The 288,358-nt window shown below is 35.8% G+C and overlaps 11 protein-coding genes and 1 long non-coding RNA gene across 21 annotated transcripts; 2 read left to right on the top strand and 10 right to left on the bottom strand.

The window, feature by feature from the left end:
• Window positions 1-19,954: 19,954 nt before the first annotated feature.
• On the top strand, window positions 19,955-30,605 carry spoplb (speckle type BTB/POZ protein like b). 2 transcript variants are annotated; one of them, XM_067387949.1, is made up of 13 exons: window positions 19,955-20,122; window positions 21,571-21,686; window positions 22,452-22,581; window positions 23,605-23,719; window positions 23,817-23,938; window positions 24,872-25,023; window positions 25,123-25,250; window positions 25,336-25,513; window positions 25,706-25,761; window positions 27,284-27,406; window positions 27,503-27,645; window positions 28,163-28,216; window positions 29,311-30,605. In XM_067387949.1, exons 4-13 carry the CDS (start codon window positions 23,642-23,644, stop codon window positions 29,453-29,455), a joined length of 1,179 nt encoding a protein of 392 aa, XP_067244050.1. In that variant the 5' UTR covers window positions 19,955-20,122; window positions 21,571-21,686; window positions 22,452-22,581; window positions 23,605-23,641; the 3' UTR covers window positions 29,456-30,605. The 2 variants fall into 2 exon arrangements, with proteins under 2 accessions (XP_067244050.1, XP_067244049.1); XM_067387948.1 differs by having other exon boundaries at window positions 23,602-23,719.
• Window positions 30,606-31,815: 1,210 nt separating this feature from the next.
• nxph2b (neurexophilin 2b) lies at window positions 31,816-39,615 on the bottom strand. Its single transcript, XM_067387946.1, has 3 exons — window positions 37,120-39,615; window positions 36,459-36,577; window positions 31,816-33,247 (listed from the first exon to the last, which is right to left on the bottom strand). Exons 2-3 carry the CDS (start codon window positions 36,501-36,503, stop codon window positions 32,501-32,503), a joined length of 792 nt encoding a protein of 263 aa, XP_067244047.1. The 5' UTR covers window positions 36,504-36,577; window positions 37,120-39,615; the 3' UTR covers window positions 31,816-32,500.
• Window positions 39,616-39,821: 206 nt separating this feature from the next.
• On the bottom strand, window positions 39,822-45,047 carry si:ch211-227n13.3 (uncharacterized). Its single transcript, XM_067387945.1, has 5 exons — window positions 44,914-45,047; window positions 43,509-44,301; window positions 43,330-43,408; window positions 41,940-42,053; window positions 39,822-40,976 (listed from the first exon to the last, which is right to left on the bottom strand). The coding sequence occupies exons 2-5, from the start codon at window positions 44,254-44,256 to the stop codon at window positions 40,289-40,291; spliced, it is 1,629 nt and encodes a 542-aa protein (XP_067244046.1). The 5' UTR covers window positions 44,257-44,301; window positions 44,914-45,047; the 3' UTR covers window positions 39,822-40,288.
• A 520-nt stretch (window positions 45,048-45,567) lies between these two features.
• phka2 (phosphorylase kinase, alpha 2 (liver)) lies at window positions 45,568-66,891 on the bottom strand. 3 transcript variants are annotated; one of them, XM_067387953.1, is made up of 31 exons: window positions 66,231-66,891; window positions 63,409-63,567; window positions 62,733-62,780; window positions 62,435-62,603; window positions 61,407-61,489; window positions 61,246-61,326; window positions 61,068-61,166; window positions 60,183-60,329; window positions 59,675-59,728; window positions 58,501-58,623; window positions 58,276-58,371; window positions 57,852-57,959; window positions 57,171-57,249; window positions 56,280-56,414; window positions 56,044-56,153; window positions 55,795-55,939; window positions 55,625-55,703; window positions 55,386-55,528; window positions 54,285-54,455; window positions 54,090-54,190; window positions 53,870-54,003; window positions 53,592-53,748; window positions 51,747-51,826; window positions 51,574-51,652; window positions 51,342-51,471; window positions 51,162-51,263; window positions 50,944-51,062; window positions 50,510-50,563; window positions 49,243-49,470; window positions 48,784-48,984; window positions 45,568-47,678 (listed from the first exon to the last, which is right to left on the bottom strand). In XM_067387953.1, the coding sequence occupies exons 1-31, from the start codon at window positions 66,306-66,308 to the stop codon at window positions 47,505-47,507; spliced, it is 3,666 nt and encodes a 1,221-aa protein (XP_067244054.1). In that variant the 5' UTR covers window positions 66,309-66,891; the 3' UTR covers window positions 45,568-47,504. The 3 variants fall into 3 exon arrangements, 1 of the variants encoding a protein (XP_067244054.1); XR_010895330.1 differs by lacking the exons at window positions 45,568-47,678; window positions 48,784-48,984 and having other exon boundaries at window positions 49,377-49,470; window positions 50,510-50,829; XR_010895331.1 differs by lacking the exons at window positions 45,568-47,678; window positions 48,784-48,984; window positions 49,243-49,470 and adding an exon at window positions 50,666-50,829.
• Window positions 66,892-67,650: 759 nt separating this feature from the next.
• col6a2 (collagen, type VI, alpha 2) lies at window positions 67,651-86,194 on the bottom strand. Of its 2 annotated transcripts, none has more exons than XM_067387943.1 (28): window positions 86,036-86,194; window positions 82,644-82,739; window positions 80,545-81,152; window positions 80,382-80,402; window positions 79,904-79,969; window positions 79,742-79,795; window positions 79,561-79,605; window positions 79,173-79,199; window positions 79,059-79,085; window positions 78,907-78,951; window positions 78,479-78,532; window positions 78,343-78,405; window positions 77,454-77,516; window positions 77,311-77,364; window positions 77,172-77,207; window positions 77,028-77,090; window positions 76,811-76,873; window positions 76,622-76,684; window positions 76,369-76,431; window positions 76,221-76,271; window positions 75,776-75,874; window positions 74,804-74,866; window positions 74,624-74,659; window positions 74,500-74,545; window positions 74,261-74,413; window positions 73,718-74,173; window positions 73,569-73,607; window positions 67,651-69,150 (listed from the first exon to the last, which is right to left on the bottom strand). In XM_067387943.1, exons 2-28 carry the CDS (start codon window positions 82,729-82,731, stop codon window positions 68,549-68,551), a joined length of 3,048 nt encoding a protein of 1,015 aa, XP_067244044.1. In that variant the 5' UTR covers window positions 82,732-82,739; window positions 86,036-86,194; the 3' UTR covers window positions 67,651-68,548. The 2 variants fall into 2 exon arrangements, with proteins under 2 accessions (XP_067244044.1, XP_067244045.1); XM_067387944.1 differs by having other exon boundaries at window positions 86,040-86,194.
• Window positions 86,195-105,207: 19,013 nt separating this feature from the next.
• Window positions 105,208-147,733, bottom strand: col6a1 (collagen, type VI, alpha 1). Its single transcript, XM_067387942.1, has 35 exons — window positions 147,502-147,733; window positions 145,941-146,070; window positions 142,811-143,011; window positions 142,556-142,715; window positions 141,577-141,690; window positions 141,072-141,092; window positions 140,954-140,974; window positions 140,823-140,867; window positions 140,654-140,707; window positions 136,083-136,127; window positions 135,949-135,975; window positions 135,796-135,822; window positions 135,670-135,714; window positions 133,688-133,741; window positions 132,762-132,824; window positions 131,946-132,008; window positions 131,722-131,775; window positions 131,567-131,602; window positions 131,346-131,408; window positions 129,755-129,817; window positions 124,231-124,293; window positions 124,077-124,139; window positions 123,946-123,996; window positions 123,814-123,849; window positions 121,442-121,504; window positions 114,976-115,041; window positions 113,083-113,118; window positions 111,554-111,590; window positions 109,686-109,694; window positions 109,464-109,588; window positions 109,057-109,166; window positions 108,698-108,884; window positions 107,626-107,797; window positions 106,864-106,893; window positions 105,208-106,783 (listed from the first exon to the last, which is right to left on the bottom strand). The coding sequence occupies exons 1-35, from the start codon at window positions 147,587-147,589 to the stop codon at window positions 106,152-106,154; spliced, it is 3,054 nt and encodes a 1,017-aa protein (XP_067244043.1). The 5' UTR covers window positions 147,590-147,733; the 3' UTR covers window positions 105,208-106,151.
• A 10,788-nt stretch (window positions 147,734-158,521) lies between these two features.
• On the bottom strand, window positions 158,522-162,592 carry LOC137021019 (uncharacterized). The gene is made up of 3 exons (XR_010895268.1): window positions 162,293-162,592; window positions 161,011-161,087; window positions 158,522-158,753 (listed from the first exon to the last, which is right to left on the bottom strand). It is a non-coding gene; the product is annotated as an uncharacterized lncRNA (long non-coding RNA).
• A 3,662-nt stretch (window positions 162,593-166,254) lies between these two features.
• tdo2b (tryptophan 2,3-dioxygenase b) lies at window positions 166,255-171,694 on the bottom strand. Its single transcript, XM_067387193.1, has 12 exons — window positions 171,584-171,694; window positions 171,314-171,416; window positions 171,061-171,151; window positions 170,888-170,958; window positions 170,623-170,750; window positions 170,174-170,360; window positions 169,961-170,068; window positions 169,755-169,866; window positions 168,148-168,205; window positions 167,977-168,056; window positions 167,811-167,901; window positions 166,255-167,492 (listed from the first exon to the last, which is right to left on the bottom strand). Exons 1-12 carry the CDS (start codon window positions 171,616-171,618, stop codon window positions 167,333-167,335), a joined length of 1,224 nt encoding a protein of 407 aa, XP_067243294.1. The 5' UTR covers window positions 171,619-171,694; the 3' UTR covers window positions 166,255-167,332.
• A 9,415-nt stretch (window positions 171,695-181,109) lies between these two features.
• atp13a3 (ATPase 13A3) lies at window positions 181,110-231,618 on the bottom strand. Of its 5 annotated transcripts, none has more exons than XM_067387936.1 (34): window positions 231,472-231,618; window positions 215,470-215,555; window positions 210,389-210,476; window positions 210,122-210,295; window positions 206,945-207,121; window positions 206,724-206,794; window positions 205,557-205,640; window positions 204,475-204,544; window positions 204,206-204,340; window positions 203,066-203,138; window positions 202,681-202,812; window positions 202,382-202,564; window positions 202,099-202,256; window positions 201,703-201,891; window positions 201,100-201,161; window positions 200,798-200,948; window positions 200,556-200,672; window positions 199,865-199,891; window positions 199,624-199,777; window positions 199,393-199,513; window positions 199,122-199,246; window positions 195,181-195,353; window positions 194,672-194,794; window positions 194,496-194,575; window positions 194,101-194,143; window positions 193,874-193,983; window positions 192,351-192,447; window positions 192,123-192,195; window positions 190,813-190,978; window positions 190,422-190,603; window positions 189,933-190,021; window positions 189,422-189,502; window positions 187,429-187,521; window positions 181,110-184,524 (listed from the first exon to the last, which is right to left on the bottom strand). In XM_067387936.1, the coding sequence occupies exons 3-34, from the start codon at window positions 210,437-210,439 to the stop codon at window positions 184,324-184,326; spliced, it is 3,765 nt and encodes a 1,254-aa protein (XP_067244037.1). In that variant the 5' UTR covers window positions 210,440-210,476; window positions 215,470-215,555; window positions 231,472-231,618; the 3' UTR covers window positions 181,110-184,323. The 5 variants fall into 5 exon arrangements, with proteins under 5 accessions (XP_067244037.1, XP_067244038.1, XP_067244040.1 ...); XM_067387937.1 differs by lacking the exon at window positions 231,472-231,618 and adding an exon at window positions 220,480-220,920; XM_067387939.1 differs by lacking the exon at window positions 187,429-187,521.
• Window positions 231,619-238,252: 6,634 nt separating this feature from the next.
• tmem44 (transmembrane protein 44) lies at window positions 238,253-244,733 on the bottom strand. 2 transcript variants are annotated; one of them, XM_067387190.1, is made up of 9 exons: window positions 244,558-244,733; window positions 244,354-244,483; window positions 242,693-242,783; window positions 242,453-242,613; window positions 242,241-242,327; window positions 241,859-242,029; window positions 240,915-241,136; window positions 240,674-240,817; window positions 238,253-238,469 (listed from the first exon to the last, which is right to left on the bottom strand). In XM_067387190.1, exons 1-9 carry the CDS (start codon window positions 244,701-244,703, stop codon window positions 238,281-238,283), a joined length of 1,341 nt encoding a protein of 446 aa, XP_067243291.1. In that variant the 5' UTR covers window positions 244,704-244,733; the 3' UTR covers window positions 238,253-238,280. The 2 variants fall into 2 exon arrangements, with proteins under 2 accessions (XP_067243291.1, XP_067243292.1); XM_067387191.1 differs by lacking the exons at window positions 244,354-244,483; window positions 244,558-244,733 and adding an exon at window positions 244,248-244,325.
• A 357-nt stretch (window positions 244,734-245,090) lies between these two features.
• On the bottom strand, window positions 245,091-252,247 carry lsg1 (large 60S subunit nuclear export GTPase 1). Its single transcript, XM_067387189.1, has 14 exons — window positions 252,013-252,247; window positions 251,510-251,636; window positions 250,444-250,564; window positions 250,245-250,331; window positions 250,069-250,155; window positions 249,935-249,995; window positions 249,673-249,849; window positions 248,518-248,847; window positions 248,324-248,425; window positions 247,596-247,739; window positions 246,985-247,108; window positions 246,801-246,880; window positions 246,522-246,695; window positions 245,091-245,884 (listed from the first exon to the last, which is right to left on the bottom strand). Exons 1-14 carry the CDS (start codon window positions 252,112-252,114, stop codon window positions 245,705-245,707), a joined length of 1,896 nt encoding a protein of 631 aa, XP_067243290.1. The 5' UTR covers window positions 252,115-252,247; the 3' UTR covers window positions 245,091-245,704.
• A 1,817-nt stretch (window positions 252,248-254,064) lies between these two features.
• Window positions 254,065-255,359, top strand: fam43a (family with sequence similarity 43 member A). The gene has a single exon (XM_067387188.1). The coding sequence runs from the start codon at window positions 254,277-254,279 to the stop codon at window positions 255,318-255,320; it is 1,044 nt and encodes a 347-aa protein (XP_067243289.1). The 5' UTR covers window positions 254,065-254,276; the 3' UTR covers window positions 255,321-255,359.
• Window positions 255,360-288,358: the final 32,999 nt, after the last annotated feature.

Below are 288,358 nucleotides of genomic sequence, written 5' to 3'. Positions count from 1 at the left end.
GTTATAAAGTCAGAAATGCGAGATATAAACTCACAATTATGAGTTATAAAGTCAGAATTGCAAGATATAAACTTTCAATTAATTATATTCAGAAATGTGAGATATAAACTCACAATAATGAGTTATAAAGTCAGAAATGCGAGATATAAACTCACAATTACGAGTTATGAAGTCAGAATTGCGAAATATAATCTCTCAATTAGTTATAGTCAGAATTGCGAGATAAACTCAATTACAAGTTATAAAGTCAGAAATGCGAGATAGAAACTCACAATTACGAGTTATAAAGTCAGAATTGCGAGATATAAACTCACAATTAGGAGTTATAAAGTCAGAATTGCGAGATATAAACTCACAATTAGGAGTTATAAAGTCAGAATTGCAAGATATAAACTTTCAATTAGTTTTATTCAGAAATGTGAGATATAAACTCACAATAATGAGTTATAAAGTCAGAAATGCGAGATATGAACTCACAATTGCGTATTATAAAGTCAGAATTGAGAGATATAAACTCTCAATTACGAGTTATAGTCAGAATTGCGAGATAAACTCAATTATGAGTTATAAAGTCAGAAATGCGAGATATAAACTCACAATTATGAGTTATAAAGTCAGAAATGCGAGATATAAACTCACAATTACGAGTTATAAAGTCAGAAATGCGAGATATAAACTCACAATTATGAGTTATAAAGTCAGAATTGCAAGATATAAACTTTCAATTAATTATATTCAGAAATGTGAGATATAAACTCACAATAATGAGTTATAAAGTCAGAAATGCGAGATATAAACTCACAATTACGAGTTATGAAGTCAGAATTGCGAAATATAATCTCTCAATTAGTTATAGTCAGAATTGCGAGATAAACTCAATTACAAGTTATAAAGTCAGAAATGCGAGATAGAAACTCACAATTACGAGTTACCAAGTCAGAAATGCGAGATATAAACTCACAATTACGAGTTATAAAGTCAGAATTGCGAGATATAAACTCACAATTAGGAGTTATAAAGTCAGAATTGCAAGATATAAACTTTCAATTAGTTTTATTCAGAAATGTGAGATATAAACTCACAATAATGAGTCATAAAGTCAGAAATGCGAGATATGAACTCACAATTGCGTATTATAAAGTCAGAATTGAGAGATATAAACTCTCAATTACAAGTTATCAAGTCAGAAATGCGAGATATAAACTCTCAATTAGTTATTGTCAGAAATGTGAGATATAAACTCACAATTACGAGTTATAAAGTCAGAATTGAGAGATATAAACTCTCAATTACAAGTTATCAAGTCAGAAATGCGAGATATAAACTCTCAATTAGTTATTGTCAGAAATGTGAGATATAAACTCACAATTACGAGTTATAAAGTCAGAATTGAGATATAAACTCTCAATTACAAGTTATCAAGTCAGAAATGTGAGATATAAACTCACAATTACGAGTTATAAAGTCAGAATTGAGATATAAACTATCGATTACGAGTTATAAAGTCAGAATTGAGAGATATAAATTCTCAATTACAAGTTATCAAGTCAGAAATGCGAGATATAAACTCACAATTATGAGTTATAAAGTCAGAAATGCGAGATATAAACTCACAATTACGAGTTATCAAGTCAGAAATGCGAGATATAAACTCACAATTACGAGTTATAAAGTCAGAATTGCGAGATATAAACTCTCAATTAGTTATTGTCAGAAATGTGAGACATAAACTCACAATTGCATGTTATAAAGTCAGAATTGAGATATAAACTATCAATGAGTTATAAAGTCAGAATTTCAAGATATAAACTCACAATTACGAGTTATAAAGTCAGAAATGCGAGATATAAATTCACAATTGCGTGTTATAAAGTCAGAATTGAGAGATATAAACTCTCAATTACTAGTCAGATATGCGAGATAAACTCAATTACAAGTTATGAAGTCAGAATCGCGAGATATGAACTCACAATTACGAGTTATAAATCAGAATTGCGAGATATAAACACACAATTACGAGTTAGAATGTCAGAATTGTGAGATATAAAGTCGCAATTGTTTGTTATAAAGTCAGAATTGCGAGATGTAATCTCACAATTCTGACTTTTATTCTTAGAATTACAAGTTTATGTCGCAATTCTGACTTTTTTCTCAGAATTGTTTATATCTCACAATTATGACTTTATAACATGCAATTGCGAGTTATAAATTCAGAATTGTGAGTTATAAAGTCAGAACTGTGAGATAAAACTCGCAATTCTGAGAAAAAAAGTCATTATTTTTTTCGACTTTAAGTCGCCATTGTGAGTTTTTTCTCGCAACTTGCAATTGAGAGGGAAAAAAGTCTGAATTGTGAGATAAAAAGTCACAATTACCTTTTTTAATTTGTTCATATCCAAGATGGCGGCACGTTTGTAGTCTGCACCTCATCTCGTCTCTGTCATCCTGCTCTCTTGTTTTGTCCTTAGGTTCCTTTTATACTAACAATGCTGAAGGCTGGGTGACTATAGCTACAATACCTGTTCATTTGTGGGGAAATCTGGAGACTCCGACTTTACTTTGTACCGGCTTTCTGTTGCAGCTGTGGGTCTCCTGGATCAAACGCCAGCCTCGACGTAGGACTTCATTACTTCATTCATGAGATAGCCTGGAAATTCCATCTCTACTTCTTGTCTTTTAAATGGCCGGCTTTGCATTTTAAATCTGCTCGCATGACTGGGGTGTTGCATTCTGGAGGCTTCCCTGTTCAAACAGCAGCCTCAAAGTAGGCTTTCGTTAATTTGACGAAAGTCAAAATCTCCTTTTCCCATTTCCCATTCCCTTGCCCAAACACAATTCCCTTATTGTCGCATAGGTTTCATGGACAAAATATCTAGCTGACTAGCGTCGATTGTTTTGGGCTCATCGTGGTTGGACTTCCAACAGTCTATTTTTGCCATGGGTAAATTGCAGGTAATATGGTTACTTTGTCTTTGTTTTTTTTTTAGATTTAAAGACCTGTTATACGAACGATGTACCAAATGCTGCAAATGCACCAAGGACGTTATTTGTCACTTTACACGCGCCGTCAAAATGTACATTGCACACCTACACTCCTACAGAGGAGTTTCACAAACTGTTTCAATATGGACTTAAAGTTGATTCCTCTTTGGTTTATTTGTTTTTGGTTAAAGGTGACCTAGATTGTTTTTTTACAAGATGTAATATAAGTCCTAGGTGTCCCCTGAATGTGTCTGTGAAGTTTCAGCTCAAAATACCCCATAGATTTTTTTAAATTAATTTTTTTAACTGCCTATTTTGGGGCATCATTAACTATGCACTGATTTTTTCAGCACGGCCCCTTTAAGAGATGCGCTTCCTCTGCCACACGAGCTCTCAACTATATATACATAGCATAAACACAGTTCACACAGCTAATATAACCCTCAAATGGATCTTTACAAGATGTTCATCATGCATTCTGCATGCATGCTTCGAATTATGTGAGTAAAGTATTTATTTAGATGGTTACGTTTGATTCTGTGTTAGTTTGAGGCTATGCTCTGTGGCTAACGGGTTAAAGCTAACATTACACACTGTTGGAAAGATTTATAAAGAATGAAGTTGTGTTTATGAATTATACAGACTGCATGTGTTTAAAAATGAAAATAGCAACGACTCTCGTCTCCGTGAATACAGTAAGAAACGATGGTAACTTTAACCTCATTTAACAGTATGTTAGCAACATGCTAATGAAACATTTAGAAAGACAAATTACAAATATGACTAAAAATATCATGATATCATGGATCATGTCAGTTATTATCGCTCCATCTGCCATTTTTCACTGTTGTTCTTGCTTGCTTACCTTGTCTGTGCCGTTAATACTGCCTTTCCTTGTCTAATGCGTCGAATGGGCTGGCATTATGCAAATATTGGGGTCATACATATTAATGATCCCGACTGTTACGTAACAGTCGTGTTATGTTGAGATCCGAGTGTTTTCCGGAAGTCTTTTAAACAAATTAGATTTACATAAGATGGAGGAAACAATGGGGTTTGAAACTAAATGTATGTCTTTTCCATGTACTGAACTCTTGTTATTCAGTTATGCCAAGGGAAATTCAAATTCTGATTCTAGGGCACCTTTAAAGAGAAATTTTGTTATTTTAATGTGAAGTCATTTGACTCATTGAAATGTTTGTCTGATGACGAAATATCAAAATATGTGTGGCAATGTCGTCTCATATTATTGATTGTTACTCATGGCAGGAAATGTTCAATCAAATCCAGGTCCTGAACCTGAATGTCTGTATGTTCCTTCCGCGTTTTCAAGTCGTCCTGGTTTGAAAGTTGTTCATTTGAATGTCCGTAGTTTGTCCAATGTCTACGAAGGCAGATATTATTGCTATATCAGAAACGTGGTTGAAGATGACCCTCTCAGATAATGATATTGCCATTGATGGTTACAATATATTTTGTGTAGACAGAAAGAGCAAAGTAGGGGGTGTTGTTATATATGTAAATTGTAAATTAAATGCCACTTTGAAAGAGTCTATGACTGTTCCTAAGTGTTTTGAAATGCTGGCTATTGATTTAACGTTAGGAAATAACAAATTAACTGTTGCCTGTTGTTATAGACCCCCTTCAGCTAATAAGGAAACTTTATCCATACTTTCAACTGCACTTGCAGATATTGTACAGCAGAAAGAAATTATTTTGCTTGGTGATTTGAACTGGAATTGGTTGACAGATGTATCGAAGGATTTTAAAGATTACTGTGATTCTGTGAATTTAACTCAAGTAATACATGTTCCCACCCATCCAAACGTAAAGGACTCAAAAAAGTCAACTTTAATAGATTTGATTTTAACTAATAATCCAGATAAATGCACACACAGGTATTTTCCCAAATGATATAAGTGACCATTGTGCTGTTGGTATGATTAGAAATTGCAAACTTAAAAAGGCAGTACCACAAAATGTGGTGAAAAGGTGTTTTAAATTATTCAATCAGCAAGCTTTTATCCATGATATTTATCATTTTGATTGGAAAAAGGTTTGTTTAATTCCTGATGTTGAATTGGCGTGGTCATATTTTAAAGAGTCATTCATGGGTATTTTAAATAAACATGCACCCTTGAGAAAGTTCAAAGTAAAGGGGAGGAACAATCCCTGTTTTTCTGATGTATTATCCACACTTTTGCATGAATGGGACTTGGCCTGGGCAAAGGAAAGGAAATCTGGGCAAGAAAATGATTGGGCTAATTTTAGATATTTAAGAAATAAATGTACTACACAAATACGCAAAGTTAAGTCACAATTCTATCTTGATGAGACAACAAGAAATTTAAAAAACCCAGCTAAATTTTGGAAAACAATAAATTCTATGAAAACAGTACAAAACTCTTAATTTTCAGTACTTCCTAAAATTGTAAATGTGAATAATGTACAAATTACAGATAAAAAAGATATAGTTGATTTCTTTAATAATCACTTTGCCTCCACCGGACTCCTTTTTACGTCAGAGCAAAAGCATCTTTCATCTCCAGGGTTTTTTCACCCCAATGTCTGGGGCCCGAACCTCTTTACTTTTGAGCCAATTTCAAGGGAGAAGGTTTTATTCGCGCTACGACATATAAATTGTAAAAAATCAGCTGGTCCTGATGGGCTTGACACTTTTCTCCTGAAACTTGTGGCTAATATTATTGTTGAACCAATAACTTATATTTTTAATTTATCCTTAAAACAAAACATTATTCCTTGATCGTGGAAAACAGCGCATGTAACACCACTTTTTCAAAATGGGGATCCAACTATTATGGACAATTATCGTCCTGTCTCAAAACTCTCAGTATTAAGCAAAAATTTTGAGTCAATGGTTAGTGATCAGTTAAAGGACTTTTTAACAGTAAATAATATTCTTATTCCTTCTCAATCAGGTTTCAGGAAAGGGTATAGCATCATCACAGCAGCCATAAAGGTAGTTGATGATATTGTTAGTGCTATTGATTATAAAGAATCTTGTGCAGCATTATTTATTGATCTCTCAAAAGCTTTTGATATAGTTGATCACACCATTTTGTTAAAATGTCTGTCTTAAGTTGGGATGTCTGAAAATGTTATTGAATGGTTTAAAAATTACCTGTCTAGTAGATATCAGCATGTCACTTGTGAAGGCATTATGTCAGGGGAGACAGAACTAATAGTGGGAGTCCCTCAAGGTTCCATATTAGAGCCTTTGTTTTTTACAATCTACATAAATGATATTTGTACAAACGTAGATGCAGCTCTATGCAGATGATACCATTATATACAGTTCTGCTAGATCTCCAAATGAGGCATTAAAGGAATTGCAGGATGCTTTCACAGTTCTACAACAATTTACTTAAATTGAAATTGGTACTTAATTCTAAAAAGACAAAATGTATGTTATTCACTCACTCCAGCAATTTACAGGATTTGCCTCAAATTATCACCATATGAGCAGAAAATTGAAAGAGTGTCATGTTATAATTATCTGGGTTTTTTATTAGATGAAAAGCTCACATTTAAACCCCATGTAGATAACCTGGTAAAAAAGCTGAGAGTTAAACTGGGTTGTATTATAGAAATAAGGCTTGTTTTAATTTAAAAGTAAGAAAGGAACTTGGGTAACACTTTATTTTACAGTGTCACTGTTACATTTGTTACATGCAGTTACTATAGTAATAACTATAAATTATGCATAATTACATGCAACTAACACTAAACCAAACCAAACCCTAATCCTAACCCTATAGTAAGTACATGTAGTGACTTAATAATACGCAATACTTAAATGTATAATTACAGTGTATCAAAGACACCTTAAAATAAAGCGTAACCAGAACTTTTTGCTGCTACATTTTTATCTGTTATAGACTATGGAGATATTGTACATGCATGAGGCAAAGTCTATTTTATGTTCACTAGATTCTATTTACCATTCTGCTTTACGCTTTGTTACTAAAGCTGAATATTCTACACATCATTGTACTTTGTACAGTTTATCAGGTTGGCCTCCACTCTCAGTAGACAGCATCACTGGCTTATTTTTATTTATAAGGCAGTGATAGGACTGTTGCCTTCTTATCAGTTTTCTCTTTGGTAGAAAACAATACATACAATCTCAGATCAAGCAATAGCATTCTTTTTACTATACCTGCTGTAAAATCTGAATTTGGTAAAACTGCCTTCCGTTACAATGCCCCTTCAACCTGGAATGCTTTGCAGAAACAGTTGAAGCACTATTATTAAAGTGCTGCCTTTCTTGGCCAGGGATCATTTGAAAAAGAGACTATATATGTCTCAATATGACTTCCCCTGGTTAAATAAAGGAATAATAATAATTTAGTGGCGTAAACAAGCTTCTATATTAGAGAACAGTCTTATTGGTCTTTTTTTAAGCAAAATATAATTTCTTATTTCTTTTCTTTTCATTTTGGGATGAAAATCACCCTGGACATGTTCTTGACAGGTTTCACCAGTAAACAATATTCAGTTATGTCTAAAACATGTATGTATTTTTCACTCTAGAGCATTCTAACCAACAGATTTAGCAGAGTTTCTCCATTCAAGTTGCCAAGGTAATCAACAGGCGAAGACTGCTCAGCTCCAGGACCCATACATCACTGTCACCCCACCACTACTTTTCATGACAGCCATTCTAAAGCACTACCACGACTCCTCAACCAGGATGCTAATCACATATACACCCTCCTTCTACACATCCTGAAAAAAATGGTGATGGTGAACACATCTGCGGTATCTCATATGGAACTCCAGTTGAGGGCTGGTGTCTAAACTTTTTTTGTTTAGCCCCTCTATCAGGCTTGTTTGCTACAATGATTTTATCTCACAAATAAAAAAAATATGTTTCTATAGGACACTGAACCAGCTGCAAAATGAGAGCCAGTTGTAATAAATGGTTGGAGTTTTTAACATCGTCTCAGATAATGTTGGCTGGGTCCATTTTGACTTTAATTTTTTACGCTGTTCCTATAATTTGTAAGTTGCTTGTATGAAATCATCTTCAAAATGAATAAATGTACATGTAAATGACAATACTTGCCCTTTTCTCTTCATCCACTGGGTCTCATGACAGCATAAATGTTGTTTAAACAGCACTGGCAGGAAAAACACCTTGCGGTTTCCTCTGCGTGGACACTGACAGCACCATTTATTCTCTTCTGATCGTGCTGATACGGCGGCTGATGTTACTGCTGTTTTTCAAAGGCATCATGCAAAATTCCTTTGCTAGGAAAAAGCACCTTGGAGTGCAAGTCCATCTGGAGAGATAAGGATGCCTGGGCTGTGGGAGAGATATTTTCAAAGTCAGTTACATATGTTGGTTTTAATTATATATATTTTTCAGAGACTTTACCACAAATTAACAAAGACGTACTAACCATTGTGGTCACTTTATTGAACCTTTTTTTCTTTACTGACATATTTCTCTTTACAGATATATTTAAATCTAGATAGAGATGAAAACAGATTACACACTGTATTGTCATGCTGGTAAGAAAAGAAATTGCTACAAGTACTCTGATTGTTAAGATAAGTGTTTTTACTTTTACAAATTAATAATCACAACTTAAGAGTACTTTTGAAAATGATTTAATTATTTCTATTTCACAGTGACAGGCTTGTATTGACTAGGAAAGAGTCTCATGCATCTGACTGGCAATGTTCAAGTTTATTTAAATAATTTATTAATTATTATTGAGCTTCTTGTGGAAATGTGTAATTCTAAATCAATCAGAGCATCAAGGAAATGCCACTTAATTAATCTTTCCGCTTCATTAGATTTTCCGATCATAATTAAATGATTAGTAGATATGAACTTTGTATTCAAGCATCACTCGTGCATTTCTCCTCACTGCCATGATCTCATGTGATTGAAGGGCGATTGAGAATAAGAGCTCGAGTGTTTCCTGAAATAATATTAGATGAAATTTGACTGTGTGTTTTGTGTGAATGCGAACTAATGGAGCAAGTGTCATATTCTCCTGAAATTGCAGGGAATATTGCAGGGAATCTCACCAGCCTTGTGCTTTTGTAGCCCCCTTTGAGCAGTTCTGCTCTCTCCGCAGAGACACCCTTAGCTTTTCCCGTTCCTCTTGCAGGGTTTCATGTGCACCGAAGTATGCCCTGCAGCCGCGGTGTCTTAATGTCACAGGAAAATTAAAAAACTTCTACCTTTGCCAAGGGCCTGAATCTTAATATAGACCCTTGCTAAATCCAATACACTGGAGATTATGACCGGGTGACAGGGTCAGTAAGTACTGATTAAAATTGAGGTCAGAAAAAGGTAGCCTTTGAAAAAGAGTGAAGAAGGAGAACAAAATACTCTTCTGAGGTGCTCCTTCAACAAACGCTTATGTGAAGCGCTGTGGTGTAGTTTGCCTTTCATTTCTATTTCATGCAATCCAGACCTGTAATAATTGCTCAGACATATTTTGATGTCCTCTCTGGTCATGTTGTTACAAAAACATTTTGATGTTGCTAAAATATTGTAGGGAATGAATCATTGAGTGATATAGCTCTTAGCTTTTCCTGCCTAGACAAATATCGGATAATGTTTGTATGTTAGGGCTCAATAAGGAAAACACACAATTTAAATATTTTCACAGCAGTCAAATTAGGCATTGCTTGTGACATTGTCAATAAATACTGGTGTTAGCATAGTTAAACTTCTTAGTGTAATGATTACCTGTGAAAGGTCACTGATGGCTAATGACCTTCCATAATTAGACAATAAACGAACACGCAAAGGTGCAACTTTCTCCCATATATACAATCCTACTGCTTTTGTTGAGGCAATAAGTCTAAATGAGGTTACACTGGCCTGAAAATAAAAGAATAAGGTGAAGAAAACAGATTACTTAACAAACAGCAATGTTTAATAGACACTGTATAAGGAGATAACCATGAATGTACCTGTGTTTACTCATACAATCACAGTTAAACTACTATTCGTACTTTTTGACAAATATTATTAATTGTGTTAGAGACTAACAAAATGGAGAAAATAGCACTGAAGAAAAAATATGTGACTGTTGTTTGATGACTAACTGTTTAGACCCTCAAATTAGCCTTGTGTGTTGCCGAAGTAGTTTTCACCTCAGATCACAGGGAGGCTTGTGCAGTAAAACAGCTTTTCATCCGCTCCCTCCCTCACGAGCCCATGAAAACATGCGTTTCCGCTCAGTGGTTTCTCATTCCAAAAACACAAATTTAGATATAAGTACAAAAGAGCTTTAAACCGCGCTGTCAACGGCGGAGATGAAAGGGAGTAAAGCGTCGGAAGCCTGTCAAACCGTTGACATTCCCGCGTTATCTGCACAGCGCGAGCTGCTGGAAGCGCGGGAAGCGCGTGTCTGCTGACCGATTCGCCGTCTCGCGCTCCCCTCCTTTTTGTCCTTTCTTCTGACAAGCAGTGGGAGAGAACGGAGAAACAGACAGTCGATGATGTGTTTTTCTTCTTCTTTTTCTATTTCTAAGGCGAAATAAGGATAATTTCTTGGAAACCCAAGACAAACAATGTAGTTTTGTGCGGCGCTGTGTGTCTGTACATTTTCTCTGAGGCCTTATCATTAAGGCTAATGTTGATTAACTTCTAACAGCTCTCTTTCTCTCTCTTAAGCTGTGTGTGCTTGGAGTTTGGCAATACATTCCTCCTAATTAAACCAATGTCTTCTCAAGCTTTTGTGCTTTTGTTGATAATTATGTGTTTTTGAAATAGCCAGCCTGACAGAAGTCTATGAAATATCTCTGTGCAGACAGGCTTCAGAATATATCTGCTCTCTCTGTTCACCTCTCTTTCTTTCTCTCTCTCAGAATGGGATATGTACACAGCTGGCATACGCTGAAGACTGGTGAAGCATTAAACCAACCTTTATAAAATGTTATATCACTGCACACATTCCTGGTACTTTTCACCTCAATAAATTTTCAATGGTCACATAAAGGTGCCGGCAGCACAGGTCATCTCCTGAGTGAGTGGTCCGACATAAAATGAAATGGCGTACATGCAGAGCTTCCTTTTAATAACCCTTGGGGAACTTTTTTGCGGACCTATGCACACATGCAAACATGCACATGCACTCCAATCAAATAGTGCTGTCAAATCGATTAATCGCATTAAATGCATCTAACATTAAAGTTGTGTGTATATACACATTTATATTTATACCCGATCACATGAGAATGTGTATCAATAGTATGTGTAATAATCTGGAATATATATGGCAAAATGAGTTTTGCCGTGCATATGATACGTAGTTTTTCGCATGCATACACTAAAAAAAAAAATGATTTTTTGATGCTGTTCAGTTTATTTAAACAATTTATTTTGATTCAACACCATTGTATCAGGTTTCTGGTTTAAATGTGATTGATTAATGTTAAATTGACTTGAAACGATTACTCTTTGACTTAACTTGATGTTTTCATATTGAAATAACATGTTTCAATCAAGTAAACCCAACCAGGACTCAATCAAACAGGATTTTTACTTCCCATCATGCTTTGCAAAGGGGCTGAACTAGGAGTGTAAATGTTGAAATAAAGTGTTATTTTAAGCAGTTTTTAGGAAGATGAGAAAATGGAAAGACTTTTTAATGTTTACTGTTCTATTGTGTTGGTATTTAAAAGTTTCTGTTAATTAATAGTTTTAGGGTTACCATTGTGGTGAATTATTGCCCTTGTGCTTGGGTTGAGGACCTGCTAACAAACTTTCAAGTTACTTTAATAAGAAAGTAATTACTATGGTAGTGCTCTGGGTTGCATTTCCCAAAAGCATTGTAAACCTATGTTGATTGTAAAACCGTTACCACCAGTGGACTTATGATCAATTTAGGCTTTACTATGTTTTTGGTTAAGGCAATTTAGGATGAATCCAGTATCACGACAAGATTTCTAACACAGAACATCACAAAAGTTAAATAAATCACAAAATTAAACAAGAAGAATTAATTGTAAAAAATATATGTATATGAAAACAATTGTTTATTTATTTATTGCTTTTTATTTATTTTCCAAAATTAGTTGGGCTGACAGACACTATTAAATTAAGCTGTGCCCAACCATAGTAAATAAGTTGAATGAACCTTAATAAATTAAGTTGACCCAACGTAAGTACATTAAATTGGAATAACAGAATTGCATAATGCTGAAATAAAGCAACTTAATCATGTGGAAATCCTTTCCATGATTTTTTTATGTTCGCACTTTATGGCATGCATATAATGCGCTTGGAAGTTTTGAATTAGTGGTGTGGGGTTCTTGCATATTATACGCAAAAAACTGTGTAACATATGCACTCCAAAATGAGTTATATATTCCACAAGATTACTATTGATATGCATTTTCATGTAAAGAGGTTCATATTTATACATATATTTATACCTATTTACAGTATACATGTATATATATGTTTGTGTGTGTATGTATATGTAAACAAACTTTTATGTTAGATGTGATTAATTGCAATGAATCAATTTGACAGCACTATTACTAACACATGCAAACTGTACAAATATACATACACTCATGCAAATATATAAACTAAAGTATCTCAAACATGCGCAGTCTTCCATCAGGCATATGAACATGTCTTCTATCGATCAAAAGTTTGGAATAATTACAAACCCGATTCCAAAAAAGTTGTGACACTGTACAAATTGTGAATAAAAAAGGAATGCAATAATTTACAAATCTCATAAATTTATATTTTATTCACAATAGAATATAGATAACATATCAAATGTTGAAAGTGAGACATTTTGAAATGTCATGCCAAATATTGGCTCATTTTGGATTTCAAGAGAGCTACACATTCCAAAAAAATTGGGACGGGTAGCAATAAGAGGCCAGAAAAGTTAAATGTACATATAAGGAACAGCTTGAGGACCAATTTGCAACTTATTAGGTCAATTGGCAACATAATTGGGTATAAAAAGAGCCTCTCAGAGTGGCAGTGTCTCTCAGAAGTCAAAATGGGCAGAGGATCACCAATTCCCCCAATGCTGTGGCGAAAAATAGTGGAGCAATATCAGAAAGGAGTTTCTCAGAGAAAAAATGCAAAGAGTTTGAAGTTATCATCATCTACAGTGCATAATATCATCCAAAGATTCAGGGTAAGGGTCAAGGCCGGAAAACCATACTGGATGCCCGTGATCTTCGGGCCCTTAGACGGCACTGCATCACATACAGGAATGCTACTGTAATGGAAATCACAACATGGGCTCAGGAATACTTCCAGAAAACATAGTCGGTGAACACAATCCACTGTGCCATTCGCCGTTGCTGGCTAAAACTCTATAGGTCAAAAAAGAAGCCATATCTAAACATGATCCAGAAGCGCAGGCGTTTTCTCTGGGCCAAGGCTCATTTAAAATGGACTGTGGCAAAGTGGAAAACTGTTCTGTGGTCAGACAAATCAAAATTTGAAGTTCTTTTTGGAAAACTGGGATGCCATGTCATCCGGACTAAAGAGGACAAGGACAACCCAAGTTGTTATCAGCGCTCCGTTCAGAAGCCTGCATCTCTGATGGTATGGGATTGCATGAGTGCGTGTGGCATGGGAAGCTTATACATCTGGAAAGGCACCATCAATGCTGAAAGGTATATCCAAGTTCTAGAACAACATATGCTCCCATCCAGACGTCGTCTCTTTCAGGGAAGACCTTGCATTTTCCAACATGACAATGCCAGACCACATATTGCATCAATTACAACATCATGGCTGCATAGAAGAAGGATCCGGGTACTGAAATGGCCAGCCTGCAGTCCAGATCTTTCACCCATAGAAAACATTTGGCGCATCATAAAGAGGAAGAAGACAAAGAAGACCTAAAACAGTTGAGCAACTAGAAGCCTGTAAGAATGGGACAACATTCCTATTCCTAAACTTGAGCAACTTGTCTCCTCAGTCCCCAAACGTTTGCAGACTGTTATAAAAAGAAGAGGGGATGCCACACAGTGGTAAAAATGGCCTTGTCCCAACTTTTTTGAGATGTGTTGATGCCATGAAATTTAAAAACAACTTATTTTTCCCTTAAAATGATACATTTTTTCAGATTAAACATTTGATTTTTCATCCATGTTGTTTTCTGAATAAAATATTGAAAATTGAAACTTCCACATCATTGCATTCTGTTTTTATTCACAATTGTACAGTGTCCCAACTTTTTTGGAATCGGGTTTATTATTTTTTTAAATGTTTTTGAAAGAAGTCTCTTATGCTCACCAATGCAGCATTAAGATGATCAAAAACACAGTAAAAACTAATATTGTGAAATATTATTACAATTTAAATTAACTTTTCTATTTTAAAAGATTTTAAAATGTAACTTATAGTACATAAAAGTAGTTGTAAATACCGTAGAATGTGTACTTTGAGCAGAAAAAAAGTGATTTTTTTTTTATGTTTGCACAAGTCAAATTACTTAACCATCATTCCACCATTACATCTCCAGCCAGGAATACTGTCTCGGTGAGCGATTTAAGTTTAGTGTGGATTTAAGATTTTTTGAAAGGGTCATTTAAGAGAGGATTCTGTTTTTGTCATATAATAATTTGCTTTTTCACTGATTTAGAGTTCTATTTCTGTGTATGGCCTCATCATGTTGTGGAAACTGGAAACTATAAAGTAGAGATGGCATGAATCTTTCATTACAAAAATGTGTGGTTTGACTTTGTGGAATCCCTCTTGTAGACCGGGTGTTAATCACTTTTCTCTCTCTATCCTTTCCCCCTATCTCTCTCCATCCTTCTCTCTGTTGCCAAAGGTTTTAAAACTCATTACTATTACCCGGATTAGAATTCAGAACTCAAACAATGAAGTTAATTACGACAGATGATTACTGCTGTAAGAGCTCTGGAGTTCTTAAGACATTAGTTGCCAGGGGGGGACTTTGTAGGAGCGTGCTGCAACTGAAACCAGCTAAGCTAAACCTATGCTGAACTATTTTGTTTTTTTGTCAAAACATAAAAAAAAAAAAAAAAAAAAAAAACATTTTGTAGTCGTGCATAATTAAAAGTGACATTTTTTTCACCATAAAAAAGGAAGTCTGGAAGAATAGGCTCAGCAGTACTCTTTATTTGATCCAGCAATTGCTAATATTTCTAAAAACCTAATTGATTTTAGGTCAGGCAAATGATTTTTTTTTTTTTTTTTTTTATTTATATATATTTTATATTCCACCAATTTGTTCAGATCAATATTTGGAATAGCAGTGGAAATGCTTGCTTCCGCATGCACCACTGATAATAACAAAAACAGGTCAGAAATCTGTGTCTGCATACTAAAGTCAGAATGTTCTGTTTGATGCAGCATTTCAGCTTTTCATTCTGATGAAACTGGCCAACGGCAGTTGTGTGAACATCAGTGCTTTTATCATCAAAGAAAAGTGTCAATTATGATAGAATCTTTTAAACTCTAATATTAACAAGACTGATGCTGAAAAGCGTGATCAAGCATCTTTTCTTTATGTGTCCCATACCTGACAGGGGATTTCTGTCTTATAATTGGGAAAGCTAGAGGGGTAAACTCAACACACACTGTGCAGAAACATCATCTTTTTTTCTTTTTTCTTTTTTTTTGGCTCTCTTTTTTCTGTCCCTTTAATGTTTCTTCCTTGATTTCTTTTCTTTCTCGTTTTTAATTTATGAGAAGAGAACTGGCAGATGTGTTTCACAACAAAATCAATCTGCTTTTTTGGAAAACATTTTGCTGCAGTTCATAACCATATATTATTAACTGATAGCGATAATAAAACCAACCTACTTGAACTATTCTGCTTTATAATAACATAAAACAGAATTTTAACAATAATTTACTTTTACGGTATACATTTTATTATTGTCTTTTTGTATTGTCTCTTAAATATATAGCCTAAAGTCGCAATGAAATGGAATTAGCAACAAATCTTTTCTTCCACATTGTGACATACATTCAAATGTAATGGATTATCATAAAAGAAAAAATATAGGGCGGGGACTCGGATTTATTCAGTGGTTGTTGATTGGATTTAGAGATGTGGGCACTCAAAAAGGGAGGCAGATGAATGTGAGCCTGCAGGTTTACACAACAACAATGTGCTAAAAACAGAAAAGTTTTTCCTTAGCGTTTTTGAAAAGTTTCGTGTACAGACAACAACGTTGACAAAACGCTCCCTGTTCACACGGATCTGTGAAAACACTAAAAACGCTGTATTATGCATGTCAGGCCACTAGTTGGCGATGTCACTTTGTAAAGAAACACTATACATGACTAAACACTGAACACAATACGCATGCATATTCACAAATTTGTGTTTTTGCAGTTTACTAGGATACGATAACGTTTTCAAAAACGTTGAAACTAGTTTTAAAAAGTTTGCGATTTCCCCCAAAACATCGTTGTTGTGTAAATGAACGGGCAAAACTTTTTTCATTTCAAACAGTGTCATTTAAAGGATTAGTTCACTTACAAATGAAAATTACCCCAAGCTTTACTCACCCTCAAGCCAGTATATGACTTTCTTCTTTCTGATGAACACAATCTGAGAAATATGAATAAATATCCTGATGTATCCGAGTTTTATTATGGCAGTGAGTAATACCAACGAGTATGAGCTGAAGAAAGTGTCTCCGTCCACATCCATCCATCATAAACATGTACTCCACATGGCTCTGGGGGTTTAATAAAGGCCTTCAACTTTCAACTTATGGAAAAAGCTTAACTGACGAAATGCCAGTTTACACTTTCTTCGTAACTTGAATACGGAAGGCGGTCTGGCAGAAGCTAGATATTTTACTTCATAACTTGTTAAATATGGATATTTTATTTACACAAACACATCGCTTCACTTCAGAAGGCCTTTATTAAACCCCAGAGCCGTGTGGAGCACGTTTACGATGGATGGATGTGGACGGAGGCACTTTCTTCAGCTCATACTCATTGGTGCACTTACTGCCATTATAAAGTTCGGATGCATCAGGATATTTATTCATATTTCTCAGATTGTGTTCAGCAAAAGAAGAAAGTCATATACACCTATGGCTTGAGGGTGAGTAAAGCTTGGGGTAATTTTCATTTGAAAGTGAACTAATCCTTTAAACACATCCTAAATTATTGGGAAAGTACCGCATATGTCTCCAGAGAGAAGTCTGTCATTTCAAGGGAAGATCAAGTTATATTTTGTTTAAAAATTACAAGTAAAAAAAAAAGTTGCAAAAATGATTAAATAATACGCATTTAGAAAATAGAAAGTATAGATATTTCACATTGACTTTAACTGTAATCTAAAATGATTTTTACATGCAAAAAATTATATTTTTACAGTTAACTACTGTGAAAAAAATATTGATGGTTTAACTTTTTTAAAAAAGTAAGTACCCTGGTTGCTTTTTTTGAGTTAATTAAAACAAAAAATTTAAGTTAGTACAAAGAAAGATTAGTTTAATCAATAGAAACCCAAAATATTGTTATCTGAGCAACATTATGATCTGAAAAAAAAAAGTTGTGATAACAAATTACAAAATATGTTTACAGTGTAATCAACAGATTTCTATCATTTGTAAACCAAGATCATCATGACTCAAAGTAAGACTTTGTAGTTGTTTATTAAAAGCCCCTTTGTATTTTTCAATATAATGATTTGTATGCATGGCTGTTAAATACAGATCTACATTTTACCACTGAATTATAAAAGCCTTTTATTAAACTTTCATCTGCGTTTGATAATAGAACAGTGTCATGTAAATGCCCCCTTAATTATTGGAGTAGTCCCGTATGTCTCCAAAGAGAAGTCTGTCATTTCAGCGTAAAATCAAGTTATGATATTTTGATAAAAAATTAGGTTAAAAAAAGTAATAAAAAACATGCTTGCATAAATGATTGACAATAATATCAATAATTTGCATTTAGAAAAGTGAAGTTTGATTTCTTATTGATTTTCATATTTTACATGCAAACAAATTATATATTTTATAGTTAACTACTGTAAAAAAAAAAAAAAAACTATTGTTTGTTTAACTTAAAAAAGGAAGTAAACTGGTTGCTTTAAAATTTTAAGTTAACTGAAACAAAAAAAAATGGGTTAATATACAAATAGATTAGTTTAATCAACAGAAACTCAAAATTTTGTGTTATACTATACTATCTAGAGGAAAAAAAATGTTGTAATAAGAAAATTATTTTTTTTTTACAGTGTGATTAACAGATTTTTTTTGCAAACATTTTTTTTTTTAAATTACTAACATTTTATAGTGTAAACCATAACTCAAAGTACCAAGACTTTGTAGTTGTTTATTAAAAGCCCCTTTGTATTTTTCAATATAATGATTTGCATGGCTGTTACAATCCAGATCTACATTTTTACCACTGACACTGAATTATAAAAGCATTTTATTAAACCTTTTAATTAGAAAATTGAAGTTTGATTTCACATTGACTTTAATTGTAATTTAAAATGATTTTTTACATGCAAAAATGTATATATTTTATAGTTAACTATACTGTAAAAAAAAAAAAAAAAAAAAAAAAAAATGTTTAACTTAAAAAATTTAGTAAACTGGTTGCTTTAAAATTTTAAGTTAACTGAAACAAAAAAAATGAGTTAATATACAAATAGATTATTTTTATGAACAGAAACTCAAAAGTTTGTGTTATACTATACTATCTAGAGGAAAAAAAAAATGTTGTAATAAGAAATTATGATTTTTTTTACAGTGTAATTAACAGATTTTTAATTTTTTTTTTTTTTTTTTGTTAAAATTACTAACATTTTATAGTGTAAACCATATCATTATAACTCAAAGTAGCAATACTTTGTAGTTGTTTATTAAAAGCCCCTTTGTATTTTTCAATATAATGATTTGTATGCAGGGCTGTTGTACAATCCAGATCTACATTTTACCACTGACACTGAATTATAAAAGCCTTTTATTAAACTTTCGTCTGCGTTTGATAATAGAATATTTTTCCACACAAATACCAGTTCATCCACTCTCATCTTTTTCATTTAGTTGATAATCCTCTTAGTTTCAAACACAGATAGTGCCATGCAGCAGGTCACAGGGCATTGAGACTCAGGTTTTGTCATGGTAATGAAGCAAGTGAGACAGCTTTTAATTCACAGACGATGAGCTCACATCAGAAATAAGAGATTTTTTTAAATCATTCAAATTGGCAAGTCACTTTTTCATCTGTTATTATTTCCATGTATATCTCCCCTGGCTTAAAGGAACTGCCTTTCATATTCCATTGAGTGATAGCCTGGATTTGTTGAGGATCATTACCATTACAACAGCCCCTGCAAAAATACTGTTATCTTCTCCCGTGATATCAAACGATGATATATTTTGTGAGGCATCTCATTCAGTCTCACAGACGTGATACTGATCAACGTGCCAAGAGTATATAATGATGAAGTGAGAAAATATAATTTGAGTCAGCCTCAGTGACACTTCAGTCCCGTTAGATTATGTGGTGAAGACGGAACTCATGCCTTTTCATATAGGCCTACACAACTTGATTTTGTCATATAAATCCCAATATTTTTTAGGTAGCCTAGCTAGTTTCTAGACTGTATGTCACAAAAATGTAGGCTTAGACCACATGGTGTATTAAATATCTCACATAATGTTTGTGATAAAGTACCTATATTATAGGTTAATTCTATTATATCTATATCTTCATGTCATACTTTTTCACCCCTCTTCATGGAAACTGCTAGAGCATATGGAGATAAGATTAACTTTGCAGTGCAACATAAAAAGTACTGTTTTATCTAAGTAATAGGCAGCCAAACTAATTAAAAACAACCACGATAATTACTCCATCAGTAGTGGCGAATCGCATTTCTAGCCATTAGTATTTAGTGTACGCTGCTAACTAACTGTGCTTGTTATTAGAACAGATGGTTTGAGAGGAAGTTCTGCGCGCATGCGCAGTGCGCCTGCACAGAGCTGAAGCGCAGGCAGCGCTATGAGAGACAGAGAGAGAAAAACACCCCTTATCTGTAGAGAAAGGCTCAAAAGTTCACTCGTTTCGCACAAAATTCTTTCTACGACTCACTCAGGTCACATATCGTACCGTGTTTCTATGTCTGTGATGCGGAGTGTCTAAGAGGTTTGTAAAATTATTTTTTCTTGTATTTTAACCACCGCTCTGCGCACTGACACAAAGACAGATGCTTACTCGATCTACACCATTATGTGCTGCTTTGGGAAAAACAAATCAGATACGTGCGGGGTTTAGTAGAATGATCTTTCTTTGTTTCGGCCTTAAAGCAACATTGTTGGCTGGGCTTTGTTATGGTTCTGTCTCTTGTTTGGGCCGTGCATGAAATTTAGGCCAAACGAGACGAGCCTTGGTCGGCTAACTTGGTTTCCTTGACTCTTTTTCTCTTCGTTTTCCGCGTCAGTTGCACAGCAAGCGGATATAACAGAAAGGCGACAAGCGTTCGGCGCTTATATGTATGTACAAACTTGTTCGAACGCGGTAACAAACACGGATATCGATTTATAACCAAAACTTGGGGCGGATGGGGCTGATATTGTAGCGCGTTACAGCGATGTCCGATTCGCGAACGAAAGAATCGTTATTTAGAGTCGAATCTTTTCAGTGAATTCATTGATTTGGTTCAAAAAGCCTATTTGAACGATTTGTTCGCGATTCACAATCGTTCCAAGCGGTTCTGAACTACTTATTCGTTAACAATCGAGAACCGACTCTTTCGGACTTGTCGATTTCCAGGGATTTTGATTCACAACTCTACGACTCATTAAATCTAGAACCATCTTTCAGATATTCATTATCAATATATATTATTTTATATGAAATGTTACATTTATTTTATAAAACAATAAATGTAAACAAAGCTAAAGCGAGACTTTTTCGCTAGAGTGTTGGCCGAAGGCTGGTACAACAAGATACTTTTAATTTGAGATGATTTGCTTTGGCCAATCCATTTGACCAGTAAACAAAAGTAGTTCCTATTTGTTTTGTTAAGTTTCAAAATGCATTAGCAGCCCTATTAGTGTAAAAACGAACCAATTTCTTTCAACCAGTTTTTTAAATATTCTGTAAAATAAATGTTAGTTAAATTTCAGCTATGGCATGTGCACCTCATTGTACTGCCACTATATCGGTTGTCATTATTTCAGCCATCAGTTGTTGACCATAAGTGCAGTGCAATATTTTTAAAAAGTACTTTTCAGAAAGTTCTTTCCTCAACATTTTTTTGTGTATGTCTTTGATTTCATAGTCTCAACTGTTTTACAATTGGCTTGTGTGTGTTCCTGTTCTTTAAATCAGTTATCAAACATCATAATGCCCTTTGCATTTATTGCTGCATTTTATGGGGGTTGTGCATTTCACTTGTCGACAGAACGTTCATAAACACAACTATTTTTTTTTTTAAATTTAGTTCTAGATTGTCTCGTTCACCCCACTCAAATCTGCCCATATCAGCGTTATGATATCAATAGTCTATAGTCAGAAATGTGGGCTACAAAGACTGAACTTGATGCAGTGCCAGTGTAGATGTGGTGTTAAAATCCAGTTATTCCTGCCAGGGTTCATTGAGTCTCTGCTGAGAGTGGCATCCCACCGAACCACCCTCATCTGCCAAGCTTTCCGCTCTGGAAGGCTCGCAAAACTCCCACAAGTGAGATTCAGCATTCTTACTGAGGTGAGTGTGTGTTTTCATAAGGTCAGTTATGAAGTGTAAATGAGTTAAATGAAGACTTGATTGTAGAGATTGGTGAATTCGGCTGGCGCATCGATGCGTTTCATCCAATACAAGTTAACTCAGTTGACATAACATATTGCTGATTACCACAGTAAATAATCAATAAATAACTTTATACAATGGAAGTAAACAGGGCCAGGAAATAATATTAAAATGCATAGCCTCAAGATATTAGTGATACAGTTGCTTACTGACCTTGTCTGTGTAGTAGTTCTTTCTAATTTTTTTGTTTTGTCATTATGATATAAGGCCGGTCATAATCTGTTCACCATGACTGGTGAAGAAAAACAGCCAGAAATCATTCATCTTTACTCACACCTGTTCATTTTCTGGCAGCATTCACAGATTTTACTTAGCTGACTAATAACTAGCAGTTCATTAATTTAGAAAAGCAGTCCCACCTCCATATATACAAAGAATGCATGGAAGAATTACATAAAATAACAGCTTCACATTTTGGTTGTTTAACCCTCGGGTTGCTGGCATTGCTTGCATTTCTTTCTCTATCTGCTGTTTTTGTGAACTAATGGACAAGTTGTGTTCTGTGCTAAATCTAATCTACATTATGCAACAAATGCTGTAGATTGATTTTGTTCTGAGTATTCTGGAAGTACTGTATGTTCTTTTGTTTTTCATTCCAAGTTAATAAGTTTTGCTGATTTTCATGACATGGATGCAAGGTTAATTCTGTGTCTGTGTGTTTAGGATGGCTTGTTTAGAAGCTGAGGTCAGTATGCACTGCTAGTCATTATTTCCAGTCACTCTGACGGCTGTGTCTCTGAGCTTGAGCCCAGGGATGACATGGAAACACAGCCTGCTGATCTCTGAACACAAGGTATTATTTGACTTTATACATTCTCAATGACCTCCTGTATTGCTCAGTGGTTGCCATTACTGTTATTTCTATGAATATTGGTTCTTTTTTGAAGCCCCTATAAGTAATTCACTTTGCCATCTACACTACTGTTAAAAAGATTGGGGTCAGTAAGATATTTTTTTAAAAGAAATGAATGCTTTTATTCTGCAATACGGTTGAGAACATTATTCTGCAATGATGCATTCAATTGATCAAAAGTGACTTGTTTGGCTTGACTAAAAATGATTTTACCACAAATATTAAGCAGCACAACTGTTTTCAACATTGATAATAATAAGAAATGTTTTTGAGCATCAAATCAAGATATTAGAATGATTTTTAAAGAACCATGTGACACTGATGGCAAATCTGAATTTTCAGCATCATTACTCCAGTCTTCAGAGGAATAAATTATATTTTAAAATGTATTAAAATATAAAGTAGTTATTTCAAATTGTAATTATATTACTGTTTTTACTGTATTTTTGATCAAATAACTGCAGCCTTGGTGAGCATAAGAGACTTTTTAAAAATATAAAATACATACTGCAAACTTTTGAACAGTAGTGACTTTTCTTGGCAAATGATAAAATGGTCAAAAAAATCCAATAGACTTACATTGTAGGAGGGACGTGAGCCACATATCCCAGAACCACCTAGAAACACTAGAAAAATCATTGTGGTCTGTTGTGTTCTTCATTTATAAGTCGCTTTGGAGAAAAGCGTCTGCTAAATGAATAAATGTAAATGTGGTGGTAAGTGTTGCTTTTTCAGAAAATGCAAAAATCTAGTTTCTTAGCAGAATACAAACTAAATTATGATTGAATGTTTATGTTAGCAACCACTATATATAAACTTTGACCTAATAGTGTTACCTCAGTTGTGATTATTTATAGACATTTGAGAGAGCTGCCTTGTGATTGTAACCAGTTCTCGTATTGGGAAATCATATTGACTCATTGACCTGTTTTGACTGCAGTTGTGTCTTGATTTTTGAAGCAGTGAGCTAAATCAGGGACGAGGAAGGTGAAAGCAGGCCATGTCACGGGTTCCCACACCCCCTCCCCCAGGGGAAATGACATCAGGACCTGTGGCGGAGAGCTGGTGTTATACACAGGTGAGAGAGACAGAGCGAAAGAGAACTGTTGTGAGTTGAGAATGCGAGTCATCAATGTCCCTCTTTTTTTTTTTTTTATATATATTTTTATCAACAGGTAAAAGTCGTGAAGTTTTCTTACATGTGGACGATTAACAACTTCAGCTTCTGTCGGGAGGAGATGGGAGAAGTTGTGAGGAGCTCGACCTTCTCCTCAGGCCCCAACGATAAGATGAAATGGTGGGTTTCACTGTGTTCTGAGTGTTGTCGACAGCTCTCAAGTGGCCTCTTTAATTCTTCTCTAATGCCCCGCCATCCTGCCCAACCAAACACACTCACAAACGTGCACAAATACAGCTTTGACCTTTCCAAAAATCATTGTCTGTGGAAGCACTGTGGCCCACTTTGATTTAGGTTGGGTTTACATTGAGCCATCTGGGACAGATTTCGGAGATCGCAAAAGATTTCTTTTGTCACTGACAGTTGATTAATTGCTTTTACGATGAATCCTAGTCTACGATGAAGTTCTGATAATACCAGACGTTTTTAATTACAGTCCTGCAGTGTGACTGCTTCTACGATGGCTTTCCGGACTAAAAATTAGCTAAAGAAACAATAAAATCACACATTTCAGTCATGTAACTTATTTTAGTTGCCAAATTACAGAATTGTGCGGTTATAGGTGGTTGTTCAGAAGCAGTGTTGTCTATGCTATTGTATTGGTTTAAAAAAAAATCTATAATTATTTGCATTTGACTGCATATGGATACATGCTTTATTTTCGTTTTTTTTTTTTTTAATTAAGAAATGTAATTATTTTGTTTTTTAATATTTTAAAGCGTATGTATGTGTGTGTGTGTGTATATGATGACAACAACTTTTGATCTCCTAACTGAACTCCTTTCCACAAATTGATCATAGGAATAAAAATGTGCGTTTGAATGCATGTTCGTGTTTCATTTTCAGGATCACGCATACTTTTTAAATAGGGACTGGCGGTGCTGAGCACGCATTCTACAAGTTAAGACATTACGCTCTGTTGTGCAATTAATTTTCCGCCATGCTCTTGTCAGTCATCTTGTCACTTACTCGAGAAATCTTGTCACATCCCCTATATATATAATATATTATTATTATTTTTTTTTTATAACACACTTTTTCTTTTTTCTGTAGGTGTTTGCGAGTGAACCCAAAGGGTCTGGATGATGAGAGTAAAGATTATCTCTCTCTGTACTTATTGCTTGTCAGTTGCCCAAAAAGTGAAGTGAGAGCAAAGTTCAAGTTTTCTTTACTGAACGCCAAAAGAGAAGAAACTAAAGCCATGGGTAAGAGTTTTCTGGCTGCTCAGAGGATTGAGTTGGGTTATGTGAAGTAACTAAATGTTTGATTTGTATTTGTGCTTCTGTTTTCTCCTAACAATTCAGAAAGCCAAAGAGCCTACCGCTTCGTCCAGGGAAAGGACTGGGGCTTCAAGAAGTTCATCAGGAGAGATTTCTTGCTGGATGAAGCTAACGGACTTCTTCCTGATGACAAGCTCACTCTGTTCTGTGAGGTACGGTATCATGTACTGTTTCATGTATACTAAATGTTTTGGTGTAATAATGTCCTTGCTTCAAACCAATGACTCATTTGTTTAGGTGAGTGTGGTCCAGGACTCCGTAAACATCTCTGGCCAGTCGAACACAAACATGCTGAAGGTTCCGGAGTGTCAGCTTTCCGACGACCTGGGTAACCTGTGGGAAGGCTCTAGGTTCACAGACTGCAGCTTGTTCGTAGGAGGGCAAGAGTTCAAAGCGCACAAATCCATACTGGCAGGTGAGATTAGTCATCCAAACACAGCATTGACAGATGCTTGGGGTAGACCCAGATTTTGCCTTGCTAAAAAGACAAGCTGCACAGACAACGGAGAATGTTCAGTGAAATGATAATGAGGCACGTGATGAATTTGGCAGTACTTAACGCACATATGATTCACTTGAAACTGATGATTCATGTTTCCTTTGACAGCGAGGTCGCCAGTATTCAATGCCATGTTTGAACACAAAATGGAGGAGAGTAAAAAAGTAAGTGGAAAAAAAATACACACTACCTTTCAGAAATTAGTACAGACTGTATTAATGAATGAAATGTTCAAGGTGTCTGAATTCAGTATTCACAGTAGTTTAAAATATGACAATCTCAGTTAAACTGTAATAAAAAAAAAAAAAAAAAAAAAATATATATATATATATATATATATATATATATATATATATATATATATATATATATATAATATATGTATATGTATATGTATATGTATATGTATATATATATATGTATGATAGAATTTATAAAATATCAAAATAAATACTTATTTTTATAAAAATTGTAAAAAAAAAAAAAAATCACACATATATATATATATATATATATATATATATATATATATATATATATATATATATATATATATATATATATATATATATATATATATATATATATATATACAGTCCAGTCCAGTCCAAAAGTTTGGAACCACTAAGATTTTTAATGTTTTTAAAAGAAGATTCGTCTGCTCACCAAAGCTACATTTATTTAATTAAAAATACAGTAAAAAAAGTAATATTGTGAAATATTATTACAATTTAAAATAACTGTTTTCTATTTGAATATATTTCACAAAGTAATTTATTCCTGTGATCAAAGCTGAATTTTCAGCATTGTTACTCCAGTCTTCAGTGTCACATGATCCTTCAGAAATCATTCTAATATGCCGATCTGCTGCTCAAGAAACATTTAATGTGTACAATTGTACAAAATATTTGTGTACAATATTTTTTTTTTTCAGGATTATTTGATGAATAGAAAGTTCAAAAGAACAGTGTTTATCGGAAATCTAATCTTTTGTAACATTATAAATGTCTTTACTGCCACTTTTGATTGATTTAATGCATCCTTGCTGAATAAAAGTATTAATTTCTTTAATTTCTTTTCAAAAAAATAAAAATAAAAATTCTTACTGACCTCAAACTTTTGAACGGTAGTGTATAATAAAAAAGAAGCTTTGTATTTCAGATAAATGCTGTTCTTTTGAACTTTCTATTCATCAAGGAATCCTGAAAAAAAAAAAAAAAAAGTACACAACTGTTTTCAACATTGAAAATAATCATAAATGTTTATTGAGCAGCAAATCAGCATATAAGAATGATTTCTGAAGGATCATGTGACACTGAAGACTGGAGTAACGATGCTGAAAATTCAGCTTTGCATCACAGGAATAAATTACTTTGTCAAATATATTTAAATGGTACACAGATATTTTAAATTGTAATAATAGTTCACAATATTACTGTTTTTTTTTTTTTTTTACTGTATTTTTAATTAAATAAATGTAGCCTTGGTGAGCAGACGAAACTTCTTTTAAAAACATTAAAAATCTTAGTGGTTATATATAATATAATATGCCGTTTTATAAAACTTGCCATGTTTACCATAAAGCTGCAGTTAATATTTTGCAATATTTCCTATTATTTTGTAATTTTAGAAAATTTTGTAATTCTAAACCAGATTAGGTTTTAAATTTTCTCAACCCTATTGCAGAACCGTGTGGACATCAGTGATGTGGAACCGGATGTTTTTAGGGAAATGATGGTATTTATTTACACCGGTAAAGCTCCTAACCTGGAGAAAATGGCCGACAACCTTTTAGCTGCTGCAGACAAGGTAAGAGACTCTTGATCTTCCCGCTTTGAAGGACAAACATTTTGGTTTTGGTTCTGTTATTATGCTATCTGCTACCTGCTGTCTGTTTCTTTTTAGTATGCTCTGGAAAGATTAAAGGTATTATGTGAGGAGGCTCTCTGTAACAGTTTGTCTGTAGAAAATGTGGCCGACATCCTCATTCTGGCTGACCTGCACAGCGCAGAGCAGCTGAAAGCACAAGCCATAGACTTCATTAATAGGCAAGTACAAACACTCAATTCATAATCATTTAATCCTTAAAATGCCTTTTGTACACTTAACAATTCATGTTTACTGAACACTTAACCATAATTTTATTTACTTTGCAAATATTTGCCAATTTAATGCCTAACGAGTTTAACTGGGCTGTCTTAAAAGGATGCATGATGGGAGAGTTTAGAGTGAAAATGCAATACATATATTATAAAAATAATCATCAATGATGAAGGGTTTACAAAACAGTGTGAAAGGAGGTGGACTAACTAAAATAGTCCAACATAGTTTAACATTTTAATATAAAAGATAAGTATAACAATAATAAAATTATCACCATCTTGTTTAAAGAATCCTTTTTGGCTTTAAATGACTGATTAAAAGCAGAGCTGACAACTATATTAATTGCAATTATTTGTATGACACTAAATCACCTGCTAAATTGTAATTTGTCCTAATGGTGACAGCCTTAGCTGCAGTGCATTCTGGGAGCTCTGTATGAATTCTTCTGTGTTTTTTCCTCAGATGCAGTGTTCTTAGACAGCTGGGCTGTAAAGATGGGAAGAACTGGAATAGCAAGTATGTGTGCCAACATGTTACAGTCTCTCAGTTTTTCGCAAATAAAAGCACCCAACATATCTGTATATAGCAGGAAGCTCCAGTTTGTGCAGTAATTATGTGACTAAGATACCTGTAAAATCAAATGATTAACAGCCTGTGAGGATTTTTTTTTTTGCGAGTTACCTTGCACAAAAACGCATAACTCTTATTGTATTGAATGTTTGAAAGGAATAATCTGGGTTCAGTGATATCTAAGCGCTATCAACAGCATCTGTGGCATACTTTTATTTATTATCATGCAAAATACCCACAGGAACAACTTTGTTACAGGCGATTGAACTTGTGGTTATGGGTTACCAGTCATCATCTCACCACTCAGACAACATTACAGCTTAAATAATAAAAACTAAAGCAGTAAGCCTTAGGGAGCTAGTGTATTACAGTGAATAATAAAAAAAATATATATGTATATTAATATAATATAAAAACATATAAAACAGAAAAAAAAGTAAAATAATTTATTCCTGTGATCCTGATCCTTCTGTGCATTCAAAAAACCTTCAAAAATGATCCACGATCCTTCAAAAAACAGTCTAATATGCTGATTTTCAAAACATTTCTAATCAATGTTGAAAACCGTTGTGCTGATTAATTTTGACCAAAAATTAGGGTTCTTTGGTGAATAGAAAGTTAAAAGAACAACATTAATTTGAAAGAGAAGTCTTTTGAAACACTATAAATCTCTTTGCTGTTACTTTTATTCAGCAAGCATGCATTAAACTAATCAAAAGTATTAATTTAAAAAATGACTTCATATTTATATATAATAAATAAGTCTAAATATATATTTCATTGTAAGTTTATTTATATTCTCCGGATCATTTTGCACCATTACTGTACTCTAGATGTGATATTTATTTTTCTAAACCACATGCCACGGATGCTGTGAATAGAGCTTAACTTGTTTTGAACCCAGAACATTCCTTTTAATTAGCATGATTTCACTGAATGAATAAAAATCCCAGATTATTTTTACTCATTTCATCAGTGTATAATGAATGTTATGTCATTTATAGATAAGAACCTTGAGGCTTGTTTTTGCTCTTTTGCAGTCATGCTGCAGACATTATGGAGACTGCGGGTTGGAAAGCGATGATTCAATCCCATCCTCACTTAGTAGCCGAGGCATTCCGCGCTCTCGCATCAGCCCAGTGCACCCCTTTTGGTCTGCCTAGGAAACGACTAAAACAGTCCTGACCTTTGCCCTCAGACTTCTTAGAACAAAACGCATGAGGAGGCAACTACCCCACCAAGCCCTACTTCCCCCTCCTTTTTGCCCCCTCTTCACTCACTCTTACCAGAGACACGATGGAGGAGTTAGTTCAAACCACAGTGCTAAAGAAGAAAATGGACTTCGCTGTGCTGTTTACTTTGGGCGTCATTTGAGAAATGGCCTTAAAGGATTTGCCCCTCCGCTCCTTTGTGTCTCTATGTGTAGCTACGTGCCTGCTGCGACTGATCCCAGACCTGTCTGAATTGCACTAGCTCCTACATAATGCAGTAGTTTTAACATGGTGGTGTTTAGGACCTTGTATGTTACTTGTTCTTAAAGGGGGGAGGGTTGCTTTAGCCCCTCTTATGAACTTGTGGTCTGACGTTTCAAAAAACCAAGTATACACTCACTAAACGCATACCCACGCACACGCATCGAGTGCAAAGATCGTCTCCACTGACACTTTTAAAGTGATGGTGTTGCCTATATTGCTGGCAGTATGTCGCATTGTATGTTTATCATCATTAAAATTGGCAAAGTATTAACTGAGGTCGTGCTGTAGAGTACTTGGTGAAATGTGATGCAATTCACATTGAGTATTACACGAAAACGGCTAAAGATGTCGATATTTTGCACCCTAAACTATTGGTAAATATGAAGATTTGTTTACCGTGCTGTTTACAGAAATTGTTTTCCCTTTTTCGCAGAGTTACATCTGAATTTAGTTGAAGTTATTTTCCATGGTTTAACGTACTCTATGGATCAGGAGATTTCTTTGTGTTGGAAAAAATGTATTGTGGTTCAGATTAACTTTGATTTATTGCTTTGGAAATAAAATCGAGAGAAAACAAATCAAATGTTTTTTTTTTTTTTTTTTTTACAAAGCAGTGTTTTTAAAGTCGACATGAACAGGGAAAAGAATATAATGAATTCAAAATGATGACTTGAGAAATTCGCTCAATTCAGAGTTAATGTTCTTTCATCAAACAGAAGAGACCTGTTTTCATTATCCATAAAAAAAAAAACTTTTTCCATTATTTTTTTATATAATGAATTTTGAATACATTGTTCAGCAAATTTGAAAAGTTTTTGTAATTTAATACGTCTCCCCTGCATGAAAACATTAAACCTCTGAAAATTTAGCCAATGTGAAAGACATTTCAAATTTATCTCAGATAACTTTAGCCATTTTTCCCTCTTTTATTTTTTAATTGGTACATTTTGCCATGGTTCTATTGAAATTAATTTAACTCTATTTAAAACCTCAGGCTCTGTTTGAGATCAGTGAAATGAGATGTATTACAGCTTTGTTCTCCATTAGCATTACGTCACCTGTCTAATGGATACTATATATAGCTTGTTGTAAACAGTCCATATTCTCTTTGGTCTGTGGATTCAAAAGTCAAAGTGAATGAACTTTTAAAAAATCTTCCCTTTAGTCTTTAAACATCTGGAGACGACTTAAGCTGAGATCAAAGCCAGCGTGCTGCAAATCCTCAAACACCCAGTTTACCAGGCCATGCCATTACAAAAATCACACTGATGTTATATGTATATTTTTCAGATCAGAGTCTGCATGTATGACCAGACAGCAAATGAAATGTTTTTCTGCTGATGTGAAACAATGTTGTCTTTTTTTTTTTACAAATGGCAGAATTTACAGACATCAACTGAGATTCTCCTCTGGTAGCATGGGAGGGACACTAAGGCTTTTAAGAAGATTTTGAAGAAAATGTAGTACAGATTTGACTTCCAACACTTTGGCAACCACAATTTTTGTTTGTTCACAGCATGCACACATGCAAGGATTTCTATCCAACTTGCAAAGTTGTACAACCGGAAATCTGCCGACAGTCGGGCCTCGCTTTTAAAATGTTGCTTAGAAACCGTCCTACATTTGATCGTACGATCAGTTCTCAAAAGCGCATACGCCGTTCTTCATTCTCCAATTATAAATCGCAAATGATCTTGAAATTGGGCATAGCTAAATGGTTTCAAATCTCTGCCTTGTAAACGTCACCTAATTAATGTCATTAACATAAAAGAGCACCAGTCAACATCCAAATCCTTTACTTGAGAATGGCGAGCGGCAAGAATTGCTTATATTTCCCTAAATACCTGCAGTTCTCCGACTCACTGCCACAAGGAAAAATGTGAATGTCTGTTTAGGCCCTGACGTCTAAGCACTTTTCCCACATCAAGGACTGTTTTAATAAATACGAATGTTGGCGTGGATTTTACGTACACTCTAAATTCAAATCTTTGCGTATGCATGTTTTATAAATGAGGCAGTTGGAGTCAATAAACAAAAAACAAGGGAGGGTTCTGGAAACGCAAATCTCGTCTTTTTCTTTAATAATGAAACAAAATACAAAAGATCTAAGGATACAGTGGAGCACATTACGGCTTCAACATTACTCTTAGTTACTGACTTTTTGTGAACACAAAAACGTTGGCATGAAAAGGAGGGCATCACAAATGGTTGCAACACAAGATGTTTTATATATTTTTTTGTGTGTTGTTCTTGAATCCCAGCTTATGTTGATTGGGAAATGTTTGTATCTTTTATAACTTCACACTGATGACATCACAACAGTCACTGATAAAGGGTTAGGGGTCACTGTGGAAACTGTAGATGTGTTGGTTTTGCCCAAGCATAAGTTAAAAACACAAATCAGGCTTCAGGAAATCAGCTCTTAAGCCTGGGTTAAGTTTGGGTTAGTTCACCCAAAAAAGAAAATTCTGTCATCATTTACCCTAATTTTGTTCCAAACTTTCTTCTCTGGAACAGAAACATAAATTGTAAAAATGATGGCAGAAAAACAATTTCTGTTTTGGGTGAACTTTTCCTTTCATTAACTGCCCTAGAAGGAGGAAAAGTCAGGTAGAATAGAAAGAGTGGTTCCTCCTCTGACCTTGCTTCCATTTATCCAGTTCTTTGTGGAACAGGACAAGGAAACTATAGGCCGGAGAGGCTGTAACACTGAGTTGTCACCTCAGATCCCTTAACACATCCAATCTAGGCTGTACTATCCTACAGAGGTATAGGGAGTGTCACTGTGGTAGTTGTAGTCTGGGCAGACCTTCTGTACTAGCTTGTAGTCTGCACTGAAGAAGTCAATGTAGATGCAGATGACCTTGAAGGGCTTGGAGCAAAGCCAGGAGACATGGCTTTGGGTCTGCTCCTGGAAGCATACCCTGTTCGGGAAGTCACTGCAAACAGACGTCCTCTTGCTGCGGTCCGTCTTCTCGTATTCCACTCGACAATTGAAGGCCTTATTGTCTTTGGGTACCTCTATGGTTTCCTGTTGAGTGATCTCAAAATCGACAGCCTTGGAAGGCGGAACCAGACTGACGGACACGTTGCCCAGGCCGGTGGAATTGTGGCGGAAATAGACGCTGAAGGTTCCGTTGCCGTGGTCAACAATCTTCCCGGTAATGAGAAGGTTAAGCTTGACTGTTTTGATGTTTGAATGGAAGTCGCCCCAACCAAACATCTTCTTAAACTTTCCTGTTTTCACATAGGGACGACGTTTGGCCCTCGAAAGGGTTCCTTCAGTATCAGTGTGGTTAGATAACCAAGCCCACAGATCCAGTGCCCCAGGGTCCAGGGCAGCTTCACGGCTCTGGCTGTTAGATTGGGACGTGTGGGAGAAAAGCCGCAGGGATTTGAGAATCCCTGAACGAGAGCCGTAAGGAGAGACACTTTCCTTCTTATCACTCTCTCCCCAACCCAGAGGAGACAGAGCTGCTCTGAGCTCCGCGCCACATGTGACCTTCAAAGACAAAACCAGGAAGAGGACTGTTAACCGCAAAGGTTGTAGAAGCTAATGTATATTGAGAAAAATAACAATTCTAATCCAAACCAGTGATTTATCTTAAGGTTTACATGAAATGTTATTCAAAACCCACTCTATTTCCATAAGGTTACCTATTTCTGTGGGTCTTTATCCATTGAGAATTAATTGTATACAGAAGACAAGACATTTCAGGCACCATATGGGGTTTCTTAGATTGCTACACTAGTGGAACCATTTGAAGAACTACTAGGAAACGTTTTGAAGGTGCTTCAAATATATTAGGCTCTGTATACATCTATCAAGGTATTAAGATACATTTTGGTCGATCGGATCCCAAGTAGATGAGGGTGACACATCTTGTTTACACCTGGAGTTTTAATCCATTTCTTTTGTCCACTTTCAACCACTTCTGTCTTGATTTCTTTGAGGGGAGGGTCTATAGGTGGGCTTTTTCAGATCTTTCGGTTTAATGGACGAAATTACATCACATAAATTTACATATGAAAGTGCTCGGAGATGACGGAAAAACATATGGAGAGCAGCAGCTTTCGTTTCTGCTCTGATAGCCGCAAGACCATGCTGAATGTGGTGAGCGTATGTTAGAAACTGGAAATAGTGAGAGAACATTGTGCTTGATACATTTTTAGTCTTCAAACTAAACTTAGGTCTTCAGCTAACAAGGTTTAAATCTCATCTGGTTAGCGTACTTCCCATAATGTTTATGGGTTAAGACAGTAGGCGGACAGCAAGCATTTTTTGCGGCTGTTTAAACACATTCAACCACATGAGCTACAATGCGTTTTCGAATACCTCTGGAAGTGGTCAAAAAATGGACAAGCTCAAAACGTTTTAGATCCTGTTCACACCTGTATTTAGCATTGTCCACTTGTGATCCGATCGACCAAAACGCATCTTAATACCAGGTGTAAACAGGACCCTGTTGTGTACTCAAGGAACGTTCCCTTATGATGGGCTTGCTGGAGGTACCAATGATAGTTTTTAGAGTTCTTGCAGAAACTGGTTTCCATTTTGAAGGTTCTCCAGAGGGTTCTACCACTGTATCAATCTGATGAACCCTAAATGACGCCTCAAGCATCTTTACACAAAAAGGTATCATTTCATACCAAACTTTAAAAATGTAAAGATACTCAAGAGACCATTATGATATACCAGAAAAATGCTCTAGGAAATCTAGTCAAAAATGCTTTTTAGGGTGCCTCAAAAATTCAGAAATGTGTATTAAGAGTGAAATTTTGATTTCAAGTTGCATGAGAGCATAACAACATATTTAGATTCAGTGAACATTCATATTACTCTATTAAGGTTCCTGAAATACCATAAACAGATGCGCACACCTCGGATGCAAAATTATACAGTACATGAATACAGTATCTAGTACAGAGCTAGTACGTAGAAGAAATCAAAGGAGATGCATCACTACATAAATAATCATAACATTAAGAATGAGAAAGTGAAAGCTGCATCAGCCTTGTTTAAATGATGCAAACTGGATGTAACATCTCCAGGGAATGAAACTGCTCACTGCAATGTGAGTTTACTATTTACACACAACAAACACCTAAACCTTAAAAAAGTGACATCCTCACACACCCCGCAAAACTGGTTCTTAAAAAACAACCATGACTCCAGCTAGAGCTTTTAGTCTAGAGTTTCATCTTAGTATTACAGACAATCAGTGTGTTTACTTTGTTTGCACTGTAGGCATGGTGAAATATGAATGCAGAAAACCGCACAGGAAAGACCAAAGGAGGAAGATCAGGGAACAGCTGCCCTACTCTTCTCTATCTCTCTATCTTTCAGCAAAGCTCAAAAGACTCTCACACATACTTTGAAAGGCATAATTTGATAGAATGAAAGAGTGTATATGTCCCAAAAGGCTGTTTATCTCCCCAAGTATATATTCAGCTTTCTCCAGCATTTCTCTTTCATTTTCAGAGATAAAGAACCAAAGCGGGTAGATATTTAGGAGACAGATAATCTGTTCTGTACAGGAAAAATGAGAATTTAAACCAGTCTTAAGGGGCAATTTTTTGAAATTGAGATTTATACATCATCTGAAAGCTGAATAAATATGCTTTGCATTGATGTATGGTTTGTTAGGATAGGACAATATTTGAAAATCTGGAATCTGAGGGTGCAAAAAAATCAAAATATTGAGAAAATTAAGTCCTTAGCATTGCATATCCACCAACTTAATGGTAGGAAATTTACAAAAAATCTTCATGGAACATGATCTTTACTTATTATCCTAATGATTTTTGTCATAAAAGAAAAAAAAAAATCATTAATTTTGACCCATACATGTATTGTTCGCTATTGCTACAAATATACCCGTGCTACTGATGACTGATTTTGTGATCCAGGGTCACAAATATATTTCAAAATTAAGACTTCAAATTAGAATTAGAGATTAGACAGACTTGTACTTAACATGAAGTAAGTACATTTTATTAAAGTTCAAAGATGAAAATAAGTTAAGGGAAATAAATAATACAAATCTGGCTTAGTGATGGCAATGAAAGAATGGTCTCTTGAGAGAAGACTTAAGGATGAGCCATCACACAGGTTGTCATTTCATCTTAAACTGGCTTAAACTGGTTTCTGGGCTAAAGCCTTAAATTAAACCCCATGCTGGCTTTGTAAAGTCAATTCATATGCATTCAAATTAATCTTTAGGGAGGAAAAAAAAATTAGACGCATTCTGTTCTCCTTTGAGAAATAAGTAAAACTGATGGATTAAAGGCCCAGCGGAAACTGGATTATTTGAAATTTTATAATAGAAATGATACAAAAAAGCCACAGCATATTCTAACGGCAAATTTGGATTATCCAAACAGTTTTGCCTCTATTCAATAAAAATAATTAAAAATAAACTATACAATAATCTATTATTAAAATAATTAAATAATTCACATTTGTTTATTTTTAAATCCATACCTACCTGTTTTCTCAAAACAAAATCATAATACTACCAAAAATAGCTCAACAACGACGACTGATAGTTATAGAGATAGAAGGGTGAGTTGCAGTGATAATAATACACAATGTCTTTTTCCATCTCTCACCAGTAATAGACCCTGAGAGAAGAAAAGGTTCATTAACTCCGGCAAACCAAATGCTGTAATGTCACATGCTTTAATTAAAATAATTTAAATAAAACTCATACCATGTATAAGCAGAGCATAAGCAGGGCAGGGTAACACTGGCACATCTTGTGTTTTATGAGTCCAGATCTGAGTTAGGAAAGATCAGGTCCACTTGTGGCAAGGTCTTGTGTCAGTATGCCTAAAAACACAAAAACCATCATGCGATGAGGAAATACATAACATTTGTGTTAAGAACAAACAAAAGACAACAAGAAATGGTCAAACTTTACAGTGTAATTATTTTAGCATGTCATTGTCCAATAACAGGTTAAAATGAATATGAATGCATAAAAGAAAGCATACATTTTAAGACCTATATAACCGGTCAAGTTTACTGGTTGACATATAATCATTTTAATCACCTTATAACTTTTTTGCAGAACCGGTGGTGTGAAAAATAAATTTTTAAATAAAAAAAAAAAAAAAAAAAAAAAAAAAAAAAAGGACAAACAAACCATGTAGTCTCTCAAATAAAATAAATATTTTTAATAGAATTACAATGTTGTTTAAATTAGTTTTTAATTACGATCGGCAGAAAATTACTGAACATTATTAATGAACAAGCAGTTATTTTTAAAAAGATGCTTTACATGAAATAGGTGCAATGTAATGTGAAGTGTTACCAAATAAATAAATAGCAAAGTATATGTAATATCATTCATCTGTATAAATATAACTCACCTTTCTACTGTAGAGCTGGATCCTTACATCTCTGTGCAGTGAGCATCCTTACAGAGTCGTTCACAGATTGCATAAAGAGAGGATGAAACCGGGTGAAGACAAACATCGCTCCTCGACAGTCCAAACTCAAAGTGATCAGCAATAAAAACTTTTTTTGCATTTGATTAAAACAATATAATCTTCTTCTTTACTCAGCGTGGCTTATGTCCAGCTGCATTAAATCCTCTTAGCTCTGCTCATCTGGCTGCATGCCTTTCCTCTGCAACACTCACATATCCTAACACGATTATGTGTGCATGTGATTGTCCATCCAAAAAAAACAAATAATAAAACTGCTCTCTAAGCAGTCCTCTGGGTAAAAGTCCGGTTTTGCAGCATTCTTGCCTTCTCGCTCTTCCTAAACTGATGTTGTGTGTGATGGATCAGTGCGCTTTTGGGTTGTGACAGTGGAGTCACTGAGCCCAACCCCTCAACATCAGCACCAATAACAGCACACATCACAGTTTCAAGATTTTTAATGTATGTAAACCCATTTAAAACCACTAAGTGTACACTCTGTGTTGAAAAGCACTTTGTTGGTTCATAAAACAGTAGAACACTTGCCTTGTGGGCAGGGTTTATATTTTTGTGATAAAATTCAGAGGCAATTTTGGCTGATCTTTCCTCATGAGACTGCAAACATTTTTATTATAAAGATTATAAAAATTCTTTTTTTTTTTTAATATTAGGGAGACTAAGGTAGTTCAAATTTCAGTGAATATTTCTCAGGGTGGCTTTATTTTTGGAAATCAGTTTCTGCATAGACAAATACCGGATATGTCTTGGTAATAAAAAGCTATTAAACATTTAACCCAGAATCAAAATGAACATGTTTACCTTACTCCACATAGTGTGCTAATGAAAGACTAAATGCTAAAAATGTAAAAGGCAACAAAAATTAAACCACTGTTTTTCCAAACAAATATTGTAATGACTTGCATACATTCAAACATTTAAATTGTATAAAAACTTGCCCCAACCTTTATGGAAATTAACAGTTAAATTAGTTTCTGTTTCATTCAACAGCTATTACAAAAATATTATACTGGAGTTTACATTTAAGGAGGTATAACTGCTAGTGAAAACACATTTGTATAATTTTACCTTTGACTCAAAGCCTACCTTCTATCTATATATTACATTCAATTACATTATGTATTATCAATTCAGCCACAACAAGAATTAAGTGTCATAGAAATGCCAGGGCAGGCCTTAAAATAGAGGCGATAGTTGTTTAATAATCATATACACCATATTGCCAAAGGTTTTGGGACGCTGCCTTTACGTGCACATGAACTTTAATGACATCCCATTCTTAATCCGTAGGGTTTAATATGGCGTTGACCCACCCTTTGCAGCTATAACAGCCTCAACTCTTCTGGGAAGACTTTTTACAAGGTTTAGGAGTGTGTTTATAGGAATTTTTGACCATTCTTCTAGAAGCGCATTTGTGAGGTCAGGCAGTGATGTTGGCGAGAAGGCCTGGCTCGCAGTCTCTGCTCTAATTCATCCCAAAGGTGCTCTATCGGGTTGAGGTCAGGAATCTGTGCAGGCCAGTCAAGTTCCTCCACACCAAACTCACTCATCCATGTCTTTATGGAGCTTGCTTTGTGCACTGGTGCGCAGTCATGTTTGAACCGGAAGGGGCCATCCTCAAACTATTCCCACAAAGTTGGGAGCATGAAATTGTCCAAAATGTCTTGGTATGGAAGCATTAAGAGTTTCTTTCACTGGAATTAAGGGGCCAAGCCCAACCCCTGAAAAACAACCCCACACCATAATCCCCCCCTCCACCAAACTTTACACTTCACAATGCAGTCAGGCAAGTCCCGTTCTCCTGGCAACTACCATACCCAGACTGGTCTATCAGATTCCCAGACAGAGAATCGTGATTCGTCACTCCAGAGAACATGTCTCCACTGCTCTAGAGTCCAGTGGCAGCGTGCTTTACACCAATGCATCCAACGCTTTGCTTTGCACTTGGTGATGTAAGGCTTGGGTGCAGCTGCTCGGCCATGGAAACCCATTCCATGAAGCTCTCTACGCACTGTTCTTGAGCTAATCTGAAGGACACATAAAGTCCAGAGGTCTGTAACTATCAACTCTGCAAAAAGTTGGCGACTTCTGCGCACTGTGCGCCTCAGCATGCGCTGACCCCGCTCTGTGATTTTACATGGCCTCCCACTTCGTGGCTGAGTTGCTGTTGTTCCCAATTGCTTCCAGTTGTCCGTGGAATATTTAGTAGTGAGGAAATTTCACGAATGGACTTATTGCACAGGTGGCAACCTATCACGGTATCACGCTTGAATTTACTGAGCTCCTGAGAGCGACCCATTCTTTCACAAATGTTTGTAGAAGCATGCCTAGGTGCTTGATTTTATACACCTGTGGCCATGGAAGTGATTGGAACACCTGAATTCAATGATTTGGAGGGGTGTCCCAATATTTTTGGCAATATAGTATATAGTGTGTGTGTGTGTATTATATATATATATATATATATATATATATATATATATATATATATATATATATATATATATATATATATATATATATAAAATTAGTCAAACCAAAATGTATTCAGGCACCTTGAACATTTCATTCATTAATAGTAATATTTACAATAGTTTAAAAAAAATGGTGATAAAATAGGTCAAGATCTCAGAGTTAAACTGTGTCAGAAAAAAATTATCTTAATTATGACAAATAACACTTAAGCAAAACATGATCAGGTCAAAGTGTCTGAATAATTTTCGGTCCCAAGTTTTATTGGTAGTCTACTGTATGAAGAATGTTTGGGAATTTTTTACTTTATTTTGTTATCCTCAGCCCAGCGAATGCACAAATGCACGTTTGTTTGGAAACAGCTCCGCTCTGTGGTTATTTCAGCAACTGCAGTTCAAGCCACCTTGGAGTTAACAGCACAGAGGAACAGATGTGTTAATGCAAGATTTATTAACTCATGCAAATGCCAATGTTAGAACACAAATAAAGGAGCAATACAATAAATACCAGATTTTTTTCAGATCTATTAATTAAAAGTAACAGAGGAAACAAATCTTAATAGCAGCAATGCATGTCTCTTCAATTAAAACAACAGAAATAATTGCAAAACTCCCATTGATGCTTATTTGCAGGGCTCTTTAATAATCTGGTTCTGTTTTTTCACCAGTGTGGCTAACATAGACATGAAGTTTGCCTTCTGTACGGCAGGTTTTGTATCACCAGAGGCAGAGACTTTCTTCTTGTTCCCTCGTTTAATCTTAGGCTTCACGCTGAAGAGATCTGTGGGTGTCCTGAACCCATCCAAATCCTCAGACAACTTTTCCTGCTGCTCATTCTGGAAACCTTTCTGGGCTTCACAAATCTCTCCATGTTCATGCTGCTGCCGAGTGCTTTTCCTTTGTTCCGCAGTTTCCACAGCAACAGTTTCAGTCGTGTCATCAAACTTCAGCACCCGCCGCGTTCCGTCTATGCCATCAGACACTTCCTGCTCGTTCAATTTGCCCCGGACATTAGTCCTCCTCTGTTTGCTGGAGGCATCCGAGTTCTGCTTGAGATCTGCATTTAATCCTGAAATCTTCTCATCTACAAGCAGTCTGTCCTCCTGTGTCACACTGACACTGAGGTTGAGTGGAGAAAGCTGCTGAGATAATGTGTCGTTTATGGAAGAAGACTTTCTTTTCACCGAAGAGTTCCACCCTCCAACGGGTGGCCAGACCACAGCTCGCGGCCTCTTACGATGCCGTGGCTTTGCTTTGGTAATAGACAGGTCAGTCTGAATGGAGTTTAGATACTTGCAGCGACGCAAACTCCTAAACATATGCACACAAAATGACTTTATTTACCACTATTATCATGGTACTTGGGTATTTACATCTTCTTTGAATAGTATCATTGTAAGTTACATTGTGCTCACATAAAAACAGAAAAAGTTTACTGTTTTTACTGTATGTTTGATCAAATAAATGCAGTCTTGGTAAGTATAAGAGACTTCATTCAAAGTTAAACGCCAATGGTATGTATATACTGTATTAATTTATTCAAAAAATAAATTACTTTTAATAAAAAAATTCTAAATAATACTACTAATAATAATAATAATAATAAATCAACAAAATCAACAACCATATATTATAAATATAATATTACAATAATATTCAAGCAGGCTGGGTTAGAAAAACACAAAATGAATGGAAAATAGACAGAGTGCACCATCACTGAAGTGGACCACAATAGCTGGGTTTCCATAAAGCGTAAAGCAAATCTTTTCAAAATTCAAAAAAAAAAAAAAAAACAACAACAAACATTTCCATCAAGTTGTTAGAGTGGATGAGGGTAACATTGGTAACCTAGTAACCAACAGTAATTAAAACACCATCAGCGGAAACAGCCTATTAGTCACATGGGTTTAATGTTCGCTACGTCAGGATTTATTTGGCAAATGCATTTCCATCTTCCATTATTTGCATCAACTTTTTTGCACAAGTCAAAAACCACCTCAAGTGAGCCTAAACTATTTTGCAAATTAAGGGATTTTTTTCCTTTCAAAATATGGAGTTTCCATCCCTCGTTTCTGATGCGATACTTCAAAATGCGCATAACAACAGGGTGATGGAAACAGCTAATGATATCTTAGCCCATTTTCAAGATCGGGGCAGTTTGTGTAATGAAAAGTTTGGGTCTGAGTTTGTTTCTTTACAGGTTACCGTTTGGAAGTGTGCTAATCTTGCAATACTTATCAGTTGATTCTGATAATAAATGACATATTGACTCACCTCTGCTGAAACACATGAGGTCTGGAGCAGTTTACTTGATTTCTGTTGATGGCTGCAGAATCTGAGCCTTGCACTGACAGCTTCCTGATGCGAGTCAGGCTTGTCCACAATAATCTGAAGGTCAACATTCACACAATTCACATTCAATGTAATCAACTTAAACTTAACTTATTAAAAGGGGTTCACTACTGGCAAGATGGGCTTTTCATAAAACCTGGCTGTCTATGCAGCAGAAAGACGATCGATATGACTAGAGAAAACAGAAAAGGTGCTGTGGTGTTCTGCTTAGCCAAAAAGGTTGGGACACATCAACAATTTTGTCTTGTATGACAATGAATGACTTAGGACATTTCTCATCTATTCTTTATAATGTAAAGTCTTTAAAGGATTAGTTCGCTTCAGAATTAAAGTTTCCTGATAATTTACTCACCCCCATGTCATCCAAAATGTTCATGTCTTTCTTTCTTCAGTCAAAAAGAAATGAAAGTTTTTGAGGAAAACATTCAAGGTTTTTTCTCCATATAGTGGACTTCAACAATTACCACCGGGTTGAAGGTTGAAATTTCAGTTTCAATGCATGATCCCAGCCGAGAAGTAAGGGTCTTATCTAGCAAAACGATCGGTCATTTTCTAAAAATATATACATATACTTTTATCCACAAATGCTCATTTTGCACTGATCTGTAATGCGCCACGCATTACGTAATCACGTTGGAAAGGTCACGCGGCAGAAGTGACGTAGGTGGAAGTACCGAGCAAGTGTTTTCAAAGCGAACATGCAAAGAATAAGTCAAACGACCTTTACAAAAAAAAAAAAAAAAAAGGTAAAACAACGATATCGGACAATTTTGAAGTTGGAGGAGAAAATGAGATGGAGTTTTTCGAATTAATGTGGTACTTCCGCCTACGTCACGCATGACATTTCCAATGTGATAACGTAATGTGTGGCACAGTGCAGAGCTAGTGTAAAATGAGCATTCGTGGTTAAACGTATATATATTTTTTTAGAAAATGACCAATTGTTCCGCTAGAAAATACCCTTATTCCTCGTCTGGGATCGTGTAGAGCTCTTTGAAGCTGTACTGAAACTGAAATTTGGACCTTCAGCCCATTGGTAACTGCTGAAGTCCACTCTAGAAAAAAAATCCTGTAATGTTTTCCTCAAAAACCTTCATTTCTTTTCGACGGAAAAAAGAAAGACAAACATCTTGGAAGACATGGGGGTAAATTATAAGGAAATTTAAATTCTGAAGTGAACTAATCCTTTAACTGTCTGCTTGTTGAGTCTTATAGATGTTAAAATCCCATAGTCATTGTTGTGGGAAAACCCAAAACCGGGCTTTTTTATAATAAACATTCCAATTTGATATTCATTTAAAACATAACATACCCCTTCTTCCGATGACGGCGTCTCTGAGGGTGCCACTTCTTAAGCAGAATCCACTCATCACAAGATAAAGATGCTGGATCTAATATACCAATAAAAAGCATTTTTTGGTAACACGATAACAGGCACTTTATATTACAAATTAATCTAATTTCTATAAACGGCACATCCGAAATGCTTACTCCGATCTCTGCTCTTCTTTATTAGGGTTGGCTGTCTTCTCATCTTGGCGAAAAGACTATCGCATTCTTTGCATCTTACGGTAACAACAGGACCACAGGGCGAGCTGGGACCCGATTCCACCATGAGATCAGTACTGGATTCATCCAATACAGACTCTCCTCGAGACTCAACAGGGCTTCTAGGCCTCGGCTCGGAGTCAGAGGTGTTAGCCATCAACCTGAGTTTACCAAGAGTGTCCTCAGCCATTGCACCTGGAGCCAGGGAGATCTTCTGAACCGTTCCATAGTGTGGTTCCACAATGGAAAGCGGCCTCTCATCTTCTTTACTCAATCGGCATGATGCACCAGTTCTACACTTCTTTATTGGACGCTTCATATCATGAATAACAGACACATGGTCTTTTATGTCTTCAACACTGTCTGATTGGCTAGAGTCAGTGTCACTCAACACCACAGAGATGTTTTCGGAGACCTTATGTTCTCCCTGTTGCTGTCGACCTCTCTGGACTGTTTTGCCCCGCAGTATCATAGAGTCATCTTTACTCAATCGGCATGATGCGCCAGCTCTACTCTTCTTTATTGGACGCTTCATATCATGAATAACAGATGCATGGCCTTTTATTTCTTCAACACTGTCTGACTGGCTAAAGTCAGTGTCACTCAACACCACAGAGATGCTCTTGGAGACCTTCACAGGTTCTCGCTGTTGCTGTCGAGCTCTCTGCACTGATTTGCGCCGCAGTTTCATAGAGACAGATTTGACAGTGACCTCACTGAGACCCAAGATATTCACCTGTGATGTTAAAAAGTAAAATCAAATAACAATTTAACAAACAACAACATATACTGGCATAATATACAAGTTACTAATATTAAACTTCTTCTAGATAATAGTTTCAGACTGGTTAGGGTGATTTCTACCTCACTGTAGCATCCTGACTCTTGTCTTTGAGGAAAGTTAGTGAGGTAGTAGTAGCATGCCCTGAAAACAGTAGTCATCAGTGACTAAAATACAGTTTGTTTTATGACTAGTAACCAAAGTTCTGGGTGACTACAAATCCAGACAACATAAAAGTAGCACGTTTGATTGACTTTTGGATGGCTCAGTAGATTGTTGGGAAGCATCTTACTACATTGTGTACTGTACATACAGTAAAATGTGCTTAAAATATCTTAATTTACGTAATAATTTTAAGTGTAATCTTTAAATAAATCACTAAATCACCTGAGTCACCTAACGACTAAAATATTTACGCGGATCCACCCACAAAACTCTCAATATATCATTTTATCTGTAACGTTAAGTTACTCTGTTCACGTTTTGGTTTAACTTACTTGATTGTCTCGTGAAGCTTTGGTGCTAGTTTAATAACGATTAGAATTACAATAAAAACATATTTCTTACTCTCTCTCGAAATGTTGATATTCCTTCTGTTCTAAGATGTCCATCGTTTTAAATCCGAGTTCTGAGAGGATCCATCCGAAGCGAAAACGCAGTTTTTGTGTTTACCTCAGAACTGCAGGGCTGTTCGCGCGCGATCAGTTTTGAGCCTCGCGCGACCTGTCATCATCAACCGGAAACTGCAGTTCAACTAGTTTGGTCAAAAGAGGGCGCTGCAGTCTATATTTAAATGATGATGGCTCGCAAAATAAGATATTCAATTCACATACAGCTTAGCTTTTTAACCCCTTCAGACCTGAATTATGTTCCACTGAGCAAAAAAATAAATAAATAAATATCCACTTGATATTTCCTTTTCTTTAATGTATTAATGAGTCTAAAAAAAGATTTGTGCAAACTCATTTTTTAATATTAGACGATGTTTTAATGTCCACTACAATGGACATCAGGGCTCAAGCAACAAAAAATTGTCATATTTCAACCATACAGTTCTTATGAGATAGTGTTCAAACACAATATGTGAACTATAGCATTGCATATTTTGAAAAGAAAACACACTGTAACAAAGAGCAATAGAATAAAAATTCGAGAAAATGTAAGATGATAAGATGAATTCTCAAAAAACTTGTTTTATTATTTTTGTTTGCAGTGGATGAATGGGAATGTGTGTATATGTCTGTGTGTGTACTTGCTGATTTTGATACATATATGATTGTGTGCATATAACATCAGGGCATCAGTGTGTATGTGCGTGTGTGTGTGTGTTGCAGTGTATGCACTCATTTCACATTTCACATTTGCCATTTCTGTTTTTCACTAAAACTAATGAAAAACTGAATGACAGCTTATGATCACAACATAGAAGACAAAATGTTTGCAAAATCAGAAAACAAAATAAAAAAATTAATTGATTAAGACCCAATGTCCATTGTGATGGACATCAAAATCCTGTGTTCTTCAGCTCTGAAAGATTTTCAAATTAACTTTGAATATTATCACTTGATATTATTAAGATTATAATAGGTGCAAGTTGATGATGCCATGAACATAGATCTTCATATAAAGGTAAAAAAGGAGCTCCTCCTCCTGTCTAGTTGGTTAGCCATGCCTGTCTTTTGTGATGCCTGAAGCACAATCAGATTAAGTTCTGGGTCATTCTTTCATTGTGATTGGTAGATCAGGGACTAATCAGTGACCAGGCAGTACTTAGATTATAAAAACATAAAATCTTATTGGTTTAAACCAAAATCCATGTGATGTCCATTCCAATGGACACAGTGTCTTAAGGGGTTCAGATAAGATTTTTAAAATAACTGTAAACATTTACTCTTAACTTTGTATATTCCTAATTACTTTAAAAAGTGTCCCACAATTCATTAGCATATACTTAAACATTATAACCAGAAAATCCACAACATACAGAAGCCATGGTTAATTAGATACAATTAGATTTTATTTGTCTGTGGTTAAACAAATTCTTAATGGGGTTAAAATACAGTACTTCCCTTCAAAAGTAGTAATTATATGTAAAGAGAAACAAGACAAAATGTAAAAATCACAACATATCTCAACTGTCAATATCCATGAAGAAGAAAACTTCAAATGCCCTTTTGCTTTTCAAATGTCAAAGATCGGAACATACTACAAAACCTAAAAATTTTTTCCATAATGTAATTGTTTAATCCATCATATTTATCTTCATTTTCTCCATTAAGTGCCCCCGATAAAATAAATGAAAATACATTTCTGATATCAACCTATGTATTAGCCTGTTTTCTGCTCACTAAATAATAATTCAAATACTTGGCCGGTTACCTGTACAAAAAAACAAAACAAAACAAAACAAAAAAATCACAACTTTGAATTGCACGTGCTAGGCTTTACCATGAGTTATAAAAATGTTGCATTTTTCATGCAAAGTACAGTCTATGATTTCATTTTTTCACAAGATTCTCAGAGGCATTACATTTTGTATTGCCTGTATGTTTACTGTATGTTTCTTTGAATAAGAAGCACCTGTTAAATAACACATTGCAGAGTAATTTTATAATGTAATAACAAGCTATAAGATATTGTTCGTAGGAAAACACAAGTCTCAAAGCTTACAGTACTACAACACAATGTTTTCTTTAACTAGAGTACAGATCACCGGACCTTTAAGTGGCCTATAAAGACATACAATTTAAGCTCCAATTTAAATAAAATAAAACACATTTCTATGAACATAAAATGATAAAATATTTAAAATGAGTTAGCCAACCGACCAACCAACCCAAAAAACAAAAACAAAAAAAAACTTAAAATCAAGTTTTAAACCGTCGGTTTAAATGAATTATATATTAATTATATTAGTTATTTGCATTTTACAGTTTTTAAATAGAATTGTATACTTCAAACACAGAACAGCACAGTGGTCCATTAGCCGCAGTCTGTAAGCTTCACAACATATCCTGTGTGGAATTTTAGTGGCTTCCCTGTTAATGCTTGTCCTTTGCTACTGAACTGAGGTCAACTGAATTTTCTCACTGTTAGATTTAATGAAACTGGTCACAGATCAGTCCTGAAGGTCACAAATTTTCTGGGAACCGCAGTCTTTACTGCATTAGACAGCTGCTGCTTGGCAGGAAGTCTTGAACATATGTGACCACAGCCTTGGAAAGATAAGTCATCGTACCATAGCTGCCGCTAGGAGCACTGTCATAAAAGAAGTTGCAGATTCCTGTGGCAGGATCCTTCTCCAAGAAATACTCATTGGCCCCATTGGATCTCTGCAATGAAAACACATATGCAACAGTGTCCAGATTGTGCACAGCTGGAATCTAGACAAAAGCAGGCCACTTTGACCAAGCTAAATATAAGAGTTTCGATTAGTTTTTCATCAGTAAATAATTGCCATAATTCCATTTGGATTATTTCACAGTTTTGATGACATTAAGTGACATTTTATTATTATTATTATTATTATTATTATTATTATGTGCCCTTTTTTGAAGTCTTGATTTTGTTTATGGGGTCTACTAGAATAGGTTTTTCATGTTCCAAGCATATGAGTGGATATTCGGATATGAGCGACCAACGATGAGAGGTTTAGATAAAGGTTTGAGTGGCTAATAATCAGTTTAACCTGATAAAAAATATTTATTGAATATTATCTGTGCTATATTTCATCTGCAGTAACAATGTGGACTTTTATAAAGATCAATTTGGCCAACTTTTAATGCATCACTATGCAATTAATATGAGGACAGTTCTCTGCATGAAAGACCTGCAACTGCAGATCAACGTGCAAATGCAATCTCTCTGATATGGTAGGAAATTAAATTAAATTGCGGAGGACTTATGATGATTGACAGGCCAGTTTACAGTGACAGGATGCGACAGGGAGCAAAGGCGCAATTGTATGACGTGATAGTATATCCCAAAATTTGTCTACTCTTTTGCTACACACTCAAAAGTATGTACTTTTTCTTCACAAAAATAGTACATACTTTTAGGGCGTAGTATAAATAGGTGAATTGGGACGCAGTGCAAGAGTTTTAACACACTACCAACTCAAACTGGCCTCGCCCCCTTTTTTTGCGTATGCTTTGGGCGGGAATTATTTAAATGAGGAATATTGTGACATGTACGTTCCGGGAAGAAAACTCAAGACTCATCTTGGAGTGATTTTTGTGCTTTGTAACTTTTCAGATCTTTTTCATGCTCAACATTACACATATACACTAAAAAGTTAAATGTACAAAGCATAATAAGACCCCTTTAACATTTGCTGTAATATAGAAAATAGTAATAATAAAGAACAGGCAGGTGTGTACATACATGTGAACACATAATGAGCAACACGGAACAGCATATAAAAAAGCACGATAATACCTGATCCTGCTGAAAGAGATCATTGGCCATGTGTACAATGCGGTCGATGTGAATAATTCCACCAATACTGGGAATCTCCATGTCGGCCACAAGCATCAGCACCATAATGGCCTCCACCAGCAGCTGTCTGTACTCCGGCTGTGGGACATGATTCAGTACAGACTCCACATGCACTGCAAATTTAATCTCTCCCTCTGTCATCTACAATAATGCACACAGACAATGTACACATGTTTATGGGTATTTAAATGAAAATTGCAGGTTCACCTTTCAATATAATATAGTACAGCAATATAAAACATACAGTACTTAAATATATATATACCTTTCAAAGGTTTGGGGTTGGTTAGATTTTTTAATGTTTATGAAAGAAGTCTCTTACACTTACCAAATCTGCATTTATTTGATCACGTAAAAACGGTACATTATAGTGTGTATGTGTACAGGAGGCGGATGTACCTCACTGGTGGTGGAGGAAGGCAAGACGTATCCGGCAATGGAGAGGCCGTGACATTTCTGGAGAATCTTCCAGACTTTCTGATAGAAGCCCATGGGCACCCTGTTTATGGCCCCGTCTAATCTGCGTCTCCTCAGCCACTGGCCCTGGCGCTCCTCCCACTGCAGGTGTGAGTCGCCTGTACCGGTCGGAGACAGGATCCCACTGGGAGTGGAGGGGCTGCTGCATCGCTACAGACATTCATACATTTGCATTGTCAGTTTATCAAAAGATACAAAGGCAGAGCTAACATTGTGGGACGTCGGCTTTAACGTGACAGCTCATAAGTCAGCACATAAAACAGTTAAAAACATGCTTCAGGTTTAGTAAGCAAGATCTAGGATAAACATAGCTAAAGATGTCATTATGTCAGCCCATGCTAAGTGAGTGAAATGACCACAAGACGAGACTGAATTGTGACACATATTACAAATGTTATGGCTGCAAGTTTGTCCCATTTCAACTCAGAAAACTAATCTGAAGCACTGAAAAAAACTAAACTAAACATTTATTGAGAACCAATGAGCAGAACACACCCCTCCAAGTTGGATTAATCTTTAGTCTTTTAAAATGACTGATGTAAAAAAAAAAAAATAGTATTTGACATAGTGGAGAGCAGGGGTTAACTATGGAAGCTTGTTTTCACCACTGAATAAAAAAGGTAATTGTGACTTTTTATCTCACAATTCTGACCTTTTCTCACTAATAGCGAGTTAACATCACGCAATTCTGACTTTTTGTCTCAAAACTGCGTGATATAAAGTAGCAAATGTGAGATATAAAGGCAGAAATGTGAGATATAAACTCACAATTACGAGTTATAAAGTCAAAATTGCGTGATATAAAGTCGCAATTGCGTTTTTCTCAGAATTGTGTTTATATCTCGGAATTCTGACTCGTGAACTCGTGATTGCGACTATATCACACAATTCTGACTTTATAATGCAATTGCAACTTTATATCATGCAATTGCAACTTTATAACTCGCAATTACCTGTTATAAAGTCAGATTTGTGAGATATAAATTCTGACTTTGTTTCTTGCAAATGCGAGTTTATATCTCGGAATTCTGACATTATAAATCGCAATTGCAAGTTTATATTTTGCAAGAAAAGAAGTAAGAACTGTGAGATAAAAAAAGTCGCAATTACCTTTTTAATTTTTTTATTTAGTGGCGGAAACAAGCTTTCATAGATAACAGAGGGTTTTGGTAGGTTTTTTGCGAGTTACCGTGGAACGAGGGGATGTGAAATTACTGCTGATGGAATGACTGCTGGTAAAGATCTATGAGGATAAAAGCAGAACATACAAACATTTAAAATGAACATAAGAATGGAAAGTATTTCAGACGAATGAACATTTGAGGCATCATACAGAGAGGCTTACAGTCAAAAAGATGCTTCAAGATGTGTATGATACGGCCAAACTGAATATTACTCAGAAGTTTCATGATTCGACAAATGTGTTGTGACATCAAGCTACTCTAAAGCATGCCTGAAAAAAACAATTTTACAAACTCAACCCACGCTTATGGGTCTGGAGTCATCGAGCTGAAAACAAAATAATATAAATGTTATATAATGTACACTAGTAAAGAAATCTGTTTATACCATCTTAAATGGCACAGTAAATATATAATAATATATGAAATATAAAAACTCCACCTGTTTGATTTCAGTCTTGAGTTTTCTGATGCCTGTGCGCTCGGTCTTGGTGGCCCCCGTGTGTCCGAGCTCATGGATGGAGATGGCAGGACTGGTAGCTGAAGACTGAATCGGACGCACTTTCACACAACACAGGGAAATTATTAAAGACCATAACAGACCAGCAGAAATATTTGCTGCAGTAAATAGCATGAAAACTACAGTGGATTATTACTCACTGCTCCTCTCTACACCAAACTCTTTCCCGCTCAGGATGTGATGTAAGAGATTCTTCATGTCAAATGGACTGAGGCTCATCAGGCTCTCTGACGCCTCCTCACCTGTAGAGATCACATGGACAGATTCTTTGCAGTGAATGTAAGCGGATGAAAAGATTTGCATTGCCTGATTGGCTGTACCTGAGCAGTGTAGACTGCGAGCAAGTTCTGTAGCCATCACTTGCATGATGAGCCCGATGCGCAGACGCAGCATATCTCCGAATAGAGATGGCTGAGAGCGCACATACATGGCCAGATACACCATGATCTCCTGAATTCAGACGTTTAATAAGTGAATTGAGTGTGATAAAGTTTACCAAATGTTGAGTGGAAAAAATAGGAAGATCACTTTAAGGCTTAAAATTAGGACTACCTGTGTGAGCACTGCAATGCTGATGTCTTGTCCGCTGGCCTCATAGATCAGGCTAATCAGTTCCTCGGGAGGAAGAGGACTACAAATAAGAGAATTGGTTATGTAATATGATAATATTAAAATTATTTAAAAAGGAACATCTAAAATGACTATAGGCAACTAAAGTCACTCACACTGTGATGACTTTCTCTCTGGGCTCAGGAGGAAGACCCACTGTTAGCTGTTTATGATGGGAGATCAGATCTGTGCAGGCCTGTGTGCATACAAACAAACAAAATTATTAGAGGCAAAATTATTGTCAAGGAAATAATGCAATTGATGGTCAAACTGATATAAATATTTTTGGTTTTATTTATGTTTTATAATTCTAAGAATTTATATTTTATGATGGATTTTCATAGTTTAGGATTCAAATTTGAGTCTGGAAAATGATGAATAAATGAAGGGAAAAGTTTCCAAGACAGTTCTCTGACATTCACATTCATTACTGTTCAAAAGTTTGGAATTAATATGATTTTTTTTAATGTTTTTTTACAAGATGTAATAATATAAGTCTAAGGTATGAATGTGTCTGAAGTTTCAGCTCAAAATACCCCATAGATTTTTTTTATTTTTTATTAATTTTTTTAACTGCCTATTTTGGGGCATAATTAGAAATGGGCTGATTCAGGTTGCGGCCCCTTTAAATGCTCACGCTCCCCGCCCACTATGTGAGTATAGTATTTATTTGGATGTTTACATTTGATTCTGAATGAGTTTGGGGCTGTGCTCCGTGGCTAACGGCTAATGCTACACTGTTGGAGAGATTTAAAAAGAATGAAGATGTGTTTATGCATTATACAGACTGCAAGTGTTTAAAAAATGAAAATAGCAATGACTCTCGTCTCCGTGAATACAGTAAGAAACGATGTTAACTTTAACCACATTTAACAGTACATTAGCAACATCTAAAGAAACATTTAAAAAGACTAAAATAAAACTAAAAATATCATGATATCATGGATCATGTCAGTTATTATTGCTCCATCTGCCATTTTTCGCTGTTGTTCTTGCTTGCTTACCTAGTCTGATGATTCAGCTGTGCACATCCAGAAGTTAATACTGGCTGCCCTTGTGTAATGCCTCGATCATGGGCTGGCATATGCAAATATTGGGGTGCGTACATATTAATTATCTCGACTGTTACGTCGGTGTCGGTGTTATGTTGAGATTTGCCTGTTCTTCAGAGGTCGTTTAAACAAATGAGATTTATATAAGAAGGTTGAAACAATGGAGTTTGAGACTCACTGTATGTCATTTCCATGTACTGAACTCTTGTTATTTGACTATGCAAAGATAAATTCAATTTTTCATTCTAGGGCATCTTTAAAGCAACAAAGAAATTAATACTTTTAACAAATTGTTCGAAAATGACAGTAAAGACATTTATAATGTAATAAAAGATTTCTATTTCAATAAATGTAGTTCTTTTGAACTTTCTATTTATCAAATAATCCTGAAAAAAATGCATCATGCTTTCCAAAAGTTTAAGCAGCACAACCATTTTCAACATTGATAATAATAAGAAATGTATCTTGAGCACCAAATCAGCATATTAGAATGATTTCTGAAGGATCATGTGATGCTGAAGATTGGAGTAATGATGCTGAAAATTCAGCTTTGCCATAACAGGAATAAATCATATAAAATATATTAAAATAGTTGTAATAATATTTCAAAGTATTACTGTTTTTACTGTATTTTTTATCAAATAAATGCAGCCCTGGTAAGCATAAGACACTTCTTTCAAAAACATGTAAAAATACCAAACTTTTCAATGGTAGTGTAACAAATATATTCATATATATAATATATTTATATTTATATATATATATATATATATATATATATATATATATATATATATATATATATATATATATATATATTATAATTTTATTTATTTATTTTTTTATCAACCCATGAAACATAATGTAATTGTAACTGATAAAAACGTATTAATTGACATGAGGTCTCACTTCAGCAAGGACTTCCACCCTCTTCTTCAGGATGCCTGAGATGTAGCGGATGAGGCCCCATTCCTTACAGGCTCCCGCCCGAACATAAAGCTCCTCAAGAAGAGAGCGAACCGTCGCCTCACCTTGTCCTGACAGATTTACCACCCAATCCGGACCTCTAAACACACAAAAAGACCAGGAAGAGAGCACTTTAATGAATGATTTCAATTAAAATGGCTGTGTTAAATAACAAAATATTAGAATGGATATGCGCAGATTATTTGTATGGACGGTCTCACTTCATAGCATAGAGGACATAGAGGATATCTGCCTGGTCCTGAAGGGTTGGACAATGCTTTAGCTGATCGACCAGATAAGCAAAGTCTGTGTTCCCATGAGAATCATGTGGCAAGTGCAGGTTAACACTATCAGCCTAGAGTTTTTGCAGACAAAACCGTTACCACACATGTCATACAAATGCATTCATTTAATTCAGTTTGCTGAAGTGTGTTTGCTTGCCTTGGTGTGATGAGTAACATTGTGCTGAGCAACATCCAGCAGGTTCAGAGACTTCCTGTGTTTGCTCATGATGGGGGCAATAGGCAAATACATGGAAGACTCTGAAAAGCACATCATATAATGAGATGGCTAGCCATCCTCTAAAAGAAAGCATAAAATCAACTTAACAATTAAAGATCAACCTTGAGGGCTTACTGGGCATGTTGCGGCCCTGAACCTGGGCCATGAAAGAAAGGATGTCCCTGGTGGTGTGTTCAGCACTGAACACGTGGTGCTGCCCCCTCTGGATGGGAGGTAGATGGCATTTTGTGGCAGTGCTGTGCAACAGATCTGTGAGATACTGGTCAAACATGTCTCCTGAACCTCCTGCAAGAAATAAATTATAAATAAATAAATTAAATACTAAAAAATAAAAAAGTGCATTTAGGCATCACAACATTATAATGTACAGTATGAAAAATGGATATTCACTTTGAAATTTGCTAAAGATTACATTTATCAGTGTTAAATTCTTAAATTATTGTTAAATTTATTCATTTTTTTAAAGATTAACTTTTGAGCTAACTTCTGATTATCTAAGTGAGCTTATGGGTAAAGTGTAAAAATAAATGTTTTAAAATGCTCTAAAGTCAGTAGATAACCGTTATACAGTGTATTATTTAAATACTATTATATGTATTTATTGATATTTTGAATTAGCTTTTATTTAATAGTTTTATTTTAATTTTAGGTTGTTTTTTTTTAGTCATTTTTGTTATGTGCTTTTGTCATTTTTATTAGTTTTTATTTTAATATTTTCTATTTAGCTTTTATTTATATTTATTAAAGTTGACATTTTATTCATTTAATTTGCCAAAGCAATAATTCCGATTTTTTTATAATTTTTTAAGTTTAGGTTTTTCATGTAATATTATATTTTATTTTAGGTTACAATTTATTTTTAAGGTGAAGTAGTTACATTGTACTTACTCAAATAAGCACTGGGCAATTTTAATTAACTACATGTACTTACTATAGACTAGAGTAACGGTTAGGTGTAGTGTTTGGTTTAGGTTAAGTTACTTGTAATTATGCATAATTTAATGTTATTACTATAGCATATACATGTAGTAATGTGTAACTATGTGACCTTATGAAAGACCCAGTGAAAGACCATCAGCTTGACCAGCACTAACCAGCAAAATCCAACCTTGATCCATCATCAATTAACTAATCTGGTCTTTTCAGCAAAGTATTGATATATTTTTGGGGGACAGACTATTTCCAAAGCAGCTGTGTGTGAGTCAGTAGGGATACCTGAGGGCCCAAAACTCTCTTCTTCCTCTTCCTCTTCCTCCTCATCCTCCTCTAGCAGATTCTCTTCAGAGTCTGCGTCCAAGAAGCTGAGTTGGGTGTGGAAGGAGGTGGTGAGGAACGAAGAGAGGTTTGCCATCTGCACCCTAAACAGTAAAGGGATTTGAAATTAACCACATTTGTGCCTTAAACATCATACAATACATATTTATTTTTATTATTATTGTCACAAATGGTCTGACCTTGCACCCGCAAAGTAGCCATCTTGAAGCTTCCGCAAGGTGGACAGAATACAGGGGTCAATACTGTCACCATCTTCAACTGGACCAATAACAAAAACGAAGAAACTGTTAATATTATTTTTTGCAGATTGCATCAATATGTTCTGAGGAGAAGCAAGAACAAGTTTAACCCAGCATGCTCTGTGTAATAGGGAATGTGAGGGTAGGTCTTCCAGTCATCCGCCAGCAGGAAGACAGGTAAGCAAGCTCTGTCCGCAACATCTCTACAATCATCTGGTTATCCAAGGCCAAATAGAAGTGGTGCTGATCAATGAACTATGAGAGAAAAAAAACATAGTTATAATGATTTTAATAGACTTTACAGTATATGCATATATTTGTAGACTAACTTCCTGCCATGTGAGATCATTTTTATTTACCTGTGGAGTGAATGTGTAAGTACCATTTCTAAGCTCATAAAACTTTGAAGTCCCCAGGACACCGATGTGCCTATATGGTCGCCCGCTCAGATTCAGTTTTTTATAGTTACCTGTGCAATGAAGAAAGGAATTTAATTTTGTATCCTAGAACCTTAGAGACCTTCTTCTTAATGCAATTTTACAGATGTAGCCATTTACTCCATCTAGCTTTGTCACATTTAGATCTGAACACTTACCTAATTTCACATAAATGTGGCTCAGGATGCGAGCTGGCATGACCCGGATGGGCAAAACATCAGAAACCGTCTGAACCTCAATCCCATGATCCCTCAGCAGCTGCTGGATCTGCACTGACTCAGCCACTACACTCACTAAACAAAACAAATAGAGCTGCTAGCAAAAGGTCAATTTTCTCTGTTCAGCAAATTATAGTGCCAAGATTCAAATTCAAAATTGAGTTTCAAGTAATGAACTGAATCTACTTCAGCCCAAAGCAACCAGCTGGGTCCTTCCTACTATGTGGCAGATTCTCATATCCCCTAATATAAAATATTAAGAAAATATTAAGCTCACATATTTTATTGATGGAAATCATATGATAAAGTTATCTATTATATCATAATCATATTAGTGTATATTATATAGTGTGTTATATATGTTTAACATGAAAATCAACAGGCTAAACATAAGTATTAGCAATGAGTTTGATGATAATTGTTTTGTCTCACTTTAACACAGTGATCATTGTTCACTTTGTTAGATATGATAGAAATCGGTATGATAATATCATCATTTAAATAGTTAATTAATTCTCATGTGAGCTGTCACTCCCTTACTGAGCAACTTTTGCCCTTTATCTCTTTATTTCCTTTAAATCCTGTATCACTTTATATCTTGTTAATTTTGTTCTAAAACTATTGTGTAATTAATCAAATTATACTGGAATTAAATAAGCAAAAGTGCCTGAGCTTAACCAAAATATATTTCTAAAAATCTTGCATATACTATTCCCCTGAATTACAGATAAGATTAAAAGGTAAAATTTAAGATATTGTACAAATACTGTAGGTCTGTGTCTTGCATTAATGTCTATATTCCTTATAAAATAGGAAATAATATTCACAAACCTTGCACAACAACATCAGGCTTGAATTCTTTAGAAAATCGCCGATTAAGAGGATCAATCTCTCCAGGGGCCAGAAATCCCTGATAAAAAGGAGTAGTTTGTCAAATAATAGTAAAAGGAGCAGAACAGATAAAACATAAAGGACTGCACAAGAAACACTGAGATAAATACCTAGATGGCACAGATTGATAGTTCCTTTACATGTAATCTGCAAGCTATCACACCACTACCACATGGCAAGCTGATTGACTTCTACTGATTCTGCAGGCAAATGAGATTGCTTGCTCAACTTTCAAATAGTCTGGTTCAGTGTTTGATGTAAGCTGGTCCTGCAGCACGCTATCAGAGTTCCTGCCTGGGAATTACATATGTCTATTCATGCAGCAGCATCATATATTACATGCTCACAGCAGTGTATCTAATGTCAGTAGCAAGTCCATTATTGCTCTGCAGCAGCAGCATGCATAGCAGGTCTAGTCCACAGAGACCAAATACATTAACATTGCCAAAACTGTCTCAAAGAGTTGTGATGACTGAACTCTATTTTGGCATTTCACATGTGCACTTAATCAACAAAGATACCAAAGTTAGCCCTTCAACATTTGACATGATATAACATTAATTTTCAGATTACATATAACGTGTTTAAGAAAGTAGATCCTGTCTTTCCAGGCTTCAGTACCTCAACCAGCAGACTGCCCAGGATATACAGTGACTGGCCCCACATATGCGGGAGCTGACCAGCGGCCACACGCTCCACAGAGCGAGGATTCCTATACTCCTCCTCAACCTGAACAAGAAACAAACACACAGATGAGCAACAGATTAAAATATTTCACCCACAATTGCTTGCTGTCACAGTAACTGAACAAAGCGCAAACACTCATTCAACCTGAATTACTTCTCAGAACTGGCATACTTTGGTATACATTTAATGTACAATTGCATCTTTGTACAGTAAAAAAAATGAGTATTTGACATAATAAATGTGTATGACAGCTCAGTATGATAAATGATAAATTGTTGCAGATGAAAATCGAACATTTATGAAATGTTCATGATCCTGATCTGAGTAACTAAACTAGTTCTAAACAGTTTAAACTCACTTTGTCAGCAGGTACAGCATAGAGTTCAGGCACCAGACGAATCCCATGTTTGCCCCTGATCAAAACTCCATCAAGAGCCTCTTTATATTCCTGCACCTATGAGGAATGACACAGCCGTCAATCGTTTCTACAAGCAGCCTCCATGTGGCCATAATTCTCATTTGTTAGATTTACTAAAGCTGCTTTCAGAATACAGGTGAGTATTACAGGATAGCCTGTTCATACCTGCTCATGGTCCTCATTGAAGATGCCATCAAGTATAAGGTATGTCCAAAACACTGGCCACTCACATTCAATGTTTTCAAAGAGCTTCAGCTCCGCTGGATCATAGTGAAGTCGAGTGGGGTCCTATAACAACCATAAAAATATAGAATGCATACAGTCACATTAAAGGTGCCCTAGAATTAAAAATTGAGTTTATCTTGGCATAATTAAATAACAAGAGTTCAGTACATGGAAATGACATACAGTGAGTCTCAAACTCCATTGTTTCCTCCTTCTTATATAAATCTCATTTGTTTAAAAGACCTCCGAAGAACAGGCGAATCTCAACATAACACCGACTTTTACGTAACAGTCGGTGTACGCCCCCAATATTTGCATATGCCAGCCCATGTTCCCAACATTATGAAAGGCATTAGACAAGGGCAGGACGCCTGGATGTGCACAACTGAATCATCAGACTAGGTAAGCAAGCAAGAACAACAGCGAAAAATGGCAGATGGAGCAATAATAACTGACATGATCCATGATATCATGATATTTTTAGTGATATTTGTAAATTGTCTTTCTAAATGTTTCGTTAGCATGTTGCTAATGTACTGTTAAATGTGGTTAAAGTTACCATCGTTTCTTACTGTATTCACGGAGACAAGAGCCGTCGCTATTTTCATTTTTAAACACTTGCAGTCTGTATAATTCATAAACAACTTCATTCTTTATAAATCTCTCCAACAGTGTAGCATTAGTCGTTAGCCACGGAGCATAGCCTCAAATTCATTCAGAATCAAATGTAAACATCCAAATAAATACAAAACTCACATGATCCGATGCATGCATGCAGTATGCATGACGAACACTTTGTAAAGATCCATTTTGAGGGTTATATTAGCTGTGTGAACTTTGTTTATGCTGTTTAAGGCAAGCGCGAGCTCTGTGGGCGGAGAGCGCAAGCATTTAAAGGGGCCGCAGCCTGAATCTGCGCATTTCTAATTATGCCCCAAAATAGGCAGTTACAAAAATTAATTAAAAAAAATCTATGGGGTATTTTGAGCTGAAACTTCACAGACACATTCAGGGGACACCTTAGACTTATATTACATCTTGTGAAAAAACGTTTGATGGCACCTTTAATAGAGAAATAGCCACAAAATACTTATTTTGTGTAAAATCTGCTTACCTCTTTTGGGGTCCTGTATCCATCTCGGATAAATCGACAACAGCCGTAACGTCCCTAAAATGATTAAAATATGCTTAAACTTGTAATAAATAAATAGTAACCACAGCTGACAAACTACAGAGCCAGAAACGTTTGCGTTCTCTCACAAAACGTCTGCGTTCTCTCACAAAAGCATTGCGTTTTTTTAATAATATGTGTGTGCGTCATGGGTAATTCCATCTCAAGTGGTCCCAAAAATTGAAAAGTTGGTTGCTTGACCATTTTTAAGTTTAAAGAATTGCACTCTCCCACACATTCTCGCCCCCAAATGTAAAGGTTTCAAATGTACAGGTAAAATGTTCTACATGTACATTATACTAACTAAGGTACCCCCCAGAAAAACCCTTAAATCCTTCCCATTATAAACTGAGCCTAAATGTGGAACCCTGAGCAATCTTCGATAAAAATGGTCCATTAGATCACTTAAGATGGATTAACCCGCATAGCCTTTTCCCTGACGCCACAGTACCTGCAGCTTGGTGATGATTTCACCCTTGGTGATGTTGGCCAGATCTGCATCCTCCACTGCAAATGCAGGAAAGGAGATCACAGAGAGCAGACCAGCATCTATTTCTTTAGAGGTGGAAGCTCGAGGCAGCATGGAGCACAAGATAGACTTGAAACACAATGAGAAACAAGATGTTTGACTTGGGAAATCTTATTGATTGGAGAAACAATTTTAAATGTGAATCATTCACTTAAATACTTAAGAATAAACCTGGGCTGCATCGTAAGCCTAAGTTGATAATAGGGTGTGTTCACACTTGTCATGTTTGGTGCGATTAAAAGGAACCCTGGTGCGATTGCTTTGTCAGTGCGGTTCATTTGAATATATGTGAACGCTGCAATTCGAACCCTGGTGCGCACCAAACAAGCGGGCCGAGACCGCTGAAAAGATGGGTCTTGGCCCGCTTCCAAACGAACTCTGGTGCGGTTCGAATGATATATGAACAACACGGACCAAAGACATGTAAACGAACCAAAAACAGGAAGATGAGACCCTAAAAAGGACAGAATCCTCACGCATATCAGTTTTTTTCATCATAGTTGCGAGTTTGCCTATCACAGGCATAAAATCTGACCAATCAGGTTGTGAAAGTATCCCTATGCCTTTTGGTTCGGTGATAAAATTGCCAATCTGAACGCTAATCGGACCAGGACTAAATGTTTTTTTGTCTTGTTTTTTGGTCCGGACCAAACGAACTGAACTACAAGTGTGAAAGCACCCATAGAGATCATTTGTGCCAATGGTTTCTATGATCTACTTAGACATAACGGTGCTCTTGGGAGACGCAGCCCTGGTCTGTAATGTAATAACCAACTAAGAAGCAGGTACAAACTCTGATTAATTTACCTGACAATGTTCTACTTCATCTGGGAGAACATGAATGACTGATTTTGGGCCTCCGTGAGCTCCGAACAAGTCAAGCTCATCAATAGCCTCCAAAGCTGCCTAAAAACGTGAAGAGCAAACAACATCAAAATCAACTGAAAGAGCAGACAGAATAAACGACAACAGATAACTCTCCTACCTTAGCCATTCCAACAGAGCTGCCGTTTAGTTCAGGAATTCCCTGATTCGTCTTGTCTCCTCTCTCCCACATCCCATAATCCTGCAGGGGGAAAATGAACAGGACTGTGATGCCAGTTTGGCTCTGGTATATAACCTCTTGATAAACCGATGAGAACTCACAGCCACTTTGTAAGCTGCCTCAATGTAGAACACCAGGTTCTGGATAAACGCCACCTCGTCCAAGTTAGATATGATACGTAGACCTGCGATATGATTTCAACAACAATGAAATAAGAAATCCTACAGCACAACAAAAAGTACAACCGTCAAAAGCTAAATTTAAGTCCCTGTGGAATCAAAGCATTTTGTGCATGTGTGTTAGCTTTCAGGCATTTATATACAGAATCTGTGGACTAGTTTTACATATTTTGCTTTTGATTTTGGGGAAAATCTGCAGAATGGACTTGCTAATCTGTGCTAACTATGCTTTGCAGCTTAAAACATTTTAAAAATACCAAAATAATTAATAATATTAATTATTTTGGTACATTTACAAATGTTTTCAGCTGCAAACCATAGGTAGCACACATTAATAAACAAAGGTGTAAAAGATGTGGAAAATTTGCGAATGATAGCCATTTTAATTCTGTCATTTCTGCACGTACAGATTCTTCGAGGGCCTGGCTACTCCTAAAAGTGTACAAAATTAGCATTTACCACTTACACAAGTGTAACATTTATAGCCATTTCTCAAGAAAATGGACAATTTGATTACTTTACAGTACATATTTTTGTCAAATCAAATGTTCTCTAGAAAGAAAATGCCTCTAAATATATGCATGTGACATGCAAAACCAAGTAGCAAATACTGTGATACATTTCATCTGTTTTTTTAAAGTTTCATTCGTAAATATGTCAACACAGGAAAGAAAACTGTGCTGGTTTAAAAGCATAGTTCATCTAAAAATGAAAATTCTGCCATCATTTACTTCATCATGTCGTTCCAAACCTCAATATCAAGAAAGAACATATATTGAGGAATATATATTGGAAACCAAGCAGTTATGGTGACTATTGACTTCCAATATCTTCTTTTATGTTCCACAGATGAAAGAAAATCATACAGGTTTGGAATGAGTAAATGTTTGAATGAATGTATTTTAATTTTTGAGTGAACTATCTTTTTAAGGATCAATTGTTTTTCTCACCTGAAGCAGTCATCTGAGCCAGGATGAGCAGGTACAGAGATGTGGCATCGACCTGAAGGTGCCCCCACTGATCATCTCCAACCACAGTGGCACAGGTGGGTGTGTGATATTTGGCATGCAGGCAGTCCTTTGTGCTCTGTGTGTGTTTGAAATTCTCTACCTTTTCCACCTGCAGTAATATGAGAGTTGTTCGGATGTGTGCAGACATGAGCTCAATAAAGAATCAATGAACTAATGTATAAAATAAAGAATAAAAACTTTTATAGCTCAAATGGATGGGTTAAGTTAAATTCTGTACCTGTCTCATCATACATTGCAGCAGCCCCTGCATTAGCTTAACCACGCTCTGAAAAAACAAAATGTTATTAATAATGCGATTAGTGATTTTATCAAGAAGGAGGGAGCAGCACAATATTTTGGATATATTTATATTTACATATATTTTACATAATATCACAAATGACTAATTTTATTCAGCAAGGGCATATTAAATTGATAAAAAAAGACAGTAAAACTATTTACAAAATGTTACAAATTATTTTTATCCCAAATAAATGCTGTTCTTTTATCCTTTCTATTCATCAAATTGTATTCATCTAATGTGCTGATTTTTAAAAATCAGCATATTAGAATGATTTCTGAAGGATCGTGTGAATGGAGTAATTGCATCGCAGAAATACATTACATTTTAAAATATATTAAAATAGAACACATTTATCTAAAATAGCAATAATATTTATCGGTTTTACTTCTTTGAACAAATGTTTGGCTTCCTTGTAAACATTAAAAAATCTTACCAACCCCAAACCTTTGAACATGAGTCAATCATAAGACTTTAAGACCACATAATAAGAAGGTGTTACAGTGTTTGGTATGTGGAAGCAATCATCCAACAACATGTTATACACCACTCAACGACAATCTACTATTAAACAATGATGCAACAGATGGTCATGTATTGAAGTTCTAGTCACCTGTTCGAGCTCGTAGGCTTTGGCTTTGTCCTCATCGCGGTCTGCATTCTTGCGATAAGCCATGCCAAGGCCCCACACTGCCAAGATGCTGTAAACATTATCTCTGACCCAGGCATCCTTCTGCTGCTCACTAGCTGGCAGTAGACCAGTCACTGGATTCTATATGGAGAGGTAAAACCCATTTTTATTAGTTCAAACATATAATAGTTCAAATAATGAAATACTAGCTTGATCTGTTTGTTATGCTAATTCTTGGAGCATTGTATATATTATATACACTGAACAAAATTATTAATGCAACACTTTTGTTTTTGCCCCCATTTTTCATGAGCTGAACTCAAAGATCTAAGACTTTTTCTATGTACACAAAAGGCCTATTTCTCTCAAATATTGTTCACAATTCAGTCTAAATCCGTGTTAGTGAGCACTTCTCCATTGCCGAGATAATCCATCCACCTCACAGGTGTGGCATATCAAGATGCTGATTAGACAGCATGATTATTGCACAGGTGTGCCTTAGGCAGGCCACTCTAAAATATGCAGTTTTACTGTATTGGGGGAAGTTTGAAAACCAGTCAGTATCTGGTGTGACCACCATTTGCCTCACACAGTGCAACACATCTCCTTCTCATAGAGTTGATCAGGTTGTTGATTGAGGCCTGTGGAATGTTGGTCCACTCCTCTTTAATGGCTATGCGAAGTTGCTGGATATTGGCAGGAACTGGAACACGCTGTTGTATACACCGATCCAGAGCATCCCAAACATGCTCAATGGGAGACATGTCTGGTGAGTATGCTGGCCATGCAAGAACTGGGATGTTTTCAGCTTCCAGTAATTATGTATAGATCCTTGCAACATGGGGTCGTGCATTATCATGCTGCAACATGAGGTGATGGTCGTGGATGAATGGCACAACAATGGGCCTCAGGATCTCGTCACGGTATCTCTGTGCATTCAAAATGCCATCAATAAAATGCACCTGTGTTTGTTGTCCATAACATACGCCTGCCCATACCATAACCCCACCGCCACCATGGGCCACTCGATCCACAACGTTGACATCAGCAAACCGCTCACCCACACAACGCCATACACGCTGTCTGCCATCTGCCCTGTACAGTGAAAACCGGGATTCATCTGTGAAGAGAACACCTCTCCAAAGTGCCAGATGCCATCGAATGTGAGCATTTGCCCACTCAAGTCGGTTACAATGACGACCTGCAGTCAGGTCGAGACCCCGATGAGGACAATGAGCATGCAGATGAGCTTACCTGAGATGGTCTCTGACAGTTTGTGTAGAAACTCTTTGGTTATGCAAACCGATTGTTGCAGCAGCTGTCTGGGTGGCTGGTCTCAGATGATCTTGGAGGTGAAGATGCTGGATGTGGAGGTCCTGGGCGTGGAGGTCCTGGGCTGGTGTGGTTACACCTGGTCTGCAGTTGTGAGGCCAGTTGGACTTACTGCCAAATTCTCTGAAATGCCTTTGTAGACGGCTTATGGTAGAGAAATGAACGGGTGAATTTAATTCACGGGCAACAGCTCTGGTTGACACTGCAGTCAGCATGCCAATTGCATGGTCCCTCAAAACTTGCGACATATGTGGCGTTGTGCTGTGTGATAAAACTGCACATTTTAGAGTGGCCAGCCTAAGGCACACCTGTGTAATAATCATGCTTTCTAATCAGCATCTTGATATGCCACACCTGTGAGGTGGATGGATTATCTCGCCAAAGGAGAAGTGCTCACTAACACAGATTTAGACAGATTTGTGAACAATATTTGAGAGAAATATGCCTTTTGTGTACATAGAAAAAGTCTTAGATCTTTAAGTTCAGCTCATGAAAAATAACTTGGGTAAAGTTGGTTTTATATTCGCACATTCGGACTTCTGATAAATTCAGACTTTCCAATAAATGTGCAATAAATTAATGTTTGCAAATTTTAAGCAGTGACATGATATTGACAACCAACGATTGTCAACTTACAACATTTTTCACAGTCGATAAAAATAGGCAAGTATTGTTTTAATGCCGTATTTACTTGTGAATGTCTACTGAATGTCCAATGTAGTGTGATTAACAAGGCTATTGAATACAGATGTCCGAATGTGCGAATATAAAACCAACTTTACCCAAGTTAAAAAATGGGGGCGAAAACAAAAGTTTTGCATTTATAATTTTGTTCAGTGTATATAGTGATTTAAATATTAGATACCTGCTAAGAAAATGTAAAATCATATTATAAATAATAAAAATAATCCAATATAGTTATGGTGATGACTTATTATTACTTATACAGTGTCTTGTGTCGTGCATAAAGCATCAGCTCTGTTTTTAAAAGAATTCACATGCTGCAGATAATACAAATATTTCCCTCACTCCCAGGTTATTTAAAGGTGACCTTTGTTCAAGCCTTATTTATTTTTAGATTCCTCCAAACAAAATGGCCCCAATGGTATAGAAGAATCTCAACCACAAGACACTAGAAAGGCCTATGTTTTTATTTGAGCTGGATTTTGATATTCACAATAAAGTGTTTCACCAGTCTCTTTTAATAATTCAGGTTAACATAAAAAACACTATAGATCAGAGTACTGCAGAATAGAATAAATATGCATAATATAGATTAGAACAGTAAAGTCAAACAGAATAGTACAGAATACAGCAAAATAATACAAAACAGAATAGAACAGCATGATATAATACACTACAGTAAAATAGAATATGATACAGACGAATAGAATAGAATAGAATAGAATAGAATAGAATAGAATAGAATAGAATAGAATAGAATAGAATTTTCAATCATGTTTTGAACAAACCTGGTGACATAATATTGTTTCGTGGACAAGTCTGGCAAATCCATCCAACCTCACTCCTGAATTACTGCGGCTCCTCATGCTGTCATCTATTTATGATCTTGACATGGAATTTAAGAAGATATGAAAGAGAAAACCTTCCACTGCTCAGTCGATTACAGGAGGAGGAGAGCATGCAACCAGATCTTGTTACTGTATTAGTGAATCATGACTAGCCAAGTCATGTCCGCAATGTTGTCCATCCATTTACTTCATAATAAAAACGATTAAAATAATCAGGTTCACCACATGAACAGGCTTTTCAAAGTCATTAATCGCCCTTTTACCATTTTTAAGGACGTGTATTAAAGCTCTGTACGTTTGTTAAGTATTGTACATCCAGCATGAATGTTGACAGCAAACTTGAGCCCGCCCACATACGGCAGTTTGAGTGACAGGAAAACCGGGAAGTTTAATACTCCTCTCGCCAGCATCCAGTGACGGACGGAAGATTTATAGTTATTTAAAACAAACATTCCAGTTCGTAAGAGCCTGTTTAAATTGTCAGTGTCATTTCTAATCATCCACACCTATTCCTCGTGCTAAGCGCTACCAAACCGTTAATTAAAATGTCATGTTTTGGGGGTTTATAACGGTACAGTCCGTTTAGGTTCTCCTTTTGACATTGAGCTCTGGCTACGGTATGCGCTCTGGACCAAACGCGATTTGTTTTCATGAAGCTCGTCTTCTGATTGGTTCACGATGAGTGCACGAAAATACATCGAGTGCATTGACACTGAAAGCCAACAGTAGTTTCACTCTAGTTTTGCGAATGTGATCTTATTCTGTGCCATACTATAGTAATTTAACCATACTTTGTTTTTTAACCATACTTTAGTAAAGTACTTGAATTAATTTGTTTTCTACAACTATAGTAGGGTATATCATACTACAATACACTAGTTTCCTGTAGTAAAAACTAAACTAAATTATACCACAGTATTTATTACAGTTTATCAGTTCAATATAGTTAATATTACAGTATGCTGTAGCATTCATTATCAAAGTGTTGTAAATACTATAATATATACAGTATACTACAAGTCACTATAATATGTCTATAGTATTTACTATAAATTACTATAGTATTTTTTTATTTTATTTTTTGCATGTGGGACATTTCAGGTCTGTATATTTTCTCCAACTTTCAGAGACTTTGTAAACCAATGAACAGATTGACCTTAAATTGAATTATTACTTGGACAAATCCAAAGTCCAAGTTTTTAGTGACGATAAGTCAGCTCGATTTCTCAATTTGTTGTTCAGTAAAAACAAAAACTACAGAATGCTGCTTCTATATTACATAATATAGAGCGTATAATAGAACAGACATTGAAATAATATTGTATCTTGAACAAAAACCACAGAGACCTCAGTTGTGTTACCACAGCTTGATTTATTGTACTAAAATTTAAGTTTGACAGCAACAATGGAAATAATCATTCAAGTGTCCAACAGCATGTCAAATATTCAAATGTTAATTTTTGGTTCTTCGAATTAAATGACTGTTTACAGTGCTAATAATAGTCTAATAATTATTCTTTGCATTAAAATGTAGGTGAAGAAACCTATATTTCACTATAAGTAAATGTTTAATCTGAAACACTGGACTCCTAAGCATGTGTTGGATCAAGATTGCATGTGCTGTGGAAGGTGAAATAGATTTATTTTAGCTACTGCAGGCCCTTTTTAAGTCAATGGCTTAAACAATGTTTTTTAGATATATAGGTATCCTAAGTGAATGACACAGAATGAATGTGGCAAGTGTATTTGTTGAATTCTTGTACCCCTGAATTAGTGCACTTTTTTTTTACCAATGTGCATCTGATAATGATATGCAGGAAAAACTCCAGTCTTACTCTGGTTTAGCACCTTGTGTAGAGGAATATATACTGTAAAACACAAATTCAGTTAGAGGGCTTTCAGCAAAAAAAAAATAAAAAAATACAGAAATAAAAAACTACAATTGCAACTTTGTCAAAATACACATTCAGTACATATTCTTTGGAGTGTTACTAGTAACTTGACTTCTTGGTTTTAATGCAGTGTCTTCCTGTACCCACAACCCATTTCCACTGGTGCATCATTGAGTTCAGGCTAATGACAGAGTTGCATTCTTTCTAAGGTCTTCCTAAGTTGTCATTTCAGTTATGATATGCATAACAAACCATTTTTACCTCTTTTGCTTGAATTGCATAAATTTAGATCCATTCTACTCTAACCATTATACTGAACCCTATGACACTCCAATCCCCCTCTTTACTAAAAACCCACCCAACCCCTCAGCAGATCCACCGAACGAATCGCTCAAAGAAGCTGGCTTTGTTTAAATGGGCAAAATCCTGACCCCTGAAAATGGCCGTCTGGTCTCCAAGCGAAAGCTTCGCCAGGATTTCCTTGTCGACGTCGCTGCCCATGGCAATCACTGTGGGAACGCCCTCTGCCCTGCGCATCGCGCTAATGCCTTCCTCCAGGTTCTTGTTGCTGGTCACCCCGTCAGTGATGAAGACAATCGACAGCTCTGCATTTCGTCTGGCCAGTCGGGTGCCTCTGGCAGTGACAATGTTGTTGATGGCGTAGATAATACCACTTCCCACATTGGAAGTAGAATCCAGGTACCTCATGCTGGCCAGGCCGTCAGAGATGACGGTGAAGTTGTTGGTAAGTTTGAAAGCCAGTTGGTGTTGGTTTTCATCGCCATACTGCAGAAGAGCCACCCTGGCGTTACGTTCATCGTCATCTCCCCGGGCTAGGGTCAGACGGTTAGCGACGCTCTCCACGAACTCGCGTGCATAGCGGAAATTCTCCTGACCCATGCGCTCCGAGCCATCCAGCATAAAGATGAGATCAACAGGCCTCTGGATGCAGTTGGCTACGGCTGGCTCTATAAAATACAAAAACAGCAATGATTATCTAGGTTGCCATGCTTTGGATTTAGGTGGTACTTCAATCTTGAATTGAACCAATAAAAAAATCCTAAGGCATCCGAAATCGAATACTTCCCTATTATACAGTATGTGAAAGGCGAAAAGTACCCAGATGACCTACTACTTCGGCTGAGTTTTTTAAGTGCGCATTCGATGGACACTTTACTATCCCATGAGGCCATGGGAGAGGATTTATGAATTGCAGTGAAGCGACGCAACTGAAGCTGGTAGGTCATGTGACAATACAAAATGGCGGATGTCATTTCATTCATACTTCCCATGTGTATACTGTACAGAATGTACTTTAAATAGAATGTAGTAACGGTTGCGAAGTAAATTCAAATGTAGTACCAACTCAGTATGCAATTTCGGATGCACCATTTTTTTATTATTATTACTAATTGTACAAAGTTAAATTGAGATGATAAAGTTAATTTAAGAGTAAGTAAACCTAACATGAATTTCATTGCTAAAGATATTTATTTGTTACAAATAATTCAAGTTGCATTTCTTGCAGTCCAATAGCTTGCCATTTTTTCATTGCACATTTCTGATATACAGTGTCATATATATATAATACTTGCTACTAAATTTACATAATTTTGTATCACCAAGAAAAATCTCATTATTTACCATAATGGCAGACTGAAAAAAATATTCTCACTGAATTGTGCATAGTCCATATATCTCAGACATCTTTTTTTTTTTTCACTCACAGTTGGCTAATTCACATTCATATGTATTTCACCAAAAAAAAAAAAAAAAAAAATCACTGAGATAATCATCAATCATGCAATATATGTCACATAAATGGCCATTAACATTTATATAAGGAGCCTACAAAAAAGTATGACTGAACTGCCATTGCACATACATGCTTTAAGAATTATATACTCTCTAAAGTTACCTGTTGCCTAAAAATCACATTAATTCTAGGGGCAATTATTTAGAAAATATACTTAAATTTAAAAATAAACATTGTTGAAATACTTTTTGAAACCTGAATACTATAACAATGGTAAAGCAATTTTCTCAATTGATCATCATACAAATTATTTGTCTATAATATAATGGGCATTTGAAGGTCGACAATGGTAAATCAGCACTAAAAATCTTCATAGATATTTCACCAACCTATGAGAATCTACATGGCTTGAAAACTCAGTCTTATTGTGCAAAGTGCAAAACTGATATGAGTATTATCAAAATTAATTGTACAGATGCTTTAAAGGAATAGATCAACCAAAAATGAACATTCTGTCATCATTGCGTGTTATTCCAAACCTGTATGACTTTCTTTCCATGTACTAATTTTATGGAGTTATTTTCCTTTCAGGAGCTCGACAGCCCTTGGTCACTATATGTTTTTATTGTATGGAAAAGCTTACTTTTTAATTAATTTCCTTTTGTTTTCCATAGTAGAAAGAAATTCATATAGGTTTGGAACAACAAGAGGATGAGTAAATTATTTTTTCCAGATTTTTTTGTGCTAAAAATCATTCAAAAAAATCTCTTCAAATCCTAGAAACCCTGAGGATTTCAAATTTCAAATTAGGGTAAGCTAAAGATAGCATGCTATGCAAGCAAAGTGTTGAAAAATTCTCTTCATTTGCAAATTTGAATGCAAACAATTATTACAGCGCAGCAGGCGTCGATGTCAAGAGGCAAAGTTTGCCATTTCACATTTTTGTAGCAGGGAATTGCTTTTAGCAGAGGTTAGCAAAGAATTATAAGTGGTTGTTAACTAGCCATGATGCTAACATGCTAGTTTCGTGCAAATTGCATCTTTAAGAGAGGTATTAGCAACTGCATTCGATTATTATTAACGCAAATACTACATTCATGCATAGACCAGCTAGCTTTTTACTTAACTGTCCTTATTAAGCACAATTCTACAGCGAGGCCAAGTGCTTCCTACTATATCCTTTTAGTCAAGCTATCAATTAATTTTTTTTGGAAATGCCCAATCCCATGCTTCCTAACACAAGCCAAGAGCTTTGTTTGGGTCTCCCATCTCAGAATAGATTAATCTAAACGAGTCAATGAACAGATCAGTCCATCTCTGTTTGTCAGGTTCAGGGGTCAGTTTAGCCATCTGGGCTGCGTAAGCCAATGTAGCTACAGCCTTGGTGTAGATATCAGGGTGTTTGGCCTCTTGTAGATTGTTCATTAAGTCTGAGATGCTTAGTACAGTGGTTGGGATGGGACTGTCCTTCCACTCCTCTGCAAGGGCATCATCTGCAAGTGAGTGTTGAAACAATAGTTTTAGGGGCCTCCTAGCAACTGGCTCCCTTTAGATGCTGTTTTGATTGATTTGAGATTTTTGTGCGCTGATTATTGTGCGATTAGCTGGCATGCTCAAAAGGAAATGTCACTCAATGACTGTTTACACTCCACTAAAATCTTCAGATAACTTTTTTCCCTCAGTTCGGTGGATTCCTGCAGCCTCTGTTATCCTTTAATGTATTTTCACATGATTTGTTAATTAATTCCATGAGGAATTCTTTTAATATTGATTTCATGTATGATTTTAGTTGCTTGGTAGTAGTTTGATACTGTACAAATGTGTATGTCATTCAAAGAATACATAAAAAAAAAAAAATCCATATTAACTGGTCAAACTGCTTATTTACTATACAGTAAATTAATCTGATTATTATAGGTATTGAACATTTGTACTTGTTTTTGAAAGAAGTCTCTTAAGCTCACCAGGACTGCATTTATTTGATCAAAAATACAGTACAAACAGTAATATTCTTATAATTCAAAATAACTGTTTTCTATTTTAATATATTTTAAAATGTAACTTATTCCTGTGATGACAAAGCATCATTACTCCAGTCTTCAGTGTCACATGATCCTTCAGAAATCATTCAAATATGATGATTTGCTGCTCAAGAAACATTTCTTATTGTTATCAGTGTTGAAAACATTTGTGTGCTTAATATTTTTGTGAAAACCATGATTTCTGAGGATTTTCTGAGGAAAAAAGAACATTTATTTGAAATAGAAATTTTTGTAACATTATAAATGTCTTTCCTGTCACTTTTGATCAATTTAATGCACCCTTACTGAATAAAAGTACTTTTTAAAAAAAAGAAAAAAGGAAAAAAGAACTTTATAACCACAATTTTTTGAGCATTTGTACAACAGCAACTTTGTACTTAACATTCTTTATAGAATCGAAACAAGGTGAAAAAGTTTCCAATGCAATTTTTAGTTTCTGCAAACGGCGCTACAGTGACATTTCCCTTGTGAGACTGGGCTGGTCATCACACATAACAAATGTATGCTTAACATTCATTACATATACATTTGAGATGCATAACCTAACAAATGTATAACATTTGTTATGTGTACTAAACCGTTAATGTATAAAAATGACCTTCATGAATATGATGATTATTTACTAATACTAGTCCAAATCTGGACAGTTCTGTGCATTTTATTATTTTGCAGAGAAAACATCATTAATATGGCTTCATATATATATATATATATATATATATATATATATATATATATATATATATATATATATATATATATATATATAATGTCATCCAATAATTGGCCATGAATAATATTGTATGCAGTGTTGTTATTGGTAACTAAAACAATTAAAAATCGTTTTTGGTAAATAAAATAAAATAAAATAAAATAAAATAAAATAAAATAAAATAAAATAAAATAAAATAAAATAAAATAAAATAAAATAAAATAAAATAAAATAAAATAAAATAAAATAAAATAAAATAAAATAAAATGTTAGATGACAAAATTATATAAATAAATATAATTAAATAATAAATGTTATAAAATATTAGATGACAAACTGAAACAAATACATTTTTAAAGTATTAAAAAATACAAAATCTGAAACTGAAAAAAAAAAATTAAATCTAAATAGAAATATTTAAAAAACTAATAAAAATGGTGATAGCACAACAAAATAAAATAAAAAAACTAATAAAAATGGTGATAGTACAACAAAATTACTAAAACTGAAATAAAACATGAAAATATCAAAACAAAAATTAATTAAAAATATGAATAAATACTATAACAGTACAATAATACTAAAATAACACTGATTGTATGCATAGAGTACATAGCTTCTATTTAAACCCATTCAAACCCTGTGAAAAAGGACATTTAAAAACAAGAAGGTAAAGAAGAAAATAATAAGATGTAGGTATATTTGGGCTACACTGACTTAGCTAAAACAAAAACATGTAGAATTTATTTTTTACAAATTAGGAACCTTCATCTTTTGCTCATGGACCACTGATCTATTTAAAAGACTGGATTGCCTCATTGCGTTCATTTATATATAGATATCAGTGGTAAGGACAGATTAGGAAAGAACACTCACCACTTTTACATGGAAGATCTGGGCAAACGATCACTGGATCTAAAACATATAAAGAAAAGTAATGAAAAGAAAGCTCTATTTTTATAATTTTGGATATCAAGACAGCATGCTAAAAACATTGTAAAGTCAGGCCAGGTCACATGACTCACCTGGGCAAAGTACGGTCTCAATCCTATCGATGAAATCCTCTGCAACCAGGTCGGCGAAACGCCTCATGCCCATGACCCTTCCATCTTTTCTGCAAGCGATGGACTTCAGGCTTTCATTCTCTTCCGGCTGGTCGAACATGTCACCAATACCGATGGCATTCACGTCAATGCTGGTGTCCGTGCAGAGGTAATTGAGCAGTTTGTCGTCATCACGGGGGTCATACCGGCCGTCTGTGATCACAACCACTGTGACGTTAGCCTTCGCACGACGGCTGTCACGAATCAGGTTATCGTAGGCGAACTTCAGGGCAGAAGGTGTCCACGTTCCTCCAGCGATCCACTCAAGCTTCTTCACAGCATCTTTGAAGGCGGCCATAGAGTCGATCTTGGAGTCGTTGAGGCGAATTGCCTGGAATGTTCCGTTGTGACTGTACTGGACAACGCCGACTCGAGTTCCTGAGAAATTTAGCAAATACAAATTTTGTTAGTTTAAATTAAACCACTTCTACATTGCTACTAATTGTATTTAAAATCTAATTTTACCTGTTTCAGAACTGGGATCTTTTGCTATTGAGCCCAGTCTGTTGATGGTATTGATCACGAAGTTCTTCTCCAGGGTGAAGTTGGTCAACCCTACACTCTCAGAGCTGTCAATCACAAACACAATATCCAGGGCACCGCATCTCTTTTCACAATCTGAAACGAACAAGAAAATTGTGTAACAAAAGCAAATATACTGTAGCAATCAATTAATTTCTTCTGAAAAGTTATAAGAATCTTACCACAGCATCCACAGGTCTCTCTGATGTAGTTCATGACATCACATTCCTGAAAAAATGTATTCAACATTCATCCTTGATGTAATTATGTGCTATTTAATTACAAAAACTGAATTTTAATGCTCACAGTAAGGCCAGGATCTCCCTCTGGTCCAGGGTCACCCTGTTAAGGACATAATTTAAAATCATTTAATACCAAATTCACATAAATTGCACTGATGTTGCCATTTACTGTTGTTTAAGCTCTTTTCTGTGACTGAATAGATCAAATATCCCATCCTTTATATGCACAAAAAATTAAGCCTACATCTCTTCCTCCATCTCCTCTAGGCCCTCTTTGTCCAGGCTCTCCTGGGGGTCCGGGCTCTCCCTGAAACACAATGAAGAAATATTATTGATATATATTTAAATATATATATATATATATATATATATATATATATATATATATATATATATATATATATAAAAATTGACAATTTTTTTTTTATTAATGGAATATTGCAGTTTTTATTATAAAGGATTTATCCAATCTTTAATCAAAATAACTTCTCTTCTCTGATGACGTTTATACTGGAGTGAGGTAGGACAACCTGTCTCTCACATGAAATCGGCCAATAGCAAACCACAACTATCCAATCATCTAATCAATTCTCGATGGATGAAACAAAAATCAAGTGCCGTCCTACATTTTGTCTTGTTCGAGAAACAGTTAAAGGATTAGTTCACTTTAAAATGAAAATTACCCCAATATTTACTCACCCTCAAGCCATCCTAGGTGTGTATGACTTTCTTCTTTCTGATGAACACAATCTGAGTTATATTAATAAATATCCTTATGCGTCCAGGGTTTATAATGCCAGTGAACAGGACCAACAAGTATGAATCTCAAGAAAGTGCATCCATCCATCATAAACGTACTCCACACGGCTCAGGGGGCTAATAACGGCCTTCTGAAGTGAAGTGATGCGTTTGTGTAAGAAAAATATCCATATTTAACAAGTTATGAAGTAAAATATCTAGCTTCCGGACGGCCTTCTGTATTCGACTTACGAAGAATTTGTAACGCCTCTCGCAGTTCAAAAAGCTTATACTACATCTTACGCCTTCCATATTCAACTTATGAAAAAAGCTTGGGGTTATTTTCATTTTAAAGTGAACTAATCCTTTAACTTACATATACATCACAATAGAGACTATCACAACTTCTGTTTCATGCTGACTTTTGAGAAAATTTCTGAATAGCTAACGTGCAGCTAAAATGAGTCAATTTGCTCACTGGCTCTCCTGAAGTTCCCTTTAGACCTGGGTCGCCCTTTGGTCCGCAGTCTCCTCTACTTCCTCTGGGTCCAGGTGTACCTTTATCACCCCTGTCACCCTGTAGAACAAATATATATTATATAATATATAAACATTTGGCAGAAATAATTAGATATATTGTAAATGGCTTTGAAAATTTGTTTATATTACAAAATAACGTAATCTAAAGCTCTGTGAACTGAAATAACTTTCAGTATCAGTACAACTTTTTAACTAGTTGCTTACTAGCCTGCATACTGGATGCTTATTAGTACTTATTAAGCACATATTTTACATCCCTTAATCCTACCCAACACCTGAACTTAACCATTACAACAACTACCTTACTAACTAGGAGTTTATTGAGGGAAAAGTCATAGTTAATAGTGAATATGTGTTACCACAAATTTAACTAATTACAGTACCGTAGGTCCTCTTGGTCCAGGATAGCTGAACCCAGGTCTGCCAGAATCACCCTATGGCAAGAGAAACAACATCTTGTTTTTATAATAGACAAGCATTGTAAAATCACCATTTTTAAACCATTAGATTTTTTTTGTGTGTGTGATGTACCTTTGGTCCTGGGGGACCGGGATCACCTCTAGGGCCAGAATCACCTGGGTCACCTTGGGAACCCTATAATGGAGATATTACGTTCATTACCAATTCTAGCTAAATAAGTTCATCATATGACTGGGCAATGATACAAGAAGGCAGCTGCCTTTGGTTTTCGGTCACTTTCAGCCAATGAGTACTGTGAGACAGCTGGCAAACATGACTTGACATTTTTTTTATTTAACAAGAGAAAATTATGTATTTTTTTTACATTTCTGCCTGGTTCTCCAGGAGCTCCTGGTGGGCCTCTTGGTCCTGGAAGTCCGTTATCACCCTAAAAGTTAAAAACAACAGCCCCAATTTATTTTATTATTTTTTTAAACTACATCCACCTTAAAATCAATAACAAATCATATTTTTTCAGTTTTTAAGCAACCAGATCACAAAATCACCAAATTACCTTGGTTCCTTTGCTGCCAACTTCTCCTGCGAGACCCCTGGGTCCCTCAGGACCTGGTTCACCCTGTGAAACATTATAAATATTTAAATTAATCATCTAGGACATTGATAAAATATTTATAACATTAAAGTCTCCCCTCATGCAATCTGAGTTTACAACAGAAAAAGAGCTATTTAACACCTTTTTTATATAATTTTCAGTGAACCAAAACACTGACCTTGTCTCCTTTTGGCCCATTAGGTCCAGTGCTGCCTTTAGGTCCAAAGTCTCCTCTTCTTCCCTAAAAATGCAATGGTAAATATTACAATTCTGACACAGGTCAACCTATTGTAGTTTTACATGTCCAAAAACTATTCCTCACAGCGTCGCCTTTAGGTCCAAGTCCTCCAGCTGTCCCCTATAAAATAAAAGGAAAGTTTCCTATAACATCAAATCAAAATTGATTTAGAGTGTTAAAATGAAAATAACAACATTACAGTAAGGCCAAAACAAATACATACAGGAGATCCTTTCTGGCCAGGAAATCCAGGAGATCCAGGGCTTCCTCTCTCTCCCTGTAGGGGGTGTCAGTGCTACATTACAATACATTACAAAATGATGGATAGGCAATATTAATGTAATCTTTGTGTTTATGAGATCTTACTTTGGGTCCAGGATCTCCAGCTGGGCCGAGTGGACCTGGTCTTCCTGGACGACCTGGATCACCCTGAGAACAAAGTGAAAAACCATGACACCTCAAAGTAATATGCCTAATTAATGGCTTTTAAAGGTAGGGTAGGCAATTTGTTATACTGGTTGAAACTCTCTTCACATCCTGATAGCAATCAATAATAGAAGTGGTCTAAATATTAAAATATGTATGTATATATATATATATATATATATATATATATATATATATATATATATATATATATATATATATATATATATCTTCTGTGGAAGTCACAGGACCAAAAAAAAATGTCATCCAATCATTGAATTCAGTCCGAATGCAATGATAGGATGTCCTACCTGCCATACCTCCGCACACCCTGCTCGTGCAGACATCACATCTCATCAGCGCAAGGCTATGCAAAATAAACAGCATCCGGCTTTTACAGTTCCTCCTCAATCTTAAAACAACAAGCTTATACTCCGTACCTGTGACCTTCTACCCAGAACTGTTCAAGTTCTCAGACTCAGATTTATGTTTCTAGTATGTCAACACTGTCAACGGCGAAATAAATCTGCAGCAGTCAGGTGGTACAACTAGAGCTCTGTAAGTTGTTTACGTTTTATTTATTATTATAATGATATGTACTTTGAGACGTGAGGTAATTTAACACCGTCTCTCGTCTCTTGACACTTTGTGGACACTGCTGTGTGTGTTCCTGTGTTTTGAAGGAGGCGTGGCTTTGGAGAACACTCTGAAGGGTGGGAGGGTGTGATCTTATGCTTTTAAAGCTAGCTTGCTATTGCTAGCCTGTCCAAAATTGCCTACCCTACCTTTAAATGTCAAGTTCTTATTTTTTCTCTAATTTATCAGGTACCTTTTCTCCCAGAGTCCCTGGAAGGCCAGATTCTCCAACATCTCCAGGATAGCCATCAGGACCCTGTGAAAGGCACATTCATTAATTGACTAGTATAACTCAAGTAACAGATATTCAAAAGAATAGACTCACATACCTTGTCACCTGGGTCACCTTTGCAGCCAGGAGCACCGATCCTGCCGATTTTTCCCTGTTAAAAAACAGACATTTGTATTTTATTTGTAAATTTTTTATTATTTATTTCAATGTATTTTTTGACAGTCTAATGATGTGTTATCCAAACTTCACTTTGAGTCTACCCAGTGGCGTAGCGCAAATCTGCGGGCCTCCACATGAACCTCAAGTCCGTGGCTCCGCTCAGTAGAAATCGTGTTCAGTGGTTCCGGTTGTAATCGCGTTCCGGAGAGGGGGGGTGTGTGTGTGGTGTGGGGGGTTGGTTGTTGGTCCCCCTCAGGTAGAAATCACGTTCCCCTCGACAACGGATATAACAACACGCGGGGCCCCCCCGCAGTGCGTGCCCGTACGCTACGCCACTGAGTCTACCCCACTTTTACCATAACTAACCTTCTGCCCATCCGTTCCATTGCGGCCAGCTATTCCTGCAACACCCTGTTAGAATAAAAATGTCTTATAATTATTTAAAAATACATGCAGCATGTAAGATTCTGTATTCAGAGAAAATATAAAGTGAAAAGTAAATGTTATGAGGAACTTACCTTTTTCCCTTGTGCTCCGATTTCTCCCTAAAAACAGATTATTTCCATATAAGTTTTTGGTGCATTATCAATATGCCAACTATATTTATCAGATATTTATTAGAAAAGTCATACCTTTTCTCCTTTGATACCAGGCTCTCCCTAAACAAGAAAAAGAAACAGTAAGGTGGTTACAACTAGTAAATTGGACATTTCGAGCATCATAAGGCTGACGTATGCACAATTTAATGCAATGACAGCTAATTAGATGTTCACAAAATTTAAAATGAAACGCTGAACTGAGAATTTAACAGAATGTTTACTTAAAAACCACTAAAAATAAATGACATATTGTCAAGGCTGTCTGAGCCTTCCTTTCTGGTAATCAGTTAAGCAAATATGGTTACCATTTAATGCCAATAATGTCAAAATAGCCAAATATGTGCAGATTAATTGGTCTGACTGATATATATTGGTCTATGACTAGACATTTTATTGCACATGAGGAATGTGAAGAACTTACTTTAGGTCCAGGATGTCCAATGGGTCCTTCAATACCTGGATCTCCCTGTAGGTTTTGACAAGAGTTAATACAAATAGCACTGGTGTAAGAGCTTCACTGAATACAAATATGATTTAGTATAGTCTTTGGTTGAAATGCAGTATTTTACCAAATGCTTTCATGGGAAGTGTTTTGTACTCACAGGACGTCCTCTTTGACCTTTAGGGCCAGGGTCACCGTTATCTCCTTTAGCTCCCTGTAATAATCAAGGCACCAGATGAAGTGTTAAACAGTAGTGAAATTAGTTGTTAGTAAAGATTTTTACTTGTGTTTTTTGAGATTCATTTGAGATTTTGAGACTCACTTTCTGTCCCCTGTGTCCTGATGGACCTGGAGGTCCTGGAGTCTCCAAACATTTAGCAGAGTAGCACTGGAACATTATAATGAAATTGAGTAAGAAATCTAATACAATGTAAGATATTTTCCATTTTTTGAGATGTTTCCTCACTTATTTGATGAAGGACAATAAAGTCCAAATGCTTTAAACAAATTAGATTAGATTTTTCTGGGAGAAAGACAGAAATCCTTTGTAGACTTATCAGACATTGGCATTGATGGTACCATGAAGATCCTTTAACATTCATTGAACCTTTCCATTGCACAAAAGGTTCTATTTAGTGGGGAAAAGCTGAAAAATATGGTTCTTTGAAGAACTGTTCACTGAAAGGTTCTTTGTGGAACCCAAAAATGGCTCTTCTATTTTTAAGAATGTAGTGACAGCGCTGAGGAAAGTGATTCAACATGTTGGCACCCAATGAAAAAAAAAAGGATGTGGATCTCACCTCTTGATAAGCCAGATGAAGCTGTAAGAGAGAACAAGACCAAAGAAAAATGAATAAAATACTAAATCATGTCTAAAACTTCTGTTGTCTTAAAATGAGTTTTCATATCAGATTATTATGCCACTGAATACTCAAAAGAAAGGTATAAAAGGCATTGCACTACCATTGTGTTAAAAATGCGGTCAATTGTTGATGTCACTATGACAGGCCGCACTCCTGTGAGATCAACCGCCATGAATTTATCCCGAAAAACTCCAGCGGGAGAGTTAGCAATCTCCCTGAGTCCCGTCTCCTCCAGGTTCCTGGACGATGCGACAGCGAAGATCTTAATTGACTCATCCCGTGCTCGTTCCGCCGCCACTTTTATCCCACCACATGGGTTTCCTGTCACATGACCATCGGTGATGACCACCGCAAAGCGCTTGGCATTGGGTTTGGATGGAAATCGGACGAGTTGTTGGGTCATGTTGGTGATGGCGCAGTCAATATAAGTGCCCTTGCCCAAGTATGTGATCGGTTGGAGCTTCCTGATGAATTCATCTTTATTGGTGATTGCGCTGATGATCTCCTGCTTCTGGGAGAAGTGAAGGCCTCCTACAGACCAGCTGATCTGAACCGAACCTCTGTAATTAACGTCTTCTAGTTTCCTAGCAAAGGTAGTGGTAAACCTTTTGATGCTCTCTACCAAGCTGCCCGGTGGGTTCTCCTGCAGCGCTATGGTCTCAGATGTGTCGATGACAAAGTACAAGTCGATTGGGCATTCGATCTGTTCTGGAGGGACAGAACATACATAGCAACATATGTTACTAAAACGACATATATTTGTTAGTATGGGGTCTTTTTTATTTTAGAAATGAATACTTTTATTCAGCACGCATGCTTTACACAAGTAAGAGTAGGTATGCAAAATATTCATACTACAAATAAATGCTGTTTTTTTAACTTTCTATTAGTCAAAGATTTTTTTTTAAAGAAATTAATACTTTTATTCAGCAATGGTCCAGAAATTATTCACAAGTGACAGTGAAGACATTTTTAATATGGCACACTGTAAAAAAAATCCCAGTAAAATTTACAGTAAAAAACAGCAGCTGTGGTTGCCAGAACTTTACCGTAAAAAATACAGTAGCAACGTAAAAAAAAAAAAATCTGTTAAATTTACGGTAAAATAACATATTTCATTAACTGATATAATATTAATTTACCAACCTAATGAAGTACTAATATCTGTTTTGTACCTTTATAATACACTGACAGTCACCAAACACAGTGGTGATGAGAGTCACATGATGAATCAAAGTTCATCACAAGCAGATTTTCCACAAGCTGAGAAGGACAACACTAATACACCATCAAAACACCATCATGGTAACATGCATGAAAATGTAAAAATGCAATAAACATTAATTTAACAACATTAGATGTAACATAAAACCCTAATGTACATAACTGATTTGAAAAAAATGAGAAAAACTAAGAAGAAACAGAGTTATTTCAACGAAAATATATCAAATGTGAAGTGTCACGCAGGGAATTGTGGGAATGTCAATTTACAGTTTTTCACTGTAAATTTTACAATAAATTGTTATTTTTCACTTCCAAAAACTGAATTTAGCGGTATTTCACCATAAAATTACATTAAATGTACCGTTAGATATATTACAGTTATTCACCGTATATAGTACGGAAACTTTCTGTAAAACAACTGACAGTTTTTCACTGCAGCATTTTTACAGTCTTTTACTGTTAAAATCACGGTCATTTTTTACAGTGCAGGATTTTTAATGTTTTTGAAATAAGATTCTTATGCTCACCAAGGCTGCATTTATTTGATCACAAATACTGTAAAAACGTTAATATTGTGAAATATTATTACAATTTAAAATAACTGTTATCTTTTTAAATATACTGTCAAATTTAATTTAGTATTATTATGCAGAGCTGAATTTTCAGCATCATCACACCAGTCTTCAATGTCCTTTAGAAATTATTCTAATATGCTGATTTGAAATATTTCTTCTTATTATTAATGATGTAAACAGTTGGCTTAATATTTTTGTGTAACCCGTCATACATTTCTATTCTTTGATGAAATTCTGATGTTCAAAAGAACAACATTTATTTGAAAAATATTTTGGAATCACTAAATGTCACTTTTGATCAATTTAATCTGTCTATCTATATTGTAAAATAAAACATATATGTATTAAATTAATCAAAAGTGTAATGAGCATAGAAATAATGCATTCAAAGAATACTCACTTGCGCAAGAAGAGCTGACTGGAACCTGGCCCAGTGTGTGATCGCCCACAAACAAAAGGAGGAGGATAGATAGTCTCATCATCCTCATTCTCCTTCCTAAAAAGACAAGTAAACAGGATGTGTTGACCATGATCACAACATCTGTTATCTTCTAGCAGGACCATTTATAAAGCATAAGGACTTTTACAAGAGGGTAAAATATGTCTCTGCAGTGCCAGAAATTGGGGAATGTGACTGTTTTACCACTTTAAATTAAAGTACTCTGATGCACATTCATGAAATTATGAACTAACAATCTATATAAATTCAGTTTCACATAATGTATCTTTTGCATCAGCATTATCCACCAGTACTAGAGGCATACAAACAGCTTAACTGGTCAAACAATCAATATTTAATTTATTAATAAATTATTAAAGGATTAGTTTTGAAATAAAAAAAATTACCCCATGATTTACTCATTCTCGATCCATCCTAGGTTAGTATGTGTATTCTTCTTTCAGACAAATACAATCAAAGTTATATTAAAAAGTTACGCGTAAGTTACGCTTTAGAATCCGTATGGCAGTTTGGCCAGAAGCTATTTATTTTACTTTATAACGTGTTAAATATGGGTATTTTTCTTACACAGATGCATCGCTTCGTTTCAGAAGGCCTTTACCCCCGGACCCAAGTGGAGTACGTTTATGATGGATGGATCTTGAGTTTTTAAACTCGTGACCCTGTTCAAAGCGTCAGGGTGTTTATTTACATAACTCTGACTGTATTCAGCTGAAACAAGAAAGTCATGTACACCTTGGATGGCTTGAGGGTGAGTAAAGCTTGGGGTAATTTTCATTGTGAACATTCTTTAAGAGATTTTTTTTTTTTTAATTATTGGATTTGTGTCAAATATAATATAGAAATGCCATTATAAATGCTCAGAGTTAAGTGACAAATGGAAAAAGTACTTAGCCACACCCATAGGAAGTTTTGAAAATTGAAAGACAGGAAGATGCCAATGGCATTCTGGGAAATGAAGTGTTCTTCTACAACATTCAAAGTTTGTCTTCTTGACAAACTTTCATTTTTCTTATTAAAAATTACTTGTATTGTTGGTGCCGATAGCCTCGTGGTCAGCACACCAACATATAGCGCCATTGCGAATTTATATTTATTATTATTTGTGACGAGCAGGGCGGCGAGAGCCGCGAGGGAACGGCGCGAGGCCGGTGATGCTCATTATCACTCGCGTCACCGGCCTCGCGCCGTTCCCTCACGGCTCTCGCCCGCCCTGGTCGCCACATTACTATTATTATCTACTTAAATGAATTCGAATTTTAGTTCTAGTTCCTGTCTGCTTCCTCAATTCAAATCCACTTCAAATTCAATTTGGAAAAATCCTTTTGGAAATTAGCTATCATATTATTCGAGGTACAAGTCCATGTATTTGCTTCCAATATGTATAAATACAGGAGCCAGAGATTCATCAACTGTCAGTAGAATAAGAGCTTGCGCATGTTTCTGAATGTTGTCAAATGACAATAGATCTGTTCAGTTTGTAGTCCTAAACTCCAGAAGAGAATAATTTAGCATTTCAAGGCATAACATTTTAAATGGGGTTTTCCAATGGAGTTTTAAGTTAGGATTAAAATAGTGTCATGATTAACATTACCTGAAGAGACTTTCATGTTTTATTCTACGACATATGTTACACAAAGTTCACACCAGTTTTGAATAGTTTTTAAAATGGAAGTTGCTAACAAGTTGCTAAATAATGATATATTGCAATAGACATACAATATCTATATATAATCAACATCTTTAAATGAATAGTTCTATATTTATGTTGTTTTTAATTCGACTATGCCATTTGCAATGCTTCATGGGATTGTAGTTCTTTCTCTTATTAAAGCCATACTCAGTCCTGTACTTTTTGTGTTTTGATTTTTTTTTTTTTTTTGCTGATTGCCTTGGTTCATGGCTCATAATTCTTTAACAAAGACTATATCAAAATCCCTATAGGAAAAATGAATGAAAAAAAAAAATCCGGAACCACCGCCACTGAAAAGGGGGGCGGGGCAGGGACTGTTGTACTCTATTAGCTTTAAATAAGGGCGTGGCTTAGCTGACCGGAAGTTGTTTCTAATTGTCTCCATAGACTCCATAATAATTATCCTAGGTTATTTGAACTTTTCACTGTTTTTTCAATGGAATGGTTAATAAAGTTTCTCAGTGTCATTATTCACATGTGAATTATTGTCCAGGCTGCTGCTGAAGCACCAAACAGACGGCCTGTAACTTTTCTCTGCGCTGGTCAAAACTGACCAATCAGGGTCTTTGCAATTACTGTATAAAGATTAAATAAAAATATACATTTTATAGAGATTTCTGTGGTGGATTTTCATCCGCATGTCAGATATAAATCACTAGAATTAATAGATTCAAACAATTGTACAGTTTAGTACATCAAATGTCTCCAATAATAAAAAAAATGACTCAACGTGACTTTCTGAGCCTCTATTCATCCCCTGAAGTAAGACAACTTTTTTTCTCACAATCACATTACTTGCTAGCTTTCTGAATAGGATCTGTTGAAAACTAATCTGAGGTCATTTTCTCTCTGGACCTTATTTGTCAGATGCCAATTCAGACTAACTACTGAAAGCTTCTTCCATTAAAACAGCTGATTAATATGAGGGTTTAGTTGAATAAATATTCCACAATTAGTACAGTTTTACTCAAACTTTTTATTTGAAACCATTATCTCATCTAGGCCTTCACGTTTATTCAAATGAGCCAATCTGCTATATGCATAGTTTAATAGGTTATATATATATGGCCTCTGCCTCTAGACACAGTGTTATTCCTGCTTACATCCAAATAGCACAGGTGATCCAATGACATTATGAATTATCAAGTATTTATATAATATTTATGATGCATATATTGTTGCAAATATTATATATGCATTACACAAAAATTTTATTTTTTAAATTAAAAAAAAAGAAGTTATTTTACATTAAATTTACATTTGATTTTCAAGGTCTGTCTGTTAATCATACTGATTACACCATAACCAGGTATTTGAGGCCCGTTCTATATGAAATATGAAATATAGGCTGTAGTCATAATATAAACAGAAGAACAGCAGACAATCTACGACATCTAGCATGAATAAGTGCATGCAGCACAGAGTTATAAAAACCTCTAATAATACAGCATGCAAAACCCATCTATTCTTTTCACTGTTTTTCAGCAAATATAAGAAGCAGGTGAGAATGTACAGTTAACTGAATAACTGGACAATATGCAACAAAGTGATAGCATAAGTGCCTGAGCATTTCCACACTTCCACTCATCAGAGACAGAAACGCACTGCCAAAGTTACATAAAAGTTAGTCTGCACTTACCCACCAAAGATCAGAAAATCTGAAGATCTTTTCGAGCGCTGATTTATGTTTAGGGTTATCAAGCATACATTCCAAACTAGGTAAAGCAGAAATCAGATTAGTCCAAAATAAGGGAGTGAGTGAGAAGAAAAGCTGCAGGAGAAGTTTCCTCTGCGCTTCTCCCAGCTTGAACAGAAGTCTGGTCCCTCCTTCATCAGCGACAGAGGACCGAGCATCTGTGAAGAGTCTATTCTATCCGCATGGCGGCGCTGTGCATCCACACTAATGGACTACACTCCCACTCCTCGCGATTTTTGATGGATGTCTGCTGATAAGGTGGGGGGTTTGTGGATCACCCACACATGTTCACAAAGACCTGAGCGAGGACATCTTATTGAATTATATTTATTTATTTATGTATTTGGTAAAAAGTATGCGTTGTATTAATCGCAGGAGCTCTCATATGGCCTTTCTTCTGTGGAAGAGCATTAATGAAACGCACATGGGTATCTGTCGACAGAATGACCACAGCTCATTTTCAAAGGAAATAGGCGTTATGGCAAATCTTTTGAGTTCTATTTGCAGTTTTCTTGCATGGGAAAAACACTATCAGATGTTATATAAAATTTTGTAGACTACATAATCCGTATAGGTACTTTAACATGTAAAAGTTAACGTGAAAACATGAATTTTTACCATTATATATCGCCATTTTTTTAATAATACAGGAATCAATTATTTATTTATTTTGTTTATTTTAGGAAGAAATGTGACCTCTCATCTCTTGAGAGTCTTCATGAGCTTCGCCAAGTTTTTTTCCTTCAGTCATTATGTGACCATGGTTACAGCTGTAGTCATTTCCTTTGCCAGTTGCATAGCATAACAAGGTATTTCCAATTGTAGGCATCTGACAGAGCATGTGCATGTCCACTGAGTCACATAAACCAAAAGATATCAACATAACATCCATATTCCAGTAAACTTTCCCATAAAAATGAGTAAGTGCATGCCCACAACTCACTCCTGTTCAATGCGTTTAAACACAGAACTGCTCATACTACAAAAAATAAGCATAAAAAAACTCAAAAGCATACATTCATATGACACCACATGAGAGGAGGAAATTACTGATCATCATGCTGCCTGTATGCCATGTGTCCTGTAATGTTGGGTTGGGGAGAGGGGGGTGGCGGATTTGTGATTTTCCCTGTGTGGAGAGAGAAAGGTGAACAAGAGCATGAGAGAGAAAAGAAGATCTTTAACATCCTTTCCAAAGTTCCACAGAATTTCATATCACTTGCACAAATATCCCCTTGAACACAGGTTATGTAAGATAGTAAAGCAGCACAGAAAGCTCTTTATATGTGGGAGGAAGAGAGAGGGAAACTAATGCTCTATAATATAAACATGATTTTTATTTTCTGACGAAAATGTGAGTGCTATTTGCTCATGCAAATCTCTCCATCATAATGCTAGTGGTTAAGTGGTTGCTGGGATGTCAAAGGGTTAGATATATCCTAGATATAGCTTGCTTCCTGCCTTCAGTGTTAGTCACATTAAGAATTGTATTTTTCCTCTTTTCAAGAAGCGGCATGATTTGAGGTATCATTCGATGCGGGATGAGTTACATTGAAGTTTGTTCCTATTCTTGTCACTTTATCTTAAAAATAAAGGTTCCAAAGGCAAGTTTTCAAAGCAATGCCATAAACATTTTTTTGTTCCCCAAAGAACCTTTTAACAATCTAAAGAACCTTTTTCCACTACACAGAAACTTTTGTGCAATGAAAAGATTCCATGAATGTTAGTTTCTTTATCGATGCCATTTATTTTTAAACAGTTAGTTCACCCAAAAATTTAATTTCTGTCATTAATTACTCACCCTCATGTCGTTCCAAACCTGTAAGACCTTCATTCATCTTCAGAACTAGGGCTGTCAAACGATTAATCGCTATTAATCGCATACAAAATAAAAGTCTGAGTTTGCCTAATATATGTGTGAGAACTGTGTGTAATTATTATGTATATATAAATACAAACAAATTAATGTATATAGTTGAGAGAAATATCTTATTTATGAACAAAATATTTGTATTTATATATAATATAAATGATATAAAAATATAAATAAATACATATATGTGGCGACCAGGGCGGGCGAGAGCCGTGAGGGAACGGCGCGAGGCCGGTGACGCGAGTGTTAATGAGCTTCACCTGGGAGGCGCACCGGCCTTGAGTCCCTCACGGAGGAGCTCCGGGAGCATAAAAGGAGGAGCGACTACCGTGGAGGACGAGAGAGGACCAGGCCTGGACTTTATTTTATGTTTTATTATGTTTGTGTGGCCGGCAGACGTCCGCGAGGGTCTGCCGGCATTACTTTCGTTTTGTTGTTTGTTTATGTTTGAATTAAAGTTACGTTGAATGTTCGACGGTTCCCGCCTCCTTCTTCCCATATCTACTAACCTTGTTACAATATACTTGTAAATATTTCTCAACTATATACATGAATGTGTTTGTATTTATATATACATAATAATTACACACAGTACTCACACATATATTAGGCAAACTCAAACTTTTATTTTGTATGTGATTAATCGCGATTATTCGCTTGACAGCCCTATTCAGAACAGAAAATAAATTTTTTTTTTGATGAAATAATACTTTTTGTGCGCAAAAACATATAAATAACGACTTTATTCAACTATTTCCTCTCTACCCTGTCATTCTCCTACGCAGTTTACGTTGGAGACGCATTGCAGAGCTTGTGTTGTCAGAACTCAGTATTGGCTGGCTCCTGCGTAAGCATCGCACGCATGTGTCGTGGTGCTCACATGAACAGCGTCGGCCAATACTGGGCCAGCGTTCGGACGTAAACACGGAAGCGCTGCACTGCATTCACTGCATCAGCTGCGTAAAAGAATGACAGGGTAGAGAAGAAATTGTTGAACAAAGTCATTATTTTTGTTTTATTTTTAAGCACAGAAAGTTTTCTCGTCGTTTCACAACATTAAGGTTGAAGTCACATGGACTATTTTAACAATGTCTTTATTACTTCTCTGGACCTTGAATGTAGTAATTTCATTGCTTTCTATAGGAGATTAAAAAAGCTCTTGAATTTCATCAATAAATATCTTAATTTGTGTTCTAAAGATGGTTATATTACAAAGGTGCAATATTTAAGTCACATACCTCGTCATATGTAAAAGTATGTATATTGTGATTGTTTTATGGTGGAAAAACTAAAATTATAATCATAAATCTACTTTTTTCCAAATTTTGTTCATAATTTACATAATGTGTGTCAAATGCAAATGCACAAAGATGCTTCCTTTTGTGTTGTTTTGTGTGGAATAAAACAGGGCCATTTAAACCAATTCAAATGGAGCTGTTTTATAAGGCATTTAAGCAAAATAACATGAAACTGATGCCAGGAGTGAGAGAAGGATTGGACTGATTCTAACTTAGTAGTTCTGCTATTTATTACCATAACAGAGGCTCAGACAGTAACACATTCAATTCATACACAAACAGGTTTGTTTTTGTGAGCTGTGGGGACATTCCGTAGATGTAATGGTTTTTATACTGTACAAACCGTATCTTCTATTTTCTACCCATCAGAGGAAACTATACACATTTTTACTTTCTCAAAAAAAAAAAAAAAATTATGTAAGATTTATAAGTCTTTTGAATAAAGGGGACATGGGGTAATGTCCTCATAAGTCACCCTCTCATTGTAATACCTATGTCATATCCATGTTATTATACAAATTTGTGTCCTGATGTCACAAAAACGTGCACACATACACACACGCAGGTTTGTTTTGCTATCAAAGTGTGGACTCTCCAAGTCAAGTCAAATTTATTTATATAGCGCTTTTACAATTGGTAATTGTTCAAAGCAGCTTTACATATTAGAAGCACAGAAAAAGGGAAGTGGTTAAAAATAAACTGTACAACCAAGCGTGGTAATATGTAACATATACAAGATGGTGCTACATTAAGCCAATTTCGGCTGACTCCCAGGGGTGGAAAAAAAACCCTAGGAGAAAAAAGTCCTAGGAGGGAAAAAACCCCTTGGAAGATATATATAATTTATGTAAATGGATATGGAGATCAAAATCTGAATTATACATTTTTATTATAGAGATTAAAAATAGATTATATATAAATATATGTAAGCGGATACGGGGATTAAAAATCTGAATTATAGATGCAGCCAGAACTGGGTCTGTAGGCCCATTGTCTCCTGGGCTACGTTGTAGTCAGGTCCAGACACAGGTTCTCCATCTGATCTGGATACAGCCTGGATCCAGCACCCGGCAAACCTCAGGATAAGCAGAGAGACTGATATTAGCGTAGATGCCATTCTTATTCTGATGTACAGGTATATCTAGTGTTATAGTTAATGTTCTCGGTTCCGGCCGACCTAAATATTGCAGCGTAACAATCCTTTAACGGATTTGAAAAATGTTAATGTATTGATAATGTGTTATGTGTATGCAAGAGCAAAGAGATGTGTTTTTAGTCTAGATTTAAACTGACAGAGTGTGTCTGCTTCCCGAACAATGCTAGGAAGATTGTTCCAGAATTTAGGTGCTAAATAGGAAAAGGATCTGCCGCCTTCAGTTGATTTTGATATTCTGGGTATAATCAACTGGCCTGAATTCTGAGATCGCAATAAACGTGAAGGACTATAATGCATTAAGAGCTCACTTAGGTACTGGGGAGCTAAACCATTTAGAGCTTTATAAGTAAGTAGCAAGATTTTAAAATCTATACGATGTTTAATAGGGAGCCAATGTAATGTTGACAGAACTGGGCTAATATGGTCATACTTTCTGGTTCTAGTAAGAACTCTAGCTGCCGCATTTTGGACCAACTGTAGCCGAGCAGAACAACCACCCAGTAGAGCGTTACAATAATCTAGTCTTGAGGTCATAGGCATAATGGTTTTTATACTGTACATTCTCTCCCCCTACACTACCCCATACCCCTAAATCTACCCATCACAGAAAACATTCTGCATTTTTACATTTTTAATAAAACATTGCTTAGTATGTTTTTAAAGCTATTTTAAATATGAGGACTCGTGAAATGTCCTCATAAAACATGTTTACATCAGTGAAATATCTGTCATTATATAAATTTGTGTCCTCATAAATCATGAAATCAAGCATACACACACACACATTTCCATGGTCACACTCATAAACTCACAGATGTGCATGCACTCTCTTTCTCACACCCACCCATACACACACACACACACACACACAAGAATAACAACAACTTCCAGCTGGATTTTATCCTTTTTTGCTACCCTTTCACTTTTAAACACTTCGTGTGTGGCATGTTTGTATGCATGCATACACGCACTGTATCTCAAGTTCAAACAGACAAAAAAAATGTACATACATAGATCTGTTTCAGAGTCACCTGACCTTGAGCTCTACATGTAAGTTAGCCTACTTCATACAGACGACTAGCAGATGAAAGCAGTTAGGACTTTAATCACCTCTTTTTTTCTTAATTTAATGTCTGTGTCCGGATATAACCACCTTGTATCCAAACAACAAACTTCCATGTTCTATGTAAATGTTTCTCAATTCTACACATTTTAGCTGTTGCATGTTTAACTAAAAAGCATGTACTTTGCTAATAATCGGAAAGTACATTTCAGTCATCCAGCTAACTGGGAACATTCTCAGAATTTTAGCTATAATGTACGGTGGCCCAGTAGTGCACAACACAACGAAATTAAAAAAGCAAACATAAGTTCACAACACAACGAAATCGAGTCACAACACAACGGAATAAAGCCACAACACAACGGAAATGCTCCCGACCACTAGGGGGCTCTCAGAGCTCGTTAATATTAGTATTCCTTGCCAATGTTCTATAAAGTCGACAGTCGTACAAAGATATCAATACCGTGATTCGTTTTAAGTATGTAAACGTTGTATATCGACATGAAATATTAATTTAAAATCCCTTGAGTGCACAATAGCTTCATATTTATACCTGAGAATGATTTGACGCGCTACCACGGATGAAGGGAACGTCTGACAATTCCACCAAGTGGTTAAAACGTATAATTTGTATTCATTATGACTTTGTTTAACATTTAAAAACAGACATGTTCAAATTCCAAAGCTTGTTACTTCCTGTTGGTAAGACTGACAAGCTTTGTAATTTGAACATGTCTGTTTTTCAATGTTAAAAGTAATTTTTATTAATACAAATTATACGTTTTAACCACTTGGTGGAATGGTCAGACGTTCCCTTCATCATTCGCCGTGGTGGCGCGTCAAATCATTCACAGGTATAAATATGAAGCTATTGTGAACTCAAGTGATTTTGAATTAATATTTCATGTCGATATACAGTGGTTATATACTGTTGAAACTAACCGTTGTATTCATATCACTGCATACTAACAATACCGAGCTCTGACAGCCCCCTAGTGGTCGGGAGCATTTCCTTTAACGTTCATATAAACATGAAATAAAAAAACAGAGAACATCCAGAAATAATGTTTTCATAACTTTAAGAAAGCATATTTTTGTTAGCTGGAAAGGTATGTTGGTGCAGATAAATATTTCTAACAGATTCAGCTGCACCTTCCTTGATACTTTTCTCAACCTAAAAAAATTAAAAAAGAACCGTCAATAATTATTTTCCTGACAGTTAAAGCTGCAGTCCGTAAGTTTTGCCTCTTTGTCGCCATCTCTGTTCGAAACATGCAATTGCAATTATTTGTGGGATTATCATGTTTACGGCTCCTCAGCGAGGATGAATCTAATGTTTTGAGGAGAATGTTTGCTGTCAGTCACCGCCAGTCAGCGCCATTTAATAGACAGATCACTGACAAGCTACGCAATATCGCGTTCATATCGCAGATGAACCGCCTTTGATAATTAACGCTATATTGGGTAGCTTGTCAGTGATCTACGGCTCTGTCTATTAAATGCCGCTCCATTTGAAAGCAGGTGATGGCGATTTAGCGGTAATCAGGGAACCGGCTTTACTGACGAAATGCGTGTGACAATCACATGCGATATATCGCCCAGCCCTATTACAAGCTTACTGTTGTGAATCGGGCTAAGGTAAGGAGGTAGTTTCATTGCTGTATCATAGTCAAAAAAAAATAGCATTTTATAGATAGATAGATTAGCATTCATAAGTCTATCTCAAATAGTATATATTTAAGACTTTCAGCTTTCTGTTATGTGATTTAATATTTAATATGATTTAGGTAGCACTAACTAAAATCTTACACACTGTTTACGATGGATAGTATATGCAAATTGGCATGCAGAGACTTCATTCTGATAAACGCATTTTAAATCACGTGCATTAGATTAGCCTGAAATGTAAAATGCACAGCTGGAGCAAGATTGATGAACAGATTTGTGAGACAGCCAGGACTCTGGACTTTATCTGATTAGCTGAAATGTTTCTCTGGAAAAATTCTGATGTCAAGCACCTGTGTGAAGAGACATGCACTGTGGAGTTAGAAGAGAGGAAACATCATTTCAGCTCAACTTCTGCAGAATAATCAGGCAGTGCTTGTGAAACAGTGATGGTTTGTATTTTTTCCATGTTTCTTGGCGACGCTTGCATATTTCCTTAAAAAGGAGAGAAAGGAACCGAGGGGGGAAAAAAATAAAGGATGGAAGGGGTCTAAATGAGGGGGACTGAGTCTGTTTTGTCTCAGAGGCACTGGATGACTAACACTGCAAGAATGATTCCACACTTCCCTCCAGTTACAAGCTCACAAATGAAAAACTACATCAAGACCTCGCTGAACAACTCTGCTACAGAATAACATATACGTGATCACATTTCTATACTGTTTTGTAAATCACCAGCTATTTATGGTAAAGCAATTCTGACACATAAGAAAAAATATATACTTTAAGTTAAAGTCATCATTATGAGATAGAATGTCAAAATTTTTGACATATTAAGCCACAATTATGAGATAAAAAAGTAAATAATGAAATGAAATAATGAATAATGAAATAAAAAGTCATAATTATGACATAGAAGTCAAATGGTCAAAAAACTATTATAAAAATTATGAAATAAAAAGTAAAAAAATTTGACATATTAAGTCATAATTATGAGATAAAAAGTCAAAATTAAAAAGTAAAAATTCTGACATACTAAGTCATAATTATGAGATAAAAAGTTGAAATTATGAGATAAGTCATGATAAAAGTCAGAATTATTTCAAAAGTTCAAAATGATGAGATAAAAAGAAAATTATGACAAGTCATAAAAAGTAAATTGACAAAACTCAGAATTGTCCAAAAACATAAAAATTATGAGATAAAAAGTAAAAATGTTTTGACATATTAAGTCATAATTATGAGATAAAAAGTTGAAATAAAAAAGTAAAAAATTCTGACATACTAATGAGATAAAAAGTCAAAATTAAAAAGTAAAAAATTCTGACAATTATGAGATAAAAAGTTGAAATTATGAGATAAGTCATGATAAAAGTCCGAATTTTTTCAAAAGTTTGAAATTATGAGATAAAAAGTAAATTATGACAAGTCATAAAAAGTAAATTGACAAAACTCAGAATTGTCAAAAAACTATTATAAAAAATTATGAGACAAAAGTAAAAATTATGACATAAGTTATGATAAAAAGTCAAAATTATTACAAAAAGTTTAAAATTATGAAATAAAAGGTCAATTTTGACAAAACTCAAAATTGACATAAAAAACTATTTATATATATATATATATATATATATATATATATATATATATATATATATATATATATATATATATATATTATAAAATTCAAAATTATGACCATACTAAGTCATAATTATGAGATAAAAAGTCAAAATAAAAATATAATATTATGAATTATAAAAATTACTTTATGAAGTCATAATTATGGCACAAAGGACAAAATTCATAATTATGACTTAAAGACTAAATTATGAGATAAAAAGACATAAAAGACATGACATAAAAGTAAAAATTGACAATGATACAATGATATAAAAGTATGAGTTATGGCATAAAAAGGTCATAATTATGACAAAAACAATTACTTTATCATAATTATGACTTTTTGTCATATTTTTTTATGTTTTATCGTACAATTATGCTTTTATGTCATGATTTACAAAAGCATTTTTTTTTGTCCATACAACTCCATATGTGATTAAAAAGAAAACTGGCCCCATGTCTGTCATTCTGAAGAACTCACAAGAACTCTTTCTTCTGAAATTTGAAGTTCCTGCTTGTGTACATCTGAAAAATAAGACGTTAAATAAAAAAAGTCATGTTCGTGCAACTGATGAAACTTCAGAATATGTGTGCGTGCCATCGGTCCTCTCGTCTCAGAATCATGGAGCCCTGTGTTTGAATCCAGAGCTCCTCTGAAATCTTGGAATTAGCCGCAGAACCAATTTCCTTATTCAAACCAAACCACAGGTTTAGAAAAACAGAAGCACAACAAAAAAAAAGCATATCGTCATTTTAGTGCACCCACACCATCCAGCTCTGTTTTAAATAAAAGCAATCATAGTTTACTATGACATTTAGCTTGTGATAACATTTAGTCTGCTGTTTGAAACCAGATATGCAATATTGCAATTGGCATACAGGCAGAGTTATTCACAATAATTCCAAGTTTTTAGTCATCACATAACGCTCTCTCCTTCTCACTAACCAATGACTCGTGCTGGACGGAGCTTCAGAACAGTGGATCCCTTTGAGAACACTGACTTGCCCTCAACAGGGAAAGATTGCCTCAGTGGGAACATAACGTAAAACATATTCACAGAATATCCTTATTTAAGTGTGCAGTGTGTGTTGACCGTTCCATTGAGTCATCTACTTTTTGCACAACTGTGTATTGTAAACGCAGTGTGGTTTGTTAGTCAGTTGGGCTGTGCTCACATCAGGTCCAGGTTAAACAGAGGTGGGTCGAATTTGTAATTCGTCATTTGATGAGGCGTTATAACTGATATTTTGGCTGATGCAGGTGCAAATCTGAGGAAGACATATTCATTTCTCATTTTATGATGTTTAGCTGGATGATTGTCAGTCGCAACCTATAATTACATACTGAAGTCTTTGGAGATTCAAAGGGGAGTCAGTGCAAACACTCACATTTCTCAGTGGGTGGCCTTTGTGGTGGGTGACCTACTCCTCACACTGAAGAACAAGATTGTCCTGCTCAGATCTGCTGACTGTATCTATGATTATTGTGTCACTAATAGAGTGGTGCAAAACTCTCAAGTGTGAATTTAAATTTAATTGAATTAATTTTCTTCATAAGTAAATTGATTTTGAATGATAACTTATAAACCTTTAAAGATAGACCGACTGTGAGCTATGAGGTTGGAATAATTGTGTTGAACAGTGCAATTACTGGTGAAAAACTACATTACCCATGATGCACAAAGACTATTTTAAAATCCCTGTGGGAAAAAAATGAATAAAAAAAATACTTCCAGAGTCAGACAGGGCAATTTTTTTTTTTTTTTTTTTTACCAGCCATGACACAAAATCAGGCAGTTATGACACCAAAATTTTAGATTGTCCATTGTTGTTTGGTTAACATTAAAAACGCAGACAGTAGCAGGGTTATTAGGATACTGTCACTTTAAGACCGAATGCACACACGGATTATGCATTTTGTGTTTGTGTTCATTTAACTGAATATGTTCACTTCAGTGCCCAAGGAAGTCGACCGGAAGTTGAAGTCAGCCGGGTGCCGCCATCTTGTAGCAGAACTTCACTTGCGTTAGCATCCCCATTGACTCCCATTCATTTTGGCGTCACTTTGACAGTGAATAACTTTACATCTGAGGCGTTTAAAGACTTCATTTGTCCCTTATTTATTTCTAAAGATACACGACAATGTATAAAGAGCTCCATTACCTTCTATGTTACATTATGGCCCCGTAGAAACAGTTTTTGTAAAAATAAGCTAACGATTACGTCATAACCACTCGACTCTCTGTCGCACAGTAGAGAAATTACCGTACAGACAGGAGGAGAAGCTCGCAGGCAATCGGGGAGATTATCTTAATATGGCGTACTGGCGTTACATTTTAAAATACTATACAAACTAATTAATCAGAATACTTACTCCTGCTCACTCACGGCAAACAACTCCCCGCTCAATCTCGCCGTCTCTGCAAGATTAACGATGGCAGTTTGCACGCACAGCTACTAGAAGATTTACAGCTGTCAGACAGGTTGCTGACGTCATCAAGCTTAGTGTGAGTCTGTGCGTCAGAAACGGAAGTGCTAAAAATCGCTAAAAATGGGCTTCACTTGACTCAATTGAGTTCCAATGGGGTCGCTGTGTCCATTTCTTTTACTGTCTATGGTTCACTTCACTAGTCCACTACTATGGATTTTTTTTTTTTTTTTTTTACATAATTGATAATCGACATAATGTGAATTTGTCCACCGAAGCGCAGGAAGTCATGAAAGATAGCTCAAGTTAGCTTTCAGGTTGCACGCTTCGAAACTTCCCACACAGCGCGTGAGTAACAAATTCCCTTTCGCAGCGCTTGAACATTGGAAAGGCTGAAACTTTTGTGGTGATGAAGCACTGAACCGTACTGTACAGAGCATGGTTCACGTTTGTTCACGTTCATGTTGTCGCAATATCGCATTGTTAGAATAAGAAAAATAAAATTTCTGGCCAACTTGCGACTTACACAGTTTCATACTTTTATATGAAATACTCCAGAACAAGCACCGCTGAAAAAGGTGGTGGGCTCTCTAGGGACTTAAAAATTTCTTCGTTAACGAATTATAATCCATGAACAATACCAACAAGCTACAAACTGATTTACAACAAAAATTTGAATTGAAACAACAACAAAAAAAGTATTTGAAAATGGTTCTTTTGGTGCGATTCTCTGATTCGTGGAGATTTCTTTGTAGAATCATGGGCAGGGGCGCCGTTAGGGGGGGTGCAGAGTATGCCAGGCATATGGCCCAGGACGCTAGGGGGCCCCAAATCACGACTTTGGATTTTGTGTGTGTGTAATTTTCTTTTACATACACAAACACGTTAACTAATAATATTGTAATAAAATACAATTTAAATCTGTGAATTATAGAATGTAAGAAGTGAATGTGAGCACGCTCTCTCGTCACTTAAAAATACAGCGCATGACGTTTTAACTGCAAAAAGAACATAATGGATGGAAAGAAGCGTCTATCAGGAACAAGCGAAAATGTAAAAAAAAAAAAGTATGGATGAAGACGTTAAAAGAAGGTTTCCCTTACGTAATTGGCCTTTAAATAAACGAAATATTGGAGATGATTGTTGGTCGCGAATGTGTCGAAACACCTTAAAGAAGTCTATAGTGCAAGCGGTCTTCTGTGTGGCTGCAAAACAGAATTTGGTTGTGTTGGCTGGGGAAGTCTCTATATTCTACTCAGCAAAATCTCCAGAGTTAAATCAACTCTGCTCAGAGTACATATGGTCCCTCTCTAAACAGTGTTAAAATAACACTGAAGCAGAGTTAAAGACAATGAGATAATTAAGCAATTAATTAAGTGATGATTGTGCATTAGTGATGAACACCTGCTGTTAACAAGCAGAATCACTGAAGAAAAGAGAAACACAAGAACTACAACTGACTTCAGTCACAGCCTTATTAATTGCTTAATTATCTCATTAACTTTAACTCTGCTTCAGTGTTATTTCAACACTATTTAGAGAGGGACCATATGTACTCTGAGCAGAGTTGATTTAACTCTGGGGATTTTACTATGCATGGGCTCTATATAGGCTATTGTAGCCACCAGCGTGAGATATTAAGAACATTTATTTATTTATTTTAGAAAGTATTAATTAATTGATGATGCATCATTAGAGAAACCATAAATGCTCATCTTGAACTAGCTCTCTTCTTCTCTATTTGAATTCCACCAGTGTAGACACTGCTAAGTATATTACTGCCCTCCACAGGTCAAAGTTTGAACTAAATTGTGATATATAATATGCTAGTGCAAGTTTATAACAATTAGTTCAAACTTTGACCTGAGGAGGGCAGTAATACACTTCTAATAGAGAAGAAGAAGAGAGCTAGTTCAAGATGAGCATTTATTGTTAAAACTTATGTAATTTATTTATTTATTTTTAAGAAAATGTGCAATGGTTTCTCTAGATAAGACCCTTACTCCTCGTCTGGGATCATGTAGAACACTTTGAAGCTGCACTGAAACTGTAATTTTGACCTTCAACCGTTTGGGCTCCAGTGAAGTCCACTATATGGAGAAAAATCCTGGAATGTTTTCATCAAAAACCTTCATTTCTTTTCAACTGAAGAAAGAAAGACATGAACATCTTGGATGACATGGGGGTGAGTAAATTATCAGGAAATATTAATTTGAAAGTGAACTAATCCTTTAATTGCGCCCCTGATTATGGGAAATGTAGATTTTCACAAAAATGTAAAAAATAATTTGAAATAATGCTGACTATGGCTTCAACAAAAGCATATAACCAACGATTTAACCTCATAGCTCAAAGTATGTCCATCTTTTAATGTTTATAAATTGTTTAAAGATAAATAATTCTCCTATGGAGAAAATTAATGGGATTTGTTTGGTTCAAAATAGACTTATTGGGGTTATATGATTTTGTTTTTAAATTGTAACTTTAGTTCCTGTTTGCTTCCTCAATTCAGAACTTCAGGATTTGAATTGGAATTTAAAAAGCATTCTTATTACAATTCAGAATGGCAAACAGCCCTTCGTGCCAGCCTTGCTGTCTTATCAGGCACTGACTTTGCAGGCAGCGTTTGCACACAAAGGTAGCCTACCTCACGAAACTGATTTCGGACTCTGAGGCAGCGTAACGCTTTAACGATCTACAACAAAATAAAATGAGCTTTGGTAATAACTATAAATTTCCATTCATTTCTCACTAGAAATAATACAAAAAGTGGAAAAAGATGGTCAAAAATGTACATTTACACACCACCAACTGCAATCTTCAGATGCCATCTTTATTTTTTATTTGAAGCTCAACTGTCACGGAAAGGAACGCACAGGATTGTGGGATATCAAAGTCAGCGAAGGACACAGCTGCTGCCTTTAAAAATCAATCAGATGCGGGTATCTGAGAAGTGAAGATAACATTGGATTCGGACGTGCCTTGATGCCTTCCTTGGAATGCATTCTCAGAAGTCAGCATTTTTTTTTGTTTTCAGATGCAGCCAACCTGTTTTTCTGGGGTTCACCTTCGCTTAAATAACTAAGAAAAGACACATTTCATTGAATTACTCAATGCAAGTTACTCATGAATAACATCTTAATTCAATCCAGCAATTCCATCATTAACCAGTAAGGCCTAGGCTGATTTCCCAGTGTAGAGATCAGTTGGTTAAATGATTAATTATTCAGAAAAGTGTAATGACTCCATTATGTTATAATAATATGAAGTATTTTGTTTCAAGTGGGTTTTCCCTCCCCCTAATTTAAGCCTGTGATTCAGCTTCTCCTACAAGCTGTAACAAGATTGCGTGTGTCATTTGACTAAGTGTTTAACCGTGGTTTTGGTATCCCGGTCCTGTGGTTCACTATTGGCTGGAGTTTGTTTAAACTAAACTAAACTCCCACTATGGAGCTCTCATTGCTCAAGCAAATTACAGTGCATTGTGGGATTACCCTGCTACGCCATTCAAGCCAATTCTTTCCTTCCCCTCTCCCACCATTTTTCTCTTTTCTCTACTCCTCCATCTTCCCAAAGTTTCCTTCAATCTGTATTCATGCCCACGTCTTTGAACCAAACTTAAACAAAACATAAGTTTCAATTTCCTCCAATATATTTATTTTTTTACACATATTTCCTCTTTTGTTTTCTTTCTGCCATCTTAACCTCACCTCATAGCTTTTTTTTTTTTTTTTTTGCATCCTTTAACCGAGATATTTCTGTGACCACATGCCTCCAGATGTTGGCCCTCCATGTTCAAAGCCAGCTGGGAGTCATTAGCTGGGCACATTGTACCAAACCTCCCCGCCTCCTCTCTTTAAACCCCTCCCACACCTCCATACACTCACTTTCCATGGCCACAGTGCTTGTCTGTGGGATTTCAAACCAGGAGGATTTGGTGAATGAGTTTGGCGAATGTATGTGGTGCTCCAGGCATGATTTGGCAGAATATTGAACTAGTAACATTACTTTATATCATTGGGAAGCTCCCAAAGCCACCCATGTTGCACCACTCTTGTAACAAGAAGTGCACTGTAACACCAAATCTGGCAACATAAAGAATTAAACATGTTGAAATCAGTCAAAAGTTTGTTCATTTTAAGGCTGAATGTCTTTGTGTTATGAAACTGAAGGATTGCTAACAATAAAAAGCTGATCTGGTTCAGTCAAATATTAAGGTGCTTGTTGAGTTAAGGAAGAATTTTAAAAGGAGGCTGAATTTGCCTGATGGGAGGGGAAAAAAGTTGAATTTGGACAGGGTTTGGATGTTTTAGCAGCTGCAGAGTTTTTCCGAGTAAGACTCCAATTTGGAAGGCTTGTTCTTAGGAAAGAGGTCACTATTTAAAAGAAATTATCAAAAACTGGATTAAAAAATGAAATAAGAAATAAAAAAGAAGGGCTTGTGAATGAAACCAAATAGTACTGTTCAAAAGTTTGGGGTTGATAGGATTTTTTAAATGTTTTCCCTGCATTTATTTGGTCAAAAATACAGTAAAAGCAGTAATATTGAGAAATAATATTACAATTTGAAATAAATGTTTGCCATTTTACTATATTTTTTAAAAATGTAATTTATTATTGTTAAAGTATTAGTTCACTTCTGAATGAAATTTTCCTGATAATTTACTCACCCCCATGTCATCCATGATGTTCATGTCTTTCTTTCTTCAGTCGAAAAGAAATTAAGGTTTTTGATGAAATTGATGATTATTCTCCTTATAGTGGACTTCAATGGCTTCCAAATGGTTGAAGGTCAAAATTAGTTTCAGTGCAGCTTCAAAGGGCTTTAAACGACACCAGACGAGGAATAAGGGTCTTATCTAGCAAAACGATCAGTCATTTTCTAAAAAAAAAAAAACTGTATATGCTTTATAAACACAAATGATCGCCTTGCAAGTGCTTCCACCATTCCGCTTTCCGTATTCTTCAAAAAGCTTACGCTGTATAGGACGTCTTCCCTATTCTACTTACGGAAAAAACGGAACTTACGTTCCTTAAGGTGAATAGGGAAGGCGTACGACATACAGTGTAAGCTTTTTGAAGAAACGGAAAGCGGAAGAACTTGCAAGGCCATCATTTGTGTTTATAAATCATATATATTTGTATTTTTTTAGAAAATTATGACTGTTTCGCTAGATAAGACCCTTATTCCTTGTCTAGTGTCGTTTAAAGCCCTTTGAACTAATTTTGACCTTTAACCATTTGGAGACCACTGAAGTCCACTCTAAGGAGAATAATCCTGGAATGTTTTCATCAAAAACCTTCTTTTCTTTTCAACTGAAGAAAGAAAGACATGAACATCTTGGATGACATGGAGGTAAGTAAATTATCAGGAAAATTTTATTTGAAGGTAAACTAATCCATAAAGGAACACTCCACTTTTTTTGAAAATAGGCTAATTTTCCAACTCCTCTAGAGTTAAACAGTTGAGTTTTACCGTTTTCGAATCCATTCAGCCGATCTCCAGGTCTGGCAGTACCACTTTTAGCATAGCTTAGCATAGTTCATTGAATCTGATTAGACCATTAGCATCACGCTTAAAAATGACCAAAGAGTTTTGATATTTTTCCTATTTAAAACTTGACTCTTCTGTAGTTACATCGTGTACTAAGACCGACGGAAAATAAAAAGTTGCGATTTTCTAAGCTTATATGGCTAGGAACTATACTCTCATTCAGGCGTAATAATCAAGGAACTTTGCTGCCGTTCCATGGCTGCAGCAGTGCAATGATATTACGCAGCGCCCGTGAGCCCCTGCTTGCACAGGGAACGTGCCTTGCAACCATGGAGACGTTTGTGAGAGACGCTGCGTAATATCATTGCGCCTGCTGCAGCCATGATACAGCAGCAAAGTTCCTTGATTATTACGCCTGAATGAGAGTATAGTTCCTAGCCATATCAGCTTAGAAAATCGCAACTTTTTATTTTCCGTCGGTCTTAGTACACGATTTAACTACAGAAGAGTCAAGTTTTAAATAGGAAAAATATCAAAACTCTTTGGTCATTTTTAAACGTGATGCTAATGGTCTAATCAGATTCAATGAACTATGCTAAGCTATGCTAAAAGTGGTACTGCCAGACCCGGAGATCGGCTGAATGGATTCGAAAACGGTAAAACTCAACTGTTTAACTCTTGGGGAGTTGGAAAATGAGCCTATTTTCAAAAAAAGTGGAGTGTTCCTTTAATTTTCAGCATCATTACACCAGTCTTCAGTGTCACATGATCCTTCAAAAATATGCTGACTTGCTGCTCAAGAAACATTTCTCATTATCAATGACGAAAACAGTTGTGCTTTTGTCAGGATTTTTTGATGAATAGTAAGTTCAAAAGAACAGCGTTTATCTGAAAGAGAAATCTATTGAAACATGATACGTGTCTTTACTGTCACTTTTGATCTATTTAATGCATCGTTGCTGAATATGATCTCTGCCAGGAAAACAGAAACATACTCGTTGTTGTAAATTCAAAGTTGTAGTCATGACTGAGATAAAATTACAAAAAAAAAAAAAAAATGTTTGATAGTAGTTTAATGGTTGCTGTGGTTCTGCACCCTAGAGTTTGGAAAGGAAACGGATGGCATGGCAAAACCTCAACAGATGAAGGTGAGATTACACCGCTGCTACTTAATCCCTGACCGCAGATTACCTCGTACTACGTTTAACAACCACTTGTTGTGAAATTGGCGACACTAGCTGCACACATCATGTAGATGGGACTTCATATGGTGCTTCTGAGAGATATGAGAAACATGGTATTGGTAATTAGTAATGGGTAAACTTGAAGGCCGTCGAAAGATGCAATCCAAATTGGTAACACATTCTGGAGGGAGAAAAAAATCAGACCCTCATAGATGTTTATAAAATGTTTGTTATCTTAAAGTATTGGTTCATTACCATCTAAGAGATGCTAATGATGTACTAAAAGCAGGATGGATGAATGAATGGACAGGGTGCCAGACATCAAGCAACGCCTGCCAATGCAAATGCTAAGTGTTTTGTTTACCTGAAAGGAATCCAGTAAGACTATTATTTTAATGTTTCACAGTTGTTCTTCAATGTCTTTTCTAGGGAAAATTAGCATTAAAACTGTACAATGACTAAAACGAATCCACATGTGAACCGTTTAGATGATGTGAAGCACACTACAGCTTCCTCTCATGTTTTCTCTTCTCGATACTAAATAAACTGATTCAGGAGCTCTTAATATTAAAAGTTTGGGGTCAGTGATATGTGATTACTGTATTTTATATCAAATAAATTCAGCATTGGTCAGCAGAAATGTATATCCTTTATCATGAGGCTAGCAAGTGCATTTCTGCCCTGTTTCATGTCACTTCTCTAAACAATAATTTTATAGATAGGTTTAAATGGCCTTGTCAGATGATATCAGCTCTTAGCTGATTTGGGTTGAGGAAAGCATTATGTCTCATAGAAAAAGCACAGCCAGATCTCTAATGACATATTGAATGTTGTCAGGGAGTTGTGGTTGTTAACTGGATGTTTTCCATGTGGAGAATTTGCATTGTCAAGTTGCCATTGTGCAAATGTACAGGCAATCCCATTCTCTGTACAACAAGTGAACAAGCAACAAGTGTTCATCCTCTCCAGGATTTATTCCTTATGGGATAAACAGTACATCTCAAATCGTTTTTCAACACTAATATTCTAAGGGATGCAAAATACAGACTGCAAAAAAAAAAAAAAAAATGTCCTGATTTATTACTGCATATCAGATTTTCAAATGTACAGCAGCCATAAATTGATGACAGATAGCAAATGAATGGTTTCATGAAGATTTTTGTGGCATATGCAAGGAGATAAATTACCAAGACAAGCAATTCAAGACATTCTCCTATAATAAACTAAATTGGACCTAATCATCCACAGCATCTTTTGGTGGATTGTGAAATTTGTGCATGCAGCAGTTTTTTAATAAAGATGGACAAATGACTGAGGCGTTAGTAGTGGGGTGTAGCATCCTTTATTTCAATCCTTTTACAATAGCCCAGAGGCTGGTCTCAAATACATTTCTGACATTAGGAAACCTATTGGTGAACTCTTTGGCTAAAGGCATTAAAGAACCATTTTGAAGAAACCTGCATTTGAATAACTAAAGGAGTTAGTGTAGTGTTTACATCAATAGCACCAAATTTATATTCAAGTTTTACTTTTAATGCTAATAATTAAGTGTACCACAGACAAATGCAAATAAAGAACTGACTTGTTGCAAGCAGGGTCCAAAATAAATGCGATTCCTTTTGAATTTTCAGTATATTTGACAGTATATATAAATATCGATATATATTGTCAAAGATGATAGATAGATAGATAGATAGATAGATAGATAGATAGATAGATAGATAGATAGATAGATAGATAGATAGATAGATAGATAGATAGATAGATAGATAGATAGATAGATAGATAGATAGAATGTGTTTATTTTGGACTCTGGTTGCTAGATATGTGTTTCATTGCATTTTAATGATACGCTCCTTATATTTATAAAGAGTCTAAGTCTGTATCATCATAGAGATTTCAGCTCCTGACCACTGAAATTATGAATTTTCTGTGCCCTCAATATTACTTAACGCCAATTTCTGGCAGTTATGGACAGCAAACTTTAATACAGTCATATAGTCAAAGCACTTGAACTCACTCAAACAATTGGTATAAACTTTGAAATGAATCGATTAATCCCTATACTTCACAAAGACTTAGTGACATAAAAAATAGGCATTATTTTTAAGAATTCTGACACAATCATTTACTGTCTTTTACGAAATGAACTGACTATGAAAAAACTTTTATGTTCAGATATATCATTCACATGAAAAATAGACAAAAAACTAAAACAATCAAAGCTTGTGCTATACTGCCGCCCACCCCCTTTTGTTCCTGGACCCCTCCCCCTCTACCCAGTCACCGTCGACTCCGCTCCAATCCTCGCACTCGACTCCAGGGAAATCTTGCGGGAGACAGTTTGGTAAAAGACCCCAGTGACCATTGAGCGGTAGTCGGGTACTTTGAAAAGGTGGCGGTAGGCGTACGTGTTGTCATACGGCCGGCCACGGCTCACCAGGGTGCGCAGGTGGGCCTCGTTCACCTGATTTCCCACAGCCAGCACATACAGCTCAATGCCCGCGTTGCTCACCTGCTCCACGGCTTTTTCGATCTGGATGGTGTTGACGCCTTGGGAACGACCATCCGAAAACACCAGCAGCTTCTTCCTCCTTGTCCTGCCACCCCTGAAGCGTTCGATGGCGAAGTTGAGTGCGTTTGTTACCTGTGTACCTGCATTCTGGAACTTGGCTTCTGCGATTTGAGCGACCACCTGGGTGGCGTTTGTGGAAAATTCAGCCTCCAAGTTGGCATTGTTGCTGTACTGGCCAACGGCAACCCGGACCTGGAAGCCTCCTCTTTCTGCTGTCAGAAAGCGCTTAGCCAACATCCGTGAGAAGTCCTTGGTCATCTCGAAGTTCTTGGAGCCCACGCTGGCTGAGCTGTCCATCATGATGAGGACATCGGTGTTGTCAATAAATGAAACTGGAGAAAAAGAAAAGGGTGTAACCATTATTATCTAATGGTCAAAATGCTGACAAATCTGTTCTCAAATAAATACTTACTTGGACAAGTATAAGTGGGACACTTCTTGTCTGTGAAAAAAGGACAATGCAGTGAATAACTGTGTCTCAAAATCAGACCAGAACTCACAAAGCACCCTAACGCCCTGTTTACACCTGGTATTAAAATGTGTTTTGGTCAATTTGATCACAAGTAGATGAGGGAGACACATTCCTGTTTACACCTAGTGTTTTAATCTCTCTTCTGTCCACTTTCAACCACTTCTGTCCTGATTTCTTCAAGGAGAGGGTCTATGCGTGGGTAAATGTATGGGCTTTTTAAGATCTTTCGATCTAATGGACAAAATAAACTCACACAATTTACTTATGAATGCAATGAGGATGACAAAAAAAACACATTGAGAGCAGCAGCTTTCTGCTCTGATAACTACAAGACCACGCCAAACGCTGTTAGTGTTAGAAATCAGGAATGTAGAGAGAACATTGTGCTTGGTACATTTTTTGTCTTCAAACCAAACTTGGGTCTTCAGCCGACAAAATTTAACTAGGGAGCTTCCCATAATGTTTACGCGTTACGAGTAGGCGGAGAGTAGTTGTTCAAATGCATGAGCGTCTACAGTACGAAAGCAATCTGGTCAAATGCGATTTTGACTACCTCTGGAAGTGGTCGAAAGTGGACAAGCTCAAAATGTTTTAGACCCCATTTAAAACTAAATTTAGCGCCATCTACTTGTGATCCGATTGACCAAACCACATCTTAATACCAGGTGTGAACAGGGTCTAAATCTGCTGTATTTAATCTACCTTCACAGATTCTCTCAGTCAGGTTTTGCAGGAAGCCGTCATCCAGAAGAAGACCAAAGTTGTTCAGGACAAAGGAGAAACCTTGTCTGGGATCATCTTTACACACAACCTCATCAAGCTGTTCTGGATTGGGCTTCCTTTCTGCATAATCCGTGACTCCAACACCACCAACCTGCCAGAAACCAGAAGTGAGTTGAGACTAATCCTTGCTGGTTGTGAATTTCATTTAACCTCAGCTCATACTTGGATCCCAATAACATGAAATGTCACTGGATCACAAGTTCTTCCTAACTAAACACCATGACATTACATCTGCAGCATATTAGATTAATATAATTCAATAATGAATTTCTGTGGAAGAAGTTTCTGTACACTTCATCCTCAAAGATCCATACAAAAAGTTAGCTCCAAATTCAAGCCAGGCTCATTGGAAAAATGTGCCTGTTGCGAAATTTCTGCAAATTGATATTAAACATCGCTTCTTGCATATTTCATGGCAGTTAAATATCCAATGTGTGGCATGAACAGCTAGTTCATTTTAATCTGAAACAGATCAAATCTGGAAATGGTATCACGGTCAGCAACAAAATGTCCATGTTGTGTTTGAAAATAATGTATCACCCACACTAAATACTACCTTTAACCTAACTGATAGTGTTAAAAAAAACAAATGTGACATTCAAAAATTGGCAACCATGCAGTCTTTGAGCTATTTTATCATGACTCTGGTTTCACAGGACTCGTACCTGAGCATTCTCCATCATAAGTGCAACGTTGTATCAGGTGAGGTACCAAGCAAGTTTACTATGACCAAAAATGCAAATGCATGTGATGCAAATGTCAAAATGTATTAGTTTACAAATCATGCACTGTGGTAAATGTTTTGAAGTCATATACTATTGTTTATTAATCAATAAAATTGTTGGTGTTTTACTCCCACTACAGATAATTTCAGCTGGAAACTGCAGTGAATTGTACTATATGCTAGGAACGATTTGGAGTTTTACAAAAATCTAGATCTAGATGCACATTTTTCCTATAAGCCTACGCTGTCCAAATTCATTAGGTTTACCTTCAGTCCTTTGCCACACAGCACGTTTAGGGGCACTGTGTCCCTCTTGGTGTCAGAGCGTCCATCAGTTAGGACAATGACCACACTCCTCTCCGTCACTAGCTTGCTAATCATGTTTCTTAGAGAGTACTGCAGAGCTTCTCCTGTGTACGTGGCTTCAGCTATCCAGCGCAAGTCTTTCACAGCTCTGAAGTGAATGACAAAGATCATTTTTCTTTATTTTTTCAGACACAATGCCAGACATGACCACAAAATACAAGCTTATCTGATAAGGAAACTCATTTCTTAGTTTTCTTGAAGTCATTGCCATATCGTGTGCAGATTGTGGCCTCTAACAAGAGAACATCAATATTTCATACTGTTTTAGGTCTGTCAGGGTCTTTATGTTGGGGTCACCAAGCTGTACGACCTCCTGAGCACTAGCACCGCTGTACTGCACCACGCCAATACGAGACTCATTGGCACCAAACTACAAAAAAGAAATAGGAAACTCAGCTTAAATGCATCTATTTTCATTATAATGATGAATTCATTCAGAAGAGCCCATGCATCTAACATGTAACCACCACATCTTCGAGATTAAAGGGGACCAAATGTAATAATTTAAGAATCGGCCATTGAAATCCACATCGGTCGACCACTAATATGAATATGATGGGGAATGAGTCTTTCTTAGTGTCTATCATGATTACAGCCCAAATGAATCAAAGCTGACAGTTAACTGAAGTGTTAATGAGTCTCATAGATATCTAAAACAAAAACATACCTGTCTTAACTTGAGTCTGTCCATTACAGTCACAATGAAGTCTTTAGCAATGGCAAAGTTAGAAGCTCCAATACTCTCAGAGCTGTCCACAATAAAGGCAATGTCCAGGGGTCCGCATGTGCATTCTTAAACAAAACATACATATAAAAAAGACGGCATTGAAAAACACCAAATAAAACAATTTGAAATAAGTCTCATATACTTCAAAGTCTTGGGACTTACCACAGCAAGCTGAAAGAAAGTAAAAAAAAACATTACATTTGCATCAAATCTCAAAACATTAGGCAGATCAGAAACGCATGTTCTATCAAAACATTCACAGTAAGGGATCCACAATTATTTTACAATTTTACAGATGAAAGAAACAATAAGTGTTCATAAAAGTTTATTCATTCAGCTCTGAACTAATTATCCTGGCTGTTTTTTTTCTCTTACTTTTGAATATTGTGGTGGCAGTGAGCAGAACAAAAGCCATATAAAATACACAGTAAAATCCCCAGAGTTAAATCAACTCTGCGCAGAGTACATATGGTCCCTCTCTAAATAGTGTTTAAGTAACACTGAAGCAGAGTTAAAGTTAATGAGATAATTAAGTAATTAATAAGGCTGTGACTGAAGTTGTAGTTCTTGTGTTTCTCTTTTCTTCATTGATTCTGCTTGTTAACAGCAGGTGTTCATCACTAATGCACAATCATCACTTAATTAATTGCTTAATTATCTCATTAACTTTAACTCTGCTTTAGTGTTATTTCAACACTATTTAGAGAGGGACCATATGTACTCTGAGCAGAGTTGATTTAATTCTGGAGATTTTGCTGTGTACCGACCCGAATGGCGAAAGTCTGGACAGTACTAGGCATAAGTAATATGTTTGGGAGGAAAAATAAATGGTAAAACTCGAATTAACACGAAGCAGCCTAATCTCAAGTGAATGGCTGGACCTATTTGTCTTGTTGGCTGAAACGGATATTTTTTATGCTTTTTCTCTGGCCCCTGGGGTCTCATTCATAATACAGCACACGGATTCAACTCTTACATTAAAAATGTAATTTATAAAAATTAAATACTGACACAACAACACAGTCAAGACTTTTTATTACAAAAGCAACTCAAGATGAATGCACAGGGCTGAAGCCCAAGGGCCGTACAGGGAGGACAACCTTCATTACCCAAAGAAATTGGGCCATATGAAGTAAAACAGCAGCCCACGAAACATTATTCGCATCTGATTGGTTAATACTGTCAAATCCTTTTCTTTCAAACTGATGTGTACTTTCACACTGAACTTTTGCACACTTCTGTTCAAAGAATCAGTGTTTTCTCTCCAACTGGATTGTGTCCTATTTTCACATGCCCAGAAGGCAATATTAAATATCTAAGTTAAGCTTCCAAAACTAATATTTATGATAAACGTGCACAATATGAGCATTTAAATGAATCCATTCTGGGCTATGGCTCCAGCAAGAATTATAAAACAAAATAATGAATATCCTTTCAAAAACAATAAACGGATGATTCTGTGGCATAATTTGAATAATTATAAATCTGCATAATAGCTTGCAACTTTAAGTGGACCTACATATGACATATTTTACATAGGAATGCATGATTTCTGACAGTGAAACACATTCTCTCTCTCTCTCTCTCTCTCTCTCTCTCTCACACACATACACACACACACACACACACACACACACACACACACACACAAACAGAGAGACATACAGTATATTGAAATCTACTTGGCTCAAAAATCTTGTGTAAGGTTTTGTAGAAGGCCTAAAATATTCCTCAAGTTGCAAATGCTGAATGGTGGTTAGTATTTTACTTAGTTTTACTTAACTTAGATACAAAGTATCTCAGTGTTTTCTCATTTCTTTTACTCCTTGCTTTTTTTTTTGCATGTCCTCTACTGGCCTGCAAAGTTTTGTGAACACTGAGCTGGCTAGGTGGATTGCTGTATCATCACTTCATGGCACGAGCCGACACTGCGGTGTTAAATCAGTGTGGGCGACAGGCAGGTCACCATTTATGGAGGCAGTGAAACTGAGTAGTGAGTCATGGGTAAATACAAAAACAGGTCTACTCACAGCACATCTTCATGATGATATCCAGAATCTCACATTCCTACAAAGAGAGAGAGAGAGACAGTAAGAGAAAGAGACTGCTGCCTCTGCAACTGATTTTCTCTGTCGCCATTTTGTATCACAAAATGGAGCCACAAGTTCATGTTGTTTTAATTACAGGAAATTCTGCACTTTCTGCACAACGCTCCCCAGAGACTCACAATTACTGCAAAGACTTTTTAAAAGTGTATTTCCTCTTGTGAAGGATGAAAACACATACTATGTCAACACCAAGAGTCCTGAAATAGGGGTCATGAGGAATCTAATTTTCCATGATCTTTTGATAAAAAAAAAAAAAAAAACATTGTACTGTTCAAATTAATAATATGCAAATCTTTCTCGCCAGAAAAAAAAAATAACTAAGGTTAAAAAACTCTGGCTCAGAGTCAGACATACTATGGACACATGCCACATTTATTGCGACACATATTTTCGGATTCAGAAACTTCAGAAACTAAAGTAACAGTAATAAAGTAATATTATAATACTAATATAATAAGTATTATATATTACACCACAATAACTAATTTTTAGTCAAAAGAGTGGCAGTAATCCCTTCATCATTAAAGACTTTATATATAGAAAGACGGTGCACTGAATGAGAGAAAGTGCAATGCCCCGCCTTCTAAATAAGAGCCAATCGCTGACCGGTAAAGTCCTTGCATCACTGCAGAGGCCGTTAGAAGCTCTGGTTCCTATAGAAACAGTCAGACGCGAGCTTCCTATAGAGATGCGCACTTAGGACTGCGCATTATTTTGATCCAGCCTGAAAAATGCCATTTTTGTCATGATTCAAGCATTTCGAAAATTTCATTTCATTGGTGATTTCAAAGATGAAATTTAATCGAAAGCTTGGCGAACAGCTTTGGAGAATTTGATGTTTCACATTCAAAGAGATAGAAGCTGCACTTGCATGCCCAAGAGGCATTTTAAAGATGGCCGCCGAGTGAAATTACTTGTCTTAAAGGGACTTTGGTTTTAATTAACTTTTAATCAAATGCAAAAAGGCTGATATCTTAAAGGCATAGCTGCAAAATGTTAGCCTGTTTAATTCTATAATGGAGAAAATGGTTAAATGGTCACTAAATAATGAATGTTATGGGGAAAAAATCTTTACATTACACATTACAAGTAGCCCTGCACATCTATAGTGTCATGCATTAATTTCTTTGCAGATGCAATTGGAACAAGCCAGCTGTCGTGTGCTATTAAAGGAGCTTTTATTCCACAAAAAGACTAGTCTGGTATGTGCTTAGGGCTTGGCTAATGATTACCATAGCTACTGGCTTTCAGCAATGTGGAATTAATCAAAATAATGGAAAGTGAATTGTGGAATGTCCAGGATCATTTATTATCAAGAACACTGTCACCCTCTTTGTCTCCATACAGGAAACTGTACTGGAACATTTGCATTAGGCTATATCCAATAATGTGTGCTTTCTTTGATTTGTACATTCAGTAAAACCCAGTTTAATCAAATCAAACTCACTCACATCTGCTCCTTGAGGCCCAGGTGGTCCTGGTGGTCCCTGTGCATGAATACAAGACAGATGAAATATACAATGTGCACATGAAGGCACACACTTTACTTCTATCGAACAACATAAACAGGACTGTGAAAGAGTCCCTCTCTGATTTGTTACATGCTACACAGATGTAATTCTGCCAGAGCAAAGAAGCTGAATCTCTTTCCAAATAAGAGCATTTTTGAGACTGACAAGTCTCCTCCTTTCTGGATGTCATCCAGTGGTGAAGAGGAACATCACAAAATTGCAGGCTGAGAGAAATTTCCCTTTCCACACACCCATAACTCATAGCTGTTTAACGCCGTTCTACATTTGTACACTTAAAACTTCTCTTGGCTCCTCTAGACAGTGTAAGAGCCTTGTTGTTTACTTCTGAAAATATAATAACGCCAGTCACCTTCTGAATGTATCTGATGAGATTGTTTGTTTAATCAAGTTCAGGTCCAGGTTATCTGGCATGCTTTAAGTGAGCATGTCAACCTGTGGCCAATAGTATTTTTGATACTATATCGAGCAAACAATAAAACTTGTTTTTCTAACTTTTATTTAACCAAAATTTTGGGGTTAGATTTGTTGATCACATTCCATTGAATTGCTCAAAAAAAGATTGAACTTTCTTGTGCCTTTGGATCTCAGGCATTCAATCCAACAGCAGATCGGCATGTCTAGGTTTCACTGATTCAGAATACAGATACATTATTTAAAGTGTGTCAGGATGATGACATAAGCACAAGGTATGCAGAATATTATGCTTATATGAACCTTCATTGGAGAACTAGAATCAAAATATGAACATATATGACCATTTTTATCATTAAACCATTAAAGGTGCCCTAGAATCAAGAAATGAATTTACCTCAGCATAGTTGAATAACAAGAGTTCAGTACATGGAAATGACATACAGTGAGTTTCAAACCCCATTGTTTCCTCATTCTTGTGTAAATCTCATTTGTTTAAAAGACCTCCGAAAAACAGGCGAATCTTAACATAACACCAACTGTTATGTAACAGTCGGGATCATTAATATGTACGCCCCCAATATTTGCATATGCCAGCCCATGTTCAAATGCATTAGACAAGGGCAGGCAGTATTAACGTCTGGATCTGTGCACAGCTGAATCATCAGACTAGGTAAGCAAGCAAGGACAACAGCGAAAAATGGCAGATGGAGCAATAATAACTAACATGATCCATGATTACATGATATTTTTAGTGATATTTGTAAATTGTCTTTATAAATGTTTCGTTAGCATGTTGCTAATGTACTGTTAAATGTGGTTAAAGTTACCATCGTTTATTACTGTATTCGCGGAGACAAGATAGTCGTCGCTATTTTCATTTTTACACACTTGCAGTCTGTATAATTCATAAACACAACTTCATTCTTTATAAATCTCTCCAACAGTGTGTAATGTTAGCTTTAGCCACGAAGCGCAGCCTCAAACTCATTCAGAATCAAATGTAAACATCCAAATAAATACTATACTCACATGATCCGACGCATACATGCAGTATGCATGACGGACATCTTGTAAAGATCCATTTGAGGGTTATATTAGCTGTGTGAACTTTGTAAATGCACTGTATTATAGTCGAGAGCTCGGGGGCAGGGTGCGCGTGATTTAAAGGGGCCGCAGCCTGAATCGGTGCATAGTTAATGATGCCCCAAAATAGGCAGTTAAAAATATTAATTAAAAAAAATCTATGGGGTATTTTGAGCTGAAACTTCACAGACACATTCAGGGGACACCTTAGACTTATATAACATCTTGTAAAAACTGGTTCTAGGGCACCTTTAATAAACATCAGTATGGAAAAATGCAGTAAACATGCTGAAAACATGGTGCATTCACACTCACAGGATTTCCTTCAGGTCCCCTGTGACCTTTGGCTCCTTTAGGCCCAGGTGGTCCTGGCCTGTCATTCTGTGGAAAACAAGATATGAACATTTAGCTTGGAAAATACAGTGTATACAGTGTTATAAGTGGATGTACCATTTTAACTCATTGACAGAATTTTTCATCATTTATAACAATGCTTCCCCACAAGACTCTTAAACCCAGCCTCATTCTTTCAGACCTCACAATGTAATATCAATATGAACATTGCAATCAGCTGTTCAAAACCCTCCTACACAACTATCTCCCTCCATATAAACAATTGAAATGGTCTCCATTAATTCAGCTGTCTCTGCACAGTTTTGCCTCCAGTCCAGCAGATACGTTCACCCCTTCATTTCTGTCTCGTGCCAGATCACGCTCAGGCGGTGAGATAATACTAACCACCTGTCCTTATTACAAGCCGTCTATCCCATGCTGCTTCAATTACCTTCAAATTCCTCACTTCAAAGTCCACAACTGTGACACACGTTCTCCTAGCAGGCTCACAGTAGGGACGAGGTTAAATGATGCCGTCATGCCAATATTGTTGTGTCTCATTGTGATTACCTTGACAGATACTAGACCAAATGTGGGCCTCCCGGGTTTGGGAGAGGCCGGAGGAGCCCAATCAATTGTTTACAAGCACAGAAAAACATTTCCAAACAGTCTTGGCCAGCAGAAAGATAAAGCCGAACACAAGGAAGAGCACCTTCATGGCTCATATGGAGCAGATGTGAGGCCCTGAATAATAATGTAAACAAAATAACGTGCATATATATATACACCATTAAATCAAACACTTAAACATAATAAATACATCAATTTGTCTAAGTAAGAACATGTTAACCTAGAAAAATAAATGTATATCACTGCTAATATGTATAATCAACAGAACGCTAATGCTCCAATCAAATGCAGCTAAAGCTACTACATCACCTGACAGATATACTAGGAGAAAGTAAAGTAAATAAATATTAATTTTCCACAAAAAGTAGATCAGGCTTTAAACTGGTTGCTATAAGGTATTATATGTTTTAGCCACAGTTCAGTTTGGTTCTATGTAATGGACAAACAAACTAGATTGCTAGCATGCTACTGTATGCTAGTGTTGAGTGCTTCATAGCATGTTGCTATGCAGGGTGTTCTGGTGGTGGTTATCATGCTAAACTGATCATAAAAGTATTAATAAAAAGAACACTTGATGAGTTTCAACTTATTTACAACCCTAAGTATTAGAAATAGTAATATTGATTGACTTAGCACTATTAACAGAAGTCTTCAGAAACTGTGTATATAAGATCACTGTGTAAACAGTTTAAACATCCGAAACACAAATGCTACAAAATGTTCATATATCATGTAAACATTGCATTTGATTAATAAAGGCCTTTCTGTAGCCCAAACATTCAAGTGTGTGTTCAATCACAGCAGTTTAACTTTACTTTAAATCAGTGTTTGTTTTAGCTTGTTAGTGTTCAACCTTCTGAGTTATTGGGGATATTATTCCCTCCAGACCTGATGGTTAATATGAAGAGCCTCTGGCCATTCTTTAAGATTCAGTTGTAAAACACGTGGTAAACATTTTAATTTATGGCCACTACAATTCTGCTAATGATTACGTTTGGAATTATAGTCAGTTGGCTTCTTTTTGATCTTTGCAACCAAATGCATTTTCCATTGTAAATGGATTGTAAATGCATTCTAAATGAATCTTAGTACGGTAAACTACTCAACACTTTTACGGAGGGTCTTTAGGTTTAGGTGAGCAGTTGAAGAAAGTTACAGAGAGGTGATAAACAGTAAACACAAGGGTAAGTTTCTAATTATCGTAAAGTGTATGTGTGGTTGAACTTTAAGTACGTCTGTCTAAAGCCATTGCCTTTTCATGTTTTAGGCTCAAAACATGCTGTAAGTCAGGGGCGTCCAAGCTCGGTCCTGGAGGGCCACTGTCCTGAGTTTAGCTCTAACTTGCCTCAACACACCTGTCTGAAAGTTTCTAGTATGCCTAATTAGACCTTGATTAGCTGGTTCAGGTGTGTTTGAAGCTGGGGTTGGAGCTAAACTCTGCAGGACAGGAGTTTGGACACCCCTGCTCTAAGTGAACTCTTTTAGCTAAATAAGTTTGTCTTTTGAAATGTGTCCGAACACAATTCATTACACCATGCAAGTGCATTTTCAACCTTGTCACAAGTGGCAGTTATAGAGGATATTTAACATAAAAATCCAAGAAGAAGCCACTGGTTGCTATACAGAAACGTCTTTGGTCACTAAATGTAACCTCGGTTCCCCGAGATGAGGGAGCAAGACATTGCGTTTTCTCAGAACCTTGTTACATTAAGGCCAATTAAAAGAACGTTGGGAACTTTGTAACTCTGTCTATGGGTTTTGCAAATATTTAACCAATGAAAAGCATTTTAAAAAATGCTTGTGACTAAATCTTGTAACTCCACTAGATCCTCACACTGTTGATTAAACCTCATAACAGAGTAAGGGAACTTTTGTTACACAGTGTAAGAAATAGTAATAGTGATGCTTGTCTTAGCAAACACCACTGATATCAGAAGTCTGCAGACAGGGTATACTGTATGTCTTCAACAGAAAGGTCATCATGTGTAAACAGTTAACACACATCTGCTGCAAAATGTGTGTGGCTTGTAAACATCCCGTCTGATTTATGTGGCCCAAACATTCAAGCATGCAATCAATCACAGCTCAACAAACAAACAAAAATCTCTCTCTCTTTCCTCTCAATGTATGAGAGTGTTCAACCATTTTAAAATTAGAACATCATTTCCAAAGAAAGAACTATGAACAGCAGACAGATGAAAAACAATTCTTTCACATGTGTTTGTCTCCACCGCTTCATTGAAGGTTTTGGTTTTGCATGGACAAAGACAAACACAATGATGAATAGTAAAGCTGTCTGGGTGTTAGATCACCAAAAATCGACTCCAGATGAGAGAAGATGAAAGCTTGTGAGCATACGTATTTGTTGCTATTTTGTGTCGGGTTGTAGAACCACAATAAAGTGACTTGAGTGTTTTGATGTAAAAATTAAACATGAGCTCAGAGATTTGATGTGTAATATGTTTACAGCCGACATTCACCTTGTTACTCGATTTACATCCCAGACAAGGGTGGGTGCTATGAACAAAACCTAATATCATGGTTATTTTATTATATATGGGATAATTCACAGCTAGGTGTGCATTACATGATTTAATGTACAATGTGGAGGTTTCTCAGGCAATTCGAAAAAGGAATATTTTGCAAAACTGCAATGGAAACAGTTTTTTCGCATTTACAGGTCACCTGCCATATGTAAAAGTCGATCATTCTTTAAAGATGGCGCGGTATGTTTGGACAGAAGACGAGAGTTCTTCATTAAACTCATAAAAAGACAAAAGTACTATGGGACTACTGGTTTCTAAACAACAAAGAAATGCCACAATTTGAATTTATTAAGACCTTGAAGCAGTAGAAACACCCAGAAACACCTCATACGTGGCATCTTCCAAGAGTAAGGGGCTTTCCTTGCAATAAATGCTTGAATAACATGCCTACATGTACTGTACGTCTCCTTTGATTAAAAATAATGGCTAGTGCAGTGGCTTAGAAATACATAAACCTACCAACATCCTTTGCAATGGTTTTTGGAATGACTTATCGCGAGAGGAAAAAAAAACGTTTTATGCTGCCTTCACATGCTATCGGAATTATCACATGCTATCTTGAATGCGATGAGCTCGTAATCACGACTTCAAAAGTGGGAATTATTAAATTTCTAATTTATCGACATTCAGAAAATATCGCAAAAGTTTGCGCAAATCTGTAATGGAAATATGGCTAGTGACAAGATGAAGCAGTTATTGTTTGCAGCACAAAATTTGACTGGAATGGTTAGAATGACAGTTATTTTCGTTTTGAACTTAATGGGTGCAAACAAAAGATCAATTGAACAATCTCACATTGTCTCATATAATATAAAACATACAAACAATAAAAAGACTCAAAACAATAAAACAAATACTATAAAATGGATAGTCCTTTAAATTTTAAAAATTGGCTTGATTAGTCACATTTGCAAGTCTGTATTATTCATGCACCAATTATTAAAAAATATAAACTAAAAATAAATTTAACCTAAACTCAACTTTAACTATATTGAAATATTTCTACCGTCACACAATATATAGCATCCTATTGTCCTGTCCCAACACAAATATGTTCCAGATGTAAGGAAGTGACATACTGAAATGGAATTTATGGTGTGATATTACAAAGTCTGCAGTCCATGCTTTTGTCCTGCCCATTTGGAAGTTTGGATACTTGGATAACAAAACAAAGAGTTCAAAATCTACCCACTGATTAGATCAAGTAACAACTGAGCGCTAAAGGAAAACACTGCAATCAAATTTCCTACAGATGTACAAAATGGCCAGAACGATCAAAGAACCAAACGTGCGGGACATTTCCTCAAACATATCTGCTGAGGAAGTGCACAGTTAGACAACATAAACAATAATAGGAGAAGCAATTAGTCAGTGGAGACAGCGGTAGCGCATAAGTGTTTGCTTAATACCTTGTTTCTATTGTTCACATTAATATTTGTTGCTAGGAAGGATTCATTCATTTACTGCTTATTTCTATTTTTTACTTTCATTATAATCTGTATTTTGATTGCACTTATTTTTTAATTAGAATAATAGCTGTCAGCTAAGAAGAAGGTTATTTGTATTGCTGGGGGAGGCATCCAAAGCACATCAACTGGTCAAGGCGGTACCTCAGGGATCAGTTCTTGGACCCCTCCTCTTTTCCATATACACTATATTACTAGGACCCATCATACAGGCACATGGTTTCTTCTACCAGTGCTATACTGATGACACACAGCTCTACTGTTCATTTCAACCAAATGATCCAACAGTAGCTGCAGAGATCTCAAGACTTCCTTGCAGACATCTCAGCAAAAATGAAAGAACAAAAAATCTCCACTAATAAACTTGTACTAAAAATGGATCCAACTAATCCAGGAAAGATTAGGTATTGGGTAGGATTAAGGGATCCAAAAATCCAACTAAATGGATGTTGCAATGTTGAAAAAATGTACTAAATGGATGTAGCATCCTCCCAAAAATAAGAGATGTTATTGCAGTGGCTAAATTAAGCATCTTGAACATTTTCATTTGCCAAAAAAGATGCAAGAATTGTACTAATAACACCTCTAATGCAACAACTGTTCCATTAGCTGTTCTAAACCACATATCAACACTGAACCGCACAGCAGGAGTCCTCACTTAATTGTCCAAATTCAAACCTCTTCACCACAACTTCCACCATTTATATCAATCATCACATACAGAAAACAGCACTGTGTCGAAACTTGTGACTCTTCTACAGCACATGTTGTTTTGTGCGAATGGAGACCCATCTGTTGGACTGAAAGTGTGTGGGGACTGTTTAAGAATGTAAACCAGCTGAGGAGTCTGGCTTTAGAAAAGTCTAAAACATGAACTTCCAGCAAATTTCTGCTCTTAAGCATTCTTGTTTATCAAAACTGATATTTAATTTATATATCAAAACTGATATTTAGTTTATATTAGACATCTCTAAAAATGTTTTGTTTATTAATGCATGCATTCAACAGTGACAAAGAAAAAAAAAATTGGCTCTGACGGGATTTTCTCACAAAAGATATCTGGCAAAATCAAGTATTTTAAGACTCCCTTTCAAGCTGTTGGAAACTAAGGTAAATAAAGATACAAACTCTTGAACTTTGCTTCCTTGAATCCATGACAACAAGATATACACTGCTGCCTAATCTCATCCCTAGAGACAGCGACCGAAACGCTGAAAGCCTCCAGGATTCTCTATGACGTATGTGTGAGCGACACTCAAGAGAGCAAGAGAGACTTGACACATATTAAAGGAATGTTCCAAGTTAATACAAATCATTTTTTCTTCTTTAAATTTCAGAAATGCATAGTTCATTTTGTGAAATGATGTTTATTTTGTATGGAGTCATGGAGCGGCCATGTTGAAATCACATGGCCAAATCAAATACTGCTAACTTCATTTCGTTTTATTTGTTATTGGACATTTTCTTTTGCAGAATAAATGAACTATTGCTGACTGAGATTAAATGTTTGCATTTGCACATTTATTTTGCTAAGTATTTTAACCAAGACAAGTGTTGCACATTTCAGATTGATAATAGTGCTTTCGATAGTGCTTAACTTGTATTAAACTCAAAACATTCCTTTAAAAGAAAAATATTTCATGAACAACAGGGGAAGAAAAACAGGAGAAAAGTGGTATGCATGCTATGGAAAATTTGGACTACTCTTAGAGAGAGGAAAAAATGATAAAGAAGCTAAACAAGAAGTGGAAAAAGAAAAAGGGGTGATACAGTGTGATGAGCAAAAGTGAATTTAAAATGACTCACATCTAATCCAGGGTCACCTGGCTCTCCATCATCTCCCTTGGGTCCAGGGGTTCCTTTTCCACCCTTGAAAGTGAGAAGTTAAAGAAAGTGCAAGTAAGTAGGAGGGATACTAGGCCAGAGGAATTATCTTTGCTGTGTCAGCTCATCAACCGTCTCCTCTTAACGTCTGGACTCGGTCTAGACAATTTACATCTGCTGAGGATGAGCAGATTCAGCTGTTGTGTGTCTATTGCGATACACAATCCCTGCTGTGAGACACATATGCACTAACCCCTGATGAATCAAGACTTTGTGAATCAACAGTTAGGCATGCTAATAAAACCACTAATAAATCATATGAATCATTCTCAGTACTAACACCATCTTACATATGGAGTCTATCTTTTAATGGCTTAATAATTTTGAATTTCATGATAACCACAGACGTGAATTATATGCTCGTTGTGGAGTACAGGATTTTTCCAATTCATTTTCTGATGTGCATAAGCATGTATTTAAAGTTTCAAGCAAAATATTCAGTAACACTTTATTTTACAATGGCGTAGTTGCACGTTACTACATGTACTTACTCTAGTAATAATAGTAAATTATGCATAATTACAACTAACCAAACCCTAACCCTAACTGTAACTCTATAGTAAGTACATGTAGTTAATTAATAATACTCAGTACTTATTTGAGTAATTACAATGTAACTACAGCACTGTAAAATAAAGTGTAATCAAATACTTAAACATGCACAGATATAATAGTTTGAGAGTGCAGGGAGATCTGATTACATAATTCGCAATGATTTATAAGAGTGGGAGGTTCCTACTATCTTGCTAATGGATCGTTCTTCAGGATTATGGTTCTTAGTAGGAATGATTTATTTGTTTGTTTAATTTAAATGACCTGGGGTCTCATTTATAAAGCGTGCAGTAAAACGCCAGTTCCCACGCAAAGGTTGTGATCTATAAAAAACAAACTTGACGAGAGAATGTGTGCACCTTTAAGCAATCTTTGAGCTGTGTGTACGCACATTCTGGAGACAAAGGGAATAGGCGACACCGATGGTGAGCTGAGGGACTGACGGCAGATGAAGGAAAACCACTTTAAATCCTCATTATGAGTCATAATCATAAGCACAGTGTATGTTCACAATAACAGTTTAAATAAATAAAAGAATGATCTTGCATGGAAACTCACGTTTTCATTTTGATAGACATATTTACATTAATATTACGCTTTCACTAATGGCGATAAGCACTGAAATTACATTACGCAGTCATTATGAAGAAGTTAAACAAACGTGATATGAATTCAGATAGTAGATGTGCTACTTTAGATCACTTTTCCTGTGATCTAAAGTACTTCTTACTGTATAACCGCAGCTGCAGGAGGTGTTGATGTCGTGTGAAGGATCTTTAAACAATTACCACTGTATTTGAAGGATATAATTTGAGGAAAACGGTAAGATTTGCACTTTTCCTTTTTAAAATACTTCAGTGAAGCGCCGAGAAAGACAGTTGTGTTTACACTGCAATAAATAAGTAGGCCTATCCGTTTCCACTAAAAATATAGCCTATGAACTTCCTAAAAGATATGTTCACCTTATCAGCAAAACTGCATACATTTGATTCAAACTGTTTAAAACAATTAAAATACTATAGTGGTCAACATTTGAAGTGGATTAAAACCTTTCATCAAAGTTGTCCTAAAACCTTCTTCTTAGGAAAAGAAGAACTTCTTAGTTCTTAAGACAACTTTGATGAACTTTTTTGATCCACTTCAAATGTTGACTACTGTTTTTGGCCAGTGGAAATGATTGAATCAACTGTATTCTAAAACCTTTAGTATTTAATACAATTTAGTTTTTATGCATATTTTGTTATATTTATTCTAAAACATAAGAGTATTGGATGATTTTTAGCAATAGCAGTATTGTGTATGACACAAATGTTAACCGTGGTGTCACGTGGATGGGAATATGTATGGAAATGATATGCAGATGAGGTTATGCATAGTAAAACTAGGTGTCATAAGCACCATATATGGAGGAGACAGGGTGGAGATGCACGTACACACAATCTTCCGCTGACTGGGATTTATAAAGGGATTTGTGCGCAGGATCTGGTGTAGGCATGGTTTTATAAATCTGATTTTTTTACGCGTACGTACGCTTTTAGGATGAAATCTACGCAAAGTTTTATAAATGAGACCTCTGTAGCTTTTACAGAAGCATATATCATAATTTAACAAATCAAAAGTGTTATTTATTATCATTCAATATCAGTTTCTCAGTGCAAAAAATGAATGGGGATTTTACTTCTGGAACACTAGTGTTGGGTTCTATTGAAAGAGATATCTTCTGTAAGGTTCAGGATACTCACAGGTACTCCTGGATCTCCCCTGGGACCAGGATAACCCTAAAATGATACGAAACATGCACATAAACACTATAGATACTCCACCGAATATGATTTTTGAGGGCAAAATGTTTAACCAATTGAGAGGTACTCTACCTGGAAACCGTGGCAACCCTCAGTTCCATTTCCTGGTGGTCCATCTTCACCCTGAGCAGGTAAAAAACTTTGTTACAGCCACGGATAACTGCCTTTGGTTAGTTAAAACTAGATCTGAAAATCTAACTCACTCTCTCTCCTATTAGGCCTCTGTCTCCTGGGGCCCCTTTGATTCCTCTGACCCCTTTAGATCCCTAAAGCACAAAAATTCAACATAGGAAATCAGTCGTAGATGCAACGATAGATCAGGGTGAAAGGAAATTAAGACTGGTTAACATTACCCACCTCTGGCCCAGCAGGACCCTCGTCGCCACGATAACCTGGTGCCCCTGCCCTTCCTGGCTCACCCTGTTGGAAATGGGAAATTATATTCCTGAAGACATTTGAATATATAAGCATCCCACTGTTGGGGGAAAAAAAATCCAAAACACTTAAACCAGCCTAAACTAGTTTTCTGGTTTATTCTCCTAGTCTAACCAGCTGAAAAGCAGCCAACAAAACTGACCAAAACAAATTTTCAAATTTAATGTGAAATTATAATTGAGTGAAGAAAGAGACCACAGAAGAGACAATTCTCAGATATATGAATATATATATTGAGGGTCTGATTCTCACTATTAACTAGCTGCTTATTAGCATGCATATTCCTAGGATATTGGCTGTTTATTAGTACTTATAAAGCATATATTAATGCTTATTCTGCATGACTATATTCTAAGTCCCTTAATCCTACAAAAAACCTAAACTAAAGTGTGACCATACACTGCGTTCCAAATTATTATGCAAGTGACATATCAGTAAGATTTCAGTACAATAAACATTCAGATTTTAGTTTTTCTAAGAAAATGTTTGTTTGTTTATTTATCCATGTCTTTTTAGATAACTGGTATCAATCTCAGACAAAATAATTTGCCAGATCTATGGAAACCCAACTAATACTGTGTGAAACTGAATGGAGATTATTGAATTATCATAAGATTTGTGAGTGATTTGGAGTACAGCAGATCTCGGTCAGATAAAGGCTTATTAATGAAAGTTCCTATCAAAAAAACATAATTGCATTAAAAGAGCAGCTATAAAAAAGCCAGTGTTGAGCAGCAAACAGGTATTTGAAGCTTCTGGTGTCTCTGGAGTCTCAAGAAGCTCTCCCTGCATGCTAGCAGTTGTGCGTAAAGATGCATTTCAGCCACTCCAAACCAAACCTCACAAAGAGAAATGTTTACAGTGGGTTTAGAAATAAATGAAGACTCATTTTTAAATAGTTTTATTCACTGACTAATGCCGTACTACAGTGGATGGTCTAAATGGATGGATTTCTGGATGGTTGGTGAATGGCCACCACGTTCCAACAAGACTGTGACGTCAGCAAAGAGCTGGCGGGTGATAATTTGGGCTGGAATATTGGGAAGTGAGATGGAAGGTCCCTATAGGGCCTCTGAGGGTATTAAAATGACTTTTGAGGAGTTCATAACTGGCCTTTTTCAGCTATCGTCTAAAAAGGAGGATAGTGCATAGTACAATGCACTATTGTACAATGCACTATGCACTATCCCATGCTGCAAAAAACACCACGGCAATAAAACTGTTTGAAAATGTATTTTTACACCCACTGTAGATGTTTCTCTTTGTGAGGTTTGGTTTGGAGTGGCAAAAATGCATCTTTACGCACAACTACCAGCCTGCATGGAGAGCTTCTTGAGACTCCAGAGACACTAGCAGCTTCAAATACCTGTTTGCTGCTCAACACTGGCTTTTTTATAGCTGCCCTTTTAATACAATACATTTTTTTGACAGGAACTTTCCTTAATAAGCCTTTATCTGACTGAGTTCTGCTGTGCTCTAAATCACTCACAAATCTTATGTTAATTCGATAATCTCCATTCAGTTTCACACAATATTAGTTGTTTTCATGCCTTTTGCACAACATTGCACCATTTCATGCTTTTCATCTTCAGAAAGATCTTTCTTCCTCCCCATATTGCATGAGAACTATGACTTGCTTAATAATGTGGAACAATCTCTAAGTAGGGTTTCCATAGACCTGGCAAATGATTTTGTCTGAGATTGATACCAGTTATTTAAAAAGACATGGATAAATAAAAAAACAAACATTTTCTTAGAAAAACTAAAATCTGAATGTTTATTGTACTGAAATCCTACTGATATGTCAATTGCATAATAATTTGGAACGCAGTGTATATATATATATATATATATATATATGGGTGGTTCTGCAACTACGGGCACTTTTAAGTCCCAGTAGTGAAATTTAAGGTTTATGTTAAAATTTGTTATCTAAAGCTTCATAATTATAAACACAGTGTCATTACAGACCTTGACTTAAAAAATAATGACTGAATAATATAATTTAATGAAAAATTATGAAGCATTTAAAGGTCCAAAAACCATTTTTGCTCATGTCCCACACCTGTGGTTTCAGAGCTGAGATGTGTAAAATTAGCTAATTCTTTTACAATATGACATTATTTCAAATGAATTAGTTTAAAATAAATGTTACTTTACACCATCTTACAAATCTTTTTTTGTTTACTAATCATTTATATGATTTTTTAAATCTAAATACACCTGTCCCACACTTTTGAGTCCTTACCGCAACACTGAAAAAAGACTCTTAAAATGACATTTGTTCAAAGCCAAACAAATCTAGTTTCTATGGAAACAGAAATTAGCATGTGAGCACATGGCTTACAGATTAGGCCACCCCCATTAGTTCACTCACAAAATCCAGAAAACTAAGACCATCTTTTCTCTCTCTCTATATATATATGCCATTACTGACCTATCAGAAATATATTCCAAAAGCTGTGTAATAACAAACTGTAGTAACATTCAGTAGTCTCATTCAAAGGAGGAGAATAAAAGTCACCTAAGAGTCAAGGGTGTAGACACTGAAGACAGAGAGCCATTCATGACAACATAACCACATATTGGAATCATACAGTTATCTAATGTTTAGCTTTTTTCTGGCCTTGGAGATCTGAGTCATCAACTAAAAATATACTTTTGGTAAATGACTCAGTAAAAAATTGGTTATTTTTTTTGATATACTGTAGCATTACATTTCCAAACGCGAAATCTGACACATGGTCGAATTAAATCGGTAAAAAAGCAGGCTTTGAGAAGGTAGTGGCTCATGACTTCAGAAACCCATCCAGATTTCCACCTATTTGAACACTTGGTTCTTTCCCATCCCACCCACTCAACTCTACTGGAAAATAACTCTGCCAGGACAAAACCAATAAAAAAGGAAAAGCTAAAACTCATGATTCGCTGGTAAGCACAAAAGCTGCGTATCTGGGATAGTGGCGGTTCTCGCTATTTGCTAATGAAGTCTATGTGAGAGCGTAAAGGGCTTATACAAACGGCTGTTTTTGAGAAACAACAGATGACTTTGAGAAAACCATGAATGTGAGGAACCATTTTGCACGCACATGCTCTAAACACAGGAAATTTAGAGTCCTGAGAGGCATCGGAAATTTGTTGTCCTGCTCGCAGTTGGCCTGACAGTTTACAAGTGCTTTAGAGACAAATCAAGTGCTGACAGAACTAGTATGCATGGAGCTCTGTGGTGCAGCTGGTGATGTTGTAAGCCTCAAGAATCCAAGGCTGAAATCTCAGCAGATTAGCTTGTTTCAGCTGGGAAATCAGGTCTGGCATATACTGTATATATCACTCACAATGTCCTTCTTAAACCATCCAAGCCATTTGTTTGAGACAAAAAATTTAGCTGTTTATTCTTAATTTATCTGAGCAGGAGATGCATTAAATAAAATATAAAATATTATACCACCAAACTCTTTATTTCTGGCCAAATTTGTCCATTGGCCTCTGTCAATCATGGCCTTCTAACCATCCCTATATACTGATTGTCTTCATCACTCTGTCTTCTCTCCACCAATAAGCTGCTGTGTGATGGGCGTTCTGGCACAATATGGCTGCCATCGCAGGTGGATGCTGCACATTGGTGGTGGTTGTTGAGGAGCGTCATGTCATGTCTTGTTTTGGTTTTGTTTCATGTTCACGGTTTTTGGTTTGTTTTCATAGTTATGCTTTGTTTGTTTTGCCATGTGTTGTATCATGTGATTCCATTGCCCTCATGTGTTCATGTCATGTGCTTCCCCTGTCTAATGTGTCATGTTCTGATTGGTTGTCATTGTCATGTGATTTCAGTTCTGTCTTGCCATTGGTCCTCTGTCTTCATTGTTCACAGGTGTTCCTTGTTTTGTTATTAGTCTCCCTGTATAAATAGCCCTCATGTTCTATTGTAATCTTGTCCCTGATTAAAGAAAACCTACTTCAACTGACATCACTGACTGGCCAAGTTAGTGGTTAAACTGTATAGCTAGCTCATTTCACAGCTGAAAAGTGCTTAAAAACTTTCTAAAATCAGCCAAAAGTCTGGCCAAGCTGGTTAAGACCAGCTAAGACCACCAAAAGAGTTTTTTTGTGAAGTACCTATGATATTAGTGAAATAGCTGGCACTTTTTAATTTTTTTTTAAATAATTTAATTCAAATTAATTCTATTTATTTATTTATTTAATAAGCGGCGTGCTAAGTTGCATAATTAACAGTCAGACAGGCATTATTGCAAAATAATTTAGAGTAATATAAGACCCCTCTGCTTTGTGTTGGGACCTACTTTTTATGTCATAATTTCTATCATAATTATGAATTTTTAGCATCATTTTTTATTTGCAATTTTTTTAAAGTAATGGGCTTCTAAAGAGTCTTAAATTATTGGTTATGTGTACTATGAACATGTCACGTTCTCAGTCACATTCTGTTTGTTTTGGTTTTCATCTGTCACATGTGCTCCTTTGTTCCGTTTTCCCGCCACAATCTATCACCATGGACATTAACTAGATCATTCACAGCTGTACGTCATTTTAGTTAATCATCTGTATATTTAAGTTCCTGTCTTCCCTAAGTCCGGTCTCGTATGCCTTGTGTTGTGTTGCGTTCCTGCCTGTACCTGTTGGATTTCCTAAGTAAAGACTTATTTGAACTTAATCTTCTTTGTCGTGCGTTCCTGCGCGAGCAACACGTTACAGAACATGTATTCCATTGCTTTTCTAAACTCTTTATAATTTACAAGAGGACACATACAAATAGTGCTCTTTAATTTAAAATAATCTATGTTGTATTATGTGATTATGGCCTGGATGGAGGAACTTAATGAGTTTCAGTCACTCAGTCGACCATACATCCTAAAATGACATCATCTTTTACTTCACATAGTGTAAGATATTTCTGTCAGGGAAGAACATTTGTTTGTGTTTGAGTATTGAAACACATCTGTTGAACTGTATCTGCTGCTCAGGTTTGAACTTGCCTGGTCGTTCTAACAACGTCCATCTGGAGTCCATCTGACCTTGAGAACTTGTATATCTTTTGTTCTTTCTCCTCCCACTGCCAAAACCATCACAAATGGCGGAACCACTGGACGTATGTCTTTGTTCCTCAAGTTACTTTCTAACACAGCCCAGAGGTCCAATGATTTCAGAGGGCCTCTCAGAATGCCTGTGTCCTGAGGTCATAAGCTTTCATCCTTGTTCAAGTTCTAGTGAAAGGTCTTATGTCTTACATACTACACAGTTCTGCAATGTATAATTTTGGACTAACATTTAAAGGAAGTGGATAAATGTATAAAGATGATAAAATGATCAAGGTTAGTGATTTGAACTCCTGCAATGTCTCAGTTCAGCCAGGGTACTGCTAAAGGACTTTACACAATCTTACATACTCAAAATCTGCTATAAACTACTCATGATGGTTTTTGTCACTCACCGGGTCTCCATTTGGCCCTGATGATCCCTCACGTCCTTGCTCACCCCGGGGCCCAGGTTCACCCTGTCAGAGTTAAAAATCCACTTTAACTTCAGTTGTATCAAGTTTGTTTCATAACTGATGAACTTTGCAACAATGACATTGTTATTGAGCTAAACAATGAACCAAATAATGACACTATTATCTTCTGTTTAGCTGCTTTACAGCTAAAATTGTATTTGTTTCATAATTGAAGAACTTTGATTTTTTTTCTGGTTATTAATGTGAAGCTGGCTGCTTCGAAACAATCTGTACTGCAAAGCGCTATATAAATAAAGGTGACTTGACGCTATTTTTGCACTATATAAATAAAGGTGATTATTTTCTTGTTGGTTGCATAAACGCTAAAGGCTTAAGTTGTCAAAGTAATTTACAGAACAGAACATGCACAATTAATACGTAATGAATTGAAACAGAAATGATGTACATCTGTGCATATATTATATGTCAGATATGTTTAACTTATGAAAATGTGTATTTGGTTAACAAGAGAGTCACCAGAGCCATTTCACTCATTATTTAAATGAAATAAAAACTGTGAAAAGATGTCTTTCAACATTGCCTTTTTCACTTGGAAATCCACATAATTATTGTTTTTAACTCTTTTTTTTTTTTTTTTTAGTTGCTAGCCAGTGCCAGCATTTTTTTTTTTTTATCATTTTCACAAAACTGATAAAAATGCGGATAAGTTTGACAAAAAAAATGTTTTTGTCAAAGAATACATCCGGATCGGATTCAGAGTGATATTCAAAACATAGGTAACCCCTCCATTTCTACTCACCCCGCTTTGAGCAGGATTCGAACCGGCGCTTCTGGTATGGGAGTGGGCACTAACAAGGACGCTAAAGGCCGCAACCTCTAGCCGCAGTCATTAGTGCGCCTCTTGAGGCCAGGGGAGTGAGGTTTACACAGCTGTTATTAGCTGGCCCAGTTACACTCACCCCCCCAAACCTCGCTCCCACCCGGGTCACGGCACCAATGTAACCCCTTCGGTTCTACTCGCCCTGCTCCAAGCGGGATTCGAACATCTTCTATGCTTCTTTTTCACTTGTTTTTGGATCCGGAGATTCTGTACACTTTCAGAAGATGCATAATAGTGCCCCCGTGAAAAGTTGGATTGCCGGGAAAAACTCATCAATGGCAGGGGGAGCGTTGGGTTAAAGATGATGGAAAATCTTGTCAATGATGAGGAAAGAGTTAAGTAAAATGGCTTGCGAATGTTATTTCAAGTTGCGTTTAAATTATTATGAGGGTTTTAACATTGTGTTTGGAAAGGATGCATTGTGGGATATTTTTCCGGTATTGTATCCGCCTTATTTCGCAATGCGAATGTAAGCTATTTTCTGTGAATGTGCGAGTTTACCAATTCATTAACAGTAAAACTATGTGAACTACAAACCAGCGTGTTGATAAATGTGACAATAAATTAAAATAATATGATAAGAAATACCAGTTGGCATTATCAAGCAGCATAACGAACTGTTTTTGTACAGCTAAAATAATTGGAAGTGGCCGTCCCTGTTCTTAGATTAAAAATAAGGTGGATACTCACAGGCTCGCCTCTGGGCCCTCTGTTACCACGGGAACCTTGTTCACCTTTCTCACCAGCTGTGCCCTGCAACAGAAAAACACATCCGTTCAGACCACCTGCATATCTTTAATCTCACATGCAAAAATACAAAAAGAACCACATTTGCAAAGTGCGTAAATCACAACCATTCACATTACAAGCTACAAGAAGAGAAGTATATATATATATATATGTTTGATTACTCTGTCTCCTCTTGGGCCATCAGGTCCTGGTGGTCCCTGAAAACGGAAGTGGAAGAAACCATTAGATAACACAATTGAGATTTATCACGCATAAATATACTGCATGTGTAGAATACAAGTCTTTTAAAAAGTGAAAAAAGCATAAAAACACTTACATCGTCTCCTCTCTCGCCTTTATCACCATTAGCACCACGAGGACCCCTGTCTCCCTAAAACAACAAGCACTGGGATTGTAAATAGGCCAATGACCTTTGAAAACTAGTTATACTGCAAAGACCCATACTGTATAAAGTCAAACACCACCAGTAGTGAAACAGAACTAACCTATATTGTTACATAAAAATCATGACATAACAAACATCAAAATGTTCCTCAATACCTTGGTGCCTGAAGGTCCGTAGTTTCCAGGTCTTCCTGGTTCACCATCTTTGCCAGGATCTCCCTGAAAGCAAGAAACAAACCCCTCATATATGTTTCTAAGTTTAATTATGTTTTACTGCTGGAAATTACTCATAAGAAGCAAATATCACAAATTATATCTCTCTAAGACAGAAATGAGGATAAATGGAGAGTTTTTGCTCAAGTCTTCTCAGATGTTTCTACTGCGAAAAAGATCCAATAATTTCACGTCTCCTGAGATAATTTCTCAAATTGTGCACAGATTTGCCAAAATAAAGTCTGCAATCAAAAGTCAGAGATCTCAGTATGAAGCCTATATTTTTCATGAAATGCTCCCAAAGCAAGATTTTTTTTAACTTTTATTCAGCAGGAATGCATTAAATTGATCAAAAGTGAAAGTCACAGTGAAGACTTGTATTGAACATTCTATTCATCAAAGAATTCAAATGGATAATGGTTTCCACAAAAACAGCACAGCTGTTTTCAGTTATGCTAATAATAAGAAATGTTTCTTGAGCACCAAATCAGCATATTAGAATGATTTCTGAAGGATCATGTGACACGAGACTGGAGTGATAATGCCGAAAATTCAGCTTTGCCAACACAGGAATAAATTACATTTTAAAATATATTGAAATTAAAACAGTTATTTTGAATTGTAAAAATATTATATTAAGATATTTAAAATATGTTTGATTAATTATACATTTACATACTGAGAGCTCATTGCTGTCTGATCATGCTCTAAATTTTGAATCAACATTTTATGAAATGCAGACTCATTTTCATCCCTTACTCTTTCTCCTTTGCGTCCATATTGGCCGGGGTCTCCTTTAGGACCTGGTTCTCCTTGCAAGCCCTAAAATATGAAATAAAAAGGCTTATTTATGAAGAAAGAAGAAGAATATACAACCATATATATCCTAGTTTTCGTTTAATATATTCTTTACTACAAAATGTAAACAAAGTACAAACACTCTGCGAGTTCTGAGAGCAGCTTGGATGTCAAATATGGTAAATGTTTGGCAGCTCAAGAGGCAAACATCCCCTGTTCTGGTCTCCAGATGCAGGCTGAGAGGAAACAGCTGCTCATAAAACTGACTGACACATCAAGCAGCCAATGAGCACTGCTCAAAGGGGCGGAAACATCTGAGGTGTCCTACTGAGCTGATGTTTTATAGGAGAATGATATCCATCTTCTCATCCAATTAGATTCTGATATCTAAACATGTGGATCTATATTTTGGGACAATCTCAAATGCATCTGGATCAAAGTAATATGATGTGAACATGCAAACATGATAGCTGATATACAGTTCATAAACAAGCAAAACCCCTGTAAACACTTAACAGTCTCAAGTAAGAAACCTGATTTATAAACATACATATGCCAGTGTAAATCCCCACCCTATGTGCTTGCCAAAATAACCATATATGGTGCTTACAATGTGTGTTTTTATTAAGCATGACCTCATCTACATATTATCTCCATATGCATATTGCCATCAACAAATGTGAAACTAATGCATTTAACAGTAAAAGAAACTAAAAAAATAGAGGATGATACAGATTGTACATGTTTATTATTATATTTCAAAGCATTTAACTTAGTTACCAGAATATTAAACTTAATTTAACATGTAAGTAAATGTGGTCTATTAACCAGTCACTCTGTACTGATCATTACTTGACATCTTTTTGAGAGGCAACAGTTATACTTACATCTGGCCCCGGTGACCCTTTGCAGCCTGGAAGGCCAGCAAATCCCGGCTCGCCCTATGAAATATAATATAAACACACAAAACATAAACACATAACTCTTCTTCATGGTGGAAGTCGATCACCTCGAACCGCATTTAATTATCTCGAGGGTGACATCACATGAAGAAACACAAAGCAAAAAGATATTTCAAAACAAGTCTGCATGCAATATAGAGCCTGAAAATAACAACAGAAAGAGATGCATGTCATAAATCACACCATGATAAAGTTTTACTGTGAGTTGAGATGTATTATGTGCAGATGGGGGAATGAAGACAAGGGACAGTGATTTGTTGAGTGGAAAATACCCTGGAAAGAGAACTAATTGAGGATCAAAACAACCCAAGGATGAGGACAAAGTCAAGTCAAGAGTCAGAGACAAGACTAGGCTGTTTTCCCCAAGGGCAGGCACACTTACGTAAAAAGAGCACACAAAGCAGAAACGGAATTAAACTGTCAGACAAACAAGACAGATAGCCATGCAATGTTTTATTATGTTCACATACTGTTAACCTGAAATCTGATATAGGATGCCAGAGAAAGCAGCACAGGAAGATGGGAGAAAATCTAAAATCAGTGTATCAAAAACAAACTGCAATTTTATAAGTATTACTTTAGGAGTATTTCACCCAAAAATATTACGGATGCGCGATATATCGGCCATCATATCGGTATTGGCTGATATATGTTCATTTTTAGTGTTATCTTTATCAGCCTGATAAAGAAAATTTGGCCGATATATTAAAGCTGATAAATAATGGATTATTTCCTTCAGCTGAGACACTTCAGATGTGCACTGTGCTCCATTATGGTTTTGACTTGCTTGAAATATGATTGAAATCACTTCAAGTTAAGTGCAATGTCAGTGCAACTTCAAGTCTGTCATTAAGGCTACATAATAATATAATGAGAACATTATAATTGCGTGTTTGGGGCTTTTAATGGTGAGACTTTTGTTTTTGTAATCAGGCTCTCAAAAATTATATAAAAATTTGATTTAGATTTATCTGCCAATATATTGGTTATCGGTCAATATATTGGTTAACAGCTTTCAAATATAAAGAATTATGAGTTATCGGTATCAGTCAAAATTTTCAAATCGGTGCATCCCTAAAAATATTTAATTCATTTATTCACCCTCATGTCATTTCAAACCTGATTAATTTTTATACTTTTGTGGAACACAAAAGGAGATAGTTTGCAGAACATTCATGCTGCCCTTTTCTGCACAATGATAGTGAATTTAGACAAAAGAGAAAATATATGATATACCGTACAATTTCTGCACTGTGTATTCTAAGTCTTCTAATAGTCATGTGATAGCTTTGTATAACGAACATCAAAATGTAAATCTTAATTTTTTTTTAAATCTAATTTGTATTCAGATACATTATAGTTTGACATCAGTAACATGAAAAATGCATGTCTTGTGACCAGTCGCCAGGCGAGTGAATATAAATGAACACGAATAACAAATAAGATTTGAAAACTATGGCGAATTTTCAGACTTAACCAAATTTTCGGTCTTGTCTCTTTAAAATTTAGTCATACGCTCTTAAAAATTAAGGTTCCTTATTCACGTAGAACCTCCATCCATGGAAACTTTCCTTTGCACAAAAGGTTCTTTATAGTGTGAAAAGTTCCTTCCGCTTTTGACATTTTCCTCACACTAAGGAAAAAAATGGGGTCACACTTTATTTTGAATAGAGTATTAGTATTAGTAGCATTTTTGTCAAACTTTTATGGTGTCTTTTAATAATTTTTAGAGCTTGACAGTTCTAAACTCCATTCGCTCTCAATATAAAGAAAACAGCAGCAAACATTGTGCAAAAATTCTCTTTTTGTGTTCCATGGAGGAAGAAAAATGATACAGGTTTGATAAATGTTGACAGAATTCCACCTTTAAAATTATGTTTTGTGTCATATAAGAATAGGACACCTACCTTACGTCCATCGCTGCCATCAAGACCATGGGCACCTTTGTCTCCCTAAATGTAAGATTGGGATTCAATTAAACATGATACACTGGTAAGACATACATAATTAAAGATAATGATATATAAGCTCACCTTGAAGCCTTTATGACCTCTATCTCCCTGCAGAACAAATAAGAGTGTATCAGTGACATTTTGCAGTTCAAAAATTAATTATGAGATAAAATATGGAATGTGCTTTTAATAAAAATTTCCATTGAATCAGCAAGGAAGCTGTGTCTCTTTTACCTTATCGCCTCTTATTCCTTGATCTCCCTGGAAGAAAAGGAAAACAGTATAGATAATCATTTCAGCAAGAGTGTACAAATCAACTCTAATATAAACAGAATGTAAATATTTGTGAGAGAGAGCGGAAGACAGACCTTCATTCCTTGGTAACCGACTGGACCGGGATCACCAGCATTTCCCTAATAGGAGAAGTAGAGGAAAGAAACATCAAACAGAGTGCCAAAAAGAGTTTTGCAATGTGGTTGTGGTATAAAAAACGAATACAGAGACATTTGTTAAAATGGCCGCCCCCTCGACCCCTATTAGGATCATTCCTAGTGACAATATTAACTGGCCTCAAGTAAGAATAAACAAGGATAAAGGTGGGATAAAGTCATCAAGATAGTATCTTGAAGGAAACAATTCCTAAAGGGCCTTTTAGAGTCAACTGTATGCTGTAATTATTGTTTTGTCTACAAAATCAACATTTGCGGTACAATGCTGTTTAATAGCTTAGCTGGATGTTTTGGATTGTGCGTGCTTGTTTTATGATCCTTGTAAGGGACAAAATATCCAAAAACATCCTTACAAACAAAGAAAAACTGCACATGTGGCAGACAGGAAGCCCACCAACAAATTCAGAGAAAAATCTAATTTTGACAGGTCACTGAAATTGTAACAGCTGTAGAAGATGAAAGACGCTGGACCTCGGGGTCAGTCGAGGGTTTTGCTTTGATTGGATGATCAACAGAGAGATCCGGGGACACATGGAAACTTTATTAGACACAATGATCTCATAGCCATGTGAAAAATATTAATCAAGCACCTTAATAGGCATAAATGATTGACTTTTTACCTGACAGCTGTTTATTTTAACTTAAGGTGTGGTCACATTTACTGTTCTTTAGCAAATTTACGCAGGCAAAATCCTGTCATTTCCATTGCGTAATATTTGAATCCACATGATCAGGAGTTTGGTGTGAGTGCGAAAGATTTCCCCCATGAAGATTTCACAACAGGTTCAAGTTGGTCACACAGATTTGCTGTGTTGACTGAAAGTGGTTCTTTGTGAGCTGTGCTTCATCGCTACACTGGCAATGGACCTTCTTGGCAGTGAAATTTTGCTAATATGACTGCACCTATAAGGCCAGCTTGCACCAACACAAACCTTCCTATAGTGCTAAAAAACTACTGTCAGGATTTACTAAAGACATGCAGTGAAAGTTTAGCGATAAAAAGGAATGGATACAGTTATTTTTTGCAGCTGACCTTTTGCACTTTTGTAGGAGTTTCTTTTTCAGACGCATATTTATGGGAGGAGGGTATTTAAAGGCGCAGAATCATTGAACACTGATGATATTTGAATTCAACCCAAACAAACACACCCCTTCCTTCAATGCTCAGCTCCCAAAATGCATGAACATGCAATGCAAGACTGCATGTCTCTTTATAACAGTTGAAGCTAAGCAAAATAAAGCTTCTCGAAAAATAAAATGAAGATGGCGAACGAGTATATACAAGCAAGAGTTCGTCGTAAAGGCTGATTTGTACTTCTGCGACGGACCTATGCCGGAGCCTCTGCACCGTAGGCTATGCGCCTGTTTTCATTTATACTTCTGTGTCATTGTCCGCGTCGACATGCATGCAGACCACTAGTAGGCAGTGTCCGCGGTCATGTTGAGTATCAAAACAAAAGCTGAAGAAGAAGCAGCTTGTCATGTACGTTGTCAGAGAAGCTTACATAAAGAAACGGCAGAGAAGCGGCAAACAGGTAACGACTTTTGTTGCAGTTTGACTGCATGTGTCCCCTGAAACAGAGCGTTTTTCATCCCTATGGAACTTAAAAGTGCTCGCTCTTCTTCGAGTGCTCCATGCCAGTTTTTTGACCTGAGGGAAGGGTTGTAGCAGACCAATCACGGCGCTTGCAGTCCGCATAGAATTTCTTTCAGTGATACTCCTCTGACCTTTTCTCTTTTGTAATGTCTCTCAGCCATCTCTCTTTCAACAATCTTTCTTCAAATCTCCCTCTTGCTCACTCCTTCCCCATCATGAGTGGACACGCCCCCTACTGCTGATTGGCTACAAGTTTGTTGTGGTGCTCGATCCACCAGAGTTTTTCAGAAATCACTTACTGCACCTTTAAATGAATCTTGCAATGCTATTTACTAAGGTAAGTAAATATACCTTTATTTAACATCAAAAAAGCATGTCTTTGTCATGAGCCAGGTTTGAGTGTGTCTGTGTTTTCGGGTCTTTTTCCCTTCACTGCTCATCTTTGATTCGTTTCAGCTGGTCCTCATTGCCGCTCGCGTTCGCGCTCTCGCATTCGCACCTGTTCTGTGTATGTGTTGATTGCGCTGCCTACTTCTCCCTGTTTGTGGCGAGCAAGACGGGCGAGAGCCATGAGGGAACGGCGCGAGGCTGGTGACACGAGAGTTAACGAGCTCCACCTGCGAGGCGCACCGGCCTTGAGTCTCTCACGGAGGAGCTCCGGGAGCATAAAAGGAGGCGCGATGACAGTGAAGGACGAGAGAGGACCAGGCCTGGATATTAGTTTATGTTTTATTATGTTTGTGTGGCATTACTTTCGTTTTGTATCTGTTTATTTTGGAATTAAAGTTGTTGAACGTTCGCCGGTTCCTGCCTCCTTCTTCCCGTACATACGAACTGTGTTACATTGGTGCCGAAACCCGGGAGGAAGGAGGGACATGCTGTCGGAGAGCCCTCGTTGCTGAGGGGGAGTGAAGTCCGCGAGAGGCTGCCCGAGGCGGTGGTGCTGGAGCCTTGTGACAGGTGGGACTGAGACCCCGATGCCGTACACCTGGGATGAGGTGGGGTGGCTGCCGTCCAGGAGGGAGCGATGGGGGAATGTGGTGAGCAGGGCAGGCGAGAGCTGTGAGGGAACGGCGCGAGGCCGGTGACGCGAGAGTTAACGGGCTACACCTGTGAGGCGCACCATGAGGCCTTGAGTCTCTCACGGAGGAGCTCCGGGAGCATAAAAGGAGGAGGGACAACAGTGAAGGACAAGAGAGGACCAGGCCTGGATATTATTTTATGTTTTATTATGTTTGTGTCGCCGGCAGACATTCGCGAGGGTCTGCCGGGATTACTTTAGTTTTGTATCTGTTTATTTTGGAATTAAAGTTGTTGAACGTTCGCCGGTTCCCGCCTCCTTCTTCCCGTACATACGAACTGTGTTACACTGTTCTTTGTTCGTGTCTGTGTTGGGTGATTGTTTATTGTTGGTGTGATGAGCTATCACAGTTGCTCTTGTTGTAACGCTCTTCGTGTGTGTGTTAGCAGTAACAGTCACAGTCTCAGTCCCAGTCCCAGTCCCAGAGCCTTCATCTGTTCCTGCATTCGTGGTCCGTCTGTTAGAGACTCCTTTCAGCAGGCCTGCTTTTGTCCATCTACCGGCCTAGGTCATCTCCACCAGCCATCTGAGACACTCCAGCAGGACCACTGAGCTACAGTTGATCTGGGACTTATTTCGGGAAGCTTAGGTCTGAACTTCTCCAGTTCACTGAACTGAAGTTCTCCAGCTGCAGTGTGCTGTTGATCTTGTTCTGTTTTGTTTTGAGACCCCACAAATACTGTGAACATTCTCTTTTGCCTCTAGGTCTTCTGCAGTCACACGATAGTCTTAACCCATTTTGAGTTTGATATGATTGCGTCTCTTCTTTAATTTGTGCATTGTCAGTCGATCGTTTGCAGAATTTCACCTCCAGTCGGTGCATTCATGGGATAGCGGTCTCATGCTAATTTGCCATTTAGTAAGTCTGGTCTTTAGTATACTGATAGATGTGAGTTATGACATCTAACTTCGGACATCTAACAAAATCTCATGACCCCTTCACTATCATTATAAAGCTTGGAAGAGCCAGGATGTATTTTATTATCTGATTGTGTTCGTCTGAAAGAATATAGTCACATACACCTAGGATGTCTTGAGGGTGAGTAAATCATGGGATAATTTTAAGATTAATCAGAGTATATTGTATGTATATTTTTCATTACGAATACCTTTTTTTAATGCAATATATATGTGTTATATGAAAAACCATAGTCTTGTAAAGCATAACATCTAGTTCTTTTGTATGTCTCTACATATAGCAGAATGACAATAAAGCTCAATTTTGCCCTTCGCCGGGAGTTTGATTGACAAGCGATCTAGCCAATCATAATGCCGGATCTGCTATTTTGTCCGACAAAGCAGTCAGGAGTTAGATGATTAACCTCGGTGGACTTGAACTTGAAAAATGGTGTGTACTGACGTCTTTCCGGGTTTGAAACAACATTCTTTCTCATGTTCATTCATGTTTATATGATTCTATAAATTAACTAGTAGGAAGAGATGATCGGTTCACAAGCCGCTTGAGATGAGGCGCTACAGCGATCTGTCACGACATATTAAAGAGCCACAAAACAGTTTTTATTGTTCGCATTTCTTAAAAAATTACACAATTTGAAAGCTGGGACTTTGTTTCATATCATAAGTAACCTGCTCTGTCTTGTCTGTCGACGTGTTGTCAGTATTCTCTTTGCTCCATGATGTATTTTTCACTCTGTGTGGCGTGACAGTGCCTTGGCTTGTCGGAAAAAGCAACAGTAACTAAGGGGGGCGGGTCTTTGTGAAGGGTCAACTGACTTAACTTGACACCCACAAACACCCACTATCATTTCTGAAAGGACATTTATCTAGCAAAAACAGATAGCAGATGCTTACCGGAGAGCCAACATCTCCTTTCTCTCCTGGCATGCCTGGTCTTCCGGTCTCTCCCTGCAGGAAAAGGAAAGGTTAGGCCACAGACCGTGCTGAGAGTGAATTAAACATGAACATATGTGGATGGATGGAGGGGCAACATAAAGACTTATTTCATTTTATTAATACTCACTCTTTGTCCTGGGTCTCCAGGGGGTCCCTGAGGGCCTCCAGGGGCCTGTGAAAATTATGCATGAAACAGTTAGAAACAGAAAATATACATACCGATTTGTTTAAATGAGTTAGACAAGTAAAATTACTTACGTTGCAGTCAAAGGAACAGCACTGAAGGAAAGATTTATAAGACAAAATTAATTTCGTAATGTACAGTATAAAAAAGTATTGTATATAAATATGCAAAAGCTATGGGAAAGCAACATACCACATCCTTTGTTTCGTTTGTCTAGAATGAAAAGAAAAAAAGGGAAGAGGACAACATTAGAAAAATCACACACACCACTGGCATGAGCTCAAATGTTACAATGGCTGCCATTATTGATGGCGCACAGATAAAGAAAGTTCAGTGGGTTGGATATCATGTGTTTATAGAAATCTGTATTAATAAATAAATAATTGAATGCATTTAGCCTATATACTAGAAATGATTTTAGCACTATACACTACTGTTCAAACACTGTGGGTCGGTACAATTTTTTAACATTTTTAAAAAAAAAACTATCTTATGCTCACCAAGGCTGCATTTATTTGATCAAAAACACAGAAAAAAGCGTAATATAATAATAAAACATGCAATTCCAAGCAGTTTCTTAATTTTTTTTTCTTTGGGTAAATCAATTCTGTATGTGTTTGGATCAGTCTGACTCATAAATCCACAGGAAAATCATGTAAACATCCTTGTTGTGGTGAGTTTGTGTTACGACACTCACAATCATGTTGATGATGGAGCGTATTGTGCCCAGCTGTGTGGAGCGGGAGTTGTCTGCAGCGGTGAAGTTCTGTCTGTAGTTCGCATCTGTGGCAATGACAGACAGTCTGGTGTCCTGGGAAGAAGAAAAAGAAAATGATACATTATGGCTAGTCCAAAAACATCTGCATGATAAAAAAAAAGTCTCTTTCTCACAATAAGTATCACATTTTGTGTAAGTCTGACCAGACTTTTGACCAACGGCATAAAGTCTACTCTACATTGCTGCTTATTATGGGTGCACAGGAAAAAAACATATGATTTACTGCTAAGTGGTGCTTTTTATATAGTTTACTTGCTATTAAGTGTTTGAAATAAAAATCTTGGCAACACTTAGCCCACTTAGACATTATACTAACTGTAAGAAACATAACATAATATTAGTAGTCTGGCTGTATAATATTTTGATGGTCCCCCAACTGAAATTCTACTGACTATAAGCAACTTTTTATGTACATGTCAACTTATTGAAATTCTACTAAGCCAAACCCTAACCAAACAGTCTAATAAGAGTATTATACTCTAATTAGTTGACATGTAGTAGCAAAGTTACTTAAAAGTTAGTAGAATATCTAAAGTGGACAATATTTAAAATCTTAAATATCTTTCAAACTATCTTGCAAACTATTGGCAAAAATGGTAGTCTAAGCACATATTGTAGGAACTATGAATGAAATGCAAACCTTTTATATGTAATAAAACATTTTAGATGTTTAAGTGAAGCGCACATTCATTCCCTGAAATTGTAAAGCCAGCCAATCAGATTGAAGCACTTGTCTGTTTTGAGTATAATATACATCAAGCAGTTTGGAGGATGAGTTTATATTTCATGCAAAATGGTCTACAATCATACAGCATCTACTTAAAAAGTCTTTGTATGCATCAATTATATGCATGTCAGAAAACATAATGCACTGTAATTCAGATCCAAGTAGCAGTACCTCCTGGTCAGGTGAGACGGCCACAGCGAACACTTTGATGGCATGTTGTCGTGCTTCATTGGCCGCCTCCTGGATCCCACCACATGGCTCTTTGTAGCCGGTCACAGGGTGACCATCCGTGACCACCACAATGTATTTATTCTCATGATAGTGAGAGCCACTGCAAGTAGATGTATTGCATGCTATGTTACATGTAATAGCTATTTGTAAAATCTCCTATTTTAAAAGTTTCAAAAAATGGCAAAATTGACATACGCTCGGAGCAGCTCAGAGATACCCTCCTTGATGGCACAGTCGGTGTACGTTCCTTTGCCTATGTATTTGATTTTGTCTATGGCAGCCTTCAGGTCGATGCGTTTTGTGTTGAGGTCAACTAATTCCATCACCAGCTCGATGTCGTCACTGTAGTGCAGCGCTCCTGAGTTCCACGTCACATCACGATCACAAGGTTGTCGCCTGGCAACAACATAATCAAATTACATTTGTAGCAAAGCACTGAAGTAAAAATTTATGTTGTTAAAGGTGCACACAATTCGAAAAAATACTTATCATCAATGACAATGCACTTAAAAAAAGTAAATAATATAATTTGACCTGGTCATGTGATCTCAATATGGCAGCCAACATAGAGGGATCTACCCATGTGTAAAATAAATATGCATTGTCTAGACCTGGTATACTCTGTGTGCCTTTAAAAGGGTTAGTTCACCAAAAAATGAAAATTCTGTCATTAATTTCTCACCCTAATGTTGTTCCAAACCTATAAGGCTTCCATTCATTTTCTGAGCACAAATGAAGATCTTTTTGATGAAATCTAAGAGCTACATAGACAGCTACGCAACTGAAACTTTGACACTTCAAAAAGTTCATAAAGAGATCGTAAAACTAAATCAATATGAATTGAGCAATTTAGTCCAAATTTTCTGAAGGGACTTGATCACTTTATATGATGAACAGATTCAATTTAGGCTTTTATTCACATAAACATTCATCAACTCACACATCAGTTGTGGTAAACAGAAGCTCAAGCATGTTCGCTTGACGTGTACGAACCAATGAGGTTCCTTCTCGTGTGTTACGCAGCACGTTTGAGCTTTTGCAAGAGGTTTGTTTTTGTGCTTCAAGTAGGTTCGGTTGAGCTTCTGTTTATGTTTGCTGATCAATGTTTATATGTGAATAAAAGCCTAAATTCAATCTGTTCATCATATAAAGTGATCGAGTCTCTTCAGAAAATTTGGACTAAACCACTCAATTCATATTGATTAGTTTTATGATCTCTTTATGAACTTTTTGAATCATCAAATTTTCAGTTGCATAGCTGTCTATGGAGGGACAGAAAGCTCTCAGAGTTCATCAAAAGATGAACGAAAGTCTAGGTTCGGAACGACATAAGGATGAGTAATTAATGGCGGAATTTTCTTTTTTGGGTGAACTAACCCTTTAAAGGGGACCTATTATGCCATTTTATTAAGCCCCTCCTTCCGAAAAACACAATTTGCTCTGATAGGTTGGCTGATAGGTGTGTTGTCATTGGTCAACCACTTAAAGCATAGACACAGAGTGACACGCGTCATAATCTGAAAACCACGCCCACCGGGGAGAAAAACAATCCAACCGTCTCCATTGACTTTGTATTTCGTGAGGCTACCTCCTTGTCATTTCTGACTTATAACAAAAAACAGAACAAGGTCTAAAAGCTGCTGTGTGACAAGGTGTACAGAAAACAAGCTAAAAAAAAAAAGAACCAAAAACCCAGAAGTTTTTATAAGCTGTCGACCCAAAAAACAAGCGTTTAAAGGGATAGTTCACCCAAAAATGAAAATTTGATGTTTATCTGCTTACCCCCAGTGCATCCAAGATGTAGGTGACTTTTTTTCTTCAGTCGGACGCAAATTATGATTTTTAACTGCAACCGCTGCCGTCTGTCAGTCAAATAATAGCAGTAGATGGGAACTTCAACTATAACAGTAAATAAAACTTGCTTAGACAAATCAAAATTAAACCCTGTGGCTCGTGACGACACATTAATGTCCTAAGACACGAAACGATCGGTTTGTGCGAGAAACCGAACATTATTTATATAATTTTTACCTCTAATACACCACTATGTCCAACTTCGTTCAGCTTCGTGTTAGTGAGGTCATAAAACGTGTTCTGGTGACGGAAGTGATGTCTCGCCCATATACTTCAATGAGCGCGAGACATCACTTCCGTTGTCAGAGCCCGATCAGACCTCACTCACCGGAAGCTGGACGCAGTTGGACATAGTGGTGTATTAGAGGTAAAAAATTATATAAATACTGTTCGGTTTCTCGCACAAACCGATCGTTTCGTGTCTTAGGACATCAATGTGCCGTCACGAGCCGCAGGGTTTCATTTGGATTTGTCTATGGAAGTTTTTTCGACTCTTATTGTTCAAGTTCCCAATCACTGCTATTATTTGACTGACAGACGGCAGCGGTTGCAGTTAAAATCATAATTTGCGTTCGACTGAAGAAAAAAAGTCCTCTACATCTTGGATGCACTGGGGGTAAGCAGATAAACATCAAATTTTCATTTTTGGGTGAACTATCCCTTTAAGGACTAAAAACTGGATAGAGGCGATTGAGACAGAGCGCAACATGTCATATTACTATGAGAACTACACCCACTGGAGGGGAACGTAATCAGCGACAGGAAATGTAATATATAAAACTGATATTTGGATATTTGACTTAACAGTGACTAAATGTTTACTGCACACGTAGGCTTACTGAGGCATACTGAGTATCAGGATCCCAAAATTTACACATTCTTCCTGCTGATGCTTCACGTCTTATTGCCTGTATCCACTTTTGTCTCCTTAAAGGCTGGCTTTTATGGTTCGGTAGCTTGTTGTACACCTTGTCACACAGCAGCTTTAAGGCATTGTTCTGTTTTTTTGTTATAAGTCAGAAATAACTAGGAGGCTGCCTCATGCAATACAATGTCAATGGAGACGGTTGGATCGTTTCCCCCCCGGTGAGGGCGTGGCCTAAATGCGCTCTGTCTCTATGTTTCTGAAATGTCACTCCCCTTACCTTAACCGAGAGTTTCAACACACTACAAACCAGGCCTCACACCCTTTATTTTGGTATGCCTGGGTCAGGAATGATTTAAATTAGGAATATTGCGACATGTACATAACAGGAAGAAAACTCAAGACTACAATCAAGGTGTTTGATGGAGTTTACAAACAGTGTTTACTGATGGTGAATATCTCCCTTTGAAATAGAATTTGTGCTCTGTAACTTTGCAGACTTTTTTCATGCTCAAACAGCAACATTACACACTAAATAAATGTCAAAAATATAAAAATGCATAATAGGACCCCTTGTCGAGACTATGTCATTTAAAGCTAGCGTACATGTCTTTCAGCTCATCGATGAAGTTCTTAGTGAAGGTCTTGAGCTGGTTGATGTAGAACTCTGGAGGTTTGGCTCTGAGGGCCACACTTTCAGATGTGTCCAACACAAAGAACAAATCCACAGGACACTCTGCAGGAAGACAGAAGTAGAATCACAACATCATCTGCGGTTCAAAAGTCAATGCTCTTACAGTATGTGCTTTACAGTTCTAGTCTATCTAGTTTACGGTCATGACTTCAGGAAAAGTATCAAATATGAGTTTGCATGAAAATGTTTTTTAAATGCATTAGCATGTTCATTATGCTATATGTATTGTGAGGTAAAATAAAGTACATAAAACATTTTGTTATAAAATGGGTGTAACATCAAATTAACTTGCAATGTTTACTGACTTTTATCTCTACTTCCTAATCTTGATTATGGTTAGTTTGGAAAATATTGAGCTCCCCCTATAGGGGGATGATAAACTTGGTGCTACAAATTTGCATCACCTGACCTAAATCCTGCAGTCATGTGACATCACAGGTAATTTGAATACTTTTTTAAAAAAAAATTGCAGAACTTGTACATACATACAATAACAGAGAAATTAGGCATGGTTGTATCACATTGAACAATCATAACGACGAAAAGATAATATAAAAATATGGAATTATATGCACAGACAAAAATAAATAATAATAATAATAATAATAAGGTTAAGTAATTTGAATATGGTAGTGTCTAAGATACTGTATACAGGTATGTACAGATGTATCCAGATGTATGGTGTGTGTGTAACTTCACCAATGCCATGGTAAACTACCTAATCAAATCTTCAAACTTTAAAATCCATCTCCTTGGGACAGTCTTATCAGATTAATTCCATTAAAATAATAATTTCATCTGACTTTTATCAAATGAAGCCCAAGTTATATAAGAAGAATCCACAAATGTGGCCTAAACCAAGGCCTTTCGTGTTTAGAGGCACAAGATTTCTTCAAAAACATAAGTTGCATCTCAACAAATCATCAATTCCAGAGCATCTGTTGGATCTTAACTCACTTTCTGCACAATTTTGTTGATATATGATGCATTAAAGCATAATAATCTCCTGCATATACTGTAAAACAAGCAGCATCCCAACTCAAACATCATCATGTATCTTTGGATGCATGGATATGTAATTTTGCAAGGGATAAAATAATGTTATTGCTATTATATAGTGTAACTTATTAACTCAGCACTATACTACAACGTCCTATACCATCCTATTCAATACCTTTCTATGATTCCATGATATAACTCACTACTATAGCCTAGTGCACAATACTATAGCCAACTTTCATTTGATATAACTCTATACAAACGATTACAACTTTGCTATTATAGCAAGATCAAAAGATCAAACGTTATAGCGCAGTGTGTTGTATGTTCAGCGTTTATTTGCAGCTGGATTCAATGTCTGATGTGTCAGAACTTTTACGCACACGAGACAGTAGCCGAACATGCAAGACACATTTATCCATTTTAAATAAGAATTAATCAATACAACAAGGACGGGAAAATATTTATATTTACCTCTGAAGGAGGGTCTTTGGACATCCTGAGCGAAGATCCCTGCCCAAAGTGCGCACAGAGCGGTCAATATATATCCATTAAGCGCCATAGATCCTGATTTCACTGCACGTTAACCGTGCAAACTGACGTTGAAGAACACACAGAATTGAAGGAGTGATATGATTGCGGATGAAATATGAAAACAGGTTCGGGTGAGATGAAGTAGCGGACAGTGGCACGGTGGCGCGTCCCCTCAGAGCGCACAGCAGAATGAAACGCCTTACAGCAGGAGAGAGGAGGAGGAGGAGTTCGGTCCACCTTCAGTGCTTCATCTATGCTGCTATACAGCGATGTTAGGCCCTGAAACACTTTAACATAATAGTTATATTTATTGATAAATAATCAACATTTACCTGATGAACATGATTATGTTTAGTGCGTCCAATTCTGAGTGATGTAAATGTTGTTGTGCACCTTTTAAAGATGCTTTGTTGCGTAACGACACCACTATTATAGAACACAAAAATAAGAAAATAACTTAAAAGATGAATGGCGTGTGCTTCGTGGCTAATATATGCATTATTAATGGCCCGTAATAATATTTGCATATATTCATTTATTTTATTTTTTTCTTCCATTAATACATTATTACACACATTAATAACAAACATTATTACACGCCATAGGCCAAATGTAATACAGTCCAATAGTCAGAAATATCATGAAACAACTTAATGTCTTCATATTTGAATGTATATAAAATATTTATTTTAATATTTATATAATGTTTGTGAAATCTTAATGGAAAATTACAAAAATAACACTTTTTTTGCACTTTTTTTGAAACTCCTCAGTTTCTATTATTGTTTCTATTGCAAAAGCATAATGCATTAAATTGGAATCTTCTTCTTAATTAGCTGCTTCAGGATCTTTTTTATTTTATTCATTTAAATTTATTTTTTATTAATTAATGTTTAATTATTTATTCAATGATGGGTGCTAATACCAACTTCCCAGGTTTATTCCTGCAATAATAACTGTTTTTTTTTTGTTTTTGTTTTTTTTGCAGAAAGTTTAGTTACCTTGGAAACTAAGTGGGTAACATTTTTGTGAGTAAATGTGCATGTCTCATGGAGCACTGCGGTTTGGTTGGGCAGAAGCAGAAAGATGCTCTTTGTGGAGTTTTACTATGGGAACAACATGCAGGGAGAGAATGAGACATTTTGCAGCAAAGAGCCATGTGTGTGTGTGTGTGTGTGTGTGAGAGAGAGAGAGAGAGAGAGAGAGAGAGAGAGAGAGAGAGAGAGAGAGACTCAAATGTAAACAGTTGTCAAGAGCTGAGAGATGAAGAGTTTGAGTGAGAGAGAATAAACGAGACATCTGACAATGTTTTTTCTCTTCCAGAGGGGGAGGGTAAATCTCTTTTCACATCTGCATCTCATCTACATGTAGACCAATTGACAAGGCGAGAGAGAGAAAGAAAGAAAGAATGAAGAGGAACATATGAAAGCCAAAATAGAACGCCACTCCCTCATGCATGTTTGTGTCTTTGAAAGAGAAACAGCGCCACCCATGTGCAGATTTCGGTGTAGAACATGTGACCAGGCTTTGCTCACTATTTGCTCACTTACAACTTAATTAGGACACTCATCAACTAATCTCAGAACTAATCACAGTCATGAGTTTTCATACTTCTGTATAACAGAATGCAATTAGTTCCTTCTACAAAATTGTGGCCAATTGTGTGCTTCATATACATGCTACCGTTCAAACGTTTGAGGTCACTAAGATTTTTTTAATGAAAGATGAATACTTTTATTCACCAAAGACATTAAATTGATCAAAGAGAGAGTAAAGACATTTATAATGGTACAAACGATTTCTATTTCAAACAATTGCTGTTCTTTTGAACTTTCATCATTGTTTCCACATAAATATTAAGCAGCACAACTGTTTTCAACACTGATAATAATAAGAAATGTTTCTTGAGCAGCAAATCAGAATGTCAGAATGATTTCTGAAGGATCATGTGTCACTAAAGACGGGAGTAATGGAACAAATGTCGCTTTGCCATCACGTGAATGAATTACAGTTATTTTAAATTGTAATAATATTTCACAATATTACTGTTTATACTGTATTTTTTGACCATTAGAGACTTTTTTAAGATAAAATTTTACAGACCCCAAACTTTTGAATGATAGTGTATGTAACTTTTGTACGGTGAAAATTGATAAGTGGACATTTGTAATATCAACATTAGTTGTTGACCTTGTTACTGGAGGTTTAAAAAAGGAATGGCTCTCCTATAATGTTTGGCATTTGAGGGCTGAAAATGAATGAAAAAGGCTGGTTACACATGTATTACTTAAACAATTAGCCGCTAAAAAAACATATTGGTCGACCGCTAATCCGAATATTGGGTGGGACAAGAGTTACCCTCAAAATCTATTGTGGTTACAGGCCTAACGCAGTCAAACAGTCTCTGGTTTGAGACCCATAACATGAAGCTGCTGTAAATCAACACACCAAATCATGCCATTAATAGAGATAAATCTTTATCTTTGTGGTCATACATTTTTCTGGAACCATGACAGGATCACAGTAGAACAATATTTCACTTGGGACAGTGAATATCTGAATTTAATGAACAATGCTTTGTGTCTGGGTTAATGTCTCCCATTAGCACTACAGTAAATTTAAGATGACACTCTTCAACCTCATCAGTCATTCGTGTACACAACAACACACTCGCATGACTATGTGAGAGGACGAGAAAACATTCATTTCTTTTGAAAAAGTCCAAGCGAGAGCAGCTACATTTTGAATGGGAAAGAATGACGGTAAAATGGGTAAAGTGAAGACACTACATTCATTGTACATCCAGCAGTGCTGCGTAGAGTAGAGGGAAAAAAGCAGTATGGTTCACCAAAAGAGGCATATTTTTTTCCTCTTTCGGTCTGTGATGAACATGGCATGAGCTGGAACATCACAGAGATGCAGAGAAGGAGATCAGGGTGGTCCCTAGTCATGGGGAAATATACTGTGGTGGTACCATGGTAATACATGATGTTTACATGGTACTCTAAGGTACTATATGGTAATATCATGATACATGATTTTGCTACGGAGAGATTCATGGTGAAATTGTGAATTGGGATGTTTATGTTTTGGATCAAAATAGTTGCCTGGTGGCAACTGAAGGGAAATGGGTGTGTATTCCCCCTGAAGAAAGGATTCATTTCTGCTTGAAAATTCTATTACAAGAGACCAATGTTTGGCCAGAGCTCAGCGAGCTTTTTCCACTGATCTCATTTGCTTTTCTTTTTTCTTCCATGGAATACAGAAAAAATCATTTTGCACCCTAAGACTGAGGGAAAAGGGGGGAAAGCATCTGGTAATAATCAGGATTTAATAGTGGAGGCTTACTGTAAATCTGCGAAGAATCTGACAGCTGCGCTGGTTCGTTCGGCCTGGGCAGCAGGATGGGGACTTCATTGAGGTGAATGACATCAGGAATATTCGCTATTATGTGCGAGAGAGAAGCATACTGTGAGAATACAGAGCAAAACTCAGCACTAATAATATATGGGAGATTTAAGAGCTTTTGCTGAACAGACGAGAAAAAAGTTCAAAGTACGAGGCAGACTGACAGGTCAAAGGGCACAGACCCTAAAATAAATGCTATGCTAAACGTGGGGGTGAGGGTGGGGTTAAATTTGACCTTTGGTTGCCTGGGGAGCCTCAAAAGTTTAGATTACAATCACAAAACAGCAGGTAACATAAACACCCCAAACTCCAAACACTGTCCAATATGTATATATATATATAAGCAAAATTTATTCAGACACCTTGAACATTTCATTCATAGTTTATTCACTATAGTTAAAAAAAATCTGAAAAAATTAATCTTAATTATGTCAGATAACGCTTAAGCAAAACATGGTCAGGTAAAAGTGTCTGAATAATTTTTGGTTCCAAATTTTTATCAATTTTACTGGTAGTCCACTGTATGAAGACTTTTTGGGTATAATATGTCACAGTTTACTTTATTTTGCTATCCTCACTTACATAAATGAACTATAGTGTCCTGCACCCACTAGTAAAAATATACCAAAAATGTCTGAATAATTTTTGGTATGACTACCATTATATGTATATGTAAAATCAAAATGGTATTTTTAAATAAAAAACAATAAATCTTGTAATATTCAATAACTATTCAATAAGTTATATATAGTAAATATTACAATTTAAAATAACTTTAAATAACTTTCTACATTAATATATTTTAAAATGTAATTTATTCCTGTGTATTTTTGTGTAAAACATTATGTCTTTACAGTCACTTTTAATCAACTTTATGCAAATAAATAAGTATTTTTTTATTTTATATATAATACATATATTATACATATGTTTGCAGCATTCCAATGGTTCATGTGCCTTTAGGGACACAATTTAAATGAATTTTTATTGCACTTTATGTTATTTATGCATATGACATCATTTTTCCAGCTCTGTAGATATGGTGAGACGGACTCTGGAATTCTGGGAGGTTTTGTCTATAGTAAGGGAGAGACAGACGAAAGCATTGATCTGCAAAAGACAATAATCCATGTGTTTGACCTTCTGCTTGTGAATAATTCATCACTGAAGGATTTTGTCGGAGCTTTGGGAAAAATCCCAACTTTTTACCAAATGAATACCCTGGCCTTCCTTACCAGATCTGGATCCAAATAGGAAAGCCTGGGAGATTTCCATGGGATGAGATCATAAGCTCTTGAGAACTGCTGCAAGCACATTTGAATACAGATGCCAATTTCATTAGAAGTATGAAAACTTTTATAGCATGTGCATGAAACAGAATGATGAAGGAGTCTCATTATGCAATATAATCCAAAGTAATCTGTGTGGATAAGACCATTATTTATGTTGCAGGAGAATAATTCTGCTCCATTTCCTCTAGCAATTTAAAGACTTTGAGATGGCGAACAGATGTTGTCACATGGTTTTGCAGACATTAGATTGCCTTTCTCATGTTGTGGGGGCAAGGATAGGTTAATTCAGGTGATATAAGGCCATGTTAATGAGAAAATAAAATGAGCCCAGACTGCACAGACGCATACTCGTGTTATTCTCCTGTTTTATGCTTCAGCAAAACTGTTCTCAGCTTTTCTAAATCATGTGATCATATGACAGAACGAGGCAGGCACACAATTACAGCGCTGTAAAGTCTGGAAAACACATTAGTACAAAAACACCTGTGAGGAGAGGATAAGCACAGGCATTACATAGAGAACAACTTTAAATCAAATGAAATTATTAAAAACTACTATTACTAATATGGGGTGTGCACAAACTACTAGCCATAAACGTCAGCACATAACTCTTCCCTCCCTGTTTGTGTTCTGGACATGAAATGCAGCTCAGATCATGTGATGGTGTGTCATAGGCTTACATTATAAAAGGGACTGATGAAGACCAGAATATTATGGAGATTTGGGGGAGGACCTGTTTCCTTTAGCCATAAGTAACGCCCTAGCAACCACAACAGAACATCCTAGCAACCACAGAAGTTAAAAACATAAGAGCAAACTTTTTTTTTTTTTCAGGGATATACTGTATGCAATATTGTTCAAAGGTTTGGAGTTGATACGATTTGTTTTATATATTTTTGAAAGAAGTGTCTTATGCTCACCATGGCTACATTTATTTGATCAAAAATACAGTAAAAACAGTAATATTAATAGAGCTTAAAATGTAATTGAAACATTTATTATTATCAATGTTGAAAACCATTGTGCAGCTTAATAGGTTTGTGGAAGCTGTTCATTCTTTGATGACTAGAAAGAACAACATTTATTTGAGAAATATGTTTTGTAACAATGTAAAAGTCTTTATTGTCACTTTTGATAAATTGAATATATCCCTGATGAATAAGTTTTAATTTCTTTCAAGAAAAAAATAAAATCCTACTGACCCCAAACTTTTGAATGGTATATATATATATATATATATATATATATATATATATATATATATATATATATATATATATATATATATATATATATATTAGGGCTGGGCAAGTTAACGCGTTTTTATCGCGTTAACGCATTAATTAATTAACGCCGACAATTAGTTTATCGCGCGTTAACGTAGGCCTACTTTTTATTTTGAAAGTCCGTTGCTCACTGCGTTTGAATACACATAGATAGAGTACAACACAAACCATGGGTCACAGGAGGGGCGGGATGTTTATCAGTAGGCTACTGGCTGCTTGGGATGAGCGTCATCACGCGTCTCAACCAATGAAAGCATTTGTTGTGTGCCTAAGAGAGCTACAGCGCGAAAAAGAAAATATCTGGTGCGGACAGAAAAATGGAAAAAGGTACCCACTGCTTATCACTCAATAAAAGAATCACATTGCTAAGTGTTTTTGAACGTTTTGATTTCGTTTGGTTTAATAATTAACATTACCTTTGCGAGTCTAACTCTCACTGCGCTCGTGAATTAGCAGAACTTGACGGGGACATTCAAATGCTTAACAAACGCTTCATGTGACCAACAATTCTGTACATGTTTATTAAAGCATACTGTGTGGAGATACGCAAATGAGCCCAAAATATGAATGCAGCACATTTATATCTTAAACGGTTTCCTCTCATGTCATCTCAAGAAAACGCTTAATGCACTTAGACTGATATTAAAGATACCAAATTCTATTTACAAATAAAGCACATGCAGAAAAACGGATGACACCAAAATATAAACTTTCAGTATCATTTAAAATGTAACCATTTTATACATTTTCTTCATAACGGTTTTATAAAGGTAGCTTAGTGTGGTTGTCATTTGTTAAAATTTATATAAAAATACAGTGTGTTCGTGTCCGTCTGTCCGCTGAATTTGACCCATAATCTCTGATTCTCCTCATCTGTGATCATGGAAAAGGGGAATTACAATGACAACAATTGTAGGCCTACTCAATATGTTCGGTTAAGCATCATTTAAACGTTTCCAACAAATAAATGAATCGACTTTTCTCAGTGTGTTAATTACATAGATTTATTTGGATATTCATACGATATTCATACGATGGCTGAAGCAGCAGTGAGCGTCCAGCGTGCGACACGGTAAACAGATCAACACTAAACGAAATTCTACAAAACTTCAGTGAAAAAATAAATAAAATGATCATGCGATGCGATAAAATAGCTTCTATTCCATGCAAACGATACCATTAAAAATGTTAACGTTCCACTTAATGGCAGAAACAAAACAAAAGGTAAGCAAGAATCCGTATTAATTTCAGTACGAGTAATAGAGGGCGATCCTGTCAAAATGGCGACGCCGCCCCGGCATGCAACGAGGTGTGACGTCGGTTCGTATTCTCTATTGCACTTTTGTTCATACAGCAGTACTTTGAAAGAATAAAATTACGCAATACACTACTTTTGATTTCATTATTGAATTTTGCGCATGCTGCGATTAATCGCGATTAATCGCAGAAAAATCATGCGATTAATTGCGATTAAAATATTTAATCGTTGCCCAGCACTAATATATATATATTTACGTATATTCCTGTGATGCTGCTTTGAAACAATGTCTGTTTTGTATGGAAGAGGATTAGAGCCAAGCAATAATAAAAAAATAAAACCATCTCGAGATTAAAGTTGTTAAATTTCGAGAAAAAAGTCTAGATAAAATGTTGAGAATAAACTCATTAAATTACGAGAAAAAACTCGTTAAATTTCAAGAAAAAAAACTCGTTAAATTTCGAGAAAAAGGTCGAGATAAAATGTTGAGAATAAAGTCATTAAATTATGAGAAAAAAGTAATTAAATTACGAGAACAAATTAGTTAAATTATGAGAAAAATGTCGTTAAATTTTGAGAAAAAAGTTGAGATAAAATGTTGAGAATAAAGTCATTAAATTACGAGAACAAATAATTTAATGACTTTATTCTCCAGTTTTTTCTCAAAATTTAACAACTTTAATCTCGAGATGGTTTTATTTTTTTATTATTGCTTGGCCCTAATCCTCTTCCGTAGTTTTGAAAAGTGCTGCTTAAATAAATTTGAATTACCTATAGACCCATAAAGCTTTGGATGATCTGTATTCAAAAATAAAGCATATATATATTAATGTAAATATATATCATATGTAAATTGATAATATAATGATCATTTTAAAAGCGTAAAATAGGCCTACATAAAATATGATGCAATACAACAAAATGTGCACAATCAGTGCTGAATTTCAATAGAATCAAGTCAGGACTCAATTGAACAAATGAATCTTAGATTGTCATTATTAGTTCTTTAGTGTTCTGGCATGAATATTAGTGGGTTGAGGGAGAATAAATTGTGAGCACTGCCATTTTGGTACAGTATATCCTATAAAAAGAGAAGGTAAAACATGGTGAATAGGATGTTTTTCGGTGCCCAATCTGTGAGTGTTTGTCTAGAGTGTGTCATGGAAAAATGAACAGTGCTTAGATGAATCTGCACTTAATTAAATCACCTCCTGAGGGGGTAATTGGACTGAAAGAGAGAATGAGAGTAAAATTCTCACCACAAGAGGCTAATCACTCTACAAATACCTCTTCAAGGATCAGTTTGAAGCAGTCATCAAGGTCTCACGCTTAAAGGGCCGCAGCTAATTAAACACAGGCCTGAGCTGTCAAAAAGCTGTGTGTGCAGTGACACTGCCATTAATCTTAAAGTGCTGTCTGCCAACCAGATGGAGAAATCTAGTGGAGTAACTTTTGCTCTCGTTCCTCTCCCAAACCATGGGACATTAGAGCACAATGTTTACCGAACATGATTTGATCCGAGAGGGGCTGCATTTACCAAAAAAAGCAACATGTATTGAGACTTCCACAGAAACGTTGTGCAGCGGAATCACTTCAGCTTCTCCAGAGAAGACAATGGACGGCCAAAATCTACAAAGACAATGAATACACCACAGCGCACGATGACAGATTAATGGCAACATCGCAAACTACCTTCGACAGAAACATTTATATTTCACAAGAAACATTTAGACAGCAAAAATTCTGATGAATTGCACTGGCATTGAGCAAGTTTTCTTAACACCATCGCTCCTCTGCATGTCACCACAGCTGTGAGCTCTGTCTGTATGTTTCTGTTTCCCTCAGTGGTCCAGCTCTGGTGTTGACAGCTTTTGATTGGAGATAACTGCAGGAAATACCTGGAGGAGGGGAACAATCAACTGTGATACTAAGGGGGACAAATTTGATATCTCAAATGAGACAGATTTCCTGAGCTGGAGTCCAACCCAGTGAAAATATGTCAGTTATAAAATTAACTAACATTTAAAAGGCTTTTTTCCTAACACGAAGTTCACAACAGAAGATAAAACAAAACCTCTGGCCAAAACAACCTCTCCATTTACTGTTGGACACATTCCGCCCTCTAGTGGACAACTGAAGAATGGTCTGTAATTTGAAAGTGAGTTCAGGTTGATTGGGAAACTTTTTGCCATTGAGATGACTAGTCTGTCTGTCCCAATCAACTACACACACACACACACACACACACATATACATATATATATATATATATATATATATATATATATATATATGACCCAGCATAATGGTTTGATTCATTTTACTATAATACTAGCTATAACTATACTTTTTTATTTTTTAACTTCATACGTGAATTAATGTTAATCTTATATCCTCTAAACTTTTTATATATATATATATATATATATATATACATTACAAACAGTCAATTACTCCTGGTGGCTCTAACTATCGCCAAGAAAACTATCCTCATGAACTGGAAATCAAGGAACACCATACACATTACAACTTGGAAAAATTTACTAATAGAGTACATCTCCATGGAAAACTTGTCTACCTCCACTCACAATAATACACCAGAATTACACCCCTCTTGGTCATCTCTCTTTAACTTCCAACAGTCATGAATCCACTGACCTTCTTTGTCTGAAGCCATCCTAAATGATACACCATTAATATTCACACATGACTGGGGGGTGGGGGTCAGGAAGAGATAGCAACACCAATTAATATTAAATATTAATAAAATACTTAAAAGATTACATTTAAATCTCTCTCTCTCTCTCTCTCTCGCTGCTTCTGGATCCTGGTCGGCTGTGGCATACTAGCCCCTGCCATGTGCGGTTCTGATTAGTTGTGGGTTAGTGTGGTGTGGGGCCAGGGGCCTTGGGCTTTCGCCCTCCAGCTTGTACTTTCACCTGGGTTTTCTTGTCTCCGGCTGGCTCAGCACTTGTCTCGCTGTTTTAATGCTTCACATGTTAGATGAGGTGCACACACACATTCATTTGGAATATAAAACAAGTTTAAAGCGCAAAAAAAAAAAAAAAAGCACACAGAGGGTAAGTGTGGCGTGTGCGTGGCGGCCTGGGCTTTGCACTGGTTCCATGCTGCACGCCATACTTTTTTAATGCATTATACACTAGTTGACAAACATATCATGAGTATAACAATGAAAGCTGCCATATTTATAAAAAAAACATAAAAAAACAAAAAAACAAAGGCAGGGTAAGCGTGGCATGTGTGGGGCGGCTGGCCCTCGCAGCACCTCACCTTGATAGCCTATTGCAACATGACGCTGGCGGGGGTCTATTCTATCCCATGGCCACACACTAAAAACTCCTGGGTCAAAAATAACCCATTATGGGTTATTTTTGACCCAAATCCTGGGTTAAAAAGGGACCAACTAATTTCTGGGTTATTTCAACCCAGAAAAATGGGTTATTCTTTTTGACCCAAATTCTGGGTTAAATACCTGACCCAAATTTTGGGTTAAAATAACCCAAAATTGTAGTTAATATAACCCAACTTCTGGGTCAAAAGAACAACCCCAATATCTGGGTTGAAATAACCCAGAAATTAGTAGGTCTCTTTTTAACCAAAGGTCAAAGGTCAAAAATAACCTAACTTGGGTTACTATGCCAGTATGCCTTATTTCAAAAAAAAAAAACTTCAGGCACATACACTTCAAGCACTTTTACATTTTTATTGCATTAAATTAAATTAAACTCTACATAAACTACACACTTGGACCTATTTTTCTTAGGTCACAATGTAATTACATTAGACATTAGAAAAAATAGAAAAATAAACAACTCATTCTCTCTCAAACATTTGACAACATTCAATAACTGGATTGAACTTGAGGGACAAGAGTTTTGATAATGTCCTCATCTAAGAGAAGAAATGCCTCCTCATCTCTGTCTTCACCTGAAAGACAGAAAACAAGACAACATGAGTATTGTTAATAAGTCGAGACAATTGTGAACCACTCACCAGACACTCTTTGATTATCAAGCTAACAAATAATCACTTTTAAGGGAATGCTGTTTTTTTTTGTGTTAAAAAACAACAACAACAACACAAAAAAACATCGCCCAATTTGCTAGTTAACTAATGTGGTTCTTTTGCAGCATTACCCATTTTGTGTGAATGACAGTCTATACTGTCCATCTTTTCTTTCATTAACAAGTGTAATAATGACATTAATGCAAAGGTGAATATCTGGCCCATTATTATGCATAACAGCTTAAAGACAAGGCACAAGTATCTTTTAACTATAAGGGTTATTATAGAGATGCATTCCCCACTGTCGAAGAAGTTGTGACTGTCACAAAATCTTGCACTGACACATTTAAGCCATATTAAAGAAAAATATTTAGGTATAGAGAGATGATATGAGGGCAGTTAAGGGATAGTTCACCCAAAAATGAAAATTTGATGTTTATCTGCTTACCCCCAGCGCATCCAAGATGTGACTTTGTTTCTTCAGTCGAACACAAATGATGATTTTTAACTCCAACCGTTGCCATCTGTCAGTCTTATAATGCGAGTGAATGGTAACACAATTTATAATAGGGGTGGTTAATCTGTCTGATTTCCCGATTCGATTCGATTACGATTATTGAAGTCCCGATTCGATTACAGTCGATTTTCGATTATTAACGATTCTCGATTAGCGATTATCGATTTTCCATTTCACAACAGTAAACGAAAATACACTACAAAGTGATTGCAGTATTAAAAAAAAAGTCAGCTACTGAATTACTTAACTCTTTCATTGAGTAACAACAACTCAAAGCACTTTCTGTGTCTTGTAGTTATAACTTCAGAATTATTTGTATGTAGCTTATGTTCTGTAGAACACAGAAATGAATACATCACATTGTGTTGTGACTCATCAAGTTGAACTAAACAATAACAAATAAATGAAAGGCTTATTTCCTTTAGGAAGTAGATCAGAACCAACATACTGTAGAAATTGGACAATTTTCTTCTAGAAAGACAATGTGTTCAGGTGGAGGAAGACTGCAGGTTGCAGTCGAAACATGTCAAGGTAAAGAAAAAGTATCGGTGGTTTAAATCGGCGCTTGTGACTTAAAGTCGAGTGCTTTTACTGTAATTTAGGCAGGCGCGCTCATAATAGAAGCGATTGAGAGCGCGGCTCATGGTTGCATAGCAACGACAGACGCCACTGGAGCGAAAGCGCATTGGAAAGGAGAATGCGGCGCGGACGCGATATGTGAATGCCCCTTAGAACGGCGACTTTTTCTTTGCATATCAGACAGGTAGCAACTAGATAATAAGAATAAGAATAATTTAACGGGCCGGATTATGTTTTATTTTTGAGATCAGTTGCGGGCCGGCAGTTTGAGACCACTGATCTAACGTCTTTGCTGCTTACTTGGCGGCCACGGCCAGTGCAGCTGGCATCCAACTTAAAGGTGCATTGCTGCCCCCTACAGTACTGGAGTGTGAAACAGATTAGTGGGGGAAAAAAACAGATGATGACTGCGTGCGTGGCGGTGGGTGGTGGGCCGGCCCGCCGGCCGTCCTGGAGTACCGGCCGTTCTGTGATTCGCCAGATCACACAGATGGCCAGTCCGCCCCTGGCTGGGTGGATCGGTTGGTTGCTCGTTCCTGGTTCTTCCATTTTACACACCTGCTCTGGCTGCCGTTACACGCGCTTGCTAACTGGAACTGGGCGCGTTCGTGACGTTCAACTCCCGGTATAACATTTTTTACAAAATAAAATAATGCAAAAAAATAAATAAATAAAAAATCGATTTTTGAAAATTTAACAATCGATTCATACTCGTCCATAACATACTCGCGATTAATCAATAATCGATTTTTTTCACCACCCCTAATTTATAAGAGTCAAAAAATATGCTTAGACAAATCCAAATTAAACCCTGCGGATCGTGACGACACATTGATGTCCTAAGACACAAAACGATCGGTTTGTGCAAGAAACCGAAAATCATTTTTTACCTCTAAAACACCACTATGTCCAACTGACTGCATTATAAGACTGACAGACGGCAACGGTTGGAGTTAAAAATCATCATTTGTGTTCGACTGAAGAAACAAAGTCACCTACATCTTGGATGCGCTGGGGGTAAGCAGATAAACATCAAATTTTCATTTTTGGGTGAACTATCCCTTAAAAGAGTAAAACGCTCACCTCTAAAATTCTCTATCAGCTCAGACATACGCCACTCAGTTAGCTTATCAGCGACAAAGCTGTCCATTTAAAATGACCTGGAGAAAACAATACAGGATAGCAACAATTTGAAGACTTGACACACTTCTTTAACTCTCACAACTTAAGCCCGTAGAGCACTGTATAATATGATAAGCACAGCGCAGCTGGTTAACATAACTATTGTGTAGCCTCGTCGCTCTAGCCACGGCTAAAGGGGGTCGCACACCGGAAGAGAAGCGTATTTATAATTCAAACACATTATTCTCTATGAGTGTACACACACCGGCGGCGCCATTCGGCGTCTGTCCGCGGTGCCCAGCAACGGTTCAGGACCTTGTTCAAAATCCTGCAGCGCCACAGCGCGCTATGTACATAGATTTATATTAAATTTACACTTAGCTATTTGTCTCAAATCGTCGTTAATGTATATACTGACTTCACCATGTGCTGCAATATAAAGTTAGTTTTACATTAATTTACAGAAATCAGCTGCATGAATAAAAATTGCTGATGTTATTGGATTTTCAGGTGATATTCTCAATTCATTCAGTTAACGGACGCTCTGAGGTAAAGTGTTCAGACTGCAGAATCAGCAACGGTTGTATTTAATTATACAGTACAATCATAACATAGTACTGACATTATCTTAATTCCACAATGTCCTAAAACATAACAATATTGCTGGCCATAAACTGAGAAAGTAACGTTACACGATACCTCGAGTTGTCCTAGACGCGGCGCGGCGCTTCTCGTCCGGTGTTCAACCCCCTTAACGCGGCATGAAGTCGCCACTATAGCTGCACTGTACCTATCGTATTATTACCAGTATTATAACAATGAGATACGTACAGCAGAGTTTATGAAAAATAGAATTTAAAGACCGTGTTAAGTAAATTCAGTCATTTTCTTCTAAACACATTAAATAGGTCATACGTTTCTCAACGATGTGTAAAAAGCATTTCAACCATTTTGACACCTAATTTCATGAACTTATCGTTATTTTTAATCATTCAAATTTGACTGGGTGGTTAATAACACTTTCTTATTTAATCTGACAAACTCAAAACACATATTTATTTTGACTTTACACGGACTTTAAACTAGTTAGATGTTGTCGCGATATCCGCAGGCGGCTACATGCTCACCACAGAATTACCACGGTAAGCCATGGTCATTTTTTCAACAAATGGTGCTAAACTAGCAACGGGGACATGGACACAGAAAAGTTTACGTTACATTGACACTGAAAAGTCTTGCTTACCTTGAATACGCGACGAAGTTGCACCGAAGAAGCCCAGGCCAAAACGGATCGAGTGCGTTCAAGTTCAAGTGACGGTTGTTTTGTTTCAAACGACTGTTGTGAGAAAATTTCAGAACAACAGCGGGGGGCGGGGGAGGGGCGTTAACCCAGAACATGGGTTACTCTTTGAAAAATAACCCAGAAACCTAAACAACCCAGGAATTGGGTCAAAATATTAGCCCTATAACCCAGAAAATGGTTACTCTCTGAAAAAATAACCCATAATTTTAACCCAACACAAATAACCCAGAAAATGGGTTAAAGAAATAACCCAGGAGTTTTTAGAGTGCATGAGGGGTGTCAGAGGCAGCTTTATAAAACCTTATTATTAATAGTTGTATCAATATTTCCATTATTATTATTATTATTATTATTATTATTGCTATTATAATTACTACTATTATCATTACTATCAATGGCTGTATCAATATTATTATTATTATTATTATTATTATTATTGCTATTACTACTGCTACTATTATCTTATTTGTCCTCTTCCTGATCCTTTAACCTCCCCCCTCATTCCGGATGAAATGAGTATATTCGTTAATATGTTTATCATTACTACTACTGCTAATACTATTATTACTATTTGTCATTTCTTATTAATTGGATTTATCATTATTTTTGTTATTACTGTTGCTATTATTATTATTATCATTATTATTATTGTTATTATTATTATTAATATTGCTATTACTGTTACTTTTGTCATCTTTCTCATCCCTCATTTATCGTTTTTTTTTTTTTTTTTTTTTTTCTGTTTTTTTCTCCTCTTGTGTGATACTATTACCCTCTTCATCATTATTATTGTCATATATATTCATATATATTTCCACTACCACACCCAGTTACACTTACATTCACACACACAAACACACCCAAATTGTACTGTTATGTATGTTTTGTTGGTCTTTGTATTTGTTTTCTGCATTTAATTTGTTTTCTGTAATTATTGTAATTGTCTGTTTTGCATAATAAAAAAAAAAAAAAAAAAAAAAAAAATATATATATATATATATATATATATACTCTACACAACCACTGGTTTGCATGATAATTCCTTGATTTTCGATCATACTTTGTATAGCATATTTTATATTGTTTTTAATACATATTGCCTACATTTAAGCTTGTTTAACAAATATTATAAGTAAAAATTAAACATTTAGAAGTACTTCAAGTGAAATCGTCCAGTCTCTGTTGTCCTGTTTCCACCGTAAAGTCGCTGGATCTCGTGCCGGAGATGGCTCACGTTCGGCGGGGGAACTCCATAACCTGGCCATTAATAGTCAGAGTACAATTCTGAAAACATATTTTAACATCCTAAGTATTTATATTCTGTATCTTTTTTAATAGAAGCATAACATTTTATCAGGCGTTTCCATTCCATCACGCGAAAAGACAAACGCTGACACTCGTTCAGTTGTAAACGATATACTGAACAGTAACGAATTTTTCGATAAAAAATAAAACTTAGGCCTACACAAACCTGTATTTTGCCAAAGACAAGCACCAATTTGATGGAGTTACACTGCTCTTTCCTACACTGCTCTTTCTATGTATGAAAACAGTTGTTCCCTTTTCTATTAAAACGTGTAACGTTAATATATTAAAGTCCATGGTTTCTACAAAATAAAACTGGAAACCGAGGGTAACGCGGGTATGACGCAATTGACAGGCGACTCCTCACACGTCCCGGAGCCTTGGTTAAAATTGCAATTTTCTCACGATTTACAAATAGTTGGAAACATTTCGAACAAAATATATAACACTGGCCTAGTGGTTTTTGGATATTTACAGCAAAAATATTACATAGGCTATTGCACCTTTAATAAAAGCATGAAATGTTATGCAAGGTAGGCTATCAGCGTTTCCATTCCATCACGCGAAAAGACTGACGCCGACACTCGTTTAGTTGAAAATTAAACGACATACAGAACAGTAAAGAATTTTTCGATAAAAATAAAACTTAGGCCTACACAAACCTGTATTTTGCCGAAGACAAGCACCAATTTGATGGAGCTACACTGCTCTCTCCTGAAGAAAAGCCCGCGATAAATAGTTGTTATGTCTGACCCAGGATCTGGGTGTTAGTCTTCATGAAGACAAGAAGCACAAAACTGTGTATTACTCTTAGGAAACTTTAATAACTAATATGAACAAGCAGGATAACATGCATGCACATGCTCAGCACACTTACTTCCTATGTATATATCAACAAGCTCGCGTGCCATCTAGTGGTGCATTAAAGGTAGGCTACAATATGTAATAATTTTGTCCACTAGAGGTCGCTAGAAGCCTATTCAAAACAAAGGCGTAGCTTGCGACGCCAAGTTTTAGAGCGGAATCTTGGGACATGTGGTCTCCACCTCAACGGACGGTGCAAAAGAATAGGGATTAGAGTCAGGAAGAAATCATGTTCATGGATGCGATTATTAACGTTACTGTAGTATGAAGCAGAGCAGGACCGAGTGTTGTGGGAGCTGAACGAGGCCGCTGGAGCGATTGCGATGTTTTGTGCTGATAAATGGCATGCAATTAATTTTAAAACGTATTTTATGATGGAGAAAATTCTATTGTTAATAAAAATAAAGCTGCATCTGATCTATATTATATATATCTATAATATTCTATATTAGCTATTTGACAAAATAGGGATTTTCTCTGAGGCATGGTAAAGCATGGTACTCGCTGAAAATCAAGAAAATTGATTTAAACAAGACATGTTGAGCTATATAACAAAAATAGTTTTCTGTCTATATATGAAAACAGTTGTTCGCTATTCTATTTAAAACGTGTAATATATTAAAGCGTCTTTGGTGTTTCCATGGTTTCTACAAAAATAAAATGGGAAACCGAGGGTAACACGGGTATGACGCAATTGACAGGCGACTCCTCACACGTTCCGGAGCCTTGGTTAAAATTGCAATTTTCTCACGATTTACAAATAGTTGGAAACATTTGGGATATTGTAAGTACTCAAGTGAACAAAATGTATAACACTGGCCTAGTGGTTTTTGGGATATTTTACTGCAAAAATATTACATATTGCACTTTTAATGTAAGGACATCACACTGGGTAACACAAAAAACTACCCAAACACTGGAAAAACAACCCAAAAATGGCCCAAAAGGCTCAACTGTCATTCTATCTATGAATTGGAAAAGCCCTTTCCAAATAAATAAAACATATAGGGCCTACAATAAGATAATTATGTTCTACACTATGTATAAATTTATAGCATTCTATAAAAGAATATAGTATGCTACATTTGCTCTTTTTAACAGACCTAATGATTGTGCACTTGTTATTTTCTATGCAAACACTCCATCAGCAGGTTCATGCCCTCTGTACATCTGATTGTGGACAGTGCAGTTAATTTTTGAACAGAACTCACGTTGTTTCCCGTCTACATATTACACACATCACTGAATATGGCCACACAACTCACACAAGCTTTGAGACAAAGTGTACTACAGGTTAACTGAATGATCTTGAAAGTTTGTGAATGAACCCTAAAAAAGATATACAAAAACAAATAGTCAACTAATCGATTGTGCCTTTAGACTGTTAAAAAAAATATCAATCTGGGATGAGTTTCCCAAAAGTGAACTATGGTCACAAGATCCGTCGTTACCAATAGACTTACGACCATACAACACTTTTGGGAAACGCCCCCCTGGTTGAGAGTAAATTTTAGGAAAGAATTCATAACCAAATTCATTCTCTCTTATATAATATAAGCTGAAATTTTACACATTTAGCAGTTCATTTATTGCAAGTGGCAATAATACAAAATACAAAAATGTGCCTTGAATAAAAATAGTTGTCAAATATGTTTTTAGATACTATATCCAGTGTTTTTAAGATACTATGTCCAACAACACATTTACACTTTAACCTTTTAGAGGATTTACAGTCATGTCTATTTGTCTTGGATGACTAACTAGACATGACGGCAGTAAATCAGTTTAGGGGTGGGTACAGGTCAGGGTCAAAGTATTTATCATGAGAGAGAATCTTACAGCATTATTTACACTTTTCAACTTACAATAACCCAGATATTTATAGTTTTATATCTCTTTTTAATGAAACACAAAACAATATAACACTTTACAATATGTCCTCATTTGTTACCATTAGTTAATGCATCAACTAAAAAAGAGGAATATATTTTAAAACAATTTATAAATCTGTTTTAATTAATGTTTGTTCATGTTAGTTAACATACAACTTTTAACTTTTTAAAAAATGTATTAGCATTAGTATTTATATTAAGATGAATAAATTCTGTTCAGTTTCATGTTAAGTAATGTACATAGCTAATTTTAACCAATTAAAATGTACCGTTAGGGTCGTATTTTTAGGCATATACAAAGATTTTAAAATACTTTAGCATATTTTCACTCATTTGGAGCAGTTCATTTGTTTATTAAGAAGTCAAGGTGGCCCCCAGTTCAAAACATTAGATTAATGTGACCGCGGTCACACAAATATTTACCAACAGAAGCCGGTGAACTGGTTCAGAGCAAATTCTGGAAAGAATTTAGTCTTTATTTTACAAGTCATGTTGAAAACTAAGCAAGATTTGCTTATTAATATACAGTATCTTCACTCAAAACAGGATAAAGTTCAGTATAGTCCAAATGACATTCCATATAATTGTCAAAATACATAACATATATTTACAAATGATCAGACAAATCAATATGTATCATTCAAAAATAACTTTTTCGTGGTACAAAAGGCTAAATATTTAAAATATAAATAGTATATACAAGATTTCTTGATTTTTTTGTATATACACAATTACTTCATCATTAAACTTTCTTTACATCATCTGTAGAGAAGCTTCTAGTTCTTCGTTATCTTAGTAAATCACATAGATGGAGCAAAAAGCACAAACTTTAGCTGATCGATTCAGACTAGTTGGCAATATTCTTGAGTTCCTGGACATTATTTCATTTCATCAGCATGGACAAACAAGTCTGATCTTTCTAATCTGAATCCTCACTGCTGCATGAATTGTAGGAGCTGTCGTACCACTCGGCCATGTAGGGGAACTTATGGACGTTTGGGTTCAGTTTGGGCACCCATGCACGAGGTACCAGGAATGTCGCCAGGTTGAACAAATCCACAAACACTTTGTAACGGTCACTGAAAGATGAGAGAACAAGGCATCATTGGTTTATGGCAAACCTTCATATTGTGGTCACTCTTATAAGCACTTTTCTGAGGTTAAAGTGTTACTGTTTATCACAGATTTTTATCACCGCGTGAAAATGTGAATAAAAGCTTTTATCTGCTTTAAACACTTGTAAACCTTATCAGTAGAGATAAGTGGATTATAACTTGAAAAAATTACGAGTAAATGAGTTGTATGAGTAATATTATGACCAAAACAACACATAGGAAGTGACTAATTCACATTGGCACAGAAAAAAAAGCACAAAAAAAAAATTGCGAGACACGCACCTGACAGTGGAGCGCAGGTAATGGTACCCTGAAGATCCACCTGTCCCTGCCTTGCTGCCAATCATTCTGTGCACCATACAGACATGGTTATCTGGAGAGAAAGGTTTGTGATGTTAAATGTGGGATTTGGCTGCTCCTGAATGAGAGCTGAGAATCAAGGACTCACATCTCCACTTGGTCATAAGCGTATCGATCTCCATCAGCGCAGTCAGGAGCTGGAAGGGCACCTGGAAGCGAGGCTCTTCCCTGGAAGGGGAAAAATCAAGCTTTGTCTCCACTGTATAATGAACAAAATAATGTTTATATGAATATAGTGGATATTGTATGAACTGCATACCTATAGAAATTGATCATCAGAGCTCCTTGAAGGGCCTTGTAAGAAAGTCTACGTTCACCTTTTGGAAAAAGATTCAAATCGGATTGTTTATTATTGTTTGCATGTATTTACCATATTTATGCACCATGGTATTGAAATGATACTATACAGTGACAGTAGTGTCCAAAACATGTTGTTACCATCATTTTGCTTTTATATGGGTGAATGAGTCCAGATTAGGCCCTGTCCAAAACGGCACCAGTACCAGTGTTTAGTATTTGTTTGTATACTATTTTAGTTTTTATCATTTTAAATGAGCTAATATGTTTATATTTTAATTTCATTTTAATTTTTAGTTTTGTTACGCATTTATATTCATTTTTATTATTATATATTACTATTTAGGAAAAATTTATTTATTTATTTTTTTTATTTTTTATTTTTACTTAGTAATAACTTGCTAAATAGGATGTTTTGTTTTATACATTTTTGCAATATAACTTGAAACTGTCTTTACTAACAGATAAAAGACTATTTATTAGGTGCACTGAAAGTAATAATATTAATATACATCATCTGTGCACGAGGCAGGGCCTTAAAAACATCAGCCAATCGCGTAAACGATTGGCCCTCTGGCTTGTCAATCACTGCCGTGACGTTCCCTTGTGAGAGACAAGTGCGGCTGCGCGCTCCAGTAACTTTCCACACTCCACAGGCGCCGGATGCAATGTTTTTGTCAAGAGACAGGAGTAACAACTGCAGATTATGAGTTACCTGCGGTGAGTCCGACATAATGAATCCACTAACATGACACAGCGAATGCCGGTGGTAAACACTCGTGTTCCAATACTCGTGCACGAGTTTTGGGAGGCGTTCCTTTGAAAAGAGCTGTGAAGGAGTGGGGTTGTTCTTACACATGCGCTCATTTCAAAAACACAGTAACAGTCTTTGGATTCTCAGTCGACAAAAAAATCCTCTCTATCACCTTTAAATGAAAATTAGAAATGTTGCTTTGGGAACTAACTGCAGTAAGTTTATGTTTTTCATGTAATATTTATATATGATATGATTTTATTTTATTTTTTAATTAACAAAAAATGTTTTTAATGGACCTTTATCACATTTCCGGGGTTCTCAGAAATGGAAGTCATCATAGATGGGTAAACTTCTATAGTGGTGAATGGGAGACGGCGATATATATGTATATGTTTGCATTCCTATTTGCTCCAATATCAAACGAAAAAAAAAACAAAAAAAAAACATGATAGTGTTTTCACGACTTTCCAAAAAATATACAGAAATTGATTACGTAGGTCAGAAGAGAGAACGATATAAAATTTGCCATCACTCCCTCAGCCGTTGTATTAGAAACACCCTCTTTTTTTGGTAATTTATTGCCAAGGTAATATAACACAAATTATAGCATTATTAATGTGTTAGCTTTTTAAAATTGAAAAACTTCATTAGATTTGCAATGTTGGTAACCATTGGAATGTCTCATCACAATCTGTAAAAAGTGTTACAGATTGTTATTATCATTAACTAAAACTATTAACATGATAATAACCCTATTATTAGTCTACACTACCTTAGCGGTTACCGGCAAAGCATTGTGGACCAGTCCTCACCTTTGCTTAAAAGATGCTCATGGCGTTTTGGGTCAAAAAGGGAAGTGAAGATCTCAGACTGTTTGTTTAGATCCTCTAGAAGCTCCTGCTTTACCTCAGAATCTTCCATTTTCTATCAGTCAAAACAAACCTTCAGCTTAGTAACATAACTGGAGAAAACGAATTGGAAAAAAATCGTTGTGATTAAAAATGAGAGCAGAACGAACTTCCAGTTTGTGCTTCTCCATCTTGAGACCCTCTTCGATGTTTGATTGCAGTTTTCCCCAGAAATTGAATCCATCTCTTTCAAGTCCAGGAGTCCTCTCCAGCCATTGCTACAAAACACATAATAGCAGTAATTATGTAAAAATAGTGCCAACAGAATATCCTGAATGGGTCTTTGAAAGAGTTGTGTGTCTCCTGAAGATGAGAGGTTTTACCTCCACCAGCTGAAGGAGAGAGGGTTCCTGCTCTGAACTCAGCAGCGTCTCGCTCTCGTGTTCGTGGAAGTTATCTCTGTAGTGGCGTCGGTTGTAGGGGACTCTCAAATGATCCGCCACACCAATCTTACTCTCCAAAAGACGAAATTGAAGACTCTGGAACCCCGAGGCCGGGGACAGATACTCCCTACAACACGTACACAACATAGTCTGATTTGTGAATGAATCACTCAAGTGATTCACTGAATAGATTCAGCTCATTAGATTCACACACAAATTCGCACACAAATTATCTTCAGTGATTTCTTTCAAGGACATAAATGTGGATTTTCAATTTCAGCTTTTTTGTTTTGTATTGAGGCCTGTTGTTTGAGCTGAGTAAACCCGAGCTCATGAGAAAATAAGTATTTTAGGAGGTGGCGATTTTGTATGTTGACTGAGACTGTTACCTGAAGTCAAAGAAATCCAAAGCAGTCATGGTCTCCAAGACAGCAAACTGTTCCACCAGCAGTTTGAAGATCATGGTGATCCTCTGGATCCTGCTCACCACCTTCAGCATGTTTCTCTCATCACGAACCTATGGACAAAGTCCACATTTCTTCACTTTTAATTTCATCATAGAAAAATACATCTAAATAAAGTAATAATGATTGAGGTAAAGCCTTTAAAGTCACACTTATTTTAGTCAATATTCACTTTGTTAGTTTAACTCACATGATTTTTAATGAACAGGTCCTGAACTGAATCAAGCTCCCACAATATCTGCTTAAACCACAACTCGTATGCTAAAAGAGAAAACAGGATGACAGTCAGGATTTGTGGAAATGGAACCTTAAACTGCTACATATTTTTTGATGTTACATGAGAGCTGAATACATATAGATTACCTTGGTGGGTAACGATGAAGAGATGCTCATCATGGATTTTGTTACCTTTCAGTTGACTCTGCAAAACTTGAGCGCTCAGCACCTTGTCAAGCTAACAGCAAACAGATTGACACTATTACACTTGAATGCATTTCAGCTTTTCTTGCTGTGATTAAATCATTTGCAGCAAAACAGACTGAAATGTTAGATATGAATAATTAATATCTGGATCAGTACAGATGTCTATAAAGGTTGATGACTTTAAGTTAATTACCTGTAGGTATTCTCCATAGACGATTCCTCCTTTAGAGGCTTTGTTGATGCCCTTTTGGGATTCATCCTCTTCCTCTGCCTGACTGGGCTTACTGGTAAACAATCTAAATTTGAGATTAAAATATAAAGATATATATTTTTAAGTTTTTTTCAGGTAAAAATAAATAAATAAATAAAACATTGCATTTTATTTTGATAATTTATTTAATTTAATTCTGACAGGAAATAAGAACATTTAGTTAAAAACAAATTCTAAAACAAAAAAACGCACTGATGCTTTCTTCCCAAATACGGACATCCACTCATGTTTTTCCTCAAAATGTCTGAAAGTAATTGATCTTATCAACGTTTACTGAAGGTTATCACAAGGTTCTGGGTGTTTCACAGCAAAGTGAAGCATTTAAAGGTTTGCAGTGTCCAATCAAATACTGGATTGCCAAACCCTGCCTATCCAAGCAGATGCACAGGCATGTGAGTCTGTGTGTGTGTTTGTGTACAGTTTACAGTGATTGTTTTGAATTTTTTTTTTTTTTTAAATCGAGCCATTTAGACCAGGGTTATTAAAGTTGATTAAAACTACAACCAAAAAATATAGTTAGTTAAAAAAAATTTATAACTGAAATAAAATATAAAATCTTACTTATTTTATTTCAGCTAGTTGCCAAAGCAACATTTCTCATTTTAATTTAGTTTAACTTGATGTACTAAAATAACTAAAATTAAAACTGAAATAAAAATGTATAAAACTAGCCTATATAGACATATTTTAAAAAAACTATAATAATGTCAAAACTACAAAAATTTAACTTTTAAAATGAAAAATTATATATATATATATATATATATATATATATATATATATATATATATATATATATATATATATATATATATATATATATATAGGTAAAAAAAGAATTAAAAACATGAATAAAAACTATAATAGTATCTTGATACTAAAATTTAGACCATTTGACAATGCTGCTCATAGATGTTTTCAAAGCTTGCCTTTTTAAAATGTAAACATTACATTTATATATATATATATATATATATATATATATATATATATATATATATATATACACACACATATATGTGTGTGTTTGTGTGTGTGTTATATAAATGTACTTGCATTTTGATTTTTTTTTACTTTAGTTTCTACACTAATGGCAGCATACGTTTATGGACAGGTAAATATTTACAAGTCCATATGGTCTTACTCTCTTAAAATTTAACAGAAACAGCCAATGGCAGCGCACGATGGTCAGGGGGCTTATCACAACAAGGTCATGTGGGGTTAACACATTTCAGTGTAGAAACTTATGTGGAGGGAATCAAAACTCAAGCACATTTTTAAAATGAGACGGCATAAAGTCACAAGCACATTATCAAATGAAGAACATTTAGATGTAATTCATTTTCAAGACTGTATTAAATGGTCAAAGGTAACTGGACACCAAATTAAATATTCAAGCACATTTGCTTGCTGTGTTTGGGATGGGGTATCAATTTTTTGGCATCATTGACAGTCGCTTAAAGGCATTTTTATCTGTAATCAAACCTTTCAGGTCACTTAACCTTATTGAGAGAGGTCCTTTTGTACCAAGATTGTCCGTTACATAAGAGCTGAATTTTGCAGTCACATATGTTCCTGTGGAACCAGCATCCTCAACCAGTCACAGAACATCACTTGGAGCCTGACCTAAAAACTAAATCAATATCTCAGAGACAGAGCACACAAGCAGTGATGACGTTGGAAATGGAGTTGGCGCTCAAACAAATTGACCTTGACACTGCTCTGGTCACATGTTCTGCCTGACAAAGAGTTAAAGTTTCTATGAACTCTTACACATAAAATGACTCGGACACATGAGGTAGCCATTCACAACGCACCTTTTGGAACCCAGCAGATGAAGAAATATCCCTCTAGCCACGTGGCATTATTGTTAAAAATGTGGTTGAAATCAGTGGAAGATCCTGGTATACTGCTGAACACAAAAGAAGATATTTTGAAGAATGTGGGAAACTGAACAGTTCTGGGGCACCACTGACTTCCATAGTATTTTTTTTTTTTCTACTATGGAAGTCAATGGTGCCCCAAAGCAGCCTAGTTACAAACTTTTGTCAAAATATCTTAATTTGTGTTCAACAGAACAAAGAAATTTATACAGGTTTGGAACAACTTGAGGGTGAGCAAATGATGACACGATTTTCATTTTTAGGTGAACTATCCCTTTAAATCCGATGGCTCCGTGAGCAATGACATTTCCTCTTTCAAGATCCATAAAGGTACTAAAAACATATTTAAATCGGTTCATGTGAGTACAGTGGTTCAATATTAATATTATAAAGCGACGAGAATATTTTTGGAGCGCCAAAAAAACAAATTAACGACTTATTTAGTGATGGCCGATTTCAAAACAATGCTTCAGAAAGATTCGGAGCACAAATGAATCAGTGTATCGATTCATGATTCAGATCGCGTGTCAAACTGCCAACGGCTGAAATCACGTGACTTTGGCGCTCCGAACAGCAGATTCGATACACTGATTCATCTGTGCTCCGATGCTTCCTGAAGCAGTGTTTTGAAATCGGCCATCACTAAATAAGTCGTTATTTCGTTTTTTTGGCGCTCCAAAAACATTCTCGTCGCTTTATAATATTAATATTGAACCACTGTACTCACATGAACCGATTTAAATATATTTTTAGTACCTTTATGGATCTTGAAAGAGGAAGTGTCCATTGTTCCCTATGGAGGCCTCACGGAGCCATCGGATTTCAACTAAATATCTTAATTTGTGTTCTGAAGATTAACGAAGGTCTTACGAGTGTGGAACGACATGAGGGTAAGTAATAAATGACAGAATTTTCATTTTTGGGTGAACTAACCCAACTTAGCAACAAGGTAAATCATGATAGAAACATGTTAAAACATGCTAGTAACATTTTTTACTTTCTCTTAATAAAACCTTTAAACTTAAGCTGTTCAAAGTTACTTTAAAATTTCAGACCTGGCTTTTTCAAGCCAACATCATTTTGAAAATTAGACACGGCATAAAGTCACAAGCACATTATCAAATGAAGAACATTAATTCATTTTCAAGACTGTATTAAATGGTCAGAGGCAAGGCCGGACTTACCATTGGGCTTGACTGGGCTCAAGCCCATGGGCCCCGCCCAATAGGGGGCCCCGCCCATTTACGTTAGATTTTTTCAATAATATGTCAGTCTTTTAATTTTTCATTTAAAGTTTGTTGATTGGACTAGCATTGTTACCTGGTCCTGCCCCTGCAATGAAAATTTTAATTTAATAGACCCTTTTCACAATGACGTCAGTTAACTTCCGCCTATCCGCAAAGCAGTGTATCAGTTGTTACCTTCGCGCCGGCGACTTCTCGGGAAAATGCTTTAATAACTTTAAATGCGAACGGTTTATGTCAAGGATTTACACAGTCGGCTTCTTCTGGTAATGATATTTATTATTTACTTTCTGAAACTGCCTTGGTTAGGGTTTCCACGAGCAGAAACTTTTGCAATGTTGTCATTGAATTGAGTTTTATCACAACGATTGTGTGTCCACACAAATCTGTTAGCCTATTTGGAATAAAAGGAATATTGTCTTTAAAAAAATCTTTATTTTTAGAAATTGGTAGGCTATATGATAATGTTCTTGTGAGATTTATTTACAAATAATGGACATCTGGAAGTGTACGTCCATAATAGTCTGAAGAATCGGTCTTTGTCAGGTGACGTCACACTCGTGAAAACCGAAGTGCATTATGGGTGTCGTCGCCATTTCTGAGGTATCCAAACAATCTCTGTATCAGTGCAGAGTTGTTTCTTCTTTGGCTACTTTTCATTGTAAAAATGGCACACTTTTGTTGTGTGAAAAGCTGCAATAATATGTCCCACGATAGAAAATGTCAAAAACTTTACTACGAGATTAGATTTAGTCGGTTTCCTACTTGAAAAAAGGCTGTACGGAGAGTATGTAACGTTAGAGGCAATAACAGAGGCGCCGGATCTCACGGGTTGCCGCGGTGAGACGCAAAACATCACTTTCGTCAAGATATCTCCATTCAAGTATGTTTGCTTTCTACATTTCACAAAGGTAAGTTAGAGGTTTCTGTTTTCTAAAGTAGAAAACGTTATAGCAACGCATTGTTTTGGATTGTATGTGCTATGAAACAAGTCAATTTAAACTGAATCCCTTTACTTGAATATGTCTACATTTTATTTTTCTTAATTTTGCTACAGCATTTTTATACTTAAGGTACGACATTTTTGCTCTGTATCTATATACTGATTCTAATTTTCTGACTACTTTTTACAGCTGTGGTCTGTGGACCTTTTCATTTCATTGCAGATCAGCCTGCTTAAAGATTATGGAGACTGACCCCAACTGGACACCATCCCTCCCTACATTAAGGCCACATCAGCATTAAACACAGGCTGTGTCTCAATCAGCTCCCTAGTTCATTAGTTAGGGCACTGATCAGGACGGTCTCAGTCACAAAATTTATATACACAATATACTGATTCAAGAGCTCAGAGCTGATTGAGATGCACACACAGACACTAAGGAAAAACAATCCAGTCAGCTACTTGGGTAAAGTTGGTTTTATATTTGCACATTCAGACTTCTGATAAATTCAGACTTTCCAATAAATATGCAATAAATTAATGTTTGTGAATTTTAAGCAGCGACATGATATTGACGACCAACGATTGTCAACTTATAACATTTTTCACAGTCGATCAAAATAGGCAAGTATTGTTTAATGGCATATTTACTTGTGAATGTCCACTGAATGTCCAATGTAGTGTGATTAACAAGGCTATTGAATACGGATGTGCGAATATAAAACCAACTTTACCCAAGTCAGTCAGCTGACACTATGGTCCATCAGGCTGGAGAAAGTGATCATCTTCACACTGAGAAGATGCAGGGAGGCTGGAGGAGATGGTGATCTGCATGTGCAGAAGTAAACCGACTTGATATGTACAGGATGTCTGATGTTTGTTTTGGAGATGATGTTAATGTACTATACGGGTCTGCCAAACCTGGGAACCTTTATGGCGTTACAATTTGTTTTTTTTTTTTTTTTTGTGCCTCTGATTCCAGACGCAACAAATACAAATTTCAAATGCTTCTGTGAACCTTAATATACCTCAGATTTGATCTGCCTGCACAACACTTCTAATGTTTCCCCTGAGACGGTATACAGAACATTCAATGAAACTGTGTCATATCTATGCAAACCTGAAGCTTTCAGCTGTATGGGCTGACAGAGATGATTTGCACAGAAATATGTCTCCTTTGTTTAAATACAGAGTAGCAGAGATTACTGACTGTTTTGAGATTTTCACAGAGAAACCATCCAATCAGCGCATGTTTGAATCTTTTGTAGAATTGTAGTGTAAAAATGTGCTGATGCTTTATCCAGTCTTGCATGAACAATAAAGCATGTATAATTAAATTTTTCAGGGTGATTTGTAGATTTATGTTATATGCACTTATAGTATTAACAGGATAATTAATAATATACACAATCTGTAAATCAGATATTTAACTTGCATGACATATCTTTGTTTTTATTATTATTAAGGCCTTTGGACAAAAAAAAGAAAAAGAAAAAAAAGACTCATAATGTCATTGACCCAGACAACACAGAGGTAGGTCTAAAAGGTATACTATATCAGAATGTACTGTAATAAAATACACTATTAAATTCTACATACATCTCTGATGATGCCTTGTTTATTGGAACAATGTTTATTGTGTTATACATTGGTTTATGTACTTAATGCAATAAAGAAAAAAAATGCATGAAAAAAGGGTAGTATTAGTTCAAAATTCTTCCTGATAATACTAAACCATCCTTAATCATGCACTTGTTATATAGTTAACACGACATCATTATCGTTACTATACTGTGTTATCGCAGTCCTTCCTTCAGAACATAAATAAATCCTGCACCCATTAGTGAAATATCTGTGATCTTCGAGGGATTTATAGTTTTTAAATTGTTCACTATGCGTTTATGCCATAAACAAGACAGTTAACAATATTTAAGTATGATGATTTAGGTAGCAATGCGGGGTCAGTAGCACTCCAACTTACTGCAGTCAGCTCGTACAGATCTATGTTATGAATGGATGAAAAATTCTCCAAATAACGGTCCCTGGCATCTTTGGTGAGTTTATCGCGATATGAAATTTTAACTTTGTTCTTGTGCTTCTTCATATTTGCGAGTTATTTGCTTGTTATCTCAACTCGTGTAATCTCTTTCATTCTCACAGTCAGCAGGGATACCACAAATATGGCGCCGCGGTGACGTCACACACAACAAAATCACGTGTCTGACAAAGACCGATTAATAGTGTGAAGATTTGAGATAATTTTACATCATACCAGTTTAAACTGAACTGCTGCAATATATTAAGATTGTATAATTTGTAAGAAGTGTATTGAAAATACAAAACGGAAGTAGCCTATGTGTTCATTTAATGTTATTCCCTGGAGAAATAATTTGATTTTGTTCATTTGCTGCTATAACAATGAGTACTGTTGTAAATCCTCTGTATATTTTTGTATGCGACGATCTTGTTCTGCAATAAAGAGACGAATGACAATGTTTTTTTACTATGGTAAAAATGCCATGTACATGAGTCAGTTTTTACAACATTAACAGTTTTCATGTAGAAATAGTATTATATTAAACACAATTTGTATTATTATGTATGCCATATTTATCGAAATAAAAGTATAAAAATAGACTTTGATATTTAAAAAGAATAAGCTTATGTTGATCTTCATTGTACATAGGCCTGTAGGCGCTGAAATAAGTAGTGCATTAAGGTTTGAATGAATAGTTTTTTACTGCACGTAAATGTTGGAAACATGCGTTTATTTCACAAATATATATAAACAGCTTCATCTGCAATAAAGACAGCAAAGTGCATGTATGGCTTCAGTACGTATTCAACTCCTCCGACTTTAAGCAGCAAATCGCACCGATCGGTAAGTTTTTTTTTTTTGAGATCTGCGGCTGCTAAATACCTCACCTTGAATTTACATGAAATTGGCCGACTACAGCCATCCTTTAACCACATTTGTGGCATATGTACAAATGTTGAGTGCACTTCATTCGAGTCGCGCTAGTATTCCACTATGCTGACAGAAGGCACTTCCTATATTAAAATTGCTATCTTATATTAGCCTACCACTAAATTTGAACAAAGTTAGGCATGTTCTATGAAGTTCTATTTATGTATTTTTGCTAGAGTACTAAATTACATCTAATGATCTTTAAAATGCCATGGTAATGAGAAAATGCTTATTTAATTTTGTTATATATTATTCTCTAAGATTGTAATTTATGTGATGTAGTAGACATACTGTAGGTCAAAGTCAGCCTAACACTGCCTATATGTATACTGGAGATGTATATAATCTATACAATATGTCAGTACTTACCAAGAACAGATTTATACACTCATAGATTTAGCTATTTATATGTAATACAAATGATTTGTAATGATTGCAACCTTACAAGGTATTTGTTTGTTTTTCAGTATGTTTTCCAGGTAAATAAGTGTTTTATTCTCATTCTGACCAAGATATTTGTGCATTGCAATAAACACCATGATCACTTTGAACTTTTTTAATCATTATTTATTTATTAGAAAACCTTTTTTAATAATTGATCATATAAATAAATTATAACGGTCTTTTTTTTAAACATGTAACTCTGTATACTGTACTAGTCACCTTTTGAAAGTAGCTTTGCACTTCAAATAACGATTGGATCGATTATATTGTTACGCCACCAGATGGCGACAAATTACTTAAAAAAACATTTGTCATTGAATCGTTCATTCAGGAGATTCGTTCAAAATGCTGATTCATCTATGAAACAAGTGTATTTGATTGAGGAATTTAATCATTCATTCAAACCAAAGTTTTTTTTAAATAAATGATTCAGATTAACAATTAACATTTTTATAGACTTAACAAAATAACATAATTTATGTTTATTGCTGAAGTTGTTTGTTCAGAATCGTGATCTCTATTTTTATTCTCAGTTTATCCAGAATTGTGTAGCTCTAATACATAGCTTGTGTATGTATCATTTTGTTCTATTTAAAGTAATGTATAGAAGGTAGGGCCCGAAAGTGACTCAAGCCCAGGGGCCCCCACCACCCTAAGTCCTGCCCTGGTCAGAGGTAACTGGACACCAAATTAAATATTCAAGCACATTTGCTTGCTGTGTTTGGGAAGGGGTGTTTACTTTTTGGCATCATTGACAGTCGCTTAAACTCAAACCTTTCAAGTCACTTAACCTTAACCAATGTTCGTCATCAAACTCTACTCATCTAGTTAAAGGATTCTTTTCTCCGTGGTCAGCAGTTTCCAAACAGCTCCCTGTTCTACGCTGTCTGTCTGTATTCTCACCAAAAATCTAACAAACGAATGTAATTCAGTAAAATCGCAGATATAGAACATCATACTCTAAATGATAGTCACACAAGACCAATTCAATTGGCTGCAGTCATGACCTCAAATTTAAACACCTGCGATCAGAAACTAGCTGCTAATGCACTCACATTCACGTTAAGTAGCCCTGTGACAAGTTTGGGTGAGTTAAGGCAAAACACACAATATATAGTACCTTCAATGCCCTTAGATGGCGATATCGCTTCTTTATATCAGAAACAAACTGCTGCAGAAAACATTAGGTGCCATGCAAAATGTAATTGCATTACACATCACAAATGTATTGGATTAAAAAGTATTTACTTGCTCAAAAATGTAGTCAAGAGAGTAAAAGTTGCCAATATCTTCGATATTCAGTACAACTACAAAAAGCCAATAAGATACTTAAGAATAGTAACTAATTACATTTACTCAAATACTTTACACCTCTGTATAAATGCAGCATTGGTGAGCATAAGACTTTTTGACAGCACAAAACAAAAAAGGTAATGGAAAAAAGGTAATTGTTTATGATAATTTATTTATTTTCAATATGGAGAGTCACACCAGTGTGATTGCCCCTGTATTGAAAATGAATGACAATAAATGATCAATTAAAAAGTGAACCCCAAGTCAGAAGATACTGCTTATTTGCATAAAGTTGATACAAGAACCAATTTAGTTTGGATTCCATTAGGAGATTGATTGACAGGCGATCTAACCAAACATAACGCCGAATCCGCTGTTATGTCCGACAAAGCTGTCAGAAAGTAGATTAACATCGATGGACTTGATCTTGAAAAATGGTATGCACTGACATCTTTCCGTGGTTGAAACAACATTCCTTCTGATGTTCATTCATGTTTATTTGATGCTATAAATTAACCAAAAGGAAGAGATGAACGGTTCACGAGCCGCTTGAACTAATGCGCTACAGCGATCTGTCACGACACATTAAAGAGCCACAAAACGGTTGTTGTTTAAATTTCTTTAAAAATTACAAAAAAATTAAAAATACAAATAAAATTTAGGCTGTTTCATATCAAAAGTAACCTGCTGTGTGTTGTCTGTTGATGTGTTGACAGTGCCCTTTACTCTGCAATGAATTTTTGCAATGAGAGTCATGGCTTGTCATACAACTATAACTAAAGGGGGCAGGTCTTTGCGAACGGTAAACATTGCTTGTTGCACCCTGGGTAGGACATGGTAAAAATAAGTAATGAACAATAAAACAAGCAATAAAGTCAGCTAAACATCTAAAGAGCTTCCCATACCCCATGTTACAGAAACATGCCGATAGCAATGAACAATAAGAATATTCTGTTTTTGCTATTTATTGCAGATCAGTAAGGGGGGAGAAAAAAGCAAAGGAAAACTTACAATGTTTATTAAGGCAAATAAAATAAAAAAATAAATAAAAAGTTACATATTATAATCAAAGCTGCAATCACAAATTGACATCTCTACAAAAAATAAACCGTGGTGGGACTTATATATCATCTACTGAACATCACCAAGAATACTGACCCACTTGATTTTCCATATTTATTTATTCAGCATTAATCATTACAAATACACACATTTCCCTGAGGAAATTAACCACTCCAACTTTAAAATAACCAGTGGCTGAACTTTTGCTCATGTTTGATAACACCTTCGTTCTTACACAAAAATGAATATGACATACGGTACAAAATTAAGCAAAAGGAGTAATTGTGTATTTAATGACCTCCAGTAATCAAACACTCTTTTTCCTGTGTGTGTGTTTGTATCCATAACTGCAGATATGACATACAGATGACATGAACATGGCCCTAGTTTGGAAAACTCATTTTTCAGCACATATATGATTGCTATGGAATTTAAAGGGATAGTATACCCAAAAGTAAAAATTCTGTCATCATTGCTGGTCCTCATTGACTTCCATAGTGTATATATAATTTTTTTGCATACCATGGAAGTCAATGGGGACCAACATTCTTTAAAATATCTTCTTTTGTGTTCAACAGAACAAAGAAATTCATACATGTTTTGATCAACTTGAGGGTAAATTACAGTATTTTCATTTTTGGGTGAACTATCCCTTTAAAGAGCGACATGACGGATATTTCAGTGTTCATCTGCAAGTGTAAAAGTGAACAAAACCAACAAAAATGTGCATAAGGTGCAGGTTTCTTATTGTGAGAGGATTTAATGATATTCTCTGAATAGAGCAGCAACCTACTGCCTCCTAGAGGAAGAGAAACTGATTGCCACACCACACAGTTCAGAATCAGATCAAGACAAACTAAACAATTTAAATAAAACAAAAAAAATAATTACGTCAGCATTAATACAAATAATTAAAAAAAAGAAAAAAAAGAAGAGAATAATTTAACATTTCCCAATCCCAAAAGCATTCAGCATTGCATTCACATTTAAGAACATACATTTAAAAAAAAAAAAAAAAAAAAAAAAAGATCGCCGTGTTTGTTTAACCATCCGGGCTCAGTAGATGGTGCGAGTAGATGCTTTGAAAAGGTTTATAAAAATAATACATTGTATAATTGTTAGTGTCACCCAGGTCAATAACAGCAAGGTGATTTGTTGTTGCCTCATTCAAGGAATGCCAAGCAAACAGGCGTTTATGATAGATACAGATACAACATCGGACAAATACGGCTGAAAAGAACACATTGCAAATATGCCAGATGATCAATACCATTTCAAACATCAAACAGTACCAAAGTATTGCAGAAATGGAGCAATAAAAAGACAGACAAATTTAGCCCTTTTTCAGATTAAACTGAAGAATTAAAAAATGCCCCATATACAGCAAAACACATCAACATGAACTTAAAGACCAAACAATAAATAAATGCAAACATGAAGGAAAACCTGTGATTAGACCGTTTGAACTTCAATGTTTGCACATCTCGTTCCATCATATTCAAAGTACATTTCATTTCAAGGTTCATGTTGAACATGTAGATCTTTAATATTCTGTTACCTCACATATGAATTAATTATTAAATTAAGTGCTGTCTAGAACACATGCGATTGATATTTTCTTTTATAATAGTACAATTTTACTATTAATCATTTCCCATTTGAGACTTTTTTGATAAAATGGAACGTTGTCAAAAGCAAACAAAGGCATGAAACTTGCCTCAGAATGACTGACCAAAACTCTTCAAAATGCACTATGAATGGCTTGGATATTTCAGATGAGCAACAATACAAACTGTCAGTGTAATGAAAAAACAAAGGTGATCACCTGATATTGTTTAGTGGTTCTTTTCAGAAAACACCACATGTAAAATTATATAGAAAACATTTTTTTTTTTCTTCAAAATACAAATAATATAAAAAAAAAAGGCAGTGAGACAAGCCTACAAGTTGAGGATAGCTGAAATACACTGTATAAATTATGTAAATAAATCACATCTGGGAGAAGGGGAGAGATCATCAACAGATTTCGAACCTTTAAATTATCGTTTAGGAGGAAAAATGTTGCTTTGTTTCCTAGATTAGCAGCAACACCAAAGTCATGCACAAGTAATACTGTTAACTGGCCAATTCTGAGAGATTTTAAATCGACAACTTGCTTTGATTTGGATTGCAAAATTTAAACATACAAATGTCAGATACACAACAGTCCTCGCTTCAAAAAAAAGGACTCCAGTTTAAAGCTCTATCATTTGTACTTTTCCAAATGTGCCCTATTTCTCAATGAACGCCCTTTCCTCTTGATGCCGTTTCAGATGCGTTTTTTTCAACAAAATCGGTAAAAAGTTTCAGGATGGATCATATCAAAACCAATCGCCAAATACTGCGTCAGGAGAAGTGAACAAACCACAAACAACTTTCACAATGTTTGGCCTTCCACAACTGAATCCCACCTCCATTCTTCCATGGGAAGAGATATGAAAAGTAAAGATCAAGTATAATTATATATCTACGTCGATATATTTTTAAAAACGAGCTGGCTGAAAACGAAGCTGGATTTTGGATTCTGTGAGCCACAAGAGTTTGGTTTGGTTTGTTCCGCATGCAGCGATGGTTTCCAAAGCGTTAGCATGCAGCCCCTGTAGAGATGATGCACTACAGACTACATTAACAGGATGACGCTTGAAATCCAGTGCAGAGCCTCCTTGATATCTGTTGGAGAAAAGGTGATGTTCATGGAGAAGGTGATCTGGAGAGCCACATTTGGTAATGAATTCAATGACTTTGCGGTCTAACATAATGTCTTGAGGGAACATTGGTGACGTGTTGACAAACCGCACACCTGTGTAGGCGGGGCTTCCACAGTTCCCAGCCTGTGAACCCCGCCCATTAAAAAAATCATCTTGAGCAGCAGAAATCAAGAGAAAAATCGGAGAAGAGAGACAACAAAATATCTTCGAAGTTTTATTAAAAGCTCTCTCCGTTGCAGGGTTTTGTTTTTGGTGTCTTTTTCGTATCCATTTTAACAAGATTGTTAAATTTGACAGTGTTTAGAGAACTCCCTGGTGGTTTGGACGAGCAAGACGGAGTGTGAAATGCTAGGAAACAGCCTCGATCTGGTAGCAGTCATCGTCCGGATGAGGGGTGGGTTTGGCTTCAGTAGTGCTCTTAGGTTTGGGAGGCCAGTCGGGATCTACGCTCAGCTCTTGGGCCAGGTGCATGTACCGTGCCTTGGGCACTTTTCTCCGTCGGTAGCACAGACAGGAGAGGCAATTAGATCCTAACCGGTCCATTCCTTCCTATAGACACACATATACACACACATCGGAGAAGAACACAGGGGAGTTTTTTTTATCCTTTTCTTTAAAAGACAGAATTCAAACTTGTAATGGAATCACTGTAAACTACAACAAAATGAAATGAGATATTAATATTCATCTGCAGAAACAATGTCAGAGCCTTTGGTCTGTCTGTAGAGTATGTCATGCCTCTGAGCACATGCAAGGGTAATATTGACTCTTTATTCTTATGCAAATTATTTTTGCTTTAGCTCAAAAGAATGTTCCGGGTTCAAATCCATGGCATGCTGTCAGTTACCACAGAAAATATCTTTGACTTGTCATAAGTTTTTAAAACAAGCATAAAAAAATGTGCTTGCAATGCAAAATACAAATACAAAATATATGGGGAATGACAATGCATTGTGATAAATGTTCAGTTTAAAAAGACTTACTCATTATAGGAGTTAAAAAGAACTAGTGAGACAAAACCACTTACTAAACTAATGTTTGTAAAATGTGCGTAAAGCCCCATTACGATAGAATATTTTTGCTTGTTTTAACAATCTGAGGGCTTGAAATTATTTTTGGTGGTAATCGAAGGCAGGCCACACAGATACTGTCAATAAAGCTCATTTTAAACCCGGAACATTCCTTTAAAGGAATATTCCAGGTTATTTGCAATTTAAAGTCTATTATTATAATTTAATGACAACAAAAAATAACCTGGTTACTTTCTCATTATCAGTGTTATTATTCTTAACTAAAACTATTAAAATGTGTTTTCAGTAACCGAAATGAAAAAATGGATAAAAAAAAAATAATAAAACTTAAACTACTAAAATTATTAAAACTGAAATAAGTAATTAATAAATAAAAAGTATAAGTATAAAGTATAATAATAAAACACTAAAGGCCCTATCATACACTCGGTGCAATGCGACGCGGGCGCAACGCAACACGGGCGCAACGCAAGTGTTTTTTGCACTTGTGTCAAATGCATTTGTGCGCCCATGGGCGTGTTGGTCTGAAAACGAGGTGTGTTGAGGCGCATTGTTGGTGTGTTGCTATTTTGAGGCAACTGAAATAGACTATAGTATATGTGTTTTGTGCACCCGCACAACATGCTCTTTAAATAACAACAAAAAAAAAAAAAACTATTTTTTTGTTATTTAAAGAGCGTGTTAGTAATATGCGCCTATATGCGGGTGCACAAAACATATACTCTGCTTGTTACATGCATAGGGATGAAAATGTTTTGGTGGAATCCGGCTTGTCCCGTAGATGGTCTGCTCATGTGCTTTAACCTCGCACACGAGCAGATCCGTTTCCTCACTAGAGAAGCGTTCAGTTTTTCTGCTTGCAAATTCCGCCATGTAAATAGCGAATCCACCATGGCGTGAGCGCACCTGGCTTTTAAAGTGAATGGGAAATGATACTCTGATTGGTTTATTGCATGTTACGCCCAAAACACAACCATTACTCATTAACAGAATAGGTACAACCCTTTTAGATCATGTGCTGGGTGTGGCCACCATTTTTCCCTTCGTTAAACTAGTGAAAGTGGACTCGGACACGGCCAAAGCGCACTTGCGCCGTGCGCTTTAGATCATATGCTTAGATCGTTAAAATAGGGCCCTAAACATAATATAATTCTAAAATAACACTATCTGTGTCTGCATGAGGACACCGTACGTGAGTAAATTGGTAACTTGAAGCTCATCCACCGACAAAAATAGTTCCACTTTAAAAGGATAATTTAAGTACGTATAAATTATTTGTCTGTGATCGTCGACAGCAGGCCACAAACTTGTTTTGAACCCTGAACATTCATTTAAAGGAATATTCTGAGTTATTACACCCCTTTTTACAAGATGTAATATAAGTCTCAAGTGTCCCCAAAATGAGTCTGAAGTTTCAGCTCAAAATACCCCACAGATCATTTTGTTTACCATGTTGTAAATGCCCATTTTTGAGTGGAAATAAAAAACATGGTGTTTTCATGCATGTGTCTTTAAATGCAAATGAGCTGCTGCTCCCCACCCCCCTTTTTAGCACAGTGCTGTGCCTTCACAGCTCGTGCCTCAGATACTCAGCCAAAAACTAACTTTGACAACCGTTCAAAAATTTGGGATCCTAAGATTTTTAACTGTTTTTGAAAGAAGTCACGTATGCTTACCAAGACTGCATTTATTTGAGTAAAAATAGTAATATTGTGAATTATTAATACAATTTAAAATAACCATTTTCCATTTTAATACATTTTAAAATGTAATCTATTCCTGTGGTAACAAGGCTGAACTTAATTTCTTTCAAAAAAAACAAACAAAAATTCACTGACCCCAAACTTTTGAACAATAGCGTAGTTTAACAAATAAACTAGTTGCTTTTCAAAAAGGACTGCTAAACTTAAGAATAAAAATTGTCCCAACTTCAAAATACATTCCACAGACATTAAGTTGCAAACAACCCAGAATATTCCTTTAACCAAACCAGATGCTTTATAAACACACAAAACACAATGTATCAGAACTTTAGTGCAAGTTTTGCAATTCACTATGTTAGACGTTAAACATTGCTCTGTTTGGCACATACCTGCAGTGTCATTCCAAACACGCAGTTTAAACAGACGCATAGCTTACACATGTATGCAGTAGTTGCCACTACAGAAGGAGCATTAGAGGAAAATGGGGGGGAGGGGGGTGGGGTAATCGTAAGCCCCCGGAGAATGACAAAACAAGAGTCCCCAAGGGGGCACTAGAGAGAGTTCAGAAAAATCATGTTGGCGCATGCAAGGCCAAATGTTAAAACAGGGTGTTGGGTGAGAGAGAGGGAGAGAGGAGGAAAGAGCGGGGGAAAAGAGTGAAAGTGGACACCAGGAAGTGAAAAGGCAACGGTGAACAGAAGTGTCAGATTTTTCCCAACCTGTGGTGTCGGGCCTGCAGGGGAGACGCCATAGCTTCCCTGCTTGTCTCTGCTGAACACATGCTTCCAAAAGATGACATCAAGCACGACGGTCTAAAGAATATCGCAGTAGGGCGGAAAGAATGAAGAGAGCTACGGATCACATGGCTAGCAAAAGATTTATGGTCATCAATTGTTTCTGCTTTTTCCTTGTCAAGAGCAAAACTAAATACATTTCTTCTTGAAAGGGCAGTGATTTTTATTTTTTTTTTGGATTGTTTGTTAGTTCAAAAGAAATAGAGGGATGCAAGAGAATTATGTTATTCTGCCCTAAAAATAATCAGTTCATTGGCAATGAATGAACATACAGCGAGATCACAGGATCGGGTCCCACTGATTGGCTGCTGGAGTCTAGTGTTCTACTGATTAACAGGGGAGAGAGAACGACTGAGAAGGCGAAGCAAACAGCCGCTATGCCACTACGATGATTGCTGGCATTTTTTAATTAGCGTGAGGAGTTTGCCCAAGGAGGACAAGAGTAATTTGACCTTTTCTTTGGGATTCAGAGGCAGAAGAAGGAGCAGCTGATGGAATCAGACACGCTGTACAATTCGTGGCTTAGCTGGATATGTAGGTCAAAATATAACTTTCCTTATCCTGTGAATCAGCCTCAGCAGAGCAGATGGAATTTACTTTTGTATAGGGATGGGAATCGCAAGAAATCTCTGCTCCTTCCATTCTTTAAAGATTCTTTTAGTGCGTTTCAGGATTAACTACTGATCCTAATACTTTTATACAGTAGTTTATAATATAATATAATATAATATAATATAATATAATATAATATAATATAATATAATATAATATAATATAATATAATATAATATAATATAATATAATATAATATATAGTGCTGTCAAACGATCAATTGCGATTAAATCACATCCAAAATAAAAGTTTGTTTACATAATATATGTGTGTACTGTGTATATTAATTACGTATATATAAATACACACATGCATGTACATATTTAACAAAAATAGTATAATATATAAAACATAAAAATATTATAGAAGAATATTTCTTAAATATATATACACATGTTTGTGTATTTATATTTACATAAAAAATACACAGTATACACAACATTATGTAAGTACATACTTAAAAACTTTAAAATAATTACAATAAAATAAATAACAGTTGCTTACTAAAACCGGAATCAGTTTTTCAGATGTTAAAGGGATAGTTCACCCAAAAATGGAAATGTTGCCATCACTTACTCACCCTCAGGTTCTTCAAACCTGCTTAACACAAAGATGCTATTTTAAAGAATGTTGGTTATTAAACAGTTGATGGTAGCCATTGACTTCCATAGTAGGAAAAAAAAAATACTATGGAAGTCAGTGGCTACCATCAACTGTCTGGTTACCAACATTCTTTAAAATATCTTCTTGTGTTCAACTTAAGAAAGAAACATGTTGGAACAACATGAGGGTGAGAAAGTGATGAGAACATTTTTGGGTGAACTATCCCTTTAATTCAGTAATCGCTTCAAATACTTTAGTGATCAAACCATTTTAGGCAGATGAGTTTGAAGCTCATTTCGCTCAAGTATTCACTAACTTCACTGATAAACTTGTGTTTAAAGAACAAGCTCTTGATTCCCAACCCTATTTTTGTGTTGTTCTGTTTTTCTGTAGGAGTGTATATGCCATCAAGTACAATTGAGGGTTTTAATTGGGTTACAGCAAGAGCAGTGTGTTATTGACCCTGGCTGAAGGGTCCACTACTTCTGACAGTCACATCCTATAAGAAAATTTATCATCCATAATATAGTACTGTACTTCCCCAAATACTGTATATATGAACTAGCAATAGAATTACATAATGATTAATTCCCCCAAAATTGATTTTAAGAAAAATGACCAGATTGAGATGCAATCTCTTTTCATAAGTGAATATCCACAACAAATAATGTGGCAGATGTAAGAGTCTGATGTTCCCACTTACCTCGACGAACACACACACTAAAGTGTTGCCCAGCACGATAAGCACCATAGCCACACGCCAGCTCAAAGGAACACACACAAGCTGAGTAGAACAGAGACAATGTAAAGAACTTTTTAAAACATGTAGTACAATCAGTAAGATTTTTGTTTTGTTTTTTGAAAGAAGTGAACAGTAATTTTATTCAACAAAGTTGCATTCAATTGATCCAATAACAGTTAAGACATTTATAATGTTAAAAAAGATTTCTATTTCAACTAAATGAGTGGATTTCACAAAAATATGTAGCAGTGTCTTTAACATTGATTATAATAAGAAATGTTTCCTGAGCAGCAAATCAACATATTAGAATGATTTCTAAAGGATCATCTGACACTAAAGAGTAATGATGCTGAAAATTCAGCTTTAATAAAAATCACATTTAAAACACATTAAAATAATTATTAATAAAAAAAATAATGTGATAATTATTCAAACAATAGGACATAAGGAATCAATTAAGAAACAACTATACCTCCAAAAATTCATAGATTCCAGAGACTGGGACAAACATGATGAAAAACAGGAAAACGGTGAGAATTAAAGCAGAAAGAACAAATGGCCCTGAAAGAAACAAAACGGACACCCAGAATCAGTCAATGCACAGTAACTGAGAACTAGATTTGCCTTTCCTCTGTCAAATCAATTCAAATTCAATAAGCAAATATTACAATGATATCACATGTTTATCATGTTTACATGATATCATATGTTTATTTTTTTTATTATTTTATTTTTTAGACATTTAAGAGTCAATTGAAATTTTCAAAAATGTACTCTTAAACTTAAAACATTATATAAAAATATTAAATATTACTTAAAATATTAATAAAACTTAAAACTGGGAGAAAAATAATATAAAAAAAGTGTGATTATAAATTATAAATAAGGGATTTCAAAACATTTCTGCCTTGTGAGTTGTCTGTTACACTGCATTGTGAATGCATAAAGTTGAAATCCTTACAGTTCTTGTAGCTGGGCTGGCGGAAAGGTTTTCCTTTGGAGAAAACAATGGCAACAATGAGGTACTGAAAAGAGGAGACGAAGAAGAGTGTGGTGTTCACATCATTCGTGATATTTTCTTCTTCAGTCTCTGTAGAGTTAGTAGAGTTTTCCATGTGATGGGGAGCAGAGCAGTTGTAGAAACTATAAATTACAGAACAAGCAAATGAAAAACAATTAACTAGTTTATTAGATTTTTAATGCAACTAAGATTAGAAAGAAAACAAAAAAACAAAACAAACAAACAAACATCCATTGTTCTCTCTGAAAACAATATGAAGACTGTCTGAATGTCTTGCAGTACCACTAATGATCTGCAGGAGTCTGCATTGGAGGCAGTGTACCATACTCACTCTGGCTTGGAGTACCAGTCGAATTTTTGGATCAAGATAAAGGCCATGATCTGGAAACCCAGGCAAATGAGAATCTGGGTCAAAACTGAGAAGAGGAGAGGACCTGAGACAAGACCGGAGGGAGGTCTTTGGGCAACGAGCTCCTTCCATGCGGAGTTCAAACTCACTAGGAATGAGAGGGGGGGGTAACAAAGTAGTTTTACTATGAGAGAAATTAACCAAACAGCTTAAAGGGTTAGTTCACCCAAAAATGAAAATAATGTCATTAATTACTCACACTCATATCGTTCCACACCCGTAAGACCCATGTTCATCTTCGGAACACAAATTAAGATATTTTTGATCAAAAACCTCGCTGGCTCAGTGAGGTTGTTATTGCCAGCAAGTTAATTTACGCTTTCAGATGGCCAGAAAGCTACTAGAAAACAGTTAATGTGACAACAGTGGTTCCACCTTAATATTATAAAGCAACTAGAATACATTTTGTGCGCAAAAAAAACCCAAAATAATGACTTTTCAACAATATCTAGTGATGGGCGATTTCAAAACACTGCTTTGAGTCTTCTGTTTCGAATCAGTGATTCGGATCGCGTGTCAAACTGCTGAAATCACGTGACTTTGGAGCATAAATGTATAAGTTTCAGTAATAAAAAAAGTATTCTCATCGCTTCATAACATTAAGGTTGAACCACTGTAGTCACATGACACTGTTTTAAATATGTCTTTAGTAGCTTTCTGAGCCTCAAAATTGGTTTACGAGAGGTCAGAAAGCTCTTGGATTTCATCAAAAATATCATGTGTTCCGAAGATGAAGGAAGGTTTGGAACCACATGAGGATGAGTGCTTAATTTTTGGGTGAACTAACCCTTTAAGTACTTTAAGACTTGTGCACTTCATCCACCACTGCTTACAGTTTATTAATAATGCACCTCAATTTCCATGAGCTCAAACTCTTAAAGTTAAATCTAAATTCTTATCGACAACATGAAATCAGATTGGCTGTTTGCGCTATAATTTATTTCTCTGATCTTATGATGCAATGTAATCACAATGGATACTATACAGAACAGTCCTATATTATTTCCTACTTAATATTCTGTGTGCCTCTACCATTTCACATTTGTTTAATTAAATTCAATGAGAAATGCATTGTGGAGGTTGAAAGGTTCAAACCCAATTATCAGAATCCACTAATCTGCCTTATTGCATAATTCATAAAAACTGAAAAGATCGAACAGACTAATAAAACAGGCACTGCTGAGCTAAATTTGAGCTGAACAAGAAAGACATTACAGATGATCATTACTCACTGGTGAAGACAATTAGAAGAATGATGGCTATGTCGATGAAGAGAAACTGGAAGTCACCCAGGTTACTGCCAATCTGAAATGCATTATTAATGGATCAGGGTTGTATAAGCAATCTCAGCGAGAAAAACACACAAACACAATCTGTCTTCAAGCACAGAAAACCAAGTAAAATATGTATAATAACTACAATTCAGTGAACTGTTGTGGTTGAAATTGTGGGGAACTTACGGAGTAGAGAAGGGCAACACTGAGGCACTGAATAATACTGTACAGAGCCATGAACTTAAACACACAGAAGGAGGTGATGAGAGCCGCTCGTCCCTCCCTGTGGAGAAACAACATGTGTGAGACATTTTGTACAAAGAACATTTGTCATTGGGAAAAACTGTCTACAATGTTGAAGGCCAAAATAGGCACCCTCATCAACTCCAACTGATTCATTTTAAAACCATTTCATTTTGAAGCACATCAGCATCAAGTCTAACACAACGTCATAACCAGTTTCCAAAGAAACCAAGAAACCAAGCCATCAACAAAATGTCCTGTCTCTCACTGTGGTTAAGTAAAGGTTCAGTAAGCGATTTCTGAGAAACCTGTTGAAAATTGGTTGTTGAAACAACCAAATAAACAATTTTGTGAACATTTGCTAGATTGTCTGTTCTGTGCATAGTCCTGGCTGTGTAAACAGGAGAAAAAGTAAAAGTGGATCGAATCAATCCACTGACTACTAAAACGCTCTTTTAGCCAATCAGCAGCAGGGAAAAAGAAGGGTTGCGATCAGGCAAGAGCTAGGACACGCATTAATATTGGAAAGATTTCCAGTTAGAGAGCCTCTGAGGTTGCTTTGTTTCTGCTCGATATGTGAGTAGAATTGGGTTTTTGCTGTTTCACAGAACCCATTTATGCTGTTTTTGTTGAATCACAGCTGATTCATCCATATTTGCAAGAGCCATCTGATGCGCCAGCTGTTAGTCGTTTCCAGTGTTGCATAGTGTGTTCATTATTTTGGGGGCGGAGCAATAGAGGGAGGGGTGTGTTTAATTTGGATATGGGTGTGTTTGTTTGGGTGTTAATTTCAAATATCAACAGTGTTTCTCAGAAATCGCTTACTGCACCTTCAAGACAAACACTCACATTATTAAAAGATAAACTCAAGAGTCATTTTATATCTACTCTTTTTCTGGCTCTTAGAATTAAAAAGCTTCTATCCTACTTATTAATTTACTGTGTAGGCAGAAAAAAAAAAAAAAAGTGGGAAAAAAATACTGCAAATTGCGATTGTGATTAAAATATATAAAAAAAAAAAACCTTCAGGTTTGCTGTGCTTGTTTATAGGTCAGCACAATTTAGCAAAAAAAAAAAAAAAAAGTCATAATAACAATGATAATAATAAACATTATTATTTTAATAGTTTTTTATAACTGAATAAAAATAATTAACAAAATAAGAAATATTACCATAAATAATTCTGAAAAAATAATATAATAATCATTTTATTTTACAATACAAATATTTATGGCTGTCTTAGTTTCTGGAAGTCCTTAAAGCTTCTCTTTTGTTGACAACAGCTGCTTTATAAGTGCTTCAAGTTCTTATTACATTTTTAGAAGTGACCCAAACTCAGAGCACATGCAGAGTTAAGTTTGTGCAGAGCATCATTTATTGCATTCATTTATCTTATAGAACAATTAACTCTGTTTCTTTATAGGACAGCTTTAAAACAGAGCCGTGCTGTGGTGCAGTTAGGACACCTGATCAGATTGGGCACGCAGGTGATGCTGGGAGTTGTGGAGGTGAATGGAGACGCCACTGAAGCCTCCAGCTCTGACAGGGAGATTCCAGCATGAGCCCTCTTCAGTGCCTGAGCAACAAACAGACAGATGTCATCAGCATGACACATGACACTTTCTGAACACATGACAGGTGTAAAAGACACATAACCACTGAACAGGTTTGACAGATTTTTAAAGTTTCTCACCCCACAGTCGTTCGCTCCATCTCCACACATTCCTACAAAATAGCTGCAGCACAGAATAGAAAAAGGTTAGCAAGATTTTAAATTGCACAAGTTTTTCTATATAAACATTTATTCTTGTGATGGCAAAGCTGAATTTTCAGCATCAGTCTTCAGTGTCACATGATCCTTCAGAAATCATTCTAATATGATGATTTCTTATTTCTTGTTAAAAATCACCATTATAAAAATCATGACCGTCGGAACCCTGCATTCAGGTCGGTGACACGAGAAGGTGCAGGACGAGTTACACTCAACTTAGGGATGGGGGTTTGTGCAAATTACATCTAATTAGATATGAATAGTTAGGAGCCATCATGGAGTGTGTGTGTGTGTGTGTTTGTGTGTTTAATACTCACTCTACACTTTCCAATGTTTCAACAAGCTGAGTCTTCTGGTCAGGTGCCATCCTTGCAAATACTGTTCCATGAAGCACCAGCTACACCAACAACAGTAAAAACACAATAGATATTATATAATATGACAAACGGGAGTATAAATATGGTATAAAAAAAGACATCTGCTTTCAGCCAACCTTCTGTAGCAGATCCTGGAAATGCTCAATAATTACAGCAAAAGATTTTCCACTCATGGCAAAGTGATACTGTTCCTGAGGTATCGTCTCAGAATGCCCATCTTCCATAATAATCTCCATCTCCTGCAATCAGAGAACACAAATACAGAGATACTGAAGCTAAAGGTTTTTGCTTTATCGATAACATTTGAGGTCTTCAAGTCACCATTAAAACAGAACACACAATTCTCTTTTTTACGGAATATTTATATAATAATTAATCCGTGCAAGGGATTCATTTTTTTTATACTCATGTGCCCTTGTGATATTCAATCAAAATAACTTCCCCTCCCTCTTGCAGCAACATCTCTTCTCTTCACTGAAGATGTGCTTATTGGTGTGAAAAGTGATGTTGCTAAAGAACAAGTTGAAATGATTTATTATTTATAAATAATGCTGTTGATAAAGCTTCACATGTAACATTCCTGTAACAGCAGTGACAGGTCCAGACCAGTAGATGGCGCACTGACCTCTAGTTTGGTGGGCTTGTTCAAGTGTTTGCTGGGTTTGTCGGCATAGTGCCAGTTAATCTTGGCAGCCAGGCCATCTTTAGGGGGCAGAGCGTCGGCAATAATGACTCGGTCCTGCGGCTGAATCATGCCGCAGTCTCGTGCCACAGAGATGGCCGTCAGCATGTTGTCACCTACAGGAGAGAGGAAAAGATAAAAATGGTAGAGCCATTTTTAAATCCCACTCTTTCAGACTTTGGTACACATCCAATATACTGGTATAATGGTGCTTTTTTTGTTAGTGAACAGATGATGGCTGGTATCTGGCAATGACCCAGTGTTCCTCATGATTGTAAGAGTGGGTCATGTACAAACTCAATCTGCTTACGTTCACAATGCTGCATTCAGCCTCGTTTGAACTTTGGAGCACTTGGCTGGTAATCTGGAGAGCTGAGAACCTTATTAGATTCCAGAAATACCTAATGAATTAAGCTTCAAAGCTCCCAGACTCCTGTCTGTCTGCCTGTGGCTGGTCACTAAACGCCCTACCATCTTCAAACAACATGGGCATATTCCACTCTTGATATGCTAATTAAGTAAACTAACACAAATAAGGTAAGCAGTAAGTAAATGAACCAGGTTTGTTGGACAAAAACTGAAATATTCTGTCAGAAAGGCCCTAAGCACAACTGTAACAAAACTTTATTATACCTAGCTTCATGAGCAGCAGATGTACATTACTGTTCAAAAGTTTGGGGTCAGTAAGATTTTTTATTTTATTTTTTTTTTTTAATAAAGTATTTTTATTAAGAAAGAATGCATAAAATTGATCAAAAGTGCATTTCTAATGATACAAAAGACTTACATTTCAAATAAATTCTGTTCTTTTGAATTCTTTAAAAGCTGCTGTCCTCAACTTTTTTTTGTGTTCAAAATTTACAAAAATTAAATAATGAGAATATACAATATGAATCCATTGTCCAGACCGTGTTTTTGTCTTACCCTGAATTATTATGGTAAACTTATAATAAGTGTTTATATTCTGACTATCACAGTAACTGCGTGACTCGCCATAGACATACACGGAGAAAAGTAGCTCCGGCTACAATGTTCTTCCACAAGACGCGTGCAGTTCTGTTTATTAACTGTTTATTAACCGCTAGAGGATTCCATTGAATCGATTCAATTGAATCGATTCCATTGAATCCTTTCATCTGTCGGCGTTGGTAATGCACTTTTACGTCGGCGTGGTTGTTTTTGGGGATTAGGACATCCGCCACCTTTTGAAGCATCGAAAATACATTTTGGTCCAAATATAACAAAAACTACAACTTTATTCAGCATTGTATTCTCTTCCGGGTCTGTTGTCAATCTGCATTCATGACTCCGCTTCTTTTTCTTCTTCTTTCCTGTTTTATGGTGGTTGGCATCCGGCTTATTGGTGCATTACCGCCCCCTTCTGCTCCGGAGTGTGGTTCACGACTCCGCAGTGACGCTGCTGATGTGTTATCCGGTGCGCCCGAGCTTCGTTTACAGTCTGAGGGAGACATGCTGTATTCAAGCTATTCTACATTGTTTGTATTTTGGTATTGCTATATTTTTTAAAATGGTGCGTAAGTGTGCATGCCGCGGATGTCCTAATCACCAAAAACAACCACGGTGATGTAAAAGGATGATGAAAGGATTCAATTATTCAATTCAATGGAATCAATTCAATGGAAAGGATTCCGGAAGAGAATACAATGCTGAATAAAGTCGTAGTTTTTGTTATTTTTGGACCAAAATGTATTTTTGATGCTTCAAAAAATTCTAACTGACCCTCTGATGTCACATGGACTACTTTGATGATGTTATTATTACCTTTCTGGACATGGACAGTCTACAAACATTTTCAATGGAGGGACAGAAAGCTCTCGGACTAAATCTAAAATATCTTAAACTGTGTTCCGAAGATGAACGGAGGTCTTACGGGTTTGGAACGACATGAGGGTTAGTCATTAATGACAAAATTTTCATTTTTGGGTGAACTAACCCTTTAAAGAATGCTGAAAAAAATATATATGTGTGCTTCCATAAAAATATTAACTGTTTTCATCATTGATAATAATAAGAAATGTTTCTTGAGCAGCAAATCAGCATATTAGAATGATTTCTGAAGGATCATGTGACACTGGCTACGTTTACATGCACCAATTTTCTTCAATCCGAATTAATTGAATCCGATTGCAGAGCTGTTTACATGTACTCTAAACATTGTAATCTGATTCAAATATCAGTTTATAAGTATTTTATATACATTCCGACCAAAAATTTTGCACACGTGCTCTGCGTGTGTGACGTCACAACAATCAAACTTGCGGTAACCCGGGTTGTGTCAACAGACGATGATCATGTATCGACTAGCCAGAGATATTGTCAAAAGCATCATATCTTGGCAATATTAAGAGGATTTGGTATTTCCAATTAATGTAGGCCTGTTACATTCTTCTAGTCTATTATTATTACTATTAGGTTCGGCTTCTTTTATTATTAAATTAATATTATACTACGTGCTGTGAGGATAATAAAAGATTAGGCTATTAGCTATCTTTGAAAATGTTTTAAACATTTTTTTAAGGTCTATTATACACTGAATTATAGGCCTAAAGCTAATTAAAATTATTAAGAGAGTAGGCTATAATATTTCCTAACACTGCAGTCATCAATGAATATTAGCGCAGCTTTACTTCAAGCACTGATTTTAAAAAAAACAACCTGTTTAAAGGGATAGTTCACCCAAAAATGAAAATTTGATGTTTATCTGCTTACCCCCAGTGCATCCAAGATGTAGGTGACTTTTTCTTCAGTCGAACGCAAATTATGATTTTTAACTGCAACCGCTGCCCTCTGTCAGTCAAATAATAGCAGTAGATGGGAACTTCAACTATAACAGTAAATAAAACTTGCTTAGACAAATCAAAATTAAAACCTGCGGCTCGTGACGACACATTAATGTCCTAAGAGACGAAACGATCGGTTTGTGCGAGAAACCGAACATTATTTATATAATTTTTACCTCTAATACACCACTATGTCCAACTTCGTTCAGCTTCCTGTTAGTGAGGTCAAAAAACGCGCTCTGTTGACGGAAGTGATGTCTCGCCTATTTCAATGAGCGCGAGACATCACTTCCATTGTCAGAGCCCGATCAGACCTCACTAACAGGAAGCTGAACGCAGTTGGACATAGTGGTGTATTAGAGGTAAAAAATTATATAAATACTGTTCGGTTTCTCGCACAAACCGATCGTTTCGTGTCTTAGGACATCAGTGTGCCGTCACGAGCCGCAGGTTTTAATTTTGATTTGTCTATGGAAGTTTTTTCGACTCTTATTGTTCAAGTTCCCAATCACTGCTATTATTTGACTGACAGACGGCAGCGGTTGCAGTTAAAAATCATAATTTGCGTTCGACTGAAGAAAAAAAGTCATCTACATCTTGGATGCCCTGGGGGTAAGCAGATAAACATCAAATTTTCATTTTTGGGTGAACTATCCCTTTAACACTAAATACTGTTATTCTCATTTGTTTCACAAGCCTATATGTACTGCCACAAGAGAAATAATGGAATAAATTAAGACATTACCATTATCAGCATTTTATGTTGAAATTCGTCTCTGAGAGAATATGGTCCGTTAATGCAGCATCAGACAGCTCCGTCAATTTTTACTTTCACTTTGAATACTGATCGAGGTTGAGACTTTTTCACCGGCATAACACTTGTGTGATATCCATTGGTTCCCCTACTTGTTTTAAAATGGAAAGATTTCCAATATTGTTATGAAGGGAAACATTCGCCACTGTCTTTTGGCATACATCTTTACAACTAAAGACGTGAACGTGAACTTGCGTGAACTGTCCTGACACAGATGCAAGCCAGGAAAAATAACCAGCAGAACATGTAGAGTGCAAAGTCATGTTTACCTGTGACCATAACTGTGCGTATGTTGGCACGTCGTAGATCTTCCAGCACCCCTGGCGTTTCTGTTTTCAGCTTGTTCTGCATGATAATCAAACCCAGAAAATCCATATTTTTCTCAATTTGATCCCTGTTGAAGAGAAAACCAATACAATGTGACAAACATATAGTGGCACAACATGATAATAATTTTATTAAAAAAAAAAAAAAAAAAAACAACAACAACTTGGTTTTGATTGCCAGTAAAGAGTTTAATGAAGTTTAAACAAATTTTACCTGTTAATGTTCTGCACTTTGTGAAATGTAAGTTTGGATTCTAGCCGTCTGTGTGCCAACGCGATGACCCGGAAGCCCTGTTTGGTGTAGTCCTCCAAAACCTCTGCAAAATCCTCTGGTACTGTGGTGTGTTGTAAAAAAAAAAAAAAAAAAAAAAAAAACAGCAACTTGAATCCAATGTTGATTTGAAATTCAAAAAAGATGATAATGATGGACGAATGTTCCACTGACCTGACTCTTTCTTACACAGGCTTGCCACAACCTCTGGTGCTCCTTTCAGATAGGCGTCCATGCGTCTCTCTCCAATCTGACGAACGACCACGCTCATTCTTTGTAGGGTGGAGGAGAAGGAGAACTGCCGCACAATACCGATCATATAGGACGCCTGCACGAGAAACGCAGGAAAGCATGTAAACACCCATATACGTCCATAATGAAATTCATAAATTCATAAAATAGCCATTGTACATACCGAGAGCTCATCGAGTTCTGACAGTTCCTGAAAGGAAACCACAAGAGATTAGAACAATGTAATACAAACTTCATATCCAGAAGCGAGGCTGCCCTCACGTGCAGTTAAAAGTATCGTAAACAAGAGATTCATAGTTAAAAATTGCACATGAACGCCCTTTCTGGCATTTTTGGTGCGCAAGATTGTCCTGTTTTGTTGTTGCCGCCGGTATGCCGGAGCATGAGTTCTTGAAACTCCACCCTCTTATGGAAAGGTAACCATGAGCAACAGCTCATTTGCATTTAAAGGGACACACTCAAAAACGGCACATTTGCTCACACCCAAATAAGGGAAAATTTAAGATGCTATAATAAATGATCAGTGGGGTACTTTGAGCTAAAGCTTCACATACACACTCTGGGGACACCAGAGACTTATTTTACATCTTGTAAAAAGGGGCATAATAGGTCCCAAATATATCTTGTATTTATTTATTTATAGAGCACTTTCCAGGCTACTCTAGCTCCAAAGTGCTGTACATACATCTATCAAGGTTTCAACAAAAATATTAAGCAGGACAACCATTTTCAACATTAAAAATATTAATAATAACAATTTCTGAAGGATCATGTGACACTGAAGACTTGAGTTATGACTGCCAAAAATTCAGCTTTGCCATCATAAGAAATAAATTACATTTTAAAATGCTCACCATGTCCTGTTCAGGTGATATCACTGGTGGCGGAAGAAGCTGATTTGGTGGTTTTACATAAGTGAGTTCAATGCGGTCGTGTTGAGCCGTCTCCTCTTCTGTTGCTTCCACTAAGATCTGAAGACCATAGATAGACAGAGTGACACCAAAAAAAAATAAAAAAATTTAAAAACAAGTACAACTTGTTCCAAAACTTGAACGAGGACATTACAAACTGTTCTCCTGTCTCAGCAGACACTGACCCAGCCTGTGGCCTCGAACATCTTGAGGTCCAGTGGATCTCCAGAGAGCTGACCCTCAATCTTAGTGAGGGAGTGACAGGTGGCCATGCAGGAGACAAACTTGGTTGTTACTAAGCTCTTATCATCTGCTTTTTCTTCTGAATGGTGGAATCTAAGGAAGAGATTCTTTAGTCAGAAAGACAATAAAAGTTTTGTCCATGCTATGTTCAGGTTTATCTAGATATTTTAAAGAAAGAAAGAAAGAAAGAAAGAAAGAAAGAAAGAAAGAAAGAAAGAAAGAAAGAAAGAAAGAAAGACAATACCTGCCATCTTCTGCTCGTTGAATTCCCCACATATCCAGACCATCTTCTGTGAGGGTGCCTGTCTGAAGTTATACACAATGAAATATTTAAAAAATATATTTTTTTAGAAAATTACTATTATTAACATTGCAAATGTTAATAAAACAGTTTAATAAATTGTATTTATTATTATTATTATTATTATTATTAGTAGTAGTAGTAGTAGTAGTAGTAGTAGTTAATATAAATGAGTGAAAGGGTTTATTAAATAATATTAATTAATTTTTAATAGTAAATGTTAACAAATAAAATGCAACTAATTTATATAATATAATAAATCTAATATAAATATTAAATAATTATTAGATAAATATTTATAAAAATAACTACTTCTGAGTATTATATTCATTTTTATGTAATACATAGTTTATTATTATACACTGAGGTGTTAAAATGTCACCCCAATTTTCCTGAATTAACCCTAGTTTTATGAAAAATAACCAGATTAAATGATCAAATGTTTGCTAAAGCAGAGTTGTTTTTAAAAGACACCCTGACTTTTATTTAATTTACGTCTAATTCAGGTTTCATTGAGACAAAAGGACTCCAGTTTTCCATATTTACCTTGTCAAAGCACACCAGGTTCAGCTGCCCACAGATGTTAATTCTTTGTGGGCTGATGGAGAATATCCCCACTTTCTTGAGACGCCGCTGAGCATAGACGATGCCCGCTGTCATGGCTGCCGGCAGCGCAGGGGGCACCGTGATGGTAATAATGTCCAGAGACTTGACTATGATTTCCTTTACTGGTTCCTGCAAAATACACATTATAACGGTGAAGTGCACGGTTTCCACACTATAGTTACTAGATTAATTCATTGAACAGGTCAGCATGTACCTAGCATTTAAAATTCTGCTCAAAGCTACACAAATTCTGTTATATATCCTACATCTAAGAGGGACCGACATCACAACAAAAATGCTGCTGCTCCTTTTAAGACAGTAAAGATGGATAAAAACCTGATTTATGATTTTCATGACTAAAGAATAGAGAAAGACGATGCTGGCGACAGCCACCAGGCACAGCAGGAACAGGTAGGCGTCCCGGTACAGCTTAAAGTCTGTGGGTTTGGGGTACAGGATAGACCGGATGAGCTGCCCTTTAGCTGTGCTGAAACCTAGAAAAGAAAAACAACAAACAGCATTTTAAGGCATCAGATAAACAGCACAATTAGGCTGTCCACTAAGGTACCAACTTGAAGGCAGCATCAGATAATGCATTGCAGTAGTTCTGGCTTCTAACCTGTCCGGACCACCACAGCTTTAACCATTTCTCCCGTGTAGTAGCGGGTCTGTATGACGTTTGTGCCGCAAAAGAGCGTATGTCTTTTGTGTTCCTCCGTGCTGTAGATCATGTCACCATCCACACCCTTCTTGTCCCGCTGAGGGTTCGGAAGATCTGTCTTGGTGACCGGAACGCTCTCACCTAACGGCAGGAAATGAGAGAGGAGAACATAGAAATATCTGTGAGACATATTTTTCTTTATCTTACTCACAAATAATAAACAATTTGATCAAGTAAGAAATACAATCGCCAATCACCTGTGAGCATGCTCTCATTAACAATGCAGGTTCCACAGATGAGCACTGCGTCACATGGCATGATGGTCCCGTTGCTGGGGATAACGATGACATCACCGGGGACCAGGTCTGTGGACAGGGCTTCCTCCTTTTCTATACAGCAAAAACGGAAGCCAAAGAGAGGGAGGGTGGGGGAAGAGCGAGCAGTGAAATAAAACCAGTCTGTCTCAGCAGATCACTTATTACCCATGCTTCCTTGCACAGGAGGCAGAGTGCTGACTCATTGTGACTTTGGCCACTGCATCAGTCTCCCTGAAGCAGGTAATCCAGGCCTGCTGCAGTGCCCGTCATTACAAATATACTTAAGAGTTGAGGAAAATGCTATTTCAGTACATCTGAGCCGTACCGTTTTCGCCCCTGCAGACCGTAACCCGAACAGTACTGTGTGTTGCCACCATGTCGTGTAGCATTACATATTGCTGTAAAACAAAAGAAAATGTTCCTGTGAAGGTCAAATAAACATTCGCCTGTCCAGGCAGCACAGAATATCTAATAGGCATTTAAAATACACACATTAACTGCATAATTTTCTGATAGCATATGCATAATTAACAACTCTAACCTTGGATGCGCCCCATGACTAACACCTATGTTTGATAACTCTAAAATCCAACTTTATACTGATCTATAAGTAAAGACAACATGGAATCAAATTGTAACATTGTTACGTTTCAATATGCATCAGGACTTGTTATTCTACAAAAACAAAAAATCATTTATTTATTTTATTTTTTATTTATTTTTTTATTATTAATGGTTGATGATATTAATAATTATTAATAATCATTTATATTAATGTTTTTATTGTTAATATTATCACTTATTGATTCGTATATATTTTCTTAATGTATTTTTTTGGTTTTCTTTTGCTTTTTGTAAAACGTAAAATTCTAATAAAAATACCATTTTAAAAAAATCATAAAAATGTAAAAGATTTGTAAAATTATAAAAATTTGTTTTTTAGTTTATTTACTTATTTTTAGGGGCATTCATGACTTTTTAATGAAACTGTATTTAAATTTTTAATAATATTACATTTAAAACAGTAAAGAGTACATTTATAGTATGTATAGTGTACAATAAATATGAAATGGTCTAGAATTTTAATATTGACCATTTCTAAAATTAGACTTTTTTTCAGGCATTTGTCTTTTTAATAAAATAATATTATAATAATGTTTAAAATAGTACACATTTATATTGTGTATAATATACATAAATAATAATATTTATAATATATAAATATACATTTATACAAAATAATTTTGTATAGTATACAAAATAGCACAGAATTTTAATGATTCATTTTTCTGTTAATTGCCAAAACTTCAAAATAAATATAGACTTATAGTCAGTGTTGGTCAGAATCTCACAAGGATCCCAAAATTTTAAATCAAGTTCTGTTTACTGACTACTCCATTCCACTCAAAATACATCATTACGGAAATAAAATATTTAGCAAATGCCGTTTTACAAGCTTGTTTACCTTTTTAATAGTGTAGAGAGAGGTAGCTATTGATATGACAGACATGACGACTATGGCCATTGCGTAGTAATAGTATGCATCGGTACACCACAGGATAACACTGAAGAGCTGGAAGATGTAGAAAGGATTGAGGACCTGCGAAAGAGATGGAGACAAGTTTCAGTTCACTTATTTCAAGTTCCTGAGAAGACATATTCTCAAACAGCAGAGTCAGCAGTGCTGTGTCATGCCGTTCTCCTGCCTGGGTCAGTTTCACATTTCACCCGTACCTCCTTAATTAGCAGCTTGAAAACAGAAGGCACTTTCACGTCTATTTCATTCAGTCCGAAAAAAAATCTCCTAAAATAGAGAAGAAAAGGACAAAGTGAGATTTGTACAGTGCAATCCAGTTCAGAATAATTAGGATGGATTCACCACAAAACATTGCATTTCATTATAAGTGACATCTTTTTAAGTGTAACATATTGGTAACACTTTACAATAAAGTTTCATTTGTTAGCATTAGTTAACTACATCGCTTAACATGAACAAACAATGAACAACACTTCTACTTCTGTAGAATTTATTAATCTTAGCTAATGTTAATTTCAGAATACTTTTTCAGATCAAATGTTAAATCTATTAACATTAATGTACTGTAAAATTTATATATTTGTGTTAGTTATGATAAATAGCATTAACAAAGGTTAATAGAAGCTGTAGAAAAATATGGTAACACTATTTTACAGTGTCCTTGTTAAATGTTACATGTACTTACTATAGTAATAAGAGTAAATTATGCATAATTACAAGCAACTAACCCTATAGTAAGTACATGTTAATTAATATTACTGAGTACTTAATTGTATTATTACACTGACCCTTAAAATAAAGTATAACCGATATAGTGATCATTGTTAGTTCATGTTAGTTATTAGTTGCAATAACTAATGTTAACAAATGAGACCTTTCTGTAAAGTGCTATCGAACTATTATGTAAAATAGTGGGTTTTTAAACACTGTTGCTAGAAAATAATGGCATATTGTGATTTGTTTATCATTTTCCCATCCAACTAAACAATGCTTCCAAGACCATCCCAATTACTTTGGTTATAAAAACCTCATCTATGTTGGGCAACTTTACATTGGTGACATTTAAAACTGCGGAATTTGCAAAATAACATTAAATATATCAAGGAAAAGCAAATTTTTATGATTGCAAGACATAAAATCACTTGTACACAATCAATAAATGTACTCTGGCCCAATATGGTGAGCGACAGTTCTATCAACTGGCCAAAAACCCCCAACAGGTCAATCTTATTGCGGAGACTTTACCTCTAAAAGTGACAAATTCAGTCAAAGGTTTCACCTGTACTCCTGCTGGTTTTTGTTGAGCCCGGCGCTGTGCTTTGAGTGAATGGATGAGCAGGTCATGCTCAGATCCTCCAGTCCTCTGCAGAATGATGACAATAGTTTTAACAACAGTACCAGAGATTCACAGAGCAACATTGTCACTAATCTTAAAGGGATCGTTCACACAAAATTGAAAATTCTGTCAATTACTCATCCTCATGTCGTTTCAAACCCATGAGACTTTCTTTCATCCTCAGAATACAAATAAAGATATTTTTTAATGAAATCTGAGAGTTCCGTCCCTACATTGAAAGACTATTCGCCAAGAACTCTGGCGCTTCAAAAAATTCATAAAGAGATAAAAGTAAAAGTAATCCATATGAGTCAAACAGTTTAATCCAAGTCATCTGAAGTGTCACGGTCACTTTATATGATGAACAGACTGAATTTAGGCTTTTATTCACATGTAAACATTGACCAGCGAAAATAAACAGAAGCTCAACCATACTTACTTGATGTGCGAGAACAAACCTCATTGGTTCTTGCGGAAGTTCAAACTTCTCATGAGAATGAACCTCATTGGTTCTCGCGCATCAAGCCAGCATGATTGAGCTTCTGTAACCAAATATGAATACCCAAGTTTTCTGATCAATGTTTATATGTGAATAAATATTCTTTTATATGTTCTTCATATAAAGTTGTGTCTCTTCAGAAGATTTTAGCTGCTTTTCCGCCGTCGGGCTGAACGGTTCTAAGAATGGTAAGGAATGTTTCCAGTTATATTTCCATTTGAGCTTGGTTCAGCACAACATGATTACAAACCATTCTCGGCCCAGAATTCTCAGCATGGTTGGCTAACTGTATATAATAAGCAATAATGGAACGGTTAAGCAACGAGTACGGTTTGGCCCAACGGAAGAAAAGCGGCTTTAGATTAAAACACTCGATTCTTACAAATTTCTTTTACGGTCTCTTTATGAACGCATTGAAGTCTGAATAGACTTTAAATGGAGGGACAGAAATCTCTCAGATTTCATTAAAAATATCTTCATTTGTGTTCCAGAAGATGAATGAAAGTTTTATGGGTTTGGAACAATTTGGGTGAGTAAGTGATGACAAGTTTCATTTTTGGGTGATCTATCTACTTTAGATTCAAGAGCGATAATCAGGCATGCTTCCTTACTTCCATACTTCAAAGTTGTGAATGGTGTCGTTCCAAAAGTATTTAGTACTGTGAAGGGTAAAATAACGTATCTGTAATATAAAAAAAGAAAAGGATAAAAGAAAAAGACTTATTCAGTCACCAATGAAGCTTAACTACATTGTTTAGTTTGTAAAAACTAGAATTTGCGGAATTGCAGAATTTGTGTGGGAAGGATGAGGAGGATTTTGTGCATATAATACCTGCACATGCTGGTCCTCTGGATTCCTGGTGATTTTCTCAGGGGCGGAGTCAGAGGGGTTGTGGGCGTGGTCGTTGGCCTGGGGGGAGGCGGTCTGAGAGGCCAGGTTGTCATAAGGGTTCTTCCCAGGGGCCAGCATTATCCGAACCCTCGCTCGAAACCAGCGTTTAAACTCATCCTATAAACAAATACATAAACAGATTATACTCGAACACACATATAACCAAAACAATGGCATTATCCATTACAAATAGGCAACAACTAAAACTAATTGTGATCTTAATGAACACTTAAAAACACTAGAAATGTTTCAGGCAAATTAGAAGACTTTGCATTAGTTTTATAAAACTTTGCATTTGTTGAAAAGGCTGGATTTACATAGTCCACAGGCAACTTCCCAATAAAGCCTAGGAATGAAAAAAGGAATGTGGAGTAAAGTGACATACTCGATTGTCAGTGTTAACTTTACAACACAAACAGACACACCAAAGCACTATTATCGGCTGCCATTCAGCTGCCTCAGAGTTGAGTGTTATCTACCACTAAAGATCATGACGCCTGAAGCATTATGCAATTCGGAATTATGTTAAAGACTATCAAGATGAAGGATTTGAAATATATAACGATCATAAACTCCTCTACATAAGGTTAAACAGGAAGACACGTGTACCTTTACAATAAGGTCTCATTTGCTCATTTGTATTAACTAACATTAAAGTTGCCATCGAACGTTTTTTTACAAGATGTAATATAAGTCTAAGGTGTCCCCTGAATGTGTCTGAAGTTTCAGCTCAAAATACTTTTTAAAAATATATTAAAATATATTTTAAAATATTTTTTTTAATTAATTTTTTTAACTGCCTATTTTGGGGCATAATTAGAAATGCGCTGATTCAGGTCGCGGCCCCTTTAAATGCTCATGCTCTCTGTCCCCGGAGCTCGCGCTTGCCTTAAACAGTGCATAAACAAAGTTCACACAGCTAATAACCCTCAAAATGGATCTTTACAAAGTGTTCATCATGCCTACTGAATGCATGCGTCGGATCATGTGAGTTTTGTATTTATTTGGATGTTTACATTTGATTCTGAATGAGTTTAAGGCTGTGCTCCGTGGCTAACGACTAATGCTACACTGTTGGAGAGATTTATAAAGAATGAAGTTGTGCTTATGAATTATACAGACTGCAAGTGTTTAAAAATGAAAATATCGACGGCTCTTGTCTCCGTGAATACAGTAAGAAATGTGGTTAAAGTTACCATCGTTTAACAGTACATTAGCAACATGCTAACGAAACATTTAGAAAGACAATTTACTAATATAACTAAAAATATCATGTTATCATGGATCATGTCAGTTATTATTGCTCCATCTGCCGTTTTTCGCTATTGTCCTTGCTTGCTTACCTAGTCTGATGACTGTGCACAGATCCAGACGTTAATACTGGCTGCCCTTGTGTAATGCCTTGAACATGAGCTGGCATATGTAAATATTGGGGGCGTACATATTAATGATCCTGACTGTTACATAACAGTCGGTGTTATGTTGAGATTCGCCTGTTCTTCGGAGGTCTTTTAAACAAATGAGATTTATATAAGGAGGAGGAAACAATGGAGTTTGAGACTCACTGTATGTCACTTCCATGTACTGAACTCTTGTTATTTAACTATGCCAGGTAAATTCAATTTTTGAATCTAGGGCACCTTTAAAGGGTTAGTTCACCCAAAAATGAAAATTCTGTCATTAATTACTCAGCCTCATATCGTTCCACACCCGTAAGACCTTCGTTCATCTTCGGAACACAAAGATATTTTTGATGAAATCCGATGGCTTAATGAGGCCTCTTTTGCAAGCAATGTCACCGAACTTCTCAAGATCCAGAAAGGTACTCAAAACATATTTAAAACAGTTCATGTGAGTACCAATTTTTTAGAACACTGCCTCATGAAGCTTCAAAGCTTTATGAATCTTTTGTTTTGAATCAGTTGTTCAGAGTCACGTGATTTCAGCAGTATGATACGCGATCCGAATCACTGATATGAAACAAATGATTCGTAAAGCTTCGAAGCTTCATGAAGCAGTGTTTTGAAATCGCCCATCACTAGATATTGTTGAATAAAGTCATTATTTTGTGATTTTTTGCACACAAAAAAATATTCTCGTCACTTTATAATATAAAGGTTGAACCACTGTAGTCACATGAACTGTTTTAAATATGTTTTGAGTACCTTTCTAGATCTTGAGAGGTTCAGTGACATTGCTTGCAAAAGAGGCCTCACTAAGCCATCGGATTTCATCAAAAATATCTTAATTTGTGTTCTGAAGATGAACAAAGGTCTTACGGGTGTGGAACGACATGAGGGTGAGTAATTAATGACATTATTTTCATTTTGGGTGAAGTAATCCTTTAACAATGAGCAATACATTTGTTACAGTATTTATTCATCATTGTTAACGTTAGTTAATAAAAATACAACTGCTCATTGTTTGTTCATGTTAGTTCACAGTGCATTAACTAATGTTGAAATTAACATCAACTAAGATCAATAAATCAATAAATGTCTCTAGTTTTATTATTTATTTTTTTATTGTTTATTTCTTTAGGGGAATTCCTGTCTTTATTAAATTAAAATACTAAAATTATATTTTATTACAAGTTTTTTTTTTTTTATATTATTTTAAATATTTTGTATATTATACAAATTAGTATAGAATTTTAAAATGACCATTTATCTGTTAACAGCGAAAATTAATTGTCAACTTGTTTATATTGGTCAATTTTTTTTGCTGTATATTTATTTGTCATCTTTTTATTAATCATTTTCATAGTTTATTTTTAATGTCAGTAAAATTAAAATACAGTCACACTATTTACAGTGTCCTTGTTACAGGATACATGTAGTTACTGTAGTACCTAAGAAGAATGTTAAGAATTTGTTAATGATATCACAAGAACTTCTGTGGTGAGTTCTTTTAATTGTACTAAGCACTTTGTTTTCTAAGTTTAATCTATTATTAGCATCATTTGTAGGAGTGTTATGATGTGACGTGACATGAGCATGATAAGATCTAAATGCGATGTAGAATATCTAAAAACTTAGACATTATGCAGATTTTAATCGCATGTTAATGTAAGGTGTAAAGAAAGCCCAAAAAGTTTTGTAGAGGTTTAAGACATACAGTGCTTCGTAAGAGGGCGACATCTGCGTCTCTGACAGCAGTCCGTGTGCAGGTGGCCTTCACACACCATTCAGGCATCCAATAGAGCAGCAGGAAAAGAAAACCGCCTGTACAAAGACCACCCAAACTGACCAGAACCAGCTTCCATCGGCACAGCCGATACCCGCTCAACTCCTGCACAGAAAGAAAATGAGTGTGAATGAACAAGCTTTATAAGAGGGGGAAAAAAGCGCATAAAAAGGAAGGAGAAACAAAAAGAATATATACCATCTCATCCTCCAAACCCCTGTTGATAATCTTCAGATCTTCCTTCTCCATCCTGATCTTCAGTCCTAGATGACTTGCTGCTGCGCTCCTGCACACACACGCAGAGATCACACGCTAAGTGTGTGTGTAGTACAGTAAGGATTGTGTGAGGCTCAACAACAGCTGTTATACCATTGCTTTGTATTGACAACCAGCTGACCTGAGATGACACATAATCATGTGCACACGTAAACACAAACACTCGGAGAAGAACTTCCTATGAGTCATGATCCTGAGCACTACAGCGGAGAGCCACGCTGAGAGCCAGACAACAGCTGTCAAACCAGTGGGTATTTTGACAATCAAACATGATTAAAAATGTCTCTAAACAGAAAGAGAGATTTATATCCACAGGGTCAAAAATTTATTTGAACCTACTAATGGTAGATGAACTGAATTTTAATATTTAAAAATATTTCCTATCACTTTATTAGTTTCACATTAGATGTTTTTTTACATTAACATTCAATTTTATATTTGTAATAAAAAACATATTTGGAATTATTTAGGTATTTAGGTTTTCATAAACAATGAATATATAATATCAGCAAAGTATGGAAGCTTGTTTCAGCCACAGAATAAAATTTAAAAGATAATTGTGACTTCTCACAATGGTGAGTTATAAAGTCAGAATTCTGAGATATAAACTCACAATTCTAATATAAAGATATAAACTCGCAACTCTGAGAAAAAAAGTCAGAATTGCGAGTTTATATTTATTACTCATAATTCTGACTATCGCAATTGTGAGTTTATATCTTGCAATTCTGACTTTATTACTCACAATTGTGAGATATAAAGTCCAATTCTGAGTTTATATCTCACAATTCAGACTTTATACCTCACAATTCGAATTTTGAGAGTCCGAATTTTGAGATCTAAACCTGCAATTATGATTATTTTTCTCGCAATTCTGATTCCTTTTTTAGAATTGTGAGAAACTCGCAATTGCGAGTTACAAAGTCCAATCGCGACTTTACATCACATAAATATGAGTTTATAAATCACATTTGAGAGTTTATATCACGTAATTCTGAGAAAAAAAGTCAGAATTGTGAGATGTAAAGTCGCAATTACCTTTTTTATTTTTTATTCAGTGGTGGAAACAAGCTTCCATAGCAATGGCTATATTTATGGCAAAAACAAAAATGTTATTTTTATATATATATATATATATATATTTTTTTTTTTTTTTGGCACATGTGAGAATTATGACACATCACCATACGGAATTATAGGCATCCTATGAATATTTTCCACAGAGGAAAAAGTTGTTCGAAGACATCCAAGCTCTAGAGTTACATCAGCGAAGGTCAAACTATCATTCTCACAATTCAAATCAAACCACAATAAAAGTAACCACCCAACTACCTTTTTATTTTCAATTGGTGCTTACTGGGAATTCATTTTGGACCTTGGATGCAAACACTGAGGATGAAAGAGATTAATGGTTGAATTTCATGTCTGTGCGATTCAGAGCTGCAGTTGTCTTGAAGAGTGACAGGAATGTACAACGTCCTTGTGTATGTGTGTGTAACCGAAGCCGTTTGCTGAGGAAGGAGTTGGGGATCGGTGAAAAACACTGCGTCAGTCATTCAAGAGGCTCTTTCCAGCTCTCATAATCATTAGACAAACTGGTTGATCTGCCATTCTCAATACAAACCACCAGCCAAACAAAGTCTCAGCAGTAAAATAACTACTGAGTACTATTATCATTTGTAAGGGTGAATTTCATGAAGCTTGTCAAGAAATGAACACAAAAGATGATATTTCGAAGAATATGGGCAACCAAACCATTAATGGAGCCCATTGACTTCAATAGTATGGGAAAAAAATACTATGGAAGTCAATGGGGCCCATCAACTGTTTGGTTACTGGCATTCTTTAAAATATCTTCTTTTGTGTTCAGCGGAAGAGCGAGCTTCATACAGGTTTGAAACAACCTGAAGGTGAGTAAATGATGACAGAATTTTCATTTTTGGGTGAACTATTCCTTTAAGCAAAGGACGAAAAAAGTTTGCCGTGAGTATATGGGGGCCTTTAGAAGGCAGCTCAATAGGTTTTGGAACCTGCTCAGAGGGGACAGCAGGGAGGAAACCAGCGCCGTGCTGGTGTGGTTACCTCAACAATAGGGCAGCAGGGAAGCAGCATGACAGAAAACAGGGAAAGTGTGTGAGTGTGTGTTAGACAGGCGGGTGTCAGTGGCCATGCCCCACTCACTGCTCCCTGCCCTCTGCCACAGGCCTTGATCTTATCAGGACCCCGCACCCATACCACACACCACGGTAAGGGGAAACCCAACTCAGGACCGAGCCCTTCCTACCATTTTCCCTTTCTGGAGCAGCTGCTATGTGGCCACATTCTGCTCTCAGCTACAATTTAGACGCAAATCGCGAATGCAACATGTGGCACTTTTTTTTTAACTTCCTCTTGAGCAGACTGTACGATGAATGCAAGGAAACAGCGCAATCATAAACCTGACAGGCCTATTTACCCAACCCATGTCAATGTTTCATGCAAGTACGCAAGCGTTTATTTAGCAGACACTTTTTTTTCCTCAGACAATCTTTCAGTCACCAACCCAGGTTTAATTTGACAGTAAAAAAATCATCTTAAAACCAATTAATATCGGCATGAGCCGCAGACTGAGGCTGCATTTCACTGACCGATCTGGAGTAAATTAACTAATATTTCTTTTAAAGTAAAAGTTGTTACTTGAAATGCGATATTAAAGGATTAGTTGACTTTCAAATGAAAATTACCCCAAGCTTCACTCATCCTCAAGCCATCCTAGATATATATATGACTTTCTTCTTTCTAATGAACACAATCGGAGAAATTTTAATAAATATCCTGACAACAACTACGACTTTATTCAGCATCGTCTTCTCTTCCGGGTCTGTTGTCAATTCGCGTTCATGACTCCGCTGCTGCTGCTGCTTCTTTCCTGTTTTACGGCAGGTTGGCATCCAGCTTATTGGTGCATTACCACCCCCTTCTGCTCCGGAGTGTGGTTCACGACTCCGCAGTGACGCTGCTGATGTGTTATCTGGTGCGCCAGAGCTTTGTTTACAGTCTGAGGGAGACGCACACTGTATTCAAGCTATTCTACATTGTTTGTATTTTGGTATTGCTATATTTTTTAAAATGGTGCGTAAGTGTGCATGTCGCGGATGTCCTAATCGCCAAAAACAACCACGGCGACGTAAAAATGCATTACCTATGCCGACAGATGAAAGGATTCAATGGAATCAATTCAATGGAATCAATTCAATGGAAAGGATTCCGGAAGAGAATACAATGCTGAATAAAGTCGTAGTTTTTGTTATTTTTGGACCAAAATGTATTTTTGATGCTTCAACAAATTCTAACTAACCCTCTGATGTCACATGGACTACTTTGATGATGTTTTTATTACCTTTCTGGACGGACAGTATACTGTACATACATTTTCAATGGAGGGACAGAAAGCTCTCGGACTAAATCTAAAATATCTTAAACTGTGTTCCGAAGATGAACGGAGGTCTTAAGGCCTGTTCACACCGGGACGAATATCGCGCGCGATTTTCGCCGACGTTTAACGCCTCGTGACCAAACAACGGGCGCCAATGTGAGTGTGCACACCGACGCGAAAAACGCAAGGCGTAAAAGCATCATTTAAAAAAAAAACGCCTCAGGTTCTTTTTTTTGGTTTGACGCGCCGCGTTAAAAACTGGCCGACCAATGAGATTGCCGCTTTTGTTCACGTGCCTGGAGCTGCTGAAGTTACAGTAAAACACGACTTGGTGGCGCTCAAGTACAAAATGGTTTTGCCGAGCACACAAGACGACGAAGAGAAAGTACGTAGACGAGGAAGACCCCTACAAACTATCCCTGCGTCTAAACAGCTCCCTAGCTTCCTAGGTCGTGTATCAGTATACCATATAAATGAATGTGGCCGAATCCCTGATCAGTGCCCTGACTAGTGAAGTAGAGAGCTGATTGAGACGCACACTATGGGTGCTCTGCCACAGTATTATTTCTGTATTTTTACTTTTTTTTTCCCCTTTTACATTCAAGAAATATAGTTGAGAATGTCTGTTTCATAAATATGTTTATTTACACTACCGTTCACTTGCACTATATATTTATGTATGTATGTATGCCATTTTATACATGTATTTTTTTAATCTTTTACTTTATTAATATCATATGTTTATTTGCACTACCGTTAAGCACAAGCGCCACATACTGTCAGGGAGTGAATTTGCACTTTCACTCGGCACATCGCCGGTGAAAATCGCTTGGGTGTGAACACAAAAAACGTCTCGAAAAACGCTGACGATAAACGCGTGCGATATTCGTCCCGGTGTGTACGGGCCTTTATGGGTTTGGAACGACATGAGGGTGAATCATTAATGAAATAATTTTCATTTTTGGGTGAACTAACCCTTTAACAAGTTATGAAGCAAAATATGTAGCTTCCGCCAGACCGCCTTCCGTATTCTTCAAAGCGCTTGCGCTGTACGTCCTACGCCTTCAACTTACGGAACTGGCATCGCATAAAGTCTTGATTTAGTTTTTTTGGTGCAAAAAAAGTATTCTTAAGGTTGACTCAATGTAGACAGATGAACTGTTTTAAATACATCTTTAGTAGCTTTTTGGACATTGACAGCGATAATTATCTTGCTCTCAATAGGCCTCACAGAGACATCAGATTTTATCAAAAATATCTTAATTTGTGTTCTGAAGATGAACGAAGGTCTTACAGGTGTGGAACGACATGAGGGTGAGATCTTTTCAATTTGTAGCTTTAATAATGTTAAAATTGTGTTATATTTATGAATTGACTATGTACTTATCCATTTCGTTGCGAGTGCAGTGAGCTTGCAGAGAGGCTCCGCCCACACACACACTGTGATTTTTGATTGTGTCATGTCTTATAGTCGCATCAGGTGTGGACAGACAGATTACTTGTCGCTGGAATCTTATAGCATCTGCTTAGGACAAGGTGTAAGGGAACTGCAGGAATAATGATTTTGTACACATCCACATTCCCTTACCTTGAGATTCTGGGCGCTGTGGCCCTGGGCAATCCTTTCACCTATAAAGAGGCCTCTCTCTTGTACGCTCTCACAGACCTGGACTCCTGAGAGGAAACAAAAGAGGAAATCTTAATTAAAGTCCATGAATCACACAGCCTTCGGTCTTTTAATGGAAGCGTTCTGCAGCTCTCTCAAATGAGACATGAAGAACATTTTCAAAGATTTACGGAGTCTTTATAAGCAGCTCGCAGTGAGAGAAAACATTAAAGTGAACAACAGCGGTTCAAATTTTCCAACACACTAGCTTGGATTTAAACGTCAGAACAAAGACACTGAAGAAATTAAATAAAGAGCTCTGTACATTAATAAAACAAACAGTGTCTGATGAAAAATATAAATAAGCCCAACTCACAACACTGCCAACAGCGCAGAATAAAGCCCACAGGAAATTTATATCATGAGTGCCTTATTCAAAACATCTGACTCTATATTTGCACAAAAACGAATGAAATAAAGCTCAGAGAGGTTTCCATGCCATCCTGAGCTGTGGGGGTCAGAGTGTCACTGCTAGACTTCACCTGATTGGTTGGATAGCCTTTGGCATAACTTACTAATTTATTATTTAGCTGACGCTTTTATGCTAAGTAAGTGACTTACAGTACACTAATTAATTACACTTATTATTAATATAAATAAATATTTAAAGGGTAAATAAACATTAATTCTGAGTGTGAATAAATAAAAAAAACAAACAAATAAATATTAATTTACTAATTCTGAGGGCAAATAAAAAAAAATGTATTTATAACGCCATGTCAGCAACAAGGCTATTTTCATGGCAAAAACAGAATAAACAAAATTCATACAATTAACAAAAAAACTATATAAGACATTTCAGATTAATACAAGAGAGAAATTGTAAAATACAGTCAGGTAAAAATGTATTCATTTAGGATGCAAATAAATAAATATTTAGTCATTTATTCATCCTGAGCACAAATAAATATTCAAAGCACAAATAAATTATTTGTTTGTTTAGTCTGGCCGCAAATTATGGAGGGCCAAATTACTCAATTAAATTATTTTAATACAAGTAGATTATTAATGATGTCAATAGCTATGTTTCTGTCCACCTATTTTTTATGTGCATTTTGGGATCACCAAAAAAAATAAAAAATACTGGATGGACATGCCAAGATGCGCATAATTCAAAAAATGTGCGTTAAAAAAAAAAAAAGTATGCGCTCAATTTATCTAATAAGAAGACAAGCACATAAACTATGATGGAAAGACATTTACAGAATAAATCCCACAATGCGCAAAAAAAAAAACAAACAAAAAAAAAAAAAACAGAATGTCTCAACAGAATGTGATTGGATAACTGACTATCCAACGGACTGATCTTATTGCACAGGATCTCAAATGCCTGATCATTCTGAAATGCCTGAGCCGGAGTCTGTCATCAGAATGATTTGGTACAATTCCCTGCCGGATTGTCTTACATGATTGGGTTCCCAAATACCAGCATCCAAACGCAAGAGAGCATGACAAAGTTTGTGTTTCGTCATTTATGATGAAGGAAAAAAGCAACAGTTTCTTCCCTGATTGATTCCCTTCCATTTTTATTACAGATATTTGGTGCCAAATTCCCAGGAAATTGTTCTTTTGAACACATGGGATGGAAACACAGCTTCATTCGCAAATGTTTTAGGCAATTTTTCAATTTTGTGCATAAGTTGAATTCACAACTTTGGATGGAAACATAGCTAAATTCAACATTTCAGTTACCAACTTCATCCAACAACCGTCAACAACAGATATTTTACTGTACTTTGCTCAGCCATAGCTGTCATGAAAATCAGCAAGAAAAACGGGTCAAGAATCAAGTTTGAAAAGTGACACCCACTATTGTTGAGTGGTGTACCGTAAACTGTAACCCTTAAAAAGCTAATGAAATTAAATGAGCTCATGCTTTAATGAAAAAGCAATACAAAAATAATAGGGCTGGGTATTGAAACAATTTTCACGAATCGATTCGATTACTATTTACATGCTTTCGATTCGATTCAATATCGATTATTTCAGATGTAGTATTTCAGTTACTATACATGGTAAATTTTCTAGAGGAAAAAAAAAAAAATCTCTAATGCTGTAAACTGCACATGTAAGTCAGCTGGTACTACTATAATAATATTGAAGGTTAAATTAACTTATTTATATACAAAACACTTAAATTACACTCAATGACGTTTTTATTATAAATAAAGTTTAGAATTACATAATCATATTTCTACTCCAATTTGTTCTTTTGAAATATAAACATTTAAATCTCAGCTGTCATAACTGATTTATTCAAACATGCATTAAATATTGAAGAACATTAAAAATTATAATGAATATGTAACGGTGCATAGCTATATTTATCAGAATGCTGCTTTCTAGAGTTCACTTTTCTAGCTGACTAATGAGTTTATGGTCACTGAATATGTTTTTCTGAGGTAAATGTGACGTTACGTGACATTGTTTACAAGCTGTTTTATTGACGTCTTTCCACATCACTGATTGAGCGATTACACGAGACATGATACGGATTTCGGTAAGTTGTACTGTATATTTTAACATATCTTCAGATGTTTAGTCATGTTTATTTTGCGCTGTAACTGGTATAAAAGCAGAGGAGAGGACGTTCACATGCGCTCGTGCTGCTGCTTCTCTTTAACTGAGGCGCTAAAACGATCTGTCGTGACATATTAAATAGCGCCATAACGGTATTTATTTTTTGAATCTCATAATAAGATGGAAGTCATTTGAAATCTGAGACTTTGCTTCATATCAAAAGTAACAAAGCGCAAAGATTATTGCGATTTATTGGATGGAAGGCGCTATATTCTGCTCATTCATCAACTGAAAAACAGACTAGACTAATCAATTCTGGGGATTTAAGAATCGATATCGGTTCGTAAAAATGGGAATCGATTAAAATCATGAAATCGATATTTTTTTACCCAGCCCTAAAAAACATGGCAAAAATGGTAAAAATAAAAAATGAGCGGAAACAAATGCTAAAATGAAATAAAAAGCCATTTACCAATTGTTTGATGATTTAATAATCGAATGAGTTAAGTTTAGCCATTTTATTATGTATTTATAATTTAAATATTTCAACATTTATTTAAATGATTGAATTTTTAGTAGACACATGTTAACAGCTTTACCATCATAAAAGGAACTTTGTAGAAGTATGCTTGAGTAAAGTTCATAAAATGTACACCGTTTCCCACAGGAATTTGCCAAACTTTGTTGGGCGTATCTCCTCTAGGGGGGTCCGGAAGCATGAAAATTTTGTACATTTTAAGGTTAAATGCAAATTTGGTGCACTTTGAGAGCTCAAAACTGAGAGCTTAAGCCCATGTACAGTGTGCAGTTTGAACAAAGAAACAGCATTGATTTGTACCTGGACATTAAGAGGGCTCAAACATCTTTTTAGTTGTGATATAGAGTCTCAGTCTACATTACGTTGACACTGGAGTTTTAGGATGCCAAACAATTATTACAATAATATTATAATATGATTTAGGCGTTTATAATTATTCATATGACAGTAATATCCATATATTGTAACAAAAGCACTGTAAAATAAATTAAAATTTAAAGTAGTTACTTTATAAAACAGTATAGGGAAATTACAATTCTTTTGGACCAATTTCTTCACTTGCAAGAGATAAACCCTTAAGCTATTATTTGATCACCAGCTGATCGCGTGAGCAAATGTGCACAAACAGACTGTATTTATACTTTATCGCTGTCTTTGGCTGTTTTATTAAGGCACAAAGCCATATCACGGTTTCGATTTTAGTTCGTTGGCAAAATACAATGTTAGAGACCATTAATGTAGGCTATGTTTTAAATTTTCGGTTCATTATGAAACAATGGTGGCATGGTAATTAATGGGAAACAGTGAAGGAATGTTTAGCTGACAAATGTGCTAAAGTTGTCATATCAGTTCAACCGGACTGATCGAGAGTCTCAAGGCCTGCCGCTGCTCTGAGTGAGTGACAGGAGGCGTGTCTGTGTTCAACTGCGGTGTGCGTGAACTGGCTGTCAGAGAGAAGAGAGAGAAAGCGCTGCCAGTATCGGTGTATACTACAGAAAAGCGATATTGAACTGTTTAACATATTTTAATAGAGAGATTAGAAAAATTATATTTTGACTGCACTGTTAAGAAACCTCAAACCTGAAAGATTCTGGGCTTTTGGAAAAACATTCGGGGCTCCAGCCCCCTTAGCCCACCCCTAGTGCTGACCCTGTATATGTGTGTGTATATATTATAAAATATGTGTGTGTAATATATATTATATAATATGTGTGATATATATATATATATATATATATATATATATATATATATATATATATATATATATATATATATATATATATATATATATATTTATTTATTTTTTAATTTTCTCATTTTTTTTTATTTTTTTTCAACTGACTTAAAATAATAGTTTTTTTTTTGTTTGTTTTTTTTCCTTTTAAAAAATGTTTGATGGCTGCCCTAACAGGAATTATTGGCACAAAATTCCCTGATGACATGCAACAATCATCTGATGAGTAAATTTGCATATAGAGCAAATTGTGTTCCATGTTCCACCTCTTTTCCTTTCCACAATAAGATTTCTTCTCAATAAAAACAGATTTAAAAGAATAATGTTGTTCCTCAAATACTTATATATATATATATTTTATACACACACACATACGTATACACACATAATAATAAATATGTATATAATTATTTTTCAACAGACTTAAAAAAAAAAGAATAAATAAAATGTTTGATGACTGCCCTAACAGGAATTATTGGCACAAAATTCCCTTATGGCATGCAACAATCATCTGATGCTCATCTTGTGTTCCATGTTGAACCTCTTTTCCCTTCTACAATAAGATTTCTTCTCAATAAAAACAGATTTAAAAGAATTAAAAAAGAACTAAAAACAAACAGCAAATCATTCAGAATACCTTAGTTAAGAGTGTCTGACAGCTAGATTTCACAAAGTCTGTCTGACAAGCTCATCCTACATGCATGGATTTCTTCAGCTGTCTGATATCCATGCAGATTGACTGATTTGAAGTTTTCGGAGAGCGCTGCACCCGCTGAGTCAGTATTCTGCAGGTAGCTCCATTTACAGCCAGTTTCACAAGAACGCTCTCCAGGGTGTGCATCAAAACAAGCCGTTTCAGCAGTCATACGTTCAAAAGTGAAAACCCAGCCGAACACAACAGCTAACAACAATATGCAATGAACCTACTGGCAGCCCTCATGATAATTCATGGAAGCCTTCAGAGGAAAAAGTCATGTTTTGGGTTTAATGCGCTTTCTTAATCACAGCCTGTTTTGTTTCCCGCTGCATTCACCATCGCTTTGACCTTAACTGCAACAGCACGACTCCAGTATCACTGCCTTCAAAACTTTAGGAGGAAACTCCTTTCGAACAATGACGGAGTCTCATGGCATATTCGCTGATAAGCGGCAAGATAGACGGTAAGGGTTTAATAATTAGTTGGCCTCAACAATGGAGTTGACGTTGGGTTAATGTGTCACTATAAAAGGCGTGTTTTGTTGCATGATTTAGACTAACATCATGAAGATAAAACAGAGCAGGAGAAAAATAATTACATAAACAACATTAAGCTTACAGACAAACACAAATTCAAATCAGACAAGCTGCGAAGTTGTTGATTTGATCTACGAGGACAGAGTATTGATTTCACAAGATTCTCACAAAGTCCAACAAAACGAAAAAAAAAAAAAAAAAAAAAAAAATTGTAGAAAACAAGCATAATCCCTAACTTTTCTCAACCAGCATCGTTTATAAAACACACACCCACCGACATCATTTTATAATACGATTATTGACACTGCTTTGTGGATGACAGACGTCAATTTTGGACTTTGAACCAAAACAACCTATAAAACCCTTAAAAACATGATTAAAAACACACAAACACTGTGGCAACACCATAGTAAAGGTATATATGATGGTACTGAATTACTACCACAATATTCATCATAAAATATAATTTACTTGGTACTCCAAAGTATTTCAAAGAACATAAAAGAATTTTAAAACAATTTTACCAAGGTCAAAAAGTTTATATGAAGACTATTGAGAGCGTTTTGTGGATGGCATGCCAATTTTGGACTTTGAACCAAAACAACCTATAAAACCCTTAAAAATATGATTAAAAGACCTCAGATTAGGGATGCTCATTTCGGTTAAATTTCTCGACCGACAACCGACGCTCGTTATCCGATTATTAACCGTTAACTGATAAGATTATAATATTGTATAGCCTATATAATATGACATTAAATAAAAAATACAATTGACGAGTGTCTGTGTCTTCCACGGGTTTATTTTAACATGCAAACAGCAGCATAGAACAGATAAACAACAGAACCTGGATTCACATTATCAAATTGTCACGCACCTGCAGCGTTTCTGACAGCAGAAAAAAATAATTTAAATAAAAGGCATAAAATAAATAGGCCTACACTAAATATTTTTCACTTAAATGTTTAACAAATTAAGATGACAAAACAAAAACACGGTGAATCCATTGAAGCTTTTAACAACCGGTATTTTAGACATTTTTTCCGTCAAATAAAAATAGCAGGCCTACCTCAAGGATTGTTATTGTTATGACCACGGACGGTGCACGTGTGCACACCGAACGCGTCTTTCCGCGCTCATGGGCAAAGGAGTTTCTTTGAAAGGCTCGCGCACGAGACTAAGCGGAATGCGGGAAATGAAGTATACCATGGCCCTGAATTGTAATGGACTGGAGCTCACGGTTCACATCGAGAGAAATGGGAACGCGGGGGCACCGCTATGCGACCGCAAAAGGCACTTTCACTTTCGTGATCAAAGTGCATGCCACTGATAAGCTTTGTATTATGCAGTAGTACAGTAGCTATATAGTCTACATTCCAATTAAACGCGCAGGTCTCCTCTCGTGCGTCCTCCCCACTGTGTCGCCGGTCGAGGCAATAATTTTCGTTTCGCTTTTAGATATCTCTTTTATTGATGCCATCAATGCTTTTAACTCAAAACAGTCCATAAACTACAAATCCTTCAGTCAAGCCAGCTCGCGCGTCAATCTGAGAGATCAGCCTCTTACCTTAAAGAGTCAAATTTCTCGGTTTCTGAATGGACGGTTTTGCTTGATTGACAAACGCTAACGTTCGGCCACGATTTATATACCATCGACCTGTCCTAAAACGTTAGCACGCTGTGATCGATTGCTTGGAAATGGTCAGTACTTCTTTTCGCTCGCTTCATTTTGCTTGTTGCTTAGCGAAATATGTCTGGCACGTGTGAAACGCCCGGTGAGTTAACAAATAAGCATATATGTATATATATAGCATATTTTTCTTTAACCATGCAGCAAAAAAAACAAATAAATCGTTTAACTGATAGTATTAATCGGTTAAAATTCTTACTTTCGGTTAACGGTTAAACGGTCAATGCGAGCATCCCTACCTCAGATACTGTGGAAGTACCATAGTAAAGGGATAACATATTATATATATATATACATATATATATATATATATATATATATATATATATATATATATATATATATATATATATATACATATACATATACATATACATATACACATACATATACACATACATATACACATACATATACACATACACATACACATACACATACACATACACATATATATATATATATATATATATATATATATATATATATATATATATATATATATATATATATATATATATATATATATATATATATATATATATATATATATATATATATATATATATATATATATATATATATATATATACACATCAGTGCTTCCCACAGGTTTGAAATATACTTGCGGTGGTAGCCGGGCGAAAAATCCGGGCACAAAAATGGGCACAAAAATGGTCTACTACATGTGACAAACAAATAATGTGTGATTTTTAACAGTATTTTTATTTATTGAAATTATACAAAATTACAGCATTTAAATGTTTCACTTTTTCCTATGTTCTCCTTGCTGTCATATAGTGTCTCTCAGTGAATGGGACACACATTTTACTAGTAAAATTTATAAAATGAATAATACATGTGTCAAATAATGTTCTTAGTCCTTTCTTTATGTGGGGGAGACTACAATAATTTACTATGAATTAAATGGAAATCAAATTAAATACAATTTAGGGTGCATTCACATTACCACTTTTGGTGCGCACCCGGGTTCGATTGACGTCAGTGTTCGGTACGTTTGGATGATGTGAACACGGTCTTCTGAACTCGGGTGCGCACCCGCGAACCGTACACGAGTCCACTTAAAAAGGGTGGTCTGGGTGCGGTTCAAGTGAACTCCGGTACGGTTCGCGTCTGATATGAATGCAAACGTACCAAATTGCGGAAGTGAACCGCTATTAATGCCGTATAATTTGATAAAAATGTGTGTTTGTGTGTGTGTTTCACTCACTTTCCCGACGAGCGTGACGGACATGCTGCAAACAGAGAGCTGTAGCGTAGCTTCTCTCATTTCTGCTAGCCTTCATCATTCTACATTCGCGGCAGATAGACGCAAGAGCCGTTGTGAACAAAACCAATGGTTCAAAAACAAAAATATAAAAGTGAGGAGAGCAACGTTATACATTTTGCCGCCTTCTCCTGTGCCATCGTTACTAAGCAACGTAGTAAACAGCTGCTGGTTTGATGACGCAAACGAACCGCGGTTCGGACCCAAATAATATAATGTGAACACAGTCCAGTGGGCGCAGGGGGAGGGGGGAGCAATCGAACTCGGGTTCAGTCCAGGCAATCGAACCAAGTGTGAAAGCACCCTTATTGTGTAACCAAAATACCAATAATGCCCAAAAGAAAAAGAAAAAAACTTAGCGTGTGACTTAATTATAAACAAGCCCGAAATACACTGGTACTCTTATTTTGAAATGTCTGTACTATTGCAGGCTGATCCTTCAGATTCTTACAATCGTCTAAAACATTTTATATAAAAGCCATAAAGTAGACTTTGTAATAATTCATCAACTTGAGTTCATTAGCAATCACTTGGCATAAATCTGCGCTTTTCATTGATTGAGAATCACTTTGAAGCAGATTGAAGTGCTGTTGCGCAAGCTTGTAGAATGCGCAACAGCGCCGCCTTGTGACTTTGCAAAATGCAGCGCCCGTGGGAATGTTAGTGGGAGTAAACAGTTCTGACGCACACGTAACGAGCATGTATTGAACGACTAGTTTATCGATCGCGGATGGTTTCATTATCTTGCGCAGATATAAAAGCATAAGAGGATAAATATAATAAAAGCAAAAATGTGTCTCCAAATATACTTGGGCAGCCATTATTATACGTGGGGGGCCTGCCCAAGTAAAGTCTATGTGTGGGAAGCGCTGATATTATATTATATTATATATAATGGTAATGAATGATTACCACAATATTCTTAATAAATTGTCATTTACTTGGTATTTTCTAGTATTTCAAATAATATCACAATTGTACAAAGGCTAACAAACTTGGTTTTTCCATATTATTCACTTTTTTGAAAGGTTTAAGTATGTAGAAAGTGTACAAAAAATTACCACCAGTTTCCATGAAAATATCGTTCTTATAGTAAACTGTAACATGGTATTACAATAGCTACCAAAGTCAAAAGATTATTAGAAACAATTCTGAAAGTTTGATGGAAAGCCCATATTCATCAAGAATTTACAGTAGAACCTGGTATTTGGGTAGAAAATACTGGAATAAGGGCATCTGGTTTTCACTGAATAATCTTATTCCTCAAATGTTTCTTTCAGGTCCTCAATTCACTTATTTGTCATACAAGTTGTACATTACACGATAGCCTTAATATTCAACATAATTAATAAGAAATCTGCTTCAAAGTCCTCTAATAAGCTTACTGAAAAAGCTCAGTTAAACCATTTGAAAAACATTTGAATCTCAAACACCAACAGGGCAAAGCTGCTTGACTCTCAGCTGGACAAGCGGTTCAGTAACTCATGGGCACATTTCTTGCCATCCTTCGGGATTCGGAGAACAAAAAATGTGTGCTTTTCTCATGCATTTTTGAAGCGATTCTTCTGTCGTCTAGGACAGCGCAGAAAAATCCTCTAATCCGATTGCGGTCAATAACTCGGGTCAAAAAAGTATGATCAAAGAAGTGAAAGAAAGAAAGAAAGAAAGGAGGAAAGAAAAAGGGACAACCTCCTTACATTTTAAAGCTCTTGCCCATGTGAAATTCTCACAGATCATTATCCAACTGCTGTGATCCTGTTTAAGAAGGTGCAAATGTGCAGTTCAACAAAAGCATCTGATTTTGATATTCTCTGAACATTGTTCAGTGTCTACAAGTTTAAACCAAGAACAACTCATTCACATTATAATATTTAAAGTTGGCCAATATCACTGCAAGATAAACCAAGCATACCTGAAAAGCTTTCTTATCTTCTCCTTTAGCAATTATCCAGTTAAGTGAATAGTTGATAGATCCATTAAAACTTTGCAATCAAAATTTTAAATTCTCAAGCATTCCAAGACCCTTTCATGCAAGATATCAGGGTTTTATCGCACTACAGTTGACTTTATAGCTGAAGATGATGGCAAGATGGGAAGGGGAAAAAAAGAGACTGAGTATGGAGGAGGTGTACCCTTCAAGAAAGAAGCGGTGGGCAGAAATAAAAACCAAAAGATCGAATGGAAAAGGGGACCAGAGTCTGGATTAGCAACTCCCATTGTCAATGCCGCTTGGGAAAGAAAAACCCGTGGACCTTCGAGAGATTACATTACGATTTTACATATAATGTTACCCGTTTCAAAGTACCGCAGCCTAGAGTAAATTACCCTTCATAAAAGTCAGTTCCTTGTGGTTTTAGGTGCTGTACACAACCTTTATCAATCCGGAAGTATAATGAGGTCAAACAAGATCTAATAAATGCAAATGTAAATAAAATGCAAATAAAAAAAAAGTTTTATTCATTATGAATTTTAAAATAAAATAAAATATTTTAAAAATAAAATATATATAAAAATAAAATATTTTAAAAAAATTAAAAAAATATTTAAAGAAATATAAAATATATATATATATATATATATATATATATATATATATATATATATATATATATATATATATATATATATATTTTTTTTTTTTATTAAATATTTACAAAAATTAAATATTTGAATAAAAAAAAAAAAAATAATAAAATAAAATAAAATAAAAAAATAGTGGTTTATTCAAACACCAAAAATGCTTACTGGTTAAAAACTTGTGTTTGTATTATTATTATTATTATTATTATTATTCATAAAACTAACCTTAAGCAACTGTAACCATCTGTTATGATCACATTTATTTGATAAAAAAATACAGTAAAATGTTAACATTGTGAAATATTAATACAATTCAAAATAACCTTTCTGTTTTAATATACTTTTAAAAATAAAATTAAATAGTGTTTTAAATGTTGAAGTAGTCAAACAGCTAAAACGTTTACTGGTTAAAACTTTTCTTGAAGACTCTTTTGGTGTAACCTGTGGTTTTTGGTGTAACCTGTGGTATTTAGTTCACACTTTGGTCCCAAATTCTACATTCGTTACTATTTTTAATCCAGTGTCTTTTATCATGCCTCCCATGAACAGAATCGGTTTTCTGGGACTTGTCGTAGGCAAACCGCGTACGGACGGCTGGAAAGGTCTTGTCCATTCCAATGCCATCGAGGATTCTGAAAGCAAACACTAGGAAAGCTGCACAAGAGACTTGCACCATGTCACGATATGTCACACTTGGGCTCTGATTCAACACTGGCAGACTTTCTGTCATACGCTGTTGTCTTAGAGCGCGTCTGCTAAAAGTATTCTGTGAGTAATCTCGGCATCACCTCAAAGCTCTTTGGTACATGAGAGCAAAACCGCACAGACAAATTTGTAAATTCCAGTTCGTCCATGTCAGCATGTCAAAGATATAGCACTGGAATAACTAAATATGTAGGCTATGCCTGCAGAACAATGCAGCCATTTCCTTCATGGTGATCCATTTTTAATTTTACACCCTCTGCTAAAGTTTCACTAGAGTAATATGCTTTTTTGAGCCATGAAAATCATAATATTTACACTCCACAAAAGTGTTGCAATGTTTGAGAGCCGTTGTGAACCTCCTGACCCTTATAAACCTCATCTTAACTACATACATCAATGTCTGACCAGTGGCGCCCTACACTTGACCTCTGCGGTCAGATAAAAAAACTTTTTATACTGTTTGACAAAGTAAATGATGATGATTTCTCTCTTTTCATATTAATCAAACTAACCTTAAATAACAGTAAGCAGCTCAAAAGTTCAAAAATTTCATTTGTTAACATTAGTTAATTACACTAGTTAACAAACTAACAATGAGCAATACTTCTAAAGCATTAATTAACATTAGTCACATTATTAAAATAAGATGTTTTATCTGTTAATATTATTTAAATGGACCTGAGCTAACATAAACAATGAAAAGTTGCATTTTTATAAGCTAACATTAACAAAAATTTATAAATTCTGTAACAAATGTATTGTTCATTGTTGGTTAGTTGTTAATGTATTAACTGATGTTAACTAGTGGGACCTTATAAAGCCATTATCATTCTAATATGCTGATTGGGTGCGCAAGAAACATTTCTTATTATTATCATCAATGCTGAAAACAGTTGTGCTTAATTTCTTTTTGGAAACTGATTTTTTTTTAGGATTCTTTGATGAATAGAAAATTCAAAATAACAGCATTTGTTTGAAATAGAAATATTTTGTAACATTATAAATAGTGGTGGGCCGTTAACGGCGTTAACGTGCTGCGTTAACGCGAGACTCTTATCGGGCGATAAAAAAAATATCCCCGTTAATCTATTCTCAAAGTTGGGTTGGGAGCTGGGTCTATTCTACACAAGTTATGATGACTTTCACCTTGATATTTTAGCGCGGATGTATACCTAGCCGAACTGACCCTTCGCAAAGAACCACCAGCCCCCCTTAGTTACTGTTGCTTTGGTCGACAAGCCGTGGTGCTGTCAGGCCCGTCACGTCACACAGTGATAAATGCATCACGGAGCAGAGGACACTGACAAGACAAAGCAGGTAACTTATGATATTTAACAAAGTCCCAGCTTTAAAACTGTAGTTTTTTAAGAAATTCAAACAATAAAACCTGTTTTCTTTAATGTGTTGTGACCATGGTCGTGACAGATTGCTGTAGCGCCTCAGCTCAAGAGGCTCGTAAACTCATCATCTCTTATCAGGCCATTTATAGCATCAGATAAACATGAATGAACATCAGAATCAGTGTTGTTTCAAACGCGGTAAGATGTCAATATACAAAATATAACCTATACAAAAGTTTAACTCCACTGAGGTTAATCTTCTCTAGTCATTTGCTGCGTTCCAATTCGCCTACTTATACTACGCCCTAAAATAAGTACTCTTTCTGTGAACAAAAAGTACTTAGGCTACTTTTGAGTGTGTATCAAAAGAGTAGACAAGCTTTGGGACATACTATCACGTCATACAGTTGCGTCTTTGCTCTCTGTCGCATCCAGTCACCGTAAACTGCCCTGTCAATCATCTTACATCCTCCACATTTCATTTAGCTAATTTCCTGCCGTATCGGAGAGAAATGCAGCACGTTGATCTGCAGTCGCGAGTCTTTCATGTGGAGAACTCTCCTCATATTAATGCATAAAGATGCATTTAAAAGTTAATGGCCAATCCGATCTTTATAAAAGTCCACATTGGTATTTGCAGATGAAAAATAACACATATAACATTAAATAAATATTTTCTATCAGTTTGAACTGATTATTAGTCACTCAAACAACCTCTCAGCGTCCATCGTGCATATTCGTCATGTTTTGTAGTTTTTAACACTTTTTACATGTGTTTGTAGTTCTGAACTGAATCCTCGTACAACGTGCAATGGGTTGTGGGCAATATTAGCCTTTTTAGTGTGCACGGATCCACACTTCGAAAATCTACCGGAAATAGTAGACCATCCGGGGACTTTTGGCATACTCTTTTCAACATACTATGCTTTGGCACACACTTATTTTAATCTCACATACTATTTAGGATGGATAGTATGGACATTGGGACGCAGGGACAATTTGGGTATCTCACATATTCTGAATGTCTTCGGCAGAATTCAAATGAGCCATTTTAATCTAGATTAATCTAGATTAAAAAAATTAATCTATGCCCACCTCTAATTATAAATGTCTTTACTTTCACTTTTGATTCATTTAATGCATGCTTGTTGAAAAAAAAGCATGCAGAGCTCGCACGGAACAAAAACTGCCATTTTTAGCGGATTCTGACTAACTTAAACTTGCATCTGATTGGCTATTGCGTTCACAAGCTCAACAGATATGTCTGTGATTGGCTTACAAAGCTCAATGCTGCAAAAACGATTTGTAAATAGAAACCTTTGACGGTCTTCACAGAGCGCTTACACAAACACTTTACAGGAGTGTTTTAAAGCTACCAGCGGGTATCAGCAGGTATCATCACATTAAATGATCAAATAGCAGGAACAAAGAATCGTTTTGGTGGCCGCCAAAATATTTTCAATGTAGGAAAAACCCTGGTATTGAGATGCATGTTAATAACAGGAGTAAATTGCAGTTTGTCTCAGCTGGCCACTTGTGATCAGATCACCTGAAACAGATCTTAATAATAAAAGATACAGAGGGGGCCAAAGTGGGTCACTATTGAAGTTAGCCAATCAGGACATCCTAAGAAGTCTCTGGTAAATGGTGATGACACAACTGCCCTTTGAGCCAAGGTACAAAAACTACAAATGCAAAAGTTAAAACTTATAATGATTAAAATGCAGATGCAAAACATCAACTATGCAGAAACATCAACAGTGCAGCTCAAGAAAGCAAAGTTCCTGACATTAAATTTTAAGGTTAATTTATATACAAACACTACCATTCAACAGTTCGGGTTTGGTAAGATTTTTTAATGTTTTTTTGCTATGCTCACCAAAGCTGCATTTATTTAATTAATAAAACACAGTAAAAACAGTAATATTGTTAAATATTACTACAATTTAAATCGATTTTCTATTTTAATATACTTTTAAACTGTCATTTAATCCTGTGATGTAAAAGCTGAATTTTCAGTATCATTACTTCAGTCTTCAGTGTCACATGATCCTCCAGAAATCTTGCTGATTTGGTGCTCAAACCAAATAGCTCATACGAAAGTGACAACCACAATTCAGCTTAGCCAACACAAAATCTCTATTGCTCTGTTTAATGAAGCACAAATTTAACGTGAATTGTATTACTTGAATAATTTACACAAAATTAATTTTTTTTTTTTTATTTGTATGACTCACAAAAGAGGATGTCAGAATGCCATTTTTGTCACCATTCACTTTCATCATCGTACCGTTCGGGAAAAACGATGCAATTAAAGTGAAGGGTGACTGAGGCTGTCAGTCCCTCACATTGTGCCTAACATCTCCGTTTATGTTCATTTGAAGAAAGAACAATGACATACAGATTTTTGAGAACATGGCTGAGTAAATGATTGGTGATTAATTTTTCGGTGAACTATCCCTTTAAATCACGCCGCTCGATGAATCCCCTAAAACGTAGTCAAATTCAAAGGACACATTCTCCACTACAGATCACAACAGCGTTAACGACTACTCGCATCCATCTAAATCAATATATTAATCACTACAGCGAAATAAATACGATCTAGTTCATTTCCACTCATTTAACAATGAAATAAAACCCATAAACTGTTCGAAGACACACGAGGAAGAAAGAATACAGGCAGCCATGACTTCATACTGACACATCAATGAAGAGATCCGTGCATGTGTTTGTGTGTGCGAGTGAGCGCGCGCGTCGTGTGTGTATGTGTGCGTTTTAAATCGCACTCACCCAGAACCACCGGGAATGAGGATCACCTTAGAGTCATGATGAGAGCGCTATGATCGCGGACAAAGAGACGCGGGACCCAGCTCGTGTGTACTGCTGTCAGCAGAGCAGATGAGTATGTGTAAATGTGCCTGACTCTCCAGATCTGCCTCTCAGCATGTACAGGAAGTGATGCAGAGGATGTGAGGTCACCGTGGAACAGACTGCGTCAGGTGGGCCAAAGACTCTATGAAATGGTGTGGCTCCAATTATTTAAAGAATCATATATATATATATATATATATATATATATATATATATATATATATATATATATATATATATATTTATTTATTTTATGTATATATATAATATATACACACACATATATACATTATATATATATATATATATATATATATATATATATATATATATATATATATAATATTTTGAGAGAAACATCAGTAATATTTAATTACAATTATTATATATTAATGTTTCTGTCACAATATATATATATATATATATATATATATAATATATACACACACATATATACATTATATATATATATATATATATATATATATATAATATTGTGAGAGAAACATTAGTAATATTTAATTACAATTATTATATATTAATGTTTCTGTCACAATATATATATATATATATATATATATATATATATATATATATATATATATATATATATATATATAATATTGTGAGAGAAACATCAGTAATATTTAATTACAATTATTATATATTAATGTTTCTGTCACAATATATATATATATATATATATATATATATATATATATATATATATATATACATTATATATATATATATATATATATAATATTGTGAGAGAAACATCAGTAATATTTAATTACAATTATTATATATTTATGTTTCTGTCACAATATATATATATATATATATATATATATATATATATATTTATTTATTTATTTTATGTATATATATAATATATACACACACATATATACATTATATATATATATATAATATTGTGAGAGAAACATTAGTAATATTTAATTACAATTATTATATATTAATGTTTCTGTCACAATATATATATATATATATATATATATATATATATATATATATATATATATATATATATATATATATTTATTTATTTATTTTATGTATATATAATACACACACACACACACACACACACATATATATATATATATTAGTACAGTGGAGTAACGATGATGAAAATTCAGCTTTGCACCACAGGAATAAATTACTTTGTCAAATATATTTAAATAGTACACAGTTATTTTAAATTGTAATAATATTTCACAATATTACTGTTTTTTACTGTATTTTTAATTAAATAAATGTATCCTTGGCGAGCAGAAGAAACTTCTTTTAAAAAAATTAAAAATCTTAGTGGTTACAAACTTTTGGACTGTACTGTATTTATATATATATATATATATATATGTATTTTAATAAAATAATCTAATCTAATATATATATATATATATATATATATATATATATATATATATATATATATATATATATATATATATATATATATATAAAAACAAAAATATTGTGAGAAACATTATAAAGATTTAATTACAATTATGATAAATATTCATGTAGTATTCAAACATAATTGTAAAAATATATTAATAAATATAATTATTTTAGTAAAATCAACTTACTAAAAAGTCTATTATGTTGTTAAATATATTTATTTTATACATTTATATAATGTATTAATCACAATATTATTGGCATTAACAATGATTTTTATATTTTTTATACGTTATCTTTTACATTTTTTCTTTCATAACTGTTTTATTGTTTAAATGTAGGGGTATTTGGGGTGCTTATACTTTAACTTTTTAATACTTTAATGCTAATTTATTTTCATTTTATTGCAAAAATTGACTTTCAAATATAAAATTATTCTGAGAAATATTAAATCATGTGACAACTTGCCCCAGTCTCTTCTATTATATTATGATTATAAAGATTATCTTTAAAGTGGTGGGATGATGTGAGAAGATGCATATGGATTTTGTTTTTCAATAATTTGAAAAAAAAAAAAAATACTTTTTTTTTTTTGTTCGCAATATGCTGAACTGTTTGTTTGAAAGTTGATTTGAAAGCAAAGTGAATGTTGCAAGAATCTCTGGCGGGTTCTTATACAGGATATGACATCATCATAGAGCTATGTGGCTGCCCTGAGCTAATCCTTATTGATGCCAAGAGAGAGAAAGAGAGAGAGAGAGAGAGAGAGAGAGAGAGAGAGAGAGAGAGAGAGAGAGAGAGAGAGAGTGACCCTCTCCCCTAACAATTTATCTAATCATATATGCTATACTGCATTAACACACCATACATACTGATAAACAGTGATAGGCCTTTATTATATTCAGATAGCAACATTTAAGGAGGTGTATGGCCTTTTCCTTTTCCATGCATTCATCATTACTCCCTAGCCTAACTGACTAACTATAGTTACACTATCTACTTTAAAATAAATATTATATGATAAAAACATTTGATAAGTGCAGGTGGTGAGCAGAGAAAAACTTATGTAATGATATAAGCTGTGTTTTACTGAGTTGAGCTGTATTACATAACAATGAGTTGTCTAGCTATTTGTCCGTTCAAAGGTCAATAACCTTTCAGACCTGCAGTTTTAAAAAGTCCAACTGCTCTTTTATAATTTACATTAAGAGGAAGTGATGTGACAGCCTCTTATTATAGTCTAAGTGACTGAATAAATGAATCTCACCAAGCATTGTACATCTGATTAGCTCCAAGTTCAATACATTTCAGACCTGATGTTGAAGATTGGGCGTTTGTAGATGGTGAAAAAACCACAAGCCTTAAAACAGAAACTATCCATTCAAAACCACACAGGAAACGGATGAACATGCAGCATCATGACACGTTCAGATTGTCTTCTTAAAAAAAAAAAAAAAAAAGCAGAAATGGAGTATCAGAAATTCCTACATTTAAATTTGGACTCAAGCCACCTCATACACTCTAAAGGCCCGTTCACACCAACAACAATTACTATATTAATGTCCACACCAGCGAACAATATAGTTGTTTATTCTAAGCACACGCTGCTGCAATTTTGTCATCTGCCGCTTTAAATAATCTAGCTCTTTCAAGCAGGATGGATTCTGATTGGCTGTCAATGTTTTTATCGTTCATCAGCTGGAAAAAAAATCATTCTGCAGTGATTCCAATGATAGCGTTTTTCTGTGCTATTATCGCTATAGTTGTGGTGGGAATTGTTTTATATTCAGAATGATTTTTTTAGAACTATATTGTTATAGTTATCGTTCTTGGTGTGAACGGGCCTTTACAAATAAAGCTTTTTAATTGGCATGACGGTTCCATGAAGAACCTTTAACATACATGGAAGCTTTCCAAGTTTCTTTAAATTATTAAAAATGTATTCACACAAAGAAAAAAAAAAAAAAAAAATTTTCACAAAAGGTTCTTCTATGGCATTGCTGCTAAAACCCCCTTTCAGAGCCTTTATTTTTAAGAGTGTAGTGAGTCCAAGATGACGTACATGCCAATCCAAAAGACAAACAAGAGTCCTCGCGCACAACTGCAGCTTCAGACGTTCTAATCCATGCTTCGAGTCAGATGTGCAAACAGAATTCCACCTATTTAAACAAAGCGGGCAGTTTGCTTTCATTTCTGCAAGTTCAAGGGGGGTGGAGGATTAACTACAAACTCAGGCCCCTTATAGACAGGCCGCTCACTAACGCCCAGCCAGAGTTCAGTGACATCAGAGAGGCGCATCACCCACGGCATGTTACGTCAGATGCTCCGTGAAATGATGGCTCAGCATTGTCTGAGTCCACATCTGTGTCAAAGAGCAAACTGAAACCAGGATTGTCATGCAAAGAACCTAAAGAAAAAAAGTGGATAAAACAAAGATTGAGAGAACAAAATTGAGCTTTTTTTCCCCCCAAATAGAATTAGGTCATTAGAATATTCAAAGATAATTTTGGTTGAACCATTGTGGTCACATGGACTATTTTAAGTGTCTTTACTACCTTTCTGGGCCTTGAAAGTGACTTGTGTTTCAGTCCATCGGAGGCAGCTCACGGATTTCATCAAAAATATGTTAATTTGTGTTCCAAAGATGAGTGAAGGTCTTACGAGTTTGGAGAGACATGAGGGCGAGTAATGACAGAAATTTCATTTTTGGGTGAACTAACCCTTTAAATGCTTGAGCTCTTTAAAGGTCTAGCTAGCCTCTGTTTTGTTTGACAACACTTCGAACGTCAACAGGAAGTTACTCCACCCAGGATCTGCACCTTTAAAGCAGGATGGATTCTGACTGGCTGTCAGTGTTTTTAGCATTCATCAGCTGGAAAGAAAAAATCGTTCTGAAAGTAAATCCAACAATATTGTTTCTCTGTGTCATTGTTGTTATAGTTGTGGGGTGGATTCTTCTAATTCTTTTACATACATATTTCACCTTTATGGCACTCCAAACAGGGTTATTATAGTTAACTAAAACAATAAAAACTTAAACGAGTAAAAATAAAAATATTTTTTAAAATCGAAATCAAATAAAATATAGATGAAAAACACAAAAAATTGGAAATGTTGGAAAACTGAACTAAGTTTAAGTTGAAGCACTAAAATTACTAACTAGAAATAACAACTAAAATGGAAATAAAAATTAATTAAACCTAACTTGTAATATTTACGGAAGAGGATTAGGGCTAAGAAATAATCAAAAAATAAAACCATTTTGAGATTAAAGTTGTTAAATTACAAGAACAAATTTGTTAAATTGAGAAAAAAAATGCAGTTAAAAGTAGAGATAAAATTGAGAATAAACTCATTAAATTACGAGAACAAATTTGTTAAATTGAGAAAAATGTTAAATTTCAAGAAAAAAAGTTGAGATAATATGTTGAGAATGAACTCATTAAATTATGAGAAAAGTCATTAAATTACGAGAACAAATTTGTTAAATTATGAGAAAAATGTTAAATTTCAAGAAAAAAAGTTGAGAATATGTTGAGAATGAACTCATTAAATTGAGAAAAAAGTAAATTACGAGAACAAATTCGTTAAATTACAAATTTGTTTTCTAAATTACGAGAAAAAAGTCGTTAAATTATATGACTTTATTCTCAACATTTTATCTAGACTTTTTTCTCGAAATTTAACAACTTTAATCTCAAGATAGTTTTTTTTTTTTTTTATTGCTTGGCCCTAACTCTTCCGTAAAAAAAAAACAACAAAAAAAAAAACAACAACAACAACAACAAAAAAAACATAAAATTACTAAATATTGAACTAAAATTAAAACAACAAGTATAAAAATAAAAGCAAATTTTAAATCTGAAAAATAATATTTTTAATATATATATATATATATATAAAAATAATATATAATATAATATAATATAATATATAAAAAATACATATAAAATACTAAAAAGCACTGGTTCCAAAAGGAGATTTTTTTTTTTTTTTTTTTTTTCAGTGGGACCCAAACAACATTAGACTCTATTGACTTTCATTCTATGGACAAAGAACAAGACATTTTTCAAAATATCTTCCTTTGTGCTCCACAGACCAAAGACATACAGGTTGACATGATGATAAATGAAGAATTTATATTTTTGGACAAACTATCCCTTTAATTTGTCACATTAACAGGCCTCTGACAAATCTGCAAAATTTTCAGCATGAATCTTCAGAATTCAGTAGAATGTATTTAAGCATGGTAAAAGATTACTATACTCTTAACAGTAGCTGGAAGTATAAATAAATTAACCTAATTGTTTGTATTAATTTAATTTAGTCAGCAAGGAAAAGTAAGATGAGAAAGTTGACACTAACAGCCAGGACACACAGCAGTCTCTATAGAAATTCTCGTCAGAACCCAAAATATTAAATGAACAAATATGCAAGAGACACAGAATGCGTAGAGTTCCGCAGATTCCGTGTGGGCCTACACGTTATTCACATCCCCAACTCAATGCCACCAGAACAAGAAATATCCTCATCTGCTTGACATACTCTAATCAACACATTGTCTTGCTATCATGCTTTGAGGAAGTCTAATGAATACCCATCTGTTAAACCCGACTGACCGAGATACAAAGAGCATGGGAGGCAAAGTCACAAGCCAAGGCAGGCCAAGTCTGGTGACCAGCGGGGATGCTGAAAACACTCACCGTCTCGTCTACGCCTTATCTTGGGCTGCTGGGCCTTGTCCAGTCCAGCTCAAATAAACCGGCAGAAGCTATCAAAATAAAGGAAGTGACCTCCCGACCTGGCGAGCCTGCAAAACGGTGATATTGTTTTTATTAGGGCAGTCAATGTGACACCTCCCTTCATTTGTCAGTGTTCTGTATCATCTATGCAAATGACAGGTCTGATAAAGTTTTCAGAGCCATCCCATTAATCAGCGACATGGCTCTGGAGAGGAAAGGGAACGACAATGGAAAAAGCCATCAGCTTGAATGACGGAAGTGCCAAGAGCCTTAGCTGCCATGAGGGAAATATACAAGGGTAGATCAGCCTTCTAAAGCTAGTCAGAACAGCTCTGAGGTTTGAGAGACATTGTCTTCTCCTTTGCTTTTCAAGTAAACTCAAATGTGCCCGATCAAAAGTGTTCCATAAAAGCCTTGTTGGTGATGTAAACGAAGGCTTTACACTGTATATGAACATGACATCCAGTTTCACACTGCTTTATTAAACTTACAATCAAATAATGTTATATAATTAATGCATGATCATTCAACTCAGTGGCACCGGGTTCAGTGTTCTAATTATTTGGATGTCAACTTCTCCACTAGCTGCGCGCGGTTGCAGAAGCAAATACGAGAGCCAGGTCTGCCGGTTGACTCCGAAATTGAAGCCACTGGCCACTCCTGGAGAGGGAACGCATCTGCTTTCTGCAGATCTTCAGGAGCTTCCTCTGCCGGGATCCATTGTGTTTTTGCTTCTTCAAAGTCCCACTGCATAAATCAAAGAAAAAATGTAGATGGTTTTAAAAAGAATTAGAATGATAAGAAATAATAAATATTAGAGTAACGGCACAAAAGTTTACATCTCGCAATTCTGACTTTTTTCTCAGAATTGTGTGATATTAACTTGCAATTGGGAGTTATAAAGTCAAAATTGCGATATATAAGCTCGCAGTTGTGAGTTTGTGTCTCACAATTCTGAGAAAATTCACAATTCTTCAGAATTGACCCTTGGCAGGGAGTTTGATTGACAGGCGATCTAACCAGTCATAACGCAGAATCCGCCATTTTGTCCAAAAAAGCAGTCAGGGGAGTTAGTAGATTAACGTTGGTGGACTTGAACTTGAAAAATTATGTGTACTGACATCTTTCTGTGGTTGAAATGTGGTTCACTCATGTTTATTTGATGATGTAAATTAAGAACGGTAAATTGCGAGATATAAACTCACAATTTCGAGAAAAGTCAGAATTGCGAGAAAGTCAATTGCGAATTTATATGTAAAGAGATGTAAACCTGCAATTGTGAGGAAAATGGTGAGAATTGTGAGAAAGTTGCAATTATCTTTTAAATTGTTTTATTCTGTGGCGGAAACAAGCTTCCATTACAGTGATAAAGCTTTCAAGCAAACAAAAAAGAACCAAAAAAAAAAAAATTCATTTTTAATAAATAAATATATTTGATGAATAATCATTTAATTTAATAAATAGTTAACGAATAATTCATATAAAATAAATGCATTTAAAAAAAATAAAAAAGCATTTAATGAAGAGTTCATTTAATTAAAAAAAAAAAAAGGTTAAATTTAATAAAGAAATTCATTAAATAAATAAATGCATTAAATGAATACATTTATATAAATAAAAATAAAATATACTTTTGTGTTACGCAGAAGAAACCAGCTCATGTGTATGGAACGAGATATGGGTGAATAAATGACAATTTTTCTTTTGGGCTAAACTATTCGTTTAAGGCATGAATAGCCACACAGGAGTGTTTAGTTACTCATACGCTCAGACACAAACAACCCCTCCTCATAGAACAGGGTTTAGAAAACCCCTCAGCCTGTCCACTGTTCTCCATGCATCGGGCGGGCGACAGACCCGCTCTTAAAATAGCAGAGTCGCGGGCCAAATCTCCTGTAGACTGAACAAGCATTTTGTACCACTTCCGATGCAGAAAGGTCCTGCCCTGTTCCTTTATTATAGATCTTTAACAGCAGAACAATCAAGCAACAACATGAACTTCTGGAACACCAAGCCCAGCTTTCTCTTTCACTGCTGCTTACAGTAAGTGACTAAACAGAATGGAATCGCAAGAATCTCACATTTTGATTTGTCATTTTGTAACCAAATATGTCCATAAGCCAATCTTTTCTCATTCAGATTCTTTGTAGATCTGTTTAATTATTTTATTCAACTCTCACAGCTAGTTATGCATCTTTATACAACTTATTATGTTACAATTCCACCTGATGGTGACTGATGCTAGTGGCTCAAAAATTAAACATTAATTTAACATTTAACATTTAATTTACATTAAACTGTCGGAAATTATACATTTATCTCCTGAAGACTGCTCTTGACATCAAGAAAGATGTCATGGTCTGAACTCTGGGCTCTCCTTTATCACACACTGTGTCTGAGGAGGTTCACATGCTTAGCTTTTTCCTGTTTAGTGAATAAAACAAAGTTCAATTGTTTTTGTCCAGGGCGATTTGCCTTTGTTTTAGATTAAATGACATCCTCAATCACTTGGCATTCCCAAAAGCCATTTAGAGAGCCAAAAAATTACCAGACCGCAACACAACAACATTTTCAGCAATACTGTTACAGGTACAATTTATATTTAGATGTTATATTGAGTGATCATAGTATAGAGACAAGTGTGCAAGCAGTATGTTAAATAAAGACTGTAGGTAAATCCTTTTGAAAGACTTTCAAAACTCAAAAAAGCATTTTTTTTCTCACATTTTACATGTGATTTGTTTCAAATTACCTTTCTGCTTTTAAAACCACCTTCTTTGCTACCATCTACCCACAGAGAGCAGTACTGCAGCCTCCATCTACTACACTGCATGTTCAATAGAGGTATGCTAGTTATTCCTCCATGGTTTGTGTTTGATTGAAATTAAAATTTAAAAAAAATGGGAAAAAATGGACACACATCTGAAAAGACAAAAGAATGTGGTTCTAACCTCTAGTTCCGAGCCGATAGAGGATGAATCAGTAGAGGTACCAGATGAACACTGTTCATCAACCCGCACCACCCTGACAGTCCTCTTCAGAGGAAGACTCTCTGATGAACCGTCCCGTGAGATGGTCACCTCCTTTAAACAAACCTGGAAGAGGCATCAGTCATCAATTTGATAGTTAAATCATTAACATACTGTTCAAAACACCATATAACCACTTTACCAAAATGAAAAAAGTGCAAACCTTCCTCATTGGCTGTATGTTGACATCCATATAGAGTCCCATGTCAGTCCCTTTGGGAGAGATGCCTCTTGCTGAGAGGTGCTTCTTCCTGTAGCATTCAACATTGTTGTTGTACAGCTGACCTTTGACAGAAGAGTCACCTAATAAAGATTCAGTATCCGAGTCTAAAGACCGGACAGAAGGGCGTTTATGGCTGGATCTGAAACAGGCGATGACCACAATCTGAAAGATCAAAGTTAAAGAGTGGATAGAGAACGTGTACATTATTTAACATGTCTAAAATTTCCACAAACACTTAAAAGCACTCCTATTTAAGATCCTAATTTTGTTTTAGAGGTCTACAAAAGGTTTTACATCCATCAAAGGTAAAAAAAAAAAAAAAAAAAAAAAAAAACTCAGTATATACACTGCAGCATCAGATGTTTTCTCACAGTGTCTGAAACAGTTTGGTAAAGGATTTGGCCTCTCTAAACCCCTCTTTACTGAGAGCCTACTCTGCTCTGATTGGTCATATGACCCAGTCTGTTGTGATTGGTTGGATACACAGTGAAATAAACAGTAAAGATGGCGTCAGATTTTACCGTATCAATTCGAGTTCTCATCCTTTTCAGCTACAACTTCATTGTTTAAGGGCGGGTCAAATTATGCATTGTTCGTGGGTAGCCAATGAAGACCATTGGCTGGCATTATGCAAATTTGTTACAAACCTGTGTAGGTTTGAGCAGGTAGTATGGCCGTTTCATTTCAGGAAATTCAGAATCAGTTCCTTCTTTTAGGAGTCATGCACTTTGATCTTTGCAGACCGCTTACATTCACAAATAGCTATATTACACACTACATGAAAGGCGATAACTGGGGCACTTTAATTGCACAGCAAAACATTTAAATCCAGACTTTCCAATAATGAAGACATTCAGTCACTCACAGCATGTGTCAAAGGATACAGAAAGATCCAGAACAGCACAGCTGAGAGCAGAGAGTATCCATGGCATTGCTTTGATAACTGATTTTAGCTCTGTGTCGTAGAGAAGAATGGCAGAGCCGTACAGAGCTCCAGAAACAGAAGACAGAACTCTAGAGGACACTTGCACAGCAGAACCCTGCTCTCCTCTATTCTGAAAAAGACAAATGTCACGGTTTACACAAAGTGCAATGAGGACTCGGGTATGCATTGCATGCAACAGTGGTTTGCAACAGTATTCTTTAATTTAATTTTCTGTTGAAATTTGTGCATAACTATTTTATTATGCCAAACAAGAGAACAGACATGATTGTGTTGGAATGTGGAGCTAAAAATAATCATTTAAATCAAAAAATGCCACCCACAGCTTTCAGGACGAAGGGAAACTTGGCAGTCCAGCATATTGTGAAGGACAGAAGACCCAGAACGTAACCAAGGTTCTCAGTATGGTCCTGTTCCCAAAAGACACATGCCATATGCAAAATACTGATAAGTCAGTTTTAAGCAAGAGATTTTGCATAAGTTTACATATAGGTTGGCTCCATATACTCTCTTTTTTGTGAATGACTTTACTTACATTGAGGAAGATGCCAAGTAGCCTCCTCATGGTTGGAGATAGTCTTTTTGCACTCGAATGAACTGGTAAACCCAGGTAAACACTGCCGCCCATTACAAACAGCAGACACACGGCTAGAAAATTCTGCCGCCTCCTCCTGGAAATCATTCTCATTTTCTTTCCTTGAGAGACCAAATGATACACCATTTATTGTGACAGTACAATTATACCAATGAGAGATATATAATATTTATCCCTTACCCATTTTTGACTTATACCATAAATAAATGGAGAAGGAGATTGACAGGAAATGAATAACATCCAAAATTGCCATATATGAAGCCATAGAAATCTGCAACAGATGCACAGAACATGTGACTTTCATTCAATGGGCTGTTTATAAGAGCAGACTGTTAGCATTGCTTACTTGTAGTATGGTAAATGTTGTGGCGTATAATGGGATGAAATGGTTTAACAATTCTTCTTATTGGCTGTAATGCTCAAATTTACTCTGGTCATGTTCAAACTTCTGTCTTCTGTATTTTACAAATCATTTTTTTTGGTGTGACTTGACATTATGTTTCGGTAGACCCTGCTATGTCACTGACTACCCAGATGAAGAAAAAAAAAAGTACACTTATATGATATACTTTATTTTCGTGCACTAATTTTGTACTTAACATACTAAAATGTCTTCTTTAGTACTTCTTAAGATCATCTTAAGAACATCTAAGTGTACTCAACTGTGCTATTTTGAGACAGTATGAAATATGAACTAAAATGTGCTTTTAATATACTATCTCTGTATTTAAAAAATGTATTTAGATACCACTTATAGTAGATTTGAACCCATAGTGTACTACAAGTAGTAGCTAAATACATTTAAATACAGAGATAGTATATTAAAAGCACATTTAAAGGGTTAGTTCACCCAAAAATGAAAATTCTGTCATTACTCACCCTCATGCCGTTCCACACTCGTAAGACCTTTGTTAATCTTCAGAACACAAATTAAGATATTTAGTTGAAATCCGATAGCTCCGTGAGGCCTCCATAGGGAGCAATGGACAATTCCTTTCTCTAGATCCATAAAGGTACTAAAATATATTTAAATCGGTTCATGCGAGTACAGTGGTTCAATACTAATATTATAAAGCGACGAGAATATTTTTGGAGCTCCAAAAAAATAAAACAAAATAACGACTTATTTAGTGATGGCCGATTTCAAAACAATGCTTCAGGAAGATTCAGAGCACAAATGAATGAGTGTGTCGAATCATGATTCAGATCGCGTGTCAAACCGCCAACGGCTGAAAGCACGTGACTTTGGCGCTCCGAGCAGCAGATTCGACAAACTGATTCACTGTGTTCCGATGCTTCTTGAAGCATTGTTTTGAAATCGGCCATCACTAAATAAGTCGTTATTTAGTTTTTTTTTTTTGCGCTCCAAAAATATTCTCGTCGCTTTATAATATTAATATTGAACCACTGTACTCACATGAACCGATTTTAAATATGTTTTTAGTACATTAATGGATCTTGAGAGAGGAAGTGTCCATTGCTCCCTATGGAGGCCTCACGGATTTCAACTAAATATCTTAATTTGTATTCAAGGTCTTATGGGTGTGGAACGGCATGAGGGTAAGTAATCTCTCTATTTCATTAATGTTATCTAAATTCATTCTGATGATGTCTGCATTCTTCTGTTTCATACCAGTTTCATAAGCATTTTCTTTCATACCCCCAAAAGCATTTTGGTCTTATGTGAACACATTCAAGCAGTGTTATCAAATCCGAATCTGCTGTTGAACAGTACCTGTTCCGGCCGGTAGGTGGTACTGTAAGTAGGGTGGTTTCACCGTCATTGATTCAAAGAGCTCATAAGGTAATGATAAACTGCGAACTTGTGTCTAATTTCTCACCAGAAAATCAAACTGTTTGGAAAGGAAAGCGCCCACTGCGCTGCACAAGTTGCCCACGAAACAATACAAGGCGCAGACTGCTTCATCGCCCCAACTGTTGCTTCGCGTTTTACATCTGTGATAAAGAAGACTGAGAGGGAGAAACAAATTATGAGAGTTTGTCCATTCACAAACGTCGGCTTATGTTAATCACACGACACTCACAGTGAACAGGAAACCAGTAATATAAAAGCAGACAAGACGTAAAGAGCAGCCGAGATGCAAATATGTTCTTCATATGTTGAAAGACAACCTTTAACAAACTCTGGGCTCCATCGGTGGACAGTGTCTAAGAATGTACTTTTATCCATATGTTTCCTTTATACTGTCACCTATTGAGGGAGAAGAAACTCTGAAAAAAATCAAAATTGTGTTTTTAACTTCTATCATTCGCTGCCAGCTGTCTGGCTGGTAGTCAAGCACCAGCACCTGTATCTTTTTGGTAACGCCCACATGCTTTGCTCATACATATTAATTAGGTATTGTTACGTTCACCCAGCTGATTGGCTGAGGTTACAAAGCAAACTAGCCTGTCCTGTGAAGTGGCTCACAAATCTCTATTTACATTAACATACGTAAAAGTACAGTTTATATTATTCCTAAAAGGCTAAAGCTGTACTTATGTAGCTTATATATGCTACCATATGCAATCTTGGGAAAAAAAAAAAAACATCCTGCAATGTGATATGCTGTTGCAATAATAAGTTTATGACTTCCTGTCATTGATATACTGCATGAAATAATTTCAAGTATGTGATTAGAAGGAATGGAATAATTTGCAAGAGATCTAAGCATCGAAAATATACAAATTCCCTTATGTATTAAGATACATTTAACCCTTTAAGAGGTTATTTACAAAAGACAATTGCACAATACCTATTATTAAAATAGCTTGGAGAAAATTACAAATCCCACTCCTAATGATGTATTTAAGAGAAATTACACTAAGAAACCATCACTAACTTGTCAGCTTTGCTAGTCATCCATATAATTCCACTAAAACGAAACCAGCAATTTTAGTAATGAACAATATTACTTTTAATGACATTATCAGGAGAGCTTCACTTATTAGCGTTTGCGAGTCCATTAATCTTGTCATCCCATACACTGATAAAATAGTTATCATTTCTTTATTATTATGAATGATGACATTTCAAACAAAGAGGAATGTCCAAATGTCCAGCAGCACTTGTGAATCACTTCAGGGTATGATGATGAAATTTGAAGATTCATTCAAGAGTCTTTGCATTAAAGAGTGTATTAAATCCAAGCATCTTCAGTGGTCGTGCTTGCAGATTGATTAGAATAGGGATCACGCATCCAGATGTTTGGTGAGTCTTCTCACTTTCTCCTTCTTGTTCCGGTTTCCGTGTTTTTTCCAGGGTTTCCCGGCCTGCTGTTCTGTGTTTGCATTTGCAGGCCCAACAGGACCATTTCCAGGCTTATAACCCATCACCATCTGCACACCCTTGGTCAGAGCTCGCACATTTTCCTATGAAAAATTACAGATTATATGAGTGATTTCAATTTCAAAATTTCATATTCATATTAAGGATTAGTTCACCTAAAAATGAAAATGATCTCACAATTTACACACCCTCAATCCATCCTAGGTGTATATGACTTTCTTCTTTCAGTCAAACATAATCTGAGTTATATTAAAAAATATCCTGGCTCTTCCAAGCTTTATACTGGGTACAATTTTTGGTACTAAATGGTACAATTTCTTTTTTTTTTTTTTTTGAAGCCAAAAAAAAAAAGTGCATCCATCCATCCTAAAAGTAATCCATACAGCTTCCAGGGGGTTAATAAAGGCCTTCTGAAATGAAACGATGCATTTTTGTAAGAAAAATATCCATATTTATAACTGTTTTTTAATTTATAAAGTTATGAATATGGATATTTTTCTTACAAAAACGCATCGCTTCACTTCAGAAGGCCTTTATTAAGGCCAGAATATTTTTTAATATAACTCCGACTGTGTTTTGCTGAAAGGAGAATGTCATATACACCTAGGATGGTTTGAGGGTGAGTAAATTATGAGAAAATTTTTGGATGAACTATCCCTTTAAATAGCTGTGTAATGTACAGTTATCACAAAACAAATCCCTTCATGGGTTGAATCTCACTTGATGAAAGAAACTTTTATCCACTGTGTTCTCTATGCGTTTGACTTTTGATGGTTTGTCGGCATTGCTAGCAATCTGTTCGGCCTCTGCTATCTGCTTTGCAAACCTTTCGTGCTGAGGCTGGAAGTCTTTAGGGTTGATGTGGGGTGGAGGATGGCAGTAAAGGAGTTTGCCCTACAGAGATTCAGAAAACAGGTTAGCGTCTACCATTCTCAATAGTATTCTCAATTCATAACTATAAAATTCAGAGCTGGTAGTGGCAAATGAAGAGGCACTTACACTGACATAGTCTTTCAAAACGTAACGGGCTGATCTTGACTGGTCTGGCTGGCCATGTGCTGTCATGAAGCCTCTCATATCTGCATGAAGAAAATAGATTATGATTGGTGACAGTTGTAGTAGAGTTAAAAAATGAATCAATTGGTGTGAAATGCCTAAATTTGAACATTCAAAGTGAACTGACATCCATATGCCATGAGCAGCTCCTCATAGGTAGGCGGTCGATCAGGGTCCTCGTCTTCTCTCGGTCTGATGATGTTGATACCGTAGGTCCCCTCCAGCACAGTTCGAGGGATAGTCTGACATACGTATTTAGGTTAAGGGCAACATCCAAACTTTGCCACTTTATCAGATGTTATAATGCTACAAAAGATTTCTATTACAAATAAATGCTGTTCTTTGAAACTTTCTAATCAAATAATCCTAAGTTTTTTTTTACACAAACATATTAAGCAGTACATCTGCTTTCAACAACAGCAGCAAATCAGCATATTAGAATTATTTTTGAAGGATCATGTGACACTGAAAACTGGAGTAATGATGCTGAAAATTAAGTTTTGCATGACAGTGATAAATTACATTTTTTAATATATTAAATTATTTTAAATTGTAATAATATTTCACATATATATACATATATATATATATATATATATGTTTCACTACTTTTCATCAAATAAATTTAGCCTTGGTGAGCATAAGAGACTTCTTCCAAAAATATATATAAATTTACAAAACTTAAAACATCAAGCATGTCATGCAATTGTCATGATCATTGCTGTTTAAAAAGGTTATCAAAGAGATGGCTGGAACATGATCTCTCATCTGATCGATGGGTAGGATCCCGCAGCAAATCATCTCGGCTTTGGTGGACACAAAAGATGGCATGACCAGTCCGGGACAGTCACACAGGCAGAGACCAGGTTCAACAAACAGAGTCTGAAACACAGACACACCAAGAATAAAAAAATAAAAAACCAAGAACAAACTGGCCTTGTAGTTAAAACATGTTTATACATGTTTCTACATTTCTAGTTGCTAAATTCTTGATTCTGATTGGTTGACAGCTATTGGTATACAGCTTGAAAATTGGTGGTGTAAGGAATTAGTTAATCACCAAGAGTAATTTAGGAAAAGAATCCAAAAAATGAAATTTCTGTCATTAATTACTCACCCTCATGCTGTCCTAAACCTGTAATTCCTTAGTTCATCTTTGGAACACAAATGAAAAAACTTTTGATGAAATCTGAGGGTTTCTGAATCACACATTGGCAGCAACATCATTGCACTTTTCAAGGCCCAGAAAGGTAGTAAAGACGTTCGTTAAAAGATCATTAAAATAGTCTAACCCTAACCTTAATGTTATGAATGTGGTTCAGAAACCCTCAGATTTCATCAAAAATATCTTAATTTGTGTTCCAAAGATGAACAAAGGTCTTACAGTTTTAGAACGACAGGAGGTTCTAACCCTTTCATTTCCAGTAACTCCATTGTAAATTGTTCTTTAATTAAAAAATAATCACCTGAAAATGCTTTGTGTGTCCAGGTGTAGCTGAAACTGAGACTTTCTTATTCCTCAGGATGGTGTTGATGGTGGAACTTTTTCCAACATTAGGATATCCCACCTTAATGAGAATTTAGAGTGGAAACATGAATATGAGTTCTGATGGACAGTGACATAAATTTGATATATTATAAAACTGTAGTTTAAACTCACCAATCCAACTGTGATTTGTCCATCTTTGCATGTCGGCCCAGAATGCACAGACTTAAACATTTCCAGCAGCTCATTTTTGCGTAACAAACGGCTCGAGTTGTAGAAATATGAAGCCGCTGTGGACTCTGCATGATCTTCATCTCCTGATTCCTCAGAGCATGTCTGCCATTCTGCCTCATCAATACAGATTCTTCCTTCTTCATCTTGTTCACTCTCATCTTTCTCTTCATTTGGTGAAGTGCTATTTTCCTCATGTCGATCTGTGGCATTTTTGGAAGACGCTTCCTGTTCTGTATCACTCTGATCCTCTTGGTCCATCAGCTCTTCTCCCTTAACCAACAAACATTGAGGAGAATCAGAATAATGAACACTCAGTTCTCATCACAGAAATAATGCTACTGACAAGAATGAGTCGCTTCAAAACTGAATTCATTTGGAAGGCCTAGACCTAAAAAGTTTAGGGGTCAATAAGATTTTTTTAAAGGGTTAGTTCATCCATAAAAGAAAATTCTTTCATTAATTACTCACCCTCATGGCGTTCCAAATCCGTAAGACTTTCGTTCATCTTCGGAACACAATTTAAGATATTTTGGATAAAACCTGAGAACTCTCTGTCTCTCCATAGACGGCTACACAACTGACTCTGACGCTTCCGAAAGTTCATAAAGAGATCGTAAAACTAAATCCATATGAATTGAGTGGTTTAGTCCAAATTTTCTAAGGAGACACAATCACTTCATATGATGATCGCTCACATGATCCTTCAGAAATCATTATAATATGCTGATTTGGTGCTTAAGAAACATTATTATTATTATCAATGTTGAAAGCAGTCGTGCTGCTTCATATTTTTATAGAAAATGCAGTACTTTTTCATAATAATTTGAAGAATAGAACATTTACATTCATTCATTTAGCAGATGCTTTTATCCAATTCATCTCTAAAAAGTTAAAAAGAATAGCAATTATTTGAGATATTATTTTTTGTAACGTTATACATTTCTTACTGTCACTTGATATCAATTTAATGCATCCATGCTGAATAAAAGTATTAACTTCTTTAAAAAACACATTTACTGACCCCTAAACTTTTGAACAGTAGTGCGCACACACGTCTTGCATATCTTATCTATATATCTTATCAATATATCTTACCTTCTCCTCTGCCTCGAGTCGTTGTGCCTCAGCTAAAGCAGACCAGAACACCGCTCTGATCCCTTCTTTCTGGAAGTATCGGGCCCAGGCTCGCCGCTGTTCTCTAGTGAGCAGGTCAGCTTTGTTCAGCAGAAGCATGTTTACTTTGTGTATAGAGACCTCTTTTACATATTTTTCCTGATGGAGACAGAAAATTAAGTTTGATTAAAAAAAAAGAAGAGCAAGTGTAAATATTTTGAGCCAATATCTCATTGTTACTTACAAGATCTGGACAGCGGAAGAGAAGCGGGTTTCTGGCATCAACGATTTGAACCACAACATCACTGAGGATTAAACAAAATATTAGTATTCTAAGAAATCATCAAATAAAATATCAATTGCACAAAAAAGGCAAACCTCCTCTCAATAACTCTCCAGAGTTGCCTCCAGAAATCAAGATTCCTCTCAAAAGGGGTAAGAATCAACTTCTGTTCCTCTTCCAACCTAAAACAGAGAGTACATCTGTTCACAAACACTATCCTGTTGGTGAATTTAATTTGCTGGTCTTTGGATTGAATTTATCAAACATTCACCGAGCCAATTCTCTTCTCCATGTAAGGAAACTGTCCCTCTCGGTCTGCTGTAGAACCTCAGGGCTTGTGCTCTCGTCCCAAGGGGGCCTGCAGTGACAGAACACAATAATCTGTATCTATGACAGAGCAGTGGAACTTTAATACAGGTAAAAAAAAAAAAATAAAAAAAAAAATCACATTTAATTACACAACAACATACCTTCGGGGGATTCGTAAGAGCTCTTTGTTGTCCTCATGGAGTTTCTTCAGACGTCTGGACTCCTCGGCGGAAAGCAAGCCAGCCCTCGCTTCAGCTGGGACAAATTTTATGTTCATCTTCTCTGAAAAACAATAACACATATATTATTCTGTTGCTAGCAGGGTTATTTTACATAAGCTATTTTCTCTGAATGTGCGAGACTTCCGATTCGTTAGCTGCTGCTGAATGTGATTTCACCAAGATCAACATCTTTGTGGAACATTTCAACCAATCAGATTTGAGGGAAAAGTTTACAGTTTATGTCAAGTTTAGGCTTGCAACCAGGGTTAGGTGCTTCTACATCAATGTTATACACCAATCTTTCCCCTCTGATTTTAGGGATACGTTATGGGTAGGATTAGGTTTAGGGGTAGGAATAGGGTTAAGACTAAATTTTCGGACAGGAATGTTCCAGGATCAACAAAGTACGTTGATCCAGGAACATGTCTTACTTGGCAAAATCACAGTGACCGTTAGCTGCTATAGGGAAATAACTTGAAGAATAACAAAGTGCAGAAATTTGCCACAAACTAGTTTGTTTATGATTATCATAATTAATTAAAATAGTATGATAGCAAATACTAGTTTGGAATATCAAGATGCATAACAGACTGTTTTTCATGTCACCAAACTTGATGATAATATTTCTTCCCTATTGTGATGTATATCTGAGTGAAACGGCTTCTCGAACAAAAAGAAAACCTAAGGCGGGACTTGGTTTTGTCCAATTGGAATTGATTGGAAGGATGTGGCTTGCTATTGCTGTGATGTCATGTGAGTGACAGGTTCCTCCGCCCTTGCGCCAGTAAACGTGTCATCAGAGAAGAGATGTCACTCCAAGAGGGAGGGGAAGTTATTTTGATTAAAGATTATGAGGGCACGTGAATTAAAATAAAAATAAATAAAAGTAGTCAAACTTGATTTCATGTTGACTAAATTTTTAATCTAATATTTATATTTAATTTTAGTTAACAATAACAATCCCGGTTCCTAGAAATAATATAAATGATCCAGAGATATCACCTACCTGCAACAAACTCAGTTCCAGCGAGTTCAGCTGTGGCAAGAAAGTCATCCAGAGAGCTCTGCTCTGTGACAGACTGTAGGTTAAGTCGACCCCAGTCATATCCATCATTCAGCTCGCTGGTGTGGAGCTAAAAGACATAAAACAATGACTCAACATCAGATTTCTTGAATAAAACTGGCTTAATTTACATCCACTAAATCATGTTAACATCTGTTTCCCTCTTGCCAAAGGCATTCTATTTCAACAGGATATTTTGTACTCCAAATGTTTTTGGTTTATGACAACAACAAAAAAAACACTTTAAAATAATAAATATTTGTTTCTACACTTATGTTACTCTTATCGTACGTTTTTCGATCACTCTCTAATAAAAAAATGACAAAATAATAAGTCATGGTTCTCCAATTATTTGATACATTTTTCTATATTTAAAGAGCTCTACAATATTCTAGGCTAATGCTATATTTTTAAAAACGCTTTTATGATCCGACACTTTTTCCTACCCATGTGTCATTTCTCCTGTATCCACGGCCTGCGTTCAGTCTCTCCTTTATTAAAGCTCTCCCCAACCCTGAGCCTTCTCCACGAGTCTTCTTCTTCCCCATATTAGATACTTTACACGGTTAAACAGCAATAAAAATTTGTCCGCGAGCTGTTCATGGATATGCGAATAGACAGAACTTCACCCATGTGACATGTTTGTTATGGCAAAGGAAGGAAGTCGCACGGAATGGTTTATGAGGGGAACCTCCTCTTCAGAGGAAAAGGGCGTTAGGAACAGATCCCTTTTTATGTTTGTTCAGCTTAATCAAGTGCATATGTTTACATTTTAAAGATTGAATGAGATTACAGCGAAAAGATAAATCATCGCGACACGTTTGGTTTGTTCCAGGGTGTCTCACTAAAATATGTCCGATGAAAAACCAAAGGCTTTGCTTTGAATAGTTCCAGTCAAGTCAGTGAACAAAAATGTGACACAAAACAAGTCATAAGTCACACGGGTATATTTGTAGCAATAGCCAACAATACATTGTATGGGTCAAAATGATCGATTTTCCTTTTATGCCAAAAAATCATTAGGATATAAAGTAAAGATCTTGTTCCATGAAGATATTTAGTAAATTTCCTACCGTAAATATATCAAAAATGTATTTTTGTGAGTGGATATGCATTGCTAAGGACTTAATTTGGACAACTTTAACGGTGATTTTCTCAATATTTTGATTTTTTTGCACCCTCAGATTCTAGATTTCAAATAGTTGTATCTCGGCCAAATATTGTCCTATCCTAACAAACCATACATAAAAAATAAATAAATAAATAAATAAAAAAGTTTATTAAAGCTTATTATTCAGCTTTCAGATTTAAAAAAAAAAAAATCCTTATGACTTGTTTTGTGGTCCAGGGTTACAATGGCATTGTTAGCATGCCACCAGTAGGGGGCATTACATAACAAGTTTCAGATTCGCCCAAATCCTTCTTCCTGCTCTATGCCTCAAAAGCGGCAATAATACTAAAACTTATAATAATAATAATAATAATAATAATAATAATAATAATAATAATAATAATAAAGATAAGAATAATAACAATAATAAAATATTAATGTTAATAATGATTATATGTAATATATTTAATCATTTCAATATTTAAATAATAATTACATTTTGTTGTTGTTGTTGTTGTTAATATATAGGCTAATAATAGGCTACATGCTTAAACTTTATTACGACAGATTATTTTCATTATTGTAGAATATGTCGTAATAAGAATAATGATAATAATAATAATAATTAAATATTATCGTTAATATTATTAGGCCTATTTGTAGGCCTAATATATTTAATCGTAATATTTAATTAATAATTACATTTTGTTGTTGTTGTTAATATGGGCTAATAATAGGCTACATGCTTAAACTTTATTATTACGACAATTATTTTCATTATTGTAGAATATGTCGTAATAAGAATAATGATAATAATAATTAACATTATTGTTAGGCTAATAACATTTATATGTAATATATTTAATCATTGTAATATTTAATTAATAATTACATTTTGTTGTTGTTGTTGTTAATATATAGGCTAATAATAGGCTACATGCTTAAACTTTATTACGACAGATTATTTTCATTATTGTAGAATAGGCTATGTAATAAAAATAACAGTTGTTGTTATATATAGTATGAGGTTGAATACTTAAATTTAGCTATTTTTAGCCTTATAGAAACTAAAAAAATGATTTTTGTTTTGTTTCACTTCGGTGTCAGTATCGGTATATTTGCAGAGAAAAACATTGTTTTGTCTCCAAACTAAAGAGATATAAATCTACTCCTTGACATACGTATAAGTCTGTGCATAAATGAGAACGAATTATCAGATATGAAACACTTGATATAAATAAATAACTTTAATAAATAAATAATATAGACACTTGAGCAACAGCTGGGCGAAAAATCCCAGGCACCTTTAAGCCGCATCTTGGTATCGCCCGAACTCCCCTCCGTGAGGCTGAATTGGTTCATTCCGATATATAAGTCGCTGTTTCACGCTTGGACAGTACAGTGTGTTATTTAGTGATGCGGCGATTATAGCGTCCGACGCGACACTCCTCCGCTCACAGGTCTATGAAGTGCTCTGCAACTTTGAAAATGTCTTAAAGCAAGCCGATAGATGACTAAAGCCTGTTTCGTGGTAGAATTTAGGCGTAATAGAATTACTAGAGTAGATTTAGTGTCATCATTGTCCTCAAGACGACCAGTATGTTGCCTTGGAAGAAGAACAAGTTCGAGCTGATCGAGGAAGACAAGCAGCAGTCCAAGCAGAAGGGCTATGCCGTGAGCCTCAACTACTCTGCGCTCACATCCTTCGCCAAATCCTGCCCAGAAAGCGCACTCAACAGAGTCGGGAGCATGTTCAAATCCAAGAGGAAAAAGGTGAAAATCACCAGCGAGGACCCTACCTATACAGTCTTGTATCTGGGGAATGCCACCACCATCCAGTCCAAGGGGGACGGATGCACGGACGTGGCCGTCAGTAAGATCTGGGGCAAGAGCGAGATGGGCAAGAACGGCACCAAAATGAAATTGACCATCAGCTCGCAGGGCATCCGCATGGTCCACGTCGACGAAAAGGCGAAGAGACCAGGACATCTCTATTTATTGCACAGGATCACCTACTGTGTCGCAGACCCGCGGCTTCCCAAGATATTCGCCTGGATCTACCGGCACGAGATGAAGCACAAGGCGGTGATGCTGCGCTGCCACGCCGTGCTGGTGTCCAAGCCGGAGAAGGCGAAGGCCATGGCGCTGCTCCTCTACCAGACCTCAGCGACAGCCCTGGCCGAGTTTAAAAGACTCAAAAGAAGGGACGATGCCAGGCACCAGCAGCAGCAGTTGATCGGGGAGCAAACGATTCCCCTGGTGCCCTTGAGGAAGCTGCTAAACGGACAGTGTTACTATAAACCCCCGGTGGAGCGCAGCAGGAGCGCACCCAAGCTGGGCTCCATCACGGAGGACCTGATCGGGGAGGAGGAGGAGGAGAAAGCCATGCACTTTGAGTGCGAGGATATTCTGGACAACGACAGCGACTGTATGGCCAACGGCAAGCAAGAACTGTGTCAGATTATCAATGACTTGGGCTCCATGAGTATAGGGAACGATGTGCAGACGCTAAAAGCCGACCTGAAAGTGACTCGCCTGCTGTCCGGGGAGAGCACGAGCAGCGAGTCCTCCATAGACAGCAACCAAGAGCCTGTTTCTCTGCCTAATGGCTTTGTGGATGGGAAAATGCAAGAAGTCGGTTGACTGTTCTTGAAAAAAAAACAAAAAAAAAAAACAAAACAATCTAGCCACACTTATATGGTAACAATGATGCGTTTAGGTGCATGAATGTGCCACTTCATCCATTTGACTTGAAAGCGAGCTGTTATTCACGGGATGTGTGTGAAAACCTAGTCAGCTGCCTACTTAGACATCATGTTTGGGACAAAATTGTAAAAATTTAATTGCCGCCTTAAGTCAAAGTGGTGCCAAAGTTACAACCAGCACTTCTTCAGCCATTTTGAATTGGTTTACTGGTTAAATGGCAGAAGTGATTGTGACAAGATGGAAACCAAGACAAACTTTTTTTGTTTGTTTGTTTGTTTGAGTTCAGCTAACTCGGAGTGCACCAAAATGCCGTCTAGATAGGCAGCTCACTAGGTTTTGAGACAAGCCATGGAGATGTTTGTGGACTTACAGACACTCGCACAATAATCCCTCATTAGGGACCTGGATGGAAGTTGCTCTGCGCAATAAGACGCTTAAAGTCTCTGCTTAGCCTCTCTATGGGGAAAGAGGTTTTAGGAAAGATCTGTTTACCTAATATGTTTCCCTCAAGGAAATGTTTAACAGTCCTGAAATATGTAACTCACTCTTTCTTTCTATATTTCTTTGTTTCTTTCTTTCGAAAGAAGTGTCTAAACTAGTTGAAGAATGAGTTACAAAACTACTTTCCTTTCAGGATGTTCCATTTTTGTTTTAAATTTTGCACTGTGGTGGATTTCAGACAAGTATTATGTTATTATTTATGTGCATAATATTGTTTTCCTTTAAATGTTCTTACAGACATGTTTTATCTTTGCTGTGCAAAAGAGACCATTTTCCTGATGTACAGAGATGTATATATAAAGTGTCAACAAAATGCATTATTTTTTAAACAATGTGGTTTGTTTCTGTGAACACCAATAAAAAAAAGTCAAATGCACATCGATGTTGAACATTCTCTGCAACATCAGCTGTAAAAACAAAGTAGGTCAAAAATCATTTAGACAACTTGAACTTGAATATGCTCTCAAGTGCGCTTTCGGAAGGCTTACGTTCCCTTTGGAATCTCACAATAGCTGGCACATTTGCACTTGAGGGGGAGCTGCATACTCCCTGTGGTGAGAGTGTTAATAATGCTGGCAGAGAAGTCACTTCCTACAGCAGTAGTGTTACAAACTAGCAGCTCTTCTTCGCTGTACATGTTCTGGGGCCTCCTTCCGGGTCTGCATTTGTAAACAAGTTCAAATTATGCCAGAGAGAAAAACAACTGAGAGGCAGAATCTATAAGTCAATAGAATTTAGATTTGTACACACTGCAAAAAATAATTTTCATGATATGTCACTTTTTTTTTTTTCTTTTGTCAAATCAACTTAGATAATTAATGCAGTTCAGATAACTTAATATTTTGAGTTTCTGTTGCTTAAACCAATCGCTTTCATATTGACTCAAATTTTTAATTTCAATTAACTCAAGATTAAGTTAAACCAACAACTCTTTTTTTCAGTGCAGTTATAAAGAAATAAACCAATGCTTGACTTGATAATATATATAGGCAACTCTAAAAACAGGACAGTGAAATTTCAGATCTGGAGCAACAGCATCAATCAAGTTCCTTTGCGTTCAGTTTTCCACCTCTGTGGGATCCATATGCATATGTAACACTGCAGAACAATAAACGGATATGCTAAAATGAGCCTGCATATGATATAATTAGCCTATACGGGAACAGCCTGTTACCTAAGTGATGAAATGTGTTTTCTGCGCTGGTGCTTCCTTTATGGAGCTTATTAAATGTATGCTTAATAGCAAATGCATTAACAGATACAGGCCAGATTCACAAATGATGTAGGTCACAGATACATTTACAAAATGAGCTTTATTCAAAGATAATTTCTGTCTCCAATTATCAAGAGTTAATCTTTGAAACAAATGTGTGTGCAAAACTTTTTGCTTTTAAAATACCCTTAGATTCGGCTAGATGTAAACAAAAATGAAACAGAAAGTCTTTGGAAGAGTCAACGTTTATTCTGACTCATGTAAAATCCATTTCAAAGTGAACTTTGTCTCTGGCGTCTTAATAGAAAATTGCCTAATTGATTTAATGGCTCATGCGTGAAATTGAATTAAAGAAAGCGCATTACTGGAATGCATCACAGCGTTGATTAACTAAATAAATAGCAAGAGGCAAATGCTAAAATCTTGATATCTGCTTTTTAATAAGTATAGTCTTCTGTTGAGACAGGATTTGGCATGGCAAAGGAAAGCAATATGAACTTAAATAATTCATGCTGTTGTTTAAAGCCATGTAGCCTCACAGGTTAGTCTCCTGTTACACCTGTCTAAAAAAAGAACAACTCACCCACAGTCTCTCTCTCTCACAAACAAACACACAGGATTCCCTATAATGTTTTGCATCACATTTTGCGTTGGTGCATGTGCAATGTCATCATAGCAACCACGGCAATTGTTTGGATTAGAATCACATTGTTTTATTTTGATCCCATTTGTTTATTGGTTTTTGAAAGCAGACAAACTGTCATATATCAGTCCAAATCAAAGTCAAATACAACAAAAGGTCAAACTTGTTTGGTAAAACAAAATAGTTGCTATTAAACGTCTCGGAAACAAAACAAAACAAAAGAAAAACAACAAAAAAAATCAAACCAAACAAAACAAAAACAGATTTTGTCTGAAGAAATAATTTTAGATGTTTAAATTTAGCTTAAATATCTACAATAATCAAATTACTTTATTGTGTGACGACACATCCCATTTCAATCTCAACATAAAATGAAATCAAATTACATAAACATCTGCAGAAATGTGAATAAAAGTAATAGGCTGTGTAAAACAACAATTAGCATGATTTTGGAAATTTGATAACAGATACACCCACAAGCTTGTCTCATGGAGACAGAATGTTCACCACTGAGGGCTCTAAACAATACTGTCATTTTGAAAGTAAGGCAAGAGTGCAAACAACTATTATCGTAGTGCTCTTAGTACGGGTGTCATCATTATATATGTATGTATGCACAAAGTTTACCTTTCACATCTTGTTCCCGTCATGCCCACCTTTTCAGGAGTCAGTGGCATTGTCTTGGAGAGCTCATGAAATGTTAACACTATAGGGGCCTGCACTAGCAAGAGGCTCCTTAATGTTTTCTACACAACCGGTTCCCCCAGAGAGCAATACATTTCAGCACGGCTATTTTAATCCTTCTACTTACAGACAGGAAATGGAATAATAACAGGAAAACGGGAAGAATCACAAGACACACTCCAATCTGTACACTTCGATTGGGAGATTTCATGGAAATGTCCCTCTCCAAGGGCTCATGTTTCATTTCCACTCGGCCAGCGTGTTTTTACTTTAGGACACAACATGGCACCTGCTCAGTCATGTGCAGCCTAAAAGATGAGAAGCAATTGCTTTTTTAGATAATTAAGATATGATACAAAGCAGAATGTCAGGTCTTTATGAAATGAAATAAAACCATGACGAAAACAGGATGACGATTATCAAACGGGCAGTTCTCTTACTGTAAATAATAAATGTCAAAGTTGACTTTGCCATTTGAGATGTTTTGCAAGATATCTGGAACAAAATATTATGTGACATAGCTTACAACTATCCAACATCAACAACACCTAGAAAAAGGGTATCATAAAAATACCCCCCATTCACTGCCATTATAAAGCTTGGAAGAGGCAGGATATTTTTTTTAATATAACTCTGATTAAAACAAACAAAACAAAACAAAACAAAACAAATAAAATATCTCAACAGGGTACCATGAAAATAAAATCCAAACAGGGTATAATGGAAATAAAATAAAATAAAATAAAATAAAATAAAATAAAATAAAATAAAATAAAATAAAATAAAATAAAATAAAATAAAATAAAATAAAATAAAATAAAATAAAATAAATAAAATAAAATAAAATAAAAATAAATTCCTCAACAGGGTATCACGAAAATAAAAATAAATACAAATAAAAAAATAAATAGAATAAATAAGTAAAAATTCTCAACAGGGTATCATGAAAACAAAACAAAACAAAACAAAACAAAACAAAACAAATAAAATATCTCAACAGGGTGCCATGAAAATAAAATCCAAACAGGGTATCATGGAAATAAAATAAAATAAAATAAAATAAAATAAAATAAAATAAAATAAAATAAAATAAAATAAAATAAAATAAAATAAAATAAAATAAAATAAAATAATAAATTCCTCAACAGGGTATCACAAAAATAAAAATAAATAAAAATAAAAACATAAATAAAAATTCTCAACAGGGTATCATGAAAATAAAATAAAATAAAATAAAATAAAATAAAATAAAATAAAATAAAATAAAATAAAATAAAATAATAAATTCCTCAACAGGGTATCACGAAAATAAAAATAAATAAAAATAAAAACATAAATAAAAATTCTCAACAGGGTATCATGAAAATAAAATAAAATAAAATAAAATTAAAAAATAAAATATCTCAACAGGGTACCATGAAAATAAAATCCAAACAGGGTACCATGAAAATAAAATCCAAACAGGGTACCATGAAAATAAAATCCAAACAGGGTATCATGGAAATAAAATAAAATAAAATAAAATAAAATAAAATAAAATAAAATAAAATAAAATAAAATAAAATAAAATAAAATAAAATAAAATAAAAATAATAAATTCCTCAACAGGGTATCACGAAAATAAAAATAAATACAAATAAAAAAATAAATAGAATAAATAAGTAAAAATTCTCAACAGGGTATCATGAAAACAAAACAAAACAAAACAAAACAAAACAAAACAAAACAAAACAAAACAAAACAAAACAAATAAAATATCTCAACAGGGTATCATGGAAATAAAATAAAATAAAATAAAATAAAATAAAATAAAATAAAATAAAATAAAATAAAATAAAATAAAATAATAAATTCCTCAACAGGGTATCACAAAAATAAAAATAAATAAAAATAAAAACATAAATAAAAATTCTCAACAGGGTATCATGAAAATAAAATAAAATAAAATAAAATAAAATAAAATAAAATAAAATAAAATAAAATAAAATAAAATAAAATAAAATAAAATAAAATAATAAATTCCTCAACAGGGTATCACGAAAATAAAAATAAATAAAAATAAAAAAATAAATAAAAATTCTCAACAGGGTATCATGAAAATAAAATAAAATTAAATTAAAAAAATAAAATATCTCAACAGGGTACCATGAAAATAAATTCCAAACAGGGTATCATGGAAATAAATAAAATAAAATAAAATAAAATAAAATAAAATAAAATAAAATAAAATAAAATAAAATAAAATAAAATAAAATAAAATAAAATAAAATAAAATAAAATAAAATAAAATAAAATAAAATAAAATAAAAAAACAGGATATCATGAAAATAAAAATAAATAAATAAATAGAATATATAAATAAAAATTCTCAACAGGGTATCATGAAAATAAAATATTTCAATAGGGTATCATGAAAATAAAATATAAAATACATTAAAATACAATACAATAAAATAATACAATTAATTAAAATAATTCCAAGCAGTGTGCTGCCTTCATAAATAATATTCATTAAAAAAAAAAAAAAAAAAAGTGTCAAGAGAGAAGAGAGAGGCGCAATGCCATGGGCTGTACAAGCACACAAAAATAAACCATGTCCAGACAGCATCACACCACCCAGTCATGGTTTATTTTACTACATGTAATGTTAGTACTTTATTTTTACTGTGTATATACTCAGAACACACAGACACACACAAACATCAGTAGATAACTTTAAAACCACAACAAGCACATTGTGTCAAACAGGGTTATTTGAGTATACAGTGCTTTTCACAATACTAATAGTGCCAAAGCCGATCTACAAATAGTGCCTTGCAATCCAACAAAGACGCTTATTAAACAGGAAAACCACCAATAGCATCAACTGAAATCTGAAGTTGCTGAGCATTAACTGGATTGTTTGACGTCTGAAAGTGTCATTGATGGGGGAGTTCCATCTCTTTGATGTGCTAGTGGTTTGTAGGAGTGATAACCAAGTAAACACAGGTGAAAAACTGCTGTGATGGAAAAATCTGGTGGAAATATTTGCACAATACCCATCAAAGACCAGTTTAGGAGTTTGGGGCTTTCCTCTGTGGTATAGTTTAGAGGATTTTGCAACAAGACAACAGTTAATTGTAATATACGACTTAGCAGTGCGACATTCAAATCCCTGAAAAATTTAGAGCAAATTGAGAGTGGGTTTGAAGCTTGAACAGCATTCTTATCAGCCAATTGTTTCCATCTGATTTTAAGTGATTTATTATTAGGGTTGGGAGGAAGGAATCATGTTTCAGGACCCACAAGATGTTGATCCAGGAACAATTTTACTTGGCAAAATCATGGTCTCTTGGATATGGAGTGATTAACTTTGTTTGCTGTCGTGTTCATGTTGACAAATGGATAAATAATTGACAAATTTCACAGCCTGACAAAATCAACTAAGCAGCTCAGAGGATGAGAGAGCAATGAAGAACTTACTTCAGAGGCTCATCATCAACAGCAACTCTTTCCGAAACTGAGTGGGAAGTAATGCACACCCCTTAAATTTGCACACTTGAACTAACTCCCTTTTCCATTTTCACAAGAATGTGTGCTATGTAAGTGAAATATGCAGCAAGTTATCACATTCCAGCATTCAAGGAGTTTTATTATTATGATTACTATTATTTAAATTGTGATTTACTGACTTTTTGGATTTGAAAAGTTTTGGGGTCCAAACTGGGCGTACTTAAAGAGTTAGTTCAATCAAAAATTAAAATTACCCCATGAAGCAAAAAAAAAAAAAAAAAAAAAAAAAGAAAAAGTTATTAACCCCCTGTAGCTGTGTGGAGTACTTTTAAGATGGATGAATGCCCTTTTTTGGCTTCAAAATCAGGCCCACCATTCACTGCCATTATAAAGCTTGGAAAAGCCAAGATATTTTTTAACCCTTAAATGCATGACTGTTTTGCCAATCATTCTTACATATTTGGGTCTTTATCGACCCGGAACTATATGTAACATGGAAGGATCTCTACCTGTCGCGATAATATAAAACTCCTCTGATATTAGAGTAACAATTACAGAAGAATAAAATAAAGCGTATTTTGTTACCTTTTGGAGCTTGAAAGGGCTCATTCTGAGCAGATGTTTTATGCCATCACCACTGTCCTCGTCAGAACTCATTTCCCAGTAAATTCAGCAAATAATAGGCTATTTTTATGTTTGAGGTCACGAATATGAGCCCATTCGCGATCTCAAACGTATTCTCAAAACTATATAATTTTTAACATCTTCAAAATCAATATTTTGATCGCTAACAGCTTCACCAGATCAATCCAGTGACAGTTACAGTCATATTTGATTGCATTCAGTACTTGCTCTCGCTGAGCCATTTCACGTTTTTCTTATTATTTCGTTTTCTGTCTGAATGTGTCGTCACTTCAACATTGTGTATCAGACATTGCCACCTTGTGGAATAAAGGTGAATTGTACTTTTTCCGTCATCTAAGTTTAATTATTGTTGTGCAGAAAAAATATACGTACACTCATACACACTTCGGGTCGTTTGCGACCCTATACAATTTTTACAAAAAATGAATGCAAAAATAGGCATTCTTTTATAATTTTATGATTTTTTTCTTGTTATATTCTTTATAATAAATTGATTGAGGAATACTACGGAAGAGGATTAGGGCCAAGCAATAATAAAAAAATAAATAAAACCATCTCGAGATTAAAGTTGTTAAATTTTGAGAAAAAACGCGTTAAATTTCAAGAAAAAAGTCGAGATAAAATGTTGAGAATAAACTCATTAAATTATGAGAATAAAGTCATTAAATTACGAGAAAAAAGTTGTTAAATTATGAGAACAAATTTGTAATTTAACAACTTTTTTCTCATAATTTAATGACTTTATTCTCAACATTTTATCTCGACTTTTTTCTTGAAATTTAAAATTTCTCATAATTTAATGAATTTGTTCTCGTAATTTAACGACTTTTTTCTCGTAATTTAATGACTTTATTCTCAACATTGTCTAAATTTTTTTCTCGAAATTTAACGACTTTTTTTCTCATAATTTTTATTCTCAATTTTTATTCTCAACATTTTATCTAGATTTTTTTCTCGAAATTTAACAACTTTAATCTTGAGATGGTTTTATTTTTTTTATTATTGCTTGGCCCTAATCCCCTTTCATAGGAATACCAAGAAGGATGATGTCTAACTTTAAAAAAGGAGGAGGGTAGTGAATGATGTCCCGGGTCACTAAAGACCCGAGGTATGCATTTAAGGGTTAATATAACGATTGTATTCATCTGAAAGAAGAAAGTCATATACACCTTGGATGGCTTGAGGGAGAGTAAATCATGGGGTAATTCTCATTTTTGGGTGAAGTATCCCTTTAAGCAGTTTCCAAGGGGTAAAACCTATAAAAATGAAACAAAATCAATTTAATTAACTATCAACTTGTTGTGGTTAAATTCATTTTTTTTTTCAGCTCAATAAAGAAAACAATATAGAGCTAGAACAGGAGAAAGTATTTTAATGGTAAACGTACTTGAGTTGCACTGATTTGGTGGTATATCTGAGACCAAAAAAGTTGGAAAACACCATAAGTACGTTCAGTAACATCAGTAATATTTGTCTGGTGACAAAGAAAGTGACATCTCAACTAAATCCCCCCGCTGCATTGTTCAGAAAAGTTTCCATCACAGTTGATGTGGAGAGACAGAGGGAGACTGTTTTAAAGTAAATCGCCATCACTTCCTTCCTGTTTCCTTTCATTCAGATTTCCTGTGAACTTTGTAGACAAATAAGCCGCAATTTGATTCACAGGGTCCCTATGCAATGTTCACCATTTCCTACACTGAGCAGAGGATATCTATTGGAGTCTCTTATGTTCATAAAAGTTGCATTTATTTGATTAAAAATACAGAAAAAACAGAAATATTACTAAATATTTTTGCAATTTAAATTAACTGATTTTGGTTTTAAAACATTGTAGGATATCATTTATTTCTGTGATTCAAATCTGAATTTTCAGCATCATTACTCCAGTCTTCAGTGTCACATGATCCTTCAGAAATCATTCTAATATGCTGATTTGCTGCTCAAGAAACATTTATTATCAATGATGAAAACAGTTCTTGTGGAATCCGTACATTTTTTCCCCCCCAGGTTTCTCTGATAAATAAAAAGTTCAAAAGAACATTTATTTGAAACTGAAATCTTTTTAATGTCTTTTTTTTGGATCAATTTAAATCATCCTTTCTGACCCTACTGACAACAAAATATAATATTCATAATGTCTGTTTATTATATTTAAATTAGTGTAAAACTTACTACGATTTGGAATCTTACTTAAGATGTGCAATGAATATATAGTCTTTTTCTCCACATGGTTCTTACTGAAATGTAGCCCTTGTCACCTGCACAGTCTGTGACACAAACACACATGCACAAACACACATCGTTTTGTTGCATACATGTAAAAGCACAATTAAAAGCACAAGATATGTAATGAATATAGTGTGCACACAGACACCAGTCTGGCTGTAACTTGACTGATGTCTCAAACTTGACATAAACAAACTCTAATTCACTCCGCATGACAGTTTTGATCCTTGGCTGTTTTGCTGAACTGCCTCAAGTCAGTTTGCAACCGGTTTGTCCCCTTATATAATGCCAGTGTGGCTGTGAGCTCTGCATGGGAACGCAATCTTGAAGCACAGCCAGAACCCAGTGTGATATCAGTGCTAAGTATGTAGTAATTCAGGTATTTCATACTTGTGACTCAACTCTTGACAGAAGATCATTTGTGTACAACAACAAACTGTATGTGCTTTTTAACTGTACAGTAAATGGAAAGGTCATGACATGATAGTGGACTTTGATCTGAAGGAAACGTCTTCATGTGGCCTAGAGAAAGTGACATGTTAGAGATTGTGGGCCGAACTCTCTGAACTATCTGACATGTGCTTGTGAAGTAAGTGTGAAGGAGGAATTCGCATCATACCAGCTGAGCTTTACATTCCACTGAAGTTCAAGGAGATTTTGATCACACAGAAAAAACCTGTTTGATCAAAACCCGAGTTACATTTAATCTTCCATGGAATTCAAATTATATATATGAGCAATATCACACGAGTAGCTGTGCGATATGGCTTCGTCCGTAGGTAATCACAGCGTGCTGATATACAGCCATATCGCACGGCTACGAGTGTGATATTGCGTTTATACAACAGTTCGATGGAACGAGTGTGTAAATAAATAAGAACAACAACGGAATGTCTTTAAAACCCTCTTTTGTGCAGCACTACTTCCTTCCGCCACGGATTCAAATCTCAAGTTGTCAGTCGGACCAAGCCTCCGTTACTAATTCTAAAACGTCACTTCAGAACTAGTAACGAAGGAACGTTAAGTCGCTTCATTGAAACACATTGAATTTTGTACAGTATTAGAGAGAGAGAGAGAGAGAGAGAGAGAGAGAAAGTAGGCTGTGTCTGATATATTGCATTACATTCATTCTTCAAGTCGATATCCATAATATTATATCCATTATAAAAGTCAGTTTGAATGTCCGCTGAGGAAAGCGATCTTTGTATTTGTCCTTTTTTACAGCTTTGGGATTTTTCCATAACATCCATAACACCACAGCGCTAAAACAACTTCCTTTTGCAAAAGTTCCTTTCAATTTAAAAGTCTCTTGTGACTCATTGACTCATTCTTCTGTAAAGTGTTGCCGCCATCTAATGGCGTATTAATGTAATGTTCACTCAATCCATATTACTTACTAATGGACATATTTATATAAATAATATTTATTGAACAACAAATAAGCACAATTATACAGTTCAGTCAAACATAAAGCACTAGTTATTTAAAAATAAAAAAAATAAACTATAGGTCACGATTTACGCTTGTATGTGGGTTTTACAAATATTTAACGAATGAAAAGGATTTTAAAGAGCATGTGACAAAACCTCATAACTCCATTGGATCGTCAAACTGTCAATCAAGCCTCATTAACCCTTAAATGCATGACTGTTTCGCCAATCATTCTTACATATTCGGGTCTTTATCGATCCGGAACTATATCTAACATGGAAGGATCTCTACCTGTCGCGATAATATAAAACTCCTCTGATATTAGAGTAACAATTACAGAAGAATAAAATAAAGCATATTTTGTTACCTTTTGGAGCTTGAAAGGGCTCAATTTGAGCAGATGTTTTATGCCATCACCACTGTCCTCATCAGAGCTCATTTCCCAGTACATTCAGCAAATAATAGGCTAGTTTTATGTTTGAGGTCACGAAGCCCATTCGCGATCTCAAACGTATTCTCAAAACTATTCCATTTTCAACATCTTCAAAATCAATATTTTGATCGCTAACAGCTTCACCAGATCAATCCAGTAACAGTTACAGTCATATTTCATTGCGTTCAGTACTTGCTCTGCAGTAAACCGCTGAGCCATTTCATGTTGTTATTATTATATCGTTTTCTGTCTAAATGAGTCATCACTTCAGCATTGTGTATCAGACACTGCCACCTTGTGGAATAAAGGTGAATCACACTTATTCTGTCATCTAAGATTCAATAATTGTTGTGCAGAAAAATATATGTACACTCATACACACCTCGGGTCGTTTGCGACCCTATACAATTTTTACAAAAAATGAATACAAAAATAGGCATTCTTTTATAATTTTATGATTTTTCTCTTGTTATATTCTTTATAATGAATTGATTGAGGAATACCAGGAAGGTTGATGTCTAACTTTAAAAAATGAACGAGGAGGAGTGAATGACGTCCCGGGTCACAAAAGACCCGAGGTATGCATTTAAGGGTTAATCTGCCTCACCTCCTGAATAAAGTGCGCACGCAGTTTGGACATCTCCTCTGTGCAATGCAAAGGTAAATAAAGATCTGATGTTTGAAGAAAAAAAGTGCCCCAGGGATGACGCGTTTTTGTAGGCAAAACCCGGAAGCGAGTTAGCATTTTAGGACTTCCGGTTCCAACGCCGTAAAGTCTATGGGTTTTTTGAATGGGTTTTTGCTAAATCGCCTGAAATAAGGTCTGTGGTAAACAAAGCCTCTAAATACTTTCACGTTTTGATCTATGACATAAAACACACCAGTTATAACCCACTTGTGATTTTTTAAACTTTTACTGTGTCTTAAATTCGGCGGTTGCTAACAAATTGCTAAAAGGGACTACTTCCTTTGGCGGGGACTTTAGACGTCATCATGACAAACAGGGCATTTGGACAGCATTTCTCATGAAAAAGTGGATAAGTATTCATAACAGCAGAGATCATAATCAGTGAGCACGTTTTTAAATAGAGTTGTTTTCTAAATAAAGTTTGAGGACGCTTGGTGGTGACGACGTTGATCCGCGACCATGGTGTGCTGTAGTCCATTTATAGCCTACTGTTAGCCTTTTATATCTGACGACTTTATTTAGGCTTCAAAATCTATAAATGTTGTGTTAACTTGTAAAGATTATCTAGATAGACAAAACGTGTAAGTGTCATAACCCTTTGTTAATCACAGAGCTTATTTTCTGCGATTTTCCAAAAGTCTATGGGAAATAGAATTGGCTTTCAGTCGAGGGAACCCGTGCGCTGCTAACGTCCGGGTTGGCCTACAAAAACGCGTCATCCCTGGGGCACTCTATTATCAATGTTGAAAACAATTGTGTTGCTTATCATTTTTTTCAGGATTTGTTTATGAACAGAAAGTAGATTTACTGTGGTTTTAGTTTCCTGTGAAAAAAATAAACAAGAACAAATTTTCACAAACACAAATTGAATTTGCAAAAAAAGTATGCTCTTAAAGGGATAGTTCACTCAAAAATGAACATTCTGTCATACTTGAGGTGGATCTCAAGTAGAAATCCTTTCAAATAAAAATGATTTTTTTTCAGTAATTTTTTTTGCATTTTTTCCCCTGTAGATTTTGTGTTCAACTGTTACGTAATGATTTTGTCGTCTGCATGATTCTCTCTGACTCAGCATATTAGAATGATTTCTGAGGGATCATGTGACACTGAAGACTGGAGTAATGATGCTGAAAATTCACAGGAATAAATTACATTTTAAAATAGAACTTTTAAATCGTAATAATATTTCAAAATATTGCTATTTTACTGTATTTTTGATTGTTCAGGCCCTATTTATGTTGCATGTTCTGATAACGGAAAGAATTGAATGGAAAAATATTTAAAAAAATGTATTCTGCAGTGCTGAGTGATGGCACAGCTGGGCGGCATGATTTGCTGAAGGAGTTTAGCCATTAGTGTTAACCTTATAAAACCCTGAAGAACAAAAACAATTAGCCACAATCTGTCCCTAGTTAATGGGGACACAGTGTGCAACCTCCTGGGAAGCTCAGGGAAAGTATTGGACTGTCAGCATGGAAAGATCCATTACAAAGACTGTCCATTCATTTAAAAAAGACCATCTGACTGTTTTAGCCTACTGCGATTTGCTTGAAATAGGATGCAGCAACAGCACCCACTTCCCCTGCACACCCTCAACGCAAACGTGCTAAACGTGCATTCGGTAAACAAGAGAACACAGACTAAAAATAGAGCTGAGTCTTTCAGCTGTGGGCGCTGACTTCAAGGAAAAATGCTTTGGGACAGGGAGAACAGCTGGCGTCCGTTTCTCTGTATTTGTTTCTTGCTCTCTAACAGAGAACGGAGGGGAAGGGATGAGTCGGTCCCCAAGCTGGTTTCCACATGCTGACTGAGACTCATTAGTATCCATGCAGTGCCGCGTTTCGTAGGTCATTGGCTCGAACACGGCTCGTGGGCTTGTAATGACAGATGCACAATGTTCTGATTTATAACAAAGATGAGAGTTAGGGAATAAGGGATGGAGGAAGACACAAAGGGAGGAGTTGAAGGGAGTATGGAAGCTTTGGGAGAGGGACTAATGCAAAACAGGAACTACAGAACAAGTGCAGGAAATGAAGGAGATAAACAGGTGTGATAGAGGACAGCGTAGGCGCCAAGGCATGCAGCTATTCCAGGTTCCATGTTCTGTGATGCATGTTATTTTATGAACATTGTGACATATAGTGCAGTCAAATAGTTTTATATAATTGATGTTTTATTTATTGGTAAGTACACTACTGTTCAAATGTTTGGGGTAATGCTTTTGAAAGAGGTTTCTCATGCTCACTAAGGCATTTATTGGTAAAAATCCAGTAAAAACAGTACTATTGTGAAATATTATATAAGCGTAAAATGTTTTCAATTAGAATATATTTTTAAAATGTAATTTTACAGTTGTCAGTGTCACATGATCCTTCAGAAATCATTCTAATATGCTGATTTGCTGCTCAGGAAACATTTCGTATTATTATTAATGCAACAAACAGTAACTGCTTACTATGGAAAAATATATTTAATATTTTTTCAGGATTTTTTTGAAGAATAGATAGTTCAAAAGAATATTTTTTGTAGCAATGTAAAAGTCTTAACTGTCACTTTTGAACAATCCATGCTGAACAAAAGTATTAATGTCTTTAAAAAAACAATAATATAATATAATAATAATACAATAATATAATAATGTAAATATATAATATATTTGTGTATATATAATATATTTGTATATATATATATATATATATATATATATATATATATATATATATATATATAGATCACTTAAAAAAAAACTGTAAAAATAGGGCACACTGTACTGTATTTATTTTAAATGTCCGTAAAATTACTGGATAATGTCCTGGTAATAAGCTGCCAGTACTTTTTCTGTTATTTTACGGATTTATTTTTTACTATATATATATATATATATATATATATATATATATATATATATATATAAAATCAACTTGACAGCACTAAGATTAGTTTTCATATATAATAATATTGTTTTAGTCTCAGTTGATATTTTAATATTTCTTGAATGGTGTCTTCTCACATAATTAAATATTTTTTTAGCTCAAATCAATATTTCATGTACATTTATTTGGTAGCTGTGAAACAAGTATGATGATATACAGTCAGCTATCGCAAAATAAACCCCTTCAAGATCACATGATCACCCTGCCTCGAATTATTTTGTGAACCATCTGAATCTACATTCAGGTTTGCAAACTTTAATGTTTATAAATCAGGTCATTAATCAGTTCAAACAAATTCAAGAATACACAAAGCAAAATAGCCCTTTGAGCAAATGCAAATCAGGCATTAATTGTTCACATGTCAAACTGGTTTCTCTCCTCTATAGAAGTACCACAGGAAACAACATATTCTCAGATCACTCAACACCTCAAAATTACACCAACGCGTGGCTTGCAACATTTCTCTTTACAAGTTATAAGCTTTCAACAACTCTCTAACGGTCTGTAAACCTTCCTCTTTTTCTTACAAGCCCTGGTTTTGTACCTCCGGCAGTCTGAAATGCTCAGGCCACTGCACAGAGCGTAAACAGGAAGTGGATGTGGAGGTTGAGGGCTCTGGGGAGGACTCGAGGGTGAGCAGAGATCAAGACCAGCAACAGCAGAGGGGAAATTAGCCGACAGCTAGCAGCTAGTCAAAAAAACAACTTCAGTCCATCTGACAAATGACTTGAGCATTGCAGGAATGTCTTTGAAACAATGGCTTTGAAAGGTGATTTAGCAAACATAGGGATTTTCCATGATTTTCCTTTGGTAGGGAGAAAGGCAGGCGAAAGCTGTTGCTGGGTCAAACTGAACTGTTAATTAGGTCAATTCAGATGCCATAACGTTTTTTTTTTGTGTACAATGTTGAGTCGTACGTGAACATGTAACAATGTTAACTCAATTTTTACATTTTCTGAAGAAAATGGTGTTTGCTCCTGCAGAACTTGCTGTCACATTGCTAAGGTGTTGCTAAGTGAGTGCCAGGATAAAGCTGAAGCAGTTTTTTTAGTGAATTGTTTTGCAGATGCTTGGGTGTTCTGAGTGGTAGCTAGGGCATTGATAAATGGTTGCTATGGCATTTTGGTGGTTTGCTAGGGTACTGTAAGTGGTTGCTATGATGATCTAGGTGGTTGCTATAGGGTATTGTGTTGTTATTTGGTTCATGTGGTGTCCTTATGGTTGCTAGGATGCTGATAAATGGTTGATAGGATGCTGTTAAGAGGTTACTAGGGTGATCTAGGTGGTTGCTAGGGTATGGTGTTGTTATATGGTTCATAATGTGTTCTTATGGTTGCTAGGATGCTGGTAAATAATTGCTAGGATGCTGCTAAGAGGTTGCTAGGGTGATCTAGGTGGTTGCTAGGGTATGGTGTTGTTATTTAGTTCATAAGGTGTTTTTATGGTTGCTAGGGTGCTGGTAAATAATTGCTATAATGCTGGGATGTTCTAAGTGGTTAACAATGTGTTTTGGTGGTTGCTAGAGTGTTTTATGAGGTTTCTATGATGTTGCCAAGTGGGTGCTAGGGTATTCTGGTGATTGCTAAGGTGTTGGGAATTTGTTTCTAGGATGTTCTGGTGCTTACTAGGACTCTTCTAAGTAGTTTCTAGTGTGAGATAGTTGCAAGGGTGTTGCCAAGTGGTTGCTAGGGTGTTCTGGTGGTTGCTATGGTGTTCTAGTTGGTTGGAAGGGCATTGCTAAGTGGAGGACAGTGTGTACTGGTGATTGCTAGGGTGTTCTAGGTGGTTTCTATGATGTTACCAAGTGGTTGCAAGGGTATTTGGTGATTATTAGGGTGTTCTAAGTGGCTCCTAGGGTGTTGCCAAGTGGTTGCAAGGGTATTCTTGTGATTATTAGGGTGTTCTAGGTGGAAATTAGCCGACAACTAGCAGCTAGTCAAAAAAAACAACAACTTCAGTCCATCTGACAAATGACTTGAGCATTGCAGGAATGTCTTTGACACAGTGGCTTTGAAAGGTGTTGTTACCAAATGATTGCAAGGGTATTTCGTGATTATTAGGGTGTTCTAAGTGGTTGCAAAGGTTTTTTGGTGGTTTCTAGGGTATGCTGATGGTTTCTGGGGTGCTCTAAGTGGTTTCTATGAAGGTGCTAAGTGGTTCCAAGGGTATTCTGGTGATTATCAAGGTGTTCTATGTGGTTGCGTGGGCGTTGTCAAGTGGTTGCAAGGGTATTCTGGTGGTTGCTAGGGTGTTCTAAGTGGTTTCTATGATGTTGTCAAGTGGTTGCATGGTATTCTGGTTGCTAGTGCATTGTCAAGTGGTTGCAAGGGTATTTTGGTGGTTGCTATGAGTTTTCCAGGTGGTTTCTATGATGTTTCCAGTTGGTTGCAAGGGTATTCTAGTGGTTGCTAGGGTGTTCTATGTGGTTTCTATTATGTATGTTTCCAAGGGGTTGCAAGCGTATTCTGGTGATTTTTAAGGTGTGCTAAGTGGTTTCTATGATGTTGCTAAGTAGTTGCAAGGGTATTCTGGTGATTATTAGAGTGTTCTACGTGGTTGCTAAGGCATTGCCAAGTGTTTGCAAGTGAATCCTGGTGGTTGCTAGGGTGTTCTAGGTGGTTTCTATGATGTTTCCAAGTGATTGCAAGGGTATTTGCTAAGGTGTTCTCGGTGCCACCCAGCCAGAACACTCTACAAGTCTATGATATTCTGGTCTCCAGATATGATCATTAATTTCTGTAGCACAAATGGCACAGGATGATTTATGTTCCTCAAGTTTTCACTGCTTTCTACTATCTAGCTTCATAAGTAGTTTTCCATGCCCCTGAAACAAGTATATTCTGCCATTTTGTACCAACTCAGAAGACAAATCACACCGCAGGGCTTGAACGCACCTTATACAGTACATATTTAATGTTCGGTATGACTCACCTCTATTACTTTGTGTTGTTCACATTCATAGATGTTCTTAATTTAAAGTCACACCCTTAATGTTGCAAATACATTTTCTTTTACCAGTGCAACAGGTTCAGACTCTCACTGGTGTCATGGAACTTTAAAAATCCAATGTTTCTCACCCATCCCACAGTCATGCATACATGACTTCCCTTAAGTCAGATTAGTGAGTATAAAGAACTTTAAACAATTTTACAATCCTTGAGCTCTTATTCAAGGCAATAAACTTCCAAATTAAAAAAAAAAAAAAGCCCAAACACAAAGTAATGGGTGTAAATGTCAGTGCCAGTGGAAATACGCATTTACCTTTATGCCAGCTGCAACTCCTGGAGCAAAAACACAAACAATTCCTGTAACAGAATACTCAGAGAGGATAAAATGAGTAATTGTTGTGGGATGAAAACAAGGGCCTCATGGCCAAAGGAAGCCAAAGTGGGAAATGCCCTCGATCTGCCAACATTTCAAAACAATAAAGAACTAAATCTGACTGACTGACTGTAGCCTTCAAAATGTCCTGCTGGTTTCCACACAAACAATAGCCAGTACCTTTCTCCACACACACTCACATTTGATATGTAGGTTACATAATACTAGTTAAGATGTATGACAGTTGATTTTGGGAATGCAGACAGTCTTCATGGAGACAGAGCTGTTTCAGCTCCCAGCGGACCGATATAGTGTTACGCCTCCACTAAATACGAGAAGCCACTGTAACAAATCGGGTTCAACTGTCCCTGGCAGTCGCACATGGTACAAGTCTGTGCTTGGCCTGTGAGCACAGACCTTTGTTTCACACTACTGTCCCAAAAGAGAAGTGCTGATGATGTCACAAAGTTTTACTGTAATGTGTCATACACACTTTCAGTATTCGTAGAACTACAGTTAAACCTCCAAAATACAAACATTTATAGTAACTGAAACACAAACAGCCACTCAAACACCCAGTGACAGCTGCAAACTGAAAAGAAATCCCTCAACACCTGCTACATGTGATCAGTTCCTCAAATGTATGTACATACTGTATTTTGCTAGATTCGACCCTGAGAAAGGGTGCAAGACTTGTATTTGAGGTCTTAAAGGGTTAGTTCACCCAAAAATAAAAAAAAATTCTGTCATTAATTACTCACCCTCATGCCGTTCCACACCCGTAAAACCTGCATTAATCTTCGGAACACAAATTAAGATATTTTTGTTGAAATCCAATGGCTCAGTGAGGCCTTCATATAGGGAGCAATGACATTTCCTCTCTCAAGATCCATAAAGGTACTAAAAACATATTTAAATCGGTTCATGTGAGTACAGTGATTCAATATTAATATTATAAAGCGACGAGAATAAACAAAATAACGACTTGTTTAGTGATGGCCGATTTCACAACACTGCTTCAGGAAGATTTGGAGCACAAATGAATCAGTGTGTCGAATCATGAATCAGATCGTGTGTCAAACTGCCAATGGCTGAAATCATGTGACTTTGGCGCTCCGAACAGCAGATTCGATATACTGATTCATTCATTCCTGAAGCAGTGTTTTGAAATCGGCCATCACTAAATAAGTCGTTATTTTGTTTTTTTGGCGCTCCAAAAATATTCTATTCACTTTATAATATTATTATTGAACCACTGTACTCACATGAACTGATTTAAATATGTTTTTAGTACATTAATGGATCTTGAGAGAGGAAGTGTCATTGCTCCCTATGGAGGCCTCACGGAGCTATCGGATTTCAACTAAAATATTTTAATATGTGTGGCGAAGTTTAACAAAGGTCTTACGGGTGTGGAACGGCATGAGGGTAAGTAATAAATGACAGAATTTTCATTTTTGTGTGAACTAACCCTTTAAATTAGAGTTTAGTCCCAATTCTAAAATCCCAGAGAGTTTTTATGTAATTATTTAATACTTCAATTTGGAATTCCTGTTTTTAAAGTAATAGTTCACCCAAAAGTGAAAATTCTGTCATTATTTACTGTGTCATGAAACACAAAAAGACATGAGAGTAAGGAAATAATGACAGAATTTCCATTTTTGTGTCAATTATTCCTTTAAAGATAGAGTAGGCAATTTCGGAGAGGTTAGCAATAGCAAGCTAGCTTTGAAATCATTAGATCCCACCCTCCCTTCTGAGCGTTTCCAAAGCCATGCCTCCTCCAAAACACATGAACGCACACAGCTAGAGCAGAATCTGCAAAGTGTCACGAGATACGGCGTTAAATAAATGACCTCTTGTCTCAAAGCATAAATCATTACAATAATAGTGAACGCAAACAACTTACAGAGCTCGGACCTGTACCACCTGACTGCTGCAGATTCATTTCAGCATTGATAGTATTGATATAGAAACACATAAATCCGAGTCAAGCTCCAGGTAGAACTTCATGGGTTGCCACCTTGCAATTACGGTTAGCATTACAAGGCGTGAACGCAGCATAAGCTTGTTGTTTTGGTAGGGCTGGGCAATATATATCACATGCGACTGTCACGCGCATTTTGTCAGTAAAGCCGGTTTCCCGATTTTAGCGAAATCGGCATCACCTGCTTTCAAATGGAGCGGCATTTAACAGACAGAGCCGTAGATCATTGACAAGCCACACAATATCGTGTTCATTATCGAAGGCGATTCATCTGCGATATGAATGCGATATTGCATGGCTTGTCAGTGATCTACGGCTCTGTCTGTTAAATGCAGCTCCATTTGAAAGCAGGTGATGCCGATTTCGCTAAAATCGGGAAACCGGCTTTACTGACAAAATGCGCGTGACAATCGCATGTGATATATCGCCCAGCCCTATATTTTGGTTTAGGAGGAACTGTAAAAAGGGGCTGCTGTTTGTTTGCAGTGCTCAGTGACTGTCTGTCTACAACTCTGCATTTCGACTGAATGCAATGATTGGATGAATTTTGGTCCTGAGACTTCCACAGAAGAGTCTCAGGACCAAATATGCACATACATTTTTAATATTTACATCACTTCTATTATTGATTGCTATCAGGATTTGAAGAGAGTTTCAACCAGAATAAAAAAAAATGTCCTACCCTAGTTTAAGAGATGATTTTAGAAAATAGCATACAAAAGCATATTGGTTTAAAAAGCTTAGAATGAAAACACAACTAGGAGAGAGAGTAAAACTAAGAGTAACCAGTAAGGCCTGGATGAGGTCTGTCGATGTTTCTTAACATCGCATGCCAGGACTCCTTACTGAGCGGCCATCTGTAACATTACCATGGTGCTTCAGAGCAACTTGGCCACATTTTTATTCACTCATACAACCACGTGCAGAAAAACAAGAGAAGAGATCTCTGTGGAGAACAAATTGTTAAATTGGCATCTTCTTCAACAAAGCCAAGATCACAAGGGTCAGTAATAATAAAGCAGAATCAGCAAACATTAGAAGAAAATGTGTTTCACCTAGGGAGAACATTACAACTTTCTTGATGTTTCTCAGCTGCAAATTGTATCTCGCCTTGAGTACAAAAAAAAAAACAACTTGAAACAAATAGAATGAGACAAGATAGTTTTGTAGCTTTTTACAATATATAATATAATATAATATAATATAATATAATATAATATAATATAATATAATATAATATAATATATAATATAATATAATATAATATAATATAATATAATATAATATAATATAATATAATATAATATAATATAATATAATATAATATATTTATTATTTCATAATTATTTGAATTTAATTACATATTTCTTTACAGGTTTATGCATCTAACATTACTTTAAAGTAGGTAAAAAAATTATTCACTCAACGTAATACAAAGTAAATATTTTGCAGATAATATTTAAATAATTCTCTTTGGCTTCAGCACAGTGACAATATTTCATTTTGGAAACAACTAATTGTATTAATAATATCACATATAATATTTTTCCCACACAGATATTTATACATAAAAATATATAATTATTTTTATACTTTAGGAAGGGTGTTCCTCACAAAAAGCTCAGCATTAATAATTTGGGATCCTTGACCTCAAGTAACCGCTTTAAAGTCAAAACACCGAGAGGAGATTTCATGAACTCAGCAGATTTTGTTCACATGAATGCATTTGGAGGTTAATTTAATTTACACATTACTAAATGAAATTACATTCATATAAACCTTATGGCACTCATAAACAAGATAGCTGATGCTGCAAATCAACGGCAGCTTACTTTCATAAAGTCACCAGAACTGGGCCATCCTGAAAGCCCTTTTAGTGAAAACCCTCAAGCTATCTATTCCCAGCCTGAAAAAGTTAAACAAATTGTGTTTTTTACCCATTTAATCTCTCCACTCTAGGGTTAATATTATTTTAACAATCAGCCTGCCACAACAAAATCTTTTTTACACGTGTCTTAATTGCATTTAACCTCTTTTATTTGGATATGAAGGATAACAGATCATGTTCTCAGGCACCGCTACCCGTAAAAAAACACATAACTGGACTTAGAAGTGGAAAAGCACTATAAAATATTTCACGTCTGTCCGCCACAAAGCTGCTTTTCATCTCTTCGCAGTGTTTGTGTAACAGGCTCTTGCGCTTCAGCACCTGTCTGAATACATCAACTCTGAGCAGTTTTTACTTGTAGAAAGCACCTATTTCTATTCAATGCAAAAATGAAACATAGACAGACCTGTAATACTATTATCACTAGAGCTGCTTTGTCAACATCTTATGCACAAGCAATGAAGTCATTGAACCATTATGGGCTTAAGAGTAGCATATTACAGAAACACTTAAGAAAAGTTCACTGGCTCATAGAGTAACATAACATGTGCCCAATAAACATGGAAATAATATGGTACAATGTCCAAAAGACAATGGCACTGTCTGGTAAGTGATAGCACAGGAGAACTGCACAATCAAGGATTTTATACAGAGTCTGGCAATCATTGCTTAATTTTCGAGGAATTAGAAGGTTACAAAATTATCCAAGATGCAGACTCTCAGAATTTGAACTGAATGACCGATAAAGGCAAAACAAACTGAAAGTTCTTGCACACACACACACACACACACACACACACACACACACACACACACACACACACACACACACACACACACACACACACACACACACACACACACACACACACAAAAGCATTTCCCTCAATAGACTGAGTGCTTTGTTGTCTGCTGTCATACACCATGGTGGATATTATTTCAAAAATAATTAGTAGGTTTGCAAAGGCAATCACTATTATTTTTCCTTAAACCCTTGACCCCATTTATTAAACTTCAATCCATAACTCGCCTCAAAATCCCTGCTACAGATATGAATAAGAATCACATGAGCAATCTTTAGGAGAACATTTTTAACCTAATGACAGAATGAATCATTAGCAAGAATTCTCTGCACTCACATTCATCCTCACATTCCTAACCAACTTGTTTTACCACATAAATCTGCTACAAGGTGAATCCAAATGTTGAACATTCTTTAAAGGGGACCTTGTTTATAATTTAACTTTTTTTTAACTTTAGTTAGTGTGTAATGTTGCTGTTTGAGCATAAACAACATCTGCAGAGTTACGATGCTCAAAGTTCGATGTAGAGGGAGATATTTTCTTTTAAAGAATTTGCTGTACAAACGGCTGGTAGGGACCACAACAAGCTTCTTCCTGGGGTAAGTGACATCACAAACCCCAAAATTTACATAAACCCTTCTCCGGAAACACACAACAAAGGGGGTGTGGCCATGTTGGACTGCTTTAGAGAAGAAGAAGAGTTGTTGTAGTTGAGTGTTGTTACCATGCCGTCATTTTACGCTGTACTGCTTCACAAATGGGGGTCAATTCAACGCTGGATTTGCACAAAAGATTAACATGACAGCACATGCTAATTTATGAGTTGAATCAACTCCACAGCAACTACATAAATTCATCCACTAACCGTTCAGAAACTTCCAGTTGCATTCTAAAAGTTGTAACTTCTTCCGGTTTGAATAATATAAGGCTGAACAACGTTACTGACAATCATCATTTTGGCTGCGTGAGATTCTCCAGCTTTGTTGTTGTTGAGCAACTGAAGCATGAGGTGTTAAAGGGGCCACTTTTGGAAAGGGGGCCGGGAGCAGCAACTCATTTGCATTTAAAGGGACACACACAAAAACGTTGTGTTTTTGCTCACAGCCAAATAGGGGCAAATTTGACAAGCTATAATAAATGATCTGTGGGGTATTTTGAGCTGAAACTTCATAGACGCATTCCGGGGACACCAGAGACTTATATTACATCTTGTGAAAAGCATAACAGGTCCCCTTTAAGCCATCTGTTAAACTAAAGGGGTAACCATATCATTGGCCAAATTATTTTGTTATGAATGAGAATTAGTCGCACATTTTTCATATGACAAATGTTTAGGATATAGGTTTGCACAAAGGTTTGGGTCCTGAATGCAACACATACAACACAAACCAACCAACTAAATGAAAAAAGCACAATACAAAGACAATTTTTGAGGTTATTCCTTTCTGACAATGCCAGTAGCAACAATAAAACCTGTAATATGCTCCATTATGAGCATAAACATTGCTTTTGTTCTGTGCAGTGCGTATTTAGTTGTACCTGATGCAATAATTTGTAACAAAAGAACATTAAATGAAAAACTAGAAAAAAAATGAGAATGCAGAAGTAATTCTCCATTATAATCCATCCATCATGCTGCAATACAAGTGGTTTGTTGTTCATTGCTTTTAGATGCTGATGCAGAAACGTATTTAAAGGTTAAAATGAATGGATTGACAAAATAAAATAAAATACATTAATAATTAATGTTGAGTTATTAGAGTACTCTCTGCTTAATATCTGCTTATTTTGATGTTCCCCCAACAGATATTTTATTGACTATAAGTAAATTGACTTAATCTACTAACCTGAACCCTACCAGTCTACTAATACTGTACTAATACTCTGATGAGAGTTAGATGACATGTAGGTGCTTTGTTATTTATAGTCAACAGAATATCTAAAGAGGACCATCATAATAGTGTAACCAAAAAATGGGTTCACTGCATAGCTGCTTTAGTCTGGTTTAACCAGTCTACTAGTATTTAGCTAGTCATTCTGCTGGTCTCCCAACTCAAAAAAAAAAAAAAACGGGTAAGATCAGCTTTGGCAAGGTAATTTTTTGCTGTCATTCCAAAAAACCTTGTTTTTTTATTTTTCGAGAATGAAAAATGGGGAGCAAGAGAGAAAAGAAGGTGGTGACATCTGTGTATTTGTCATTTACCTCTCTATAAGGGCAGCCGTGTAAAGAAATTAGACAGCAATAAGGCCTGAAATCTGCAGCTAAAAACAACCCCATGTCCCAGATCCCAGCCATGTGCCCAACCGCATGAACGCTTTCAAACTCACCCTTACCAAAACAGGACCGCTCACTGCCCTCTCCTGATGACAGAATCATTGAATAACAAATGATTTTGAAGGTAACTGGGCCTGGCTATTGTATTTTAGTTATTTTTATCAGCATAGGGGCCGGACTCTTCAGCCAAGCATGTGGCCTGAAGCCATATTCTACGGTAGTTACACAACCAACAATAAACAACAGATACATAACATGACCTGATACCACACAGACTCTCACACACACAATCACTGTCACATAATTACACCACATACACTTGATCTGAGCTCACGTACTAATTTCATCAGAGCTCGTCAAGTTGTTTAGCAGCTAATGACCACATTCGCACTGGCTTTAAAGCCATGGCACAGGACGTAGTTTAATTAACTCCTAAAAATCTTGTGCAGATGCCCATGACCTCCATTTTTGTTTTGTACGCTCTCATTAGGGAAAGGGGTTATGTAAACACATGGAGCTGATAATAGAGCACACTTTCAAGTGTGGGAAATTAGTGGAGAGCATCCAAAAATACTCCAGAGAGTGAGAGAGATCTTACCCTGAAGATTCAATCCTTTTTTCTATGAAAGCCTGTTTCTGACAAGGAATGAAAAAAAAAAGGTAATTGCAACTTTTCATCTCAAATTTATTTTGTTCGCAATTGAAAGAGAAAATATCTCACAATTTGGTCTTTTTTTCTTGCAATTATGACTTTTTTTTTGCAACTGTGAGAATATAAACAGAATCATGAGAAAAAAGAAAGAATTGTGAGATAAAAAGTCAGTTCTTTGATGAAATGTATATAAACTCAGAGCTGCAAGAAAAAAGTCAGAATTGTGAAGTCGTGATTTGAAAAAAGTCTGAATTGCGAGATGTAAACTCGCAATTGTGAGAAAAAAGTCAGAAATTGTGAGATGTAAACTCGAAATTGTGAGGAAAATGTCAGAATTGCGAGATGTAAATGCGCAATTGAGAGAAAAAGACTCCGAACTGCGAGATGAAAATGCGCAATTGTGAGAAGAAAAGTCATAATTGTGAGATGTAAACACGCAATTGTGAGAAAAAAAGTCAGAATTGTGAGATGTATACTCGCAATTGTGAGGAAAAAAGTTTGAATTGCGAGATGTAAACTCACAATTGTGAGGAAAAAAGTTCGAATTGTGGGATGTAAACGCGCAATTGTGAGAAAAAAAGTTTGAATTGCGAGATGTAAACTCGCAATTGTGAGGAAAAAAGTTTGAATTGCGAGATGTAAACTCGCAATTGTGAGGAAAAAAGTTTGAATTGCGAGATGTAAACGCACAATTGTGAGGAAAAAAGTTTGAATTGCGAGATGTAAACTCGCAATTGTGAGGAAAAAAGTACGAACTGCGAGATGAAAATGCGCAATTGTGAGAAAAAAAGTCAGAATTGTGAGATGTAAACACGCAATTGTGAGAAAAAAAGTCAGAATTGTGAGATGTATACTCGCAATTGTGAGGAAAAAAGTTCGAATTGTGGGATGTAAACGCGCAATTGTGAGAAAAAAGTGTGAATTGCGAGATGTAAATGCACAATTGTGAGAAAAAAGTGTGAATTGCGAGATGTAAATGCGCAATTGAGAGAAAAAGACTCCGAACTGCGAGATGAAAATGCGCAATTGTGAGAAAAAAAGTCAGAATTGTGAGATGTATACTCGCAATTGTGAGGAAAAAAGTTTGAATTGCGAGATGTAAACTCACAATTGTGAGGAAAAAAGTTCGAATTGTGGGATGTAAACGCGCAATTGTGAGAAAAAAAGTTTGAATTGCGAGATGTAAACTCGCAATTGTGAGGAAAAAAGTTTGAATTGCGAGATGTAAACTCGCAATTGTGAGGAAAAAAGTTTGAATTGCGAGATGTAAACGCACAATTGTGAGGAAAAAAGTTCGAATTGCGAGATGTAAACTCGCAATTGTGAGGAAAAAAGTACGAACTGCGAGATGAAAATGCGCAATTGTGAGAAAAAAAGTCAGAATTGTGAGATGTAAACACGCAATTGTGAGAAAAAAGTCAGAATTGTGAGATGTATACTCGCAATTGTGAGGAAAAAAGTTTGAATTGTGGGATGTAAACGCGCAATTGTGAGAAAAAAGTGTGAATTGCGAGATGTAAATGCACAATTGTGAGAAAAAAGTGTGAATTTCGAGATGTAAATGCGCAATTGAGAGAAAAAGACTCCGAACTGCGAGATGAAAATGCGCAATTGTGAGAAAAAAAGTCAGAATTGTGAGATGTATACTCGCAATTGTGAGGAAAAAAGTTTGAATTGCGAGATGTAAACTCACAATTGTGAGGAAAAAAGTTTGAATTGCGAGATGTAAACTCGCAATTGTGAGGAAAAAAGTTTGAATTGCGAGATGTAAACTCGCAATTGTGAGGAAAAAAGTTTGAATTGCGAGATGTAAACTCGCAATTGTGGGGAAAAAAGTTTGAATTGCGAGATGTAAACTCGCAATTGTGGGGAAAAAAGTACGAACTGCGAGATGAAAATGCGCAATTGTGAGAAAAAAAGTCAGAATTGTGAGATGTAAACTTGCAATTGTGAGAAAAAAAAGTCTGAATTGTGAGATGTAAACTTGCAATTGTAAGAAAAAAGACAGAATTGCGAGATGTAAACTCGCAATTTTGAGAAAAATAGTCAGCATTGTGAGATAAAAGGTCACGATTACTTTTTTAATTTTTCATTCTGTGGTGGAAACAAGCTTCCATTCTTTTCCTTCCTAAACTTCAATCTAAACTTCATGGCTACACTTTGTGACAAAGAAATACGCACTGACAAATGTGACCTATTTCTACTGTAGTATGGAGGGCAAATAGACTCAGAATTTTAGTGTCTTAGAAATCCCTCAGCTTTCATAACAACAGTCCCTGATGCCGCACACCCTGAACATCCTATTTTTACACAGGTTGTACATCATCACGGCTTCCATTACAGGAGCAAACACGTGCAATGTAGTCACAACACAGCTGGGGATTTTACCCCATTTGGCAACACACCAAAATTAGACAATAAATTCAGTTACACTTACTGCACCACTGAGGGCATCCATTCTCATTAGCATGGCATGAAATACCCCACTGTCATTGTTAGTTTCGCCCATCTGTCTGTCAGCCTTGGGAACAGACTAGAAAGCTTGCAAGCCTTATTGTGACCAATTACAATGATCAAGCTTATTTTGAATGTAGAATATGTCATAGTTCATCTCAAAATCAAATGAAAGAAATTTCATTTAAAAATTAGAAAATTTTACATTTACAATATTTTCATCACAATTCAACATGTTTTCCTCTCTTTGCTGATTATGATCTGCGCTGTGAATGAATACTTGTGCACTTTTTCATGAGAAATGCTGTCCAAATGTCCTGTTTGTCATGATGACGTCTAAAGTCCCCACCAAAGGAAGTAGTCCCTTTTAGCAACTTGTTAGCAACCGCCGTTTTTAAGACACAATAAAGGTTTAAAAAAATCACATAACTGCAAAAATTTAGCAAAACCCATTAAAAAACTCATTGACTTCGGGGCGATAGAACCGGAAGTCCTAAAATGCTAAATCACTCCTGGGTTTTGCCTACAAAAACACGTCATCCCTGAGGTACTCTATTGATATAGCGCGCAAGCGTCAAGGCTGTGGTCACGCTATTTGTTTGATGGGTTGAAACAAAGTCCCTTTCAAGTCTGTTCACTTTGGGGCCATATTTGCAATGTCTCCAGGCAGCTATTTCGGGCATCCAAGACCATGTCCTATCTATTTGAATGGGGGAATCCTGAAATCTCAAAAACTGCTTGGTGAACTCACATTTCTTGGTGAACTCACATCATCTAAAGAAGATTAAGGAAACTAATCCAACGCCGTGGTATGATGAGCACACTCGGGCTCTAAAGCGAGCTGTTAGAAAAGCTGAACGTAGTTGGAAGAAAACAAAACTAGAAGTTTTTCGCCTTTCGTGGAAAGAAAAAATGATTGAGTACAGAACAGCCATAAGAAATGCTAGATCTACTTATTTTTCAAATCTCTTAATAGAAAACAAACATAATCCTAGGTATTTATTTGACACAGTGGCTAAATTAACTAGAAACAGAGATTCAACTGCTGACGTTTCCATAGAGCACAGCAGTAATGACTTTATGAACTTCTTTACTTGCAAGATTGATAATATTAGAGAGAAAATTATAAACATGCAACCGTCTACAGTTTCTCTTCAGACCGTGCACTGTAGTGTCCCTGAGGTAAAACTAGAATCATTCGCCGCTATAGGAGAGGAAGAATTATCTAAACTTATCAAATCATCAAAATCAACGACATGTATGTTAGACCCAATGCCGACTAAACTACTGAAAGAAATGCTTCCAGAGGTCGTAGGTCCACTTCTTGATATAATTAATTCATCTTTAACACTAGGACACGTGCCAAAAACCTTTAAGCAGGCTATTATCAAACCTCTTATTAAAAAACCTCAACTAGATCCGAGAGATTTAGTAAATTACAGGCCAATCTCGAATCTACCTTTTCTGTCAAAGATACTAGAAAAGGCAGTTTCAACACAACTGTGTTCCTTTTTAGAAAGAAATGGAATCTGTGAGGATTTCCAGTCAGGATTTAGACCATACCATAGTACTGAGACTGCTCTCGTTAGAGTTACAAACGATCTACTCCTATCATCCGATCGTGGCTGTATTTCTCTATTAGTGTTATTAGATCTCAGTGCTGCTTTTGACACTATCGATCATAACATTCTTTTAAAAAGACTTGAAAACTATATTGGCATTAGTGGAATTGCTTTGGCATGGTTCAAATCATACTTATCTGACCGTTATCAGTCTGTGGTAGTTAATGAAGAGATGTCGTATCGATCACAGGTTAAATATGGGGTACCACAAGGCTCAGTATTAGGACCGTTGCTTTTCACTCTGTACATGCTGCCCTTAGGAGAGATAATTAGGAAGCATGGTGTTAGTTTTCACTGCTACGCTGACGATACTCAGCTCTATATTTCCTCGCGCCCTGACGAAACCTACAAATTCACAAAACTAACAGAATGCATAGCTGACATTAAAAACTGGATGACAAGAAATTTCTTATTATTAAATTCAGAAAAAACTGATTTCCTAATCTTTGGACCAAAAACTTCTTCACGAAAAAACCTTGAATACTCTCTAACACTTGACGGGTGCTCCATTAAACCTTCGTCCTCAGTTAGGAACCTGGGTGTGCTCTTTGATACCAATCTTTCATTTGAAAGTCATGTTTCTAGTATCTGTAAAACCGCCTTCTTCCATCTAAAAAATATATCTAAATTACGACATATGCTCTCAATGACAAATGCGGAACAGTTGGTTCATGCATTCATGACCTCAAGACTAGATTATTGTAACGCTCTACTGGGTGGTTGTTCTGCTCGGCTTTTAAACAAACTACAGTTGGTTCAAAATGCGGCAGCTAGAGTTCTTACTAGAACCAGAAAGTATGACCATATTAGCCCAGTTCTGTCAACATTACATTGGCTCCCTATTAAACATCGTATAGATTTTAAAATCTTGCTACTTACTTATAAAGCTCTAAATGGTTTAGCTCCCCAGTACCTAAGTGAGCTCTTAATGCATTATAGTCCTTCACGTTTATTGCGATCTCAGAATTTAGGCCAGTTGATAATACCCAGAATATCAAAATCAACTGAAGGCGGCAGATCATTTTCCTATTTAGCACCTAAACTCTGGAACAATCTTCCTAGCATTGTTCGGGAAGCAGACACACTCTGTCAGTTTAAATCTAGACTAAAAACACATCTCTTTGCTCTTGCATACACATAACACATTATCAATACATTAACATTTTTCAAATCCGTTAAAGGATTGTTACGCTGCAATAATTAGGTCGGCCGGAACCGAGAACATTTCCTATAACACTAGATATACCTGTACATCAGAACAAGAATGGCATCTACGCTAATATCTGTCTCTCTGCTTATCCTGAGGTTTGCCGGGTGCTGGATCCAGGCCGTATCCAGGTCAGATGGAGAACCTGCATCTGGACCTGACTACAACGTAGCCCATGATCCCCGTATCCGCTTACATATATTTATATATAATCGATTTTTAATCTCTATAATAAAAATGTACAATTCAGATTTTGATCTCCATATACATTTACATATATATATCTTCCAAGGGGTTTTTTCCCTCCTAGGACTTTTTTCCCAGTGCTAGCACGCTGGGTTTTTCTCCTAGGGGGTTTTTTCCACCCCTGGAAGTCAGCCGACATTGGCTTAATGTAGCACCATCTTGTATATGTTACATATTACCACGCTTGTTTGTACAGTTTTAACCACTTCCCTTTTTTTTTTTTTTTTTTTTTTTTTTTCTGTGCTTCTAATATGTAAAGCTGCTTTGAAACGATTACCAATTGTAAAAGCGCTATATAAATAAATTTGACTTGACTTGACTTGACATTTATATAACATATTTCAAATCAGCAAATCAGAAATGAACTGTCCCATAAATGTTTTTTATATGCTTAAATAGCGTTATTTTTCAGGCTAGACCAGCCAATACGCATGTGCAGTACTAAGAGCGAGTCTCGGGTTTCTATGGGAATCTGAGCTTCAGTTCTAACGGCAGCTGAAGTGATGCAATGACTTTACCAATCAGCGATTGGCTCTTTTACTTAGAAGGCGGGGCGTATTCCACCATATTGCGCGTTGGAGTTTCTCCCTTTCACAAGTATTAGGAGTGAACTGTCTTTCTATATCTATAGTCTTTGGTTGAAATTAAATGTCTGACAGACAAGATGGCAAAAGGTAAAGTTGTTTTTTAATTGCATACATGAATATTAGTCAGCTATAAGTTTGTAATTTAATGATCTACAACAGCCTAATACCAGTTTTCTTAAGATACACAAAGACTGCTCTTGTCACTTCCTAAAACGTGTACAAAATGTTTTTGACTTGTCACTGAAAAAAAATATCTTAAAGGTGCCCTAGAATTAAAAATTGAATTTATCTTGGCATAATTAAATAACAAGAGTTCAGTACATGGAAATGACATACAGTGAGTCTCAAACACCATTGTTTCCTCCTTCTTATATAAATCTCATTTGTTTAAACGACCTCCGAGGAACAGGCGAATCTCAACATAACACCAACTGTTACGTAACAGTCGGGGTGTATACCCCCCAATATTTGCATATGCCAGCCCATGTTCCCAACATTATGAAAGGCATTAGACAAGGGCAGCCAGTAACGTCTGGATGTGCACAGCTGAATCATCAGACTAGGTAAGCAAGCAAGAACAATAGCAAAAAATGGCAGATGGAGCGATAATAACTGACATGATCCATGATATCATGATATTTTTAGTGATATTTGTAAACTGTCTTTCTAAATGTTTCGTTAGCATTTTGCTAAAGTACTGTTAAATGTGGTTAAAGTTACCATCGCTTCTTACTGTATTCACGGACACAAGAGCCGTTGTTATTTTCATTTTTTAAACACTTGCAGTAATTCATAAACACAACTTTTTTCTTTATAAATCTCTCCAACAGTGTAGCATTAGCCGTTAGCCACGGAGCACAGCCTCAAATTCATTCAGAATCAAATGTAAACATCCAAATAAATACAATACTCACATAATCCGACGCATGCATGCAGTATGCATGACAAACACTTTGTAAAGATCCATTTTGAGGCTTATATTAGCTGTGTGAACTTTGTTTATGCTGTTAAAGGCAAGCGCGAGCTCCGTGGGCGGAGAGCGCA

Source organism: Chanodichthys erythropterus, chromosome 6, assembly GCF_024489055.1.
Source record: "Chanodichthys erythropterus isolate Z2021 chromosome 6, ASM2448905v1, whole genome shotgun sequence".
NCBI classification, from domain to species: Eukaryota; Metazoa; Chordata; class Actinopteri; order Cypriniformes; family Xenocyprididae; genus Chanodichthys; species Chanodichthys erythropterus.
The sequence above is the reverse complement of the archived record's forward strand: the minus strand, read 5'-3'. Positions and strand labels throughout refer to the sequence as shown.

What these genes read in the sequence shown, in the direction of transcription:
- spoplb (XM_067387949.1), top strand. Translation starts at nt 23,642, where the DNA reads ATGTCACGGGTTCCCACACCCCCTCCCCCAGGGGAAATGACATCAGGA. An exon ending in CCCAACGATAAGATGAAATG is followed by an intron (nt 23,939 to 24,871) that starts GTGGGTTTCACT and finishes TTTTTTCTGTAG; the next exon opens with GTGTTTGCGAGTGAACCCAA. An exon ending in AGCTCACTCTGTTCTGTGAG is followed by an intron (nt 25,251 to 25,335) that starts GTACGGTATCAT and finishes TCATTTGTTTAG; the next exon opens with GTGAGTGTGGTCCAGGACTC.
- nxph2b (XM_067387946.1), bottom strand. Translation starts at nt 36,503, where the DNA reads ATGTGCCAGTGTTACCCTGCCCTGCTTATGCTCTGCTTATACATG. An exon ending in TTATGCTCTGCTTATACATG is followed by an intron (nt 33,248 to 36,458) that starts GTATGAGTTTTA and finishes TTGTCTTTGAAG; the next exon opens with GTCACATGTGGCGCGGAGCT.
- si:ch211-227n13.3 (XM_067387945.1), bottom strand. Translation starts at nt 44,256, where the DNA reads ATGAAACTGCGGCGCAAATCAGTGCAGAGAGCTCGACAGCAACAGCGA. An exon ending in AAAGAAGAGCAGAGATCGGA is followed by an intron (nt 43,409 to 43,508) that starts GTAAGCATTTCG and finishes TTGGTATATTAG; the next exon opens with ATCCAGCATCTTTATCTTGT. An exon ending in CGCCGTCATCGGAAGAAGGG is followed by an intron (nt 42,054 to 43,329) that starts GTATGTTATGTT and finishes GTTGACCTTCAG; the next exon opens with ATTATTGTGGACAAGCCTGA.
- phka2 (XM_067387953.1), bottom strand. Translation starts at nt 66,308, where the DNA reads ATGAGGAGCCGCAGTAATTCAGGAGTGAGGTTGGATGGATTTGCCAGA. An exon ending in ATGAAGTAGAACATTGTCAG is followed by an intron (nt 60,330 to 61,067) that starts GTAAATTAATCA and finishes TTGTGTTTCAAG; the next exon opens with TCTATCTTGTGCTCCATGCT. An exon ending in CCACATTTATGTGAAATTAG is followed by an intron (nt 56,154 to 56,279) that starts GTAAGTGTTCAG and finishes TTCATTGCACAG; the next exon opens with GTAACTATAAAAAACTGAAT.
- col6a2 (XM_067387943.1), bottom strand. Translation starts at nt 82,731, where the DNA reads ATGAGGATGATGAGACTATCTATCCTCCTCCTTTTGTTTGTGGGCGAT. An exon ending in AGAGACCTGTGGATGCTGTG is followed by an intron (nt 74,414 to 74,499) that starts GTAAGATTCTTA and finishes TGTTCGTTTCAG; the next exon opens with ATTGTGAAAAGAGATGCGGT. An exon ending in AGATCCCAGTTCTGAAACAG is followed by an intron (nt 74,174 to 74,260) that starts GTAAAATTAGAT and finishes TAAATTTCTCAG; the next exon opens with GAACTCGAGTCGGCGTTGTC.
- col6a1 (XM_067387942.1), bottom strand. Translation starts at nt 147,589, where the DNA reads ATGGCGCTTAATGGATATATATTGACCGCTCTGTGCGCACTTTGGGCA. An exon ending in AAGGGTCACCGGGGCCAGAT is followed by an intron (nt 132,825 to 133,687) that starts GTAAGTATAACT and finishes TTCATATTTTAG; the next exon opens with GGCTTGCAAGGAGAACCAGG. An exon ending in CAGGGCCAAATGGAGACCCG is followed by an intron (nt 124,294 to 129,754) that starts GTGAGTGACAAA and finishes CATTTCCAACAG; the next exon opens with GGTGAGCCAGGAAGGGCAGG.
- tdo2b (XM_067387193.1), bottom strand. Translation starts at nt 171,618, where the DNA reads ATGAGTGGATGTCCGTATTTGGGAAGAAAGCATCA. An exon ending in TGAGCATCTTTTAAGCAAAG is followed by an intron (nt 168,206 to 169,754) that starts GTGAGGACTGGT and finishes TTTTTCCAAAAG; the next exon opens with GTGAACGTAGACTTTCTTAC. An exon ending in CTGATGATCAATTTCTATAG is followed by an intron (nt 168,057 to 168,147) that starts GTATGCAGTTCA and finishes TTCCCCTTCCAG; the next exon opens with GGAAGAGCCTCGCTTCCAGG.
- atp13a3 (XM_067387936.1), bottom strand. Translation starts at nt 210,439, where the DNA reads ATGGAGAAGGAAGATCTGAAGATTATCAACAGGGGTTTGGAGGATGAG. An exon ending in CAGAACTCGATGAGCTCTCG is followed by an intron (nt 199,778 to 199,864) that starts GTATGTACAATG and finishes TTTCTCGTGCAG; the next exon opens with GCGTCCTATATGATCGGTAT. An exon ending in CCTGTGTAAGAAAGAGTCAG is followed by an intron (nt 199,514 to 199,623) that starts GTCAGTGGAACA and finishes AACACACCACAG; the next exon opens with TACCAGAGGATTTTGCAGAG.
- tmem44 (XM_067387190.1), bottom strand. Translation starts at nt 244,703, where the DNA reads ATGGATAAAAGTACATTCTTAGACACTGTCCACCGATGGAGCCCAGAG. An exon ending in TTACTGGTTTCCTGTTCACT is followed by an intron (nt 244,484 to 244,557) that starts GTGAGTGTCGTG and finishes TCTCCCTCTCAG; the next exon opens with TCTTCTTTATCACAGATGTA. An exon ending in ACATACAGCCAATGAGGAAG is followed by an intron (nt 240,818 to 240,914) that starts GTTTGCACTTTT and finishes TGCCTCTTCCAG; the next exon opens with GTTTGTTTAAAGGAGGTGAC.
- lsg1 (XM_067387189.1), bottom strand. Translation starts at nt 252,114, where the DNA reads ATGGGGAAGAAGAAGACTCGTGGAGAAGGCTCAGGGTTGGGGAGAGCT. An exon ending in CTCTTACGAATCCCCCGAAG is followed by an intron (nt 250,332 to 250,443) that starts GTATGTTGTTGT and finishes CTGTCACTGCAG; the next exon opens with GCCCCCTTGGGACGAGAGCA. An exon ending in ATAAAAGTTTCTTTCATCAA is followed by an intron (nt 245,885 to 246,521) that starts GTGAGATTCAAC and finishes AATTTTTCATAG; the next exon opens with GAAAATGTGCGAGCTCTGAC.
- fam43a (XM_067387188.1), top strand. Translation starts at nt 254,277, where the DNA reads ATGTTGCCTTGGAAGAAGAACAAGTTCGAGCTGATCGAGGAAGACAAG.